Source organism: Thunnus albacares, chromosome 15 (genome assembly GCF_914725855.1).
Source record: "Thunnus albacares chromosome 15, fThuAlb1.1, whole genome shotgun sequence".
NCBI lineage: Eukaryota > Metazoa > Chordata > Actinopteri > Scombriformes > Scombridae > Thunnus > Thunnus albacares.
In genome coordinates, this window is record NC_058120.1 from 3,974,693 (window position 1) to 4,251,707 (window position 277,015).

General features: G+C 39.7%; 7 protein-coding genes, 1 long non-coding RNA gene, 141 other non-coding genes and 1 pseudogene across 156 annotated transcripts in view; 6 read left to right on the plus strand and 144 right to left on the minus strand.

The window, feature by feature from the left end:
* The first annotated feature begins 6,863 nt into the window (after positions 1 to 6,863).
* LOC122998518 (homeodomain-interacting protein kinase 2-like) lies at positions 6,864 to 12,242 on the plus strand. The gene is made up of 14 exons (XM_044375449.1): positions 6,864 to 6,885; positions 7,100 to 7,317; positions 7,673 to 7,858; positions 7,965 to 8,146; positions 8,340 to 8,463; positions 8,734 to 8,844; positions 8,963 to 9,049; positions 9,161 to 9,312; positions 9,712 to 9,807; positions 10,152 to 10,271; positions 11,185 to 11,247; positions 11,388 to 11,579; positions 11,690 to 11,778; positions 11,863 to 12,242. Exons 2-14 carry the CDS (start codon positions 7,117 to 7,119, stop codon positions 11,994 to 11,996), a joined length of 1,737 nt encoding a protein of 578 aa, XP_044231384.1. The 5' UTR covers positions 6,864 to 6,885; positions 7,100 to 7,116; the 3' UTR covers positions 11,997 to 12,242.
* Positions 12,243 to 14,323: 2,081 nt separating this feature from the next.
* Positions 14,324 to 21,120, plus strand: LOC122998635 (homeodomain-interacting protein kinase 1-like). Of its 6 annotated transcripts, XM_044375595.1 has the most exons (17): positions 14,324 to 14,446; positions 14,558 to 14,671; positions 15,480 to 15,565; positions 15,780 to 15,997; positions 16,348 to 16,533; positions 16,640 to 16,821; positions 17,015 to 17,138; positions 17,409 to 17,519; positions 17,638 to 17,724; positions 17,836 to 17,987; positions 18,396 to 18,497; positions 18,843 to 18,950; positions 19,867 to 19,929; positions 20,070 to 20,261; positions 20,370 to 20,458; positions 20,543 to 20,677; positions 21,099 to 21,120. In XM_044375595.1, the coding sequence occupies exons 4-16, from the start codon at positions 15,797 to 15,799 to the stop codon at positions 20,674 to 20,676; spliced, it is 1,731 nt and encodes a 576-aa protein (XP_044231530.1). In that variant the 5' UTR covers positions 14,324 to 14,446; positions 14,558 to 14,671; positions 15,480 to 15,565; positions 15,780 to 15,796; the 3' UTR covers position 20,677; positions 21,099 to 21,120. The 6 variants fall into 6 exon arrangements, with proteins under 6 accessions (XP_044231530.1, XP_044231533.1, XP_044231534.1 ...); XM_044375598.1 differs by lacking the exon at positions 21,099 to 21,120 and having other exon boundaries at positions 20,377 to 20,458; positions 20,543 to 20,666; XM_044375593.1 differs by lacking the exon at positions 21,099 to 21,120 and having other exon boundaries at positions 14,325 to 14,446; positions 20,543 to 20,922.
* Positions 21,121 to 25,348: 4,228 nt separating this feature from the next.
* LOC122998519 (homeodomain-interacting protein kinase 1-like) lies at positions 25,349 to 31,595 on the plus strand. Its single transcript, XM_044375450.1, has 14 exons — positions 25,349 to 26,292; positions 26,507 to 26,724; positions 27,074 to 27,259; positions 27,366 to 27,547; positions 27,741 to 27,864; positions 28,135 to 28,245; positions 28,364 to 28,450; positions 28,562 to 28,713; positions 29,114 to 29,215; positions 29,560 to 29,661; positions 30,538 to 30,600; positions 30,741 to 30,932; positions 31,043 to 31,131; positions 31,216 to 31,595. Exons 2-14 carry the CDS (start codon positions 26,524 to 26,526, stop codon positions 31,347 to 31,349), a joined length of 1,725 nt encoding a protein of 574 aa, XP_044231385.1. The 5' UTR covers positions 25,349 to 26,292; positions 26,507 to 26,523; the 3' UTR covers positions 31,350 to 31,595.
* Positions 31,596 to 41,281: 9,686 nt separating this feature from the next.
* On the minus strand, positions 41,282 to 72,624 carry setd3 (SET domain containing 3, actin histidine methyltransferase). 2 transcript variants are annotated; one of them, XM_044374163.1, is made up of 13 exons: positions 72,520 to 72,624; positions 66,361 to 66,485; positions 64,527 to 64,619; positions 64,182 to 64,330; positions 63,460 to 63,532; positions 62,858 to 63,114; positions 53,876 to 53,934; positions 52,295 to 52,409; positions 50,670 to 50,744; positions 50,300 to 50,466; positions 46,503 to 46,588; positions 44,490 to 44,650; positions 41,282 to 44,351 (listed from the first exon to the last, which is right to left on the minus strand). In XM_044374163.1, the coding sequence occupies exons 2-13, from the start codon at positions 66,461 to 66,463 to the stop codon at positions 43,854 to 43,856; spliced, it is 1,836 nt and encodes a 611-aa protein (XP_044230098.1). In that variant the 5' UTR covers positions 66,464 to 66,485; positions 72,520 to 72,624; the 3' UTR covers positions 41,282 to 43,853. The 2 variants fall into 2 exon arrangements, with proteins under 2 accessions (XP_044230098.1, XP_044230099.1); XM_044374164.1 differs by lacking the exon at positions 72,520 to 72,624 and adding an exon at positions 72,128 to 72,284.
* LOC122998522 lies at positions 68,704 to 80,343 on the plus strand (annotated as a pseudogene).
* A 2,804-nt stretch (positions 80,344 to 83,147) lies between these two features.
* trnak-cuu lies at positions 83,148 to 83,220 on the minus strand. The gene has a single exon. It is a non-coding gene; the product is annotated as a tRNA-Lys (tRNA).
* Positions 83,221 to 83,581: 361 nt separating this feature from the next.
* trnak-cuu lies at positions 83,582 to 83,654 on the minus strand. The gene has a single exon. It is a non-coding gene; the product is annotated as a tRNA-Lys (tRNA).
* Positions 83,655 to 84,028: 374 nt separating this feature from the next.
* trnak-uuu lies at positions 84,029 to 84,101 on the minus strand. Its single transcript has one exon. It is a non-coding gene; the product is annotated as a tRNA-Lys (tRNA).
* Positions 84,102 to 84,462: 361 nt separating this feature from the next.
* trnak-cuu lies at positions 84,463 to 84,535 on the minus strand. The gene has a single exon. It is a non-coding gene; the product is annotated as a tRNA-Lys (tRNA).
* A 363-nt stretch (positions 84,536 to 84,898) lies between these two features.
* On the minus strand, positions 84,899 to 84,971 carry trnak-uuu. The gene has a single exon. It is a non-coding gene; the product is annotated as a tRNA-Lys (tRNA).
* Positions 84,972 to 85,343: 372 nt separating this feature from the next.
* trnak-cuu lies at positions 85,344 to 85,416 on the minus strand. Its single transcript has one exon. It is a non-coding gene; the product is annotated as a tRNA-Lys (tRNA).
* Positions 85,417 to 85,779: 363 nt separating this feature from the next.
* Positions 85,780 to 85,852, minus strand: trnak-uuu. The gene has a single exon. It is a non-coding gene; the product is annotated as a tRNA-Lys (tRNA).
* Positions 85,853 to 86,424: 572 nt separating this feature from the next.
* trnak-cuu lies at positions 86,425 to 86,497 on the minus strand. Its single transcript has one exon. It is a non-coding gene; the product is annotated as a tRNA-Lys (tRNA).
* A 363-nt stretch (positions 86,498 to 86,860) lies between these two features.
* Positions 86,861 to 86,933, minus strand: trnak-uuu. The gene has a single exon. It is a non-coding gene; the product is annotated as a tRNA-Lys (tRNA).
* Positions 86,934 to 87,294: 361 nt separating this feature from the next.
* On the minus strand, positions 87,295 to 87,367 carry trnak-cuu. Its single transcript has one exon. It is a non-coding gene; the product is annotated as a tRNA-Lys (tRNA).
* A 363-nt stretch (positions 87,368 to 87,730) lies between these two features.
* Positions 87,731 to 87,803, minus strand: trnak-uuu. The gene has a single exon. It is a non-coding gene; the product is annotated as a tRNA-Lys (tRNA).
* Positions 87,804 to 88,164: 361 nt separating this feature from the next.
* Positions 88,165 to 88,237, minus strand: trnak-cuu. The gene has a single exon. It is a non-coding gene; the product is annotated as a tRNA-Lys (tRNA).
* Positions 88,238 to 88,600: 363 nt separating this feature from the next.
* On the minus strand, positions 88,601 to 88,673 carry trnak-uuu. Its single transcript has one exon. It is a non-coding gene; the product is annotated as a tRNA-Lys (tRNA).
* A 361-nt stretch (positions 88,674 to 89,034) lies between these two features.
* Positions 89,035 to 89,107, minus strand: trnak-cuu. Its single transcript has one exon. It is a non-coding gene; the product is annotated as a tRNA-Lys (tRNA).
* A 363-nt stretch (positions 89,108 to 89,470) lies between these two features.
* On the minus strand, positions 89,471 to 89,543 carry trnak-uuu. Its single transcript has one exon. It is a non-coding gene; the product is annotated as a tRNA-Lys (tRNA).
* Positions 89,544 to 89,906: 363 nt separating this feature from the next.
* Positions 89,907 to 89,979, minus strand: trnak-uuu. The gene has a single exon. It is a non-coding gene; the product is annotated as a tRNA-Lys (tRNA).
* Positions 89,980 to 90,340: 361 nt separating this feature from the next.
* Positions 90,341 to 90,413, minus strand: trnak-cuu. The gene has a single exon. It is a non-coding gene; the product is annotated as a tRNA-Lys (tRNA).
* A 363-nt stretch (positions 90,414 to 90,776) lies between these two features.
* On the minus strand, positions 90,777 to 90,849 carry trnak-uuu. Its single transcript has one exon. It is a non-coding gene; the product is annotated as a tRNA-Lys (tRNA).
* Positions 90,850 to 91,210: 361 nt separating this feature from the next.
* trnak-uuu lies at positions 91,211 to 91,283 on the minus strand. Its single transcript has one exon. It is a non-coding gene; the product is annotated as a tRNA-Lys (tRNA).
* Positions 91,284 to 91,646: 363 nt separating this feature from the next.
* trnak-uuu lies at positions 91,647 to 91,719 on the minus strand. Its single transcript has one exon. It is a non-coding gene; the product is annotated as a tRNA-Lys (tRNA).
* Positions 91,720 to 92,080: 361 nt separating this feature from the next.
* trnak-cuu lies at positions 92,081 to 92,153 on the minus strand. The gene has a single exon. It is a non-coding gene; the product is annotated as a tRNA-Lys (tRNA).
* A 363-nt stretch (positions 92,154 to 92,516) lies between these two features.
* trnak-uuu lies at positions 92,517 to 92,589 on the minus strand. Its single transcript has one exon. It is a non-coding gene; the product is annotated as a tRNA-Lys (tRNA).
* Positions 92,590 to 92,952: 363 nt separating this feature from the next.
* On the minus strand, positions 92,953 to 93,025 carry trnak-uuu. Its single transcript has one exon. It is a non-coding gene; the product is annotated as a tRNA-Lys (tRNA).
* A 361-nt stretch (positions 93,026 to 93,386) lies between these two features.
* Positions 93,387 to 93,459, minus strand: trnak-cuu. Its single transcript has one exon. It is a non-coding gene; the product is annotated as a tRNA-Lys (tRNA).
* A 353-nt stretch (positions 93,460 to 93,812) lies between these two features.
* Positions 93,813 to 93,885, minus strand: trnak-uuu. Its single transcript has one exon. It is a non-coding gene; the product is annotated as a tRNA-Lys (tRNA).
* A 361-nt stretch (positions 93,886 to 94,246) lies between these two features.
* On the minus strand, positions 94,247 to 94,319 carry trnak-cuu. Its single transcript has one exon. It is a non-coding gene; the product is annotated as a tRNA-Lys (tRNA).
* Positions 94,320 to 94,682: 363 nt separating this feature from the next.
* On the minus strand, positions 94,683 to 94,755 carry trnak-uuu. Its single transcript has one exon. It is a non-coding gene; the product is annotated as a tRNA-Lys (tRNA).
* Positions 94,756 to 95,116: 361 nt separating this feature from the next.
* Positions 95,117 to 95,189, minus strand: trnak-uuu. The gene has a single exon. It is a non-coding gene; the product is annotated as a tRNA-Lys (tRNA).
* Positions 95,190 to 95,552: 363 nt separating this feature from the next.
* trnak-uuu lies at positions 95,553 to 95,625 on the minus strand. Its single transcript has one exon. It is a non-coding gene; the product is annotated as a tRNA-Lys (tRNA).
* Positions 95,626 to 95,986: 361 nt separating this feature from the next.
* On the minus strand, positions 95,987 to 96,059 carry trnak-cuu. The gene has a single exon. It is a non-coding gene; the product is annotated as a tRNA-Lys (tRNA).
* A 363-nt stretch (positions 96,060 to 96,422) lies between these two features.
* On the minus strand, positions 96,423 to 96,495 carry trnak-uuu. Its single transcript has one exon. It is a non-coding gene; the product is annotated as a tRNA-Lys (tRNA).
* Positions 96,496 to 96,856: 361 nt separating this feature from the next.
* On the minus strand, positions 96,857 to 96,929 carry trnak-cuu. The gene has a single exon. It is a non-coding gene; the product is annotated as a tRNA-Lys (tRNA).
* A 363-nt stretch (positions 96,930 to 97,292) lies between these two features.
* On the minus strand, positions 97,293 to 97,365 carry trnak-uuu. Its single transcript has one exon. It is a non-coding gene; the product is annotated as a tRNA-Lys (tRNA).
* A 353-nt stretch (positions 97,366 to 97,718) lies between these two features.
* Positions 97,719 to 97,791, minus strand: trnak-uuu. The gene has a single exon. It is a non-coding gene; the product is annotated as a tRNA-Lys (tRNA).
* Positions 97,792 to 98,152: 361 nt separating this feature from the next.
* On the minus strand, positions 98,153 to 98,225 carry trnak-cuu. The gene has a single exon. It is a non-coding gene; the product is annotated as a tRNA-Lys (tRNA).
* Positions 98,226 to 98,588: 363 nt separating this feature from the next.
* Positions 98,589 to 98,661, minus strand: trnak-uuu. The gene has a single exon. It is a non-coding gene; the product is annotated as a tRNA-Lys (tRNA).
* A 353-nt stretch (positions 98,662 to 99,014) lies between these two features.
* On the minus strand, positions 99,015 to 99,087 carry trnak-uuu. Its single transcript has one exon. It is a non-coding gene; the product is annotated as a tRNA-Lys (tRNA).
* Positions 99,088 to 99,448: 361 nt separating this feature from the next.
* trnak-cuu lies at positions 99,449 to 99,521 on the minus strand. The gene has a single exon. It is a non-coding gene; the product is annotated as a tRNA-Lys (tRNA).
* A 363-nt stretch (positions 99,522 to 99,884) lies between these two features.
* trnak-uuu lies at positions 99,885 to 99,957 on the minus strand. Its single transcript has one exon. It is a non-coding gene; the product is annotated as a tRNA-Lys (tRNA).
* Positions 99,958 to 100,318: 361 nt separating this feature from the next.
* On the minus strand, positions 100,319 to 100,391 carry trnak-cuu. The gene has a single exon. It is a non-coding gene; the product is annotated as a tRNA-Lys (tRNA).
* A 374-nt stretch (positions 100,392 to 100,765) lies between these two features.
* On the minus strand, positions 100,766 to 100,838 carry trnak-cuu. The gene has a single exon. It is a non-coding gene; the product is annotated as a tRNA-Lys (tRNA).
* Positions 100,839 to 101,201: 363 nt separating this feature from the next.
* Positions 101,202 to 101,274, minus strand: trnak-uuu. Its single transcript has one exon. It is a non-coding gene; the product is annotated as a tRNA-Lys (tRNA).
* A 363-nt stretch (positions 101,275 to 101,637) lies between these two features.
* Positions 101,638 to 101,710, minus strand: trnak-uuu. Its single transcript has one exon. It is a non-coding gene; the product is annotated as a tRNA-Lys (tRNA).
* A 365-nt stretch (positions 101,711 to 102,075) lies between these two features.
* Positions 102,076 to 102,148, minus strand: trnak-uuu. Its single transcript has one exon. It is a non-coding gene; the product is annotated as a tRNA-Lys (tRNA).
* A 373-nt stretch (positions 102,149 to 102,521) lies between these two features.
* trnak-cuu lies at positions 102,522 to 102,594 on the minus strand. The gene has a single exon. It is a non-coding gene; the product is annotated as a tRNA-Lys (tRNA).
* Positions 102,595 to 102,954: 360 nt separating this feature from the next.
* trnak-cuu lies at positions 102,955 to 103,027 on the minus strand. Its single transcript has one exon. It is a non-coding gene; the product is annotated as a tRNA-Lys (tRNA).
* A 373-nt stretch (positions 103,028 to 103,400) lies between these two features.
* trnak-cuu lies at positions 103,401 to 103,473 on the minus strand. Its single transcript has one exon. It is a non-coding gene; the product is annotated as a tRNA-Lys (tRNA).
* Positions 103,474 to 104,272: 799 nt separating this feature from the next.
* Positions 104,273 to 104,345, minus strand: trnak-uuu. Its single transcript has one exon. It is a non-coding gene; the product is annotated as a tRNA-Lys (tRNA).
* A 372-nt stretch (positions 104,346 to 104,717) lies between these two features.
* trnak-cuu lies at positions 104,718 to 104,790 on the minus strand. The gene has a single exon. It is a non-coding gene; the product is annotated as a tRNA-Lys (tRNA).
* Positions 104,791 to 105,154: 364 nt separating this feature from the next.
* On the minus strand, positions 105,155 to 105,227 carry trnak-uuu. The gene has a single exon. It is a non-coding gene; the product is annotated as a tRNA-Lys (tRNA).
* A 361-nt stretch (positions 105,228 to 105,588) lies between these two features.
* Positions 105,589 to 105,661, minus strand: trnak-cuu. Its single transcript has one exon. It is a non-coding gene; the product is annotated as a tRNA-Lys (tRNA).
* An 800-nt stretch (positions 105,662 to 106,461) lies between these two features.
* trnak-uuu lies at positions 106,462 to 106,534 on the minus strand. The gene has a single exon. It is a non-coding gene; the product is annotated as a tRNA-Lys (tRNA).
* Positions 106,535 to 106,907: 373 nt separating this feature from the next.
* trnak-cuu lies at positions 106,908 to 106,980 on the minus strand. Its single transcript has one exon. It is a non-coding gene; the product is annotated as a tRNA-Lys (tRNA).
* Positions 106,981 to 107,354: 374 nt separating this feature from the next.
* On the minus strand, positions 107,355 to 107,427 carry trnak-uuu. The gene has a single exon. It is a non-coding gene; the product is annotated as a tRNA-Lys (tRNA).
* Positions 107,428 to 107,788: 361 nt separating this feature from the next.
* Positions 107,789 to 107,861, minus strand: trnak-cuu. Its single transcript has one exon. It is a non-coding gene; the product is annotated as a tRNA-Lys (tRNA).
* A 374-nt stretch (positions 107,862 to 108,235) lies between these two features.
* trnak-uuu lies at positions 108,236 to 108,308 on the minus strand. Its single transcript has one exon. It is a non-coding gene; the product is annotated as a tRNA-Lys (tRNA).
* Positions 108,309 to 108,669: 361 nt separating this feature from the next.
* Positions 108,670 to 108,742, minus strand: trnak-cuu. Its single transcript has one exon. It is a non-coding gene; the product is annotated as a tRNA-Lys (tRNA).
* Positions 108,743 to 109,550: 808 nt separating this feature from the next.
* trnak-cuu lies at positions 109,551 to 109,623 on the minus strand. The gene has a single exon. It is a non-coding gene; the product is annotated as a tRNA-Lys (tRNA).
* A 364-nt stretch (positions 109,624 to 109,987) lies between these two features.
* Positions 109,988 to 110,060, minus strand: trnak-uuu. The gene has a single exon. It is a non-coding gene; the product is annotated as a tRNA-Lys (tRNA).
* Positions 110,061 to 110,433: 373 nt separating this feature from the next.
* On the minus strand, positions 110,434 to 110,506 carry trnak-cuu. Its single transcript has one exon. It is a non-coding gene; the product is annotated as a tRNA-Lys (tRNA).
* Positions 110,507 to 110,880: 374 nt separating this feature from the next.
* On the minus strand, positions 110,881 to 110,953 carry trnak-uuu. Its single transcript has one exon. It is a non-coding gene; the product is annotated as a tRNA-Lys (tRNA).
* A 361-nt stretch (positions 110,954 to 111,314) lies between these two features.
* On the minus strand, positions 111,315 to 111,387 carry trnak-cuu. Its single transcript has one exon. It is a non-coding gene; the product is annotated as a tRNA-Lys (tRNA).
* An 800-nt stretch (positions 111,388 to 112,187) lies between these two features.
* Positions 112,188 to 112,260, minus strand: trnak-uuu. Its single transcript has one exon. It is a non-coding gene; the product is annotated as a tRNA-Lys (tRNA).
* A 373-nt stretch (positions 112,261 to 112,633) lies between these two features.
* On the minus strand, positions 112,634 to 112,706 carry trnak-cuu. Its single transcript has one exon. It is a non-coding gene; the product is annotated as a tRNA-Lys (tRNA).
* A 374-nt stretch (positions 112,707 to 113,080) lies between these two features.
* On the minus strand, positions 113,081 to 113,153 carry trnak-uuu. The gene has a single exon. It is a non-coding gene; the product is annotated as a tRNA-Lys (tRNA).
* A 361-nt stretch (positions 113,154 to 113,514) lies between these two features.
* trnak-cuu lies at positions 113,515 to 113,587 on the minus strand. Its single transcript has one exon. It is a non-coding gene; the product is annotated as a tRNA-Lys (tRNA).
* A 374-nt stretch (positions 113,588 to 113,961) lies between these two features.
* Positions 113,962 to 114,034, minus strand: trnak-uuu. The gene has a single exon. It is a non-coding gene; the product is annotated as a tRNA-Lys (tRNA).
* A 361-nt stretch (positions 114,035 to 114,395) lies between these two features.
* trnak-cuu lies at positions 114,396 to 114,468 on the minus strand. The gene has a single exon. It is a non-coding gene; the product is annotated as a tRNA-Lys (tRNA).
* Positions 114,469 to 115,288: 820 nt separating this feature from the next.
* Positions 115,289 to 115,361, minus strand: trnak-cuu. The gene has a single exon. It is a non-coding gene; the product is annotated as a tRNA-Lys (tRNA).
* A 374-nt stretch (positions 115,362 to 115,735) lies between these two features.
* Positions 115,736 to 115,808, minus strand: trnak-uuu. Its single transcript has one exon. It is a non-coding gene; the product is annotated as a tRNA-Lys (tRNA).
* A 373-nt stretch (positions 115,809 to 116,181) lies between these two features.
* Positions 116,182 to 116,254, minus strand: trnak-cuu. The gene has a single exon. It is a non-coding gene; the product is annotated as a tRNA-Lys (tRNA).
* Positions 116,255 to 116,628: 374 nt separating this feature from the next.
* trnak-uuu lies at positions 116,629 to 116,701 on the minus strand. The gene has a single exon. It is a non-coding gene; the product is annotated as a tRNA-Lys (tRNA).
* Positions 116,702 to 117,074: 373 nt separating this feature from the next.
* On the minus strand, positions 117,075 to 117,147 carry trnak-cuu. Its single transcript has one exon. It is a non-coding gene; the product is annotated as a tRNA-Lys (tRNA).
* A 374-nt stretch (positions 117,148 to 117,521) lies between these two features.
* Positions 117,522 to 117,594, minus strand: trnak-uuu. Its single transcript has one exon. It is a non-coding gene; the product is annotated as a tRNA-Lys (tRNA).
* A 373-nt stretch (positions 117,595 to 117,967) lies between these two features.
* Positions 117,968 to 118,040, minus strand: trnak-cuu. The gene has a single exon. It is a non-coding gene; the product is annotated as a tRNA-Lys (tRNA).
* A 363-nt stretch (positions 118,041 to 118,403) lies between these two features.
* trnak-uuu lies at positions 118,404 to 118,476 on the minus strand. Its single transcript has one exon. It is a non-coding gene; the product is annotated as a tRNA-Lys (tRNA).
* Positions 118,477 to 118,849: 373 nt separating this feature from the next.
* trnak-cuu lies at positions 118,850 to 118,922 on the minus strand. Its single transcript has one exon. It is a non-coding gene; the product is annotated as a tRNA-Lys (tRNA).
* A 374-nt stretch (positions 118,923 to 119,296) lies between these two features.
* trnak-uuu lies at positions 119,297 to 119,369 on the minus strand. The gene has a single exon. It is a non-coding gene; the product is annotated as a tRNA-Lys (tRNA).
* A 373-nt stretch (positions 119,370 to 119,742) lies between these two features.
* Positions 119,743 to 119,815, minus strand: trnak-cuu. The gene has a single exon. It is a non-coding gene; the product is annotated as a tRNA-Lys (tRNA).
* A 363-nt stretch (positions 119,816 to 120,178) lies between these two features.
* trnak-uuu lies at positions 120,179 to 120,251 on the minus strand. The gene has a single exon. It is a non-coding gene; the product is annotated as a tRNA-Lys (tRNA).
* A 373-nt stretch (positions 120,252 to 120,624) lies between these two features.
* Positions 120,625 to 120,697, minus strand: trnak-cuu. The gene has a single exon. It is a non-coding gene; the product is annotated as a tRNA-Lys (tRNA).
* A 374-nt stretch (positions 120,698 to 121,071) lies between these two features.
* trnak-uuu lies at positions 121,072 to 121,144 on the minus strand. Its single transcript has one exon. It is a non-coding gene; the product is annotated as a tRNA-Lys (tRNA).
* Positions 121,145 to 121,517: 373 nt separating this feature from the next.
* trnak-cuu lies at positions 121,518 to 121,590 on the minus strand. Its single transcript has one exon. It is a non-coding gene; the product is annotated as a tRNA-Lys (tRNA).
* Positions 121,591 to 121,964: 374 nt separating this feature from the next.
* trnak-uuu lies at positions 121,965 to 122,037 on the minus strand. The gene has a single exon. It is a non-coding gene; the product is annotated as a tRNA-Lys (tRNA).
* Positions 122,038 to 122,410: 373 nt separating this feature from the next.
* trnak-cuu lies at positions 122,411 to 122,483 on the minus strand. Its single transcript has one exon. It is a non-coding gene; the product is annotated as a tRNA-Lys (tRNA).
* Positions 122,484 to 122,856: 373 nt separating this feature from the next.
* trnak-cuu lies at positions 122,857 to 122,929 on the minus strand. Its single transcript has one exon. It is a non-coding gene; the product is annotated as a tRNA-Lys (tRNA).
* Positions 122,930 to 123,292: 363 nt separating this feature from the next.
* trnak-uuu lies at positions 123,293 to 123,365 on the minus strand. Its single transcript has one exon. It is a non-coding gene; the product is annotated as a tRNA-Lys (tRNA).
* Positions 123,366 to 123,738: 373 nt separating this feature from the next.
* On the minus strand, positions 123,739 to 123,811 carry trnak-cuu. The gene has a single exon. It is a non-coding gene; the product is annotated as a tRNA-Lys (tRNA).
* Positions 123,812 to 124,185: 374 nt separating this feature from the next.
* trnak-uuu lies at positions 124,186 to 124,258 on the minus strand. The gene has a single exon. It is a non-coding gene; the product is annotated as a tRNA-Lys (tRNA).
* A 373-nt stretch (positions 124,259 to 124,631) lies between these two features.
* Positions 124,632 to 124,704, minus strand: trnak-cuu. Its single transcript has one exon. It is a non-coding gene; the product is annotated as a tRNA-Lys (tRNA).
* Positions 124,705 to 125,078: 374 nt separating this feature from the next.
* On the minus strand, positions 125,079 to 125,151 carry trnak-uuu. The gene has a single exon. It is a non-coding gene; the product is annotated as a tRNA-Lys (tRNA).
* A 373-nt stretch (positions 125,152 to 125,524) lies between these two features.
* On the minus strand, positions 125,525 to 125,597 carry trnak-cuu. Its single transcript has one exon. It is a non-coding gene; the product is annotated as a tRNA-Lys (tRNA).
* Positions 125,598 to 125,971: 374 nt separating this feature from the next.
* Positions 125,972 to 126,044, minus strand: trnak-uuu. The gene has a single exon. It is a non-coding gene; the product is annotated as a tRNA-Lys (tRNA).
* A 373-nt stretch (positions 126,045 to 126,417) lies between these two features.
* trnak-cuu lies at positions 126,418 to 126,490 on the minus strand. Its single transcript has one exon. It is a non-coding gene; the product is annotated as a tRNA-Lys (tRNA).
* A 374-nt stretch (positions 126,491 to 126,864) lies between these two features.
* trnak-uuu lies at positions 126,865 to 126,937 on the minus strand. Its single transcript has one exon. It is a non-coding gene; the product is annotated as a tRNA-Lys (tRNA).
* Positions 126,938 to 127,310: 373 nt separating this feature from the next.
* trnak-cuu lies at positions 127,311 to 127,383 on the minus strand. The gene has a single exon. It is a non-coding gene; the product is annotated as a tRNA-Lys (tRNA).
* A 374-nt stretch (positions 127,384 to 127,757) lies between these two features.
* trnak-uuu lies at positions 127,758 to 127,830 on the minus strand. The gene has a single exon. It is a non-coding gene; the product is annotated as a tRNA-Lys (tRNA).
* A 373-nt stretch (positions 127,831 to 128,203) lies between these two features.
* Positions 128,204 to 128,276, minus strand: trnak-cuu. Its single transcript has one exon. It is a non-coding gene; the product is annotated as a tRNA-Lys (tRNA).
* Positions 128,277 to 128,650: 374 nt separating this feature from the next.
* Positions 128,651 to 128,723, minus strand: trnak-uuu. Its single transcript has one exon. It is a non-coding gene; the product is annotated as a tRNA-Lys (tRNA).
* A 365-nt stretch (positions 128,724 to 129,088) lies between these two features.
* On the minus strand, positions 129,089 to 129,161 carry trnak-uuu. Its single transcript has one exon. It is a non-coding gene; the product is annotated as a tRNA-Lys (tRNA).
* Positions 129,162 to 129,534: 373 nt separating this feature from the next.
* On the minus strand, positions 129,535 to 129,607 carry trnak-cuu. Its single transcript has one exon. It is a non-coding gene; the product is annotated as a tRNA-Lys (tRNA).
* Positions 129,608 to 131,774: 2,167 nt separating this feature from the next.
* LOC122998771 (coiled-coil domain-containing protein 85C-A-like) lies at positions 131,775 to 168,612 on the minus strand. 2 transcript variants are annotated; one of them, XM_044375760.1, is made up of 6 exons: positions 166,930 to 168,612; positions 141,253 to 141,332; positions 140,431 to 140,523; positions 139,119 to 139,211; positions 138,428 to 138,526; positions 131,775 to 136,724 (listed from the first exon to the last, which is right to left on the minus strand). In XM_044375760.1, the coding sequence occupies exons 1-6, from the start codon at positions 167,615 to 167,617 to the stop codon at positions 136,635 to 136,637; spliced, it is 1,143 nt and encodes a 380-aa protein (XP_044231695.1). In that variant the 5' UTR covers positions 167,618 to 168,612; the 3' UTR covers positions 131,775 to 136,634. The 2 variants fall into 2 exon arrangements, with proteins under 2 accessions (XP_044231695.1, XP_044231697.1); XM_044375762.1 differs by lacking the exons at positions 131,775 to 136,724; positions 138,428 to 138,526; positions 139,119 to 139,211; positions 140,431 to 140,523; positions 141,253 to 141,332 and adding an exon at positions 160,892 to 163,227.
* Positions 168,613 to 170,761: 2,149 nt separating this feature from the next.
* Positions 170,762 to 178,360, plus strand: hhipl1 (HHIP-like 1). The gene is made up of 10 exons (XM_044375836.1): positions 170,762 to 170,871; positions 171,027 to 171,540; positions 172,748 to 173,394; positions 173,554 to 173,697; positions 173,959 to 174,287; positions 175,067 to 175,193; positions 175,842 to 175,987; positions 176,117 to 176,198; positions 176,783 to 176,865; positions 176,997 to 178,360. The coding sequence occupies exons 2-10, from the start codon at positions 171,247 to 171,249 to the stop codon at positions 177,563 to 177,565; spliced, it is 2,421 nt and encodes an 806-aa protein (XP_044231771.1). The 5' UTR covers positions 170,762 to 170,871; positions 171,027 to 171,246; the 3' UTR covers positions 177,566 to 178,360.
* A 580-nt stretch (positions 178,361 to 178,940) lies between these two features.
* trnat-ugu lies at positions 178,941 to 179,013 on the plus strand. The gene has a single exon. It is a non-coding gene; the product is annotated as a tRNA-Thr (tRNA).
* A 30,749-nt stretch (positions 179,014 to 209,762) lies between these two features.
* On the minus strand, positions 209,763 to 235,076 carry ism2a (isthmin 2a). Its single transcript, XM_044375221.1, has 6 exons — positions 234,279 to 235,076; positions 225,442 to 225,681; positions 220,827 to 221,124; positions 215,623 to 215,757; positions 212,807 to 212,875; positions 209,763 to 210,974 (listed from the first exon to the last, which is right to left on the minus strand). The coding sequence occupies exons 1-6, from the start codon at positions 234,408 to 234,410 to the stop codon at positions 210,457 to 210,459; spliced, it is 1,392 nt and encodes a 463-aa protein (XP_044231156.1). The 5' UTR covers positions 234,411 to 235,076; the 3' UTR covers positions 209,763 to 210,456.
* Positions 235,077 to 246,321: 11,245 nt separating this feature from the next.
* The window catches only part of LOC122998863, a 71,645-nt gene continuing 40,951 nt past the window's right edge, over positions 246,322 to 277,015 (minus strand). The window contains exons 2-3 of the long non-coding RNA XR_006407526.1: positions 246,623 to 246,702; positions 246,322 to 246,495 (exon numbers count right to left, since the gene is read on the minus strand). This is a non-coding gene — a long non-coding RNA (uncharacterized LOC122998863). The remainder of the gene's footprint in view (positions 246,496 to 246,622; positions 246,703 to 277,015) is intronic.
* Positions 249,374 to 249,514, minus strand: LOC122999096. Its single transcript, XR_006407620.1, has one exon. It is a non-coding gene; the product is annotated as a U4 spliceosomal RNA (small nuclear RNA).
* LOC122999097 lies at positions 250,086 to 250,226 on the minus strand. Its single transcript, XR_006407621.1, has one exon. It is a non-coding gene; the product is annotated as a U4 spliceosomal RNA (small nuclear RNA).
* On the minus strand, positions 250,798 to 250,938 carry LOC122999098. The gene has a single exon (XR_006407622.1). It is a non-coding gene; the product is annotated as a U4 spliceosomal RNA (small nuclear RNA).
* LOC122999126 lies at positions 251,510 to 251,650 on the minus strand. Its single transcript, XR_006407645.1, has one exon. It is a non-coding gene; the product is annotated as a U4 spliceosomal RNA (small nuclear RNA).
* Positions 252,222 to 252,362, minus strand: LOC122999127. The gene has a single exon (XR_006407646.1). It is a non-coding gene; the product is annotated as a U4 spliceosomal RNA (small nuclear RNA).
* On the minus strand, positions 252,933 to 253,073 carry LOC122999050. Its single transcript, XR_006407579.1, has one exon. It is a non-coding gene; the product is annotated as a U4 spliceosomal RNA (small nuclear RNA).
* On the minus strand, positions 253,644 to 253,784 carry LOC122999051. Its single transcript, XR_006407580.1, has one exon. It is a non-coding gene; the product is annotated as a U4 spliceosomal RNA (small nuclear RNA).
* Positions 254,356 to 254,496, minus strand: LOC122999139. Its single transcript, XR_006407658.1, has one exon. It is a non-coding gene; the product is annotated as a U4 spliceosomal RNA (small nuclear RNA).
* Positions 255,068 to 255,208, minus strand: LOC122999141. Its single transcript, XR_006407659.1, has one exon. It is a non-coding gene; the product is annotated as a U4 spliceosomal RNA (small nuclear RNA).
* Positions 255,779 to 255,919, minus strand: LOC122999052. The gene has a single exon (XR_006407581.1). It is a non-coding gene; the product is annotated as a U4 spliceosomal RNA (small nuclear RNA).
* Positions 256,490 to 256,630, minus strand: LOC122999054. Its single transcript, XR_006407583.1, has one exon. It is a non-coding gene; the product is annotated as a U4 spliceosomal RNA (small nuclear RNA).
* On the minus strand, positions 257,202 to 257,342 carry LOC122999142. The gene has a single exon (XR_006407660.1). It is a non-coding gene; the product is annotated as a U4 spliceosomal RNA (small nuclear RNA).
* On the minus strand, positions 257,913 to 258,053 carry LOC122999094. The gene has a single exon (XR_006407618.1). It is a non-coding gene; the product is annotated as a U4 spliceosomal RNA (small nuclear RNA).
* Positions 258,615 to 258,755, minus strand: LOC122999143. Its single transcript, XR_006407661.1, has one exon. It is a non-coding gene; the product is annotated as a U4 spliceosomal RNA (small nuclear RNA).
* On the minus strand, positions 259,326 to 259,466 carry LOC122999055. Its single transcript, XR_006407584.1, has one exon. It is a non-coding gene; the product is annotated as a U4 spliceosomal RNA (small nuclear RNA).
* LOC122999144 lies at positions 260,038 to 260,178 on the minus strand. The gene has a single exon (XR_006407662.1). It is a non-coding gene; the product is annotated as a U4 spliceosomal RNA (small nuclear RNA).
* LOC122999145 lies at positions 260,749 to 260,889 on the minus strand. The gene has a single exon (XR_006407663.1). It is a non-coding gene; the product is annotated as a U4 spliceosomal RNA (small nuclear RNA).
* LOC122999056 lies at positions 261,460 to 261,600 on the minus strand. Its single transcript, XR_006407585.1, has one exon. It is a non-coding gene; the product is annotated as a U4 spliceosomal RNA (small nuclear RNA).
* On the minus strand, positions 262,171 to 262,311 carry LOC122999057. The gene has a single exon (XR_006407586.1). It is a non-coding gene; the product is annotated as a U4 spliceosomal RNA (small nuclear RNA).
* LOC122999146 lies at positions 262,883 to 263,023 on the minus strand. Its single transcript, XR_006407664.1, has one exon. It is a non-coding gene; the product is annotated as a U4 spliceosomal RNA (small nuclear RNA).
* Positions 263,594 to 263,734, minus strand: LOC122999133. The gene has a single exon (XR_006407652.1). It is a non-coding gene; the product is annotated as a U4 spliceosomal RNA (small nuclear RNA).
* Positions 264,305 to 264,445, minus strand: LOC122999134. Its single transcript, XR_006407653.1, has one exon. It is a non-coding gene; the product is annotated as a U4 spliceosomal RNA (small nuclear RNA).
* LOC122999148 lies at positions 265,016 to 265,156 on the minus strand. Its single transcript, XR_006407666.1, has one exon. It is a non-coding gene; the product is annotated as a U4 spliceosomal RNA (small nuclear RNA).
* LOC122999149 lies at positions 265,728 to 265,868 on the minus strand. The gene has a single exon (XR_006407667.1). It is a non-coding gene; the product is annotated as a U4 spliceosomal RNA (small nuclear RNA).
* On the minus strand, positions 266,439 to 266,579 carry LOC122999058. The gene has a single exon (XR_006407587.1). It is a non-coding gene; the product is annotated as a U4 spliceosomal RNA (small nuclear RNA).
* On the minus strand, positions 267,151 to 267,291 carry LOC122999150. Its single transcript, XR_006407668.1, has one exon. It is a non-coding gene; the product is annotated as a U4 spliceosomal RNA (small nuclear RNA).
* LOC122999060 lies at positions 267,862 to 268,002 on the minus strand. The gene has a single exon (XR_006407588.1). It is a non-coding gene; the product is annotated as a U4 spliceosomal RNA (small nuclear RNA).
* LOC122999128 lies at positions 268,564 to 268,704 on the minus strand. The gene has a single exon (XR_006407647.1). It is a non-coding gene; the product is annotated as a U4 spliceosomal RNA (small nuclear RNA).
* On the minus strand, positions 269,275 to 269,415 carry LOC122999129. The gene has a single exon (XR_006407648.1). It is a non-coding gene; the product is annotated as a U4 spliceosomal RNA (small nuclear RNA).
* LOC122999151 lies at positions 269,987 to 270,127 on the minus strand. The gene has a single exon (XR_006407669.1). It is a non-coding gene; the product is annotated as a U4 spliceosomal RNA (small nuclear RNA).
* Positions 270,698 to 270,838, minus strand: LOC122999061. Its single transcript, XR_006407589.1, has one exon. It is a non-coding gene; the product is annotated as a U4 spliceosomal RNA (small nuclear RNA).
* LOC122999104 lies at positions 271,410 to 271,550 on the minus strand. The gene has a single exon (XR_006407627.1). It is a non-coding gene; the product is annotated as a U4 spliceosomal RNA (small nuclear RNA).
* LOC122999062 lies at positions 272,121 to 272,261 on the minus strand. The gene has a single exon (XR_006407590.1). It is a non-coding gene; the product is annotated as a U4 spliceosomal RNA (small nuclear RNA).
* Positions 272,832 to 272,972, minus strand: LOC122999130. The gene has a single exon (XR_006407649.1). It is a non-coding gene; the product is annotated as a U4 spliceosomal RNA (small nuclear RNA).
* LOC122999152 lies at positions 273,535 to 273,675 on the minus strand. Its single transcript, XR_006407670.1, has one exon. It is a non-coding gene; the product is annotated as a U4 spliceosomal RNA (small nuclear RNA).
* LOC122999063 lies at positions 274,246 to 274,386 on the minus strand. Its single transcript, XR_006407591.1, has one exon. It is a non-coding gene; the product is annotated as a U4 spliceosomal RNA (small nuclear RNA).
* On the minus strand, positions 274,957 to 275,097 carry LOC122999131. Its single transcript, XR_006407650.1, has one exon. It is a non-coding gene; the product is annotated as a U4 spliceosomal RNA (small nuclear RNA).
* LOC122999064 lies at positions 275,659 to 275,799 on the minus strand. Its single transcript, XR_006407592.1, has one exon. It is a non-coding gene; the product is annotated as a U4 spliceosomal RNA (small nuclear RNA).
* Positions 276,371 to 276,511, minus strand: LOC122999153. The gene has a single exon (XR_006407671.1). It is a non-coding gene; the product is annotated as a U4 spliceosomal RNA (small nuclear RNA).

Consider the following 277,015-nt stretch of genomic DNA (forward strand, 5'->3'; position numbering starts at 1 on the left):
GTACTTGTACTTTACTTGAGTATTTCCATGTTCTGCTTCTTTATAATTCTACTCCACTACAACATCACAGGCTAATACTTAATACTCCACATTTATATAAAACATAATTACTATTTACTTTGCTTATTCAGATTAATAATTCAAAATATTATCAACAAATAAATGATGACGTGTGCCTTTTATTTTTGATACTTTCATTATATTTTGATCCTGATACTTTTGTACTTTTACTTAAAGAAAATTTTGAACGCAGGACTTTTACTAGTAACAGACATTTTTTTCTACACTGTGCTGCTACTTTTACTTAAGTCATAGATCTGAGTACTTCTTCCACCACTGGTTGAGTGTATTATTAACTAAAGTGATCAAATTAGACACCATTGGCATTTTCAACACATCAGATCACAGATAAACCACATCAAATGAGGGAGAAGAGGCAAAAGAAGAAATACATTTGAAGGCTTCTTGCAGTTAATGGACTTGTGGAGGGAAGTTTACTGTAGATCAGCGTGATCTTGAGTTGATCTCATGACCCTTGTTGTCATTTCTTTGTTTCATGTAGTGTTACAGTGCTGCTCATCTCTCCACACAGATCTGTTGTTTTCATCTGCAGCTATTTTTTTTTGTCTCTTCAGTGGAAGCTTGAGTTATGTTTCAGTTGCATGCTTCGTGTGCGTCGTGATTTATTCAATACGCCCGTTTCCGTTGCACTTTGTCACACTTTGTTTTTATAAATACACCGACTTTTTCAGCAAAGCGTAAAAACTTTTTGTGACATTTAAACTTTTCAAATTTCCTGTTTCCACTCGGGTTTTGTCTCTATGCTGTTTTCAATTTGTGCATAAAATAGTGGCACTCAAACCCAAATGTGGCACTTCCTATTGGACATAAACCTTATATCCATCCAATTAGAACATATGGTTTATGTCCAACCCTAAACCTATAACCCTAACTCTTACAGCCAATAAGAACATTATAAACTGATTTACTGTAATTTGGTGAATCCTATTAGCCTACAGCTCCAGATTCAGACTCTGTTGTCACACTGCACCTGAACTCTGTACAGAGGATAATGTCTCTGAGAGATAAAGAAGGAGGAAATCTAGTTCCCATAAATGCTGAATAATGTTAATTAGAGTTGAGCAGAAGGAGATAAATGAGTCTGACTTATTCCTGCTTTCATGACACAGCTTGGCAATTAGTTTAAGAGCGTGCATGGGACTTAACTGTCCTGGAAGAGAAGGTGTGGAAGAAAGAAACTTGATGCCCTCAATGACTTTATAGTGAACTCATTATTTTTTATCGGCCCTTACTTTCTTCTCTGTCCTTCCATCTCTCTCTCCATCCCTCCATTCTTCTCCTCTCTTCGGATATTTGGCCTGACAGTCAGGCTACTGGGCAGGAGAGCCCACTGTGCCAAAAACCATCATGTCACACACACACTCTGTCCACCTGAGCAGCCAGGGCCACAACCACAGTAATCGTGGATGTGGTCAGAGGGAGCACACACACACACACACACACAAAGTGACACACACACACACACATACGCACACATACACAGGGAGCCGGGGTGGCAGGTCTGGAGGATTCTGGGTCAGGGCTGGGAGGGCTGATGAAGATGAGGTGGGACACCGACACTGGGCCTCTTCACCGCTCACTGGTCAGCACACCGCTGTGCCTGGGCGTGTGTGTGTGTGTGTGTGTGTGTGTGAGGGGATCAGGTCTGATCTGAGCTGATTTTGTCGTCTCTCGGCCCTCTCAGCGGCATCTCCTGACAGGCCGTCACACTATAACCAGGAGAAAGACCAGAGAGACGGAGGTGGAGGTTCGGGGGTGGGGATGAGGGTGAGGGGGAGGTCTGGAAGGATGGAAAGTAGCAGGTTGAAGGAAGGGGAAGTCACTCTGTGCATCTCGATGGCCTGGTAATAAACTCTGTGAATAGTGTTCATTTGTGCATCACTGGTGCAGATACTTATTTTTTTGGCATGAGATTCGTCACATGTAAAGTCAGTTGCATTAAGCATTATATTACCAGACTTTCTCATAGTATATAGGTCTAAATCTGACCCTAAAAGTGATCCATACACAGCACCAATGAAAATCATTTGTGCATGATTTTATCTGAATTTCATTAAAGATCTTGAGGGAGTTCCAGGAAGCCCTGGTTGAGTTCCATGAGGTCCCAGGTTTAGGAGACTTTTCAGGAATCCTTGAGTAGAATCCTGTGGTACATGAAGGGGCTCCCAGGTTCACAACAAAATAAAAAAGTGTTTCAGAGCAATGGAATTCAATACACAGTTCATTAAATACAGTTAGAAAAGGACCAAATACTCGTAGCATCACTATCACAAACTAACACAAAACAGGGAGGTATTAATAAGACACATAAACAACACAGAGCTGTATTGTGTTTTTCAGAGCCCTAAAAGATACATACTGTTTTCAAGGTGTCACCCATTCAGTCCCAGGCCAACTACTTCTGTGTATCTTAACCAGGGCTATTTGAAAATGAAGGAACACCTGATGGTGCAGTCAGGATTTAAAATGGATTATATACATATATATAACAGTCAGGTGTACCTAGAAAAACCCACAATGCCAGTGTAGAGATTAAAACTTAACCAGATAATAGTCTGCCTTCTATAGTTTTCTAACAAGAAACATTGTTACCATAGTCGCTATCAGGCATTAGAGAAACCTGATTTCCTGGATAGATTTGTTTTCTTTGCCTTGGGTACTGGCAACCATTTTTGTATTCAGGTTTTACATGTGAGCATGTGCCGGGTAAAGACTTTAGACTGGGGAAGTATTACTATGACAGCAGAGCAGCTGGATGAAAGGAGATCATTACACATAGAGATGCAGCCTCGTATTGAAAGTCAGAATAAAACTGATACTCACACTAAGTAGCCTCTATAACTCCAAATAAGTTGGTTTCAACAGTTGGACATTTTAATATTTTTAAAATTCACCCTTCCGACACACACACACACACACACACACACACACCATAGTTCACATTCAGTTCAAGACTCAGGTAGGGCAGGTTAAACAACTGCTTCTTCCAACCTCCAAGCCATGGCCAAACCCAACCACTGCACTCCTCTATCTCAGATGATCGACTGTCCCGCCACTCCAAGGACCTCGCAGTGGCTCATCTTGATCTGGGCTCTTCTTTGAGGGACCTCTTTAGGAGCTTTCTGGAGTTATAACTCCTCCTTAATCAGAAAATTGGCTTTTTTACATTTCTGTTTTTGTTCGGTTTAAACAAATGTGACAACTAGTGAGCTTTAGAGGAGTTGTCAGGAATATTTTTGTACTTTGGACAAAGCCAAGCTAGCTGTTTCCCCCTGCTTCTAGTCTGTATGCTAGGCTAGGCTAGCTAGGTTAAGCATATCCTGACTTCTGCTTAACACACAGACATGAGATTCATTTAAGTCTTCTTATCTCAGAAAGCAAATAAGCATATTTCCAACACTGTTGACCTTTTCCTTTAGGTGGATACTAGATTTAATCCCTGTAGAATATTGAATACAGATTAGCAAATTGTGCCAGACTCCTTTAAATGAAATTAAAAATGTTACATTTGTTTGTTACAATCTGTAGGAATATAGTATATAACTGTATGAATCTGGCAGTGGCACAATCTACCATCACTGAATTACTTATGCCCATATGTACCACCCAGATTCATTAAAACAAAGCCCAGTGAGTGAGGTATACCAACATTATCCAGACTGTATATGTAAAGTCTGTCTGAAATCAAGTCATACTACCTTCTCAACCAAACAGAGATCACCAAATTTATTTCTCCATTACACTGGATACACACTCACACACACATAGAGTACATGACAAGGAGGAGGGTTACTGGCTTCCATCACCAGCAGCACAGCAGATCCATCAAGCAGACAGTCAACGCCGGCAACATGCAAAACAAGGACACCACTTTTGTGTGTGTCTGTATGTCTCTGTATGTGTGTGTGTGTGTGTGTGTGTGTGTGTGTGTGTGTGTGTGTGTGGTTGCGTGTGTGCACATATGTGTGCATGTGTGTGAGTGACTCAGATGTCCTCCAGTGCAGATGTACCTTGTTATATTAAGGGTATTAGAGATCAAGTAAGTGATTGATCTACATGTCAGGTGACTAAGTGGTGCTTCTGTCCACATCTCAGGTCAATTAAGAAATGTGCGTTTGTGTGTGTACATGTGTGCGTGGGAGAGAGAGTGTGTGTGTGTGTGTGAGTAAAGAGAAAAAGAGGGAAGGAGAGAGGTGAATAAGGTGAGAGGAGAAGAAAGATTTACAGAGATAGCAGAGACAGTTGAAGAGGAAAGAAAATGATGAGTGGAGAGAACCAAGGGACACTGGTATCTGTCTGAGTTTAAGTTCACTCATATCTTTGTTATTTAAAGATCCCCTCCAGACATGTGTTAAGACATAAAAATATTCTGTTTGAAACAATGATGTGGGCCTGATATGATTTTTCCACAAAATGTATAATTACCACTTTAAAATCCTTAAAATGTCATCTCCTCCTTCTCCCACATTAAAAAATCCAGAATCTGTGAATTTGGAAATTTATTTCATATTTCAGAACTGTTGGACACAAGATGTCTCCTACTTCACTGTAAAGTACATTCTCAATGTTTGTGCACTGAAGGCTTTCCACAAGTTTCCACATCACACTTGTGTTAGTTGAATATTGGACCAGACTTGGCTTCCAAACTAGTTGTGATGTCACAAATCATGCTTGAAGGCCCACCGCTTAAAATTAGATTTTCAATGAAAACAGAAACTTTCCACTTTCAGCAGATGAAAACAATGATTGTTGGAACATCGTCTCTGTTCCCTTCACTGTATAGATGATTCAGAAGCCATATGTTCATTTAACCTGGGTAGTGTTGTGATTGGATGTTACCATTTCAGAATTATACAAAATTAAAAAAAGATGAAACAATGAAAACAGCCCTCTAGTGTAAAACTCTGAACATACATCATTCTACACAGTGAAGCTCAAACATCCAACTGTGGGGACAAGAAGAAAGCATGTTTTTGAGTGGAGGGGGACTTTAAAGCTGCACCAGGCCTGTACGTAAAGCCTTGTAAATCGTCTCCACACAGGAAGTTGACATCCTCTTGCAGAACGTCTGGTTAATGTAGTCCTCAAAAATTCAAACTTGAGTAAAGCAACTCATGTAGAAACCATAGGGAAAATGGCAATGGCCCTTTAAGGCAAAATCACAAATTTGCCTTAAAGGGCTTTACGGCAGCCTCTATTCTTAAACCCTAATACTAAACTTCTCTCAGCTACATGTGCAGCTCAAAGTTGGAGGCAAGCAGTTACCAGCCTTTACCTCCATCTTAGATCCAAAAAAGGCAAGGTGGGAAAACAAATGTAGGTCGCTGCATTGCTAGCTGCTTGTGAATAATGTCCTACTGCTACGTACCCACCTGCAATCCTTATAAAAAGAGGGAGAGACAAACATTTGACATCACTTCCTTCAAGAGTCAAAACTTTGTCAACTTAGGTAATGAAAATAAGGAGGCATGTTGGTATATAAAGGTCTAAATGGTCTAGCTAACCATGCTTGCTGATGGTTAGCTTGTTGTGGCTAACTTTAGTTGCCATTTTAACCTCTGTTGCTGCCGCTAGGAAAATATCTTGGAAAATCCCAGCTAGCATGTCTATGTGGGCCCAATATGGGTTAAATGCGGGCTACGTTGGTACCAGGTGGGCATGGGCTTGAACAAGGCAAATTGTGTGGGTCCCTCATGTCCATTCCATATAAGGTGACTGAATGGGCCCTTTCAGGGCTTCTAGTGGGCGGACAGCCCCTTTTTATTTGATTTACTTAATTGATATAGTAATCAAATTAATATTATGTTTGGGTGCTAGACAACAAATATTCATTCTATTTTATCATGACACTTTGTAATGTGTAATGTATATGTAAGGTATCCAACTAATCTAATCTAACTAATTCATATGCTAGTTAAGGCCATTTAACATTCTGACAAACTGTGGCACATTTACATTTTAATTTATGTTAGCTCCTGACAAATGCATTCAAATTAATACATATACAAATAGGTGACCAATTAATATATCAAACATTCAGGACACTAAAATATATAGGGATACAGAATAATACAAAATCACCGTTATTTTATTTATTTACAATGAGAACACAAAATCTGATTAAACTATTAAAATTAAATTTAATTAAATATGTTTCAGTCACAAGTTTAAGTTTATGTATTGTGTTTCTGCATGTCCATGTTTATGTTTAGAATCAATGTGGTGTCATTTCTCAGCTTTCCCTGTGAATATGTGAAAAAGTGTGTCATGTTGTTTCATGACAAAATAAAACCAAACCAATGAAAATATGAATCCCCTCAGGACTGCCGGTGGATGTCTGAATCTAAAATTACAGTTTAATGCATCAATACTCTGTTTGTCAAAATAAACTATGAATATAAGACTTGAGCACACATTACTGGATATATATTGTTGAACCATACTAGTGTTTCCACATATTGCATTGACACCCCACAGCAACACACCTAATCTATGAATTTTTCATAATTGTATAACACTAAAAACTTTTATTGCAGAATGTATCTCAGAGTAGCTGATTCAAAACTTTATTTATATTTGAATTGAAGGTGATGATGTGTGGCCTTTAGAACTCATGTTAACTGAGTTACATCATCAATCATCAATCATCATTCCATCAAAGGAATTTGGTGATGATGTTGCGCATAAATTAGAATTCTGTGAGTTCTACTCATTTTAGTTTGAGTGGTTGAAGGGACACCAACGCTCGAATTATCAAGTAAGCGATCGTAAGAAGAGGACTTTAAATCGACTACTGTGATACAGGTAAGAAGCTCTTTCTGTCTCTTGGATGTAGCAACATTTCTGTTAGTATAAAGTAGCATAAAATGGAAATATTCCAGTAAAGTACAAGTACCTCAAAATTGTACTTAAGTACAGCACTTGAGTAAATGTACTTAGTTACTTTCCACCACTAGAATTAACACACTGTTGTGGTCATTTACAGTGAATGAAAGTAACTTCTCCAATTTCTTTTCAGCTTTCTGAGAAAAAAAAATGGCAGAAAAAATATTGACGACAATCTCATCCATTACCCGTAATAAGGACCCCTTCGAACTCCCCGGAAAATATAAGTTCCTGAGGGTTCTGGGACAAGGCGGCTTTGGACTGGTGCTGAAATGTCTTAAGAAAGACACGAAAGACATTGTGGCTGTTAAGCTCCCCAAACACGACCACAACAATTCTGACATCAGGGAGGTAGGACACTTGATTGATTTTTGATGTTCACAGCTGTAAAAGAATTTGTACAGTAAGGGGTACACTGAGTATCCAGTATTAAGTATATATATATTATATTTGGTAATTACAAGTGCAAAGAGGCAATTCTCTTCAGTTAGTGCTAAATAATACAGTAACAGGCACATCTATTGACAAGTATTTACTTTGTAAAGATATAGTGAATAATAATACAACTATCTGTAGTGAGAGTGAAGCACCATAGTATGATGCTCTGCCTTTCTAAACTGTCCTCTTAGTCCAACTTAGTCCCTGACTTTCATACAAGTTAACATATGAACTATATGTAAACTAATCCTTTCAAACTTGTCTCCAGTTTTCTATGCTACAGAACCTGATGCACCACAACTTGGACAAATGCAACATTGTCAAGTTTTATGATTGGTTTGAGGTGAAGAATGGAAAGGCGCTGGTCTTCGAGTCGTTGGACATCAGCTTAGACGAGTACATTCACTATAATCACCCATTATGTCTGAGTAAAATCAGACTCATCATCCAACAGGTATGAATATGGTACCATTAGATAGCAAGTAAAGCACTGAACACGGTGTCAGTTTGAAACTGTGCTACATGCTCTTATCTTATATTACTGACCTTGTACTTTGCAGTTGGCCACAGCATTCGATGCACTCAAGACAATCAGAGTGATCCATACCGATGTCAAACCAGACAACATTATGGTGGTGAATCGCTGGACAAATCCCATCAGAGTCAAGCTGATAGACTTCGGCTTGGCCATCCCTGCAACTCAAACCAGGACGGGCATGAGATTGCAGACAGTTTTCTTCAGGTGAGGTCTATAGAGATACTGATTATTATTATACTGGAGTGAGTTTGTAGTCTTGCAGTTTTACTATTAGTAGCTGTGTGCTTTCTGCCTATACTTGTTGTTTATTTAGTTTATCCCTGTGCTAGATTGTATTTTAACACTTGAAATATGACAATGTTCCTCATTCTGTGTAACGCTTTTCTTCCACATTCAGGGCTCCGGAAATCATTTTGGGCCTTCCGTTTTCGGAGGCCATCGATATGTGGTCCCTGGGAGGTGTGCTGGCTGCCATGATCCTCGGCTATATACTGTTTCCTGGAAAAGATGAATATGAAGCAGTAAGTTACTAAGCTCAGTCGTGTTAGAACCACTGCTCTTCAGCAGTGGAGTTTAGCTAACGCTCAGTTGGTGATTCAAACCTGTGAGGGAAAATTAAGATTAAAATGGTCTTTGTTTAACATCAGTACCTCAGTAGAAAGTACTGTGATCAAGGTTATACATTAGACTGTACATTAGCTAAGAGAGGAGTTTTAGCGATAGTATTTAGACAGTGGAAGAAGTGGCATGCCTGTTGCATATCTTATTGTGATGCTGTGTTTTATCTTCAGCTGCGATTCATGACTCAACTCCTGGGTCAGCCGGCGGACGATCTTCTGAGGAAGGGAAGGAAAACTGACTTTTTTTTCAATAAGACTGACACCAACGGCTGGAGGCTAATGGTACCACAACAATTCATCTTTACTAATCTCTTCTCTAATTAAGATGACGTATTTCAGCCTTCCAACATTTAACAGTTAATCAGTTAGATTTATTGCCATATATTGAACCTTCTTTTAGACACCTGAGGAGTACTGGGGGAAGGATTCTCAGTCTTACGTAGACCGCAGGATGTACAAATATGCCTCTCTGGATTACCTGAAACAGGTAAGTGTTAAGTAGGTGGTAGCTGTCATTGTTACTGTCAGTTGATGTCTTTTAATGAATCATGAGGACGAGTTAACTGATGGTGGATTTGACCATTGTTTCCTAAACTAGATTCGTCGGGAGGATAAATTGGATGAAGCTGCGGAACGGGAGAAATGCATTGAGCTTTTGAAGGGCATGCTCAAAATAGATGAGGCTGAGAGGATTACCCCCAGTGAAGTCCTCACCCATCCCTTCATTGCACAGGGCTGCAACAACTCTTGGTAAATATGTGTGTGTGTGTGTGTGTGTGTGTGTGTCTGGTCTGTTATAGGCTACTTTTTGGGTAACATTTCAGACTTAAGACCAGTTAATTGGGGATGGCTTGTGGAAAAAGCTAATTTTTGGGTCAGTAGTTATGGTTAGTGTTAGGGTAAGTCTCCAGGAAATTAATGTAGGTCTATGTAATGTTGTAATAACGTAACGTAAAAGTGACCATGACCTGATATGTGTGTGTGTGTGCTGAGATATTGGTAGTGATTTGAGTATATGTTATCAGACAACAGTAAGTGTCAGTGATAGTTTATAATTTGATCATTAATTGATGTGCATACTTGCTTATTGTGGGGGTAAGTTCTGTTTCCTGGCCATCAATGTAACAGTGAATGTTTGTCTTTTGATAGCAATGAAGCTCCAGAGGCAGCAGCTGCTCAACCCAGCCAGACCCAGACCCAGACCGAGTCCGAAGTGCCAACAGAGTGGACCACAGCAGATGAGAGGTAGGTGTTAACTCATCCTTGTCTTCTTTAGAGGAGTGTGTGGTACAGAGGCCACACTTCCTGCTTTTATTAGATTCAATCCTCCTTTTGGCTCAACACGAACACATAGTACTCTCTTTGACAAAAAAAAAATAATAATAACGTAATGTAAAAGTGACCATGACCTGATATGTGTGTTCGGTGCTGAGATATTGGTAGTGATTTGAGTATATGTTATCAGACAACAGTAAGTGTCAGTGATAGTTTATAATTTGATCAATAATAGATGTGCATACTTGCTTATTGTGGGGGTAAGTTCTGTTTCCTGGCCATCAATGTAACAGTGAATGTTTGTCTTTTGATAGCAATGAAGCTCCAGAGGCAGCAGCTGCTCAACCCAGCCAGACCCAGACCCAGACCCAGACCCAGACCCAGACCCAGACCGAGTCCGAAGTGCCAACAGAGAGGACCACAGCAGATGAGAGGTAGGTGTTAACTCATCCTTGTCTTCTTTAGAGGAGTGTGTGGTACAGAGGCCACACTTCCTGCTTTTATTAGATTCAATCCTCCTTTTGGCTCAACACAAACTCATAGTACTCTCTTTGACAAAAAAAAAAAAAAAATCATTGAAAAAAACTGCGTTTACAACTCCAAAGCAGGTTTTCAGGAAGAATCCAAACACTGAGCCTAAAACTCTGTTGTGTTAGCAGCTCACAATTATCTGAAGTTTACACTGTAAAAACCTCCAGGGTTTCAAAACTAAGAATCCTGTTTATTTTCTGCATGGAAAACAGAGTAATTTATCACCGTATGTAAAAAGCTAATAGTTAACAGCTCACTAACTGACTAACTTTAGCAACAGTAAGTTTAGCGTTAAGTTGGACAGTTCTGTTTTTCTCACTTCACTAATATTAAAATGCTAATGTTAGTTACAAACATCTTTATATCAGACTAAGGATGGTTAGATTTTCCCAGTAGTACTTTCTGTGTGGACTGAACTCTGCAGTTGGACTTTCAAACTGACTGGCTTCTCTACCGTAGAAATGGCAGCTGAGGCTCATGGGTATTGTAGTGTGTAAAGCCATTCGCCATACCAAACTGACTGGAAAACGGGGCTTCTCAGAAACAAAGCAATAATAATTCAAAATGATTTAATGATTTAATATAAAGCTATAGTTAGGGGTAAATGACCCAGGAGAATTTGTGTCGAGGAACACTGAAGATATTATTCAAAGACAAACTTTGAAATGGGAATTTACGCGACTAACAAATACTTGTGGGACCAGCAGCTTACCAACTTCATTTGTGACCTTTATGATGAAAATACAGGATGAATTTTCATCCTGAGGCAGCTTACTACTGACTCTGTCATCAACTTCATGTGTATTCATTCACCAGCACACGTGGAGCCCTCAGTTTAACTTCCACGCAGCGGCCGTTGAGTCAGGAGAGCGCAATCAGGTAAGATGATTTCCTCTGGTCATAAACTCATCCCTCAGGTAGAGGAGAGACATTTCTTTCATGACACAAACAGAGATAATATCCTAACTGTGTGTTTGTGTGTTTACTTTGGTGACTCACGTGAATAACACGTCGAGAAGTGAGGCGCTATCTTCAACCAGTGAGCACCCTGTTTGCGTCCCTCCTGCCCCATCTCTGATGGATGAAGCCACCAGCATCCACCCAGACCACCACAGTCGCTCTCCAAAAATTTCACGGACGGTTGTCATTATGGTTCGTCCCGCCACAGCTGAGAACACCGTGACACTGGAGAGTGAGGAGAGTGACACCAGGTGAGATGATTTCCTCCGGTCATGATACTCAATAAATGCATGTTTTGTATGTTATGACAATAACAGGAATAACACACTAACTATGTATGTGTGTGTGTGTGTGTGTTTAGTTCGCAGTCTTGGATGTCAGAGTCTTCACTGGAAGTCAGTGACAGTGACAGTGAGATGTCTTGGACATCTGAGGACTCCACCTCATCTGGTAAGAAACAGTCACCTCCCCTTGTGTTTGAATCATTGTTCATTCAAAGGATGGTTGAGGTATTTAATGTCCTTTGACTTTCAGATGACTCCGGGACCACAGAGGAGGAAGACAAAAAGATGAAGAAGAAGAAGAAGAAGAACTGCTTCCGGCGCTTCTTCTCCTGGATGAAGAAAAACTTTTGCTGCTGCTGCACCGGTGTCCAAGAAGACGACTAAGGTAAGAAGGGAGGATCTGTGAAGGTTTTTATAGCATGATTTTCTATAAAAACCTTCACAGATCTTCAAGTTAAGTTGGACACTCTAAATTGCATAGGAAGTATTCAGTGCAGAAAATACTGACATGTAATTTTACAAATGTGTCTCGTGGCTTTTATGGTGGCTTTCATCATCTTCCAGATTTGGTCCAGGGGGCAGACACCCTCTCTACGTTTAAGAGTAGGCATAAAACTTTCCTTTTTGACAAAGCTTATAGTTAGGGCCGGCCAGGCTCGCCTTGGATCAGCCCTTAGTTATGCTGCTATAGGCCTAGACTGCCAGGGAACTTCCCATGATGCATTGAGCTCCACTCTCCTCCTCCTCCTCCTCTCCATCTGTATTCATTTATGTACCATTAATGCATGTTACTAACTTTGCTTCTTCCTTGCAGTTTTTTGTGCTTTCTCATCTTGCAGAAAACCATGGGTTGCAGGCCGGTCCTTCACAGTCCTGTTAGTGTCCTTCCCTGGCTATTGCTGTTGTTATTGTTATTGTTATTGTTATGTTGTTTTGTTGTTTTTCACCTCAATGATGCTGTCAAAAATAAAAATTTCAATGTTTAATTAAAAATCAGAGTAACTTCCTTTGTTAAGGGGAACGCTGTAGGTAGAATAGGCAGAGTCTCATGTGATGTAACATTATGTTACATATACAGTTGATAAGTAGATCTATGAGGGAAGCAGCTCTGTCTGATACTTTACAAGCTGTTATAATCACATCAGACTCTTTAAGATATGATGGTGCCTGACCATTAAGGGCTTTGTAGGTGAGGAGAAGGATTTTAAATGCTATTCTGGATTTTATATGGATCCAGTACAGAGAAGCTAAAATGGGGGAAATATGATCTCTTTTACTAGTTTTTGTCAGTATACATGCAGCTGCATTCTGGACCAGCTGGAGAGTTTTTAGAGACTTGTTGGGGCAGCCTGATAATAAGGAATTACAATAATCCAGCCTAGAAGTACCAAATGCGTGGACTAGTTTTCATTATCACACCAATTTTTAAGACAAGAGATCCGTCTGAGTTAACCAACTGAGTTAGCAATTAGCATCCATCTAATAATATCAAAGGTGGTAAAAAAGTGGTGGCAAAGAGGAGTTTATAGACGGCTTGAACATGATCATCATTCTCTGAATCTAATGCAGTTTGGTTTTAGAGTACATCACTCAACAGAATCAGCAATTTTGTTGAGTGATTTTGTTGAACAAATGAAATGCATGTTGGATAAAGGGGGTTGGAGCCATATTTATAGATTTGAATGAAGCATTTGACACAGTCAATCATTAAGTGCTATTATCTAAATCATCAACTCATAATGTATCTGAAAAAACTATTGAGTGGGTGGCATCATATTTGAAATTTATGTTGCTGAAGCTTTGAGACTTCAATTTCAAGGAGCAATTTTCTTTTCTCAAGTTTGAGAATTTGGTATTCTTTGTCAAGCACCATGGACAGAGTTGCGGTGGTTCCCTCTGACACTGAAGGGCAGACCTCTCCGCTCGGACCGGCTGCAGCTGACTCTGGTTCCCCTTCTCCCATCCTCTCCCCTCTCTGATCACCTGGTTCTCTTTCTCCTGGTCTCTGCTTCTCCTCCTCTGTTGTCTCATTCCAAGACAGGGTCGCTAAGAAAAATAAAAAGAAAAGCACTACTTCATTCTCGCGTCTCACATTATTGCTTTTGTTAACATGTAATTTGCATCCTCGTAAACTGTTAAATCATTAGCTAGCTAGCTAGCAGCTCAACATTAGCATACCAAAACCACACAGTAAAACTTTTTTTTTCTTTTGACTGATGTCACCAAAACATTGTCATTATTGGCCTAATGTTACCTGTTTTCTCTTGGGTGTCACTGGCCTCCGTCTCTCCCTTTTCAGTCGGCGGGCTGCTGACATTTCTGTCTTTGCATCTTGTACCACGTTTTTATCTTTTTAGAACGTCTTTGATGCTCCTCTCAACTGTGGGATTAACACTGTTCACTGTCGCTTCCATTTTATTGTTACACTCTTTGTTAAATTTTCCAAGTAAAATGTCCTTGTAACTGTTGAATTCCTCCAAAAGACACATATTTTCTGCTGGGGTAAACGGAGCTCAGTAGTTGGATGCAGTCACTCGGTCGGCCATTTTTTTTAATTTGAAAAATGTCTTAATTTACCCAGAATTCATTGTACCGAAATCCTGTTAAAAGTAGTCAAGAACTAAACTGCTTTATGCGACGGATGAATTTAGATGTCAATCTGAAGTGTGACTATCTGTTGTATCTAAACTGTGGTCAAAGTCTATCTTTGTGAAACTGGCTCTGGGCACCAGGCTGCAGGACCTCAGACACCTGAGGAGTACTGGGGGAAATATCATCAGCCTCACATTGACCACAGGAAGTACAAATATCCCTCTCTGGATTACCTGAAACAGGTAAGTGTTAAGTAGGTGGTAGCTGTCATTGTTACTGTCAGTTGATGTCTTTTAATGAATCATGAGGACGAGTTGACTGATGGTGGATTTGACCATTGTTTCCTAAACTAGATTCATCGAGAGGATAGATGCGATGAAGCCGATGATTGGGAGAAATGTACTGAGCTTTTGAAGGCCATAAGATGGAACCCAGCTGAAAACAGCTCATCTAGTGGCTAGCAAAAGGTATTCGGGGAAAGGTAGAAAATCAGTGAATGTAGTCAAGATATGCTCCGTGACGTGGAAATAAATTACAAAGTCAATTACAGTGCATATTTGGGAAATAACACACCGAATATCACAAATGGATGACTCACAAGTGTAGTAAGACATAAAGTCATAAAGTCATAGGTGACCAATTAATATATCAAACATTCAGGACACTAAAATATATAGGGATACAGAATAATATTAATTTAATTAAATATGTTTCAGTCACAAGTTTAAGTTTATGTATTGTGTTTCTGCATGTCCATGTTTATGTTTAGAATCAATGTGGTGTCATTTCTCAGCTTTCCCTGTGAATATGTGAAAAAGTGTGTCATGTTGTTTCATGACAAAATAAAACCAAACCAATGAAAATATGAATCCCCTCAGGACTGCCGGTGGATGTCTGAATCTAAAATTACAGTTTAATGCATCAATACTCTGTTTGTCAAAATAAACTATGAATATAAGACTTGAGCACACATTACTGGATATATATTGTTGAACCATACTAGTGTTTCCACATATTGCATTGACACCCCACAGCAACACACCTAATCTATGAATTTTTTATAATTGTATAACACTAAAAACTTTTATTGCAGAATGTATCTCAGAGTAGCTGATTCAAAACTTTATTTATATTTGAATTGAAGGTGATGATGTGTGGCCTTTAGAACTCATGTTAACTGAGTTACATCATCAATCATCAATCATCATTCCATCAAAGGAATTTGGTGATGATGTTGCGCATAAATTAGAATTCTGTGAGTTCTACTCATTTTAGTTTGAGTGGTTGAAAGGACACCAACGCTCGAATTATCAAGTAAGCGATCGTAAGAAGAGGACTTTAAATCGACCACTGTGATACAGGTAAGAAGCTCTTTCTGTCTCTTGGATGTAGCAACATTTCTGTTAGTATAAAGTAGCATAAAATGGAAATATTCCAGTAAAGTACAAGTACCTCAAAATTGTACTTAAGTACAGCACTTGAGTAAATGTACTTAGTTACTTTCCACCACTAGAATTAACACACTGTTGTGGTCATTTACAGTGAATGAAAGTAACTTCTCCAATTTCTTTTCAGCTTTCTGAGAAAAAAAAATGGCAGAAAGAATATTGACGACAATCTCATCCATTACCCGTAATAAGGACCCCTTCGAACTCCCCGGAAAATATAAGTTCCTGAGGGTTCTGGGACAAGGCGGCTTTGGACTGGTGCTGAAATGTCTTAAGAAAGACACGAAAGACATTGTGGCTGTTAAGCTCCCCAAACACGACCACAACGATTCTGACATCAGGGAGGTAGGACACTTGATTGATTTTTGATGTTCACAGCTGTAAAAGAATTTGTACAGTAAGGGGTACACTGAGTATCCAGTATTAAGTAAATTATATTTGGTAATTACAAGTGCAAAAAGGCAATTCTCTTCAGTTAGTGCTAAATAATACAGTAACAGGCACATCTATTGACAAGTATTTACTTTGTAAAGATATAGTGAATAATAATACAACTATCTGTAGTGAGAGTGAAGCACCATAGTATGATGCTCTGCCTTTCTAAACTGACCTCTTAGTCCAACTGTTTCCCCTGACTTTCATACAAGTTAACATATGAACTATATGTAAACTAATCCTTTCAAACTTGTCTCCAGTTTTCTATGCTGCAGAACCTGATGCACCACAACTTGGACAAATGCAACATTGTCAAGTTTTATGATTGGTTTGAGGTGAGAAATGGAAAGGCGCTGGTCTTCGAGTCGTTGGACATCAGCTTAGACGAGTACATTCACTATAATCACCCATTATGTCTGAGTAAAATCAGACTCATCACCCAACAGGTATGAATATGGTACCATTAGATAGCAAGTAAAGCACTGAACACTGTGTCAGTTTGAAACTGTGCTACATGCTCTTATCTTATATTACTGACCTTGTACTTTGCAGTTGGCCACAGCATTCGATGCACTCAAGACAATCAGAGTGATCCATACCGATGTCAAACCAGACAATATTATGGTGGTGAATCGCTGGACAAATCCCATCAGAGTCAAGCTGATAGACTTCGGCTTGGCCATCCCTGCAACTCAAACCAGGACGGGCATGAGATTGCAGACAGTTTTCTTCAGGTGAGGTCTATAGAGATACTGATTATTATTATACTGGAGTGAGTTTGTAGTCTTGCAGTTTTACTATTAGTAGCTGTGTGCTTTCTGCCTATACTTGTTGTTTATTTAGTTTATCCCTGTGCTAGATTGTATTTTAACACTTGAAATATGACAATGTTCCTCATTCTGTGTAACGCTTTTCTTCCACATTCAGGGCTCCGGAAATCATTTTGGGCCTTCCGTTTTCGGAGGCCATCGATATGTGGTCCCTGGGAGGTGTGCTGGCTGCCATGATCCTGGGCTATATACTGTTTCCTGGAAAAGATGAATATGAAGCAGTAAGTTACTAAGCTCAGTCGTGTTAGAACCACTGCTCTTCAGCAGTGGAGTTTAACTAACGCTCAGTTGGTGATTCAAACCTGTGAGGGAAAATTAAGATTAAAATGGTCTTTGTTTAACATCAGTACCTCAGTAGAAAGTACTGTGATCAAGGTTATACATTAGACTGTACATTAGCTAAGAGAGGAGTTTTAGCGATAGTATTTAGACAGTGGAAGAAGTGGCATGCCTGTTGCATATCTTATTGTGATGCTGTGTTTTATCTCCAGCTGCGATTCATGACTCAACTCCTGGGTCAGCCGGCGGACGATCTTCTGAGGAAGGGAAGGAAAACAGACTTTTTTTTCAATAAGACTGACACCAACGGCTGGAGGCTAATGGTACCACAACAATTCATCTTTATTAATCTCTACTCTAATTAAGATGACGTATTTCAGCCCTCCAACATTTAACAGTTAATCAGTTAGATTTATTGCCATATATTGAACCTTCTTTTAGACACCTGAGGAGTACTGGGGGAAGGATTCTCAGTCTTACGTAGACCGCAGGATGTACAAATATGCCTCTCTGGATTACCTGAAACAGGTAAGTGTTAAGTAGGTGGTAGCTGTCATTGTTACTGTCAGTTGATGTCTTTTAATGAATCATGAGGACGAGTTAACTGATGGTGGATTTGACCATTGTTTCCTAAACTAGATTCGTCGGGAGGATAAATTGGATGAAGCTGTGGAACGGGAGAAATGCATTGAGCTTTTGAAGGGCATGCTCAAAATAGATGAGGCTGAGAGGATTACCCCCAGTGAAGTCCTCACGCATCCCTTCATTGCACAGGGCTGCAACAACTCTTGGTAAATATGTGTGTGTGTGTGTGTGTGTGTGTGTGTGTGTGTGTCTGGTCTGTTATAGGCTACTTTTTGGGTAACATTTCAGACTTAAGACCAGTTAATTGGGGATGGCTTGTGGAAAAAGCTAATTTTTGGGTCAGTAGTTATGGTTAGTGTTAGGGTAAGTCTCCAGGAAATTAATGTAGGTCTATGTAATGTTGTAATAACGTAACGTAAAAGTGACCATGACCTGATATGTGTGTGTTCGGTGCTGAGATATTGGTAGTGATTTGAGTATATGTTATCAGACAACAGTAAGTGTCAGTGATAGTTTATAATTTGATCATTAATTGATGTGCATACTTGCTTATTGTGGGGGTAAGTTCTGTTTCCTGGCCATCAATGTAACAGTGAATGTTTGTCTTTTGATAGCAATGAAGCTCCAGAGGCAGCAGCTGCTCAACCCAGCCAGACCCAGACCCAGACCCAGACCGAGTCCGAAGTGCCAACAGAGTGGACCACAGCAGATGAGAGGTAGGTGTTAACTCATCCTTGTCTTCTTTAGAGGAGTGTGTGGTACAGAGGCCACACTTCCTGCTTTTATTAGATTCAATCCTCCTTTTGGCTCAACACGAACACATAGTACTCTCTTTGACAAAAAAAAAAATAATAATAACGTAATGTAAAAGTGACCATGACCTGATATGTGTGTTCGGTGCTGAGATATTGGTAGTGATTTGAGTATATGTTATCAGACAACAGTAAGTGTCAGTGATAGTTTATAATTTGATCAATAATAGATGTGCATACTTGCTTATTGTGGGGGTAAGTTCTGTTTCCTGGCCATCAATGTAACAGTGAATGTTTGTCTTTTGATAGCAATGAAGCTCCAGAGGCAGCAGCTGCTCAACCCAGCCAGACCCAGACCCAGACCCAGACCCAGACCGAGTCCGAAGTGCCAACAGAGAGGACCACAGCAGATGAGAGGTAGGTGTTAACTCATCCTTGTCTTCTTTAGAGGAGTGTGTGGTACAGAGGCCACACTTCCTGCTTTTATTAGATTCAATCCTCCTTTTGGCTCAACACAAACTCATAGTACTCTCTTTGACAAAAAAAAAAAAAAAAAAATCATTGAAAAAAACTGCATTTACAACTCCAAAGCAGGTTTTCAGGAAGAATCCAAACACTGAGCCTAAAACTCTGTTGTGTTAGCAGCTCACAATTATCTGAAGTTTACACTGTAAAAACCTCCAGGGTTTCAAAACTAAGAATCCTGTTTATTTTCTGCATGGAAAACAGAGTAATTTATCACCGTATGTAAAAAGCTAATAGTTAACAGCTCACTAACTGACTAACTTTAGCAACAGTAAGTTTAGCGTTAAGTTGGACAGTTCTGTTTTTCTCACTTCACTAATATTAAAATGCTAATGTTAGTTACAAACATCTTTATATCAGACTAAGGATGGTTAGATTTTCCCAGTAGTACTTTCTGTGTGGACTGAGCTCTGCAGTTGGACTTTCAAACTGACTGGCTTCTCTACCGTAGAAATGGCAGCTGAGGCTCATGGGTATTGTAGTGTGTAAAGCCATTCGCCATACCAAACTGACTGGAGAACGGGGCTTCTCAGAAACAAAGCAATAATAATTCAAAATGATTTAATGATTTAATATAAAGCTGTAGTTAGGGGTAAATGACCCAGGAGAATTTGTGTCGAGGAACACTGAAGATATTATTCAAAGACAAACTTTGAAATGGGAATTTACGCGACTAACAAATACTTGTGGGACCAGCAGCTCACCAACTTAATTTGTGACCTTTATGATGAAAATACAAGATGAATTTTCATCCTGAGGCAGCTTACTACTGACTCTGTGATTAACTTCATGTGTATTCATTCACCAGCACACGTGGAGCCCTCAGTTTAACTTCCACGCAGCGGCCGTTGAGTCAGGAGAGCGCAATCAGGTAAGATGATTTCCTCTGGTCATCAACTCATCCCTCAGGTAGAGGAGAGACATTTCTTTCATGACACAAACAGAGATAATATCCTAACTGTGTGTTTGTGTGTTTACTTTGGTGACTCACGTGAATAACACAACGAGAAGTGAGGTGCTATCTTCAGCCAGTGAGCACCCTGTTTGCGTCCCTCCTGCCCCATCTCTGATGGATGAAGCCACCAGCATCCACCCAGACCACCACAGTCGCTCTCCAAAAATTTCACGGACGGTTGTAATTATGGTTCGTCCCGCCACAGCTGAGAACACCGTGACACTGGAGAGTGAGGAGAGTGACACCAGGTGAGATGATTTCCTCCGGTCATGATACTCAATAAATGCATGTTTTGTATGTTATGACAATAACAGGAATAACACACTAACTATGTATGTGTGTGTGTGTGTGTTTAGTTCGCAGTCTTGGATGTCAGAGTCTTCACTGGAAGTCAGTGACAGTGACAGTGAGATGTCTTGGACATCTGAGGACTCCACCTCATCTGGTAAGAAACAGTCACCTCCCCTTGTGTTTGAATCATTGTTCATTCAAAGGATGGTTGAGGTATTTAATGTCCTTTGACTTTCAGATGACTCCGGGACCACAGAGGAGGAAGACAAAAAGATGAAGAAGAAGAAGAAGAAGAACTGCTTCCGGCGCTTCTTCTCCTGGATGAAGAAAAACTTTTGCTGCTGCTGCACCGGTGTCCAAGAAGACGACTAAGGTAAGAAGGGAGGATCTGTGAAGGTTTTTATAGCATGATTTTCTATAAAAACCTTCACAGATCTTCAAGGTAAGTTGGACACTCTAAATTGTACAGGAAGTATTCAGTGCAGAAAATACTGACATGTAATTTTACAAATGTGTCTCGTGGCTTTTATGGTGGCTTTCATCATCTTCCAGATTTGGTCCAGGGGGCAGACACCCTCTCTACGTTTAAGAGTAGGCATAAAACTTTCCTTTTTGACAAAGCTTATAGTTAGGGCCGGCCAGGCTCGCCTTGGATAGTTATGCTGCTATAGGCCTAGACTGCCAGGGAACTTCCCATGATGCATTGAGCTCCATTCTCCTCCTCCTCCTCCTCTCCATCTGTATTCATTCATGTACCATTAATGCATGTTACTAACTTGGCTTCTTCCTTGCAGTTTTTTGTGCTTTCTCATCTTGCAGAAAACCATGGGTTGCAGGCCGAGCCTTCGCGGTCCTTCGCAGTCCTTCCCTGGCTATTGCTGTTGTTATTGTTATTGTTATTGTTATGTTGTTTTGTTGTTTTTCACCTCAATGATGCTGTCAAAAATAAAAATTTCAATGTTTAATTAAAAATCAGAGTAACTTCCTTTGTTAAGGGGAACGCTGTAGGTAGAATAGGCAGAGTCTCATGTGATGTAACATTATGTTACATATACAGTTGATAAGTAGATCTATGAGGGAAGCAGCTCTGTCTGATACTTTACAAGCTGTTATAATCACATCAGACTCTTTAAGATATGATGGTGCCTGACCATTAAGGGCTTTGTAGGTGAGGAGAAGGATTTTAAATGCTATTCTGGATTTTATATGGATCCAGTACAGTGAAGCTAAAATGGGGGAAATATGATCTCTTTTACTAGTTTTTGTCAGTATACATGCAGCTGCATTCTGGACCAGCTGGAGAGTTTTTAGAGACTTGTTGGGGCAGCCTGATAATAAGGAATTACAATAATCCAGCCTAGAAGTACCAAATGCGTGGACTAGTTTTCATTATCACACCAATTTTTAAGACAAGAGATCCGTCTGAGTTAACCAACTGAGTTAGCAATTAGCATCCATCTAATAATATCAAAGGTGGTAAAAAAGTGGTGGCAAAGAGGAGTTTATAGACGGCTTGAACATGATCATCATTCTCTGAATCTAATGCAGTTTGGTTTTAGAGTACATCACTCAACAGAATCAGCAAATTCCTATTTTGTTGACCAAATGAAATGCATGTGGAATAAAGGGGGTTGGAGCCATATTTATAGATTTGAATGAAGCATTTGACACAGTCAGTCATTAGGTGCTATTATCTAAATCATCAACTCATAATGTATCTGAAAAAACTATTGAGTGGGTGGCATCATATTTGAAATTTATGTTGCTGAAGCTTTAAGACTTCAATTTCAAGGAGCAATTTTCTTTTCTCAAGTTTGAGAATTTGGTATTCTTTGTCAAGCACCATGGACAGAGTTGGGGTGGTTCCCTCTGACACTGAAGGGCAGACCTCTCCGCTCGGACCGGCTGCAGCTGACTCTGGTTCCCCTTCTCCCATCCTCTCCCCTCTCTGATCACCTGGTTCTCTTTCTCCTGGTCTCTGCTTCTCCTCCTCTGTTGTCTCATTCCAAGACAGGGTCACTAAGAAAAATAAAAAGAATAAGCACTACTTCATTCTCGCGTCTCACATTATTGCTTTTGTTAACATGTAATTTGCATCCTTGTAAACTGCTAAATCATTAGCTAACTAGCTAGCTAGCAGCTCAACATTAGCATACCAAAACCACACAGTAAAACTTTTTTTTTCTTTTGACTGATGTCACCAAAACATTGTCATTATTGGCCTAATGTTACCTGTTTTCTCTTGGGTGTCACTGGCCTCCGTCTCTCCCTTTTCAGTCGGCGGGCTGCTGACATTTCTGTCTTTGCATCTTGTACCACGTTTTTATCTTTTTAGAACGTCTTTGATGCTCCTCTCAACTGTGGGATTAACACTGTTCACTGTCGCTTCCATTTTATTGTTACACTCTTTGTTAAATTTTCCAAGTAAAATGTCCTTGTAACTGTTGAATTCCTCCAAAAGACACATATTTTCTGCTGGGGTAAACGGAGCTCAGTGGTTGGATGCAGTCATTCGGTCGGCCATTTTTTTAAATTTGAAAAATGTCTTAATTTACCCAGAATTCATTGTACCGGAATCCTGTTAAAAGTAGTCAAGAACTAAACTGCTTTATGCGACGGATGAATTTAGATGTCAATCTGAAGTGTGACTATCTGTTGTATCTAAACTGTAATCAAAGTCTATCTTTGTGAAACTGGCTCTGGGCACCAGGCCGCAGGACCTCAGACACCTGAGGAGTACTGGGGGAAATATCATCAGCCTCACATTGACCACAGGAAGTACAAATATCCCTCTCTGGATTACCTGAAACGGGTTGCAGGCCGAGCCTTCGCGGTCCTTCGCAGTCCCGTTAGTGTCCTTCCCTGGCTATTGCTGTTGTTATTGTTATTGTTATTGTTATGTTGTTTTGTTGTTTTTCACCTCAATGATGCTGTCAAAAATAAAAATTTCAATGTTTAATTAAAAATCAGAGTAACTTCCTTTGTTAAGGGGAACGCTGTAGGTAGAATAGGCAGAGTCTCATGTGATGTAACATTATGTTACATATACAGTTGATAAGTAGATCTATGAGGGAAGCAGCTCTGTCTGATACTTTACAAGCTGTTATAATCACATCAGACTCTTTAAGATATGATGGTGCCTGACCATTAAGGGCTTTGTAGGTGAGGAGAAGGATTTTAAATGCTATTCTGGATTTTATATGGATCCAGTACAGAGAAGCTAAAATGGGGGAAATATGATCTCTTTTACTAGTTTTTGTCAGTATACATGCAGCTGCATTCTGGACCAGCTGGAGAGTTTTTAGAGACTTGTTGGGGCAGCCTGATAATAAGGAATTACAATAATCCAGCCTAGAAGTACCAAATGCGTGGACTAGTTTTCATTATCACACCAATTTTTAAGACAAGAGATCCGTCTGAGTTAACCAACTGAGTTAGCAATTAGCATCCATCTAATAATATCAAAGGTGGTAAAAAAGTGGTGGCAAAGAGGAGTTTATAGACGGCTTGAACATGATCATCATTCTCTGAATCTAATGCAGTTTGGTTTTAGAGTACATCACTCAACAGAATCAGCAAATTCCTATTTTGTTGACCAAATGAAATGCATGTGGAATAAAGGGGGTTGGAGCCATATTTATAGATTTGAATGAAGCATTTGACACAGTCAGTCATTAGGTGCTATTATCTAAATCATCAACTCATAATGTATCTGAAAAAACTATTGAGTGGGTGGCATCATATTTGAAATTTATGTTGCTGAAGCTTTAAGACTTCAATTTCAAGGAGCAATTTTCTTTTCTCAAGTTTGAGAATTTGGTATTCTTTGTCAAGCACCATGGACAGAGTTGGGGTGGTTCCCTCTGACACTGAAGGGCAGACCTCTCCGCTCGGACCGGCTGCAGCTGACTCTGGTTCCCCTTCTCCCATCCTCTCCCCTCTCTGATCACCTGGTTCTCTTTCTCCTGGTCTCTGCTTCTCCTCCTCTGTTGTCTCATTCCAAGACAGGGTCACTAAGAAAAATAAAAAGAATAAGCACTACTTCATTCTCGCGTCTCACATTATTGCTTTTGTTAACATGTAATTTGCATCCTTGTAAACTGCTAAATCATTAGCTAACTAGCTAGCTAGCAGCTCAACATTAGCATACCAAAACCACACAGTAAAACTTTTTTTTTCTTTTGACTGATGTCACCAAAACATTGTCATTATTGGCCTAATGTTACCTGTTTTCTCTTGGGTGTCACTGGCCTCCGTCTCTCCCTTTTCAGTCGGCGGGCTGCTGACATTTCTGTCTTTGCATCTTGTACCACGTTTTTATCTTTTTAGAACGTCTTTGATGCTCCTCTCAACTGTGGGATTAACACTGTTCACTGTCGCTTCCATTTTATTGTTACACTCTTTGTTAAATTTTCCAAGTAAAATGTCCTTGTAACTGTTGAATTCCTCCAAAAGACACATATTTTCTGCTGGGGTAAACGGAGCTCAGTAGTTGGATGCAGTCACTCGGTCGGCCATTTTTTTTAATTTGAAAAATGTCTTAATTTACCCAGAATTCATTGTACCGAAATCCTGTTAAAAGTAGTCAAGAACTAAACTGCTTTATGCGACGGATGAATTTAGATGTCAATCTGAAGTGTGACTATCTGTTGTATCTAAACTGTAGTCAAAGTCTATCTTTGTGAAACTGGCTCTGGGCACCAGGCTGCAGGACCTCAGACACCTGAGGAGTACTGGGGGAAATATCATCAGCCTCACATTGACCACAGGAAGTACAAATATCCCTCTCTGGATTACCTGAAACGGGTAAGTGTTAAGTAGGTGGTAGCTGTCATTGTTACTGTCAGTTGATGTCTTTTAATGAATCATGAGGACGAGTTGACTGATGGTGGATTTGACCATTGTTTCCTAAACTAGATTCATCGAGAGGATAGATGCGATGAAGCCGATGATTGGGAGAAATGTACTGAGCTTTTGAAGGCCATAAGATGGAACCCAGCTGAAAACAGCTCATCTAGTGGCTAGCAAAAGGTATTCTGGGAAAGGTAGAAAATCAGTGAATGTAGTCAAGATATGCTCCGTGACGTGGAAATAAATTACAAAGTCAATTACAGTGCATATTTGGGAAATAACACACCGAATATCACAAATGGATGACTCACAAGTGTAGTAAGACATAAAGTCATAAAGTCATAGGTGACCAATTAATATATCAAACATTCAGGACACTAAAATATATAGGGATACAGAATAATACAAAATCGCTGTTATTTTATTTATTTACAATGAGAACACAAAATCTGATTAAACTATTAAAATTAAATTTAATTAAATATGTTTCAGTCACAAGTTTAAGTTTATGTATTGTGTTTCTGCATGTCCATGTTTATGTTTAGAATCAATGTGGTGTCATTTCTCAGCTTTCCCTGTGAATATGTGAAAAAGTGTGTCATGTTGTTTCATGACAAAATAAAACCAAACCAATGAAAATATGAATCCCCTCAGGACTGCCGGTGGATGTCTGAATCTAAAATTACAGTTTAATGCATCAATACTCTGTTTGTCAAAATAAACTATGAATATAAGACTTGAGCACACATTACTGGATATATATTGTTGAACCATACTAGTGTTTCCACATATTGCATTGACACCCCACAGCAACACACCTAATCTATGAATTTTTTATAATTGTATAACACTAAAAACTTTTATTGCAGAATGTATCTCAGAGTAGCTGATTCAAAACTTTATTTATATTTGAATTGAAGGTGATGATGTGTGGCCTTTAGAACTCATGTTAACTGAGTTACATCATCAATCATCAATCATCATTCCATCAAAGGAATTTGGTGATGATGTTGCGCATAAATTAGAATTCTGTGAGTTCTACTCATTTTAGTTTGAGTGGTTGAAAGGACACCAACGCTCGAATTATCAAGTAAGCGATCGTAAGAAGAGGACTGTAAATCGACTACTGTGATACAGGTAAGAAGCTCTTTCTGTCTCTTGGATGTAGCAACATTTCTGTTAGTATAAAGTAGCATAAAATGGAAATATTCCAGTAAAGTACAAGTACCTCAAAATTGTACTTAAGTACAGCACTTGAGTAAATGTACTTAGTTACTTTCCACCACTAGAATTAACACACTGTTGTGGTCATTTACAGTGAATGAAAGTAACTTCTCCAATTTCTTTTCAGCTTTCTGAGAAAAAAAAATGGCAGAAAAAATATTGACGACAATCTCATCCATTACCCGTAATAAGGACCCCTTCGAACTCCCCGGAAAATATAAGTTCCTGAGGGTTCTGGGACAAGGCGGCTTTGGACTGGTGCTGAAATGTCTTAAGAAAGACACGAAAGACATTGTGGCTGTTAAGCTCCCCAAACACGACCACAACGATTCTGACATCAGGGAGGTAGGACACTTGATTGATTTTTGATGTTCACAGCTGTAAAAGAATTTGTACAGTAAGGGGTACACTGAGTATCCAGTATTAAGTAAATTAAATTTGGTAATTACAAGTGCAAAGAGGCAATTCTCTTCAGTTAGTGCTAAATAATACAGTAACAGGCACATCTATTGACAAGTATTTACTTTGTAAAGATATAGTGAATAATAATACAACTATCTGTAGTGAGAGTGAAGCACCATAGTATGATGCTCTGCCTTTCTAAACTGTCCTCTTAGTCCAACTTAGTCCCTGACTTTCATACAAGTTAACATATGAACTATATGTAAACTAATCCTTTCAAACTTGTCTCCAGTTTTCTATGCTACAGAACCTGATGCACCACAACTTGGACAAATGCAACATTGTCAAGTTTTATGATTGGTTTGAGGTGAAGAATGGAAAGGCGCTGGTCTTCGAGTCGTTGGACATCAGCTTAGACGAGTACATTCACTATAATCACCCATTATGTCTGAGTAAAATCAGACTCATCATCCAACAGGTATGAATATGGTACCATTAGATAGCAAGTAAAGCACTGAACACGGTGTCAGTTTGAAACTGTGCTACATGCTCTTATCTTATATTACTGACCTTGTACTTTGCAGTTGGCCACAGCATTCGATGCACTCAAGACAATCAGAGTGATCCATACCGATGTCAAACCAGACAACATTATGGTGGTGAATCGCTGGACAAATCCCATCAGAGTCAAGCTGATAGACTTCGGCTTGGCCATCCCTGCAACTCAAACCAGGACGGGCATGAGATTGCAGACAGTTTTCTTCAGGTGAGGTCTATAGAGATACTGATTATTATTATACTGGAGTGAGTTTGTAGTCTTGCAGTTTTACTATTAGTAGCTGTGTGCTTTCTGCCTATACTTGTTGTTTATTTAGTTTATCCCTGTGCTAGATTGTATTTTAACACTTGAAATATGACAATGTTCCTCATTCTGTGTAACGCTTTTCTTCCACATTCAGGGCTCCGGAAATCATTTTGGGCCTTCCGTTTTCGGAGGCCATCGATATGTGGTCCCTGGGAGGTGTGCTGGCTGCCATGATCCTCGGCTATATACTGTTTCCTGGAAAAGATGAATATGAAGCAGTAAGTTACTAAGCTCAGTCGTGTTAGAACCACTGCTCTTCAGCAGTGGAGTTTAGCTAACGCTCAGTTGGTGATTCAAACCTGTGAGGGAAAATTAAGATTAAAATGGTCTTTGTTTAACATCAGTACCTCAGTAGAAAGTACTGTGATCAAGGTTATACATTAGACTGTACATTAGCTAAGAGAGGAGTTTTAGTGATAGTATTTAGACAGTGGAAGAAGTGGCATGCCTGTTGCATATCTTATTGTGATGCTGTGTTTTATCTCCAGCTGCGATTCATGACTCAACTCCTGGGTCAGCCGGCGGACGATCTTCTGAGGAAGGGAAGGAAAACAGACTTTTTTTTTAACAAGACAGACACCAACAGCTGGAGGCTAATGGTACCACAACAATTCATCTTTACTAATCTCTTCTCTAATTAAGATGACGTATTTCAGCCTTCCAACATTTAACAGTTAATCAGTTAGATTTATTGCCATATATTGAACCTTCTTTTAGACACCTGAGGAGTACTGGGGGAAGGATTCTCAGTCTTACGTAGACCGCAGGATGTACAAATATGCCTCTCTGGATTACCTGAAACAGGTAAGTGTTAAGTAGGTGGTAGCTGTCATTGTTACTGTCAGTTGATGTCTTTTAATGAATCATGAGGACGACTTAACTGATGGTGGATTTGACCATTGTTTCCTAAACTAGATTCGTCGGGAGGATAAATTGGATGAAGCTGCGGAACGGGAGAAATGCATTGAGCTTTTGAAGGGCATGCTCAAAATAGATGAGGCTGAGAGGATTACCCCCAGTGAAGTCCTCACCCATCCCTTCATTGCACAGGGCTGCAACAACTCTTGGTAAATATGTGTGTGTGTGTGTGTGTGTGTGTGTGTCTGGTCTGTTATAGGCTACTTTTTGGGTAACATTTCAGACTTAAGACCAGTTAATTGGGGATGGCTTGTGGAAAAAGCTAATTTTTGGGTCAGTAGTTATGGTTAGTGTTAGGGTAAGTCTCCAGGAAATTAATGTAGGTCTATGTAATGTTGTAATAACGTAACGTAAAAGTGACCATGACCTGATATGTGTGTGTTCGGTGCTGAGATATTGGTAGTGATTTGAGTATATGTTATCAGACAACAGTAAGTGTCAGTGATAGTTTATAATTTGATCATTAATAGATGTGCATACTTGCTTATTGTGGGGGTAAGTTCTGTTTCCTGGCCATCAATGTAACAGTGAATGTTTGTCTTTTGATAGCAATGAAGCTCCAGAGGCAGCAGCTGCTCAACCCAGCCAGACCCAGACCCAGACCCAGACCGAGTCCGAAGTGCCAACCGAGTGGACCACAGCAGATGAGAGGTAGGTGTTAACTCATCCTTGTCTTCTTTAGAGGAGTGTGTGGTACAGAGGCCACACTTCCTGCTTTTATTAGATTCAATCCTCCTTTTGGCTCAACACGAACACATAGTACTCTCTTTGACAAAAAAAAAAAAAAAATAACGTAATGTAAAAGTGACCATGACCTGATATGTGTGTTCGGTGCTGAGATATTGGTAGTGATTTGAGTATATGTTATCAGACAACAGTAAGTGTCAGTGATAGTTTATAATTTGATCAATAATAGATGTGCATACTTGCTTATTGTGGGGGTAAGTTCTGTTTCCTGGCCATCAATGTAACAGTGAATGTTTGTCTTTTGATAGCAATGAAGCTCCAGAGGCAGCAGCTGCTCAACCCAGCCAGACCCAGACCCAGACCCAGACCGAGTCCGAAGTGCCAACAGAGAGGACCACAGCAGATGAGAGGTAGGTGTTAACTCATCCTTGTCTTCTTTAGAGGAGTGTGTGGTACAGAGGCCACACTTCCTGCTTTTATTAGATTCAATCCTCCTTTTGGCTCAACACAAACTCATAGTACTCTCTTTGACAAAAAAAAAAAAAATTTGCATTTACAACTCCAAAGCAGGTTTTCAGGAAGAATCCAAACACTGAGCCTAAAACTCTGTTGTGTTAGCAGCTCACAATTATCTGAAGTTTACACTGTAAAAACCTCCAGGGTTTCAAAACTAAGAATCCTGTTTATTTTCTGCATGGAAAACAGAGTAATTTATCACCGTATGTAAAAAGCTAATAGTTAACAGCTCACTAACTGACTAACTTTAGCAACAGTAAGTTTAGCGTTAAGTTGGACAGTTCTGTTTTTCTCACTTCACTAATATTAAAATGCTAATGTTAGTTACAAACATCTTTATATCAGACTAAGGATGGTTAGATTTTCCCAGTAGTACTTTCTGTGTGGACTGAACTCTGCAGTTGGACTTTCAAACTGACTGGCTTCTCTACCGTAGAAATGGCAGCTGAGGCTCATGGGTATTGTAGTGTGTAAAGCCATTCGCCATACCAAACTGACTGGAGAACGGGGCTTCTCAGAAACAAAGCAATAATAATTCAAAATGATTTAATGATTTAATATAAAGCTGTAGTTAGGAGTAAATGACCCAGGAGAATTTGTGTCAAGGAACACTGAAGATATTATTCAAAGACAAACTTTGAAATGGGAATTTACGCGACTAACAAATACTTGTGGGACCAGCAGCTCACCAACTTCATTTGTGACCTTTATGATGAAAATACAGCTTACTACTGACTCTGCGATTAACTTCATGTGTATTCATTCACCAGCACACGTGGAGCCCTCAGTTTAACTTCCACGCAGCGGCCGTTGAGTCAGGAGAGCGCAATCAGGTAAGATGATTTCCTCTGGTCATCAACTCATCCCTCAGGTAGAGGAGAGACATTTCTTTCATGACACAAACAGAGATAATATCCTAACTGTGTGTTTGTGTGTTTACTTTGGTGACTCACGTGAATAACACGTCGAGAAGTGAGGTGCTATCTTCAGCCAGTGAGCACCCTGTTTGCGTCCCTCCTGCCCCATCTCTGATGGATGAAGCCACCAGCATCCACCCAGACCACCACAGTCGCTCTCCAAAAATTTCACGGACGGTTGTAATTATGGTTCGTCCCGCCACAGCTGAGAACACCGTGACACTGGAGAGTGAGGAGAGTGACACCAGGTGAGATGATTTCCTCTGGTCATGATACTCAATAAATGCATGTTTTGTATGTTATGACAATAACAGGAATAACACACTAACTATGTATGTGTGTGTGTGTGTGTGTTTAGTTCGCAGTCTTGGATGTCAGAGTCTTCACTGGAAGTCAGTGACAGTGACAGTGAGATGTCTTGGACATCTGAGGACTCCACCTCATCTGGTAAGAAACAGTCACCTCCCCTTGTGTTTGAATCATTGTTCATTCAAAGGATGGTTGAGGTATTTAATGTCCTTTGACTTTCAGATGACTCCGGGACCACAGAGGAGGAAGACAAAAAGATGAAGAAGAAGAAGAAGAAGAACTGCTTCCGGCGCTTCTTCTCCTGGATGAAGAAAAACTTTTGCTGCTGCTGCACCGGTGTCCAAGAAGACGACTAAGGTAAGAAGGGAGGATCTGTGAAGGTTTTTATAGCATGATTTTCTATAAAAACCTTCACAGATCTTCAAGGTAAGTTGGACACTCTAAATTGTACAGGAAGTATTCAGTGCAGAAAATACTGACATGTAATTTTACAAATGTGTCTCGTGGCTTTTATGGTGGCTTTCATCATCTTCCAGATTTGGTCCAGGGGGCAGACACCCTCTCTACGTTTAAGAGTAGGCATAAAACTTTCCTTTTTGACAAAGCTTATAGTTAGGGCCGGCCAGGCTCGCCTTGGATAGTTATGCTGCTATAGGCCTAGACTGCCAGGGAACTTCCCATGATGCATTGAGCTCCATTCTCCTCCTCCTCCTCCTCTCCATCTGTATTCATTCATGTACCATTAATGCATGTTACTAACTTGGCTTCTTCCTTGCAGTTTTTTGTGCTTTCTCATCTTGCAGAAAACCATGGGTTGCAGGCCGAGCCTTCGCGGTCCTTCGCAGTCCCTCCCTGGCTATTGCTGTTGTTATTGTTATTGTTATTGTTATGTTGTTTTGTTGTTTTTCACCTCAATGATGCTGTCAAAAATAAAAATTTCAATGTTTAATTAAAAATCAGAGTAACTTCCTTTGTTAAGGGGAACGCTGTAGGTAGAATAGGCAGAGTCTCATGTGATGTAACATTATGTTACATATACAGTTGATAAGTAGATCTATGAGGGAAGCAGCTCTGTCTGATACTTTACAAGCTGTTATAATCACATCAGACTCTTTAAGATATGATGGTGCCTGACCATTAAGGGCTTTGTAGGTGAGGAGAAGGATTTTAAATGCTATTCTGGATTTTATATGGATCCAGTACAGAGAAGCTAAAATGGGGGAAATATGATCTCTTTTACTAGTTTTTGTCAGTATACATGCAGCTGCATTCTGGACCAGCTGGAGAGTTTTTAGAGACTTGTTGGGGCAGCCTGATAATAAGGAATTACAATAATCCAGCCTAGAAGTACCAAATGCGTGGACTAGTTTTCATTATCACACCAATTTTTAAGACAAGAGATCCGTCTGAGTTAACCAACTGAGTTAGCAATTAGCATCCATCTAATAATATCAAAGGTGGTAAAAAAGTGGTGGCAAAGAGGAGTTTATAGACGGCTTGAACATGATCATCATTCTCTGAATCTAATGAGGTTTGGTTTTAGAGTACATCACTCAACAGAATCAGCAAATTCCTATTTTGTTGAACAAATGAAATGCATGTCGGATAAAGGGGGTTGGAGCCATATTTATAGATTTGAATGAAGCATTTGACACAGTCAATCATTAGGTGCTATTATCTAAATCATCAACTCATAATGTATCTGAAAAAACTATTGAGTGGGTGGCATCATATTTGAAATTTATGTTGCTGAAGCTTTGAGACTTCAATTTCAAGGAGCAATTTTCTTTTCTCAAGTTTGAGAATTTGGTATTCTTTGTCAAGCACCATGGACAGAGTTGGGGTGGTTCCCTCTGACACTGAAGGGCAGACCTCTCCGCTCGGACCGGCTGCAGCTGACTCTGGTTCCCCTTCTCCCATCCTCTCCCCTCTCTGATCACCTGGTTCTCTTTCTCCTGGTCTCTGCTTCTCCTCCTCTGTTGTCTCATTCCAAGACAGGGTCGCTAAGAAAAATAAAAAGAAAAGCACTACTTCATTCTCGCGTCTCACATTATTGCTTTTGTTAACATGTAATTTGCATCCTCGTAAACTGTTAAATCATTAGCTAGCTAGCTAGCAGCTCAACATTAGCATACCAAAACCACACAGTAAAACTTTTTTTTTCTTTTGACTGATGTCACCAAAACATTGTCATTATTGGCCTAATGTTACCTGTTTTCTCTTGGGTGTCACTGGCCTCCGTCTCTCCCTTTTCAGTCGGCGGGCTGCTGACATTTCTGTCTTTGCATCTTGTACCACGTTTTTATCTTTTTAGAACGTCTTTGATGCTCCTCTCAACTGTGGGATTAACACTGTTCACTGTCGCTTCCATTTTATTGTTACACTCTTTGTTAAATTTTCCAAGTAAAATGTCCTTGTAACTGTTGAATTCCTCCAAAAGACACATATTTTCTGCTGGGGTAAACAGAGCTCAGTAGTTGGATGCAGTCACTCGGTCGGCCATTTTTTCAATTTGAAAAATGTCTTAATTTACCCAGAATTCATTGTACCGAAATCCTGTTAAAAGTAGTCAAGAACTAAACTGCTTTATGCGACGGATGAATTTAGATGTCAATCTGAAGTGTGACTATCTGTTGTATCTAAACTGTAATCAAAGTCTATCTTTGTGAAACTGGCTCTGGGCACCAGGCCGCAGGACCTCAGACACCTGAGGAGTACTGGGGGAAATATCATCAGCCTCACATTGACCACAGGAAGTACAAATATCCCTCTCTGGATTACCTGAAACGGGTAAGTGTTAAGTAGGTGGTAGCTGTCATTGTTACTGTCAGTTGATGTCTTTTAATGAATCATGAGGACGAGTTGACTGATGGTGGATTTGACCATTGTTTCCTAAACTAGATTCATCGGGAGGATAGATGCGACGAAGCCGATGATTGGGAGAAATGTACTGAGCTTTTGAAGGCCATAAGATGGAACCCAGCTGAAAACAGCTGATCTAGTGGATAGCAAAAGGTATTCTGGGAAAGGTAGAAAATCAGTGAATGTAGTCAAGATATGCTCCGTGACGTGGAAATAAATTACAAAGTCAATTACAGTGCATATTCGGGAAATAACACACCGAATATCACAAATGGATGACTCACAAGTGTAGTAAGGCATAAAGTCATAATAAAGACTCAAAAAGCATATGTACCCTACTATAGCAAGTGTTGTATTCTCCACTGTTGAAGGCATGCCTAAGTGCTGACAGCGTGTCACATAGATATTAAATATAGATGTCTGTAATGTTCAGTTGGACTGAATAGAGGGTTTCTCTTTTTTCCACCAGCATCAATGTATTGATAGCTAGTGACAGAAGAGAAAAGAGAACTGAATTGAACAGAATTTAAAACTGAAACTTTTGATAAGAGAAATGAATATAGCACTGACAAGCTAATAAACTGATTACAACACATGGCCTAAGTGAGATAATGTACAGTAAGGTGGTCACGGTAAGAAAAGTGACTCATAAGTTGGTTACAGATCATCTGTGGCTCACTGTTATAGAACTGTAACCACAGAAAGGATTTGCTTTGTTCAGCAATTTTTTGCCAAGCCACTCCCTTGCCTTGTTAATTGCGGCAGTATTGCCCATTTTGGTGATGACCACTTTATAGTCTTCATATAGTTTATCAGCAGGTTTGTTCTGCAGCTGAGTAGAGCACCGCTCTAGTTTTCTTTCCTTCTTTTCTTCTTCTTCTGGGCAGCTTATGTACTCCGTGCACATTGCAAGCTTATTTAAGCCTGGCTAGAATTAGTGTTGACTAGACACAGCTAGATTGTGTTAGTGGAACAGCTTGAGCCTCAAGTGAAAGTTGATGTTAATTCTAGACAGGCTTTTTCACGTAAACACAGCTTTCTTTAGCTGCATTCATGGAATACCCTTCAGATGTTCTCCTGATGTACCAGCAATCAAACTTTCTCTGAATTAATAAAAAATAGCACTGCAAAACTACATTCTTTATTGTTATGACCAACCAATCAGAATCCAGTATTGAAGAGAGCTGTATTACAATAACCTAAGCTGAAACAGCTCGGGCATCAGGAGCGACTTTGACTCTATCACAGTGAATTGTGTACAAGGCTGTTGGTCAACAATGTGATGTGATGATGCTACCATGCTAGCCAGGCTGCAGCGTATTCCCCAGGGCAGTCCGCTGTCTGGAAGCCTCCATCAGCTCTAACAAATGAGCCTCTCTGCTGGGCAGGTGGCTGCATCTCCTCCACCTCCTCCCTCTTCTCCTTGGTGAGAAATGATCCTGGAAAGGGCTAACCCCCCACCCCTGTCCCCCTTCTCCTCCTCCTTCTCTCTTCTTCCACTTCGGCTGCCCCTGACTTTGCTCGCCTCCACCCAACCACCAACACCCTCCCCCCCCCTCACCCTTCCTCCATCTCCCCACATCCATTTGCAAATGATCTGGCTTGTCTGCATATTGTCAGTTGCAGCCGGCCCGGCCATTCATCACCTGTCGGCGACTCCCAGCGCCCTCCACACTTAATTGTTCCCTCTCTGACCTGGAGAATAGAGAATGATGCTCCCTCTCACTGAGGAGAGAGATGCAGAAAGGAAGAAAGAAAGAAAGACAGAAAGAAAGACAGTAGTGGCTATTAGATTTAAATCAGATGGCGATATGGCAACAACGCTGGTCACTCCTCTCTCTTTCCCTTTCTTTTTTCTCTCTCCATCTTTTCTGTGTTTCTAGGTCAGATCTGAAGAGAAGAGGAGAAGAAAGAAAAGGACAAGGAAAGGAGACAAGGACAGGAGGAAAAAACAGGAATCCTTGTTCATAAGTGCCAGTCCATTATAGTATATTTAATATAAAGGCCTCCTGTGAGTGTGTGTGGGTGGGTGTAGGGGGGGCACTTAGGGAGACCACATAAACATACACACACGTGTGCATGCATGAACGCACACACTCACACTCACACACACACACACATACACAGGATTTATGGGCCCTAATCAGCATGCCATTTGCATCTATGTTCAGCTGGGTTGAGCACACGTGTCCCCCCATCTTGCTTCTCTTTCTTCTCCCTGCCTGAACATGTCTTCTTCTTTCCATCTCTCTATCTCTCCCTCCATTTCTCTCATTTCTCCATCCCTGCTTTGTTGCTCCTTTCTCAGCCATTTCAGCCCATATTCTGCTTTTAAACATGATCAAAATCAATTAGTTGAGGTCATTTGTTTCCCTAAATATGGACTTAAGACTTCATCCTAGCATATTAACCCGTAGAAAAGTATGGAGTTGAAACAAAATACATACATAGATAATGCACCCATAAAGAACCCATAATCTGAAAGAATGTCAAAATGTCATTGAAAAAACAACCCAAGATTCCTTCTTTTCTTCCCCATATTCCATTACCTGTACATTTTTCTGTCCGCTGTCCATTTTCTGCAATGAATCCCCCTACCTATGACCTCTGACCCCATCCAGCCACTCCGCTGCAACGCTCCCTGTGCATTAGCAAGGAAACAGCATTCATTATACATGCAGCAGTTTCACTGTTGCAAAATACTATTTCCAGTCGGCTAAAGTCTGATTAAAAATTAAATGTTGCTTGTCGAGGTGGAAAAGCAAACTCAGCCTGGACTCATGGATTCAGCACTGTGTGTTCAAGTGTATGTTATTGCACTTAATTTAGGTTTAAAAATTAAGATTTGGATAATAGTGAGGTTTATATCACTTCAGGATTGGGATTTAGTTTTAGGATTAAGATAAAGGAAAGGAATAGGTTTAGATTTAGAATAAGGTTTAAGGTCTCAGGTTGGGTTCAGTAACGTCAGGTCATAGGGGGGCCTTAAGCCCTGCGTTAAGAAAATACAAGTTGGTATGGGTGTGTTGTTTTAGGTACATTAGCATCCCCACTGCATCAACGGAGCTACAGAACACTAGCATACAATTGAAAGCAAGCCACAAGCCTCACATTAGCAAATGCGGCTGTGTATGTCACTGTAACAGCAACAGGGACATCCAGGGGACTACTTCCTGTTTCTATTTTAAGTTGGACTCAAAGTGTTAAAAATGATATCTGTGAGTTTTTCAGATACAGGGAGTGTGCGTTCTTAGCCCCAATAAATGTTCTTTCCAAAATTTTCCATATATCTACAACACAGGTGGTGAGTAAAATGTTATTATGACCAGTGGTCAATGGACAAAAATATGAGAATAAGACCCATGATGAGGAATAAAAGCTCCTCACAAATATGGTCATACAGGCACGTCTGTGATATAAAGAAGGCTCACAGCTGGCAGTGGGAACTACACTGCTTGAAAGCAAAGTTGTGCTTGTTCACAGTCTTGTAGCAGCCGTTCGAAACTATTTGGCCTCATTGCATATCATCATCACCATTAATAAAGTTAATCATCAAATGTGAAGCCCTGGAGAAAATGTCTCTTTGTCTTTCCCCAGTTACTTCGGTCTTACCTTCCTCTTTTAGTGCTGCCTCTGTTGTACGTATCATCTCTCCTCTTTAAATGTTAAAGAGCTACCCATGCAAGCTGCTCATCACTTCATAACCACAGAACACGCTTGAGGAGTTTGTTCAGGGAGAAGGGGGAAGTCCTCCTCCTCCTCCTCTTCATCCTCCAGTTCTCAGACTGTCCTCTTCTCCGACTGTATTCACTCTGTCTTCTCTGCCAGTCGTTTTTTGTCCTTTCATTCCTCATTTTCTCCATGATGAAGACCTCTCACACCAGGCCAGAGACTCCTCCAACCCTCTCCCATCCACCCACCTCTTCAATAATAAATCCATTATCCATCCATTATGAGCTGCCAAAAGCGTTGAATCATAGTCAGTCATGCTCTGGGAAAAAGGGGGACGGCTAAGGGATGGCATGGGACATTTCTGCAGAGAAGTGAAGTTGACATGCTTATTTATGTGGTTATTTTAAGAAAGTTAGCCTTGTACATTTCCGACCATAGGGCTACCAGCATGAATGCTGTATTGGATTATTGCCCAAATCAGATACCTTTTTTTGAAACTTTGTGGTAGTTATGTAAAGTGTGAGAACATTAGAGAGGCTTGTGAATATGGGTGTCTAAGAAAAGGCTAGGCGGCTGCTAACTGAAAGGCTAAGTACGACCAGAACTGTATCACATGTTTTACAGATGGAGACAGACATTAAAAGACACATGCTATATGCATCCGTGGTGAGTTTCTTCTCTGTGTAAGTGCAGTTCTTCAATAGAGTTAGCCATCATCTGAGGTTTTAAACCACATAGGCAATTCTGAAGCGAGTATGCAGTGGTATCTGTTAACCTTTACACTAACCCATCCTATTTGTGGACAGCTGGGCCTGTCATACAAGCGCTGTGCTTAACCACAGTCATTCTAAAACATTAAACATACAGTTACTACAGTGCGTCGTGTGTGGTTACAGTTACTGCAGGTGTCTTTTCAAGAGCAAAAATGGGTGTGATGGAGCTAGAGTTGTAAGGCACGGTGTGAATATGTGTTTGATTCACCTATTGCCATAACTGTTTCTGTGTGGTTTTATGAAAATTCATTTTAAAAGTGGTTCTGGTTCAAAGGGGGAAGAACATAAATGTCCCAGCTGGCCAAGTCAAACACTAAACTACTGTTTTTGTCAGTGGCATCAAATTCTGGGTCTCTGGGAGGGTTTCCGTTATGTCCCCAACAAAATTCTCAATAGTCTACAATTCACTCTGTTTGTTGAATCAACAGAAATGCAAAAGAAATGATTTAAATTAGAGAATGAATACCTAAAATAAGATTTCCCTTTTACCCTTTCCTCCCGGCATAGAATCAGCATAGAGGTATGATCACATTACTGTTTAAAGTGTGACAGCTTGTGTTCCCACATCATTTATTTTAGCCAAAAAGAAAAGTGAACACACCTGTAGCATACCACTAACTCTCACAGATGCCAGTTCAGTAAAAGGAATAACCAGAAGTCGCACCCATAATTCACTCACGGTATGGGGCTGGGAATAAGGTGGATATAAAGTCTACAACTGAATACCTCTTCAAAAGTTGAAAGCACGTGGGACTGAAAACAGAACATTTAGTTGATAGGAATTGTTGAATTTGACCTAATCCTCAAACTTTAATAAACTACTGTCACAACCTCACCAATTCTGAGACAATAAAGTCTGTTGAAGTGACTGTATAGGTAATAGGCATCAGTCTTAATGGCAGATGGGAGAGAGTGTGATAACAATGCATTTATCTGTCCATCACCTTCAATTCCATGCTCACTCTGCTAAAATGCTAATGGCTTGACTTTAACCTGACCCCCCCCTCCCTCCACCGCCCGCCTGTGAGCATCACCAGCGTGACACCGGTAAACACTTGCATGACAATGGTGCCATCCCACAGTGAGCTGGGCCGGGCCATTGTATATTAATATGGATGGCAGTTTATAATTCATAGGGCAGGATTACTTGTGAGTGCTGGTCCCAGGCCTGCTCCCAGCACTGACACAGCGAGTACTAACAATACTGGACATGCCTCGCTCTCCACTGCCCACCCCAATGCCCATTATAATAATATATTCAAGGATTAAAGGGGTTTTATCTTAGACACCCATGAATTATGAATGGGGCATTTCAAAATTTAATTGCCCCGAATTAAATGATTCAAGATAATGTTTCTTTTATAAATTCGTAATAGGGCCAGGGGGCAAAGAAGGGGAAAATACATTAAATAAACCTTTTTCCTCCCAACAAAAAGTACAAGGGAGAGGAATAATAGATGGATGGTGACCTTGTGTCTCTGGAAGAGAAGAGTGGTTGATGAAGATAGAGGAAGGTTTAAGAACAACACTCCACACAAGAGGTGAGAAATGAGATGAAGTTTAATCTCTGGCTTTTGGATGTTGACAGCTTCAGGATTTATCAACTCTAGCTTTTACTGCACAATCCAGGTCTTTTTACACTGACAGAAACCCAGAACTACTGCATACGGTGACATGGTGAGGAGTCCAGTTCAGCTGGATGTACCTGGCCAGGACTTGTTGAGTCTATGGTTAAAGCTAGGAGATCACACACATTATGGTACAGAGGTCTTTAGAAAAGCAGCAAACAGACAATGTTACCAGTGAGGTTGGTAAAAGTACATGATTGCATAAAAAATACAGATTTGTGATGGAAAAGTGCTCTAGCCACAGAAAGACAAGTGACACATCAAATGTGATACAAAACAAGAGCATCATGTGGTACAAAGTGGTAAAACACATCTGACCTACAGTAAGGTGAATTTAACCTAGTTTTGGTTATATTAATGCGTACCACTTGAAGAGGGAACGTTGTGGCAGTGATAATTTACTGCCTTCCCCTCTGACCACGTTCAAGCCACCATTAGTTAACAGCATGGCATGGTCTGCTAAATCTTCATAACTCAACTGGTTAACCAGGAGTGACCCCAACTGATATTTCGGGTGGTCGATTCTAAATCGCAGCGCCAAGCCCCTGACAGTCACAACAGTTATTTTTGTCTGTAAATAGACAGGTGAAATAAGTTTAGTTCAAAGTTTTTTAAAAAAAAGAGGTACTTCATATATGTACTTCATATTTGAGAGAAAATACCATGTAAGGGAGACCAGGGACAGTTGAAACGCTATATTTCAATTTCCCCTAATGATTCAAAAATAATTTTTTTACCAGAAACGCCAATGATACATGTTATAAACCTTAAGGAATAGTTCAATATGTTGTAAATACCCTTATTTGCTTTCTTTATGAGAGTGAAATGTAAAGACCGATACCAATCTTGTGCCTGTGCATTAAGTAAGGAGCTGGAACTGAGGAGTGATTAGCCTAGCTCAGCATGAAGCTAGGCTACTTCCAGCATGTCACACCCCCTAAAAACCAATATTCACATTTATTTTTTTTTTGTTTAAACCTGCAATAATGGATTTGTTTTGCCACTTGGCGGCAATAGTAACAAGTTGTGAATACAACATTGACATATCATCACCTTTTAAGTTGATATGGTGAACATGTTAGCAAACAATTAGTATTTACACATCCAGCAGTTATGGAACAACATTATCATTCATTTACAGCCCTCTTTCTGTCCACCTGATGAATGTAAGTCCAATATGCACTCTCTTTTAGTTCTGTTTTAGGTCTCCACCAACTCCTGAGGGAAGTATCTGGCTCTTTAGCTGCTAAACGCTCCAGTGTGTTCAAAAGCTAGTTGCTAACCATGTCTGTTTGCCGTTTGGTGCTGAGCAGGTTTTGTACAGTGGGTTTTTAGAGCTTTTTTGCTGGAAAAGATGGGGCTGAAAAAAACACTATGAGCTTACAGAAGCTCTGTAAAGCTGAGGGGAGCTGCAGAGTCGCTGATAATTCTCCGTAGGTTCATCACTACGAGCCACCTCTCACATTACACATTGTCATTTTATACTTTGTTGTTATAAAAATCGCTTACAGCCACTTTAAGTACAGATTAAACAAACATGATACAATATGGTATGTATATTTTTGAACTTTGCTAGCTGTCCCCAACTGTTTCCGTCTTTATGCAAGGCAAACAGGGCCATGACTCCAGCTGTGTAATTAAGACTTAAGGAGGACATCGATCTTCTCATCTAACTCTCAGGAAGAAAATAAAGTAAAAGTATTTCCAGAAATGTTTAACTATTCCTCTAAGTATGTTTACGACTTAAATATGGTAGGTAAAAAAAAAGGCCAAAATGAAATAAAACAAAACAAAACAAAAAACAAGTTTTGGTCACACTGTATGATACTGTGTTAAGTTGCATGTTTAAAAAGAATATTTCTATTGTGATTTTAGATTTTTTTTAAGCATCTTTTTGATGATAATTCTTACTATGTAATACTATACTTACACGTGCTGCAATTTAAGACCATTTTTAAATGAACTGTGCTAAAGCTGTCAGGCTCACTCAGTCTAAACAGCACAGACTTCAGTCAATAGTAACCGATCAAGCTGTCAATCATACTGCAAGTAAGCTCCTTTCAGTGTTTGATATTTGTGAGATATGCACAAGTGAATGCAAGTGCACAATGAAGGAAAAATGCAAATAGGCTGCAACAAAGCCATGTTTGATGCCGTACTTTTTGAGAGCAGGAAGACAACCTACAGTAACAGGGCATATGGAGAACGAGTGTCCTCACAGCTAGTTTCTGATTGAAGGAATACAACTGTCCCCTTTCCCCTCAGTGCATACTTTAAGTATGGAGTGACCGTCAGCAGCTCAAGGCTACAAAACATAGTTAAAAATGGCCACTGAAAAATTGTAAGTTGAATATTTTGTTGTTCAATTGACCAAAAAAATATATATATAGTAGAAAGAAAGTCCTCATTTCTATCAGTAAACACATTTTACCCTCCTGCTTCACTGTAGAGATTGTAGACAATAAGTCAAGTTTAAATTATTCCAATTTAACCCATTTATGTAAGTCTATTAAAGGGGCTTTTTTAACCAATTTTACCCATCAAGTTCAGCTACCTCAACTGGCCCACATATACGCTGATACCAGTTTACACAGATTTTTCTAAACTGGACTTATTTAAACATTGTGTTCAGTGAACTCAGTACACCCACTACTACTTTCCACTTCTATTTTTAAGGTCAAAAATGAACCGGCAAGCCCAAAAATAAAATCTGTGTTGTGTCCTTATGTCCACAGTCTCTCCAATTAGGTAAAAATGTTAGAACTTATGAGAAATATGGCCAGATTTGCACTGTTTCTCCTCCATGCTGCATGGACTGTCAGGAATTCAGCCAGTATTGGGTGTTTGTATCAGTGCACAGAGTCAGTTATTGGGGCCACCCCTATAGTTAACGCAAACTAAACAAGAGAAAGAGTAAAAATCTACTGACAGTACTTCCTTGTTTTACATACAAAAAGTGTCATGTTGAAATTGCCTCATGTTAAGGCAGTCAAACAAAAGCTTCCAACAGGAAAAACCATCATCATCTTGTGTCTCACTGAGCCGTCAGTGCTGTATATGGCTTTCTCAGGGGCAACAACAGTGATCACTCCCTTTCAGTGATATCCGCGGATAATCACTGCAACTTAAATTGAGTACATTCATAAAGGTACTTTTTAAAAACACAAAATAAAACAAAATTCTTTGTTTCTCAATAAGGGCTGCAACTATGCAATAACAGAAAGTTGACAATTTTATGGTAGAAATGACATTTTTCATTGACAAAAGCAAAAACCATCTTCCATTTTGCCATGTCATACAGTTACAATCAAGTTTTCTCATTCCTTAATAAGAGCAGTTTATGTTTCCTTCCTTATTTTGCTTGAAATGATTTTAAACAGAAAAAAAAGAGAGGGCAGTGATGGTCTTTACTCAGAAGCACACCCCAAAATGCACTAGAGAATACGATTGTCAACTCAAAACATACTGGACATATATGGAGACAAACTGCAGTAATAAACCAACCAATTCACGAGATTAGAGAGATTTTGGCTTTCTGGAAATAACATTCACCTAACTCCATTTTGTTTTTGTTTTTCTTTGTTCACCTAACAATTTGCTGGAACCAGTTCCGTGGTGTCCCCCTCTTTGCTTTCTTTCTATGCTGTAGGCCTTGAACAGTTTCAATGTAAACCAACGTTTCAAACTCAAACAAAAGAAAATTCTAATGAAAAACTGTTCTGCACAGAAGGCTGAGGTACACACTGGCAGCATTTTTAAACAAGTTCAGCAGCGGACAACTAATACAAGCCACGCTGGATGAACGTACAGTCGCACAAGTTCTGCGACTTTAATTAAAATTGATTTCAGCTTCTATATTTCTGAGTCATTTAAGAGACACAAAAATAAATAAATAGCATGGGCTGTGGCAGTAGGTGGAATATATTTATTCACTGTTCTCTTTGGGATTCTCTTCAGTTCGACTGGCACTTAGGTTGGCCTCTTCCCTTTGGCCCTTCTTGGTTGCATTAGAACTTCCAATCGAGTCCAAAGCTGAATTAACATCTTTGCTGACCTTCTCCTGAGTTTCCTCTTGCACTGGGTCTCCATTAGCCTGCATATTCATCCCGTACACAGCCTTCTCCCCATTCAGGAAGTGACTGTGCTCCTCCTCCGGGATCTCCTGACCCTCTTCCACCTCCTCCAGCTTGCGCAGGATAATCGGAAGCTTTGCATCCGCGTCAGTATTCTCCAGCAAAGCGATGTCGCTTTCCTCATAGTGAGGCAATGGAGCGTCCTCCTCCAGCTTCTTCTCGAAGTGCAGACGTTTGGCCCGTCCGCTGGCCGATGCTTTCTCCAGGATCTGTTTCTCGGCCAGGCGGAGCTGGATGGCCACGCGAGAATGAAGAGATAGATCAGGTTTCTCGAGCATGGAGCGATCCTCCTGGAAGAAGGGGAGAGATAATGGCCATTAGATAAGAGGTAAAGACACAGGAAAGATTACAAATTCAACTTCACATTTTTTTGCAATCAGGAACCCCAAATTACAGATGAAAAATAATTCATATTCCAGCAGACTGACCTCAGAGGTGGTCCTGTAGGTCTTGAGTAGCAGAGCAGCTCTGGTCTCCAGGAAAGTCCACAACTTGATCTCATTCTCCCAGCTGACGGGGTACTCACTGTTGCCCAGGGTGAAGATCTTATTGATGGCACGATCTCCAAGTAGGTAGTCCTTCAGTTCCTCTGAAATAAAACCAAAGTGCAAGACAACCATTAATGAGTAGTAGTGAAGCGGAATTTGACAATAAAAGATAATAAGTTTGTGTTTTCTCTTCCCATTAACGAAATAGTCCAACATTACAGGACACACGCTTGTTTGCAGTGAAACAAAGAGTTGAGGTTTTCATAGGGGTGAAGTTCTGGAACAGATCCACACAATCATAACCAACGCTGACTTGGATAAAATCATTTTTAACTCCAGAGAGAGTCAGGTAAGAAATAGTCCTGAAATAATTAGATCTGATCCAAAATGTGGTCAACCACAGAGGATATAATTTGGACCTGGCTCGACTCAGGTTATACCTTGGTTGCTTAGAACCAAGTGGACCCCTGAAAGACCTCTAACCCAGAGTCAGATGGGTGATGATCAGTATCTGTGTGCCAGAGACAGAGATAGGTCCAGAACATTTTCAGCCTAGCTAAGCACAGAGCTGGAAGCAGGGGAAAAGTGCTAATTTAGCTACATCAAGGGAGAAAAAGTACACATTCCAATGAATCCAAATCAAGATATTCTATCTTGTAAACTACTGTAGCAACCTACGATTGAATCTCACAGTTAAATTTTTATACATATCATCAAGTTTATCAAGCTAGGGTTATGAATCTGACTATTTGCATCAAGTAGCTTGTGGAAAAAAAGGTGTAAAATGTGTCAGATATATTTAAGCTACATTTCATATCTAACACTGATCATCACATGAATATCTACAGGTTGTGAACATAATTTGGTTCCTACTAAAAACTGTGGTGTTTCTGATTATCTGCCAACATGAGGTGAGTTTTTACTTATAATTTGAGCTGCAATTAATAAAAGCTAAACATAATCAAATTTGATAAAGGATTCAGATTCGATAAACTGCTGCCGAACCCCTTCCCTGATTGTTTCTAATGAAAATGACAATCATCTGACTTTGGATAAGACAGCAAAAAAGTGTGGGACTGTCCCGTTAATTTGTGATCAGAGTTTCTTCATCAAACCCCTCTCAGTCTAAGATTTCTCAAATCCAGCCAGTCTTCCACCAGCGTCTGGTAGCATGGTGAACATGATTTTGGTAAAGATCAACATGTCATGTGAAAGCTTCATAGAAGGTCTTTTCTTCCTGCTGAAACCTTTAGCCTGCTGCCTTTGATCTGAGGAGTTAAACATGGCTTGGTTACATGGGAAGATGAAAGAGGGGAACCGCAGCGGCCCGGTTGTGTGTGCACACTATTCCATCATGTCACATCTGTTAAAAAATGTCGACACACACACACACACAAGCAATGATACCCCCACACACACACACACACATCCAAAGGCGTTGGGGCCGTTTTAAAAATTAACATGCAGCAAAAAAAAAAAAAAAAAAGAAAAAAAAAAAAAAGTGAATAATATATCAAGTGGGGTCCTGAAGATGAGTCCTGTGACAGAGGAGGATGTGGCCTTGTGCGGTTGGGGATTTATGACACCGCTGCTGTTCTGCATACATGCCGATGAATATTGCAAACCCCCCGGTGGATTGCTCCTTCCACACATCTGGTGGCCTGCCTTGATCAATTAACCAGCTCGGGAATGGACAGGCCTTGCTCTTCCCTCCCTTTCTCCTCTACCTCCACCTCCTCTCCCGTCTCTTCCCCTCTGCTGATGTGGGTAGGAAGCAGTCACTTGACGGCGGTCTCGGGAGGAGCTCGTCGGAATCTGCGGCGTGCTTTGTTTTATCGTGTGCTATCAGGTCTGTGGCTTACGGGTTCCTCTGGGAATGTCCTGGTGCTGGTTGTGTATGTGTGTCTATGCGTGTTTGTGTGTGTGTGTGTTGGTGTATCCTGAGTGTCTTACCCTCTGTCATGCAGAAGACTCTTAGAAAGGCAAGTAACTGCGCTGAAATGGGGGGTTCGTTACAGTGGAGAGCAAAGATGCAGGACCTAGAAAACACAACCAACCAAGCCATTAGTTAATACATCAATATACAGCTCCAATAAAGAAAATACATGGAACACCTAACATTCCCAACTCTCTGTGCAGGGCCTCAGAACATTTCCTTCGAAGAGGAAACAATCAGAATAATATTATATGTTCCCTTTCATGCCTACAATAATAGGATACTGATAGAACTAAAGTGGGTCATCAATGCACCAAGTTATCAGCCTGTCAACAACTACTTAGCTACTTAACTAGCTAACATGAGTAAAATGCAAAAAACCTGGAGAATTTTGAGATAGTTTGGGAGTCTCTTCAGAGGATGTAAGGGAGATAAAAGGCCTAACGTGTGAGTTATAATATACAAATGATCTGCCGTTGGGAACCACTGGTGAATTTAAAAAAAGAATGAAAACACGTTTAATCTAATGTGACATGAGAAGAAATTTATCTACAACTTGTTAAGTGGCTCCTTCACAGTGTTCTGTGCTTTATTAAACTGATTTTGTTTTCTTTATTTGTAATACATGACAAATTTATGTCAGTGCTCTTCAGAAGGTGGAACAAGACACGCATTTAATATACAGTAGCTCCCGTTTCCCTTCCTGCTGCAGACTTGTGTTGAAAGTGTTGCAGAAGTGGTGCTAAATTAGTCATTTTGCCAACTCAATTTTTACCAAAAAAAAAAAAATCATAATAATACTGATATTTCAGAACAACAAAAATCCAATATTGATATTGAATATATTGGCCATTTTTTTAACATAACACATAAACATTGTGTGATAAAAATAATTCTGAGTAAGGACAAACAGTAAACTATCAAAGATGACAGTAACAGTAAACATAAGATCATGTACATTTTGAACAGTAAGTATAATTGAAATATATATTATTTTATATCATAATGGAATAAAAACATAAAACAACACAATATAAACTTTAATTAAGTCAAATATAATTAACATGTCGCTGATAAAATATTTATTAGCAGTATACTGTTCTTTTTGCATATCTGCATGCTGATATGGACATTTCTGTTCTCCTGATGTGGGATTATTATGCTGTATCAGCCTCTATCAGGCTCTATTAAATTACACATTTGAGGTTTTTCAATATAATTTAAGCGTCTTTACTAATTTTAAGTTATCCTTCTGTTCATTACAGGTTTTATAATGTGTAATTATCAGAAAATTAAAAAACAAACATCATCATTTGACTTTTTGTGTTAATTGGCCTGCTGGACTGCTTAATAATAACGTTGGCAGGTTTCCAGATTGGTGAGTACAAAGTTTTCATAATCAATAGAAACAAACGATGGTAAAAACTATTACAAAAAATTGGAATTCTTTCTGTAGGTCATGTAAAAAGCTAAAACAATTTCATCTGAACCCTGAAAAAAATTCAGCATTTACACAAATAAGTTTTGTTTCACCACAAGTATAAAATGTAAGAGCGTGTTTGCCTCCAGGTCATCTGACACTATCAGATTTAATTATTTTCCTTCTTGTCTCTGAACAATCTCAGGATTGTGAAAGTCAGCAGTGTGACAGGAAACATATAAAAGCAGTGTGATCCAGGACTCAGCAGAATCTATTCCACATCATAACATTACACACTGAGGTAATTCTGGAGAGGACAATATTTTCCCCCCTATTTCAGCAAAGTGATCGATGTAGCGATCGGTAGCACGGGGTCGACATTATTACACCACACAAACACATTACGGCCGCCTCCCTACTCTTCCTATTGAATTATCCCTCTGTCCGTTGCTCCAGCAATAGAGCATCCAGCTGAGGAAAGTTAACTCTTTGTAGAAAGTGCTGCACTCAAATGGAACTCGCTGGGTTTAAATCCAGTCTGGAGCATGTATGTGGGCCATTTGTCACTCCTACCCCAGTAATAATTACATTATTACTAAATTACTGCAATTATTACAATTACAATAATTACAGTCCGCATAAACAGGACTGAGTCATTGACAGAAGAAACCCGGACTGGATTGATCCTCTTGAAGTTCTGTTGCTTCCTGGGAAAAAGGGAGCCCACCTGATGATCCCAGTGAAGCGTTGACTCTCTACCCCCACTCAAGGAATTACAATACGCGATTGAAAAACCAAGAACTATGAGCTCTACAGCCACAATGACCTACTGCTTTTCAACAAACTTGCTTTCCCTCCTGTGATTTAAATTCCATACAGAGTGTCCTTGAATCGGTGTCCTTGTATTTTTTAAGTACATATGTGAGTTTTTTCCGCAAGAAGAGCTACTTGTCCTACTTTTTAATTCTTTTTTTTTTTTTTTTTTTTTAAATCAGCTCAATGTGAAATTTGACTTTTGTGTGAAAGTGAAGGAAGCCAAAAATGTTTCTCCTAATCTCATGCTAACACCAGCATGTAGACGTATTTGCGAACCAATATAACGTCTGAAAAAACAAGCTCATCAAATGGGCAGTTGTAATGTCAGCTACTGGGTGGTTACTTGTATTTCACCCACGTTTTTTTTTGTTTATGCTATATTTGTTTACATTTTGGCAAATTAAAAGTATGCAGAATTAGCTATTAGCCGTTCCTATTTGCAGTGTAGCCATGGATGTACACACAACTATCACTGGATTACTTTGATACTGAAGAAAACTTGATGATTCTCAGGCAAGTTCTAAAGCGTCTTTTTACTCTGATTTCTAATTGGATTTATGGAGGTTTATTGGTGTTGGACATCAGAGATAATGATGTCCTTGGGTAGTGTTAAGTCACACTGAATGATATCGTTATGTGTTTCATGTCTGTGTTCAGATTTGACCGGATACGTCTCCAAGAAGGAGACCGATTTTTGACTCAAATTCAGACCATATCCTGTCATTTCTCTGGAACCATGGAGCACAGTGAGTATTTCATTCTCCACCTCCTCCCTGTAATGTCAATCCCGTCCAAATGGGACTTCAGTTAAAGAAGAGTAGCTAATTGCACATTTGTAAAAGAATAGTGAAATGTTTCCACTCGTCATAAGGTTAGAGATATGAAGTAGAGGCAAAGTGAGTGACTTTCAGTTGTAAAAAGGAGTGTGATGAGAGCAGCCGTTCTACATCTCAGTGAGGCTTGACACCGAATCTGTTGCTGTTTCCTTTGAAAATGATCTACGACCATATCTGTCACTTTAATAGAGCGCCCCGGCAACAACGGGGATTGTTTCATTTAATTTCCACTGTTGAGATTTAGACTGTCATCAATAAGAGATTAAAAGGCGTCTGATTAAAAATGCCGAGCAGAGAATGCTGCATAAAATTAAGGGGCTAATGATAAAATGATTAAGCTTCTTGGTGATGAAAGTGTTGGGGCGGATGGTAAATTGATACTTGGTGGAGTGGGAGAGAAAAAAAAAAATAAAAGAGACCTGCTGCAACATTTATATTATGTGTTTCAATTATGCCAAAGGGAGGGGGGGCTAATTGGTTGAAATATCTACTGTGGGAAGACAAAAGTGCACTGAGGCTATATGAAGGGTGCATGAAAGTTAGTCATGAGCCTGAAGCTCTCCTTGACCCATATTAGAGGCTTTAGAGTAAAACGCTTCCAGCCTAGATTGCAGATTCAGTCGCTTATGAGAGCAGACACTGAGTTCACAGATAAGTAAAAAGATGAAACACGGGCATGTTTGTCCTTCGACTGAAATTAAAATGCTTAGAAAGAATGACAAAAAGGAGGAGTTGGACATACGCTGGGATGCCGGCTCGAGCCAGCACCTCGGCCTTCATGGCGTAGAGGCGTTCGCTCTTACTGACGCCCAGCTTGATCTTCACCCGGTCGTGGGCGTTGTCTTGGAAGAAGAAGCCGTTGTGGATGACAAACTCGGCGTTGGACCTCGTGCCATAAAAGATGTAGATCTACAGGAAAGACACATCATCAGCGTCAAACACCGTTACCATCACCTTTCTTGACGGAAGGAAATAAGTTGGCGATTTCTTTTAGGTAGATCCAGATATTACAGAGTGTTTTTAATCAATATTAGCAGCAAACTGCTCAGAATATGTAGATAATAAAAGTAAAATAATATAAGGAAAGTAATTTAGAATGAACGTCTCTCCACCTGTTCGTTCTCCTTGTAGTCCTGCAGGGCCACACATTCACAGCGATCATCCTCCAGGTTGTAACCAGTTGTGATCTGCAGGTCAACAAGAACTTTTACACATAAAATCTTTACCGACACCAGATAAAAACACATTTTTAGCAAAAGAATTCTTTTGTTTTTATGTGTGAATTCAATGTTTTCCCCTCTTGATAAGATTGAAACCATTTATCACTGGGATTTGTAAATTCTTAAAGTAATCATCAGAATTCAAATCCTTTACATTTTCTCTCACATTATTGGTCTAAAATAACATAAAGGATTGGGGAAATTAATCAAAACGTTGTCCAGACTGACTCTCTGACTGACCCATTTTTAGTAAATCGATCAGTAATCGATTAGTTGTCTTCATTCATTCTTTCATAGAGAGCCAAAGTGAAACTTTCAGGTTCTCCTCCAGAAATAAGAAAACCTCATTGAAAATCCCATTAACATTTGTCAATAACTAACTACAAATCCAGCCTTGGGACATGACCTTTCTCAACAGTGTGTTGTGCTGTTCACTCCATATGTTCAGATAAAGATATTTTTTTTAAAGAAGAGGATCTAATACCCTTGTTAATTCAATGTTTCTGGTTTTTCATGGCCTTTAACAAACATAAGCCCTACACCATCGTGAGTAAATATCACAGCTAAACAGCAGCACCAAGACCATGAGAGAGTGGAGGGGTCTCGGTTAGTTCAGAAAAGTCTGTGATGACAGCAGGACAGAGAGGACTGAACGCTGTCAATGTTTTAGACAACAGAGATTACAGCAGAAAAGTTCAAATTAGTTAGTGGAACACAGGCCTGGATGTGATGTCATGACTTCAGCTCTCTATACAGGCTGCCACCTGCCCCTGTAATGTGCCTGTGGAGTCGGTATTGTTCCACTTAGCAGTTTTAACCATGTTTGTCCGGTCTAACATGGATATACAATGAGTTACATACACAAACGTTGTAGAAATGCAGCTGGGGCCGGTGAAGATGAGAAAGAGCTGGTACACAAAAAATGAGCACACTTTGGCTTCAGTCAACAAGATACAGGTCAGAAAGAAGCCAAATGTAAATACTGTCGGAAGGTAGCGGACTAGGTCAGCCTCTTTTGAAGCACACAGTGTGAGTGTGTGTGTGTGTGTGTGTGTGTGAGTGTGTGTGTGTGGCAGAGCGGAGTCAGGTTAGCAGTAAACTGTGCCTCTAACAGTGAATGTTCAAAGCTACAGTTTGTCAGAAAATAAATGCTGCAGTTTCTAAAGTTCCCAACGGGGTTAACCACAAAGTTAGCAACAACTTTGCCCTGGAGCTGTAAAGCAGTCTCCCCTGTGTTTCTGGACCACAGTGTGAAGGTTGACGTAGGTGGTTTCAGATGCAGCCGTCTGTTACACAAGCACTCCCGATGATGGTATGGTGAAATAACAGAAGCCATGAAAGTGTGTTACTTTTTTGTTGGTCCCAATAGATCTTATTTTACTTAGATTTTCCTGTTTTAGCAAACAAAACACCTGATATGTTCTTAAATACTTCATATGTTAATTGTGATAGTGATTTTTATTGATATCTCACAGCCCTAGTAATTTATGTAAGTGTGTGTGTGTGTGAGACTTTACCAGTCCGTTTGTGTGGTTACACATGTCCCAAAGCGGGATGAGGGCCAGTGTGACCCGACTGCCGTCCTCAGTAGGGATCTGGTTCTGACGGGTCATCACCGAGGACACCGCCCACCTGTCAAACACAAATCAACCAATCACGGCTTGTTACAGTGGAGTTGAATGACTCCACTCAAGAGTCTGGACAACAGCCGATCCTGCCTCATAAAAGGAGAAGGAGCTTCATCAAATCTAACGCTGGTATTGCCAAACAGAGAGAAGGCTTGCATCAGATGAGGACAGAAAGAGGAGGGAGAAGGATGGAGGGAGGAGGAGGAGAAGGAAGAGTGGAGGGTGAGCGGAGACGATAAGGAGAAGAGAAAGGGAGGGAGGGAGGAAAGATTGAAGAAATGTTTTTTTTTCCCCATCAGGTCACTTTTATCTCCTCCTTGAACCCACAGCATCATCTAGCTCTTAAAGAATGATTCTGCTTTATTACGACTGAGGTTTTATTTTGTTGTTTTGCTCATCATTTCTATCAGTTTGTCCACCGTTGTGTTCAAAGTCAGGCCCGACAGTAATAAATGTGTCCCCTTCGTCTCTTTATAACAGTTAGGCCCCATACATGCTCCCCACAAATACACAAATGGAAATGCTTGGCCCAGGCGGCAAAAACACATGACCCTGGTGAACATACTCAACGTGCACACCAGTGGTAGTGATCAATCTCAGTCCTCAAGGTGGTGATAGAGCCTACTTAAAGCTAATCAGAGCATTTCCATGAACACTGTAGAGGAATGTGTATTACTGGACTTACTGCTCAGAAAAAAAAAATTGAAAAGAAAACACAGAAGATGCAACATGCAACTTTTGAATTGCTCACAGATGAAAGACGGAGAACTTCTGTCTGAACCAAGAGGTGACAAAGTTCAGCTGGAGTTTAAGTCAAACTGGTCAGCATGATTGTTTTGAGCGGAAGTGAAACCAAATGAAAGACCAGCTTTCTCTTGTTTGATGCTACAGTGTCTTTTAGCTGCAACACTCAAGACTATTGCTTGCAAAGCTCAAAACATGCATTCATGTAATTGCTTGGAGCATGTTTGAGGCATTAGTTATCTCCGTGTTCATGCGTGTAGCTCAATTCTGGATTTGGACCGCAGCTCATAGGAGGAGAAGCATTACTTTGTCCTAGTAACTCTGGAATGTGGTTTGTTTCTCTTGGAAATTGCAGTTTGCTTAATAAAAAATGGTTTACAACAGACAGTTTAGGTAGTCATTTTTAAAACAGGTTTGACTAACCTGGGGGTTTGTTTAAAACCTAAAAAAAAAATTGTCTGCTTGTGTCGACGTGTTTCCACATCTCAGGAATGTTAGTTAGTGTGCACATTATAATAACTGATAGGAATGATGAAAACTAAGAAAATAAAGTCATAACTTGTAATAAACCACAATGATTCTTTAGCATATGCTTCAGGAAAAACACACACATACACATGTTAACAATCTGGCTCAATTCCCATCCCTGCACACACACACTCACACACACACACACACACACACACACACACACACACACACACACACACACACACACACACTGACCTGTAGTCATCAAATGTAAAGCTGTCCTTCAGGGGCAGTTTGCTGGCGGCGGGATGAGTCTGGGGATGGAGGGAAGAGGTGGACGAGGGGATAAAAGGAGAGAAGGAAAAAACACAAATCAGTATGAGGAATTTCATTATGCAGGTATGCTGGAGGGGGGCCGCCTGACAGGACGCCTAACAAGAAGGACTGGGAGTAGGGGGCCACCGCTGGGGCGCGTGTGTGTGTATGTGTGTGTGTGTGTGTGTGTGTGTGTGTGTGTGTGTGTGTGTGTGTGTGGTCCGTTAGTGCAGCGTGACACTCGCCCCCCCACATACATCACTGTCAACTTAATTTGTTGTGGCCAGCAGCCGTCATAAATCTGCCTCATCAATTTGGGCCTGAAAACGGGGTGTGTGTGTGTGTGTGTGTGTGTGTGTGTGTGTGTGTCCGCCAATGCCACCGGTTCCTCCATTTAAAGCCACAGTCGCCACCTACAAGAGCCATTTGCAAAATGTCCTGAGCTTTAACAGGAGAGAGAGAGATAGAGAGAGAGAGAGAGAGAGTGTGAGAGAGAGAGAGAGAGAGAGGCTCAGTGGAATGCGTAATGAAGAAAAGGAGGAGATGGAGGGAAATAAAATGGAAGCGGGGGGCAAAGTGTAAGAACAAAGTAAAGAGAGAGAAGTAGAAGTCAGAAAAAAAAGGCAGAGTAAGAGAGAGTAGAAGAAGAGAGGCGGCAGGGGAGATGGAACAGCTGTTGAGTAATAAAAGCATCTATCAGGAAGAGTATAACTAACTGTGTTCAGGCAGAATGTGAGGCAAATTTTAGAGGCGGCGCGATTGCATACAAGGTCAATGGAAAAACATGACAGGGTGTGATGTGTGCGTCGGAAAAAAGTTAAAAAGTTTTCAGTTGGAGAAAAGTAACAGACAGAACTGGACTTCCTGGTGAGATCAGTCAGAGGCTGAGCTGAACACAGACACAGACGCAGCGGATAGCCGTTTTCAGTGAGAAAGCTTTGATAAACCCGCTGTACACAACCTGCCCAGCACTCAACGGCAGTAGAGCTGAAACAATTAATGAATTAGTCGACGGACGGAAATGAATCAGCAACTGTTTTGACAATAATTCATTGTTTAAGTCATTTTCTCTAGTAAAAATGCCGCACATTCACCGATTCCAGTTTCTCACGTTCTATTTTTGATGATACTGTATTAGGGTTTTCAAATTTCTAAGACAAAATAGCACCTTGGGCTTTAGGAAATTGTGATGGGCATTATTCACAATTTTTAGAAACTTAGTAGACCAAAGGATTCATTGATTATGATCAAGAAAGCAGACAGCCCAAGTTAATGACACGCTGGTGAATATAGTGGAGCATTTCGCAGCTAAAAAGCCATATTTCTCTCAGAAGTTGGTGGAGACAAAAACAGAGCTAAAAGTAGAGTTAATATATTATATAAAACATAAAACACGACTCTAAATGAATGCTACTGTTGCTCTGTGTCTTCTGGGTGTGTAAATAGGCTAACACATTCACCGCAACAACTTAAAAATGCTGATAATATGTCAAAGATGTGTTTACAACTTTGTCGGCTGCCCTTAAGTAGCCAGAAAAATAAATCAGTGCAGCTTTAAGTTGCGTAGCGGCGACCGCCGAGGACACGTCATTTAATTTAAGATGAAGATTTTAATGCGAGAAATGAACACATTCACAATCCTTCTCATCTTTGTTTGTCGTCTGTCATCTGGTTTTAAATTAGTGACAACATAGCTCATTACTGCATTCTGTTTTGGCAGACAACCATCAGTTCTGGGACATCAGAGAAAACTTTTAAACCGGTCCCTGCTGGCTACAGCATTTGACAAAAAAAATAAGTGGAAAAGATGTTCACTGTAATAGATTTCCCATTTGGAGCAAGGCTCATGCATCTGTACAGTTAAGTATATTTTCATGGGGCATGTACATGAATAAAAACCAAATAGCTGCTTGGAAGCTCATCATCACCACCATTTAACCTCCTAAACACACACACACACACACACACACACTCTAACACACCTCGGGGTAAAATAAGAGTGGTCACATCATATTTCACCTCTGGAGGTGAATAGCTACTGTGTGTGCGTGTCAAAGTGTGTGTGAAAATACAGAGTGTCCAGCAGTGACACTGATTCATCCCTACAGGTAAGTGCGGAGGATCATGCTTGTCAAGTTAAACAAAGTGACCAGGCTTCTATCACACACACACATAGAGAACTAGAAACAATTATCTTTGCTCGGTTTGACTCGTTCTCATCAGAGGAGGAGGAGGAGGAGGAAGAGAGGTGGTGGAGGAGGAGGAGGAGGGGGTCTCTGAGGTCAAGGTCCAGATTACCAGCCTGGCCTCCTGTTTCCCACATCTCACCTATCATGGTGACTCCTGACCAGTCATGAAAGACTTTCTGCTTGAATGGGGTCTTGTAGTTGGTTGTTCTGTTAATCGGTCTGTTTGTCCGTCTGTCCACCCAACAGATCACCATTAAATTGGCCTACATGTTCATGGACCCATCTATAGAGTTGCAAATTGGGAGAAAGTGTTGGCTCTATAGCTTCATGTGACATCATGTTTTTCTTATCTATTTGGTATGGTAGATGACTTTAAATGTGAACCTCAGCCGCCGTTTACTACGGAGAAGAAGCCAGTCAAAGGTGCAGGTTGACTGTATTCAAACAATTAAGTTAGACACAACAAAATGTATTATCAATCTGTTGGTTGTAAATATAACTGATTCAAAGAACTAGCAGGTGATGTGTGAGTGTTGGGTGTTTTTTTAAGGTTGGAGCACAGAAAAAACTGGCCTTGGCAAGTCCAAACTTCAGTAGGTAGAAGAAAGGAGAGAAAAACCTTGACAACCAGACATATTCAGTTACAGTTTCACTGAAGGGCCTGCAGGAGATGGACACATGGGTGTAAAAATCAGCTGAATGGACTATGTCTATACACACACACATACACACACACACACACACACACACACACAGAGCACTGCATGCTGAGCTCTTGATGCATTAGCATCCAAAGACAAGGGTCATCCATCATGTGCCACTGTGGAGAGAGACAGAGAGAGAGAGTATGTGTGTGTGTGTGTGTGTGTGTGTGTGTGTGTGCGCTAGAAGGGGCTGAAGATATGGGTAAAAGACAGACATGAGGGGGACGAGTGAGGGTGAAAGAAAGACAGTGCGGTTAGAATTTGCCGAATCAATGAATGGACAAGAAAGCACATAGTGCAAAAGCTTGTGGGTATTTTCCATCAGAGAAGACTGCTAATTGGCTGAATGCAGGTGTCCAATCAGAGCCAACATTAGAGACATAAGAGAGGGGAGATTAATGAGTTGTGTGCTGCAGCAGGGTAAGTGACAAAAAGATTTATACAAGTATTTAAAGATACCCTGTAGAGTTTTTGACCACTAGTGGCGTCATAGAGCAATGTTTTTATGAGCGGGTCCCCATTTTATTTGTAACAGGCATGCGCACAAGTACACAGATTTACACACGTGCCAACAATTTCACAATATTCCGCTGCCAGACAGTTGGTGGCAGTAACGCACCATTTAAAATTTGTTTTAGTAAATGTTTTGTGAGGAAGCTAACAAAAATGTACAAATAAATGGGTACAATTACAAAAACTATTCTAACTAAATTATGAGACATGGGGTCCAACTCTAACTAGTTTAGTTTTATGAAAATTAAGATCTGTGATAAGCGAAAATAAGCCATTTAAATGTAATTTTCACACTAAGACACCAGACACATCAGGATGACTTCAGGGATGCTAACGGAACATAGTTGATCCATAATATGTACGGATCGCCCCCCCATGGTTCGGTACGCATGTAAACTGCGGATTAACTGCAAAATTGAATGTCTCAATGGAGACAAAGTAAAAAAAACTGCTGTAAGTACAAGTCATGGACAGACAGCACGTCACAAAACAGGGATTTTGAAGAGCAACGACCAAACCAGCATCTAACAGGTCTAAAGTGACACCTGCAGGTATGTTTACTGTTTAATGTGCTGCAGCTGAGCAGCTAATTAGCTACCTTGCTGCTAACTGACATTAGCGGTGCACTTTTCCCGGACATCCGTTGCACCCCTACAACCAAGGAATATTTTATTAATTAATTTTTATTATTAAAAATATGTCAATTATATTTGAAGATTAATCGTACAGTGAATAAACTGTCAGAAAAATTATGAACAATGATCAAAGGCCATGTTTTGTCAGACCAACAGCACAAAAACCTAAAGGCATTCAATTTAAAATAATAGCCTATAAAAACACCAATGATGAGGTGGAACCAGCGAATGTGTGGCATTTTTGAATTATACATGACTTGAGTGTGTGAGAGTGAGATATGAAGATATGAGATTTGACTCTTATGTGATTATTTATGCCATATATGCTAAGAAAAGAACTGGAGAAGAGACGTGGTTAGCCTAGCCTAGCTTAAACACTGGAAACGGGGAAAGAGATGCAATACCAACTCCCTCAAAATCATGAGTTGTTGTTTGAAACATTTTTGTTTGTGTATGGGGTAAAAGAAACATTATACAGCATGTTAATTAGTGAGGTGATGTTAGGTGTATTTTTTTAACTCTGGACAGAGCCAGGCTAGCTGTTTTCCCTTGGTTACAATCTTCATGCTAAGCTAAGCTAAACACGTTCTGACAAGCTATACTTTCTGCACAGACATGAGATTGATACCAATCTTCTCATCTTGCTCTAGAAAGAAAATGCAGGCATTTCCCCAAAAGTCTGAATCAATTAAGAAACTGAAAAGAAAATAGAAACAAAGGGAAATGCTGAGATAAAGAAACAAAGAAAGCCAGGTTGAGTATTCTCTCAGGGAATACTAGATGATTACGTCTTGTGTTTTTGTTGTTTTTTATTAAAAAGAGCCCTCCTACTGCCTACTGCCCCCACTATACTATGGTTTGGAAAGTGTTTACATGCAGGAGGCTCATCTCTGTGTTTTGGGGGAATGTCTGTAGTGGTTCTGTCTGTCTGTATACATCAGCATATATCAGTCTGTGTGGCTGATCATACATCCAAATACACCGGACAGAGAGAGAACAGGGGGGGGGGGGGCAGGGAGGTGGGGTGGAGAGAGAGAGGGGGGGGAGGGTTTGAGGAAGGTACATTCAGGTCAATTCAATTCAAAGCCAATGTGACAAGCTAATTTTCCAGCCCGGTCATCTGAGGAGGAGGGAGGGGAGGAAGGGGGAGGGAGAAGGTGGGGAGAGTGTGAGGGGCTACACAAGGAGAGAAGGATGTGTGTGTGTGTGTGTGTGTGTGTGTGTTTGTTAAGAAAGGAGATGTATCAAAGATGAGGGGACAGGACAGACACATACACCTCCATGAGCCCTTCTCACAGAGTCTCCATCTCAAGCCAAGTGCAACACAGAGCGTGTGTGTGTGTGTGTGTGTGTGTGTGTGTGTGTGTGTGTGATGACGGCTAAACTAGGAGTGGCATCGTCATATATAAATACAGCTCAACAGTTCAACTCCACACTGTTGTGGTTACTGTGGTGACTATGAGGTGACTTAATATGTTGACCACAGTGGTATCCTGTTATGAGTGATTATGCTGTCAACAAACATCTATGTCACATTATGATATGATAGCTCTAATATGGAAAAACAAATGTTGACATGGTCATATATACATAAATATGAAAACATTTAGCACACGCATAATTCATTTAAATTCAAATGGTAAACAAATATAAAAATAACTAACTCAAATTTAAATCACATCTTTTTTCACAAAAAAAAAAAAAAGATTTTAATAAAATCTGACATCCATAAAGGTTTCACCAAGATCAAAGATCGCAAAACTTTATGTCAATTTCTACAGTTAAAAAGTAACAAACTCTCTGCAGCACAGGGGCCTTTGCATACTTCTAATGAAGCTCTTGATGAGTCCAAAAATTTTTCTGACTTTGAGAGACGAACAATCCGACAAGCGTTCCCATTTCACCAGGTGTGCAGAGGTGTGAAAGTACGCAGGGTTTGAACTTGTCTCTCAAAGCCTCTTTTTCCCCCCCCCCCATTCTTCACACGACTGCTTTGAACACTTTTAGCACAAACGAGTGCAACAAAATGAAAGACACGGCAGGGTTTTCATCCCGCCTTCCAGTGTGGCCATTCAGAACAGGTATAAACATTTTTTTAGACAGACTACATGTTGTACGACCTAGTTCATTTCAAGCATACTGAATCCTTAATGCTACTTACATAAAAACAGGGTGGTAGCTTCATTAAAGAATTAGAAGTAGCTTCAGGAACCCACACAGTCCTGATCTGCTATGAGTCCGGTTACAGTACTGGCATCAGTTATCAATGCAGACACCAGCAGATAATAGTGTATAATAATAATGTTTTCAGACTAATAAAGATTCATCTACAAATAAATAGTAAATCACTACATGATCACCCAAACACAGATGTTTCCAGAACATGTTAGTACAACATTAAATCTCTGTCTATCAAAAGGTTAATTATAAATCTATTATTAAAGCATCATTATAGTTGTCAGCACTAAAAATGTCTACATTTGTATTACGGGACAGTATGGGATATCAAAACCCTCCAGTACTACAAGAAGAAAAGAAGAAAATTGACAACATTCAAACCATGTGACACATGTGATTCAGAGAATGCACTAAAATCAACATGAATCAAATGGGACAACATCAGACTACTGAAACCAACAGTAATGGGTCAGCAACTAAAGCTTCTGCAGCGCAGAGGTTCTTCTTCTCACTCACTGACAGCAAATCATTTAGAACACAACACTCCCACCTAGTGGAGCTCACTGAAATTGCATTATAAAGTCATTTAACCAAAGAATTTATCTCAGGTTACCTTTGGTTTTAGAAGAATTATTTACATATAACACTTAAAAATATAAATATTGTGAGACTAATTAAAACAAGGCGATGAACTAATCAAACTAAAATTCTGTCTGAAAGAAAAGATCCAGCCAAATGTGGATATAATACCTGTTATTTAAACATGCAAACCATAAATTCTCCCTGCCATCTAATTAAAACAAACACCTAGCTGCTGACAAAATAAATGAATTCTTTGAGATACACTTCTTTCACTGCTTCTTTGATATAAGAAGAAGAAGCATGTGACTTCAGAGAGGGATTGTGGTGAGTTCTGATCAAAGCCAGTTGAATAGAACTGTCATTTCACCATGCTTCAGATTAATAATGGGACATTAGCATATTTTGAGATTACTATCCCACTATCTGTTGTATGGGCGTGTTAGCCAATATTTCATCATATACCATAATCACTCCGTCTCTATATCTTATTCAGTTCCTCCTCCATTTTTGGCACATTACGCTGGACTGAAAAACTCTTTAAGTGATAATTTTAAAAGTTCACAAATTGAATCTTTTCTCAAACTGAAAAAAGTCACTTCTAATCACATTATGATTGGATTTGGGTATATACATAAAGCTCTTCTAAAGGAGGTCTCAGAAAAGTATCAGACATCTCGATCCTTGATTCAACTATGACGACACTTCACAACATCTGTTGTGAAGTTTTGAAAGTTTGAAACCTGTTTATTCAAAGGAAACTGCATCTTTTAAATCTATATTGTGGAGGAAGTTCTGACATGTCTTAACAGGAAAAGTGCGGGTATAAATAATAGAATTAATGATGTCTCAATTCCATTTAGCTGCTTCAGTTTCAGGGTCCTGGTATTGTGTATGCTGCCTCACTGAAATGGCTTACTGAGACACTTTAATGTTATTAGTGATGTGTGCTTTTCCTTCTGTGATACCTCAACCTGCATTAACTTAAATTGTCAAAATACAGTAAAGAACAAAAAACATATTCAGTTATTAAATTTAGGTTTAATACATAAAACTTTAATATGTATTGTATGGTTTTAAGGTAGTAAAACTGCTAAACATGGTGGTCACTAATTTGTGTTCAAATGCTCAGCTTGAGTTCTGAGTGTCGGCAGGTTGCCATAGTTTGTGCTTTAGCTTTGTAGTAATGTAGCCACGAAATGCTCACATCTCTAAAACCAGCAGAGAGTAAGTAAGTTCTGAGGTCCTGGTGATTTGAATTCATTAACTTACTATAGGTAAGTAATTACATAAGACAAAAAGCAAAAGTACTAAAAATATGATTTTGCTTCAAGAAACTGGTTCCTGAATGTTAGTTGGAACCAAAAAGTCTTGGCTCCATAATTAAGCTACACACACTTTTCTTTCCTCAAGCAAAGTAGCAAATACTAGGATGGAAACATCCTCCATTGCAAGTAAAATTCCTGCATTCCAAACTACTCCAATAAAGATAACAAAGTATCCACAATAAAAAAAAATGTTCTTCTGATGTGTGGCCTTCTCAATGTTTAAAGAAAACAACACATTTTCCACCTCTTCTGGCTGATTAGACCTCTGTTCAGGTTGAGGTGGGTGGGATTGTGTTGGATCTACATGAGGTCACCAAACTTCATGAACCAATAAGAATGATGACGATCACAACGCCCACCCCAACAGGTGCAACAATATTAATATGTTTTATATCAGAAAGATGTCAATCAATCACAGTGTGGAGAAGCAGTCCAGCTAGCATGTGAAGGTGCACCATTGATGTGTGGAGCCTTTTAAATTCAAATATTCAAATAGTATTTTTTATATTTGTACTGTTTTTTTATAACCAGTGCAGTTGGTGTCAGGTCTTAACTACTTCATGTACTGTTATGTTGTTTAAAGTCTATCAATACCTCCCACCTTATGATCTTATCTCACATTGAATGTTAAATCTTAATCTGCAAAGTAACTAATAACAACAACCATCTGACTACTGAAGTGTGATGGCAGAAAGTCTCCCAAAGTGGATCAATGATTTTTGTGTATTATATTCAAATGACATTGAATTTGTGTACATGTTCAGTATGTATGTGTGTGTTGAGTGTATCTGCCCACCTGTACCAGTTTGTAGAAGTAGGCGTACTGGCGTGCAGTGTTTTTATACTGGCTCAGGACATCCTGCACTGCCTGTGTGCCCAGCAGTAGCTGCACCTCGTCTTGCTGGTAGTACAGAGGTGTGTCGTACTCCTGTGGAAGACTGCGGATGTACGGAAGCCAGGATGATGCAGGGTTGGCCCTCTCGCAGAGCAGGTGGAGGGCCAGAGTTACGTTGCCCATGGCCTGTAAGATCCGGTCTTGGCTGTACAGAGGACCTGAGACGCAGAAGTTACTGTCAGTCACTTGATATCTGAATGATGCTTTGAGCAGACTGAAAATCCTGTGTTGCTGCTGTCATAAAGGTTTAATTTTTTACACCTTACTAATCTCACAGACCATCTCTGGTGGATAAGATTAGATGTGCAAGAGCCCAGTAGGCATTGATACGGGGATTTTCAGGTTATACAGATGTATCTAGATGTCTAGGTTAAAGATTAATCAAACTGCATTTGGTTGTTTCTCCTTTTGGTTAAATAATTTGTATTTGCTCCTGAAATGACATCACTTCCCCCAAATCCTTCGAACCCATAAACTCATCATCTTAAGTACCATCATCTTACCTAGAACAGAGTTTTGGGCCGACTCCACTGTCATCAACATCTTCCTGGGGATCCACAGGAACAGCTCGTCTGCCTGCACACACACACACACACACACACACACACACACACACACACACACACACAATGTCCTCACTGAGTTACTCTGCCAACCTGCTGCAACAGGTTGCACAAGATCTGTTCCAGTCTAGCTGAATTGCGAGATCAGCTGTTTCAATGTAGGCATGAAAAGTAAATGAATAACACTCTTCACTCCTTTAACAACTACTGCCAATATTGGTCTGGCAATCTTTCATGGAAAATTATCAAATGATCAAAGCCTTAGCCCCAGTATATTGCTATGGGTCATAGTAGCAAACCTGCAGCACCATTTGACCGTGCAGGGTTGTCTACTAACAGACCAGTTGAGCACTGACATGCATTTAAGAAACCTAAAGTATAAAGAAGGAACATGTCACCCAGTGCAACAGTGTGGTTCACTGATGTGTTTTTAATAGTTTTTGGACGACAAAAGAGCTCTATGTCACAGAGGAAGAAGATATATCTTTTTTTTGCAGATACATACACAATACTTGTTGGCAGATTTGGGTCTGCACATGGGATTTGTTGACAATAACAACATTACAGAATATTGCAATACCTATCATATAAAAATCCTTTCAAAAAGTTTAAAAAGAAAAAAAAAAAATCACCAAAAAATGACACCACTGAGTTTAGCTCACCTTTATGTCCCTGGTGGCCTGCAGACCATAGCCTTCTGTTCCAAAGTTGGCAACTCTGAAGCCGTCACAGGAAGCCCCGCTTTCCTGAGCCCAGGACATCAGATCTAGGAAGAAGTCCTCTCTGCTGCCCTCAAACACTATCGATATTCCTGAAAACAAAATCATTACTACTTGCTTTGTTCCACCACCACAACCAAACCATTATACTACCCCTTCAAACGACACTAAAAGGAGTATTGGCTCATCACTTTGTATTTTTTTAGCACTGTAGGATTTAATCTTAATTTCAATACCCTGAAAAGGTATAAACATTGTTTGTGTGTAAGTGTGTGCACATGTACTTACCCTTCTGTTTCTTGCGGATCTTTTCTACCAAACCTCTGATCTGGATGTACTCTTCCCACTCTTTACCAGCAGAGGGTGCTGCACTGCTGCACTCTGAGGGAACACATGATGACCATTAACACTTTAACCACATCACGCTAACTTCAACCTAAAGCAAACACACCTTAACCATGACATGTTAAACTGAAAATAGTGACACATAGCTAAACCATGACCCTGATGTTAAATCAGGTGCTTGAGAACTCATACGTTGTGTTACTTTAGCACCACTGATTGTGATAAACAAAATATTCTCTTTTAGCTTGAGACTGAGTGAGCGGTTTCAACTAAAATGATCTTTATCTTCCCCCCTTCCTTATATCCGGTGTTTCAAGTCATAGAAACACAAAGTAGACTGTACAATAATACAGAAACACTATGCCAAGACAATTCCATTATGGCACTCTCATTAAGTCTGTTAAACTCCCCAAACCCTGGCATAGTCTGTAATAAATTACAATAATTGTCTAATTGGCAAGCAACAAAGTTAACATATCCCAATGTTAGATTAGGACTCATTTGTTGTGAAGCCATATTCTTTTACATATATTTTATCTTATTACACAGCCTCACAATGTAGTAACAGGCTGTTGATTTGATGGGGGTAACTGATCACAGTTATGCTGTCTAGCATTTTATCTTGTGACATTGTGGCGGCATGTGACTTCCTACTTTGTGTCAACTGTTATCAGCATTACTACACTTGTGAAAGAAGGATTTCCTTGTACTGTTCTCCTCCAACTACTTAAAACCGTGGATGTACTGAGGGGATACCGCATTACAAGATGGCACCCCATCCATTCCTCTGAAAGTTGCTCAGTGGTTCATAAGCTGAAAAAAATCTTCACGTTTCTGGCTCACTTCTGCATTTTTGGGCCCATAGAGCAGGCTCACTAGAGTCCTTTTCCAGCTGAGCCGCATGACAGTGTGCAGCAGCTTAGTGTGCAAGGGTCATAGCTAAAATGCTAGCGCACAACAGAGAGCCTCTCCTGTGTGGCTGCTGACAGCTATGTCAGCTGAAGAGTCGATCACACTGGACGACACTAGGGGAGATTTTACCAGCGTCTGGTTCATAGTAGTTAAGCAGACTTTGCTAACATTCAGCACCAGAACAGACTGCATCAGAGCAGCAAACACAAACAAGTTGCACCGCCCTCCATCTCAATCACACTTGTAGTTAAGTAATTATGAGACAAGATTCAAGGTTTGTAGAAGTTTATCACCTGCTGTTATCCTGTCTTGCTCTGTGTGCAATTACAGGACTAAAAAATAATAATAATTTGTAATTTTTTTTAATTCTGTAATTTGACAGACAAAATGAGATTTGACTTGAGGGCTTCTTGACAGATGATTTGAATCATCAATGTTTAGGGTGCCGCCAGGTGTATTCACTGGCACTGGTTCTGCTTGTGTCCACTCGCTTTGGGGACTAGTTCCTGGAACTGAATTGTGGTTCTGCTAAGATGATGATACTAAACGGAGTTCCAGGTACTTTCAGTGGTCGCCAGCATCGCTGTCCATCATGACTGGTCAAGCAGGTGTGACATTAGGACGAAGATCACAGCGACTTCAAAACAGCTGCTAAAACAATAAACTGCCATGCTATAAATAAGCGGTGGGTCATAATATTAGAATGAAATAACAAAGCACCACTAACTACACACATTAATTGAACTGAATGTTTTCAGTACAGTAAATGATAGACTTTGTGAAGCACATATAACATTATCAGTTGCTGGCCACAGAACCTGCAGTGTGAAGGTGAACTGAGCGTGTAAGTTGAAGATAAACATACTCTGCAGCAGTTCAGAGATGAGGTTCATCATCTCCTTTGGGGAAACCACAGCGCTGGCTCCTGAGCCCGACTTCTGAGTCTTCACTCGACTCTTCTTTCCCATGGTGCTGGATGGACAACTGGTGCTGAGAAGACACATCATTATTACTGTTAACCTTTCATACCAGGACTTACTTTGAGATATCACCAATAAATCACGCTTACTGTGTGAAACTCAAATTTCATTCAAATCAAACTGAGAGATGAGACTTTTAACTTCATTTGTAAAACTTTCTAAAATTGATCAAAGAAGTTCTGGACATTTGTAAAAGAAAAAAATAAATCAATGAAGTTTCTCTAATGTCCTTGGTAATCTCTGATCCACTCTGCCCCAAACCACAAAGACAAAGCAGACAGGTAGGCTGGCTCTAATAAGTGCCCAGAGCCACACGTCACCTTTTCATTGTTCTAAGTATTTCTAAGAAAGAGTCTGTGGAATCAGTGTACCATTCCTCTGAGGCTTCTTCCAAGAAGAAGGTTTACTGAGTTTTACATCAGCCTTATTTATACTTTGGTGAGCAAAGCATGGAGTACTGGTGAAGAGCTGTGTGGCCAAGAATGAACCTCTACACTCACAAGTGACATAGATTAGATTAGTGAATAATACACTATTATAGTGGAACTAAAATATTACATAATAGCTGGCTCAGCTTGTGGGTTGCAGTTGACAACTCTGGAAAGAGCTGGACCTTGAGTTAAGATTGGTGAAGTTAAAAGTTGTCATTTATGGTAGGATAATGTATCATGCTATGCTACATTATAACAGGAATGCAACACAAACATTTTGTGAAAAGGTAATATATAAATAATACTGCTTTATCATTTCCTTCTATTGGTATGTTGTAACCAGATAGTTTTGTTTTCTTTTTGTCTACATGTTTGAGATTTCTGTGTCTGTGACCTTTGGTGTTACCCAAATACAGTGAATGAAATTTCACACGTGGTGCTCACAGTATCAAAAACTACCTACACAGAAACTTGTATAAAACATAATAAAACTTGTTGCTCCCAATAATCAACTGAATACACTGTTAACTGTTTTCATTGGAACTACTTTCTACAGAAGAAATAGTCCCTGCTAAAACTGCTCACAGTGAGGTCTGTGAATTATCCAGAGTAACAGGAACAATGTTGTGTCTTTTATCTTTTTTTAGGTGGCTCCATCCACAGTATTTGGGTGTTAAGCTTCCATGCCATTACTCCTGTCTGCTTCTCCAAACTGGAAGCATGCTCACCCAAATATACTGCAGATAATACACTGACTATGGAAAACTGCCTCATACAACCCCACTTCAAAAAATCTCAACTGTCCTTTTAATTTACATTATGTTATCCTTCAAGCCAAGGTATTCAAGTATTAAAATGGCTGTTGCCCTGTCACAATTCCCTTGGTTCTCCGTTTAACAAACAAAACGTTCCAAATTTTAATTTACATTGATATTATCCTTCAAGGAACAGTATTCAAGTATTCAAAGGGCTATAATGCTCTTGTTTTCCACTGAAAAAATATACAATCCACATTTCAACTCACAGTAATAATATCCTTTAATGCCAACATCTTGGTACGTATGCAGGAAACATAATGAACATCACCTGCACAGATCACCCTTACAAATACAGGCTTTGGTAACTGAAGCTCGTCGAGACATTACAAATTTTGTGTCAGGAAAACCAGCTTGTCCACAGCATCTGGTTTCAGTGCGGACCTGCGGCAGGTGACAATGTACCCACCGGTGCTGAAAGCTCTCTCAGATGGGGCCCTGGTGGCAGGAATGCACAGATACTTCCTGGCTAGCTTTGCTACACAAGAGATATTTTGCTTGGTGGCATTTCCACCACTCCAAAGGGTCTGTGTCACTGTCGATTTCCACGGTCTGCAGGTAGCCTCTCAGCTCCACTTTAATAGTCTCCTCATCTGAGAGAGTTGCTCTGCTTTCAGCTGTGCTGCTGCTGCCATGCTTTTTGAAAAAGCTAGCCAGTCTTTTTTCTTTTTACCTCAGGTTCACCTGCTGCTGCTGTTGCTACAGGCCTTGGGAGAACTGATGAGGTGCCAGTGGTGTCTGCCTGTTGCTCTGTCAGCAGTGATTTGATCTCTTCTACTGCTCTAGCTTTGATGTTATCCACCTTTTCATGCTTGATGTAGGTAGTTTTGAAGCAGGGATCAAGAAGAGATGCCATGTCTAGCAGGTTATCTGTGCCAGTATCTGTGTACTTTTCATTCACGTAGGTTAGAATGGTTGTCTTCATGTCCTTGGTCAGTTGAGTGTCATTTTCTCCCTCAGCAAGAATGGTGTAATTGAAGAGATGGAGTACTGGCTTGAGGTATGAGATGCTAACATAGCGTTCACCAGACAGGCATCTGTCAACTCCTGAAGAGGGCTCAACACCTTGTTTTCTGCTTCCAGCACATCCATGTCCCGCCAGCTGGGCACCAAGTGCCCTGTTTTCTTTTCAGCACCCGACTCACGGCTCTCTCCTACTCAATCAGTCTTTGGATCATCTTTTGTTGCGATCCCCACCTAGTAGGCATCTGTTGTGAGCTGGTGCTTTGCCAGGCCCAGTTCATCCTGCGCAATGGCCGGGTCCCTCTTCCTTTTCCAGGAGTACGAAAAGGCACAAACAATTTTTTTGCACACACTAACTGCACATTCTATGTGGGCATCTTTTATACTTCTCCCTGTAAAAACAAGCTGGATTGACTTCACAATGTTGGTCAAGCCCCTGCCTCTCCCCTCCCAGTCCCCAGAAATCAAGCACCCCTCTCAAGCCTTGTGCAATTATTTCTCCAGTGTGGTCCAGTGGTTGCGCAACTCGCAGTCATCACTGATGAAGTGCACCGTTATGCTGAGGTATGGCTCCATTGTGTGACTTGACCACGGGTCTGTTGTAGTAGAAAAGTGGGCGACGTACGTAGCTCTGCTTCCAGCTTGCTTTGGTGTCATTGGTAAAATGTTGGGATAGCAGTCTGGCTGAAATGTTTTCACCCCAGTAAGACATACCTCGAATCCAGTGTTTTAATCATTGCTCTGAACCCGTCTTTCTCGACCATGTCCTCGCATAGGTGGATTGTTATTGCGTTTATAATGTCGCTCCATTGCTTACTTTTCCTATCATATGCAGTGCCCTGAGCAAATGCCTCTTCAAGTGATGTCTGACCCTTTGGCTTCACTGTTTCACTGGCGCAACTGCTTGGCTGCCTCAAATCTGATGACACTGTCGGTGTTCCAACACATGTTTTTCTGCTGAGGTGATGGAGTAAGTTGCTACTGTTACCACCACCAGCAACAACAGTGGCTCGACAAACTTTGCAATATATAGTCTTTTGGTCTATGTCGGATTTTTTAAAACCATCTCTTCACTGTGAACAATATTATATGTTTTGCTGCCTATTGAAGAGTTACAGCAATTGTTTCAGGCTATGCGCCGGTATAGTGGTACATGAATAATTAATATCGTACAGGAAATTAAAAGTGGTATACCGATCCAGCACTAGTCCCTCTGATAACACACATCCCAACACTTCAGTGACACACTGATATTTCATTAAGTAGGGTTAGTTACAGTGTTAGGCCAACAGCTTTTACACCAGCAAAATGACACCTCTAAATATACCAGGTGTCAATGTCCAGTTTATACGGACCAATTCAATTCCCTACAGGCCTTAGCACGACTAATATGAATTCCTCTTCCCTGTGCAGCTGCTCACCCCACTTGTTCTCCCTCTCCCACTCCCTCTCTCTCTCTCTCTCTCTCTCTGTCACACAAACAAATGCGCACACACACACACCATTTCACAATCCAGACAGTTTACCAAAGCAAAGGAAGTGACTGAGGCCATTTTTGGCAGTTGGGGTCTTTTTCTGTCTAACAGAAAGTCCATCCACTTTTCGCACTAGCAGCAGACAGACCCAATGTTTCTCTGTCTCACTCTCTCGCAAGCACTCACACACTAGACAGCTGCTCAGTGACATTCAGTAGCAGTTGTCACTGTGCTCCAAAGCCAGTAACCTACAAGACCTACAGCCTAACCTACAGCCACTGTTCACCAAATGTACATGAATTCATAAAAGGTACACGGATGCAGATTAAAAACAAGAAAAGTCACAACTCAGTGGAGTATACATATATGTATACATATATATTGCACTATATTTCACTTTTAACCCCAAAACAGGAACTACTTTTATTGAAAACCACAGAGGGCCATAAATCGTAGGTCAACGCTGTCAAAATCATATACTTTTACTGTCAGCCAAATCAGATGCATATTAATTTGTTATAATTTGTAGTTGAAAATAGTGTAATAAAACTACAATGTCCAGGTGGACATTAATGAGCCCCCTTTGAAAAGAAACTGAATTTGTAACCTGTTATGTCTTCAGTAGGAAGCAGTAGGCTTGGGTGTCAGACAGGGTAGGAAGTCGGGAAGTTGTTTATGTTGGTATTTTCATTGAATTTGTTGACTATAAGACAAATCTAAATTAACACACACCAGCCTTATCCCTCTCTTCGTGCACTAGTTGTTCTCTCTCTCTTTCAAAATAGCAAACAGAGGACTGTGTAAGTGAACTCTCAGGAAATCAATGTTGAACATGTGGTTTAGCAGACAACCACAGATAGGTCTCAGAGCCGATGAAACATTTAGTTTTTTGAAACCTGTAAAATCAGTCACATTATGTACAAAGTGTTACTGTTTAAAGGATAGGCTCACAATTTTTCAACAGCAGTCAGGTGTTCATATGAACAGTGAAAGAGGTTTTCCTCGCTGTAATCGTTCCTCCTGTTCATACTGGCTGTTAAAAGATCCCCTTCAAATGTGCTTTCAATGTAAGTGATTGAGGCCAAAATCCACAGTGTGTCCACAGTCATTTTGTGCAAAAATGCATCTAAAAGTTTATCTGAAGCTTATCTGAGGCTTCAGCAGTCTGAGTTAAACATATCAAGTGGATATCTGACACATTTACAGTCTTTTTAGCATCAAATTCCCTCTTTGTGTTTCCTCCAACAGTGTTTCCCTGTTGAGCTGCGGTGGAAGAATAATAACAAAAAAAGGGACTTTGGCACTAAAAAGACTGTAATGTTGAAAGATATCTACTTGATTTGACTCATTTGGATGCTGATGCCTCATATTAGCTTCAGATAAACTTTTAAATATATTTTTGCACAGAAGGAGGACCGTGGATTTTGTGCCCCATCACTTACGTTGTAAGTGCATTATGAAGGGATCATCTAATGGTCAGTATGAAAAGGAGGAATAATTACAGCAAGAAATGTTCATTTAGGCTCCTGACTGTTGTTTTAAGAAAGACTTGAAAAATTGTGAACCCGTCCTTTAAGGCATTTTTGGAAGCAATATTGCTTAAAAATGTATATGACCATGCAGACAAAACTTTTGTGTTCATAGCAAAGCTTACCTGGACAGTATTCACTATAATGAACCAAGTAACCATACATAAAATAACAATGTAATAGAATAAAGCTTCACCTAGTGTTGTTTAGGCTAATGACTCAGTTAGCATGTCAGTGTGGTTTGTCTTGACTGGTTTGTTTAGTGTAAAATTCAGCTCCTTTGTAGTAAGTATTACATGTAACTACATGTCATCAAACTGTATATTAAAATGAATCCGTTTAAACAGTGCTTACTTTCCATATATTCACTATAGCAAGCTGGTGTTAATATTTAGATATTTGTTAGGTGAGGTATTAACAAGACTTTTTATCTTCCTACCATTTACAAGCCGACAGCCTACTAGGTTACTAGTTCGCCCCTCAGGTTATTTGCAGCTTTCCCACTAGGCCAGTAGCTAGTTTACTAGCATAGAGGCATCACGCCCATCCGAGCAGAGGCGTAACTGGAGCAGGCTGCAGAGCTCATCCATCTCTACTGGCTGCACGAACTAAACCTTACCAGGCTAGCTGTTAGCTGCTAAGCTGTCAAGTCATAAAGGATCAGCCTGAGTTTTTAGAAGGAGCTAATCTGCTGGATTGGTTAGCCTCGCCTGCTAAAACACAACTGCCTCTAAACCACACACACGCATTTACATAGAGACAGCACTGAACACTAAGTCACAACTTTACAAAACCAAAACCATAAACATTTTTCTGCGATTCAGTCATTACCTTTTTTTAAGTGACAGCAGCAGTTCCTCTGTTCCTGCCTGCACTGAAACCTAACTTGACTGACTCTCGCATTTGATTGGAGTAGCCATGAATATACGCCCACAAAAACAACACCGATTCCTGGCATTCCGATTGGTTATAGGGCAACAGAACGTAACAGCGATTGGTTGAAAACTGCTGATTTATGTAAATTTAACAAGTTCCGTCCCACCGCGTGTTGCAACTGGACGCGTACTTTTAGAAAGATTAAAACGACCATATATGGTAATGTTTGCGCTACAATCATTGGTTCAAACATTGTCAATCACAAATAAGGCTCCAGTGTAGTCCGGTGGTCTTTGTTTGGATGGAGTACACAGCTGCTACTATAGCACATCTAATATATTTAACTGTTTCTACATCAGTGGGAATGCCTCTCTTATAAACTTCACATTTATCTATTGCTGCAATTACTGTCTAAAGGCAACGGGAGTTAGTTTCAACACATTTTGTCTCGGTTTGGAGTAATTGGTTTTGTCACTTGCATTTCAGCACAGTAACTAGGTGTAACGTTAATAGCAGCTAGCAGCTTAAATGCTGTTTTCTTCAACACACTACACCCGGAAAAGAGAAACTCCAGGCTCAAGAAGTTCTGCTGCTAGCAGGACCAAAAGGACTTGGCCACCCTGGACCACATCAGACCCTGCTTATTCTGGGACAGGAGGGACCCGGCCGCCCTGGACCACATCAAACCATGCTGGTATTGGGACAAAAAGGACCTGGCCCACACCCCGTCGCAGTCAGAGGGACTGGACCCTGCCACTGAGGCCCGGTACCGGAGAGAAGGGGCTCGGTTCATCTTTGATGTGGGCACACGGCTTGGGCTGTATCCTTTTGTTGGAAAATATACTATCATTTTTACCTATATGACAGATACTGGTGATTGAATCACCTGGTACACACAGCTTACGTTATTACACTGTGTAACAGATGAGCTGGTGTGTGAAACACATTTCTATGGATGGTTCATTTGACAGTCTGGTGTTATGCTGCAGACTAAAGGCTACGTTGTGCACTTAGACCGTTCAAAACAGTAAACTAATGTATAAATTGCCAATGTGTTGCGAACATCTTCCTTTACTGTGTGTGAAAGAAATTAGATTAGATGTGTGTATGCTAGTTAAACTGCAGCTACCAATCATAGCATATCCCTTCACAATGCACTTACAACGGAAGTGTTGGGGACCAAAATCCACAGTCGTCCTTCTGTGCAAAAATGTATTTAAAAGTTTATCTGAAGCTAATATGAAGCTTCAGTGTCCAAATGAGTCAAATCAAGTAGATATCTTCCAACATTACAGTCTTTTTTAGTGCCAGAGTTCCTCTTTTTGTTACTATACTTCCACCACAGCTCAACAGGGAAACACTGTCTGATGAAACACAAAGAGGGAATTTGATGCCAAAAAGACTGTAAATGTGGCAGATATCAACTTGACATGACTAACTCAGACTGCTGAAGCCTCATATAAGCTTCACATCAACTTTTAAATACATTTTTGCACAAAATGATTGTGTTGACACACTGTGGATTTTGGCCTCCATCACTTACACTGAAAACACATTTGAAGGGGATCTTTTAATAGCCAGTATGAACAGGAGGAATGATTACAGCGAAGAAAACCTCTTTCACTGTTCATATGGACACCTGAGTGCTGTTTTAAGATAGACTTGAAAAACTGTGAACCTGTCTTCTGGCTTGACAAACTAAAATTCTAGCAAGACCAAGTTAACCTGACGTGCCAGAAGGTTTTGTTACACAGAACCATCTGAGAAGTCGTCCTTGGAAACGGTTTGGAAAAGGATTCTTGCATATTCTTGTGATGTTGTGCTGAGACTAATTAGAGAAGTGACCACTGTACACTATTGTTAAAAACTCTGCTGTCAGACTTCTTAATCTCTGTGGCTGCAGGCACTATGAAACACTGGCAACTGGAATTGTTTATTTCCACCGCTTCTACATGTTCCACTCCTTCAAGCAGTTCCCTAGATATGTAAGTAAACAGTTCTTTCATCCATGTCAAGCCTGGAGATTTGTGTGCCACCATTTGTTGGGTTTATGATGAAACTTGATCTATACACTGTGAAAAATCAACAGAGCCGGGATGTATGGCAACACTATGATATTCCACAAAGCAACCAGTGCACATTTGTACCATTAAGCATACATTTAACCTCAAGCCTTTAATGTTTTCTGTAAATTCCCGGAAGAGGAAATACAGAACTGTAACGCACTATAAAGTAATCTCTTTCATACTATTAACTCTTCCTCAGCATCATCTATAAATTTCTCAAATAGGCTGTGAAAATGGAATTTACTATACATTTTGAAATAGTACCTTTTCTTCCTAACCTGGTGCATGTATCTGTAGGTGACAGGAGGATGCTGCCTTTTCCTAGCAGGCAAAGTGGAGGAAACACCGAAGAAATGCAAAGACATCATCAAGACAGCCCGCAGCCTGCTCAACGACATCCAGTTTGCACAGTTTGGAGATGATCCCAAGGTTTGTAACAAGAAATCCTTTTATCATGACATGACCAGTAATGTCTTGTTGAAAATGCTGGAATGCTGGGAAATTAAAACTGGGAGACAGAGACTCAAAAATGTGTTTAGTTTTGTCTTTTGTGGGCATTTTCTCTATAACAGCTCAGTGTTTTGTAAGTGAAAATCTACAAACCTTCTTAATTTTTTACACACGTCTTTCAAAATAGGCTAATACAGCTGTCTTAATGAGTGTCTTTAAGACTGAGTGTCTTAATGTCAGTGTCTGTGGTGCTGGGAAAACTTAGATTAGGTCATTTAACTTTGTAAGACATGTTCTATGTGAAAACCAAAAATATTAAGCAGAAATGACAAACAAAACAACTCAAGTATTGTTTTTGCTTAAATTAGTAGAATCGAGACTATCCTCAAACATAGCAGTTATAGTTTGTCTTAGTTTTCTGAATGGAAATAACATGAATAGGTATGCTGATGTTGTCACTTTGTCAAGAAGCAAACAATCCTCCATAAGACTCCTGTCAGGTACAGGACATTCTGTCACAGTTAAAATAAAGAAACTTCATACACAAAGTAGAACGACTGAGGGAAGATGGGATTGAAGACTTCCTTTGAAAGAAAAGTTGTTGTTTTTTTAAGGTTGTCTATAAAGCCTGTGCAGCGCAATTTATTTGCTTATAGTTTGTGATTATGTATTCTGATGAGCTAGAATGCTTAACATGTAGCCACAATGTCGCCACTTCAATTCCAGCCAGTAAGCTTTGATGTGTGTGTGTGTGTGTGTGTGTGTGTGTGTGTGTGTGTATATATACACACATAAACTTCCCCTCTCTTTCCCCATGTTTTCTGACACTTAGTACTCCAAACTGTGTAATAAATATGTCTTAACAATTCATCATTTGTGCTGTATCAGCATCAACTACACATTATTTATTTACAGAAAGCTTCATTAGCCATAATGAAAGTGAAAAACATGTTTTGCATTTGCTCCCTAAGCTGATTTGCCTTTTGCATGTGATAGGATGTGCTCATCAATCCACAAATGTCAGAGGATGTTGTAGATGAGTTTTATATCCTGCATTTACTAAAAATGTGCATTTCATGTAGTCACACTACAGACAGCCTCTTCTCGTAACTTCAGAATTTTGACAGACAACCAGCAGACTGTAACTGTATATATCTGTGGAAAGCTGGAGAGTCTTTTCTTATGAAGTCTGTCGCAATTTGCTCAAGGAACATTGCTTTCCCCCACAGGAGGAGGTGATGGTGTTGGAGCGCATCCTGCTGCAGACCATAAAGTTTGACTTGCAGGTGGAGCACCCCTACCAGTTCCTGCTGCGCTATGCAAAGCAGCTTAAAGGTACATCTGTCTCTTTGTTCATTTCTGGGCCACTTGGGCAAAATCAATATTACGCATGCTCAAGACTGTGTCATTTGATGGTAAGGATTCTTTAGTTTGCTTAAAATATAAAGAATCTGTGTCTATGTTTTTTTCCTGAAAAACTTCAATTACCTTGTTTAAAAATTATTAAAATGACATCTACGTCTTCATCTTCATGGAAAAATCTAGAATATATGAATATGCAAAAAATGTTAGTTTTATCTTTATCTAAGATGTTTCCTACTTCCCTGAAACGTCCATCAGTAGCATACTGGACTATGATTGGCACCAAATTTGTGATGTCACAAAAATCCTGCTGGTAGGTCCACATCTGAAACTGAGACGAGCACAGAGAAACGCTCTCCCTTCAGCAGAAAAAACAAGCAGCATGTTTTTGAGTAGAGGGTGATTTCAAATTTGTCTGTCAGGATGTGTGGTTAAATAGCAATGTAGAATGTGTAGCTGATAGAGAAATAAATGGTGTTTTTTTTTAGGTGACAAGAACAAGGTGCAGAAGCTGGTTCAGATGGCCTGGACCTTTGTGAATGACAGGTGAGCTCAAAGAACAGTATACACAGAGGGTTGGCTGAAACCGGAATTTTAAGGTTCAATACAATACTAAAAGTTTATGTCATTATTCAGTACATTTACTCTTTCCTGTTTTCATATTCATTTTAAATTTGCCTTCTACTGCAACTCTGTGGAATGTATTATATACCAGATGTTAGCAGACTAACAGATGTGTACAAGGGAATAATAATAATAATAATACTGTCCCCTGCTGCCTTCCCCAGCCTTTGCACCATGGTGGTCCTGCAGTGGGAGCCGCAGATCGTAGCAGTGGCTGTCATGTATTTGGCTGGTCGTCTCTCTAAATTCGACATTCAGGAGTGGACGTCCAAACAGTCGTCCCGTCGCTGGTGGGAGCAGTTTGTCCATGACGTGCCCGTGGAGGTGCTGGAAGGTAGTGGGAATACTGTCACTCTATTTATAATATGTATGTTATATAAGATTTTCTGATCTTGCCTCTTGATTCTATTTCCTTTTCCTTTTCTCTCTGTCTCTCCTCCATCTCAAAGATATCTGCCATCAGATCTTGGACTTGTATTCTCAGGCCAAGCAGCAGATTCCTGATGGAGGGCTTGGGACTGGGGAAAACCCCCCACCGCCTTCCATCCTGTCTCCCTCAGTCCCACCACTGACCAAGAAAGCCTCCCCTCAGACCAGCCCCAGACCACCCAGACCAGCCCAGGTGAGCAGACTCGTGGTGAACACATCTCAACCTGTTTTAGCATGTGTGTTTTATCTCATTTTATCCGTTAAATGGTACTTTTTCTGACTCTGATTAATTTTTTTTTTCTTTTCATTGTTTTTTAGCCGTCTCCCAAAGATGACAGCAAGGCCACTAGTAAGTATAAATTCTTCACTATGTTTTGTATCTGATAGCTAGCTAGCTATCAGATACAAAACAGTGAAGGACTCACAATTCAGTTAAAGCTCATCAATCCATACTGTAATTTATGCATTGTTTTTTTTTTTAATTTTTCTTAATCTTAATGTCTTCCCTTTTTATTGTGTTTTTGTTTTCTAGAGCTACCAAATCTAGAACCTCCACCACCTCCTCCTCCTCCTCCACCCCCCCCCTCCTCCTCTGGTCTCTATGAATCCAGGTCAGTGTCTCCTACTCTTAACTCCTATTAAACACTTGATCAGTCATACTCACATGGTTTTTGATTTTACTGCTAGTTTGGTTGTTTAGTGAAATCGGGCAGTTTGACATGATGCTACTACACCACAACATATGTTAAGGCATGTACAGGAAGTACCAGCAGTGAGTTTGCTAATACTGGAAAAAAAAATGTAAATGTCTCAAATTACTTTATCCAAGGCTTCATATTGTCTTGAATACATGCAGCCTTTCAGTATTAGGTTCATTTTTAGAGGCTCTTAGGAATGTTTGTTAGAAAAGATATGTCCACTGGATGCAGCTGTGTCATGTTCTGTTCACACCAGCTTTGCCGATGTTCAGATCTCCAGTCAGAAGCACTCACACTTGTCATTTTTTGCGTAATTTAATCATATTAAAAAAGAAATTTTCGCGTCTCAGTGAGGATCAATGTAGTAACAAACTTTGAGTGAGTAAAGTGAATTTCACACTTCAGAGGTGCGAGATGGTCCGGTAGAAATAAGATCTGCCCCTTAAAGAAAGCAGAGTGGAGAAAAAAGCCAAGCGTGAGCCATGATCATGACGCTCACATGTCCACTGACACACTGGTTAGAATGACAGTGGATTGTCTCCAGAGGGAGCTGGAATGCAATAGAGCCATGTCCAGTAGACATTAGTGCTCAGATAAGATATGACTTCCAGCCATGTTCATCTAAGTCTGCTAATAACAGAAATGGCATTTCACATGCCTGACCAGTCCTGCTAAGTCAACCCAAAGCCTCCACACTAATGGCCTTCATTCTCAGGCCAAGCACTGATCTCCTCATATTAGTAAGGCCTTTGTATGTGGTGTGTGGCGTGTGGTGATAAACACCCCAACATTGCATTTTAAATCTTTTAAAATGTTTCACTCATTTTAAGATGTAAACTAACAGCAATCTTGTAATCAACATGCATCACTGCATCTCTCTTCTCTCCAACCAATCATAAACCCCCTTCCTCCAATCCACCCACCCCAGATCTCCCTTCTAAACCAAACCCCCCACCTTTACCCCACTGCCCACCTCCTCCACCTCCTCCCCCAATAGACCTTCCCACCTCTAGCTCCCTGGTGTCCAGCGAAGGCTACCAGAAGCTCCAGTCCATGATGAAGACAGAGGGCTCCTGTTACACCACTGTACCCCAGGCCTGTGCCCCACCACTGGGTTACCACCCCTACCCCCCAGGCACCACGGCCTATCACACTCCCCCACTCTCTGCCTATAGCTACCTGCTTGCACCTCCGCCGCCCTCAGTCATGGGGATGGCATCCGGTTTAGCTAGTGGGTACCCCCCACCTACAACCGCAGGACACAATCAGCTACCGCCTCCACTGCCACCCGGGATGCCCCCTGTTAGCGGGATCAGTCGGGGAACATGGATGAGATGAGTTCCATGAAAACACAGAAAGGTTCAGAAACGTTCAAACAAAATCTTTTAAAATTATTGGGATTGATATAAAATTACTACAGTGGTCAACTTTGACTAAAGGAGAACACTTCCATTGCTGGTTTTGTGGTTGTTCCAGTGCTGAAAATGTGTACTTATACACAATTACGAAAAGTTCATGCAGGTTTTACTTGACTAAACAGCGTTAACAGAGACATGAGAGGATTATAAAATGAATGTCTTCCTTTAGCTCTCTGCTTTTTTGCACAAGACATCGTGACATATTTTGAAGTAGACAGTATTGTGCTTTGATAATCACAATTGCCTCATGTCCTATTTAAATACTGATTGGGACAGTATTTTGTTGTTGTCATGTGAGAGCCAAGTACTTTACTTTTTGTGTCAGATTTTTCAGTTTGAATATTGTTATGAGTAAGATATTTTTGGTGTGTAACAGCAATTTGAGTTTCATTTGTTTTTAAGCCTATTAATGAGAACACAGCACTGTAAAAGGCATTTTTCACCGATTTTAAGTTGTTCAGTCCATTATGTTTCTTTCCCTTGAAAATACTTTGGGTTTTAGATCATTCAACAACTGTTTCATTTCATACAGAAATGTTTCCTTCGTCAGCTTTAATTGAACTAGTTTATTTTTTATTTTTTTTAATTACTTTATTTTCATATAATGTGAATACATAAGCACACCCTTTTAAAATGCTCTGGATGTTTACTTTTTTACTGTAAGAGTGTAATAAACCACTAAGAATAACTGATAATAATTTCCCATCTATTATTGTCCTGTAATTGTAGTAATATACTTATGTAATAGTATGAGATTATATAATTCTATTACAATGGTCTCTTAAGATCACTTGACTGACATACCCCCACAGCCCTATTGGATGAGTTCTTGAATTCATCTTTAAACTAGATGTTATTTAACACTATTAATTATATAAAGGTGGCAGCAAGTTTGCATATATACTACTGTTACTTGGAGTGGTTGGATCTGGATGTTGTAACCATTTATCAGTTAGTTTTAGCTATATATTTCAACTGCTCTACTTGTTTGCTAACTAGTATTCACACTCTCCCAATTGTAGCACATTGTGTTCAAGTCTTAGAAATGACTAAGGTTAGTTGAAGGTCTGTCCTGTGCTCATAACAGCTGATAATTTATTGGTTATTGTGACAATAAATATACCAAGGATCAGACTCCCACCAATATATGATCCTATTTGTGGGTTTATTTTCATCCTAATGACAATGTATACATTTTTTATTTTACCAAAATAGTTTGTAGTTTTTCATTTTTCAAACACAGTCCTTCTTAAGTGCACAAGTACACATGTGGCCTTCTTTGACAACTTACCAGCAAAAACAGCATTAAAAGTGGCAAGCAAGCAGCTGCATTGGTGGGGGCATGTTATTTAAGGCACTGGTGAGACAATTAAATACCATCCAGGAAGTCCAGTTGGAGTAACAGATTTATACATTTAAAAGCTTTTCAGACACCATAAAACTGCACAATTGGTAACACTCAAAGACAGGATTTTACAACTCAGTTATCACAGGGATTAAGTGTTTTATGTTTTGTCATGAAGGGCCTGAAGTAAACCGTCGAAATATGGTATGCACATTACATAGTAATTCACCAGGAATGTAGGCTTCCATGTATGTAATTGGCAAACGCCACACCGTGGTGGATGACGTCATGTTGCACTGCAGCAAAGGTTTAACAACGTTCAACATTTTTACCAGGCACCTGTTTGGCAAGAACCCCTACACTGGCACCCCTGCTGTGCCAATGGACTGCCCCCATTCCGCAAAAATAAGCTTTGCACCCAATGTGGGGCTTGAATCCACAACCCTAAAATTAAAGAACGGTTTATGGTCAGTCAGAACTGGTTTGTACAACATATTGTCCATACACAATGATATTGATGGTTTTTACAGTTGTATATTCTCAAAGGCAGAGTGAAAAGCCAGCCATCAAAGAGAGGGAGCCAAAATCTTGTTTCCATGTATTTTTAGACATTCTCTCCTGGAAGGCATTCATAATTATGCATGCTGTTGTTCACACAAGTGACTGAAATGGTAATGAATGTAAAAAGAGAGCTAGAGAGAGAGGTTCAAATCCTGACAATTTTCTCACCTGTGCACAGCTGGCCAATCACTGTGTAAGGTGGGCATGTCTGATTGTCAGTTTCAGAATGTTATACAAATGACTGTACACAGGCCCCTCTAATCCAGCACCAGAGAGGTGTGGGGAGATGGGGTTTCTGAAGCTATTCAAGCATCCGACAAGCATTTCTGACGGAGTGTATGGCAACTCTGTACCTGCTCTTGCTTGGTAAAAGTACTAATTTTTCAAGCTATGTATTGAATGAACCTCGGATAAAAAATAAAAGTGAAGGCTGGTTTGTTGGTTTTCCCAACAATAGAATCGGGGAAAAAAGCAATGCAAAGAACTACATATTGTGAAACAGTGCTTGCATTTGATCCCAGTAAATGTCCCCTAAAAACGGCTACACCCACCCAATGCACCCAATGTGGTGCGTGACCCCACGACCCTGAGATTAACAGTCTCATGCTCTGCAAACTGAGCTAACTGGGCTGGTCATTCAGTTGACCCTGATCCTGCGGCCTTGTATGGCAAGTTTGGCAAATTCAGGTGTACAACATATTTGAAACTGGGCATACATTACGTTTGAATCCTAATATCCCCAAAAATGGCTCCAAAGCATAACCTTTGTGCCCAATGTGGGGCTCGAACCCACGGCCCTGACGTTAAACATTTCATGCTCTACCGACTGAGCTGACCAGACTGCTCATGTCTTTTCAAAGCACAATATTTTCAATAAAAAAAACTTTTCTTTTGATATACGTTGTTCTGACACCTGAGTTCATGCATCTAACGTCACAAATTTCTTGATATTTCATAATCACAAAATTTGTCTTTGTTTTCTCAATGGAATGCACAGCCTTTATTCTCTGTGATGCCTTGACATACCTGAAAAACTCACAGAGCATGAACACATACAAATACACTGCAGTGATCCCGTGGCCATAATTGACAGGTTCACACAAATTGTTTTTAATACTGGGAATAGAGCACATTTTGATTCTAATGTCCCACAAAGATGAATCAGAAGTTTAAGCCAATGTGTCCAATGTGGGGCTCGAACCTGAGATTAAAAGTCTCATGCTCTACCGACTGCTCTACCGACTGAGCTAACCGGGCTCTTTTTGTTATTTCCAAGCAGAAATTTTTCGAGAAAGAACGTTTTTCTTTCGGTGCATGTTATCCTGACATTTGTCTTCATGCATGTAATTTCACAAGTATCTAAATTTGAGCGCCACAAAATGTATTGAACGCAACCTTAACGGTAATTTCTATTCAAGATGAGCAATCGGTCAATGGAATGCGTAGCCTTTATTCTGTGTACTACCTTGGCATATCTAAGGGAGTCTTGTACAAAGCGTGAGCAGTTACAAATGCAGTCATGAACCTATGCCCTTCTCTGGTGAGGTCAGAGGAATTGTATTTGAAACTGGACAGACAGTATCTTTGAATCATAATGTCCCCCAACGACAAATCAGAAGAGTAAACCTTGCGCCCAATGTGGGGCTCGAACCCACGACCCTGAGATTAAGAGTCTCATGCTCTACCGACTGAGCTAACCGGGCTCTTTTTGTTGTCTCAAAGCAGAAATTTTTCGAGAAAGAACGTTTTTGTTTCGGTGAATTTTATCCTGGCATTTGTCTTCATACATGTAATTTCACAAGTATCTAAATTTGAGCGCCACAAAATGTATTGAACGCAACCTTAACGGTAATTTCTATTCAAGATGAGCAATGGGTCAATGGAATGCGTAGCCTTTATTCTGTGTACTACCTTGGCATATCTGAGGGAGTCTTGTACAAAGCGTGAGCAGTTACGAACCTATGCCCTTCTCTGGTGAGGTCAGAGGAATTGTATTTGAAACTGGACAGACAGTATCTTTGAATCATAATGTCCCCCAACGACAAATCAGAAGAGTAAACCTTGCGCCCAATGTGGGGCTCGAACCCACGACCCTGAGATTAAGAGTCTCATGCTCTACCGACTGAGCTAACCGGGCTCTTTTTGTTGTTTCCAAGCAGAAATTTTTCGAGAAAGAACGTTTTTGTTTCGGTGAATTTTATCCTGGCATTTGTCTTCATACATGTAATTTCACAAGTATCAAAATTTGAGAGCCACAAAATTTATTGAACGCAACCTTAAAGGTAATTGGTTTTCAAGATGAACAATCGTCAATGGAATGCGTAGCCTTTATTCTGTGTATTACCTTGGCATATCTGAGAAAGTCTTGTACAAAGTGTGAGCCCTTACAAATGCACTGTCACGATCTTATGGCTTTCTCTGGTGAGGTCACAGGAATTGTATTTGAAATTGGAGATACAGTATGTTCAAATCGTGATGTCCTCCAAATACATATCAGAAGATCAAACTGTGCGCCCAATGTGGGACTCGAACCCACGACCCTGAGATTAAAAGTCTCATGCTCTACCGACTGAGCTAACCGGGCTCTTTTTGTTGTTTCCAAGCAGAAATTTTTCGAGAAAGAACATTTTTCTTTCGGTGCATGTTATCCTGACATTTGTCTTCATGCATGTAATTTCACAAGTATCTAAATTTGAGCGCCACAAAATGTATTGAAGGCAACCTTAATGGTAATTTCTATTCAAGATGAGCAATCGGTCAATGGAATGCGTAGCCTTTATTCTGTGTACTACCTTGGCATATCTGAGGGAGTCTTGTACAAAGCGTGAGCAGTTACGAACCTATGCCCTTCTCTGGTGAGGTCAGAGGAATTGTATTTGAAACTGGACAGACAGTATCTTTGAATCATAATGTCCCCCAACGACAAATCAGAAGAGTAAACCTTGCGCCCAATGTGGGGCTCGAACCCACGACCCTGAGATTAAGAGTCTCATGCTCTACCGACTGAGCTAACCGGGCTCTTTTTATTGTTTCCAAACAGAAATTTTTCGAGAAAGAACGTTTTTGTTTCGGTGAATTTTATCCTGGCATTTGTCTTCATACATGTAATTTCACAAGTATCAAAATTTGAGAGCCACAAAATTTATTGAACGCAACCTTAAAGGTAATTGGTTTTCAAGATGAACAATCGTCAATGGAATGCGTAGCCTTTATTCTGTGTATTACCTTGGCATATCTGAGAAAGTCTTGTACAAAGTGTGAGCCCTTACAAATGCACTGTCACGATCTTATGGCTTTCTCTGGTGAGGTCACAGGAATTGTATTTGAAATTGGAAATACAGTATGTTCGAATCCAAATACATATCAGAAGATCAAACTGTGCGCCCAATGTGGGACTCGAACCCACGACCCTGAGATTAAAAGTCTCATGCTCTACCGACTGAGCTAACCGGGCTCTTTTTGTTGTTTCCAAGCAGAAATTTTTCGAGAAAGAACGTTTTTGTTTCGGTGAATTTTATCCTGGCATTTGTCTTCATACATGTAATTTCACAAGTATCAAAATTTGAGAGCCACAAAATTTATTGAACGCAACCTTAAAGGTAATTGGTTTTCAAGATGAACAATCGTCAATGGAATGTGTAGCCTTTATTCTGTGTACTACCTTGGCATATCTGAGGGAGTCTTGTACAAAGCGTGAGCAGTTAGAAATGCAGTCACGATCCTATGCCCTTCTCTGATGAGGTCAGAGGAATTGTATTTGAAACTGGACAGACAGTATCTTTGAATCATAATGTCCCCCAACGACAAATCAGAAGAGTAAACCTTGCGCCCAATGTGGGGCTCGAACCCACGACCCTGAGATTAAGAGTCTCATGCTTTACCGACTGAGCTAACCGGGCTCTTTTTATTGTTTCCAAACAGAAATTTTTCGAGAAAGAACGTTTTTGTTTCGGTGAATTTTATCCTGGCATTTGTCTTCATACATGTAATTTCACAAGTATCAAAATTTGAGAGCCACAAAATTTATTGAACGCAACCTTAAAGGTAATTGGTTTTCAAGATGAACAATCGTCAATGGAATGCGTAGCCTTTATTCTGTGTATTACCTTGGCATATCTGAGAAAGTCTTGTACAAAGTGTGAGCCCTTACAAATGCACTGTCACGATCTTATGGCTTTCTCTGGTGAGGTCACAGGAATTGTATTTGAAATTGGAGATACAGTATGTTCGAATCCAAATACATATCAGAAGATCAAACTGTGTGCCCAATGTGGGACTCGAACCCACGACCCTGAGATTAAAAGTCTCATGCTCTACCGACTGAGCTAACCGGGCTCTTTTTGTTGTTTCCAAGCAGAAATTTTTCGAGAAAGAACGTTTTTGTTTTGGTGAATTTTATCCTGGCATTTGTCTTCATACATGTAATTTCACAAGTATCAAAATTTGAGAGCCACAAAATTTATTGAACGCAACCTTAAAGGTAATTGGTTTTCAAGATGAACAATCGTCAATGGAATGTGTAGCCTTTATTCTGTGTACTACCTTGGCATATCTGAGGGAGTCTTGTACAAAGCGTGAGCAGTTAGAAATGCAGTCACGATCCTATGCCCTTCTCTGATGAGGTCAGAGGAATTGTATTTGAAACTTTGAATCATAATGTGCCACAAAATTTATTGAACGCAACCTTAACGGTAATTTCTATTCAAGATGAGCAATCGGTCAATGGAATGCGTAGCCTTTATTCTGTGTACTACCTTGGCATATCTGAGGGAGTCTTGTACAAAGCGTGAGCAGTTACGAACCTATGCCCTTCTCTGGTGAGGTCAGAGGAATTGTATTTGAAACTGGACAGACAGTATCTTTGAATCATAATGTCCCCCAACGACAAATCAGAAGAGTAAACCTTGCGCCCAATGTGGGGCTCGAACCCACGACCCTGAGATTAAGAGTCTCATGCTCTACCGACTGAGCTAACCGGGCTCTTTTTGTTGTTTCCAAGCAGAAATTTTTCGAGAAAGAACGTTTTTGTTTCGGTGAATTTTATCCTGGCATTTGTCTTCATACATGTAATTTCACAAGTATCAAAATTTGAGAGCCACAAAATTTATTGAACGCAACCTTAAAGGTAATTGGTTTTCAAGATGAACAATCGTCAATGGAATGCGTAGCCTTTATTCTGTGTATTACCTTGGCATATCTGAGAAAGTCTTGTACAAAGTGTGAGCCCTTACAAATGCACTGTCACGATCTTATGGCTTTCTCTGGTGAGGTCACAGGAATTGTATTTGAAATTGGAGATACAGTATGTTCGAATCCAAATACATATCAGAAGACCAAACTGTGCGCCCAATGTGGGACTCGAACCCACGACCCTGAGATTAAAAGTCTCATGCTCTACCGACTGAGCTAACCGGGCTCTTTTTGTTGTTTCCAAGCAGAAATTTTTCGAGAAAGAACGTTTTTCTTTCGGTGCATGTTATCCTGACATTTGTCTTCATGCATGTAATTTCACAAGTATCTAAATTTGAGCGCCACAAAATGTATTGAACGCAACCTTAACGGTAATTTCTATTCAAGATGAGGAATCAGTCAATGTAATGCGTAGCCTTTATTCTGTGTACTACCTTGGCATATCTGAGGGAGTCTTGTACAAAGCGTGAGCAGTTACGAACCTATGCCCTTCTCTGGTGAGGTCAGAGGAATTGTATTTGAAACTGGACAGACAGTATCTTTGAATCATAATGTCCCCCAACGACAAATCAGAAGAGTAAACCTTGCGCCCAATGTGGGGCTCGAACCCACGACCCTGAGATTAAGAGTCTCATGCTCTACCGACTGAGCTAACCGGGCTCTTTTTGTTGTTTCCAAGCAGAAATTTTTCGAGAAAGAACGTTTTTGTTTCGGTGAATTTTATCCTGGCATTTGTCTTCATACATGTAATTTCACAAGTATCAAAATTTGAGAGCCACAAAATTTATTGAACGCAACCTTAAAGGTAATTGGTTTTCAAGATGAACAATCGTCAATGGAATGCGTAGCCTTTATTCTGTGTATTACCTTGGCATATCTGAGAAAGTCTTGTACAAAGTGTGAGCCCTTACAAATGCACTGTCACAATCTTATGGCTTTCTCTGGTGAGGTCACAGAAATTGTATTTGAAATTGGAGATACAGTATGTTCAAATCCGAATACATATCAGGAGATCAAACTGTGCGCCCAATGTGGGACTCGAACCCACGACCCTGAGATTAAAAGTCTCATGCTCTACCGACTGAGCTAACCGGGCTCTTTTTGTTGTTTCCAAGCAGAAATTTTTCGAGAAAGAACGTTTTTCTTTCGGTGCATGTTATCCTGACATTTGTCTTCATGCATGTAATTTCACAAGTATCTAAATTTGAGCGCCACAAAATGTATTGAACGCAACCTTAACGGTAATTTCTATTCAAGATGAGGAATCAGTCAATGTAATGCGTAGCCTTTATTCTGTGTACTACCTTGGCATATCTGAGGGAGTCTTGTACAAAGCGTGAGCAGTTACGAACCTATGCCCTTCTCTGGTGAGGTCAGAGGAATTGTATTTGAAACTGGACAGACAGTATCTTTGAATCATAATGTCCCCCAACGACAAATCAGAAGAGTAAACCTTGCGCCCAATGTGGGGCTCGAACCCACGACCCTGAGATTAAGAGTCTCATGCTCTACCGACTGAGCTAACCGGGCTCTTTTTGTTGTTTCCAAGCAGAAATTTTTCGAGAAAGAACGTTTTTGTTTCGGTGAATTTTATCCTGGCATTTGTCTTCATACATGTAATTTCACAAGTATCAAAATTTGAGAGCCACAAAATTTATTGAACGCAACCTTAAAGGTAATTGGTTTTCAAGATGAACAATCGTCAATGGAATGCGTAGCCTTTATTCTGTGTATTACCTTGGCATATCTGAGAAAGTCTTGTACAAAGTGTGAGCCCTTACAAATGCACTGTCACAATCTTATGGCTTTCTCTGGTGAGGTCACAGAAATTGTATTTGAAATTGGAGATACAGTATGTTCAAATCCGAATACATATCAGGAGATCAAACTGTGCGCCCAATGTGGGACTCGAACCCACGACCCTGAGATTAAAAGTCTCATGCTCTACCGACTGAGCTAACCGGGCTCTTTTTGTTGTTTCCAAGCAGAAATTTTTCGAGAAAGAACGTTTTTCTTTCGGTGCATGTTATCCTGACATTTGTCTTCATGCATGTAATTTCACAAGTATCGAAATTTGAGAGCCACAAAATGTATTGAACGCAACCTTAACGGTAATTTCTATTCAAGATGAGTAATCGGTCAATGGAATGCGTAGCCTTTATTCTGTGTACGACCTTGGCATATCTGAGGGAGTCTTGTACAAAGCGTGAGCAGTTACGAACCTATGCCCTTCTCTGGTGAGGTCAGAGGAATTGTATTTGAAACTGGACAGACAGTATATTTGAATCATAATGTCCCCCAACGACAAATCAGAAGAGTAAACCTTGCGCCCAATGTGGGGCTCGAACCCACGACCCTGAGATTAAGAGTCTCATGCTCTACCGACTGAGCTAACCGGGCTCTTTTTGTTGTTTCCAAGCAGAAATTTTTCGAGAAAGAACGTTTTTGTTTCGGTGAATTTTATCCTGGCATTTGTCTTCATACATGTAATTTCACAAGTATCAAAATTTGAGAGCCACAAAATTTATTGAACGCAACCTTAAAGGTAATTGGTTTTCAAGATGAACAATTGTCAATGGAATGCGTAGCCTTTATTCTGTGTATTACCTTGGCATATCTGAGAAAGTCTTGTACAAAGTGTGAGCCCTTACAAATGCACTGTCACGATCTTATGGCTTTCTCTGGTGAGGTCACAGGAATTGTATTTGAAATTGGAGATACAGTATGTTCGAATCCAAATACATATCAGAAGATCAAACTGTGCGCCCAATGTGGGACTCGAACCCACGACCCTGAGATTAAAAGTCTCATGCTCTACCGACTGAGCTAACCGGGCTCTTTTTGTTGTTTCCAAGCAGAAATTTTTCGAGAAAGAACGTTTTTGTTTCGGTGAATTTTATCCTGGCATTTGTCTTCATACATGTAATTTCACAAGTATCAAAATTTGAGAGCCACAAAATTTATTGAACGCAACCTTAAAGGTAATTGGTTTTCAAGATGAACAATCGTCAATGGAATGCGTAGCCTTTATTCTGTGTATTACCTTGGCATATCTGAGAAAGTCTTGTACAAAGTGTGAGCCCTTACAAATGCACTGTCACGATCTTATGGCTTTCTCTGGTGAGGTCACAGGAATTGTATTTGAAATTGGAGATACAGTATGTTCGAATCCGAATACATATCAGGAGATCAAACTGTGCGCCAAATGTGGGACTCGAACCCACGACCCTGAGATTAAAAGTCTCATGCTCTACCGACTGAGCTAACCGGGCTCTTTTTGTTGTTTCCAAGCAGAAATTTTTCGAGAAAGAACGTTTTTCTTTCGGTGCATGTTATCCTGACATTTGTCTTCATGCATGTAATTTCACAAGTATCTAAATTTGAGAGCCACGAAATGTATTGAACGCAACCTTAACGGTAATTTCTATTCAAGATGAGCAATCGGTCAATGGAATGCGTAGCCTTTATTCTGTGTACTACCTTGGCATATCTGAGGGAGTCCTGTACAAAGCGTGAGCAGTTACGAACCTATGCCCTTCTCTGGTGAGGTCAGAGGAATTGTATTTGAAACTGGACAGACAGTATCTTTGAATCATAATGTCCCCCAACGACAAATCAGAAGAGTAAACCTTGCGCCCAATGTGGGGCTCGAACCCACGACCCTGAGATTAAGAGTCTCATGCTCTACCGACTGAGCTAACCGGGCTCTTTTTGTTGTTTCCAAGCAGAAATTTTTCGAGAAAGAACGTTTTTGTTTCGGTGAATTTTATCCTGGCATTTGTCTTCATACATGTAATTTCACAAGTATCAAAATTTGAGAGCCACAAAATTTATTGAACGCAACCTTAAAGGTAATTGGTTTTCAAGATGAACAATCGTCAATGGAATGCGTAGCCTTTATTCTGTGTATTACCTTGGCATATCTGAGAAAGTCTTGTACAAAGTGTGAGCCCTTACAAATGCACTGTCACGATCTTATGGCTTTCTCTGGTGAGGTCACAGGAATTGTATTTGAAATTGGAGATACAGTATGTTCGAATCTGAATACATATCAGGAGATCAAACTGTGCGCCCAATGTGGGACTCGAACCCACGACCCTGAGATTAAAAGTCTCATGCTCTACCGACTGAGCTAACCGGGCTCTTTTTGTTGTTTCCAAGCAGAAATTTTTCGAGAAAGAACGTTTTTCTTTCGGTGCATGTTATCCTGACATTTGTCTTCATGCATGTAATTTCACAAGTATCTAAATTTGAGAGCCACAAAATGTATTGAACGCAACCTTAACGGTAATTTCTATTCAAGATGAGCAATCGGTCAATGGAATGCGTAGCCTTTATTCTGTGTACGACCTTGGCATATCTGAGGGAGTCTTGTACAAAGCGTGAGCAGTTACGAACCTATGCCCTTCTCTGGTGAGGTCAGAGGAATTGTATTTGAAACTGGACAGACAGTATATTTGAATCATAATGTCCCCCAACGACAAATCAGAAGAGTAAACCTTGCGCCCAATGTGGGGCTCGAACCCACGACCCTGAGATTAAAAGTCTCATGCTCTACCGACTGAGCTAACCGGGCTCTTTTCGTTGTTTCCAAGCAGAAATTTTTCGAGAAAGAACGTTTTTGTTTCGGTGAATTTTATCCTGGCATTTGTCTTCATACATGTAATTTCACAAGTATCAAAATTTGAGAGCCACAAAATTTATTGAACGCAACCTTAAAGGTAATTGGTTTTCAAGATGAACAATCGTCAATGGAATGCGTAGCCTTTATTCTGTGTATTACCTTGGCATATCTGAGAAAGTCTTGTACAAAGTGTGAGCCCTTACAAATGCACTGTCACGATCTTATGGCTTTCTCTGGTGAGGTCACAGGAATTGTATTTGAAATTGGAGATACAGTATGTTCGAATCCGAATACATATCAGGAGATCAAACTGTGCGCCCAATGTGGGACTCGAACCCACGACCCTGAGATTAAAAGTCTCATGCTCTACCGACTGAGCTAACCGGGCTCTTTTTGTTGTTTCCAAGCAGAAATTTTTCGAGAAAGAACGTTTTTCTTTCGGTGCATGTTATCCTGACATTTGTCTTCATCCATGTAATTTCACAAGTATCTAAATTTGAGAGCCACAAAATGTATTGAACGCAACCTTAAAGGTAATTTCTATTCAAGATGAGCAATCGGTCAATGGAATGCGTAGCCTTTATTCTGTGTACTACCTTGGCATATCTGAGGGAGTCCTGTACAAAGCGTGAGCAGTTACGAACCTATGCCCTTCTCTGGTGAGGTCAGAGGAATTGTATTTGAAACTGGACAGACAGTATCTTTGAATCATAATGTCCCCCAACGACAAATCAGAAGAGTAAACCTTGCGCCCAATGTGGGGCTCGAACCCACGACCCTGAGATTAAGAGTCTCATGCTCTACCGACTGAGCTAACCGGGCTCTTTTTGTTGTTTCCAAGCAGAAATTTTTCGAGAAAGAACGTTTTTGTTTCGGTGAATTTTATCCTGGCATTTGTCTTCATACATGTAATTTCACAAGTATCAAAATTTGAGAGCCACAAAATTTATTGAACGCAACCTTAAAGGTAATTGGTTTTCAAGATGAACAATTGTCAATGGAATGCGTAGCCTTTATTCTGTGTATTACCTTGGCATATCTGAGAAAGTCTTGTACAAAGTGTGAGCCCTTACAAATGCACTGTCACGATCTTATGGCTTTCTCTGGTGAGGTCACAGGAATTGTATTTGAAATTGGAGATACAGTATGTTCGAATCCAAATACATATCAGAAGATCAAACTGTGCGCCCAATGTGGGACTCGAACCCACGACCCTGAGATTAAAAGTCTCATGCTCTACCGACTGAGCTAACCGGGCTCTTTTTGTTGTTTCCAAGCAGAAATTTTTCGAGAAAGAACGTTTTTGTTTCGGTGAATTTTATCCTGGCATTTGTCTTCATACATGTAATTTCACAAGTATCAAAATTTGAGAGCCACAAAATTTATTGAACGCAACCTTAAAGGTAATTGGTTTTCAAGATGAACAATCGTCAATGGAATGCGTAGCCTTTATTCTGTGTATTACCTTGGCATATCTGAGAAAGTCTTGTACAAAGTGTGAGCCCTTACAAATGCACTGTCACGATCTTATGGCTTTCTCTGGTGAGGTCACAGGAATTGTATTTGAAATTGGAGATACAGTATGTTCGAATCCGAATACATATCAGGAGATCAAACTGTGCGCCAAATGTGGGACTCGAACCCACGACCCTGAGATTAAAAGTCTCATGCTCTACCGACTGAGCTAACCGGGCTCTTTTTGTTGTTTCCAAGCAGAAATTTTTCGAGAAAGAACGTTTTTCTTTCGGTGCATGTTATCCTGACATTTGTCTTCATGCATGTAATTTCACAAGTATCTAAATTTGAGAGCCACGAAATGTATTGAACGCAACCTTAACGGTAATTTCTATTCAAGATGAGCAATCGGTCAATGGAATGCGTAGCCTTTATTCTGTGTACTACCTTGGCATATCTGAGGGAGTCCTGTACAAAGCGTGAGCAGTTACGAACCTATGCCCTTCTCTGGTGAGGTCAGAGGAATTGTATTTGAAACTGGACAGACAGTATCTTTGAATCATAATGTCCCCCAACGACAAATCAGAAGAGTAAACCTTGCGCCCAATGTGGGGCTCGAACCCACGACCCTGAGATTAAGAGTCTCATGCTCTACCGACTGAGCTAACCGGGCTCTTTTTGTTGTTTCCAAGCAGAAATTTTTCGAGAAAGAACGTTTTTGTTTCGGTGAATTTTATCCTGGCATTTGTCTTCATACATGTAATTTCACAAGTATCAAAATTTGAGAGCCACAAAATTTATTGAACGCAACCTTAAAGGTAATTGGTTTTCAAGATGAACAATTGTCAATGGAATGCGTAGCCTTTATTCTGTGGCATATCTGAGAAAGTCTTGTACAAAGTGTGAGCCCTTACAAATGCACTGTCACGATCTTATGGCTTTCTCTGGTGAGGTCACAGGAATTGTATTTGAAATTGGAGATACAGTATGTTCGAATCCAAATACATATCAGAAGATCAAACTGTGCGCCCAATGTGGGACTCGAACCCACGACCCTGAGATTAAAAGTCTCATGCTCTACCGACTGAGCTAACCGGGCTCTTTTTGTTGTTTCCAAGCAGAAATTTTTCGAGAAAGAACGTTTTTCTTTCGGTGCATGTTATCCTGACATTTGTCTTCATGCATGTAATTTCACAAGTATCTAAATTTGAGCGCCACAAAATGTATTGAACGCAACCTTAACGGTAATTTCTATTCAAGATGAGGAATCAGTCAATGGAATGCGTAGCCTTTATTCTGTGTACTACCTTGGCATATCTGAGGGAGTCTTGTACAAAGCGTGAGCAGTTACGAACCTATGCCCTTCTCTGGTGAGGTCAGAGGAATTGTATTTGAAACTGGACAGACAGTATCTTTGAATCATAATGTCCCCCAACGACAAATCAGAAGAGTAAACCTTGCGCCCAATGTGGGGCTCGAACCCACGACCCTGAGATTAAGAGTCTCATGCTCTACCGACTGAGCTAACCGGGCTCTTTTTGTTGTTTCCAAGCAGAAATTTTTCGAGAAAGAACGTTTTTGTTTCGGTGAATTTTATCCTGGCATTTGTCTTCATACATGTAATTTCACAAGTATCAAAATTTGAGAGCCACAAAATTTATTGAACGCAACCTTAAAGGTAATTGGTTTTCAAGATGAACAATCGTCAATGGAATGCGTAGCCTTTATTCTGTGTATTACCTTGGCATATCTGAGAAAGTCTTGTACAAAGTGTGAGCCCTTACAAATGCACTGTCACGATCTTATGGCTTTCTCTGGTGAGGTCACAGGAATTGTATTTGAAATTGGAGATACAGTATGTTCGAATCTGAATACATATCAGGAGATCAAACTGTGCGCCCAATGTGGGACTCGAACCCACGACCCTGAGATTAAAAGTCTCATGCTCTACCGACTGAGCTAACCGGGCTCTTTTTGTTGTTTCCAAGCAGAAATTTTTCGAGAAAGAACGTTTTTCTTTCGGTGCATGTTATCCTGACATTTGTCTTCATGCATGTAATTTCACAAGTATCTAAATTTGAGAGCCACAAAATGTATTGAACGCAACCTTAACGGTAATTTCTATTCAAGATGAGCAATCGGTCAATGGAATGCGTAGCCTTTATTCTGTGTACGACCTTGGCATATCTGAGGGAGTCTTGTACAAAGCGTGAGCAGTTACGAACCTATGCCCTTCTCTGGTGAGGTCAGAGGAATTGTATTTGAAACTGGACAGACAGTATATTTGAATCATAATGTCCCCCAACGACAAATCAGAAGAGTAAACCTTGCGCCCAATGTGGGGCTCGAACCCACGACCCTGAGATTAAAAGTCTCATGCTCTACCGACTGAGCTAACCGGGCTCTTTTCGTTGTTTCCAAGCAGAAATTTTTCGAGAAAGAACGTTTTTGTTTCGGTGAATTTTATCCTGGCATTTGTCTTCATACATGTAATTTCACAAGTATCAAAATTTGAGAGCCACAAAATTTATTGAACGCAACCTTAAAGGTAATTGGTTTTCAAGATGAACAATCGTCAATGGAATGCGTAGCCTTTATTCTGTGTATTACCTTGGCATATCTGAGAAAGTCTTGTACAAAGTGTGAGCCCTTACAAATGCACTGTCACGATCTTATGGCTTTCTCTGGTGAGGTCACAGGAATTGTATTTGAAATTGGAGATACAGTATGTTCGAATCCGAATACATATCAGGAGATCAAACTGTGCGCCCAATGTGGGACTCGAACCCACGACCCTGAGATTAAAAGTCTCATGCTCTACCGACTGAGCTAACCGGGCTCTTTTTGTTGTTTCCAAGCAGAAATTTTTCGAGAAAGAACGTTTTTCTTTCGGTGCATGTTATCCTGACATTTGTCTTCATCCATGTAATTTCACAAGTATCTAAATTTGAGAGCCACAAAATGTATTGAACGCAACCTTAAAGGTAATTTCTATTCAAGATGAGCAATCGGTCAATGGAATGCGTAGCCTTTATTCTGTGTACTACCTTGGCATATCTGAGGGAGTCCTGTACAAAGCGTGAGCAGTTACGAACCTATGCCCTTCTCTGGTGAGGTCAGAGGAATTGTATTTGAAACTGGACAGACAGTATCTTTGAATCATAATGTCCCCCAACGACAAATCAGAAGAGTAAACCTTGCGCCCAATGTGGGGCTCGAACCCACGACCCTGAGATTAAGAGTCTCATGCTCTACCGACTGAGCTAACCGGGCTCTTTTTGTTGTTTCCAAGCAGAAATTTTTCGAGAAAGAACGTTTTTGTTTCGGTGAATTTTATCCTGGCATTTGTCTTCATACATGTAATTTCACAAGTATCAAAATTTGAGAGCCACAAAATTTATTGAACGCAACCTTAAAGGTAATTGGTTTTCAAGATGAACAATTGTCAATGGAATGCGTAGCCTTTATTCTGTGTATTACCTTGGCATATCTGAGAAAGTCTTGTACAAAGTGTGAGCCCTTACAAATGCACTGTCACGATCTTATGGCTTTCTCTGGTGAGGTCACAGGAATTGTATTTGAAATTGGAGATACAGTATGTTCGAATCCAAATACATATCAGAAGATCAAACTGTGCGCCCAATGTGGGACTCGAACCCACGACCCTGAGATTAAAAGTCTCATGCTCTACCGACTGAGCTAACCGGGCTCTTTTTGTTGTTTCCAAGCAGAAATTTTTCGAGAAAGAACGTTTTTCTTTCGGTGCATGTTATCCTGACATTTGTCTTCATGCATGTAATTTCACAAGTATCTAAATTTGAGCGCCACAAAGTGTATTGAACGCAACCTTAACGGTAATTTCTATTCAAGATGAGGAATCAGTCAATGGAATGCGTAGCCTTTATTCTGTGTACTACCTTGGCATATCTGAGGGAGTCTTGTACAAAGCGTGAGCAGTTACGAACCTATGCCCTTCTCTGGTGAGGTCAGAGGAATTGTATTTGAAACTGGACAGACAGTATCTTTGAATCATAATGTCCCCCAACGACAAATCAGAAGAGTAAACCTTGCGCCCAATGTGGGGCTCGAACCCACGACCCTGAGATTAAGAGTCTCATGCTCTACCGACTGAGCTAACCGGGCTCTTTTTGTTGTTTCCAAGCAGAAATTTTTCGAGAAAGAACGTTTTTGTTTCGGTGAATTTTATCCTGGCATTTGTCTTCATACATGTAATTTCACAAGTATCAAAATTTGAGAGCCACAAAATTTATTGAACGCAACCTTAAAGGTAATTGGTTTTCAAGATGAACAATTGTCAATGGAATGCGTAGCCTTTATTCTGTGTATTACCTTGGCATATCTGAGAAAGTCTTGTACAAAGTGTGAGCCCTTACAAATGCACTGTCACGATCTTATGGCTTTCTCTGGTGAGGTCACAGGAATTGTATTTGAAATTGGAGATACAGTATGTTCGAATCCAAATACATATCAGAAGATCAAACTGTGCGCCCAATGTGGGACTTGAACCCACGACCCTGAGATTAAAAGTCTCATGCTCTACCGACTGAGCTAACCGGGTTCTTTCTGTTGTTTCCAAGCAGAAATTTTTCGAGAAAGAACGTTTTTGTTTCGGTGAATTTTATCCTGGCATTTGTCTTCATACATGTAATTTCACAAGTATCAAAATTTGAGAGCCACAAAATTTATTGAACGCAACCTTAAAGGTAATTGGTTTTCAAGATGAGCAATCGTCAATGGAATGTGTAGCCTTTATTCTGTGGCATATCTGAGAAAGTCTTGTACAAAGTGTGAGCCCTTACAAATGCACTGTCACGATCTTATGGCTTTCTCTGGTGAGGTCACAGGAATTGTATTTGAAATTGGAGATACAGTATGTTCGAATCCAAATACATATCAGAAGATCAAACTGTGCGTCCAATGTGGGACTCGAACCCACGACCCTGAGATTAAAAGTCTCATGCTCTACCGACTGAGCTAACCGGGCTCTTTTTGTTGTTTCCAAGCAGAAATTTTTCGAGAAAGAACGTTTTTCTTTCGGTGCATGTTATCCTGGCATTTGTCTTCATGCATGTAATTTCACAAGTATCTAAATTTGAGAGCCACAAAATGTATTGAACGCAACCTTAAAGGTAATTTCTATTCAAGATGAGCAATCGGTCAATGGAATGCGTAGCCTTTATTCTGTGTACGACCTTGGCATATCTGAGGGAGTCTTGTACAAAGCGTGAGCAGTTGCGAACCTATGCCCTTCTCTGGTGAGGTCAGAGGAATTGTATTTGAAACTGGACAGACAGTATCTTTGAATCATAATGTCCCCCAACGACAAATCAGAAGAGTAAACCTTGCGCCCAATGTGGGGCTCGAACCCACGACCCTGAGATTAAGAGTCTCATGCTCTACCGACTGAGCTAACCGGGCTCTTTTTGTTCTTTCAAAGCATAAATTTTTCGAGAAAGAACGTTTTTGTTTCGGTGAATTTTATCCTGGCATTTGTCTTCATACATGTAATTTCACAAGTATCAAAATTTGAGAGCCACAAAATTTATTGAACGCAACCTTAAAGGTAATTGGTTTTCAAGATGAACAATTGTCAATGGAATGCGTAGCCTTTATTCTGTGTATTACCTTGGCATATCTGAGAAAGTCTTGTACAAAGTGTGAGCCCTTACAAATGCACTGTCACGATCTTATGGCTTTCTCTGGTGAGGTCACAGGAATTGTATTTGAAATTGGAGATACAGTATGTTCGAATCCAAATACATATCAGAAGATCAAACTGTGCGCCCAATGTGGGACTTGAACCCACGACCCTGAGATTAAAAGTCTCATGCTCTACCGACTGAGCTAACCGGGCTCTTTCTGTTGTTTCCAAGCAGAAATTTTTCGAGAAAGAACGTTTTTGTTTCGGTGAATTTTATCCTGGCATTTGTCTTCATACATGTAATTTCACAAGTATCAAAATTTGAGAGCCACAAAATTTATTGAACGCAACCTTAAAGGTAATTGGTTTTCAAGATGAGCAATCGTCAATGGAATGTGTAGCCTTTATTCTGTGGCATATCTGAGAAAGTCTTGTACAAAGTGTGAGCCCTTACAAATGCACTGTCACGATCTTATGGCTTTCTCTGGTGAGGTCACAGGAATTGTATTTGAAATTGGAGATACAGTATGTTCGAATCCAAATACATATCAGAAGATCAAACTGTGCGTCCAATGTGGGACTCGAACCCACGACCCTGAGATTAAAAGTCTCATGCTCTACCGACTGAGCTAACCGGGCTCTTTTTGTTGTTTCCAAGCAGAAATTTTTCGAGAAAGAACGTTTTTCTTTCGGTGCATGTTATCCTGGCATTTGTCTTCATGCATGTAATTTCACAAGTATCTAAATTTGAGAGCCACAAAATGTATTGAACGCAACCTTAAAGGTAATTTCTATTCAAGATGAGCAATCGGTCAATGGAATGCGTAGCCTTTATTCTGTGTACGACCTTGGCATATCTGAGGGAGTCTTGTACAAAGCGTGAGCAGTTGCGAACCTATGCCCTTCTCTGGTGAGGTCAGAGGAATTGTATTTGAAACTGGACAGACAGTATCTTTGAATCATAATGTCCCCCAACGACAAATCAGAAGAGTAAACCTTGCGCCCAATGTGGGGCTCGAACCCACGACCCTGAGATTAAGAGTCTCATGCTCTACCGACTGAGCTAACCGGGCTCTTTTTGTTCTTTCAAAGCATAAATTTTTCGAGAAAGAACGTTTTTGTTTCGGTGAATTTTATCCTGGCATTTGTCTTCATGCATGTAATTTCACAAGTATCAAAATTTGAGAGCCACAAAATTTATTGAACGCAACCTTAAAGGTAATTGGTTTTCAAGATGAACAATTGTCAATGGAATGCGTAGCCTTTATTCTGTGTATTACCTTGGCATATCTGAGAAAGTCTTGTAAAAAGTGTGAGCCCTTACAAATGCACTGTCACGATCTTATGGCTTTCTCTGGTGAGGTCACAGGAATTGTATTTGAAATTGGAGATACAGTATGTTCGAATCCAAATACATATCAGAAGATCAAACTGTGCGCCCAATGTGGGACTCGAACCCACGACCCTGAGATTAAAAGTCTCATGCTCTACCGACTGAGCTAACCGGGCTCTTTTTGTTGTTTCCAAGCAGAAATTTTTCGAGAAAGAACGTTTTTCTTTCGGTGCATGTTATCCTGAAATTTGTCTTCATGCATGTAATTTCACAAGTATCTAAATTTGAGAGCCACAAAATGTATTGAACGCAACCTTAACAGTAATTTCTATTCAAGATGAGCAATCGGTCAATGGAATGCGTAGCCTTTATTCTGTGTACGACCTTGGCATATCTGAGGGAGTCTTGTACAAAGCGTGAGCAGTTACGAACCTATGCCCTTCTCTGGTGAGGTCAGAGGAATTGTATTTGAAACTGGACAGACAGTATATTTGAATCATAATGTCCCCCAACGACAAATCAGAAGAGTAAACCTTGCGCCCAATGTGGGGCTCGAACCCACGACCCTGAGATTAAGAGTCTCATGCTCTACCGACTGAGCTAACCGGGCTCTTTTTGTTGTTTCCAAGCAGAAATTTTTCGAGAAAGAACGTTTTTGTTTCGGTGAATTTTATCCTGGCATTTGTCTTCATACATGTAATTTCACAAGTATCAAAATTTGAGAGCCACAAAATTTATTGAACGCAACCTTAAAGGTAATTGGTTTTCAAGATGAACAATTGTCAATGGAATGCGTAGCCTTTATTCTGTGTATTACCTTGGCATATCTGAGAAAGTCTTGTACAAAGTGTGAGCCCTTACAAATGCACTGTCACGATCTTATGGCTTTCTCTGGTGAGGTCACAGGAATTGTATTTGAAATTGGAGATACAGTATGTTCGAATGGTGATGTCCTCCAAATACATATCAGAAGATCAAACTGTGCGCCCAATGTGGGGCTCGAACCCACGACCCTGAGATTAAGAGTCTCATGCTCTACCGACTGAGCTAACCGGGCTCTTTTTGTTGTCTCAAAGCAGAAATTTTTCGAGAAAGAACGTTTTTGTTTCGGTGAATTTTATCCTGGCATTTGTCTTCATACATGTAATTTCACAAGTATCAAAATTTGAGAGCCACAAAATGTATTGAACGCAACCTTAAAGGTAATTGGTTTTCAAGATGAGCAATCGTCAATGGAATGCGTAGCCTTTATTCTGTGTATTACCTTGGCATATCTGAGAAAGTCTTGTACAAATTGTGAGCCCTTACAAATCCACTGTCACGATCTTATGGCTTTCTCTGGTGAGGTCACAGGAATTGTATTTGAAATTGGAGATACAGTATGTTCGAATCCAAATACATATCAGAAGTTCAAACTGTGCGCCCAATGTGGGACTCGAACCCACGACCCTGAGATTAAAAGTCTCATGCTCTACCGACTGAGCTAACCGGGCTCTTTTTGTTGTCTCAAAGCAGAAATTTTTCGAGAAAGAACGTTTTTGTTTCGGTGAATTTTATCCTGGCATTTGTCTTCATACATGTAATTTCACAAGTATCAAAATTTGAGAGCCACAAAATTTATTGAACGCAACCTTAAAGGTAATTGGTTTTCAAGATGAACGATCGTCAATGGAATGCGGAGCCTCTATTCTGTGTATTACCTTGGCATATCTGAGAAAGTCTTGTACAAAGTGTGAGCCCTTACAAATGCACTGTCACGATCTTATGGCTTTCTCTGGTGAGGTCATAGGAATTGTATTTGAAATTGGAGATACAGTATGTTCGAATCCAAATACATATCAGAAGATCAAACTGTGCGCCCAATGTGGGACTCGAACCCACGACCCTGAGATTAAAAGTCTCATGCTCTACCGACTGAGCTAACCGGGCTCTTTTGGTTGTTTCCAAGCAGAAATTTTTTCGAGAAAGAACATTTTTCTTTCGGTGCATGTTATCCTGACATTTGTCTTCATGCATGTAATTTCACAAGTATCTAAATTTGAGAGCCACAAAATTTATTGAACGCAACCTTAAAGGTAATTGGTTTTCAAGATGAACAATCCTCAATGGAATGCGTAGCCTTTATTCTGTGGCATATCTGAGAAAGTCTTGTACAAAGTGTGAGCCCTTACAAATGCACTGTCACGATCTTATGGCTTTCTCTGGTGAGGTCACAGGAATTGTATTTGAAATTGGAGATACAGTATGTTCAAATCGTGATGTTCTCCAAATACATATCAGAAGATCAAACTGTGCGCCCAATGTGGGACTCGAACCCACGACCCTGAGATTAAAAGTCTCATGCTCTACCGACTGAGCTAACCGGGCTCTTTTTGTTGTTTCCAAGCAGAAATTTTTCGAGAAAGAACGTTTTTCTTTCGGTGCATGTTATCCTGACATTTGTCTTCATGCATGTAATTTCACAAGTATCTAAATTTGAGCGCCACAAAATGTATTGAACGTAACCTTAACGGTAATTTCTATTCAAGATGAGCAATGGGTCAATGGAATGCGTAGCCTTTATTCTGTGTACTACCTTGGCATATCTGAGGGAGTCTTGTACAAAGCTTGAGCAGTTACAAATGCAGTCACGATCCTATGCCCTTCTCTGGTGAGGTCAGAGGAATTGTATTTGAAACTGGACAGACAGTATCTTTGAATCATAATGTCCCCCAACGACAAATCAGAAGATTAAACCTTGCGCCCAATGTGGGGCTCGAACCCACGACCCTGAGATTAAGAGTCTCATGCTCTACCGACTGAGCTAACCGGGCTCTTTTTGCTGTCTCAAAGCAGAAATTTTTCGAGAAAGAACGTTTTTGTTTCGGTGAATTTTATCCTGGCATTTGTCTTCATACATGTAATTTCACAAGTATCAAAATTTGAGAGCCACAAAATTTATTGAACGCAACCTTAAAGGTAATTGGTTTTCAAGATGAGCAATCGTCAATGGAATGCGTAGCCTTTATTCTGTGTATTACCTTGGCATATCTGAGGGAGTCTTGTACAAAGCGTGAGCAGTTACGAACCTATGCCCTTCTCTGGTGAGGTCAGAGGAATTGTATTTGAAACTGGACAGACAGTATATTTGAATCATAATGTCCCCCAACGACAAATCAGAAGAGTAAACCTTGCGCCCAATGTGGGGCTCGAACCCACGACCCTGAGATTAAGAGTCTCATGCTCTACCGACTGAGCTAACCGGGCTCTTTTTGTTGTTTCCAAGCAGAAATTTTTCGAGAAAGAACGTTTTTCTTTCGGTGCATGTTATCCTGACATTTGTCTTCATGCATGTAATTTCACAAGTATCTAAATTTGAGCGCCACAAAATGTATTGAACGTAACCTTAACGGTAATTTCTATTCAAGATGAGCAATGGGTCAATGGAATGCGTAGCCTTTATTCTGTGTACTACCTTGGCATATCTGAGGGAGTCTTGTACAAAGCGTGAGCAGTTACAAATGCAGTCACGATCCTATGCCCTTCTCTGGTGAGGTCAGAGGAATTGTATTTGAAACTGGACAGACAGTATCTTTGAATCATAATGTCCCCCAACAACAAATCAGAAGATTAAACCTTGCGCCCAATGTGGGGCTCGAACCCACGACCCTGAGATTAAGAGTCTCATGCTCTACCGACTGAGCTAACCGGGCTCTTTTTGTTGTCTCAAAGCAGAAATTTTTCGAGAAAGAACGTTTTTGTTTCGGTGAATTTTATCCTGGCATTTGTCTTCATACATGTAATTTCACAAGTATCAAAATTTGAGAGCCACAAAATGTATTGAACGCAACCTTAAAGGTAATTGGTTTTCAAGATGAGCAATCGTCAATGGAATGCGTAGCCTTTATTCTGTGTATTACCTTGGCATATCTGAGAGAGTCTTGTACAAATTGTGAGCCCTTACAAATGCACTGTCACGATCTTATGGCTTTCTCTGGTGAGGTCACAGGAATTGTATTTGAAACTGGAGATACAGTATGTTCGAATCCAAATACATATCAGAAGATCAAACTGTGCGCCCAATGTGCGACTCGAACCCACGACCCTGAGATTAAAAGTCTCATGCTCTACCGACTGAGCTAACCGGGCTCTTTTGGTTGTTTCCAAGCAGAAATTTTTCGAGAAAGAACGTTTTTGTTTCGGTGAATTTTATCCTGGCATTTGTCTTCATACATGTAATTTCACAAGTATCAAAATTTGAGAGCCACAAAATTTATTGAACGCAACCTTAAAGGTAATTGGTTTTCAAGATGAACAATCGTCAATGGAATGCGGAGCCTCTATTCTGTGTATTACCTTGGCATATCTGAGAAAGTCTTGTACAAAGTGTGAGCCCTTACAAATGCACTGTCACGATCTTATGGCTTTCTCTGGTGAGGTCATAGGAATTGTATTTGAAATTGGAGATACAGTATGTTTGAATCCAAATACATATCAGAAGATCAAACTGTGCACCCAATGTGGGACTCGAACCCACGACCCTGAGATTAAAAGTCTCATGCTCTACCGACTGAGCTAACCGGGCTCTTTTGGTTGTTTCCAAGCAGAAATTTTTCGAGAAAGAACGTTTTTCTTTCGGTGCATGTTATCCTGACATTTGTCTTCATGCATGTAATTTCACAAGTATCTAAATTTGAGAGCCACAAAATTTATTGAACGCAACCTTAAAGGTAATTGGTTTTCAAGATGAACAATCCTCAATGGAATGCGTAGCCTTTATTCTGTGTACTACCTTGGCATATCTGAGGGAGTCTTGTACAAAGCGTGAGCAGTTAAAAATGCAGTCACGATCCTATGCCCTTCTCTGGTGAGGTCAGAGGAATTGTATTTGAAACTGGACAGACAGTATCTTTGAATCATAATGTCCCCCAACGACAAATCAGAAGATTAAACCTTGCGCCCAATGTGGGGCTCGAACCCACGACCCTGAGATTAAGAGTCTCATGCTCTACCGACTGAGCTAACCGGGCTCTTTTTGTTGTCTCAAAGCAGAAATTTTTCGAGAAAGAACGTTTTTCTTTCGGTGCATGTTATCCTGACATTTGTCTTCATGCATGTAATTTCACAAGTATCTAAATTTGAGAGCCACAAAATTTATTGAACGCAACCTTAAAGGTAATTGGTTTTCAAGATGAACAATCCTCAATGGAATGCGTAGCCTTTATTCTGTGGCATATCTGAGAAAGTCTTGTACAAAGTGTGAGCCCTTACAAATGCACTGTCACGATCTTATGGCTTTCTCTGGTGAGGTCACAGGAATTGTATTTGAAATTGGAGATACAGTATGTTCAAATCGTGATGTTCTCCAAATACATATCAGAAGATCAAACTGTGCGCCCAATGTGGGACTCGAACCCACGACCCTGAGATTAAAAGTCTCATGCTCTACCGACTGAGCTAACCGGGCTCTTTTTGTTGTTTCCAAGCAGAAATTTTTCGAGAAAGAACGTTTTTCTTTCGGTGCATGTTATCCTGACATTTGTCTTCATGCATGTAATTTCACAAGTATCGAAATTTGAGCGCCACAAAATGTATTGAACGTAACCTTAACGGTAATTTCTATTCAAGATGAGCAATGGGTCAATGGAATGCGTAGCCTTTATTCTGTGTACTACCTTGGCATATCTGAGGGAGTCTTGTACAAAGCGTGAGCAGTTACGAACCTATGCCCTTCTCTGGTGAGGTCAGAGGAATTGTATTTGAAACTGGACAGACAGTATCTTTGAATCATAATGTCCCCCAACGACAAATCAGAAGATTAAACCTTGCGCCCAATGTGGGGCTCGAACCCACGACCCTGAGATTAAGAGTCTCATGCTCTACCGACTGAGCTAACCGGGCTCTTTTTGTTGTCTCAAAGCAGAAATTTTTCGAGAAAGAACGTTTTTGTTTCGGTGAATTTTATCCTGGCATTTGTCTTCATACATGTAATTTCACAAGTATCAAAATTTGAGAGCCACAAAATTTATTGAACGTAACCTTAAAGGTAATTGGTTTTCAAGATGAGCGATTGTCAATGGAATGCGTAGCCTTTATTCTGTGTATTACCTTGGCATATCTGAGAAAGTCTTGTACAAAGTGTGAGCCCTTACAAATGCACTGTCACGATCTCATGGCTTTCTCTGGTGAGGTCACAGGAATTGTATTTGAAATTGGAGATACAGTATGTTTGAATCCAAATACATATCAGAAGATCAAACTGTGCGCCCAATGTGCGACTCGAACCCACGACCCTGCGATTAAAAGTCTCATGCTCTACCGACTGAGCTAACCGGGCTCTTTTGGTTGTTTCCAAGCAGAAATTTTTCGAGAAAGAACGTTTTTCTTTCGGTGCATGTTATCCTGACATTTGTCTTCATGCATGTAATTTCACAAGTATCTAAATTTGAGAGCCACAAAATTTATTGAACGCAACCTTAAAGGTAATTGGTTTTCAAGATGAACAATCCTCAATGGAATGCGTAGCCTTTATTCTGTGGCATATCTGAGAAAGTCTTGTACAAAGTGTGAGCCCTTACAAATGCACTGTCACGATCTTATGGCTTTCTCTGGTGAGGTCACAGGAATTGTATTTGAAATTGGAGATACAGTATGTTCAAATCGTGATGTTCTCCAAATACATATCAGAAGATCAAACTGTGCGCCCAATGTGGGACTCGAACCCACGACCCTGAGATTAAAAGTCTCATGCTCTACCGACTGAGCTAACCGGGATCTTTTTGTTGTTTCCAAGCAGAAATTTTTCGAGAAAGAACGTTTTTCTTTCGGTGCATGTTATCCTGACATTTGTCTTCATGCATGTAATTTCACAAGTATCGAAATTTGAGCGCCACAAAATGTATTGAACGTAACCTTAACGGTAATTTCTGTTCAAGATGAGCAATGGGTCAATGGAATGCATAGCCTTTATTCTGTGTACTACCTTGGCATATCTGAGGGAGTCTTGTACAAAGCGTGAGCAGTTACAAATGCAGTCACGATCCTATGCCCTTCTCTGGTGAGGTCAGAGGAATTGTATTTGAAACTGGACAGACAGTATCTTTGAATCATAATGTCCCCCAACGACAAATCAGAAGATTAAACCTTGCGCCCAATGTGGGGTTCGAACCCACGACCCTGAGATTAAGAGTCTCATGCTCTACCGACTGAGCTAACCGGGCTCTTTTTGTTGTCTCAAAGCAGAAATTTTTCGAGAAAGAACGTTTTTGTTTCGGTGAATTTTATCCTGGCATTTGTCTTCATACATGTAATTTCACAAGTATCAAAATTTGAGAGCCACAAAATTTATTGAACGCAACCTTAAAGGTAATTGGCTTTCAAGATGAGCAATCGTCAATGGAATGCGTAGCCTTTATTCTGTGTATTACCTTGGCATATCTGAGAAAGTCTTGTACAAAGTGTGAGCCCTTACAAATGCACTGTCACGATCTTATGGCTTTCTCTGGTGAGGTCACAGGAATTGTATTTGAAATTGGAGATACAGTATGTTCAAATCGTGATGTCCTCCAAATACATATCAGAAGATCAAACTGTGCGCCCAATGTGGGACTCGAACCCACGACCCTGAGATTAAAAGTCTCATGCTCTACCGACTGAGCTAACCGGGCTCTTTTTGTTGTTTCCAAGCAGAAATTTTTCGAGAAAGAACGTTTTTCTTTCGGTGCATGTTATCCTGACATTTGTCTTCATGCATGTAATTTCACAAGTATCGAAATTTGAGCGCCACAAAATTTATTGAACGCAACCTTAACGGTAATTTCTATTCAAGATGAGCAATCGGTCAATGGAATGCGTAGCCTTTATTCTGTGTACTACCTTGGCATATCTGAGGGAGTCTTGTACAAAGCGTGAGCAGTTACGAACCTATGCCCTTCTCTGGTGAGGTCAGAGGAATTGTATTTGAAACTGGACAGACAGTATCTTTGAATCATAATGTCCCCCAACGACAAATCAGAAGATTAAACCTTGCGCCCAATGTGGGGCTCGAACCCACGACCCTGAGATTAAGAGTCTCATGCTCTACCGACTGAGCTAACCGGGCTCTTTTTGTTGTCTCAAAGCAGAAATTTTTCGAGAAAGAACGTTTTTGTTTCGGTGAATTTTATCCTGACATTTGTCTTCATACATGTAATTTCACAAGTATCAAAATTTGAGAGCCACAAAATTTATTGAACGCAACCTTAAAGGTAATTGGCTTTCAAGATGAGCAATCGTCAATGGAATGCGTAGCCTTTATTCTGTGTATTACCTTGGCATATCTGAGAAAGTCTTGTACAAAGTGTGAGCCCTTACAAATGCACTGTCACGATCTTATGGCTTTCTCTGGTGAGGTCACAGGAATTGTATTTGAAATTGGAGATACAGTATGTTCAAATCGTGATGTCCTCCAAATACATATCAGAAGATCAAACTGTGCGCCCAATGTGGGACTCGAACCCACGACCCTGAGATTAAAAGTCTCATGCTCTACCGACTGAGCTAACCGGGCTCTTTTTGTTGTTTCCAAGCAGAAATTTTTCGAGAAAGAACGTTTTTCTTTCGGTGCATGTTATCCTGACATTTGTCTTCATGCATGTAATTTCACAAGTATCGAAATTTGAGCGCCACAAAATTTATTGAACGCAACCTTAACGGTAATTTCTATTCAAGATGAGCAATCGGTCAATGGAATGCGTAGCCTTTATTCTGTGTACTACCTTGGCATATCTGAGGGAGTCTTGTACAAAGCGTGAGCAGTTACGAACCTATGCCCTTCTCTGGTGAGGTCAGAGGAATTGTATTTGAAACTGGACAGACAGTATCTTTGAATCATAATGTCCCCCAACAACAAATCAGAAGATTAAACCTTGCGCCCAATGTGGGGCTCGAACCCACGACCCTGAGATTAAGAGTCTCATGCTCTACCGACTGAGCTAACCGGGCTCTTTTTGTTGTCTCAAAGCAGAAATTTTTCGAGAAAGAACGTTTTTGTTTCGGTGAATTTTATCCTGGCATTTGTCTTCATACATGTAATTTCACAAGTATCAAAATTTGAGAGCCACAAAATGTATTGAACGCAACCTTAAAGGTAATTGGTTTTCAAGATGAGCAATCGTCAATGGAATGCGTAGCCTTTATTCTGTGTATTACCTTGGCATATCTGAGAGAGTCTTGTACAAATTGTGAGCCCTTACAAATGCACTGTCACGATCTTATGGCTTTCTCTGGTGAGGTCACAGGAATTGTATTTGAAACTGGAGATACAGTATGTTCGAATCCAAATACATATCAGAAGATCAAACTGTGCGCCCAATGTGCGACTCGAACCCACGACCCTGAGATTAAAAGTCTCATGCTCTACCGACTGAGCTAACCGGGCTCTTTTGGTTGTTTCCAAGCAGAAATTTTTCGAGAAAGAACGTTTTTCTTTCGGTGCATGTTATCCTGACATTTGTCTTCATGCATGTAATTTCACAAGTATCTAAATTTGAGAGCCACAAAATTTATTGAACGCAACCTTAAAGGTAATTGGTTTTCAAGATGAACAATCCTCAATGGAATGCGTAGCCTTTATTCTGTGTACTACCTTGGCATATCTGAGGGAGTCTTGTACAAAGCGTGAGCAGTTAAAAATGCAGTCACGATCCTATGCCCTTCTCTGGTGAGGTCAGAGGAATTGTATTTGAAACTGGACAGACAGTATCTTTGAATCATAATGTCCCCCAACGACAAATCAGAAGATTAAACCTTGCGCCCAATGTGGGGCTCGAACCCACGACCCTGAGATTAAGAGTCTCATGCTCTACCGACTGAGCTAACCGGGCTCTTTTTGTTGTCTCAAAGCAGAAATTTTTCGAGAAAGAACGTTTTTCTTTCGGTGCATGTTATCCTGACATTTGTCTTCATGCATGTAATTTCACAAGTATCTAAATTTGAGAGCCACAAAATTTATTGAACGCAACCTTAAAGGTAATTGGTTTTCAAGATGAACAATCCTCAATGGAATGCGTAGCCTTTATTCTGTGGCATATCTGAGAAAGTCTTGTACAAAGTGTGAGCCCTTACAAATGCACTGTCACGATCTTATGGCTTTCTCTGGTGAGGTCACAGGAATTGTATTTGAAATTGGAGATACAGTATGTTCAAATCGTGATGTTCTCCAAATACATATCAGAAGATCAAACTGTGCGCCCAATGTGGGACTCGAACCCACGACCCTGAGATTAAAAGTCTCATGCTCTACCGACTGAGCTAACCGGGCTCTTTTTGTTGTTTCCAAGCAGAAATTTTTCGAGAAAGAACGTTTTTCTTTCGGTGCATGTTATCCTGACATTTGTCTTCATGCATGTAATTTCACAAGTATCTAAATTTGAGCGCCACAAAATGTATTGAACGTAACCTTAACGGTAATTTCTATTCAAGATGAGCAATGGGTCAATGGAATGCGTAGCCTTTATTCTGTGTACTACCTTGGCATATCTGAGGGAGTCTTGTACAAAGCGTGAGCAGTTACAAATGCAGTCACGATCCTATGCCCTTCTCTGGTGAGGTCAGAGGAATTGTATTTGAAACTGGACAGACAGTATCTTTGAATCATAATGTCCCCCAACGACAAATCAGAAGATTAAACCTTGCGCCCAATGTGGGGCTCGAACCCACGACCCTGAGATTAAGAGTCTCATGCTCTACCGACTGAGCTAACCGGGCTCTTTTTGTTGTCTCAAAGCAGAAATTTTTCGAGAAAGAACGTTTTTGTTTCGGTGAATTTTATCCTGGCATTTGTCTTCATACATGTAATTTCACAAGTATCAAAATTTGAGAGCCACAAAATTTATTGAACGCAACCTTAAAGGTAATTGGTTTTCAAGATGAGCAATCGTCAATGGAATGCGTAGCCTTTATTCTGTGTATTACCTTGGCATATCTGAGAAAGTCTTGTACAAAGTGTGAGCCCTTACAAATGCACTGTCACGATCTTATGGCTTTCTCTGGTGAGGTCACAGGAATTGTATTTGAAATTGGAGATACAGTATGTTCAAATCGTGATGTCCTCCAAATACATATCAGAAGATCAAACTGTGCGCCCAATGTGGGACTCGAACCCACGACCCTGAGATTAAAAGTCTCATGCTCTACCGACTGAGCTAACCGGGCTCTTTTTGTTGTTTTCAAGCAGAAATTTTTCGAGAAAGAACGTTTTTCTTTCGGTGCATGTTATCCTGACATTTGTCTTCATACATGTAATTTCACAAGTATCGAAATTTGAGCGCCACAAAATGTATTGAACGTAACCTTAACGGTAATTTCTATTCAAGATGAGCAATGGGTCAATGGAATGCGTAGCCTTTATTCTGTGTACTACCTTGGCATATCTGAGGGAGTCTTGTACAAAGCGTGAGCAGTTACGAACCTATGCCCTTCTCTGGTGAGGTCAGAGGAATTGTATTTGAAACTGGACAGACAGTATCTTTGAATCATAATGTCCCCCAACGACAAATCAGAAGATTAAACCTTGCGCCCAATGTGGGGCTCGAACCCACGACCCTGAGATTAAGAGTCTCATGCTCTACCGACTGAGCTAACCGGGCTCTTTTTGTTGTCTCAAAGCAGAAATTTTTCGAGAAAGAACGTTTTTGTTTCGGTGAATTTTATCCTGGCATTTGTCTTCATACATGTAATTTCACAAGTATCAAAATTTGAGAGCCACAAAATTTATTGAACGTAACCTTAAAGGTAATTGGTTTTCAAGATGAGCAATTGTCAATGGAATGCGTAGCCTTTATTCTGTGTATTACCTTGGCATATCTGAGAAAGTCTTGTACAAAGTGTGAGCCCTTACAAATGCACTGTCACGATCTCATGGCTTTCTCTGGTGAGGTCACAGGAATTGTATTTGAAATTGGAGATACAGTATGTTTGAATCCAAATACATATCAGAAGATCAAACTGTGCGCCCAATGTGCGACTCGAACCCACGACCCTGCGATTAAAAGTCTCATGCTCTACCGACTGAGCTAACCGGGCTCTTTTGGTTGTTTCCAAGCAGAAATTTTTCGAGAAAGAACGTTTTTCTTTCGGTGCATGTTATCCTGACATTTGTCTTCATGCATGTAATTTCACAAGTATCTAAATTTGAGAGCCACAAAATTTATTGAACGCAACCTTAAAGGTAATTGGTTTTCAAGATGAACAATCCTCAATGGAATGCGTAGCCTTTATTCTGTGGCATATCTGAGAAAGTCTTGTACAAAGTGTGAGCCCTTACAAATGCACTGTCACGATCTTATGGCTTTCTCTGGTGAGGTCACAGGAATTGTATTTGAAATTGGAGATACAGTATGTTCAAATCGTGATGTTCTCCAAATACATATCAGAAGATCAAACTGTGCGCCCAATGTGGGACTCGAACCCACGACCCTGAGATTAAAAGTCTCATGCTCTACCGACTGAGCTAACCGGGATCTTTTTGTTGTTTCCAAGCAGAAATTTTTCGAGAAAGAACGTTTTTCTTTCGGTGCATGTTATCCTGACATTTGTCTTCATGCATGTAATTTCACAAGTATCGAAATTTGAGCGCCACAAAATGTATTGAACGTAACCTTAACGGTAATTTCTATTCAAGATGAGCAATGGGTCAATGGAATGCATAGCCTTTATTCTGTGTACTACCTTGGCATATCTGAGGGAGTCTTGTACAAAGCGTGAGCAGTTACAAATGCAGTCACGATCCTATGCCCTTCTCTGGTGAGGTCAGAGGAATTGTATTTGAAACTGGACAGACAGTATCTTTGAATCATAATGTCCCCCAACGACAAATCAGAAGATTAAACCTTGCGCCCAATGTGGGGTTCGAACCCACGACCCTGAGATTAAGAGTCTCATGCTCTACCGACTGAGCTAACCGGGCTCTTTTTGTTGTCTCAAAGCAGAAATTTTTCGAGAAAGAACGTTTTTGTTTCGGTGAATTTTATCCTGGCATTTGTCTTCATACATGTAATTTCACAAGTATCAAAATTTGAGAGCCACAAAATTTATTGAACGCAACCTTAAAGGTAATTGGCTTTCAAGATGAGCAATCGTCAATGGAATGCGTAGCCTTTATTCTGTGTATTACCTTGGCATATCTGAGAAAGTCTTGTACAAAGTGTGAGCCCTTACAAATGCACTGTCACGATCTTATGGCTTTCTCTGGTGAGGTCACAGGAATTGTATTTGAAATTGGAGATACAGTATGTTCAAATCGTGATGTCCTCCAAATACATATCAGAAGATCAAACTGTGCGCCCAATGTGGGACTCGAACCCACGACCCTGAGATTAAAAGTCTCATGCTCTACCGACTGAGCTAACCGGGCTCTTTTTGTTGTTTCCAAGCAGAAATTTTTCGAGAAAGAACGTTTTTCTTTCGGTGCATGTTATCCTGACATTTGTCTTCATGCATGTAATTTCACAAGTATCTAAATTTGAGCGCCACAAAATTTATTGAACGCAACCTTAACAGTAATTTCTATTCAAGATGAGCAATCGGTCAATGGAATGCGTAGCCTTTATTCTGTGTACTACCTTGGCATATCTGAGGGAGTCTTGTACAAAGCGTGAGCAGTTACGAACCTATGCCCTTCTCTGGTGAGGTCAGAGGAATTGTATTTGAAACTGGACAGACAGTATCTTTGAATCATAATGTCCCCCAACGACAAATCAGAAGATTAAACCTTGCGCCCAATGTGGGGCTCGAACCCACGACCCTGAGATTAAGAGTCTCATGCTCTACCGACTGAGCTAACCGGGCTCTTTTTGTTGTCTCAAAGCAGAAATTTTTCGAGAAAGAACGTTTTTGTTTCGGTGAATTTTATCCTGGCATTTGTCTTCATACATGTAATTTCACAAGTATCAAAATTTGAGAGCCACAAAATTTATTGAACGCAACCTTAAAGGTAATTGGCTTTCAAGATGAGCAATCGTCAATGGAATGCGTAGCCTTTATTCTGTGTATTACCTTGGCATATCTGAGAAAGTCTTGTACAAAGTGTGAGCCCTTACAAATGCACTGTCACGATCTTATGGCTTTCTCTGGTGAGGTCACAGGAATTGTATTTGAAATTGGAGATACAGTATGTTCAAATCGTGATGTCCTCCAAATACATATCAGAAGATCAAACTGTGCGCCCAATGTGGGACTCGAACCCACGACCCTGAGATTAAAAGTCTCATGCTCTACCGACTGAGCTAACCGGGCTCTTTTTGTTGTTTCCAAGCAGAAATTTTTCGAGAAAGAACGTTTTTCTTTCGGTGCATGTTATCCTGACATTTGTCTTCATGCATGTAATTTCACAAGTATCGAAATTTGAGCGCCACAAAATTTATTGAACGCAACCTTAACGGTAATTTCTATTCAAGATGAGCAATCGGTCAATGGAATGCGTAGCCTTTATTCTGTGTACTACCTTGGCATATCTGAGGGAGTCTTGTACAAAGCGTGAGCAGTTACGAACCTATGCCCTTCTCTGGTGAGGTCAGAGGAATTGTATTTGAAACTGGACAGACAGTATCTTTGAATCATAATGTCCCCCAACGACAAATCAGAAGATTAAACCTTGCGCCCAATGTGGGGCTCGAACCCACGACCCTGAGATTAAGAGTCTCATGCTCTACCGACTGAGCTAACCGGGCTCTTTTTGTTGTCTCAAAGCAGAAATTTTTCGAGAAAGAACGTTTTTGTTTCGGTGAATTTTATCCTGGCATTTGTCTTCATACATGTAATTTCACAAGTATCAAAATTTGAGAGCCACAAAATTTATTGAACGCAACCTTAAAGGTAATTGGTTTTCAAGATGAACAATCTTCAATGGAATGCGTAGCCTTTATTCTGTGTATTACCTTGGCATATCTGAGAAAGTCTTGTACAAAGTGTGAGCCCTTACAAATGCACTGTCACGATCTTATGGCTTTCTCTGGTGAGGTCACAGGAATTGTATTTGAAATTGGAGATACAGTATGTTCAAATCGTGATGTCCTCCACATACATATCAGAAGATCAAACTGTGCGCCCAATGTGCGACTCGAACCCACGACCCTGAGATTAAAAGTCTCATGCTCTACCGACTGAGCTAACTGGGCTCTTTTTGTTGTTTCCAAGCAGAAATTTTTCGAGAAAGAACGTTTTTCTTTTGGTGCATGTTATCCTGACATTTGTCTTCATGCATGTAATTTCACAAGTATCGAAATTTGAGCGCCACAAAATGTATTGAACGTAACCTTAACGGTAATTTCTATTCAAGATGAGCAATGGGTCAATGGAATGCGTAGCCTTTATTCTGTGTACTACCTTGGCATATCTGAGGGAGTCTTGTACAAAGCGTGAGCAGTTACAAATGCAGTCACGATCCTATGCCCTTCTCTGGTGAGGTCAGAGGAATTGTATTTGAAACTGGACAGACAGTATCTTTGAATCATAATGTCCCCCAACAACAAATCAGAAGATTAAACCTTGCGCCCAATGTGGGGCTCGAACCCACGACCCTGAGATTAAGAGTCTCATGCTCTACCGACTGAGCTAACCGGGCTCTTTTTGTTGTCTCAAAGCAGAAATTTTTCGAGAAAGAATGTTTTTGTTTCGGTGAATTTTATCCTGGCATTTGTCTTCATACATGTAATTTCACAAGTATCAAAATTTGAGAGCCACAAAATTTATTGAACGCAACCTTAAAGGTAAATGGTTTTCAAGATGAGCAATCGTCAATGGAATGCGTAGCCTTTATTCTGTGTATTACCTTGGCATATCTTAGAAAGTCTTGTACAAAGTGTGAGCCCTTACAAATGCACTGTCACGATCTTATGGCTTTCTCTGGTGAGGTCACAGGAATTGTATTTGAAATTGGAGATACAGTATGTTCAAATCGTGATGTCCTCCAAATACATATCAGAAGATCAAACTGTGCGCCCAATGTGGGACTCGAACCCACGACCCTGAGATTAAAAGTCTCATGCTCTACCGACTGAGCTAACCGGGCTCTTTTTGTTGTTTCCAAGCAGAAATTTTTCGAGAAAGAACGTTTTTCTTTCGGTGCATGTTATCCTGACATTTGTCTTCATGCATGTAATTTCACAAGTATCTAAATTTGAGCGCCACAAAATGTATTGAACGTAACCTTAACGGTAATTTCTATTCAAGATGAGCAATGGGTCAATGGAATGCGTAGCCTTTATTCTGTGTACTACCTTGGCATATCTGAGGGAGTCTTGTACAAAGCGTGAGCAGTTACAAATGCAGTCACGATCCTATGCCCTTCTCTGGTGAGGTCAGAGGAATTGTATTTGAAACTGGACAGACAGTATCTTTGAATCATAATGTCCCCCAACGACAAATCAGAAGATTAAACCTTGCGCCCAATGTGGGGCTCGAACCCACGACCCTGAGATTAAGAGTCTCATGCTCTACCGACTGAGCTAACCGGGCTCTTTTTGTTGTCTCAAAGCAGAAATTTTTCGAGAAAGAACGTTTTTGTTTCGGTGAATTTTATCCTGGCATTTGTCTTCATACATGTAATTTCACAAGTATCAAAATTTGAGAGCCACAAAATTTATTGAACGCAACCTTAAAGGTAATTGGTTTTCAAGATGAGCAATCGTCAATGGAATGCGTAGCCTTTATTCTGTGTATTACCTTGGCATATCTGAGAAAGTCTTGTACAAAGTGTGAGCCCTTACAAATGCACTGTCACGATCTTATGGCTTTCTCTGGTGAGGTCACAGGAATTGTATTTGAAATTGGAGATACAGTATGTTCAAATCGTGATGTCCTCCAAATACATATCAGAAGATCAAACTGTGCGCCCAATGTGGGACTCGAACCCACGACCCTGAGATTAAAAGTCTCATGCTCTACCGACTGAGCTAACCGGGCTCTTTTTGTTGTTTTCAAGCAGAAATTTTTCGAGAAAGAACGTTTTTCTTTCGGTGCATGTTATCCTGACATTTGTCTTCATGCATGTAATTTCACAAGTATCTAAATTTGAGCGCCACAAAATGTATTGAACGTAACCTTAACGGTAATTTCTATTCAAGATGAGCAATGGGTCAATGGAATGCGTAGCCTTTATTCTGTGTACTACCTTGGCATATCTGAGGGAGTCTTGTACAAAGCGTGAGCAGTTACAAATGCAGTCACGATCCTATGCCCTTCTCTGGTGAGGTCAGAGGAATTGTATTTGAAACTGGACAGACAGTATCTTTGAATCATAATGTCCCCCAACGACAAATCAGAAGATTAAACCTTGCGCCCAATGTGGGGCTCGAACCCACGACCCTGAGATTAAGAGTCTCATGCTCTACCGACTGAGCTAACCGGGCTCTTTTTGTTGTCTCAAAGCAGAAATTTTTCGAGAAAGAACGTTTTTGTTTCGGTGAATTTTATCCTGGCATTTGTCTTCATACATGTAATTTCACAAGTATCAAAATTTGAGAGCCACAAAATTTATTGAACGCAACCTTAAAGGTAATTGGTTTTCAAGATGAGCAATCGTCAATGGAATGCGTAGCCTTTATTCTGTGTATTACCTTGGCATATCTGAGAAAGTCTTGTACAAAGTGTGAGCCCTTACAAATGCACTGTCACGATCTTATGGCTTTCTCTGGTGAGGTCACAGGAATTGTATTTGAAATTGGAGATACAGTATGTTCAAATCGTGATGTCCTCCAAATACATATCAGAAGATCAAACTGTGCGCCCAATGTGGGGCTCGAACCCACGACCCTGAGATTAAAAGTCTCATGCTCTACCGACTGAGCTAACCGGGCTCTTTTTGTTGTTTCCAAGCAGAAATTTTTCGAGAAAGAACGTTTTTCTTTCGGTGCATGTTATCCTGACATTTGTCTTCATGCATGTAATTTCACAAGTATCGAAATTTGAGCGCCACAAAATGTATTGAACGTAACCTTAACGGTAATTTCTATTCAAGATGAGCAATGGGTCAATGGAATGAGTAGCCTTTATTCTGTGTACTACCTTTGCATATCTGAGGGAGTCTTGTACAAAGCGTGAGCAGTTACAAATGCAGTCACGATCCTATGCCCTTCTCTGGTGAGGTCAGAGGAATTGTATTTGAAACTGGACAGACAGTATCTTTGAATCATAATGTCCCCCAACGACAAATCAGAAGATTAAACCTTGCGCCCAATGTGGGGCTCGAACCCACGACCCTGAGATTAAGAGTCTCATGCTCTACCGACTGAGCTAACCGGGCTCTTTTTGTTGTTTCCAAGCAGAAATTTTTCGAGAAAGAACGTTTTTGTTTCGGTGAATTTTATCCTGGCATTTGTCTTCATACATGTAATTTCACAAGTATCAAAATTTGAGAGCCACAAAATTTATTGAACGCAACCTTAAAGGTAATTGGTTTTCAAGATGAACAATCGTCAATGGAATGCGTAGCCTTTATTCTGTGTATTACCTTGGCATATCTGAGAAAGTCTTGTACAAAGTGTGAGCCCTTACAAATGCACTGTCACGATCTTATGGCTTTCTCTGGTGAGGTCACAGGAATTGTATTTGAAATTGGAGATACAGTATGTTCGAATCCAAATACATATCAGAAGATCAAACTGTGCGCCCAATGTGGGACTCGAACCCACGACCCTGAGATTAAAAGTCTCATGCTCTACCGACTGAGCTAACCGGGCTCTTTTTGTTGTTTTCAAGCAGAAATTTTTCGAGAAAGAACGTTTTTCTTTCGGTGCATGTTATCCTGACATTTGTCTTCATGCATGTAATTTCACAAGTATCTAAATTTGAGCGCCACAAAATGTATTGAACGTAACTTTAACGGTAATTTCTATTCAAGATGAGCAATGGGTCAATGGAATGCGTAGCCTTTATTCTGTGTACTACCTTGGCATATCTGAGGGAGTCTTGTACAAAGCGTGAGCAGTTACAAATGCAGTCATGATCCTATGCCCTTCTCTGGTGAGGTCAGAGGAATTGTATTTGAAACTGGACAGACAGTATCTTTGAATCATAATGTCCCCCAACGACAAATCAGAAGATTAAACCTTGCGCCCAATGTGGGGCTCGAACCCACGACCCTGAGATTAAGAGTCTCATGCTCTACCGACTGAGCTAACCGGGCTCTTTTTGTTGTCTCAAAGCAGAAATTTTTCGAGAAAGAACGTTTTTGTTTCGGTTAATTTTATCCTGGCATTTGTCTTCATACATGTAATTTCACAAGTATCAAAATTTGAGAGCCACAAAATTTATTGAACGCAACCTTAAAGGTAATTGGTTTTCAAGATGAACAATCTTCAATGGAATGCGTAGCCTTTATTCTGTGTATTACCTTGGCATATCTGAGAAAGTCTTGTACAAAGTGTGAGCCCTTACAAATGCACTGTCACGATCTTATGGCTTTCTCTGGTGAGGTCACAGGAATTGTATTTGAAATTGGAGATACAGTATGTTCAAATCGTGATGTCCTCCAAATACATATCAGAAGATCAAACTGTGCGCCCAATGTGGGACTCGAACCCACGACCCTGAGATTAAAAGTCTCATGCTCTACCGACTGAGCTAACCGGGCTCTTTTTGTTGTTTCCAAGCAGAAATTTTTCGAGAAAGAACGTTTTTCTTTCGGTGCATGTTATCCTGACATTTGTCTTCATGCATGTAATTTCACAAGTATCTAAATTTGAGCGCCACAAAATGTATTGAACGTAACCTTAACGGTAATTTCTATTCAAGATGAGCAATGGGTCAATGGAATGCGTAGCCTTTATTCTGTGTACTACCTTGGCATATCTGAGGGAGTCTTGTACAAAGCGTGAGCAGTTACAAATGCAGTCACGATCCTATGCCCTTCTCTGGTGAGGTCAGAGGAATTGTATTTGAAACTGGACAGACAGTATCTTTGAATCATAATGTCCCCCAACGACAAATCAGAAGATTAAACCTTGCGCCCAATGTGGGGCTCGAACCCACGACCCTGAGATTAAGAGTCTCATGCTCTACCGACTGAGCTAACCGGGCTCTTTTTGTTGTCTCAAAGCAGAAATTTTTCGAGAAAGAACGTTTTTGTTTCGGTGAATTTTATCCTGGCATTTGTCTTCATACATGTAATTTCACAAGTATCAAAATTTGAGAGCCACAAAATTTATTGAACGCAACCTTAAAGGTAATTGGTTTTCAAGATGAACAATCGTCAATGGAATGCGTAGCCTTTATTCTGTGTATTACCTTGGCATATCTGAGAAAGTCTTGTACAAAGTGTGAGCCCTTACAAATGCACTGTCATGATCTTATGGCTTTCTCTGGTGAGGTCACAGGAATTGTATTTGAAATTGGAGATACAGTATGTTCGAATCCAAATACATATCAGAAGATCAAACTGTGCGCCCAATGTGGGACTCGAACCCACGACCCTGAGATTAAAAGTCTCATGCTCTACCGACTGAGCTAACCGGGCTCTTTTTGTTGTTTCCAAGCAGAAATTTTTCGAGAAAGAACGTTTTTCTTTCGGTGCATGTTATCCTGACATTTGTCTTCATGCATGTAATTTCACAAGTATCTAAATTTGAGCGCCACAAAATGTATTGAACGTAACTTTAACGGTAATTTCTATTCAAGATGAGCAATGGGTCAATGGAATGCGTAGCCTTTATTCTGTGTACTACCTTGGCATATCTGAGGGAGTCTTGTACAAAGCGTGAGCAGTTACAAATGCAGTCATGATCCTATGCCCTTCTCTGGTGAGGTCAGAGGAATTGTATTTGAAACTGGACAGACAGTATCTTTGAATCATAATGTCCCCCAACGACAAATCAGAAGATTAAACCTTGCGCCCAATGTGGGGCTCGAACCCACGACCCTGAGATTAAGAGTCTCATGCTCTACCGACTGAGCTAACCGGGCTCTTTTTGTTGTCTCAAAGCAGAAATTTTTCGAGAAAGAACGTTTTTGTTTCGGTGAATTTTATCCTGGCATTTGTCTTCATACATGTAATTTCACAAGTATCAAAATTTGAGAGCCACAAAATTTATTGAACGCAACCTTAAAGGTAATTGGTTTTCAAGATGAACAATCTTCAATGGAATGCGTAGCCTTTATTCTGTGTATTACCTTGGCATATCTGAGAAAGTCTTGTACAAAGTGTGAGCCCTTACAAATGCACTGTCACGATCTTATGGCTTTCTCTGGTGAGGTCACAGGAATTGTATTTGAAATTGGAGATACAGTATGTTCAAATCGTGATGTCCTCCAAATACATATCAGAAGATCAAACTGTGCGCCCAATGTGGGACTCGAACCCACGACCCTGAGATTAAAAGTCTCATGCTCTACCGACTGAGCTAACCGGGCTCTTTTTGTTGTTTCCAAGCAGAAATTTTTCGAGAAAGAACGTTTTTCTTTCGGTGCATGTTATCCTGACATTTGTCTTCATGCATGTAATTTCACAAGTATCTAAATTTGAGCGCCACAAAATGTATTGAACGTAACCTTAACGGTAATTTCTATTCAAGATGAGCAATGGGTCAATGGAATGCGTAGCCTTTATTCTGTGTACTACCTTGGCATATCTGAGGGAGTCTTGTACAAAGCGTGAGCAGTTACAAATGCAGTCACGATCCTATGCCCTTCTCTGGTGAGGTCAGAGGAATTGTATTTGAAACTGGACAGACAGTATCTTTGAATCATAATGTCCCCCAACGACAAATCAGAAGATTAAACCTTGCGCCCAATGTGGGGCTCGAACCCACGACCCTGAGATTAAGAGTCTCATGCTCTACCGACTGAGCTAACCGGGCTCTTTTTGTTGTCTCAAAGCAGAAATTTTTCGAGAAAGAACGTTTTTGTTTCGGTGAATTTTATCCTGGCATTTGTCTTCATACATGTAATTTCACAAGTATCAAAATTTGAGAGCCACAAAATTTATTGAACGCAACCTTAAAGGTAATTGGTTTTCAAGATGAGCAATCGTCAATGGAATGCGTAGCCTTTATTCTGTGTATTACCTTGGCATATCTGAGAAAGTCTTGTACAAAGTGTGAGCCCTTACAAATGCACTGTCACGATCTTATGGCTTTCTCTGGTGAGGTCACAGGAATTGTATTTGAAATTGGAGATACAGTATGTTCAAATCGTGATGTCCTCCAAATACATATCAGAAGATCAAACTGTGCGCCCAATGTGGGACTCGAACCCACGACCCTGAGATTAAAAGTCTCATGCTCTACCGACTGAGCTAACCGGGCTCTTTTTGTTGTTTTCAAGCAGAAATTTTTCGAGAAAGAACGTTTTTCTTTCGGTGCATGTTATCCTGACATTTGTCTTCATGCATGTAATTTCACAAGTATCGAAATTTGAGCGCCACAAAATGTATTGAACGTAACCTTAACGGTAATTTCTATTCAAGATGAGCAATGGGTCAATGGAATGCGTAGCCTTTATTCTGTGTACTACCTTGGCATATCTGAGGGAGTCTTGTACAAAGCGTGAGCAGTTACAAATGCAGTCACGATCCTATGCCCTTCTCTGGTGAGGTCAGAGGAATTGTATTTGAAACTGGACAGACAGTATCTTTGAATCATAATGTCCCCCAACGACAAATCAGAAGATTAAACCTTGCGCCCAATGTGGGGCTCGAACCCACGACCCTGAGATTAAGAGTCTCATGCTCTACCGACTGAGCTAACCGGGCTCTTTTTGTTGTTTCCAAGCAGAAATTTTTCGAGAAAGAACGTTTTTCTTTCGGTGCATGTTATCCTGACATTTGTCTTCATGCATGTAATTTCACAAGTATCGAAATTTGAGCGCCACAAAATGTATTGAACGTAACCTTAACGGTAATTTCTATTCAAGATGAGCAATGGGTCAATGGAATGCGTAGCCTTTATTCTGTGTACTACCTTGGCATATCTGAGGGAGTCTTGTACAAAGCGTGAGCAGTTACAAATGCAGTCACGATCCTATGCCCTTCTCTGGTGAGGTCAGAGGAATTGTATTTGAAACTGGACAGACAGTATCTTTGAATCATAATGTCCCCCAACGACAAATCAGAAGATTAAACCTTGCGCCCAATGTGGGGCTCGAACCCACGACCCTGAGATTAAGAGTCTCATGCTCTATCGACTGAGCTAACCGGGCTCTTTTTGTTGTCTCAAAGCAGAAATTTTTCGAGAAAGAACGTTTTTGTTTCGGTGAATTTTATCCTGGCATTTGTCTTCATACATGTAATTTCACAAGTATCAAAATTTGAGAGCCACAAAATTTATTGAACGCAACCTTAAAGGTAATTGGTTTTCAAGATGAGCAATCGTCAATGGAATGCGTAGCCTTTATTCTGTGTATTACCTTGGCATATCTGAGAAAGTCTTGTACAAAGTGTGAGCCCTTACAAATGCACTGTCACGATCTTATGGCTTTCTCTGGTGAGGTCACAGGAATTGTATTTGAAATTGGAGATACAGTATGTTCGAATCCAAATACATATCAGAAGACCAAACTGTGTGCCCAATGTGGGACTCGAACCCACGACCCTGAGATTAAAAGTCTCATGCTCTACCGACTGAGCTAACCGGGCTCTTCTTGTTGTTTTCAAGCAGAAATTTTTCGAGAAAGAACGTTTTTCTTTCGGTGCATGTTATCCTGACATTTGTCTTCATGCATGTAATTTCACAAGTATCGAAATTTGAGCGCCACAAAATGTATTGAACGTAACCTTAACGGTAATTTCTATTCAAGATGAGCAATGGGTCAATGGAATGCGTAGCCTTTATTCTGTGTACTACCTTGGCATATCTGAGGGAGTCTTGTACAAAGCGTGAGCAGTTACAAATGCAGTCACGATCCTATGCCCTTCTCTGGTGAGGTCAGAGGAATTGTATTTGAAACTGGACAGACAGTATCTTTGAATCATAATGTCCTCCAACGACAAATCAGAAGATTAAACCTTGCGCCCAATGTGGGGCTCGAACCCACGACCCTGAGATTAAGAGTCTCATGCTCTACCGACTGAGCTAACCGGGCTCTTTTTGTTGTCTCAAAGCAGAAATTTTTCGAGAAAGAACGTTTTTGTTTCGGTGAATTTTATCCTGGCATTTGTCTTCATACATGTAATTTCACAAGTATCAAAATTTGAGAGCCACAAAATTTATTGAACGCAACCTTAAAGGTAATTGGTTTTCAAGATGAGCAATCGTCAATGGAATGCGTAGCCTTTATTCTGTGTATTACCTTGGCATATCTGAGAAAGTCTTGTACAAAGTGTGAGCCCTTACAAATGCACTGTCACGATCTTATGACTTTCTCTGGTGAGGTCAGAGGAATTGTATTTGAAATTGGAGATACAGTATGTTCAAATCGTGATGTCCTCCAAATACATATCAGAAGATCAAACTGTGCGCCCAATGTGGGACTCGAACCCACGACCCTGAGATTAAAAGTCTCATGCTCTACCGACTGAGCTAACCGGGCTCTTTTTGTTGTTTCCAAGCAGAAATTTTTCGAGAAAGAACGTTTTTCTTTCGGTGCATGTTATCCTGACATTTGTCTTCATGCATGTAATTTCACAAGTATCTAAATTTGAGCGCCACAAAATGTATTGAACGTAACCTTAACGGTAATTTCTATTCAAGATGAGCAATGGGTCAATGGAATGCGTAGCCTTTATTCTGTGTACTACCTTGGCATATCTGAGGGAGTCTTGTACAAAGCGTGAGCAGTTACAAATGCAGTCACGATCCTATGCCCTTCTCTGGTGAGATCAGAGGAATTGTATTTGAAACTGGACAGACAGTATCTTTGAATCATAATGTCCCCCAACGACAAATCAGAAGATTAAACCTTGCGCCCAATGTGGGGCTCGAACCCACGACCCTGAGATTAAGAGTCTCATGCTCTACCGACTGAGCTAACCGGGCTCTTTTTGTTGTCTCAAAGCAGAAATTTTTCGAGAAAGAACGTTTTTGTTTCGGTGAATTTTATCCTGGCATTTGTCTTCATACATGTAATTTCACAAGTATCAAAATTTGAGAGCCACAAAATTTATTGAACGCAACCTTAAAGGTAATTGGTTTTCAAGATGAGCAATCGTCAATGGAATGCGTAGCCTTTATTCTGTGTATTACCTTGGCATATCTGAGAAAGTCTTGTACAAAGTGTGAGCCCTTACAAATGCACTGTCACGATCTTATGACTTTCTCTGGTGAGGTCAGAGGAATTGTATTTGAAATTGGAGATACAGTATGTTCAAATCGTGATGTCCTCCAAATACATATCAGAAGATCAAACTGTGCGCCCAATGTGGGACTCGAACCCACGACCCTGAGATTAAAAGTCTCATGCTCTACCGACTGAGCTAACCGGGCTCTTTTTGTTGTTTCCAAGCAGAAATTTTTCGAGAAAGAACGTTTTTCTTTCGGTGCATGTTATCCTGACATTTGTCTTCATGCATGTAATTTCACAAGTATCTAAATTTGAGCGCCACAAAATGTATTGAACGTAACCTTAACGGTAATTTCTATTCAAGATGAGCAATGGGTCAATGGAATGCGTAGCCTTTATTCTGTGTACTACCTTGGCATATCTGAGGGAGTCTTGTACAAAGCGTGAGCAGTTACAAATGCAGTCACGATCCTATGCCCTTCTCTGGTGAGATCAGAGGAATTGTATTTGAAACTGGACAGACAGTATCTTTGAATCATAATGTCCCCCAACGACAAATCAGAAGATTAAACCTTGCGCCCAATGTGGGGCTCGAACCCACGACCCTGAGATTAAGAGTCTCATGCTCTACCGACTGAGCTAACCGGGCTCTTTTTGTTGTCTCAAAGCAGAAATTTTTCGAGAAAGAACGTTTTTGTTTCGGTGAATTTTATCCTGGCATTTGTCTTCATACATGTAATTTCACAAGTATCAAAATTTGAGAGCCACAAAATTTATTGAACGCAACCTTAAAGGTAATTGGTTTTCAAGATGAGCAATCGTCAATGGAATGCGTAGCCTTTATTCTGTGTATTACCTTGGCATATCTGAGAAAGTCTTGTACAAAGTGTGAGCCCTTACAAATGCACTGTCACGATCTTATGGCTTTCTCTGGTGAGGTCACAGGAATTGTATTTGAAATTGGAGATACAGTATGTTCAAATCGTGATGTCCTCCAAATACATATCAGAAGATCAAACTGTGCGCCCAATGTGGGACTCGAACCCACGACCCTGAGATTAAAAGTCTCATGCTCTACCGACTGAGCTAACCGGGCTCTTTTTGTTGTTTTCAAGCAGAAATTTTTCGAGAAAGAACGTTTTTCTTTCGGTGCATGTTATCCTGACATTTGTCTTCATGCATGTAATTTCACAAGTATCGAAATTTGAGCGCCACAAAATGTATTGAACGTAACCTTAACGGTAATTTCTATTCAAGATGAGCAATGGGTCAATGGAATGCGTAGCCTTTATTCTGTGTACTACCTTGGCATATCTGAGGGAGTCTTGTACAAAGCGTGAGCAGTTACAAATGCAGTCACGATCCTATGCCCTTCTCTGGTGAGGTCAGAGGAATTGTATTTGAAACTGGACAGACAGTATCTTTGAATCATAATGTCCCCCAACGACAAATCAGAAGATTAAACCTTGCGCCCAATGTGGGGCTCGAACCCACGACCCTGAGATTAAGAGTCTCATGCTCTACCGACTGAGCTAACCGGGCTCTTTTTGTTGTCTCAAAGCAGAAATTTTTCGAGAAAGAACGTTTTTGTTTCGGTGAATTTTATCCTGGCATTTGTCTTCATACATGTAATTTCACAAGTATCAAAATTTGAGAGCCACAAAATTTATTGAACGCAACCTTAAAGGTAATTGGTTTTCAAGATGAGCAATCGTCAATGGAATGCGTAGCCTTTATTCTGTGTATTACCTTGGCATATCTGAGAAAGTCTTGTACAAAGTGTGAGCCCTTACAAATGCACTGTCACGATCTTATGGCTTTCTCTGGTGAGGTCACAGGAATTGTATTTGAAATTGGAGATACAGTATGTTCAAATCGTGATGTCCTCCAAATACATATCAGAAGATCAAACTGTGCGCCCAATGTGGGACTCGAACCCACGACCCTGAGATTAAAAGTCTCATGCTCTACCGACTGAGCTAACCGGGCTCTTTTTGTTGTTTTCAAGCAGAAATTTTTCGAGAAAGAACGTTTTTCTTTCGGTGCATGTTATCCTGACATTTGTCTTCATGCATGTAATTTCACAAGTATCGAAATTTGAGCGCCACAAAATGTATTGAACGTAACCTTAACGGTAATTTCTATTCAAGATGAGCAATGGGTCAATGGAATGCGTAGCCTTTATTCTGTGTACTACCTTGGCATATCTGAGGGAGTCTTGTACAAAGCGTGAGCAGTTACAAATGCAGTCACGATCCTATGCCCTTCTCTGGTGAGGTCAGAGGAATTGTATTTGAAACTGGACAGACAGTATCTTTGAATCATAATGTCCCCCAACGACAAATCAGAAGATTAAACCTTGCGCCCAATGTGGGGCTCGAACCCACGACCCTGAGATTAAGAGTCTCATGCTCTACCGACTGAGCTAACCGGGCTCTTTTTGTTGTCTCAAAGCAGAAATTTTTCGAGAAAGAACGTTTTTGTTTCGGTGAATTTTATCCTGGCATTTGTCTTCATACATGTAATTTCACAAGTATCAAAATTTGAGAGCCACAAAATTTATTGAACGCAACCTTAAAGGTAATTGGTTTTCAAGATGAGCAATCGTCAATGGAATGCGTAGCCTTTATTCTGTGTATTACCTTGGCATATCTGAGAAAGTCTTGTACAAAGTGTGAGCCCTTACAAATGCACTGTCACGATCTTATGGCTTTCTCTGGTGAGGTCACAGGAATTGTATTTGAAATTGGAGATACAGTATGTTCAAATTGTGATGTCCTCCAAATACATATCAGAAGATCAAACTGTGCGCCCAATGTGGGACTCGAACCCACGACCCTGAGATTAAAAGTCTCATGCTCTACCGACTGAGCTAACCGGGCTCTTTTTGTTGTTTCCAAGCAGAAATTTTTCGAGAAAGAACGTTTTTCTTTCGGTGCATGTTATCCTGACATTTGTCTTCATGCATGTAATTTCACAAGTATCTAAATTTGAGCGCCACAAAATGTATTGAACGTAACCTTAACGGTAATTTCTATTCAAGATGAGCAATGGGTCAATGGAATGCGTAGCCTTTATTCTGTGTACTACCTTGGCATATCTGAGGGAGTCTTGTACAAAGCGTGAGCAGTTACAAATGCAGTCACGATCCTATGCCCTTCTCTGGTGAGGTCAGAGGAATTGTATTTGAAACTGGACAGACAGTATCTTTGAATCATAATGTCCCCCAACGACAAATCAGAAGATTAAACCATGCGCCCAATGTGGGGCTCGAACCCACGACCCTGAGGTTAAGAGTCTCATGCTCTACCGACTGAGCTAACCGGGCTCTTTTTGTTGTCTCAAAGCAGAAATTTTTCGAGAAAGAACGTTTTTGTTTCGGTGAATTTTATCCTGGCATTTGTCTTCATACATGTAATTTCACAAGTATCAAAATTTGAGAGCCACAAAATTTATTGAACGCAACCTTAAAGGTAATTGGTTTTCAAGATGAGCAATCGTCAATGGAATGCGTAGCCTTTATTCTGTGTATTACCTTGGCATATCTGAGAAAGTCTTGTACAAAGTGTGAGCCCTTACAAATGCACTGTCATGATCTTATGGCTTTCTCTGGTGAGGTCACAGGAATTGTATTTGAAATTGGAGATACAGTATGTTCAAATCGTGATGTCCTCCAAATACATATCAGAAGATCAAACTGTGCGCCCAATGTGGGACTCGAACCCACGACCCTGAGATTAAAAGTCTCATGCTCTACCGACTGAGCTAACCGGGCTCTTTTTGTTGTTTTCAAGCAGAAATTTTTCAAGAAAGAACGTTTTTCTTTCGGTGCATGTTATCCTGACATTTGTCTTCATACATGTAATTTCACAAGTATCGAAATTTGAGCGCCACAAAATGTATTGAACGTAACCTTAACGGTAATTTCTATTCAAGATGAGCAATGGGTCAATGGAATGCGTAGCCTTTATTCTGTGGCATATCTGAGGGAGTCTTGTACAAAGTGTGAGCCCTTACAAATGCACTGTCACGATCTTATGGCTTTCTCTGGTGAGGTCACAGGAATTGTATTTGAAATTGGAGATACAGTATGTTCGAATCGTGATGTCCTCCAAATACATATCAGAAGATCAAACTGTGCGCCCAGTGTGGGACTCGAACCCACGACCCTGAGATTAAAAGTCTCATGCTCTACCGACTGAGCTAACCGGGCTCTTTTTGTTGTTTCCAAGCAGAAATTTTTCGAGAAAGAACGTTTTTGTTTCGGTGCATGTTATCCTGACATTTGTCTTCATGCATGTAATTTCACAAGTATCTAAATTTGAGCGCGACAATATTTATTGAACGCAACCTTAACGGTAATTTCTATTCAAGATGAGCAATGGGTCAATGGAATGCGTAGCCTTTATTCTGTGTACTACCTTGGCATATCTGAGGGAGTCTTGTACAAAGCGTGAGCAGTTACAAATGCAGTCACGATCCTATGCCCTTCTCTGGTGAGGTCAGAGGAATTGTATTTGAAACTGGACATACAGTATCTTTGAATCATAATGTCCCCCAACGACAAATCAGAAGATTAAACCTTGCGCCCAATGTGGGGCTCGAACCCACGACCCTGAGATTAAGAGTCTCATGCTCTACCGACTGAGCTAACCGGGCTCTTTTTGTTGTATCAAAGCAGAAATTTTTCGAGAAAGAACGTTTTTGTTTCGTGTGCATGTTATTCTGGCATTTAGACTAGACACAGTTGCAGACTTTTTAGGTACAAGGATCATGTTGGTTGTCTTGTAGCAGGTGTGAACATTCTTTTGTGACAGTTATATTTTAAAAATGTCAGTAATAACATCAACTAGTTGGTCGATACATGTTTTTTGTACATGGCCAGGGATGTTATCAGGCCCAGCAGCTTTATTCATATTCACCCCCAGCAGGATTCTTCTCACATCGGCTGTGGATTCTTACAGTGGCAGGTCTTCTGGAGGTGGAGTGGACTTTACAGCTGACTCTTTGTTGAGGATATCAAAGTGAGCATAGATTGAGTTAAGCTCATCTGGCAAAGTGGCCTCACACATTATGGGGACACTCCTGTTTGTTCAGCCTGTGATGTTCTGGATTGTCTGCCACATATCTTTGGTGTTGTTGGTGTTGAAGTCTCTCTTCAGTCTCTGCTGATGGCTCCGCTTTGCCTCCTTGATGATCCTTCCTTGTTACTTGACCGAAAGGCAGTTTTTTTGGCTTTGGATAGAGCCGTCATCTCTCCATTCATCCAGGCTCTCTGGTTGGGGAATGATTTTATTGTCTTTGTGATCACCACATCATCAACACATTTGCTGATCTATGATGTCACTGTTGATGTGTATTCCTCAAGAATGATGTGGTTCTCCTGGGTGGCGGCATCTCTGAACATGTGCCAGTCTGTGCACTCAAAACAGTCCTGTAGAGCTGCTATAGCTTCATCTGTTCACACTTAAACAGTTTTTACTGATGGTTTGACCCTTTTTATCAGCTAAGAGTAAGTAGGCAGGAGAAGCAGGGAAATATGGTCTGATGGACCAAAATGGGAACAAGGGAGGGTTTTGTAGCTGCCAGGAATGTTGGTATAAACATGGTCCAGGGTATTACTTCCCCTGGTGGGGATGTGGATATGTTGGTGGAATTTAGGTAAAATGGTTCTGAGGTCTGTTTTATTAAAATCACAAGCTACACTAAAAATACCATCTGGTTGTTTTGTCATGTTAATGCTGATGACCTCATACAATTCTTGTAGTGTAGTTTTTGAATTTGCATCCAGAGGAATGTAAACAGCAACAACAAACACACTGGTGAATTCTCTGGGTGGAGAATATGGTCGATATCTTAACATTAAAAACTCAACATCTGGTAAACATTGTCCATCCACTTTGACTGTGGTTGAGCAGCACAATGCTATAGTGATTTTCAGATGTTGCCAGCAGCAAATTCACACATTCCTAAAGTCTTTAGCCATTTTCCTAACTCCTAATAAAGTAAACTAGTTCATCTAGTAGTTACTAGGAGCAAGGGATTACATGCAAATTTAGGGACTGAGTTACGAAGGCTGGTGCAACATAGTTGGTTTACTTCTAGATGTTTATTAACTATTATCTTTGCCTTTTTGCAATTCGTCTTTTAGAGAGAAGAGAGGAGAGGAAATGACATGAGTTGGACATGAGAAAAAAATTGGATTTTTCTATAATCTTAACTGACATTTGTCTTTTACAGAGAACTGTGAACTTTGTTAAGAAAATATGAATATACATTTTACCTATGTTATTATCAGAGTTCCAATTCAGATGAATAGTTCTTCTGGTTGCAGTTGGTTCCTGTATTGTTCATTTAATGGCACTAGGAGGCAGTCTAGGCTCATATAAGATAAACTATGTTCAGCATTTACAGTATATGTACTTTGCCCATGAACATCCACATACTGGATATTTCCAAATAATCTTTACTTTAATATAGAACTGCTTGTTTTTGGCCTTTCTCTCTGCCTAGACCTTATAGTTTTGTTGCCTGATTTGGATTGACTGTAAGCCTGCCCTCAGACTGTAAAGACTGTTTGCCTGAATCTTCCTGACCTAAGTCACTTTTGGGTTCACCTCCTGAGTTTGATCACAGATAAATGTGTGAAACATAAAATGCATGACAAGCATTTTTGCAAATGTTTCCTCACTAATACATCCAAATCCAGTTTGTTACATGCTGTAATTAACCAAATGCAAAATAATGCAAGACTTGCTTTTTCATGTACCATCCAGCATACATCCTCTGCATTTAACCATCACACGGTCAATAACACAAACACATATTTACAAAGACAGTATACTTAAATTTTATTTCAAAATCCTCTAAAAGTGGCTTTTCAATTTTCTCATATCATTATCATATATTGCTAAAATACATTTTAAGCTACATACAGCTTATTGAAAAATATAAAGGTGTGCTACTCCATGGTACCCTATGGGAAATATGTACTTATAAACAGCTCTTGTCCTTCTCTAAAATACACTGTTACAGAGGAATATTTCATGACTAGATCTAAGTCAGTACCTCAATGACAAAATAAGCAGTGCATTTGAATGTCCCCATAAGAAAATATCAGTTTTTCCCAACATTTCAACATTTTAAAAACATACCTTTGTGGTTTCAACAAATAAAAAAAGCCAGCGAAGTTATGCATAATGGACTAGGCTAAAGGTTTTGAACAAAGGTCACTTTGCAAATTTCCAAAGATAAGTCATCTGATGTATTTTCCCTGGATCTGCATAAAAAACAACTTCTTTTAGCCATAGACTTGGCTTCAAATAGAAACAGCCTGATACTATTTTTTTTCTTTTTTTTACTCTTTGAAATGGATACTTTTCATACTGTACAAGTGGCTGCTACTTTAGGAGACCATATGAAGCTAGGGTTAGTTGGCAAACACAAGTCACCAGCTAGATTTAGATATTTGAGCCACACTCAAACTGTCACATTCAGTAGACCTTTTTCAAAGCAGACATTTTGACTTGTCATTGCAGGAAAAACACAGGTGGAACTGATAACATTAACGATGGCTCCGTTACATCAAGTGTCCCAGTAAGATATTTCAGTGAATCACCATGCACAAGACCAGGGCCTTGGTACTGGCTAATCTAAATGGAATGCAGTTGTTATTAATATCATCAACTACATGTGTTTTTCCTTCTGTGCCATGTCAAAATGCCTGCTGTGAAAAAGGTCTATAAATTCACGCTATCTTATTCAATAAAAATAGGACATAACAGCATAACCGTTATTTAAGAGATAGACAGCACATGGTGCACACATAACATCTTTACCAATGTGTTCAACTTAAAGAATTTCACAGGAAATTCTACTATCTTTGATAAAAACAATTTCATACAAATGTGAGAATGAGCAAAAAAGGTGTGCACTGTAATACATGACTGTACAGTATATAGAGCATTACCCTAAAAAATGTTCACCTTGAATATTTCAATCTTACAAGTGTCTATTAAATTGAGGTAATAGTGTATAGAAACTGTTAAGACACCTACTTATGATCCAGGAAGGTAGATCTTAGCACTGCAGGGGTAAAGGGTAATAAATGAATAAGTTGGTATAGAGGTTGGATGTTTATGTTGTCAGTACGACTGAAGAAGCACAGTAATTTTTCATATTTTGTCTATGTTAAAACGTTGCCCTGCGTATCAGCTTCTTAAGACCTCAGCTGTGTCTAAATTTACTCCCTCGTTCACTCATTCAGTACTCCCCATATTATACAGAAACTCAATAGTTCACTCTAAAGTGACCACTAAATTGCGATTTTGGACAGTTACTAATCCCCATCATTTTGCGTCATTACTGACAGCTGTAAAGTCACACGATTTGCATTGATTTTTGCATCTGTAAAATGGGGCACCTGTGAATTGTTGGCAGAAAGTAGTTTACATGGACACTTCTTTCCCCTTCCATTGTGGAATGAGACTATATAGTGGATGCATTAACATATTCAGAATTTGGGCACTCAAATAAAATGGCAGACAGGAAATGTGCACTATATAGTAAATAAAGAGTGATTTCAGACACAGCCCATATTTCCAAAATGGCCATTTTGAGCTTGTCTTGCACTTAGGAAACTGAAAGAGCATGGACACTCCATTTTTTTGTCCTTGTGCTGTTAAAGGTGCATACAAACATGGAATACGGAATATATGGAAAAAACATATTAGAAACAAGGACAAAAGCAATGTTCAAATTTTGAAGTCTAATACCCAACTAGTAGTTAGCTACCAAATCTGAGGTTAGCTAATTCTTAGATCAAAGGGAAATCCTCACTTTTAAAGTAAAACTATTTTCCTGCTTTTCCTTTATCATGTATCAATAAGGTTATTGTAACTGCAGTGCTAAGTCACCTGAAATTATCAAAATGAGCTTGAAATTGTTAAATATCAAAAATGGACGATATTATAATCAATGTTTATAAGGCAAACATTGATAACATTGTCATAGACACTTATAAACTAAACTAGGCAGAATTATGTGCTGGACATACTTAATTCTTTTATGAAAGGAACATTGACATTTTGGAAATGTGCTTATTTGTCTTACACTCAGATGAGACGACTAAGCCTAACTTAGCGCAAAAACAGAAGGTATAGGTTGTTTCATCAAAAGGGGAACAATACTCCTTCCAACAACCTCTAAGCTGTCTTATTTACATAACGCACTGCATATTGTCAATTTAAATAGTGTAGAAACAGAATTATATATATATATATATATATATGTTGTCAATTTAGGAGACGTTAGCGGTGAAGCTACTTGAACGACAACTGGGTACATTGAGTGCAGGGTGCAGTGTCCTGTTATCATATAACTCTGAACAAAACCCAGAACACTGTGGAGTGCATTAAGTACTAGCATCCCAGCTAACATGATACAGCTTGTAAGTAAGACTGTTTGGTAGATGTTGGAAACACTTTTGCTTTTGATGGAGGCTTACTTTGTGCTAAAGCTAGACTTAAAGCATCCCAGTCTTATCTCTGAACTGGAAAAACAGATATAAAATTGATATCAGTCAATCAGGAGCAAGCATATTTCCCAAGAAGTCAGTGTACCTTAGAGCATCTTGGAAGAGGGACACGTCATGCAAAATCTACTCTTAAATCAAATTCCTGTCGTGAAAAGCACTGGTAGCAGTTTTAGTATTGTGTGCGCAGTATTTGGGCTACTAGTTTTATGTTTAAAGATGCTGCTCTTCAGTTCCACTAAACATACTGGACACCAAAGGCAAAGAGCTACTAGTTGTCATAGCACAATAAAAATGTACATAAGCAGCTGATTCGTAAACGAGTCTTGTTTACGTGTTTACTGTATGAGCTTGCTAGTTAACACTTACATGAAGATTGATGACTGCATTTATTCTAGTTTTGCCAGCACTAGCCTGAAATGTGTAAATCAATTAAAATACTGTATATTCAAATCAAAGGTGATTCATAGGATCGCTGACTACTGTTTACAAAATACTGTATAAGCAAGCATTCAGACCAAAAATCTGCATTGTTGGGGGTATCAAATGAATGAGGGTGCTGTGTTTGGAGCTAATCCTTCCAATTTAAGGCTAAAAATTAAGATCTTGAAGGTACCGTGTTATTCTTTCGATGACAACTTGAGTGAAAGTTAGTTTGTGTTTGGACATTGATGATTTAATTGGTCAATTTGACTATTTGAATTATTATGTTTGTTTGGATTTTTTTCCTACCTTCACTCAAGCACCAGAAGACAGCAAGTTCAGTTTAACAAGTTAATTTTTTTCATATCACCCCAGCATGAACTGAAACACACCTCATCATATGCTACTGATAGGTGTATTGTGGGGACTGCCAGCCTAAACATAACATTTCATGTCCTTATGTATGCTTTGTATGACATTACCCATAACATGAATCCTTATTGCCTCATTTGTAAGTTTTCAGAAATCACTTCTTAACTGTTAACTGACACTTTTTGACTACATTTACGTAGAGGAGGTACAGAAACAAGAGCCAGTAGTGTTAGTGTATACGTGTACTTCTACTGTTTAAATATCAACTTTAAAAAAGAAGATAAATTAACTTTTGTTCATGAGATAACTTGCATATGGCAGTCAACCCTCAATAGGCTACTTGATAAGTGAACTTTGAATCAAAAAGTGAAGGTTGTGACCTGAACCAAACTCAGCTTTGATGAAGTCAACTTCAGTCCTTCATAGACTTTCTGAATTCTCACTGTGCGTTCACACTGTAAACAACATGGTCAATAAGTCACAGCCATTCATTAAATAGAAGTTTTGATGGGAAGCTCTGGCTAACTTATTAATTTTATGAAAAGAAATATCAAAGCAGAGAAAAACCCATGGACTGTTTAAATACACAGCTTCCTTTTCTTCCTCAAGACGCAAACAGAAACCCCTGGAGAGCTGATCAGTCACTGTGCGAATGCAAGGTTACTGAAGAACACTCCTCCCGGACAATGCAGGTGGCAAAGTGGCAGCCACCACAGCTGAGTAAAGACACAAATGCAGAAGTGCTTTAAGCTACAGTCCTTCTAATGACCTCTTGAAAACTTTGACCAAATTGCAGTCAATTTGGAAAACCTTCAAAATCTGTCTTCAAATACAGGTCATTTCTTTTTCTACACAAATTTATATTTATATGTCCAATATTAAGTTTCCTTTTGTGTATGTCTGGGTCATACATTAGAGAATCCTTGTGCCGTTAAGGAGATTTCATGGCTTGAAGAGAGAGTTCGGGGTATGTTAAATTGATTGACAGTATGTTGTGGTGGCTGCCTTTTGCTTTTCCACTCCATCCAAACTTCATCCACATTTCTCACATTTGGATTTTCCGCTTCCAAGATGGTGAGAGGTAAATCCAAATCCAGGCTTCAAAAAGTCCTACAAGTTTTTATACAGTCTATATCCATGATCCAGACACTGATATTGGCTGTTTGGTTTCCAGTTGCACCAGATCTGTGCCTGCCATAGTGTTCATTTTAGTACTATGAACTGAACATCCATTATGACTCTGCTTAGTTGAGGCTGAGGAGGTCTCAGTTCAACAGCTGAGAGAGAAAACACCATGCTGAAGGCTTCCAGTCCAAACTGGTAGTACAGATTTGCAGGGCTTCTCTTGTTGTTTAACAACTATAAAGGTCCTTTGAAGTGGTTGCCTGAGAGCTGCTGTCGGACGGAAGGCTTGGATCCGGCAGCATCACCCAGCTTTCTCCAAACCACCTGAGAGGGAGAAACAACACGCTGTCAGACAGTAACATCAGGGTAAATAAAACCATTATCATACTTAGAAAGTAAGTCATAGGAAACAGCTGTTGACAGAAATTGTGGTATACCACAAAAAGTATTGAAGAACAAGAAAATGATATGCAACCAACATATAAATAATATACCCCAATCTCAATCCATTGCTGTTAACTCCTATTCCTACTGTTTTTATCATATCTGCTTCTGTACTGATGCACCTCTTAATACAGCTTCGGACGCATTTTCCCCATTCGTACTTTATACTTCTATGCTTGTAATTTCAGTACAGTTATCATAGTATCATAAATCCACCTCTCGGTTTTTTTAATTTCTCATCATTTATAACATAACAACCATTGTCCTGCGCTTTCGTTCATGTGTTTGTCATTTGTACGTTACGTGTTTTTGCATTTCTGTATATTTTCTTCTATTTTTATTTTATTTTACTATGTATCTACAGTATATTTTATTTTACAATAGATGATATATATTTTTATACACTATTTATATATTCATTTTATTTTACTATGTATACTGAGCATCTTTTGGACAAAAAAAAAACTTCAGGAGGAATACGTTTCTATCATATGGTATTTTGCAGGCATAAGTATTAGAGGATCATGTGGTGTGTAGTGCAGAATACTGTACATATGTGAACAATATAACAAAAATCTAATTATAAACATGCAAATGCAGTACTGGAACAATCTGAAATTACTGAAAGCGTATAGCGTCTGGGACAATATACAGTCCTATGCATGGTTTTAAGCTTAAGCGATGGTGGTATTCTATATTTTTGTTATTGTTAACAAAGTCCATTAAAAGACCAAACCAACAATGAATTGATTTACTAAGAAATATTGTGTGTGCTTGTGTGTGTATCAACAACTTGATAGATCTTATTCCTCTGTGCCATAGATTGTTGTCCAAAGACTCCCACATACACTATCCTGTTGCTGTAAATACTCACTAGCTCACCATATGTGGATTAATCCGCCACTGAAAATAGTCCCCAACAGATGCATTTCCTCCTGTTTGAGTAATGTTTGTTAAAGACTACAGTCACCAGCTGTTTCAGGAAATTACTGAGCCTTTTTTTAAAAATGATACTTTATATCTGTGATGCATCTTCAAAGATGGAGATGGAGTAACACATTGTTGGTTTTGGTCTTTTCATGGGATTGTTTTGATAATAACAATTTAAAAGCCTAATTCTTTAGATTAAATTGCTCATGCTCTTGTATTGATCAAACATAAAAGACTTAGGTGTTTGGTGTAAAGATAAGTAATAGTCAAAAACAAGAAATGAATATGAAGGTGTGTGTGTGAGAGAGAGAGAGAGAAATTAATAGGTCAGGTTGTCAGTGTTATGAATAGCATCTCTTGTTTCTCTTGGGTTAGGGTTATATGCACTGGACCATCACAAGCAGAGAGTGATCAGCCTCAAGGCTGCAACACACATACACACACACACACACACACACACACACAAACACACAGCAACAGACCACTTTTACTACATGAACGTTCTACTTTTTCACTATTTTTAAAGATATTTACACAATATTATTCCACTATAAACCACATGTTGTACATTCATACAGTAGCACGTACTGTATGTCATATGTCACTATATACTGTGTGACAAAGAAAGACAGAAAGTCCATATTGAAACTTACATTGCACATCTCTCTGACGATGGCCTTCTCTTTCTCACTGAGATCGTCATCGTATTCCTGTGAGTTGTGCCTGTCCAGCTTCTCATGGACCTCCAGCACCTACACACACACACACACACACACACAAACAATATGGCATCATGTCAATATAAAATTGATATAAAATACAGTTTTAAGTTAACATTTCAATTTCAGTAACTTATGTTTTACATTTTTTAACTACTTTAACATCCTTCATAAATGCATGTATCTAGAGTTCAGGTTGCTTTATAAAACCTGTGGCATGTATCAAACACTAGGGGGAAGCTGGTGTCATTTAACAGGGCCTTGTTATGATAAATCAAATGCTGTGTATCCACTTATAATAAATACACACTCTCTGACTCTCCAACTTCAACCTCCCTATTTTTACCATCCTCTAAGCTTATATGCAGTTGTCTTTATCAAAACCATACTTAGATCCAGAATGGGCAACTGACCAGTTGCCCACATTTAAACTGTGGGAAACTGAAGAAATCTATTCATATTTCTAATAACTGGCAAAGATATACAACCTATAGACCACAGAAAATGGTGGAAGTGATGCTAATTTTATCCATAATCAGCTTTAATATACTCTACTTTTTTACTACACCTGAGGTATCTGTTACATAACAGACCGCACAGGTTGGTAAGTAGAGATGAGGCCTACCTTCATGGCATGGACTACAGCCTCTGGTTTCTGCCCTGGGGGGTAGAAGATCCCCGTGGGGGAGGGTTCACCACTGGGGGTCCGAGCAGCACCCTATACGGAGGTAGGAGGCACTGATCACAATCACTGATAACAATCATCGTTATCTATTGTAAACAGACAGGCAAGAATGTAGAAATACAGCAACAACCAGCAGTAGAACAACAAAAACACAAACACAAAAAAGAGCAAACACACTGCTCTACAAAAAAACAGATGACTCTACAGGAGAGGAAGACATGAAGAGGAGTAAATAGAGACAGTATGAGAGGAAGCAGCAGCACTGCTGAGGTAGGTATGTATTCCCATGGCGACAGGAGGAGCAGTAGACATGCTGTGTTTGCAGTAAAGCAGGAGAGGATCAATCAGTGGGGCAGAAAGATGAGATACGATGTCCTGCATCTGCTGTAGAGGAATCACATTCCCCTAAGATTATCATCATGCAGTGCAGCTGTCAGCATTGATACTTATTTAAGAGATAATGACAGAAATTTGTGTGTTTGATATCACTCCTCTGCCAATGATTATTTAAAATATTTTATCATTCCATTTCGTTTTGATGCAACCAATTTACTTGAAAACAAAGCTAATTCAGCCCAACACTCTTAAAGAAATAACCAAACATCTTTAACCGCAATTTCACCACCTTTAAAATGACAAAAAATTAAATGACTTAGTTGTGCAAGCTTTTTTGTCTTATCACAAACTACAAGTTTATTTTATTTTATGTGGGTCAGCATGGACAGAAAGCACAGAAATCTGAAACATCTAACTAAACATCATGTAACTGGAAGGAAATGTTCAGCTGTGAAGAGGATCAAAACTGGTTTCAAACTAAATTAAGGTACTTAAATGAAAAACTCAAATGAACCTCAGCTTCAACTGTCTTCCCAGCCTTTATGTTCGTTCATGTATTTATATGAGGGGTCCTGTAATTTCAGCTGGGACATGAGTTGATTGTTGTCACTCATAAAGGGAAATGAGCTCAGTATTAAATGTGTAATAACAGGGTGGATCTGACCAGATATGCTGGGGACAAAATGAGTACAACTGAGTTGAATTAAACTGAGAGATGAGAAGAGCACAGGAAGAAATATAGGTCTTAAGGAAGAAGGAGGGACAACAAAAGCTCAATAAACAAGACCAGATATGAGCTTTTAATATTTTGAGACAGAGCTGTTATTGCTTACAGTATGTTATTGGTATGAGTCAGAATCTGACACACGCACACACACACACACACAATTCGTTGTCAGCGTTGTAGAGTACGTACATTGTGCATGTTGTCCTGGAACTGTGGGAGCTGAGTTTCTGAATGATAAAGAGACAAACCCTTCCTCAGTGTCTTCACTTCCCCTCCATTTGCCTGCCAGAGAGACAGAGACACACAAACAGAGAAGAGAGAGATGCTCTTGAGATCTGTGATCTTTTTTAATTGAATATCATCCAAAAAATGACATTCTTGATTTGCTGGAAATAAATAAAAGAGAATCTATTAATTTACACTAAACACTCTCTCTCGTTTCTAAGCAGCAGTATGTACAAAGCCAACAGTAACAAAGCTGAAAAGGTGGAGTTGACTAAAAAATAATGAGCTGTGTGGGTTAGCGCTGATCACTGATTATACCTAATATCTTTCATGAAGGCAGCAGCTGATGCATTACATCATACAGTAGGACTGCATGAAAAAACAAAGCAGTATCAACAGTTATTGAAACATTAAAAAATTAGGTTGTGTATAGAATTCCTATAATATCCCGACAGGAATACTAAACAGTGGAAGAACATACACCACCACTGTGGCTGCCAGTTCACCACAACGAAACCACAACCCACAGAGTCATAGTAAGTGTGGACATACAGCATGTCTGTCAATACACTGATTAGACCAGAGTATCCTGCGGTAACAACAAACACATCAACACACATGACAATGTCAGTGTTCTTGCCAATTTACCACAAATCCCATATATTGACAGTGCAGTTCCACATGAGCATTTTGCACCATGGAGGCCTGCTGCAGCCCAGTCAAGCACACTTATGTGCTTGTACTTTGTACTGTGCAAAGAGATTAAAACATCCACTGAGTAGTTACCTCTGTCAGCAGCTGCTTGTTTTCATCCTCCAGCATCCTCACTTTGTTCTCCAGCTGTCTGATGTAGCTGGCTGATGCATCTGAAGGAGAAAAACGAAAAGGAAATATAAATGTCACATCTTATCCATGATGAATATATTTTCTATGGGTTTTTAACTAAGCATATGGTTTCTCTAGTAATAGTTCCTGTTGTGTAATGTAATAAAAGACTTTCAGTTTGTTTCCATTGATTCTCTTGTTTGATGCATTGAAGTGTATTCTGACAGACAGTATCTCAAACACTTCAGTACTCTGGTTGGCGGTGCTCATGCCTTCACTATCATGCTCTGTTTGGACTTACAAACATGTTGAGCTCTGTGTTAACATCATCCTGTTCTGTGGACATCAACAGTAGTATCTCCTTACTCCAGCTAACTGATAGGCTATCTGAGCTTTGTTTCAGTCCAGTGTGTTCCACTCCACGTTAATCTTAGCCTCCACTGCTGCCAGTTTCTCCTCATGGAGGCTTGATTGGCATGTTTTTCAGATGTTTAGCAGCCCTCTCAAGCTTAATCTCCACATACGGCTGAGAACACCATTGTTCACTTTCTCAAACAGATTCTAGTTAAGCTGACTAATCCTAAAACTGCCCTATTGTAGTTGTTGATTCCCAAACCTATGTATAAATGTAATAGCTGCTTTCAGAACAGGCTAAAACAACAAAGGAATTTCTGGCACATAAAAGGCAATTTGAGTTTGTCACTGGAAATACAGTGCATAGGCAGGATTAACATGAGGAAATAAGCACACCTGTGAGAAGTTCTTAAAGTATTGTATGCATTCACACACATAGCTATATTGCCCAAAAATCCTTGAGCTTGATCTCATGGAAACTTTGTGGTTACTTTAACACAACAAGACTAAGAGTCTACAGTCATATGCTCGCAGCTCTGTGATGCTGTCAATGGTGCTTCAATTAAACACCAACAGTGCTAACATGCTGATGTTTAGCAAGTAATGTCTACTCGGTTCACCATCTTAGTTTAGGGTGTTAGCATGCTAACATTTGCTAATTAGGACTAAACACAAAGTACAACTGAGCCTGATGAGAATGTAATTTGTTTTGGTCATGAACTAAAGTACTGCAAAAATTTAAATTTTGACCCAATGATGGACCTAGATGACAAGAGTCATTGCAATTCTTCCTGTTGTGAACATAAATGTCTAAACCAGATTTCATGGCAATCCATTCAACATTTGTCAAGATATTTCAGTCTGGACCAAAGTGGTGGACCAGCCAACTGACAATGCCATTCCTGGAGCCCTGCAGCTAGCATTACAAATAATGTAGTGCAAGAATGCAATATATACATATAAGCATGTAATATTTTACATTAAACCTGCCTTGATCGAATACAACAATACAAACAATACCATGTTGATGTATACAGACTGTGTCAGACACTCATTATGGTTTTGTTTGTTGGGATAGAAGGTAAAATAAAAACAGACAGAACCAAGCCAGTTCATACAGTATGGCACAGCCAGCCAGGCAAAGTGACTTAGAGGTACAACAGACCAGCTAACATTAAAGAAAAAGTGAAAGAAAGCAGTCTGGAGAGATATGTTGTGGCAGTAAGCTTCTTTGCTACTTGTGACCTCGGCTTTAATCCAACTCTGTACAGCAGGATTAGTTGACCTGCAGCCAGCGAGCCCCTTACTGTTCACACACTAACACTGTAGAACACAGTGCGCACACTACATGTCTGACACACATTTTTCTATACTGGAATAAATGTCATGTACAAGTACCACAGACAAGGTACTATACTTATCTAATCTGTGGCAACTCTCCTGAACATCACTGACAGCCATATCTATTGTTTTCTTCCTGTTGCCCAGCCTAGAGCAAGATGCTACTACTGTGCCAAATTGTTCAAAAACAGTAAAAGTACTAAAGTACTTTTACTACATCCTGAGTCAGCCTTGTTGTACTGCGTAGGGATACATGGAGATTTAGAAATGTGCTAAATGACAAGGTTAGCTAATCTGAAACCACAGCAATATTCTTAACATTCTCTATTTTTACATTCTATCTTTTTTCCATTTTTTAAACCTTAATTTTAATTCTTCTAATGTTTTAATACCTGTGTATTTATTCTACCTTTTCACCAAGCCCGGGAAACACGATTTCATTTCTTCATAGTAGCATTTGATACTGAAAAGTATAAATGTAACTGTGGTGAAATGATAATAAAGGTCCTTGAATCCATGAATATGATTATAATAGTACAAAAATGCATTGATCATTGCCAAATATACATGAAACAGTACTTAGGTTTATGCATGGAAGTTATTCTTAACCTTTGGGAACAGGAGAAACTTTCAAAGATTTCAGTTCAGCTGGTTCATCATGGGGACCAAAGTATAGAGCTTCACTTGTGAGGAAAAGGATAGAGAGATGGAATGCAGGAGGTCAAGAGTGTACTCTGGGCCAACATTGATTTAAAAGAGGGCCTACATTATGCACGATGCAACTCAACAGCTGACAGTTTTGTAAGAGATTTAGGTATGTTATGCTAGTAGCAGCTAATGTAGCCTGGGGCTACAGAGCTTTGGTAACCTCACTTCTTTCTAACTCCACACCCCCATTTGCTGAATACAGACAATAATGTGTTTTTCAAAGTTCTGAAACCCAATAAGTAAACCTCTGATCTTATATTATTCATCTTTTTAGTCTGTTCTCAGTTCAACTTAAGTTAATGGTACACCACAGAAGACGTAATGGCAACCCAAACCAATCAAGCTAATTACAGGCCATGATATTTAGCACCTGCTGCCTTGTAGTGCCTCCAGTCAACAGCAATGAGACAGAGAAAAAGCACCTTCAACACAAACATATTTACTTAGTTATTTTATTAAACATTTGCCATAAGTTGTGTTTTCAGTTTGGTAATTATCAAAAAGTCTCAACAATTAATAATGGCCTTGTTTCTACTCTAATTCTAAATTTGTTCAGTATTATACAGCCAATCAGAGACCAGAAATAATACACTCCGATGGTGTGTTTGCACAAACAAGCTCACTGCACATCTTTTGGTAAATAAAAGTTTTATGACTCAAGAGTACACTGTTAACTACAGAAGTTTTACATAAATTGTCATCCCTTGAGCTTAGCTGTTAGTGACTAGTAATGAGAAAATGTGTAACTCTAGCAGCTTAACTTGCTGCTCTGATTTCATATGCTGGATTTGTTGAAATAAAAGTTAAAATGATCCTGAGAATGTTTTTTTCGACCTACGAGCCACAACAAGCCACCTTGCTGTTATCTTGGAAGCCTGCTGCTATAAGCCTGGTGTCATATTTGATTCTGATCTTTGTTTTGATGACCAAGAAAAGAGGATAGTTGAGTCCTGCTTCCTCTGAAAAGAATTTCCAAAATTAGTGCTTTTCATCAGTTGTTGAATTTGAGAAAGATATTCATCCCTTCCTCCCCTCTGACTAAGATTACTGTAAGTGTTCAAGCCCTTTTTCTGCAAAATGCACTATGATTTTCAAAGTTCAAGATTTTGCTGATAATTGTGAAAGTGGTGCATGCTCTGGCTCCCAGCCAGTGCACAGCCTCAGATCCTCAGACAGAAAAGTCCAGGAATGATTTCAATTACACTGAACACGCACACACACGCATGTTCCCACACACACACACACACACACACATACAAAGTTGACTTATAGCAAATTTCAGTGACGTATAGCTGAGCTGCAGGAGAAAGGGAGTAGAGGGTTAGTGGAGCTGCTAAAGCAAACAGAGAACACATTGTTCCACACCCATCCCCACTCTCTCTTTCTCAGTCTGTCATTCTGTAAGTAATGTGAGCCAGCCATATTCTTGCAGAATGAACAGTTATTCTTTATGTTGTTCATTAGCATTACAGGATCAAAAGAGTAAAACAGAGTGATGAATGAGGATTGTGATATACTGCATTCAGCTTTCAACGGAGACAATCAAACTATAGCATTCAAAGTCGTGTATACAGTATCCAGTATGTCTAAAACACAATGTCTTAACAGCCATGAAACCTGACAATTAGGCTAATAATACTGGCACAAATTCACATGTTAACTGAAATCGATCACAATGCAATACAGCAATGCAGTGCAGTGGAAACCTCTAATAGTGATCACGTCCGTCCGGGTCAAATTGATCACTATAAGTGGATGATTATTATAACTGAATTTTTAAATTTCTTTATTTCTCATGCAGATTACCATCTAATTGTCATTTGTATATTTATTACATGAATATTAAGTAATGAAACAGGCAGCTTCAATAATTATTGAATTTTACTGACTGTTTCATAATACAGAACAGCTGTTTCAAGCGCTTGTTGTTTCGCTGCTGCATCTCAATGGCTCGTTTTTGGCAGTTTGTCATAAGTTTCAAGGAAACTACGTTTTTCATTGAGAGAAAATGACTTTCTTTTTCCATCATGATTTCAATGTGCATGCAGCAGCAGACTAAGGTAACCACCCAGAAGCAGACAGGTTACTGCAAGGCAATTATGGTCCCACGGCTGCTTAGTACATATCATATGTCTATTATGGGAATAAAGTAAAAAAAAAATTTTAAAAATGGAATTACCGTAGTTTAAATTTTTTTTTTCCATATGTTGTATTGATGAAAGAATGAAACAGGGAAACAAGTTATAAGTATTATAGCCTGACTAACTAGACTTTTTAGACCAATGCCAACGTTGATACATTTAAATTAAGATGATCAATTGATTGATATAATATATTTTTTACATAAACACATAATCAATTTTTTAAAATTGTGACCAAGGTACAGCATGTTGTGATCAGGGCATTTTACAGTTGGACAAGTCTACAGCCACATTAGTAGCTCTTAACTTTTAGCTAAACGCTAAAAAGCATGCTTTCCTGCTAACAATGATCATATATATGTACTGAAGTTTCACAGGTAATGTTTACTATTGACACCACAAAGTACAGCTGAGACTGATGGTGATGTCATTAGTTTGGCAGATATTTGGTCCAATACCAAAGTATTGGACAGACTGAAATTTCAAAGTGATGCTAGAGGAAAAGTCAGAGGATCACTGAAGGTTTTACAATATGTCTTCTGGGAACCATGAATGTCAGATTTCATGGCAATCCATTCAAGAGATGTTGAGATATTGCAGTCTGGACAAAAGTGGATGAGCATATTTATGTCATTTCTTGTTGCTATCAGGCAAAATACAGTACCAGTCAGAAGTTTGGAAATCCTTGAAGGTGTGTCCAAACTTTTAATACTAATATATTTGTGATAAGCTAATATCGGACAATATATCTAATATCCAAATAACATATATCTATGTCCAATAAGTATAGCTAACATTTGCATTTCATGATGAATGCATATGTTTAAAGCATTGGAAAACCATCATTTCATATTCCTCTATAATTCGAATGATAGGGAACTCTTTCAATTAAATTTGTTACTTTACTTTCAGGAAATATTTACAACAGGAAAATGTTTGCCAGCGTGCACGGAGCACAGTGCACACACCATGTGAAAATGTTAATGGCATGAAAGATTAATCAAAAGTCAATAGCAACATTTAACTTCCTTAATTACTGATAACTGATGCATGTTTAACTAGCTGCCTGCTATTTCCTTATGGCCATTGTGGACACCTGGTCATGTGACAAACATTTATTATATTTCTGATATTATATCTATAATTAATTATTATGGAAGAGTTAAATTTAAATTATGATGCACACAGCTTTTATTAAACTGTTTGAGGCAGCATTATGACACCAGAAATCCAGAGTAAAGCTAAAAGTTAGTAGGTTAACTAACTCACTGATCTCACTTTGGGACACAGGCCCCTTGCTTATATTGGTACTGTATGTCAGAGTGTCAGAGTGAGCCTTTACATATATTCTACCAGGTAAGTTACAAACAACACACACACACACACACACACACACACACTCTTCAACTAACCCAAAGGTAATGATGATGCTGTCAGTCTCTATTACAGACCATGCTGACCTCAGGGCAAATCACACACACACACGAGAGGAGACAATGCTGACTAAATAAAAGCTAAGGACAGGGGACATCCTTGAATTACAGTCAGTCAGCACACGCCCAGAACGCAACTCTCTCTTTTTTTCTGTGTCCTCTACAATTTAAGGAGGCAACAGAATCACTTATGACTTATTAGGACATCATATTATGGTTTAAACTTAACCTACTTCACATTTACATTGAGAGCTTCCTGCTATAACCACAGCCTTCTTCTGGTGATCTCTAAGCAGCCCCACTGAAACGATTGAGTATTCAGTGTTTTGCTCAAGGACACCTTGAAACTAGTTGTTGAGTGATGAGAGAATCAAAGGAGGGGCTGCAGCTGAACCTCACTTTCCTTCCTCATATTTTCCCAGCTGGTCCTGGGACTCAAGCCAGCAAACCTGAGGTGACAGGCCAGTTTTTTAACTTCTACATGACCAGGTTTCCTCTCATCCTGTTACCAATTTAGAATCTTGAAAAATGTGCCAGGCATTAAAGCATAGCTTCAGATTTCTTACTCATATACACACATGCCATACATCGATGAAAAGAGTTATGGGTCACTGTAATCATCCCTCCATTCCCCCATTTTTTACAGTCTAGTCACTCTACAAAGGGATCACTTCACTGCCAGTATAGACAGGAGGAATGATCACAGTGAACAATAGGCTAACTCTTTCAATGTACATATGGACATGAGTATTCTATTAGGACAGACATGAAAAAATGAGCCTTACCTTAACTTTGTAAGTACAATGTTATTATAACCAACAGAACTTGAGGCCAAACCTAAAAATGTCAATAAACTAACCTGACATCAGCTGTTTGCGCTTTAACCTAATTCCACTGTAATAAGCCTCATAAAAAGCTGAGGGAAAGAAGGTCAAGTCAACTAATAACTGTGTCAACAGCAGTCAGTGTATCTATGCAAAGCATGAGCACATGGTATTGCATGTCTGTTAAACACTCATGACAGAGCCACAGGCATGTACAAGCCAGACACCTGAGAGAATGATTCCTACTGTACGTTTCTGAAGTGGTGTTGTGTTAATATGAAAGAGCTTGTTGTTTAACTACTCCAGACATTTCATGGTATTAATATCATCTCAAATAGATCAATTAATTATTTTCTCTGAGGCACTCTCTCCTAGCTTCTCTCAGTTCTGCCCCAGAAGATATGAAAAGATGGAAGATCATTTCTACTTCCATTTCAAAACTCTATCAGAGCAACAGTTTTACTTTCACAGAAAGTAGGTGCAACCACTTTCCAAATGATGGATGACTCAGTTTGGCATGACGCCCAGTTAACGTCACCTTGGCATCTGGTTGTAGTAGAGCACCAACTAATGTTTCTGCTCTGGAGCTGGTTTGAATTGCCGTCGGTGGATATGCTTCCTTATAACTGGAAATGCTTTCTCTTGGAAACATGTGCGTAAGGTTTATTTGTTCATTCATTTATTCGTACCCAGCCACAAAGACATTTCCTCTGTCTTACATGTGGATATTAGTAATTGTTAGAAGTTGGAGGGGAGGTAGTAAAATATGTGCTCCAATAAAATCCTAGCAGGGGGTAGGCAGGTATTAGGACCACAGCAGAACTGAAATCAGTTTGACCAGAGGGGAGGTTTCTGTGTTTCCTCTTGAACTTTGACCACGGAAGAGTGAGAGAGAGAGAACTTTGGTGGGATAGCCACGTACAATAGCCATTTATATGACAGTATATTGGCTAATAAATAGCATATGATTTTTGAACACACCACACATATGAGAGCTGTACTGGCTATCTGATGGATTATCAGTGATGGAAAAATACCAGGGCTTGAAGTTTTTGAGAAAGGCAAAGAAGATAAGTAAAGGCCCCTTTAGACTGTGAGTCAACGATCATGTAAGTTTATTGCATATCACACTGTGCAGGACAATGGGTACGGTATCAATTTGAGGCTGTCAGATTGTACAATAAATTTGTGGTGAATTGTAGCACTACGATGTAAATAGAAAAAACTATACAAGAGCAGAAACACATCATCAGACGCTTTTATGTGTTGAAAATGCAGCAAAGCAAAGAAGTTTTTTTCCTTTGCCAGAGTCCCACAAACAACTTCTTTGTTCTACCTCATTCATTTTGGTTTGTGTGTACACCTTTGTGGTTTTATTTTCCTAAACTTTATTTAAAAATGATGCTTACAAAACTGCATGCGGCCAGTCTATTCATGTCATATTCTGGTTTGTTTGCAGATGTGGGTTGTGGCAGCAGTTACTTGTGAGAATTTGGTCCTAAATTTCTGACACTGTCAGAATTTTGCTTAATCTCCAAATGGCCATGAGTGGACATGTCTCACAGTGAGATCTAGGAAACTGTGTTGGATTGCTGACCAAAGATTTCGAACATCCCTCTCACGATTGTCAACTTTCATCACAGACAGTAATTACCTTGATTACCTAATTACCAAACGATGGCCAAAGGTACAAAGACCCACCAAAATGATCTTTTAAAAGCTGCAGGATATAATAAAAATCTTTTTCTAGTCTTCAAACCTTTATAAAACAAGTCTGCAATTCAAATAAAAGCTAACATAAGTCCATCATGTTTAAACCAACTCCAAAATTGTCAGTAATAAATATTTTTGTCTAGTCTTAATTTTCTCTAATTCCATCAGGTGCATTTTACCCTAAATATGAGGTCAATTAAATCAACTAAAGCTGTCAAGTGAATAAAGCAAATATTTATGAGTCCAGGCTTGCACTGAAAGAATCTCTACAAACCTCCATGAGATATAGCCACCATAAAATCCAAGGGTAGATCGTAGCAGATGACCTTTGACCGTGTCTAGTCCTGGAGCCTGAGCCTTCTTGGCACATTGTTATCAGGCTGAGAAGCTATAGGCTAGACTGCCACACAAACATAATCACATGACAAGATGAGAGAGAGAGACAGAGAGTTTTTTGTGGGGTGATGCGATGCTCCCATTCTGCACAGTGAGTCTTTGAAGACCAGGCACCCCATTGTCAGGCAGACAATACTGTCGGACAGATGGCCAGGGCACGGAGAGCACACACACACGCACGCACACACGCACACACGCACACACGCACACACGCACACACACACACACACACACACTTGCTCTGTCTGGGATGAGACCAACAGGAAAAAACCCACAATCGTATGATGTGAGTTTCAAAATGAGCTGCCCAAAGAAACAAAGTATATTGTATTTTAAAGCCAGGTGTACTGCTACATATGCATCTTATGTTATAGTATTTTGAAGTGAAAAAACTAGTACCTTAATAATGTAGATTGAAACTCTAACTGGGCACTCACACCAAGAGATTCATGAGCAGCAGCGGGCACTCGCTGCCAGCCCAGCAGGGGGCAGGCCTTTCAAGAAGTGCTGCAAACATCATGTTCAGTTGTGGCCAATATCAAGTTTGTAGTAGAGCTATTCGGCAGGCCAGCCGTGAACTTGACAAGGATAAATATATACTATTTTTAACACTGTGTATTATTTACTATAAAAATAAAAATGCCGTTTTACTTTCAAAATCACGTTGCTGGCTGAGTAGCTTGTGGACAACAAACAAACAATGACGAATCAAACATCTCTGGGAAACCAGAGACCACAATGATCAATTTCTCTTCCATTATCAATATGGAACGGAACAGATGTTCACTGGGATCTTTAGTACAGCAGTTGCTGTGGGAAGAAAATCAAATCCCGATCTGCAATTGGTTGCTGCTTCAGTGGTGTCCCTGCTAATTTGCATAAAGTTAAACTCTGCACAACTTGAACTCGACGCTCTTGGTGCTGGCATTGCGCTGCTCGCTGCTGCCAAGGCATCTGAAGCCCTTCGTTGCCAGCTTTCATTGAAAATGAATGACTGCTGGCTGCTTTTGTTGCTTATGAATCTTTGGGTGTGAGTGCACAGCAAGATAAGACACAACATGACATCAGACTGAGCTGGCAGGATTAAGAGATCGCTTCAGATTAAATGAGGAGGTTGAAAACAATCCAATTCTTCTACTGTATGTTCAACAAGTGCAAACTAGTCTGCAGGCATTTGAAAATTCTGCCAACAGAAAATTTACTGAGTGCTTATGGTAACAGACTGATGTATGATACTGATGTTATGAGATTTAAAGCCTCACAAAGACACATCCTGTAAATAAATTATTTTAAAATATCTGCCAAAACTGTCAGGTTTCTCCTGTATATGTGTGTGTGTGTGTGTGTGTGTGTGTGTGTGTCTGGCCCAGACAATGTTGAACCTTTTGCTGATGACTCTGCTCTTTCTTATTAAGATTAGTGTGAGATAAGATAGCAAACTCTACCTGGATTGTGTCTTTGCTCCATTTCATTGGAAGTCACACACTCCCCTTAAATTAATCAAATGTAGAAACTAATCATTTTCATTATCGATTTTTTTTCTAAACATTTAGACTATGAAATGTCAAGAAATGGTGAAAAAAAACAATTTTCCACAGTGACATCTTCAAATTGTTTGTTTTGGCCAACCAACAATCCAAAACCCCAAATTATTCATTTAAGTATCATATATGACAAAAAGGTAGCAAACACTCACATTAAAGAATCCGTAACCAGCAATTTTGCTTGAATACATGACTGAATCAATTAATAAATTGATGAATAATAATCAGTTAATTAATTGCCAAAAATAATTATCTGTTGATCATCTAATCAATTACTCAAGCAATCATTTCAGTTCTAATTTAAAATATAATTAAACCTGCAAACAGATTCAGTTCTTGGATAATGTAATGACCTCACATTGTTACATTCAGGCTTATACAAATCGGCTAATAATGTAAAAATGATTATTTCTAATGCAATAATTTGTAACATTTGTACGTAGATCAACTTGAGGATCATTATTATTAGACAATATTCATTAGTCTGAAAAGTGTCCTGTGAAATAAATACTTAATTGATTAGCCGAACAACAGAAAATTAACCAGGAACAATTTTGATAATCAATTTGTCGCTTTTAAAGCACAAACGTAAACATTTCATTTGGTTTCAGCATCCCAAATGCAACATTGCTGTAACCTCTATGATAGTAAACTGAATGGGTTTGAGTTTTGGTGGAAAGGACAAAACAAGCTATTTATATGCATCATCTTGGACATTACAAAATTGTGATAGTACTTTTTCATTATTTTCTGACAATTTCTAGAACAAGAGATAAATCTGGAAAATAATCCTCAGATAAATCTAGCAAGCCATTTCGGGCAGTTGCTTGAGTCTAAGTCTCTCTGGGAAATATAATATATAAATGTCACCCCCAACTCCCTACTGTGCTGAGCTCGGTGCCTTCTGCTGGGGAGTGACAAGATCAGAGCTCAGGTGCAAAATATCAATGCTGTACATATTTTACATTCACATAACAATCCATTTCATGTAAGTTGGCTGACTGAAATGACAATAATCATTACTTGCAGCCCTTGTAACTCTTCACAGCAACTAGTAATCATTCAAAGCTTCACAAAAGTAGTAATTATAGCTGGACTTTTGAACAGGATTACGTTAGATTCTCTGGGTGTTTTAGTTTATTTTGCCTACTCCCTGTACGTGAGAGTCAGCATATTCAAGAGCAAATTTTTCAGTAAAATAAATAACCCCAATGCTAATGAATTTCATGTGATGTAAAAAATAAACTAAACCCCAAGACATGAAACAGGCTCAGTTTTGAATGCAGTCTGTCATATTGAAACCTTTCACATGCTCTTTGTTACTGTATGCTGTGCTGGGAGTAACAAAGACAAAGTACAGGAAACTGAGCAAGCAGGACATACAGCACAGCTGGCAGCAGAGAGAAAACTCTGCCTCAGCACTGGTTCTTGCAGAAACACACTGACACACACCTTTTGGATGACTTACATATGCGCAAACCATAGTCTATATAATATAAAAACACGCACATTGATTTATTCGTTCCATATTTATATTTAGTAAAGCTGCTCTGCAAATTCCCCATTTAACTATTTCTTCACTGGAACCATCCCAGCAGGTGATTGGAGCTCTTCCAGTGATATTGAACAAAACAATGCACTATTATTGTTTCCTTGACGCGCCTTTTTTCCCACAGTGCTTTCGGGTCCATTATGTGTGCTGGAATGTGGGAATTCCTGCCCAGGCGGCTTTCCTCAACAAATCTCTTTGATGCTAAGCCAGTGCTGATTTTGACAGCAAAAGTGAATGCATTCTCCTAATAGGAATGATGCTTCATTTTAATTGGCATGGGTTCTACCCTATATTTGAATTATTAAATGATAGTTTCATTCTCCGTATCTTAACCTTCCTTAATACAACACTCACATGTTATATTTACTTTGAAAGAGTTAATGGTTGCTGTAATAATTCCTCCTTCCTTACGTAAGAGATGGAGTACATAATCCACAGATCTCGTTCTGCAAAAATGCATTCTAAAGTTCAGCTAAACTAGTAGCTAACAAGCTAATTAGTAAGCTAGAAGCTAAGATGAGGCTTCAGCAGTTTGAGTTCATGGAGCCCCCGAAATTCCAAAAAGGTTTTTGTTTAAAAAAAATCTTGCGACACAACTTAATCATTTGTGTGTTAACAAGAGATGATGAGTAGAGGGAATTTTGTAAAATTTTGTGATAAAAAGACTGTAACTTTGAAAGGAATCGCCTTGATTGCGCTAACTCATACAGAACTCCTGAAGTCCTGAAAGATATTTTCTCAAATTGTGCACATAAGTTAACATCATCTTAAGGCAATATTGGCTTGTGTGCACAAAATTTGTGTTAAAGAAATCGTCTTCTGGGACTTACGTAGTGATTTAAGTCTGTATGAGTTCAATCAAGTAGCTATCTTCCAAAGTTAGTCTTTTTACCACAAAATATCACCTGCAGGAATTTGGCTAACTCACACTGCTACATCCTCATACTAACGTCAGCTGAACTTACAAATGTACAGTACCGGTACAGTAGTAAAAGTTTGGAAACACCTTCCCATTCTCTTGAATGAGGAAGTGTGTCCAAACTTTTGACTGACACTGTATTTTTACCTTGAGTGAGGATTGTGGACATGTCGGCCATCTCTTGCAGAGAGACACACTAACGCACTAAAAGGGAACCAATTGCACAGAAGTGTTTTCGACACTTTTCGTACCACAAAGCTAGCAAGTAGCTTGCTTGTTAGCAAGCACTGTGTGGATAAGAATCCTACAACTTTCTCCAACAATTTGCGCAACATTTGGTGAAGCAGTACTTTGTTTTTTTTTGTACTTGTAATTTTGGAGGCAATTAAGTGGCATAGAAAAGAGGAAAGCCAGAAACTACAGAAATTATCCGCAGCAGGTGAAGACTAAACTTCCTGGCTCACCACTGCATCACTTTCTCTGTCAGTTTATTTGGCAAATCACTATTTAGCTTCCAGATGCTCTCATTCGCATGAAGTTTCAACTTTTGACCCGTCCCTTTCTTTTGCATCACTAGTCAGTCTAGTGACCCCAGCTATTCCACAATGCTTTGAGAGGCAATACACTACTTCATATACTGCCATATTTGGTGGATCATACGACAGCCAAGGAAACGAGGAAGGATTACAACATACATATGATATTTGAGTGTTAAAGACTCAGAACCTATCCTTGTGAATATGTTGTCTTTTCTGTAATTTAGCAATTTCAAGTCACAGTGATTGACACTGCTTTAACAGAATCTGCATGACTGAATTTTTACAAGCAGCAAAGTTTGTCAATTGTGTGATTTTGCATGAGCAAGCCTTATTATGGATGAATATTTTGTCAAGCAGAAAAACCAAGCACAGACCCCCCTATCCCTGAACACGTCCATCCATGCTCTGTGTGTGTGTGTGTGCGCGTGAGTGTGAGAGAGAGAGAGAGTGAGAGGCAGACAGACAGACAGAAGGGAGGGGGAAGCTGAAGGAGGGTTTGCCTCAAAACCCAACATTTCTGAAAATACAAGAATCAGTTGTGAGTAATACAATACAATCACCACTATCCACTTTGGATTTTGCGTATATTGGTGAGAATTTCCAAAAACACACACAGAGGCAGCTGTATGCATACATAAATGGCCACTGCCACACACCCCTCTGCTTTGCTTTTTCATCAGCAGAAAGTGGATTCAAACCTTTTCATAGCTCCACACACACAGACAAAGACCTTCCCATGCTGCCTCATTATCATAACAACACGGCCTCTCTCTCCATCGCACGCTGTAAATCCGTCACACGCATACGCACACACACACACACACACACACACACACACACACTCATAGAGATGCCTAGCACAGATACAGCCAAGAGGCACTCCTGTCTTTTCTAAACAGGGGAGGAGAAGTAAAGGGTCATTCAACCTTTCATTCAGCCCGACCAGAAAACCTCCAACAACAAACACACAGAGCTTCCCGGATGGAAACTAATTACCAACAATGACCATATAAATAAACCAGATCTCAGCAGATAGGATATCTAGGGAACTGGGCCTTGATTGACTAAAGACAAAACCTGTTTTATCACAATGAATAAGAACTAAAACAATGTGAAACAGCTTTAATTTGTACTTAAAAAGTCATGGCTCACAGGGCAAAAGCTAAGTTGGTAGTATCCAACTTGAGTCACTAGGATGATTTTTTTTCCCCTGTAAAAACAAGCGCCACATTTTCCAGTCTTACCACATGGCCTTCCCCTCTCCTACACCATACAACAACAGAAGTTATGGATCCCAGAGGGCCACTGAGAAGCTGTCAATGAGCTAGTTATGGATAGCTTCAATTACAGGATCCTTAGGGAGTTAACACTGGCAAAGCTGCATTGGAGGAAAGATAACATTTGCTTTTATACTGCAGGAGCAGGTAAAGACATGAAACGCTGGACAAGTTTAGGTCCAGCAGAAAAAAAGGCAAAGTCTTTGCTGCCATTCAAAAAGCTCAACTAAGTTCAGATTTTTGGGATTGTTTTATTTATGTTTTTAATGGCTGGCAAATTCTAATGTTGGACTCTTAAGTTTATTTTAGCAAGACCAAATTAAGAGCACATTCACAAAAAAGACCACTATGAAAGAAGTCAAAAGGTCACAAAATCAAGCCTTTGTAGAGCAAAAGGGGAGGAAAAACATGAGACAGGATACAATAGCCAAATGTATGTGAACATCCCTCTCCACATACTTTTGTGTATCTTTTAGTTCAGGACAGTTTTTCCTTTCGATAAAGGGAAATCTTAGTGCTTCAGAATTTTAGACCAGTGGATCCCACATTAGGGGTCGTAAGATAAATCAGGTTGTGAGATGGTCAACAGGATAACATAGCAGAAGAACAAACTGCTGTACAAAACTCTTTCATTTTTACAGACTCTGTCCCAACGTTTGCCTGCTTCTTGTCACGTACTGGATGATTTTACCTCCTAAAGCCTCTAAAAACTAAAAACAGATACATGCAAAAGATGACAAAGGGTCCCCGGAAAAGTAGACATTGCTATGTGTTACAGAGTCCAAAAACAGTTGGAGATCACTATTTAGACTTTTTTGACTTCTAATTTTGTGGCAACATTTTGGTGAAGGCTCTTTGCTCTTTCAATGACAATGCTGCCATGCAGGAAGAGAGCTCCATAAAGGAATGATTCTCCCACACACAGAGCCCTGACCTCAACCCCATCCAACACCTTTGGGATGAACTGGAACACTGACTGCAATCAATTACAGGACTTATTACCCAACGTGAGTTGCTCTAATTCTCCTCTGGCTGAATGGGAGTTAATCCCTGCAGCCAGGTTCCAACGTCTGGTGAGATGAGACACTGAGGCTGACATGGACTGATATAATACATCTGCTTCCAGGTTGTTCCAGAGTATTAAGTGGAGTGTTGACCTGTGTTGCTGTTTCATGTTACTAATGCCAAAAATGCATGACTAAATAAACAATGATATGGTAAATTACCATTAAAGGTGTGGGGCATATGCTATGCTCTCCATTTTCCCACTATGCATCCCTGGTCTTCAACCTGCAGACTTTGGACAGAGCCAGGCTTGCAGTTTGGTTTCCTGTCTTTAAGTTAAGCTAAGCTAAACATCTCTTGGCTCCAGCTTCATATTTACGGTACAGATGTGGGAGTGGTATCATCCCCTCTAACTCTTGGCAAGAAAGTGAATATGCGCTTTCCTAAAAACTATTCCTTCAAAGTAGTACCCTAATTATTCATTACGTAACATTTAACCTCATAACCTCTCGGTTTTCCCCTTACACCTCCATTATGGTTGTTATGGTGTAAAAGTTAAAGGAACAAAATTTCTACACTGTATGAGAGTATCACATAGATATTCAGTATCTGCTTGTTCAAACCCTTCATTATATGATGCTTTTGCCAAGTAAAATATTCAAACCCTTAGGAACCATGTAATTTAGTGCTGTACCATTACATCTATTGGAAATATTCTAGATGGCTTGTGCAACATTTTATAAACATTTCAAAAGGCATATTTGGTATCTTTGGAAACTTTTGGATGCACACTAGAATTTAAGAAAAAGTGCTGAGGAGTTAAAAAATTTGTAAAGAACCAATGGATCCATTAGAATTTATGTTAATCATACAGGGAGCACTTTTTTAAAATTATAAACTGCTTATAAATGCTAAATAGGGGTAAAATAAGGCCGTTCCATTACAAAAACTATGACATATTGAGTGGAATTTTTAAAATAAAGCCTATGCATGCGTGTGAAGCAGGGCTGAAATGTTATCTCCTGGTTGAAACAAGACCTGAAAGTGACCCTGATGACAGTGTGAGAGAAAGCCCTGGTGCTGGGTGACTATCTGAACACTCTGGTTTTTATCACAGGGGTCAGCAAAAGACAATCTGAGTCTTATCTCCATGGTGGCTACACTCAACACTGCATGTTAGGGTGTCTTCAAAGAATCATACTAAAAGAACGTAACACTTAGTATATTCACACAAACACTCACACACACACATCAAAGAGAGCCACAGCTGTTGGAGTAATCTCTGCAATGCTCAGGTTGGACAGTGCAACAGATTTGAAAGGCTTTCAGTTTTATGGCTTTGTCCCAGAATGTTGAGTTTCTCATTAGGACCGATCACTTTAGGGTTAGAGTGATTTATAGCGCTAAGTGGACAAAGTGACCTCAGACAGGATGCACTCATTTTATCTAATCAAAGAGAGAAACAGAGTCTGTGTGGCTGTGTGTCCACATTAGCTGATAACAGCAATTTAAATCAGTGTTAGTAAACTATACTAAAGGTTGTAACCCTGCTTCTGATAGCTGCTTTTGGGCACTAAATTGGGTCTGAGGCTGAGTGTACCAACCAAAATGTGTCCATAGTATCAGGTACTGAAATACATCTAAAGCTAGCATTAAGAGATTATGCTTATTTACCTTTACTTATTCTGTGATCAGATATTTACTGATCTACTGTAAATCAGGGAGCTTTTATAACTTTAGACTTAATTTCATTTAGGCAAACTTCTTTATTGAACACTGATGTACTGAGCAACCTGGCATATTTTGTTAGCCTTCCCTAAACTAAGGTAAACCAAGACAAAGAGTTTAAAGCCATGTAACTAGTCTATGAAGATGTATTTAGGTACAGTGGTGCTTTGAGCTAAATTTTAACGTCAGCATGCTACTCACAATGACACTGCTAACATGCTGATGATTGGTAAATATTAAGTTTATTTTGTTCACCATGTTAGTTTAGCATGTTAGCATACTAACATTTACTAATTAGCACTAAACCCAAAATATTATTATTTTTGCAGGTATTTGGTCATAAAGGTATTGGTCAAGTTAAAATTCTGACCTAATGATGGTGCTAGATAATAAGTCAGAGGATCACCAAAGTGATTGAAATGAATCAAGAGGGGGACATTAATAAATGTACCAAACTTCATGGCAACCTATCCAATACTTGTTGCTGGCACCAGAAAAGTCATGGGCTCAACATTTTAGTAGGATTCTCTGGGGACCATGAATGTCTGTACAAAAGTCCATGGCAATCCATGTGATAGTTGTTGAGATATTCCAGTCTGGACCAAAGTGCTAAAACAACCAATACACCGCCCAACAGTCAGACATTGCCATACCTAGAACCATGCTAGCCTTGCTAAAAAAATAATGTTTCAGGCATTGTACTGGCAACTGATATCAAAAATTCTCTAACTATACCCAACCCTACTTGGGTCACATCTAAATTTCTTAGATTTGGCTCACATCTTGTAGTAGCTACATTTTCTGTTCTGCTGTTTCCCATAAATTCTAGCACAACTTTTTCCTATTCTTCTTTTTAAATCATATGTGGAGAGTTTGCTTGCATCTGCTGCCATGTTGATGAAAATAAATCTAAATGCATTTAGTCATATGGTGCTTGAACTCACTTTATGTTTGATCTGTGAAGTAGAGTTTAAGTGAACTGCCCAACTGCAAAAGAGTAAATCACATTTGGTGGTAACTGAATCTTGAAGCACAGTTAACAGTTGTATGGTTCAAACCAAGAGGTTTCTGATTTACAGTCAGAAACACATGGAGTACTCAGCTTGTTGCAGAGGCCATGACATGATTCAAAAACTCAGATGCTGCAGGATCAGAAATGACAACATACCAACCCTCACAACAGCCCTGGATGGAATGATAGCTATGTGTAACAGAAACTGCCAGAAAATTCAAATTCTGCACCTCTTGACCTGAATTCCACATCACATTAGAGATGGAGACACATGAAGACCTGAAGACATTCAAACAGACAGGAGGCCGCTCAACAGCAAAGCTCAGAGGAGGTTCTGCTAGTCACCAAATGGCTTTGGTGCATTTAGTTTTACATTTGTCAAGGTCTATAAATATTCCCAGTCTGGCCCCTGTCAGTTTATCTGGGGTCAAGCTTTTCTTACTTCAAGAGACACTGTCAACAACCCCAACAGCTGAGTGCTGTGCACCAGCCTCAACTGCTACTGAAATATGCAGATCCATTTATCAAGACAGTAAAAGTCCTCAGGTATTTCTTACTGGATGGTAGAAGGACAGCTGCTTCTTTTCTTTGGGGTATAAACAATATATACAGGAATTCTTACACACATACACACAAAAAGCCAAGATTTGAAGAATGAAGTGGTCAAGAAGTGGAATGAGGAATGAGGAGATCAGAAATGTACCTGGGGACAAGGTCAGACTGGGCCTTATATGTTATCAACAGGATCTTGTAGTTTATTCTGAAATGTAGGTCACTAAATACACTAGTGTTCATCCTCTGGGGATCATTATAATGATATATATATGCTTATAATTATCAACAAAAATTCATAGATATCCAGCCATTAACTTTTGAAACGACTTATGAAGTGTTGGTCAAAGGGAAATTTAGGGGGTAAACACAGTCATCATATCAACTGGAGACCATGAAAATTAATGCCAAAGTTCATGTTGATCTGGCCAATAGGGGCACACTCCTGACTTGGGGGTAAACTGCAACATCCCCGGGTTGAGTCCAACTCAAATGTGATTAGTGGTCAATCAGTCTAAAGGTGATTGAACTTTTTTCAAACTGGTGTATATCCATACTTTTCTCTTTTTTGTTCTTTTCTCAAACTCACTCACCATGTGTTGTGAAGACATAGTGATTATTGTCATCATTAGTGGCCTTTGTCCATGTGTAAATACAGGATCCACTGGGTGTCTTTCAGGCTCAATGCATCATTTGCTGGTCTGTTTCAATGAGCCGCTACTATTCAACTAGCCGTTATCAGGGAAGAGAGTTCACAGAGTTCAGTTCAGAGTGTGACTCGCCATGATTGACATCAATTGCAGGAGGCTGCTTGTCCCCACATCCAGTTAAGATTAGTTCAATATGTGGAGTGAATCTATGAGAGGATTAAGTGTACATTTTTGTAATTAACATATTGTAATTACAGAGTTATGGCCACAGTCCTCTAATCCGTGCTGAATAGTTGCTGCTTTTCCTCAATATTTAATCTTTTGACAGTTGTTTAAGCCTTATTGCTGTTACACAGTTGTTTCTGAATGTGTGAGGGTTTCTGAATGACAATCCCATATTTGTCTTAGTGGGAAGGGCAGGCTGGGAGCTCTAAATCGTCCTCATATCTACCATGCTGTTCTTGCAGATGTGTGTTGGTCAATTACTGATTTTATTGCCTCTCAGTTTCTGCTGCGCTGTGGGAATTATTTGCTATAGCCAATTTAATAATTTCAGTAAAATGCCAAAGGCAATAAGCAAAATGTCTACTGCTGTCACATAATATCATGTTAATTTGACATCTGGTACATTCAGTATGTTTATTTCTACAGCGAGACCTGGAGGTGACCTGTGTTGAAGACTTGGTCGCATTAAGACATTCCAGCCTTCCTGTCCATCCAGTACTCAGACCACTGGCTGTATTTCTGTGGATTAGGTTTGAAAGTTGGAGCACATAATGAATTCAACTTGGGAGATGGAAATGAGATTTAGATTATAACATTAATGGAGCACTGAGGGCCAATGTTCCCTCTCAGACTAGATTTTTGTGACTAGTGTGTAATAATGTACCACACTGGACAAATAACAATATTACAGCTTGTGAAATTTTTAATACATATGTCAACATGATAGCTGCAAGTTTTGGTATCAATACCAAAAGCTTTTTTTATATAGGCCTATGTCACATTGACTAATATACAAAATAAGGCAAAAATTTCAAATATATCAGTGTTCAACACAAAGAAGTCATACAAGAAATGTAGTTAAATACACAACAGTCTGAAACTACCAAAATCAGCATTTAAAGTGAAGAGATATTTGACTGGAGACTGGAAGCAGGGAAAACAGATTGTGGACATTTCTAAAGCTCATTAATTAACATGCTGTATCTTGTTTTTAATTCATGCACAAACAGAAATGTAAAAATGATAATTTGTGCTTTCAGGGGGAATTATTTACTGGAACTATTTCTTAGTGAACAACAGCCAAGTGCAGTGAATGTACACAACCACCTGGAGTCACAGTGAAGAGTGAGGAGACCAAAACCTGTGCTCACAGACTGCTAGCAACCTGCACAACACTGCACAGAAGTGCTGGGTGGATGAATAAACTGTGATGAATAAACCCCTCAAATCACAAACTGACCTTTTTACATTTCTTATTTTGTACAAATTTAACAAATGTTATACAACAACGTTAAGTAGTGAAATTTTGAGGTGTTAGTAGGTATATCCCCTGCTTCCAGTCTTTATGCTGAGCTAAGCTAATCACCTCCCGTCCCAAGCTCTGTACTTTATGCAATGACTGGTATCAATCCTCTCATCTTAGAACAGGGAGAATTAGGGTATTTCCCAAAATGTTCAATAATTTCTTTAAGGTTTTTTAAACAATTTATTTGGATTTCCTGTTTGCTGAAACTTAATAAACAGTAAAACTGAAAATCTTAATTTTCAAAAGAGCTTCACTTTGTTTGAAATAGCCTATATATTTGTGTTCCGAGCTAAGCCTTCTTTTCAAAGAGGCCCTTCTTCCCCCTCACAGCAGAGAGGCCCATGAACATGAACTCTCTCCTGTATCCTGGTGTGACAAGTTGCTGCAGTGGAAAATAAATCACTTCTACATGCTGAACTGTCAAAGACACTCTGCCCTCAACAAAGTGCAGGTCAGTTTGGGCCTTTTCAGCATGAAATCCTAAACCAAGATGTCCTTTACCTCTCATGATTCTAACATTTCAAACAAATGAGTGCCCCTTTAAATCAATGGACTTCCAGCTGATCATCCCAGTGCAGATGTTTCAGTCCAACAGATAGCTGGAATGACAACATGTTGTTGCCACTAAATAACAAAATACTGGAAATACATGAAGGAAACACATCCATGTGTGCAGATATGTGGCTGACAGACTGCAAAAGCACGTCCACCCAGGAGCTGAAAATGAATCCAGAGAATTTACAGTCACAGTAGTCGGAGCAAGTGTGAGCTCCCGTACACAGCTGGGAGGAACATTGGGGTGTAAATAAGGAGAGGTCTGAAAGTGTGCCCTGCAGCCTGCAAATAACCTGACTGAAGGGAGAGTCAGCAGGATATGTAGCAGGCTGATTGAATAAACCAGAGAGCAGGGCCAACCAATAAACAGCTTATAACTCTGACAGGCAGCTCAGTCCCACTCCAGCACCATCACTATCAAGTAAACATGTCTCCAGCCCACCAAAATTCTTCACAATGTTCAGTCAACCACCACGTACTTTTGAGTTTCTCCACTGGATACAGAGCAATATTCTCAAACCATGGAGGAGCATGGGTCCCTAATAATCAAACATCCTTAAAACACTGAAATTCAAAAGCATTTAGATTCCAGGAGATGGCACTGGTGGCACCAAACTGGCCTGTACCATTATTATCGGAGGAGAAACATGCTGTCTAACATAATAATAATTCAATAAGTGTATTATCAATCTATTTATATCTACATTTATATCTAAATCTCTAATATGTCTTTATATGTATGTATCTATGTTCTGCATGTACAGTACGTAGCTTGTAAATTTTCAAAATGTTCTAGACAGGTCTGAAAAACTGAAATATGATCAACATAATTTGACATACGCAACTTATCCATGAAAGATAAATCATCAACAGCAACATTTCAATTGTAGCTTAACAACTCTTGATCTGGAGGTTCCCATACTTAGACTTTTAGGAACCTGTGAGGCTTTGGTTTGAAGTTCTGCCAAGAACTGTATTGTATTTTACAAACTGGGATGTTTTGAATACCCCCCCCCCCCCCATCTGACCAGCTCTCAAGTGGCAGGTGTGTCCCATGAAACTGTGTCATGCACACTTATTTCTGAGGTTCTGATTTCCCTTCAAGAGAAAATAAAACATAATTGGTCATGTTACCCTATGAAAATAATAACTTGTTAATGGAAAGATTAAATGATTTTGAAATTGCTACGTTAAGTTAGTTGAACATTACTGTGGAGTCTAGCTACACTAGTAATGTACTGCCCAACACTGTGCATGTTAGAGTTGCAACGATTACGAAAATAAGAGATTTAAAAATAGACCCTTTGAAATGTGACCAGGCTTTTTCACATGTCCTGTGTTATTAATGCCATGTTGCCTATGAAAATGAACTGCTGCATTGGTAACCAAAGTAGCCTCTTTACCAACAACATATGCAAACATAACAGTATAAGTTGTGGCAAAGGATGCAAAGATACATTTGCTTGACTGATTAAAAGCACTGCCAATGGAAGCATGGATGGAACTTACAAAAAAGTAAATAACCATGTAGGGTTTGAAGTTCTTTCTCAAGCTGTCTTTTTTCATTTTCTTTTTCAAATGGGACACTTTTGAACAGCCATAAACACTTTTGCCTTCCAACGTGGTCAGATGACACATCATACGAAATAGCCTACTTCTTTTCAAGCATAACCCAGAGAGATAACAATAAAGTATTCATAAACCCACATAGCCAGACATAAACTCAAACAGATAAGAACACCAGAACATCCAGAACAAAAAATGTGGAGTATAAAAGTCATTATTGGTCAAACAAAATATCTTGAATTACATTAGGCTAGACTGTTGGCTCAGAGTCACCAACCACGCAGTCAGTAATCTGACTCTGCACATATCCCTCACTGAAAGAAATGAACTGTCGGCAAAAAATATTAAAACACTATTCCAGTGTTGTGCTCTATCAGTGAAACTAACTGCATTCAACTGCTATTAAAACACCACACAAAGTACTTGGTATCAGCAGTTGAATGTTATCTAGGAAAATTAAACTATGCTAAGTGCTTCATTGTAAGTGACGAATGAGATTAGTACATTTTTTTAGACTTTCACTGTTTTCAGCTCTTAATGAATCAGTCAGCAGGATTTGGCCTCAGATAACCAAACTTGCTAAACAAGTATGTTTACCAGTAGCATGTGAACCTTGCCAAGCTGTGAAATGCAACCGCATTCCCCGTCTAAGCTCTTTATCTCTGCATAAAACACGCTCCTATTGGAATGTGTCACACACAGCTGACTGGCACCTCAGCTGCTACCCACCTCCAGCTGTGTTATGAACTAGATGACTTGCCGATGCAACTTACAGTATCATCCTGCTGGCACTAGCAAGGTGCTAAATCCTCATTAGATCTGACTTCATCCGTAATGAGCTGAGGTAATTAGGCCTGGGCCATCTGTGCCGGCTCGAGTGGGGCCAGACAGTGTCACTCAGTCTGAGTGTGAGCAAGCAGCAAGGTGACTTTAAGAGTCTGTGATATCAAGATGTATGATTTCTGAAGTGGAGCTCTTAATAAGTTATTGATTCTGTATGAGCGTCCTGGTGTTTTCTATGAGGTTTAGAGGTCATGGGTTAACACTGCTGCCTGTCCTTGAATACACTGGGCAGGAACGCAGTAAAGATGTGTGTAGTCCATCACAGGACAGAGTCATGCTTTTTATTAACCTAAATGTAAATGTGGAATATGCGCAAGTTTCCTCTGTTCTTACACACAGGGCCGAGTTTCATTCTCTTGATATACACATGCACAAACATACAGTTTGTATCTAACCTCATGTATCTTTTAAAAAAATGCACAATTAGCCTCTGAAGCATTAAAAAGTGAAGTTCAGTACAACCCGATTCATGATCCTAAATCAGTCCTCTTACTGAGTAGGATCATACATCCAGGATGTAACTTTTAGAAAGAGTAAATATTTTATTGAAAGTGAAATTTTAATAATTTTAACATTAATATTGTCACGGCTTTCCTTAGTCGATAGGGTGCTTAATATATACAGTACTTAGATCACCTGATATTATTTGCGCTATCTCCATGACAATCAAGCAGATTACAGCCATTGATGAAGGCAGCAGGATGGGGTTGAAAGCTCTCTAAAAGGGCAGTAAGTAGAAATGTTGGCAAACTATATTTCCTTGCTTTTGATGACCAATAATGCATACATGCATTATATGTTGTCAACCTATAATATATATATATTATAGGTTGATGTATAATATATATATTATAGGTTGATGTGGAGGAATAACTGCTGTTTCGTGTCTTGTAGGGTCATACTCAGGACTTTCTTTACTTCTATTTCCTAGTTTCCATTTCAGTTGACTGAGTTGCTGTACGGCTTCACACATTCTGCTGTGGGTGGTGGTGATGTATCATTCTTTATACTGTACCATTGACTACAATTGTGCTCTATAAATGTTATTAAATATTAACCTTGAACACTTTGGGCTGTGGTTCTTCCACTGTAAAAAGTCATTTAATCATTAACTCTTTTTATAGATGTGCAGCTTACATGTCCTTGTTACAGAGTTGTAACTTCATAACCAAAATATGTGTAGTTAATAAGTTAATAGGAATCTATGCTGGTTATATTTAGACTTCACAGAATGTGCATTAGACTAAAGCTTATGTCAAAAAGGATGAAGACTGGCAATTGATTTATTTAATAAGCTAACAACATGACCTTCTGACAGTTCCGACTCAAGGTCCACTTACTGGCTTTTCAACCGGAGCTTTCAACCGCAATCAGCAGATATTTGTTACTCAGTTGTCACATCTAACCTGATACAGGTTCATCTTAAGCTGCATTGTTAACCTGAGAATCACTTACCACTGAGTCCAGTGGAGACTCCTCTCTGAGGGGCGGACAGGTCGTCCATGGACCTCCTCAAAGAGGCAATCTTGCCCTCGGATGCTTTGTGCAAGTGGTGGTGGTGGTGGTGGTGGTGGTGGTCGGGACTCCCAGCACTTCCAGTACTGGAGGTGCTACTTCCATCCCCGACGTCTCGGACCGGCACCGGGCCGTTCAGGTTATTCAGGCTGGACTGGCTGTCGATGGAGCTCCGGGAGCCGGCGCCGTTCCTCTCCTCATCCAGCATGAAGATGATCTCCTTCAGCTCCATGTTCTCCGTCCTCAGCACCTCCTGACTGGCCTCCAGCTCGTTCAGCTTCTGCTGGTACAGCCCGACGTCTTTCCACATGACGCTGGCCGTGTAGCGGCCGAACCGCTGCCACTCCCGGGACACCTTCTTGCCCTTCTGTCGGTCGTCGTCCAGGAAGCAGCACAGCTCTCGGAGCTCCTGGTTATCGTCCTGCAGTTTCTGGTTGACCTCCTTCAGACTCCGGATCTCGTGAAGGTGGACCTGCAGGCTCCGGTTCACGTCCTTCATCATGTTTCCGTGCTCCAGCATCAGCTCCATGTTGCGGCTCTCCAGCCTCCTCAGCCTCCGGACCAGATCCTCCTTCCCCTGCATCAGCAGCTCCTCGTCGGACAGCTGGCTCACGTCCGCCCCGTCCATGTCCCCACTGATTCTGTCTTTATCTAAATAAACAGGGTGTCTTCTAACCGGTCTGGGACAGCTAAGTTATTATGAAACCCAGATCCATCACAGATTACACGCCGGGGCTGCAGAAGAGGATCCGTACCCGGGCACCGCTGACCCAAATCAGCCTGCGCTGCCTTGAATCCACAAATTGTAACAACGAATTATCCGACAATATCACTTTCTATAACATCCACAGTTGGAAGTTCATCTTGTAGATGCGGTGAGACGCTGTCTGAAGCCGGAGACCGGTCCTCGAAGTGAAGGAGCATGGGAGGAGACAGAGCGAGAGAAGGGGGGGAGCTGATCACTCTGCAGGCAGTAACACAGTGTCCTCTATAGGCTGCAACACAAACCTGTAGAGTCCACAGACAGCGCCTCGAACACAGAGCACACAAACTGGAAAGCTGTCAACTAATTTATAAAGCTGTATTGCCGTGTCATATTCAAATTAGAGTTAGATAGCACGGGGGGCCCGGCATGGTTGACAACTTTTATTCAATATTCCCATATTTATCCGCTACAAATAGGCTAATTTTGTGTGCCCTGAGATGACTTTTTGTTGTGATTCGGCGCTATATAAATAAAACTGAACTGAAATTGAATTGAATTAATAAATTAGCTCAGATAAGTGAAATTTAGTTAACAATTTTCATTAAAAATGTTAAAGAACCCCTCCAGACATCTTTTAGGACATCCCCTAATTTGAATAATAAACTGTGTCTGACATGTTTTGCCACAAAAAATGTTCAGTTACCTCGTTAAAAAAGTTGTTAAAATGACATCTATTGCTTCTCCCTCATCAAAAATCCAGAATCTTTGAATATGCAAATATGTTTCATTTCAAAAGTTTTACTGCTGGACACAAGAAGTCTCCTGCTTCAGCAGACAAATGTGAAAGCAGCTTTCATATGTCAAACTCTGCACACATAATGTTGCACAATGAAGCTCAAACATCCAGCTGAAGGAACAAGAAGAGGGACATATTTTTCACTTTAAAAAGTGTACATTCTTTACCGAATACACAATATTAAAGGCTATTTATCTTTAACTTAAAATAACCCCATCCTTGTCAGAACTATTGTCTCCAGACAACAGCCATTGCAATTTTGTCAAACAGCTTTATGCACTTTATTTAAAAAAGAAAACTGAGGTTGTGGTGGTGGATAGGTCAGCTACATGGAATGTCTGATTCAACAGCAGAAATCTTAACAAATCATAGCTTAACCATCAGGACAGCAAATCAGAATATAGGTCATTGGACAAACTGTTATGTCTTTGAAGGCTTTGGACATGTGGGTAAACTTTTTTTCACAGCAGATATTTTAACATGTCACAGTAGGAAAAGTAGGCCTAAAGGTGTAAATAATCAAATGAATGATGTTTGCCTCAGTTTCAGGGTGCTGATATTGTGTGTGCTGGCTCACTGTCACACTTTCATGGTTTACTGGTACGCTTGAACAGAACACAGCCATCATTAATGTTACTGGTGATATCTGTGGTTTTCCTACTATGACGAGTAAAAATGTCTTCAGTGAAAAGGCCAATAGATTAATCCTCTGGTCAATATGCAGTCTAGTGGAGCTATGCCAGGAATTATTTATCAATATTCTAATAAAATAATAAGAAGGTATAGTTGTTCCATCCTAACAGGTGCAAGAGAACTAATGGAAGAATGAGTTAAACCACCAGAAGTGAAAGCAACTGTGTGTGGGCAGACCAGCGGTATGTGGGGCCCTTGAGACATTTTTCCATTTTCAGTATTTTAGCAGCATGGAGAAGAGAGGTGAGTGGGTCTGATTTTAAAATCTTTTAAAATTCATAGTTAGAATCAGCTTTAATGGGTGAGTTTACATATACAAGGAAATTTGTAGCTTACAATGTGTGTATGTATATATATATATATATATATATATATATATATATATATATATATATATATATATATATATATATATATATATATATATATATATATATATAGGCTATACACACACACACACACACACACACATATATATATGTGTGTGTGTGTGTGTGTGTGTGTGTGTGTACATGCAATTACCCATCAGATATTTGACATATTTTCATATACAAAGCACATCATAAGCTAAATGAAAAATGTGAAAACATAATGTGAAGGAAATCATCATTCTGAGTGTTTGGACTTGTTGGAACAAGGATGTTAACTATAACAGAGGTGTTGTTCTTACAGAAGTTTATTTATTTATTTACTTTTCTGTCAAAAAACTCTCCCTTTACTGAGATAACTCTTCCTATGTATTTAAGCAAGACTCTAAACCTCCATCTGTTCAGTGGAGCTGTCAACATCCAAAAACAGCTTCAAACATGAAGGAATGTTGGTGGAAAAGAGCACCAACCTCTGCTGACTGACCTTATTCTATTCTAGTTTATTCTAGTCTTGTCTAGGCTATTCTGAGAACAAATTATTTCCCTATCTAAAGGTACATGACACACCTGCATGCAAAATTCAGAAGTGAAAAGAAGATAGGTCATTCAAATTCAGAGCAGTAAGCCTATGATATTCCTACCCTTAAATCAAAAAATAATCTAGTATGTATTTAAAACAAATATTTATTTCTGTTTTTATCCATTTGAAATAAATAAATAAATTTTCACTTTTATGAACTTGTGAATGTTGTGCACTTCAACAGTTAGTGGCTGAATGTACTTTCACTCCCCTGCTCACGAGGTGCCACTTCTATATGCTGAGTGTCCTGCTTCATTAAATCAATTGTTATTTTGAATAGATTCATCTCCCCCCAGTCCGTGACCTGGATTTGAACAATACCTCCACTGTGGAAGCCTGTGGAAAAATTCACCGGGGGTGAACATTTGTGAGTCTACCAATGAGTTTTTGCCTGGTCTCCCTGTACACAAGCTTCTATAATGATAATAATATATTAATAATAGGGACTGTTTTTTGGAACGAAGTGTGTCAGGACTGTGTAAGGTCGCCATCTGCTGGGCATCAGGAGATTACATGCATGATTATCCAACAATGTAAATGTTGCAAAAGATGGGTTTAACACAAAAAACTACAAAAATAGAACAACCCAAAGACCCACAATGCACTGCGCGGTCTGAACGAAATTAGGAACTTGATCGACAGTGAAAACTGTGATGAAACAAATGTCACAGATGACATTGGTATCAATGAAAGAGTGATTTATGATGGTGTTGATGTTGATATTAATATCACTATTACTGTAAGTTATGGTGTTATTCCCCCACTACACTGGTATGAGACTACTGCTGCTGGTGCTATTGTTATAGTCTATTACGTAGACAGCAGCAGTGGGATTCTTCCCTGTGTTCCTGTTGAAGAACCTCTGCCATTGGCTTCCTCCCATTTTGTGTGCAGATATACCGGGACAGCAGATGGCTTCAGCCTGTGGTCCAGATCGACCATACGGCTGCCGACGCTACAGCCTGACGACAGACAGCCCAGGTTGACAGAGGACACAGCGGTTCACCACGTCAGAGGGCCAAATAAAGCGGATGATTGGAGTCAGAGCAAAGTGCGCACAGGAAGCCGCTTCTGCACAACTTCTACTCTTCCATGATTTCCAACGCACGCCATAATGCGGCGATATTATGGCAAAGTCCCGGGTCGGCTGTGGCTTTCGCCGATTGGCAGCTTATATTTTTGGGTATTCTGTATCTCACCTGTAATGCTACACCCGCAGTGTTTGGATTTTAAGCCGCCCTTCCGACCGCTGAGGGAGCTGGAGTTTTGTGTAATGTACAAGGAGTTTGGCTGCTGTGATTATCAGAAAGACCAGGAGCTGATGACAAAATACTATCGGATTATGGATAATTTTGATTATCATGGTTATGCCAACTGTGCCGGGTACGTGTTGGAGCTGCTTTGCCAGGTAGGCGTGCATGGACAAAGGTCGCTTGGCTTGGTCCAAAACGTCTCCATCATGCGCCAAGAGCCTGACCAATCTACATAGACACAGATGAACACGTTCTGTTATTTGAAAAAACATTTTTAAAATAGCTGAACAGAATAATATGCTCTTACAGTCAAGTCACAAAATATAGGTGTTTCTCTTTTAATAAAGTGCACTGATAAACTGAATTAAGGTAAAGGTCATCCTGCGGCTTCCAGAAAACATCAACACCTGTCACCCACATAGTCAAACAGCAGGGTTTCATGCTTTGAGACCTCTGGGTGCTAACTGAGCAACTGGGGCTGCAAATGATTATCATGCAGATGTTCCTAATATTGTAGATATTCACTGTGTACTTGAGTATCATATGATCTCATAAGAGGCTCACCACAAGGGCTTCCCCAGTCTGTAGATTAGGATTTTGGTAAAGTTTTTCAGCAGAGGAAAACTGAGGACTTACTATACTTATGATAAGAGGGGACCAACTTGCCATCAGTGTGTTGAGGACTCAGGGCTTAAAAAGTTTATTTTATGTAAAAAAAAAAAAAAGATTTGATCTTACATTATGCAACAAATATTAAATTCCTCCTCCATTCAAAAATGTGTTTTGCTTACTTGATTTGGATGTTTGTACAGAATAATGTATGTGTTTCTCTGTGCTTACAAATCTCACTTTAAGTTTAAGCTTAGTCTTGTACTTACAAGCATAATTTGTGACATTTCAAATGGTTTGGAAGCAAATTATGGTCCAGTATGCAACTTTTAAGTGTGATGTGGAAACTTGGAGACTCCACTGCACACACACTGAGAATGGACTAAAGAGACATTTAGTATTAAACTTTTGAAGTCAACAATATTTGCAGTTTCATAGATTATGGAGTTTTTCAGTGAGGCAGAAGTAGATGTCATTTAAGAAATTTTAACTAGTTAATTGAACTTTTTTGTGGAAAATAAATTGTATTTATACTACACAGCCAGATTCACCTCCTTTGAAGGTGACAATATTTTTTTTTTTTTTTCAGGACAATATTTGTTTGCAATTTGTGTGTGATGTCTGCAGACCGATAATGATTTTTTCAATTAAAAATTAAATTAAGTTAAAGAAATACTTGACCATTTGGTGATCTTTAGTCAAGGGTAGCCCTAAACACTTTGACCCACTCACCTCTCTTCTCCATCGATCCAGGAATGCTCACCCTATGCAGCTCACCTCTTTGATGCAGAGGACCCCAGCACCCCGGTCCGGACGATCCCTGGCCTTTGTCCTGACTACTGCTCCCAGTTTTGGAAAAAGTGTAGCTCCACCATCCCTTTCCTGTCTGATGACCCACACATAGACAGAGTCAGAGAAGACCAGACACGTCTCTGTCAGTACCTGGAACTAGAGGACGTGGACTACTGCTACCCACACCTCCTCACGAACCAGAAGCTCACAAAGAGCTTGGGCCGGGTCCAGTCAGATTCAGATGGCTGTCTGCAGCTGTGTCTGGAAGAAGTGGCCAACGGGCTGCGTAACCCACTTGCCATGGTGTATGCCAATGACGGGACACACCGGTTCTTTGTGGCGGAACAGGTGGGCTTGGTGTGGACGTACCTCCCTGACCGCTCCAGACTGGAGAGACCGTTCTTGAACATTACCAAGGTGGTGTTAACATCATCATGGGAAGGGGACGAGAGAGGCTTTCTGGGACTGACCTTTCACCCCAAGTACAAGTACAATGGGAAGCTGTACGTGTATTACTCAGTGGAGGTGGGTTTTGATGAGAGGATCAGGATCAGTGAATTCCATGTGTCAGCCAACGACATGAATGTGGTGGATCATGGATCTGAGCGGTAGGTATGGATTGTAGATTCAGATTAGCAAAGGGCAAAGAGTTTCTAATTATTTAATGCAATGAATCCATGCAATCAGAGGAATGAACTCTGTTCTCAAATATTGAGATACACCTGCTCCTTTCCTTTTCTTTTTTGTCACATCAACTGTCCTTCCAGGGTTATTCTGGAGATCGACGAACCTGCATCCAACCACAATGGAGGGCAGCTGTTATTTGCTGATGATGGCTACTTGTACATTTTCACAGGGGATGGTGGAATGGCGGGAGACCCATTTGGGAAATATGGGAATGCCCAGAACAAGTAAGAAGGCCACTAAGGATTTCCAAAACTAGACACCCATACCTCATAGAATGATCTTAAGTAACAAAGAATCTATCCAATTCTAGAAAATGTAGTGGTGAACTTTTATCTAGAGATACTTTACATGGTAGTTGAATACTTAAGTTAGAATATATGAATTTGGTTTTCCTATATGTAAATTAACTGCATGTTTTTGTACACTTAAGATAAATAATGACTTATTACATACATTTTTTTTCCCTATGGCCGTATCTACTTTAGGTCAGCTCTTTTGGGTAAAGTTCTTCGCATAGATGTGGATGACAATGAGAGAGGCCCGTTGTACAGAATCCCTCCAGATAACCCCTTCATACATGAACGGGGAGCACGACCTGAGGTTTATGCTTATGGTGTCCGCAATATGTGGAGGTGCTCTGTGGACCGGGGCGACCCCCGGAACAAAGAGGGCAAAGGGCGAATCTTCTGTGGGGATGTAGGCCAGAACAAGTTTGAGGAAATTGACATCATCGAGAAAGGCCGGAACTATGGCTGGAGAGCCAAAGAGGGCTTCTCCTGCTATGATAAAAAGCTGTGTGCCAACAGCTCACTTGGTAAGCATGCTTTGGTGATTACAGTCAGATGGCTGTGTTTGGAAACATCCATGGTTACCCTACGTCAACTGCAGACATTAACAGTAGTCTCCAATCCTGTGGTAATGGAGAGTCTGCAGTTGTTAATACCGAAACAAACACAATGACAGCTCTCTGCACAGGCTACTGTAACTTTTTCTGTCTGGGTGAAATTAGCTTCTGCCTTGTTTTGTTAGAAACTCATAGATTCTTGGCCCTTGGCAGAACTGGTGACCAACTTTTTTTCTGCTGCTACATAGTAAAGAAAAAAATTACAACCATACCTTAATAACAAGTTATCGAACTGCAGTGGTAGTCAGAGGGAATACTCAAAGGAAGCTTAGACCAGTGTTCCCAACATATTATAACCTGCATTCAGTTGTAAACTAGATGTGGATCATCTTGTTGACATGCAAGTCTTTGTCAAAGAATGTCATATGCACTGATACAGTGTGTTTTGAGTAACGTGACCCGTAACCTACTAAATGGCTGACTTGCCTAACTGTTCATTTAATGAATTACATTGTTCACAGTGCGATACTAAGAAGTCCGCCCATAAGTGCTAGTGTACTAACCCCCTTTATCATGCACTACAGCTCAATATTAAAATACTTTGATAAAACTGGAAAAATAGATTAAAGATCTGATTTTGACTTGTGTTGAATAAGTGGCTTCATTGTAAATAAATGGCTAATGGCTAAATTACACAGATGAGGAAGAAACTCAGTAATACCGATAATGAACTTTGGATTTTTTCACAGATGATGTCCTGCCTATTTATGCGTACCCTCACAAAATGGGTAAGTCAGTGACTGGTGGCTATGTCTACAGAGGGTGTGAATACCCCAATCTGAATGGAATGTACATATTTGGAGACTTCATGAGTGGGTAAGTTTGATCTGGAAGTACACCAACCTCTGAAATATATCTTGTGTTAAGGACAGTAGTGAATAGATTTTGAGGAATGACAACAGTGTGATGTCAAACCTAAAACTGAAGATAACTGTGGCAGGTGTTTGTTTGATACCTACATTACCCGCATTTAAGGATTTCAGAAACAAGCCTGTGCACTAGTTCAGACAGGCAACTAGAATTTTATCGCTTTAAATCTTTATCACAGAAGAGTTTTAAGAGCTGCGCTTCTCGCAAACTGTAGTTTATGTTTGATGGAAAAACATACTATGCTATACAGTATTTACAATAAGTTCATGCATTTTCCCCAGCCTTGCTCAAAGGGGCTTGTATGATTGTTGAAGGTATAAAGTAGACGGTTGTTGGCTTGTGATGGCATAAAGGCACACACAGTGTTTTGGTGGTTGAGTTTAATTGAGAAAACAGTAAATTAAATTTGTGTTAATTTTGTGTCAAAGCAATAAAAAGTTATCCACAGTTTAGTCCACATTGACTGCTGTTGCGCAAAGTGCACTCAGTATTGAGAAACACATGTAACCAAATGTAAAAAAAAGAACTGTATTGGTTGATGAGATCTAACAGTAAGAGCATCTGAGTGTGTGTGTTTGTTTTTTCCTGTTGCAGTCGTTTGATGAGTCTGCAAGAGGACAGAAATACAGGACAATGGAAGTACAATGAGATCTGTATGGGGCTCGGTCTCACGTGCGCCTTCCCTGGACTCATCAACAACTATCACCAGTACATTATATCCTTTGCTGAGGATGAAGCTGGTAATGCATGAACACATACACAACCTCAAAACAACCTATGCTACTGTACCTGCAGTGTTCTTTGCACACTAGTTCCTAGGAAATGTCTACTGTCCCCTTGATGTAATGCTTTGTTTTTCTTTCCAACAGGCGAGCTGTACTTCATGTCGACTGGAATACCAAGCGCTACGTCACCTTCAGGAGTTGTTTATAAAGTGGTGGATCCCTCAAGGTGAGTAATATAATCATTCCTTTGCTTCTTTCTTATTTCGCCATCATAACACAAAGAAAATGTGTGCTCTATTCTATGTGCAGTAACTGCTCACCATATATTGTAAAGTTCTATTTCTGCTTTTTTGAAATGGATTTGTAAGACACACATCTGTTCATAATTACAAACACAAGCATGTCATTCCTCTCAGCGAGCCCGAGGGATGAGCAGTATCATGATCATACTTGGCTTGGATATGAGCTTATGTCTGTGTTTTCTCAGTGTTGGTGGGATAACTTTCTGCCTGTCTTTTTTTTTTGGTAAAAGAGGGGAATGAAGCAGTGTTGGCAGTAGTGTGAAAGGGCTGCCATCCTAAATCTCCCCTCTCTGACATTGCTTCAGACAGCTCTTGGCTCTCTCTGTATTTCTCTCAGCAGTAGATGCTTGTGTCACTTAATTTGTTTCCCAGCCATCAAGTTCATTTGAAGTGTTCGTTGCCACTGTTGTGACTTGACCTGGAAGTTAAATACACATTAAAACACTGGCAGTTTCAGATAAACTTGATTTTTATGTGACAACTTAGTTATATTCTGTCTGTTTTTCAGACGTGCTCCTCCGAGACAATGTCACTATGACCCTCTTCCTGTCAGAGTGAAAAGTAACCTCATTGAGTTTGTTCCCCAGGAAAGTGAGTCCACCTCCAAAACAAACACTCTGACCTCACTACTGACCAAAGTTACAAAACAAATAAAATCTGTGTCATTCATATTTGTTTATATTTATATTTGGTCCTGTGCTTTTCTGTCATTCTTCCATCAGCATTAATCGGTGTTGAGCTACCAAGCAAACACAATGCTGAGCCACAACCCACAGACTCATACGATTGGCTCCAAGAGCTCATTGATCGTCTAGGTGAACTAGGACCAGACCCGACCACCGCTTTGCCAACCACAACTACCACCAAACCACCCAGGCATTCAAGACGAAAAAGCCGGCGCAGAAAGGGCAAACCCAGAGCAGAAATTGTGCCTGAGCTTCAGAACGGAGCTATAAGGCTGGTTGGGGATGAACAAGGCAGCAGCGATCGTGGACGGGTGGAGATCTACATTAACGGGGAATGGGGTACTGTGTGTGATGACCTGTGGACCACCAAGAATGCTATGGTGGTTTGTCGGCAGTTAGGCTTCCGGTACGCTCTAAAGGCAGCAAAGAACTCAGAGTTTGGAGAGGGGAAGGATCTGCGGATTCTTCTAGATGATGTCCAGTGTGATGGGACTGAGTCCAGCCTGCTGGACTGCAGACACGCTGGCGTGGGGACACATAACTGTGCCCATTATGAAGACGCCGGGGTAATCTGTGGAAACTCAGACTACGTTGTAGGAGTCTAAAAGTCTGACTGCTATGAAGTCAGAGATAATTATCATAGACTAAATCTGTTGTCTTAAAAATCCACCCGAAATTTAACACTGTTAAAAACAGGTATTTTCAGTGCACTCTTGGTGGAGTATTTTACTTATCGCCATTAATGAACAGACCAAATGTAGGCAACATAACATTGTACCAAGATATTTCCAGTAACTACAATAGAGTTAAATAGCACAAACGATTTTGTGATCTAAAACTGATTGTGTGGCCAGTCTGTCACAATAAAAAAGGAAAGAGCATGGCTCAAATTTTTACATAAAACTCGCAGGTAAAAGCAGAAAGTTCAGGAAACAATCTAAAACAAAACTTAAAGTAGTTTAAGGAAAATTGGAAAGACCAACAAAGTCAGTTCTGTCATCAAAGCCTTCCAGGGGTTATTTATGAGAAAAACAGCTGGAATGCATTGATGGTATCTAACACTGTAAACGTATCCAAGGGGGAGGTTCTTCCTTCAGTAATGACTTACTTGCCAGTAAAGCACTTGTCATTTCTCTCAGAGGTAAATGTTTAAAATGAGAGTTTATTTTTTAATTTTTCACTGCAGGCTTGAATGTTTCATTTGATTGTATGGCACTATTGCATACGTCCTTGGCTTCTCAGTGATTTATGACGCTAACAAATTTGACAGTTATTGTCTGAATGTCAAATTTCCTAATGTGTTGAATGTTCTATACCCACTGAATGAATGTATGGCTGTATCATTGTCATGTTATCATTATCATGTTATCATGTGATTTCAATAAACGCTGACTACTCTGTACTGGCTCACATACGTCACACACACACACACACACACACACACACACACACAGAATTTGACCACTGAACTAACACGTAGCCAATGACATTTGAGAGCACGTTTCATTAATAGTCTATCCAATATATTGAAAAGAATACATCCCAATACACGCTTTATTGGCGGTCACGTAGCTAAGTTAGCAAAGTAACAGTCTTGTTATAAAGTCACGCTGTTGAAGTTAGACGCGTGGGCGAAGTCCATTTACATGCCTAACGTCAACATTAGCAAATTTAGCATGTTTCAGTATAAATGTGAACAGTGACGTGGCCATTTAGTAATTCTGTAGCGTTAACATTTTGTAATCTAATTGTTACGGAATACAGTACGGTGTACAGCTGAGCCTGGCTTTACAAATGTCGTCTTTGCAGGCTATTGTTGGGCGTTTTAGTCTACATGTTCTAGCTACGTAACTAGAGCAGCTAAAAAAGTACAAACATGTTACAATCGAGCCAATGGTCAGTCCGGGGTTACATTATATACACATTTTGTATTTTGATATAAATTACAAAAGCTGAGGAATTCTCCCGCTAAACAGCACTGGCTCCATAGCTCAGTGGTTAGAGCACTGGTCTTGTAAACCAGGGGTCGCGAGTTCGATCCTCGCTGGGGCCTGTGAAGGGTGACATTTTTATTTCGGTTACAATTCACGATATGCTTCATAAGCTTAGTTCATATAACTACCAACGCGGTAATTTTACATTGTTCTTCGGTGCAAGCTGGAGGAATAGTGCACAGAAATTTCATTTTCAATTCACTTCGCAGGAACTCCTAGTCTCAGTTTACTGATCCAAAGTGGAAATGAATAAATAACTTTACTGCTCACAAACTAGAAGCACTTTAAATCTATAACTAAAAAGAAAAGTTAAACTGGTGCAGGATGAATAATATATTATTGTTTTTGCAAATACTGTTACCTACTCCTTGATTGTGAAGCTGTTGCGGGTGTGAAGACTATATAATTAAAAGCCAAACCAAAAAAGTCAAAATTAATTTTGTGCCCTTTCTTCACTATGTAGAAATTGTGAAGCCAGACTCCATGAAACAATCCCGCAATTTAATATTCCCATGCTCCTCGACCACATTTAACCAACACCTAAAGAGTGATTTCTTGTGTTTCCTGAATCTATAGGAGTCGGTCTTCAATTCAGCTAAACTAAATGCACTAACAAGCACTGCTAAACCTGCCTGACTGGGGTCTTGTAGACTAGTTAAAACCAGCACATTGGTCCAATTGGCTCATACTAAACAAAGGTAGCTCTATACTGGCACCCTGTGGTCTTTCAGTAGAACTATATAAAGTAAAATAATAAACTCAAAGCAGCACCATTCCGGATGAATATATATTGTTTTAATTAGTGAAATATACTCATATAATAATTCAAGATAGATATATAACCTAATATGAACCTTAAAACAAGATCAGTTCTATATCCTCTGTGATTGTAAGACATGGAGTAAATAACTAGACAAAGAGCCTCTAACTGACAGCCCTTTTATTCCAACCAGTCACTCTTTGTTTGAGGGATCTCCCCTCTGTTTTGGGAGGGTCATTAATATGCTGAGCACCAGATCTCAGGAGCTGGAGCCAACTCAGACCACGCTGCAGCCTGTCAATGTGTGGCCCCTGGCTCTTACTCCGGTTCTCTGTTTCCAGCCTGATATCAGCTATGAATCTCCTGCCACACCCACAATCAGTACAATAGAAATGTAATTATTAGTTATAACAGGTTAATTCATACTGTATATGTCACTTTTTATGAAAAACAGCTCAAAGTTCTACTCAAAGTGAAAAGAGAATGAAAAAGTATGAAGAAAAATATAACACATTACAGAAAGGAGGTCACAGCAAGGTTAAAACAATGGAGAAAATGAAATGGGAGCATTTCATGCAAGTCCTCTCTCCTTTCTTTCTTTCTTTCATTCTTTCATTCTGATGTGAAGTGAAAGAGACAGGAAGTCAGGATAAAGTGGCCAACTGTAGTCTGATATATGTTCAATATTTGTAGTCGTACTAAGAATCTGCTCATGAGACCTCATGCTGATTCCACTACAGACAGCTGAAAACACATGAGATTAAAGAGGAACTATTTATGAATGTATGTTTTAAAGTTATTTGTGTGGCTGTTCTCCTGTTAACTTCCTCCACCTCTCAGTGGAAATAAGCACTCTGGCTTTATTGTGTTATCCCAACTGATCATCACCATTATTAATGACAGAAAAAATACAATTCTGTTACAAAAATCAATTTTATTTTTGTTTTGCTTTCTCTGACCTTAATCAAATGTTTGCTTTTTTCACATGAAATACTGGATACTTTCACCTCTTCAGGCCTGTCAGAGAATAAAATATCACACTTGGATTAACAACACTAAAGCTACATTGTTTTAATTTTAAAGGGTCATGAGGCAAAAAAGTTGGGAACCACTGCTTTAAAACATGACTTTGGTAGAATAAAATTTGAGAATGTTAATCAAAAACATTAGGCATCCATGTTTTTGAAAAATAAATACTTGGTGAACCCAGAAAGCCATTTAACAACTCAAATTTAACTGATGATAAAATGTTAAAATTTTGTCGCACACTCTATAAATGAAACAAACATACGCCATTCCCAGCTACCATCTTTGTTTCGATTAGAAAAGAGATGCAACTTAGGAAACTCTCTTTCCTAAGTTGTGTCTGTGACTCAACTGTAATGACAATACATAATACATGAGAAGCATAAACTGGGGTTAGATTCAAGTCTAACATCCAAATAATAAATATATAATTAACAGACAAAATCAATGAACAGTCAGCTGTTAAAAGGCTGCATCTCAGTCACATAAAAGCCTTTCCACTAGGTGTCAGTATTGTTTCACCACAATTTACATATCTACTGCTTCAGCCTTTTGCCCAGTTTGTAAATTAGGTTGTGGACTCATTGAAGGCTGGACAGTTAGATGTATGATTGCTTTGTGTTCCACGCGAGGACACAAGAAGAAGCAGATGCTTTTAGAGAATTATCAATGATTTATGTGCAGCTTAAGTTGCAGTCTGTTACCCAGGTGGTCCACTGGCTTACATTCCTCACAGAAAGGGAAAAGCATTGCTTCCCAGTACAACCCTGGTCTCTACAGAATGTCAGCTTTCCAGGAGCAAAGAAAAACAGCCTTGTTTTCAACAGGACTACTGAGCATTTTTCATTTGAGCCAGCACTGTTTGAAAGGTTTTTACATCTTTTCAACCCACTGAAGACCCTTCTAATCCTTTAATTGAAGTGAAAACATGAAGATCACCAAAAGTGGATTTAAGAGGTTTTCACTTCACAACATGTAACTAACCATGTGAGGAGTCTGTGGCTTGTGGTGCAGAGCCTCAGCACCGCCTCTCACCGCTGTTTCTGAGGCCTCCTTTCAGCAGAACATGATCCTGATTGATTTGCGATATCAGTCAGGAGCCTGGAAGCAGATGACTGCCTCATTCATTCATTCTTTTTTTTTTTTTTTGCTATCATTTATTTATGTAGTATATAGAGCAAATTTCCACTATTCCTTCCAACATGTCTCAGTATTGTCACCACCCTCTCCATTTGGACGGGCTGACTTTATAATTAAATTTATTAATCATTTAATTTAATTAGAGTCTTTAGATATCCATCTTCTATATTACTCATCAATTATTAAGTTCAATTCTTAGTGGAATTTTTTTTTAACAAATGACTGCAGATGCTGCTCTCAGTAATGTGAAGTTCACCCTGCAGGGGATCCCCACCCAGAGTCCAAACCTCCTACATGTCTTGTCCTTCTTTCTCTTCCCAAATATTAGCTTTCACACCCCACCCCTTTCTCTGCCCGAGTCTGCTGGAGTGGCATCCTGGCTCCACAGGGAACGCCGGGAATTTTCACCTCCTCCTGTCAGGGTTGATTATCTGTGGAGCTATCAAAGCGTGTGTGTGAGAAAGAGTGTGTGTTTCAACCCAGCATATGCTCATTACAAAACATCCTGGCATATTTATTGTTATTAACATACCTTCCTATATGATAATGATTGACAAAAATGGTATGAATGTTGTTAAATGTAAAAGTTTATACTCCGTATTTGATATGAACAGACAGTGTTTGTGTATTTTGTCTTGCCCGGTAATGGCACATTCACACAGATTTCATACAAGGTTATGATTGACCTATACAATATGTTCTATATGGTGGTTTGTCTCCCCATGTATGCCATTGATAACACATGTAGGTCACACATAAATTGTAAGAATGAATTTAATAAATTCTAAGCAGGAAATAGATGGAATGTTTACCAAGCTGGGCTACACTGAAAATCAGTGCAGGAGGACAAACATTTTAATTGATGGGATTGCAGACAAGAAAGGAGAGAACTGGCATGAATCAGAGAAGATTCAACAAATGCTCTCAGGCAACCTATGACTAGATGGCATAAATGTGGATACTGACTATGCCCAGACAATTGGTCACTACCAGGAGGGGGGAAAGCTTGGGAAAATTGTTGTAAAAGTTTTGCGCTTTAAAGTATCATTACTTCTGCCAAGAAATTAAAGGGCACAAAAATCTATATAAATGAAGAATGAAGCTGTACAACTGAGGAGGAAAGAGCTGTTGCCCAATATGAAAGATGCCTGAGAAAGAGGTGACAAAGCCAGCCTGAAGTATGATAAGCTGGTCACCACACCCAGGGGTGGACAAACTCAATCATCGGCTTTAAGTGCTTCAAGGTTCAATTTTTCTTTTGTAAAAGGATTTTGTCTTGTTTTTCACTTTCTATGCTGTTTTGGTCTGTTCTATGTGTCCAAATAACAAAACTACATCTTTTTTATTAAGTTTGCCAAGGAAGGGATTGGTATTAGCTCTCTTAAAGTTGCAGTGTGTAGGATTTAGTGGTATCTAGTGGTGAGGTTGCAGATTGCAACAAACTGAATACACCCCCACCCCCTTCCAAGTATGTAGGACATCCTACAGTGGCCGCAAACTCGTGAAAAACACGGAAGGCCCTCTCTAGAACCAATGTTTGGTTTGTCTGTTCTGGGGTACTGTAGAAACATAGCTTTTCAAAATGGCGGGCCCTGTGGAAGAGGACCTGCCCTTTATGTAGATATAAAGGGCTCATTCTAAGGTAACAAAAACACAATTCTTATTTTCAGGTGATTATACACTAATTAAAATATACATGTATATGTTTTATTCAATTTCTGCCAAGTCTGTTCCGCTAGATGTCACTAAATTCTACACACTGAACCTTTAAATATATGCAGCCTCAGGAACAAGGTACATGAGATTACCAGGATCTGCTCCTCAAACAATATTCATGTTTTAGCACTTTCAGAAATACACCTGGACACTACTTTTGATGATTCTGAGCTGGCTGTCGAGGGATATAGGTTATATATGAGACAGGGACAAATGTGGTGGAGTTACATCTCCTGGTATAGATGACCTGGATGGAACATTTTTTTAATATTGCAACTAGGCCACTTTCCAAACCAATATGTCATATTTTTAATAGATGCCTACTCAGCGGGAGTCTAAAATCATACCCTTACCCAGAGATGGAAAAGCAGATTTTACTGGCTCCAATTGTAGACCTATTAGTGTACTCCCTGTGTTGAGTAAGATACTTGAGAAGATCATTTTTAATCAAATGTTACATTATTTTAGTAAAAATTACTTACAAAAGCACAACATGTTTAAAGACCAGGGCACTCTACTAGCACTGCATTAGTACACATGACTGATCAATGGTTAACATATATGGATGACAGGAAACTAGTTTGGGTTAAGCTCTTGGATTTTACTGCAGCTTTTGATGTCATTGACCACAGCATTCTTATTGCAAAACTCAAATATTATGGTTTTTCCCCCTTAGCTCTTGCTTGGATGAAGACTTACCTCTCTGGCAGAATACAGAGAGTATTTTTCAATGGCAGTTTTTCTGACAGCAAAAAAAAGTTTTGTGGTGTTCCACAAGGGAGTCGCTTGGGTCCACTTTAGCATATGTTGTTAAAAATGCAGATGTAGTCATGTATCCTGATGACTCAACTTTGTTCTGTGAGTCAGCAACTTCAGTGGAGCTGAGAGAGAATCTACATGTTGAATTGCATAGCATTACCAAATGGATGATAATGAACAAATTCTACTAAACATGCCAAAACTAAATGTAATGTATTTGGTAGTAGGAAGGTTCTTGCTAATGTCATTGCACTTAATCTCTCTGTAGATGGGATATCAGTTGAGTAGGTCACTAAGACCACATCACTAGGTGTTGAATTAGATAATTTATTGTCTTGGTCTGATCAGATTGATAACATAGTTTCCATGATGGGAAAGGGCATTGCTATTTCAAGGAAATGTTCTGCATATCTTCCATCTTATGTTATGATTGATGTTGTTCGGTCATATGTTCTGTCACACCTGGAGTACTGCCCAGTTATTTAGACAAGTGTTGCTGAGAAACATTGAAAAAAAACTTCAAATTGCACAGAACAGAGCAGCCAGATGAACTCTTCCTTGTTATTTCTGTGCTTCTGTGTGTGAGAAGCATAAACATTATCAAAGCTAACTGTGGAGGCTAAATTAAAATCTTGTCTTCTGTTATTCATGCAAAATGTTATTAAGAATAATACACTGCACTCCTTTTGTGAAAAACTAGTATATACAGGTATTTGTCATGAGTATAATAGAAGTCAAGTGAGCACTGGTCATCTAGTGGTGTGTGTGTGTGTGTGTGTGTGTGTGTGTGTGTGTGTGTGTGTGTGTGTGTGTGTGTATTTGTGACAATTTTGTTTTTATTGTAGGTTACTATTGTTTATTGTTTCATATGTAGAGTTAATTATTGATACAGTGTGATTTTAATTGTTTGTTTTTGTTGTTGTCGTCTTTGTGTGGACTCCAGGAAGCGATCACTTTATGGGTGCTAATGGGGATCCAAATAAAGAATAAAGAATATGACATTAAACTATAAAATATTTAAGGTCACCCTGTGAAAGTTGCCATTTTTATGTAAGACAAAAGTAAGTCCAATATTTACTCTCCTTTTAGCTCTGCTTTAGTCTCCAACAACTCCTGAGAAAAATATCTGGCTCTTTAACTGCTAAATGTTCACCAGCTAGTTGCTTATTTTTCTGTCTGCTGTTTGGTACTGAGCGTGTAGTATACAGTGGGTTTATCAGAGCTCCCCCCCCCCCAAAAACAACTGCCTGCTGTGGCTGAAAATGAGCTTGATGAGTTAAAGTTACAGGTGTAAATCCAAAACAATGAGCTGAATGACACTAAAAAGCTCTACAGAGCTGAGGGGAACTGCAGAGACTGTGATAATTCTAATAGCAATTTGTTCACATTATGCATTGTCATTTGATCCATTGTTAAAATAAACATATTGATAGTGCAGCTTCAAAGGTAATTACTTTACAAAATATTTTATTAAAGGATAAGGCTTTTTCTTGTCAACAAATCCCATGAAAAGACCTAAATCAACAATGTGTTAATTGTCTCTCAGTACTACTCTACCCTGTCTGTGGCTCTCAGCCCCAAGCCCAGTGGTCCCCTTTGAAGTCATAAATCTTTAAAAAATTGCTCACATTTATATAGTTTATGTTTTAAAAAAGCTCTGTAATTTTCTATAACAGCAAGGCACTGTACTTTTATAAAAGTGACAGTGGTCCTGCAGTAAAAGTGAAACAAAAGAGAAATTCAATTACAAATATGAAGTTTAAAAGTAAGAAATTGCGCACACAACACAATCATTTTTACGACAAAAACATCAGGAAGGGGGTATGAAAGCTTAATGACTAACTGAAGCTAACAAGAACAGCCGTCAGATGTAGTTCAAGATAGTCGCTCTCTGCTTGTAATGTCATATTAGCTTACCCTTGGCCTCACACACACATTTTCACTGTGGTCGTTTCCATTCACACGTCTCTCCACATGGACAGGAGTCGTCTATTAATAGGAGGAGAGGTGACGCAGTGACAGACAGCATCGGGTCATTGAGCAGAGATGGAGGCTCCGGCTGGGAGCCACTTAGTCTCCTTCGTCTTGTCCACAAAGCTCCCCCACCCCCCACCCCCACCATCTTCCCACAGCTTGGGGTCTTCAACCTGTGCCAACATCCAGCTTTTGTATCCCCAACACCCACCAGAATGTACCAACTGAGGCGTGAACCTACATCTCAAGTTAAAGCATCTCATTCTCTCTTAACATCTCTGAATAAAGGTTTACTATCTTTAATTTAATACCTTCAGTGCCATTTTGGTAACTCCTCAAACATGATCCCTCTGCTTCAGATGGGCAATCCTAAAATTGGAGTCGCAATTTCCTGTGTGAAGGCCTCTGAGTGCAAAGGGAAGCCACATAATGCTCAACACCAGCTACGGTTACTCAAACCAAACAACTTATACCCCTCTAAAGAGTTCCTGTGAATGGCGCGAACAGCGTGGAATAATTTTAAACCATCGGTCTAACGGGGAAGGCAAGTAACCACAGTGAGAAAGAACCTTCCTAACTGACTTGAATTGTATTTTTAGAATCAAATAGCTAACCTTTTTTGGTTACCTCCTTTCAGCTTGTTTTGGAAATGAAAGTTGGATGTGATTTCTTTCCAGCACCATGATTGACAATATGCAACTCAATCCATGTTTTTGCCTTCATATTCAGTTCATTCATTTATTCTGATCATCCGGTCGTATATGTTGTTGTGCAAGTAACAAAATAAAGATGAAAGCCCTGACGTGTTTTGTGGCGGTTTGTGTTCACTGGTAGTTTCATTTCCAGTCTTTGATCAGCTTCCTTTACAAGCCTGGGTAAACTCAATCAACAGAGGCAAAGGCACGACTCCACGTTTTGTCAACTCTGCACAAACTAACACTTCTCCACTATGTCCTCCCCACGCTGCCTTAATAGACCTCAGATGTCAAACGTTTGTTTCTCATTTAGCTTAAACTACAGTTTTCCTCTTTCTATCCCTCAGCCTTCATTCTCTGCTCACATTTTCCAGGAAAACGACAAACTTGCCAGCATTGAAAAGCCTTGTTTCTCTATTCATCCAGGCATGTTGTACTCCATTGACCCTTGACCGCTGTAAAAGCTAGACAAACACAGGAACTCAAAGCAAAGATAATGAGGATAAACAGCACAGGCTCTCAGTGTGTGTGTGTGTGTGTGTGTGTATGTGTGCTCAGGAAAGCATGCTTGTGTTCATAGACACTCAGCATGAATCTCGTTGTATTTCAGTCTAGACAAAGTGGTCAAAATTTCAGCTGTTTGGGTTTTGGCTCATAGATCCAGAACAAAAGACAAAGTCAGAAAATTTAAAAGCCCAGCAGTGTTACTCAAGTGGCTGCTGCATCTCCACAACCAGGTGAGCCAGTGTGTGTGAGCAGAAGGACTGAGAGAACGTGTGGGGTCAGTGATAACCTCTTGAGAAAACAAGGTTTTATGAAGTAAATAGTCCACTAGACAATAAGCTAACCTTCAGCAGACAAGGTCCAGCTGTGGAGACCTCAGTTCTCAGTGCGGGAACACAATGGAGGGTAAATACAAGTTGTCTGACAGCAAAGGCAGGTCAGCTTCCACTAATGAGGCTCTGTCCCACAGACAGATCCAGAAGATAGAGGGATTTTTAAAAAATCAGGAACTCCAAAATTTGGAAACTAGAAAAGTTGACTGAGCTTGTTGGTTGCTGTATGCCTTCCCAAGAACCAGGCAAATCAGGTGGATGTGATAGGAAATGTGTGATAGATATGTTAGTGATTTAAAGTCTGTTTCTTTGTCCCTGTTCTTAATTTTAATTCTTCTCTCTTAATGTTGCTTTGTTTTTTAATCAGATTCTGAACAGTTTTTGAACATTTTACTTTGCTTGTGGAGATTTTCTTGAAGACGGGAACTATGGTCGAGGAGTCAAAATCAGAACCAGTGTCCTGCACCAAACATCCACAGACAAACAAAGTAAGCAATTAGCTGGTGAACATTTTGGAGGATTTACCAGCTAAGGCAGAAATTCTACTCAGGAATTGGTGAAAACCAAAGGAGAGTGAATGTTGAACTTAAGTTTGTCAGGTCACCAGAAACATGAGTCAACATGAATGCTAATGTTGCTCTGTGTGTGCTGGATGTGTAAAAGGGTAACACGTTAACCATATTAACTTTATAAAGTGTTAATATATTAAATGTGGGTCCAATGTTTAGTTTTCTGTGGGGTTCTAACCCTGTGGCCAAAAAACAGTTTAAAAAGTCAGGTCTTATCAATTGTACTTGAATTGCAGTTTCGTGACCCAGTGTATTTAAATGTGTTTAAGGCTTCTCTTCTCAGTCCAACTTCTTAGACCAAAACACCATCCTCATCGTACTTTCTTTCAACTGAACTTTTGCTACATTTTCTGAAGCATCTAAATGTGCTCTAAATTGTGTACACACTGGCAAAATACACAGATATGTAGACCATGTAAGCAGTTACACTGTCAGCATCCTGAAATGTAATGTATTCACACATATAGATACACACACATACGCACACACACAAACATACAAAGCCAAACACCTGAGATTCTTTAACTTCAGGTCATAGTTCATCATAATCTCCTTGGACTGGGCTTCCTTCCTCTTTCACGGCGTCCACAGGGGAGAGAGGTGAGGCCCCGGGGCCCACTATGTTTGAAGTAATCCTCTGGAAATGAAAACATTATGGTAGAGCCGATTTCCAACGAGTGGAAGGAGAGTGGTCTGACTATGACATCATCATCATGGCCTCTCATTTGCTGTATTTCTGTCCCTATTATCCTGATCTCTCTCATACTTGCCAGTGGGTGCGTGTAGCGGGACAGGATTAGCTCTCAAAAACAATTTCCCAACAATCATCTGAAACAAATATCCACAGCTAGGAATGAACTTGGACTTCTAACCTGGTGACTGGGCTTCCAGATAGAGTTGTATTGAGATCAGGGCTGTGTATGGAACTGCAATGCTTCTTTAAACACAAATGATGTATATCAGAGGAGGCTGGTCCATAGAGGCAGAGGAGGTTGCTCCTCCTGCATTTCTGAGAGGCAACAGGGAGATCAAAATACAAAAAAAGAATTGGTTGAAATAAACCATTACCAAATCTAAGTATCAATTATAAAATATTTTTTCTCTCTTCTTTGGAAAAAATCCATTGAAATTCCGATTAAAATGCTTCAACAACAAAAGAGCAGTGTTTGTAAGTGGTGGTGGGGGGGAGTGGGGGGCAGAGGAGGACGGGCTCCTGCTGTCCTCCTTAGGGTGGAACCTCTTATATCAATTTAATGTACTTCATTTTTTTCATCTGGCCAAGACACGTAAAATGACGCTCCGAGGGAGGACATTGCCCTAACCAGACAACAACCAGAATACAATATTGACATTACGTTAGTCCAATGACAGTTTACAAATTTCATCTTCAATTCTCGACCACTGTAAGCAGTAAAGTGATAGATGGTAAAGTGATAGATTAATACAGTAGCATATTAGAAAATAAATTATAGTGTGCAAATTGTGAGTTACTTTTAAACACATCACTAAAAAATTACATTTTATTTAGGCCTTTTCCAAATTCCCTTTTTTCAGATTTACATTTCCCTTTTTTTATCGAGCAGTAGATAGCTACTTGCATTAGCCAATACAACAGTTAGTTTGTTGTAGCATCCCTGAAGGACTGTTCATCTCCATGAAAGACAGAATAAGACGTCAGATAGCGTGAGTCAGATACAGCTTCTCTCTCTCTGTCTCTTTGGTCGCTAATTTCATCTCTGACGGTTAAATGTCTGTGTGGCTGTTGTGTGAATTTATCTCCTTAACAAGAATGCAGCAGAGATCATATAATGTGCTGTAGGTAGTTTGCTTGTTGAAGTTACAGTGAGCTGTCTGGACTCACATGGAAAGAGCCTGATTCATTTGGAATTGATCCAGTTTTTAATTGACTGGCTGTGCAGTCAGCTGTCGTGTGATTTGTGTGTGAGTGTGCAGGAGGTCTGGCTGCTTGCTTGTGACAATTTCTTCATTCTTGTTTGTTTTTAAGCTGAGCCGTAATTGAGTAATAAGCTCCTCCGATATCATCGGATGGGGGACAATGATATAGTATGATGCGATTTGTTGCAAGATTCCATGTTACATTCTGTTTGAATATGGGTTGTTATAATTCAACAGGTTATGCTATAAATTATGTTGGTGTTTTAAAATCTTGTTCCATGTGCCCCTTTTTAACTTTGAGCACCTGCCCCTCGAAAGGTGTCTGCACAGCCCTGCATTTGAACATAAGAACATAACATAACTTGAACATAAGAAAGTAGAGATAAGTGGCCAACTAGTGTAAAATAACATGATGCTGTGGGTTGGTTTTCCTCCTGTTCTCCCCAATTTTTTGAGTCACCAGCCAGCACTGATATATATACTCATTTCTTAGGAAAAATTCATTTTAATTTCATTCTGATTTAATATAGGTTTTAATAGGAATTGGCTTACTGTAATTAATGCCAGTCAGAGGTGTAGCGACAAAGTTTCATGTTTTACTCACACAGTCACAAACGCACTGTGTCTACCCACTACTTCTGTATAGCCACTGAACCTGGCAAAAACAGCTGTGTATGTTTGTGTGTGTGTGTGTGTGTGTGTGTGTGTGTGGCAGTGGTTGTGGTTTTAGCTGTGTGTCTGTGGCAGTGGATGTGGGTGGGGGTGTGCTCAGGGTGGCAGTTAGTTTCTAGTAAATAGTGGCCTTTGAGCTCTGTGAGCTGCTCAGGACCTGGTTGGATAACCTGCCAGAGAGGAAACAACACATCTTTTCATCACAAACTACTGAATGGAGACAGTTTATGTCTTGTGTGTGACGTGTGATTTATACTTATAGTTTTAAATTTTACTTATCTGGTGTTTCTTTTTTACTATATTGTCTCATGGAAACAAGTTCTTACTCTTGGCTTGAAAAGTGCCACAGTATATGGAGTATGTAAAGATATTATGGCTCCCTGCTGATGTGCCTTGCAGCTGTACTGTTGGCCCGCACCATATAGCAAGTGATGTTGCAGTAAATCCCAAAGTAAACAATGATGGCCACTCAGTGATCATCATACAGCACAAAGCCCCCAACAGAAACATAAATCAGTTACAGCTCCAGAAAAGTATTAATTTATGACTTTTCCCTTTTAAAGACCCTGTTCTCTCAGTCTTTCATCTGTTTTTACTGCTTGCTATGATGGATACTTTGTGTTAAGATTTACGAGGGGAAGACAAAATAACATGGGTACTTAATGAAAAATGATTCAAACTTGACATAATTGCATCCATATTGCAAACACTGTTACCAAAACAGCTATATATTGTATACCAATTAACAGTAGTTGACACTATTTGTTCACAGGGCTTGAACAAGCTTTTTGTGGAGCCCAAAGCATAATTTGGCCTTAAATACAAGACTTTTAATTTAGGCCACCACTTTAATCTTTCATTTTCGTACAATATAGTTGGTTATAAGATGTAAATCTGACTTTGAATCATGCATGGGAGGCAGTGCATGGAGGCTAACACAGGGGTACAATGTTCATACTGTCAACTGGATAATAATTTAGACAGCAGAGGGATGTTTGAGAGTATAGTGCATTACAGTAGTCCAGGCAAGAAAAGATAAAAGCATGCACTATTTACTAATTTATGTATATTGTTATGTTTCTGCAGGACATGACCAAGAGGAAGCCAAACAGAGGGCCAAGAATGGATCCTTGAGGAACACCACAAATAAATTAAAAGTGGACCAGAACTCTATAAGACACCGGAATTTTTTCTTAGTATTTTGCAAATGCCACTTGGAGTTCTGTAAGAAAGAAATATGGGTGGGCAACAGTGGAAGAAATGTTTGCAGATAATATAGAGTAACATTTTTGGATGTAAGCCACTAGTTCTGAAACACTGAAATAAAGTTAGAAGGTCATCAATAATCCACTATAATTACCGTCACAAAGAAGAAAATAGATACACTTATTATAAATCTCTCTTTGTGGATGTGGTTTGGCTGTGTTTGAAATTGTTCTCTTGATGTTAGTATTTTTGACAGATGCACCTGCAGTTTCCATACAAATGATGTGGCATCTTAACTGTGGAGTCATGTTAGGTGTCTCATGTTGCTCTCATGTGAGCTCAAAGCTGAAGTGTATACCTTATTTTTTCATTATTTTGTCTACCCCTAAATGTGTCAAGGTGTGTTTTGATGGGTTCAGTCTGCACTACATTCCTGGTTCACAGTATTTGGTTTGTGCAGTTACTGGTAGATGCTTTCATCCATACCAACTCTTAACTGTGGCAACCTCATAACATACTCCTGCAGAAGAATCACGGCTGCTGTTGGGCTTCTCTGTGACCGTACCAGAAGGTGGAAGAGTTTACTGGACAGAAAGCACAAGAGAGAAGCAAGATTGTTACTGTTGGCTCATATATCCCATTCACTGTTAACACTTAGTTAATCACAGACATCAGGAACTCTTGGCAGAATCTGCTAACTCTGTTGGCTGTAAGAAGTAGGCTTAACGCACACTTGCCCACAAGAAAACTGGAGCTTAGTGAGCTCGCTCTGCAGATAAGAACTGAGTACATATACACGTGCACACACACCCATACACGTGTAGAAAGATCTTACCTGCTGACCATTTTGTCTTGTGATTGCCATGTCCGTATCCCAGCATTCTTCAGTGGTGCCTCCCATACCTTGATCCCGTTTTACACAAAACATGAAATAAATATTAAAAACCACCAAGGTCCTTCACTAGTCTGTTTCTCAGTGGTCAATAAACACCTAAATTCCAATGTCCAATGTGATTATGTTACTTAGATGGTTAAAAAAGCCAATCCTATGTAAAGACATTTCATAAACAACCTTTTAGTTTGGAGCATACATATATGTACTGTACAAATACAGAAATAGCTTTGGAAATGCTCATGTCATGCAAGTTAATTTAGCTTATTGAGGAACATCAAGGTTGAAATAATTCAATGTCAGTCTCTTAATGTTTAAAATAAGACAAATAAACACATAGCAAGAAGAGGATGTAAATTTAGTTTAGTTTTATGTTACCATACCGCAATTACATGTACTGTTCATCATTTGTATGACCTGACTCAGAGGACACTTTTACCGTAGTGGCTCAAATATACTTTACTTTGAAAATTACATTGAAAAATTGGGGGTTGTCTTGTATTCAAGGACAAATGTGTGACTGATAGACATGCCACACAAATGAGTGATTCACATTCATTTACTTACTTTCTCCTTTGATTAATAGTATCTTGGGGACCCTTTCCTAACAGCATGATTGTGAAAGTGTGTTATATCTTCAAAAAGTCTTTTTTGGGCCAATATGGTATATTGAAAACAAATGAGAACCAAAAATGAATCTGTGTGGAACACCATAATTAAATAGAGCTTTAGATGACCAGAAATCTTTCTCTCCTATTTGCAATAGATTTTTAAAGCTTCTTTGCATACAGTCTTGTGCTCAGCCTCAGCATGCAGCTGTTTTCAAAACACTCTGATACACAGTGGATACAACCCACTGTACACTCCCTGCTCAGGACCAAGCAGCAGTCAATGACAGTGCTAAAAGAAGAGTGAATATTGGATGTACAGTACATTCTTTTGGTGAACAGAAGCATGACTCCTTGTTTCTTTATGTCTGCTGGATATGTAAATGGCAACTGTTTGCTAACATGTTTGCTGTAAAAACCTCATAATATCCATGTTTTGTTTACAGCTTATTCAGCTCGCCTAAGTTGGAAAAAGCAAACAACTAATGTTGCTTTAAAAATGACAATTATCATAATACTGGAAAATATGTGTCTTGATCTTAAACATATATATAAACTTATGTTTGGACTCTTGAGTGAAGTGGGTGCTCATGTAAGAAGAAATTCCCCTCTGTCCTCTCAGTGGACCTCCATACAGCGTTCTCTGGACTGATACAATGGAAGCTCCCTGAGGCACAGACCTCCCTGTCTGGCAGCTGATATCCTTGATCCTCACTCCAAGGACTGTACACACATCTGCCCCACGTAGCCCTTTCTCCCCGCACACATCAAGTGGATCAAATGTGGTCTACATGTGTTTGGCCATGTTTCCTCCATCTAACCCCCATTCAAGCTGAGTCCCTTATAAATTAATAATTGCTTCACGACGCCTGGCCATTAGGATTTAGGGCTTTACATTTCAAGAGCTGTCGCACAGAGAGCCAGATGGCCAGCGTCACGCTCAGACATTTGTCAGACACTTAGCTGACCCTCCAAGCTACATCAGTCATGAATTAGTGATGAACTCATCATCTTGAGACTGGATCAGGTTATATTTTACACCTCAAAATTAAAAGATGCTTTGTTTTCAAATTACAGCAGGTCATTTTATTACTAATCAAAGTTTAAATTTTATTGAATTCTATGTCCATTTGACCAATCATCAACCATCCAATGTGTGCAGCAAACAGACGCAGACTCATTGCCTCATGAAATTCAGAATCTTGTGTAGAAGTCATGTTTTAAGTGTTTGTAGACAGAATTCAATCAAAATTCAGCAATGTCACTGCAGAATTCTTGCCTTAAATATTTTCAGAGAACAGATTTTAATGGACAGTTTTGGAGGAATAAATAAGATTCCTGAAAAAACAATGATGAAGTGGCCATTGCTAGTACTGGGAGGTTTCCCTGTGGGCCAGTGCACAAATTGGGCCTATGGCTCCATGAACAAAAACACCACAGAAAGAGAGAGAGAGAGATGTGTTGTGGTGATCAACACAGTTGAGTGAGCTCTCTGAGTTTTCTGAGAGAGTTTTCCTGCTCAGGTTTCATCAGAAATTCTAGTATAATAATTAACCAAAGTACTCAACAAAGTCTGTCTGTGTTATTAATTCAGACCATACAGAACTTCATTACAGAAGGATGCAATAAAGGAAGAAAAGCCATTAAAATGAATTACTGTATATTGGTATTTATTGATGTAGTTGAATGTAAAAAATACAAATACATGTACAATGCAGATATGATGCACTTGAGATGGGCTGTATGGGTATATGGGTATTGGTATTTCCAGGTTAGAGGGTTGTGGCATTTTCACTGATGTGGCCATTTTCTTTTATTTTGCTGCTATTTGAATAGGGATTACATCCATATGGACAATTCTGCGTCTCATAATTTACATACAACTGTAATTCTCAGTGCCAATACAAGAAGTAGTGTATGTTCCCATTTTGTAACCTTTCTGATGACCTATCCATAGCTATTTAGAATATAATTAAGTTTAAATTTTCACTGGCATGGACATTGATATACCATATATACTGCAGTTTGCAGGAATTCAATTCATATTAGAAAATTCTGCAGTAAACCATTAACACCCAATGTCAATGTTCAGTGTTTTTTGACTTCAACAAGTTAGGGTTTGCATTTCCTACCAACAGTCCATGAAAATTATCCCTTACTTAAGTGGCTTTAGTTGCCAAAACTTACGCATACCTTAACCACTGCAGCTGGCATGCATGGATATTGTGGGAATAATCAATCAAAGGGCATTGGCAGTTGACGTCAGTGAAGGTAATTCGAGGTTTTGCAGAATCAGTAGTATCAATGTTCTGTTGAGCAAGAGGGTTTGGATTTTGCTGTTAATCAAATTCTGAGTAAGGCAGGGACTTGCCGAGATCATTTAGACGACAAGTGCTCAAACTGTTACATGTCTCATTCACAGAGAATAAAGTTAAGGAGGACACGTCTCAGGGTGACGGGGTACTTGGGTGGGTAATGGCCCAGGGTAACAATCGGCAATGGACCAAATTCCCAACAAATAAGAACAGTCTTTCAGACATGAAAGATAAACCGTCAAAGAGCTGTCAAAGGGAGGGTGTAAAGGTAATTATTAGTATTCATTCCTTGTATGATATCGTAAGAAACAAACTGGTGAAAGGTTGGTATGGGGATAGTCATCAAAGGACATTCCAAAAGCTGAGATATTGCAACTCTAAAACTGAAAACATCTGTAAACTGACCTCAGCTTGGCCTTTCTGCTATTAATACACAGTTAATCCCGAGCTTCTTATGCACCTTCAACAAAGATAGCAGAGGGCTTGCTCTGTTCACGTTGAGAAACACCTAAAATTTGTAAATCTCAAATTCCATTTAATCCCAGATGGAACCTGGTCTTTGATGGGTTTTGACAGGTCCTGTGACAGCTATCAGTTGACATTTATTAACAACACGCAGTTATCATGCTGTACCAAGATACCATTAGTAATGTAAATGGCAGCCGAGGATGACTGAGAAAAACTGGCTTTAAGAGCTCTGTTTGAGCCGCACAAACTCTCTTCATCATCCACTGCACCTCTATTAAGACCCCTCAACTGCTCTAAATACCTTTAAAATATTTGCTCACAGAAATCTTGACATCTGTCAAGGCCTTCGTGTTGGAGCCAAACACACAGACGCAGTTGTGTTCAAAGCTCTGGTTTCATGCCTTGCCTTCATTCGCTTGAGTTCGCTCTGGCCGGAGAGTTTGGCAAGGCAGGGAATAAATTAGATAAGTTCTGGGAAGTGGCTCAGGAGTAAACACGTCTCGGCTCAGCTAATGGCATAATTCACACCCAGATCTGCGCTTGAATGAGAGGGAGCTGTGTTCAGGATGAGCACTGGTTACTGGCACCTTACACACATGCATACACACACACACACACACACACACAGGAAGAGATAACTATCAGATTGAGTGCTATTTATCTGTTTGATGAAAGCTGTGAAAGGTCTTTGTGTGTGTGCATGTGTGTTAGCTGTATGTTGTGAAATCAGACATCTGGTCTCATGGTCTCTATGCTGTCCATCCACACAGCACAACAGGCCACTATTTACTGCCCCTCTAATGGCCATAAAACACGCATGCCTGAGTGTGTCTGTGTATGTGTGTGTGTAATCATCTCCTCCATCCCTGCCTTCTCTGTCTCTTCCTTTTCCCCAGAGGCAAAGTTCAAAAGGTTTTTATCAGTGGGGAAAATGGATGAACTCCTGTTTGCCTCTTTCTCTCTTTTTTAATCACTTCTCTCCTTTTGTCTCCTCCCTCTCGTTTGCTCTTTTAACATCAGTCCCCAGAGGATTCCCTGACAGAGATATCCCCAAGTGCTTTTCAAGTCCTGTTAAGGCAACATTGGAGGTTTCAGAGGCAGACCAGTGACAATAAATCAATGTGAAATACACTAGAACTTATAGTAAGTGACCTTTCAACTCATTCAGAAGTGTATTATCTTACATTTGAATGGCTTAATATCACACACACACATCTGCTGTCTAGTTAAACCCAAGGTCTACTTTGTACAATTTACACTCCGATCATTGTGTGAAATATACAATGATCAGAGTGTATGTTCGCTGTACTTCCAAAACTGAGTGGACCTACACTCACCCACTCAAATCAAGTTGATTAAAAAGACTATATGCCGTCATGATATAAGAAATATTACTGAAATTACTGAGCTTAGCATAAAGACTGGAAGCAGTCTTTATGCTAGCATGGCTCTGTCCAAATTTCAAATACACACCTACTAACACCTCTAAAGCTCACTTATGAACATGCTTACAAGTCTCATTTGTTTAATAAATACTCAAACAGAAATGTGAAACTGAAACGTTGGTTTACAGACACAATGGTAGCAGACCTGGCAACCTCACTGACAAAAAGACAATGCTGCAGTTTTAGCCAAGAAGGTACAACAGCTAACTCATCAAACCACAAATTGTCTTTTATACATTTCTATTTGTGTATTTAACAGACAAGACAGATACAATATGTTAATTAGTGAGTTTAAGAGTTGTTTTCTTTTTTACTTTGTACAGAGCCAGGCTAGCTGTTTCCCCCTGCTTCCAGTCTTTATGCTAAGCTAAGCTAAACACGTCTCATCTGCAACTTCATACTTAACACACAGCCATGTGAGTTATATCAATCTTCTATCACTTTTAACAACACCAAAAAAAGAATAGATGTATTTCCAAAAATGTTAACCTTGCACAAGTTCCTTCAACAAGTTTTAAAATGTTAGGACCTTTTCTGAAATGATCTGCTGACTAAAGGTGAGACTGCAGTTGTGTGTTTCTATTTATTTATTGAATCATTTCTTTGTTTAGTGATTTAAAGGACTGTTTCAGGACTCTCGTTTTGTTCTTTGGATAAATTAGAGCTTTTACTTTGCATATGGACTGGATTATGTTAATTGGACTTATTCAGTTTTTGCTTTTGGGTAATTTAGCTCACTGTCTGAAAGTATCACATAAATACTCTTTGATGCTACACGATGTTGCATGTTTTCTTATGGCTGTTCCACTGAAAATTGAAACATTTAGATGTATTTTGCATAATTTTTGACCCATTTTCCAAAATTCATTCTGATATAATTGGTATCTTTTGGATCTTTACTAGAATTAAAACTAACTTCAGTGGGTTTGAATAATCTTTGGTCGCACATGATTAATAATATTTCACCATTTTGACATTCAAATTAGGGGCATTCCTGCCTGGGTTTCCTGTCGGTGCTCCGGCTTCCTCCCACAGACCAAAAACATGCAGTTTAGGTTAACTGAATCTAAATTGCCCGTAGGTGTGAATGTGAGTGTGAATGGTTGTTTCTCTCTATGTGTCAGTCCTGTGATTGGTTGGTGACCTGTCCATGGTGTACCCTTTCTCTTGTCCAATATCAACTGGGATTGGCTCCAGCACCCGTGTGACCCTCTAAATGATAAGCTGTACAGGGATTTTCAGGGATTCCTCTGTGGTAATTGAGGTGTCTGAGTTTCCATGTGTGTGAGATGACTATGATCCTATTTTGATCAACAAAACGGCTCTAAAACTAAGTCACTGATCTTGTGCCCATGTTGTGAGCCTACACAGGTGACTCCAACATCAACACAGCAGAAGTTCATCTATATCAGAGCACACAAACAGCCGTTAAGCTTTCTTCTGCCTTTCTTTGTTTTTTTGTTTTTATGAGCAGATCTTTTGTTACTTAACCCCGTTGACCAACTCTCACCACTGTGTTTTCTTTGTATCTCCCGGCAGGAAGCAAAGCAAATGCCTCAAACCCCGCCCCTGCTTGTGTTCCCACAATGCCTTGTTTTCAGTTCAAACAGATGCCTGTCCAGGTATCGTTATCTTGAACCTAAACCCACGTCCTCCCTGCTGCAGACTTTGATGTCAACATCAGAGGTGTAAAACAATGACACCGTGGTTATCCTCTGTTTTTGAACCCCAGAGGTGGATGTCACCTCTGCTGTGTTTATTTGACAGAGGGCCTGTACGTTGATGTAGTGCGTTCTTTAAAACAGCTCTGCTCTGGAGGGTGGTTATGTTGTTGTAGGGGTGAACAATATTGTGCTTCATATAAAACTGACAACAGACTGAAGACAGTTTGGAAATAATGTTTTCTCAACCTCAGGCCTGGGACTGCATGTGATAATTATGAGGTCATCTAAAACTAATAATCAAGTTTAATTAGATAGTTAGATGGGCTACAACCCAATCCAAACTCTTAGTGTGTAACGCTCATCGCAAAAAATTCCACAAATATCCACATACAGATGCCACCGCTGCAGCTTATTTTGCCTAAGTGGTAAAACTATGTCTATTTTAATTATAAAACAAATACATTAAATACAGCCATTCAAAAGTTAGTGAGATAACATCCAAAATTGTTAAACACGAATATAGTTTCCAGGTGGTTTCGTTTTTTATTTTTTCAATTTATGATGCACAACCTTATTATGTATTTAACCCTTTATCACTATTTAACCAAGAATTTCGTTGTTGTAGTGCATTTGTCCTCCTCATATGCTGTTATTCTCTTTAAGAAAGATTTTCCTTCCATTCCATCCTGTGTTCACACAAGAAATATCCTGTGACATTAACAGAAGATCTCTTCACTCATATCTTGAAGATATGCTGTATTTATTCTTTCTATGAACACAACTTATGTTCTAGGTTTTTGAGTATAGTGATAGCTGAACTTAACTAAGAGTCAACTCAGTTACCCAAAATCTCGAAATTTCCTCTCAGGCTTCAGGTGTTGTGATGTTACACATTAATCTTCCACTTACTTCAATTCAAATGCATGTAGAGGTTGGAAAAAGTACACCCATGATTCAGTCCAGATGAACCATTATCAATCAGCCCAGATTATACAGCACCTGCCCGAGCGGATCTAAACATCTGACGCTCTAGAAGACCAACCATTTCACACAGCTACCAGGGCAACTGACATGCTCTTCCCACTTTTTCCTATTGAGAGAGTTCACAATATGTAACATTCATTGTTCCATGATTGTTTTGATTGACTGAACATGGTGAAGCTAACTGGCTGTCCTTCCTTAACTGACTTAAACTGTACCATCCTTATAGTATCATCTCATCCCCAACTCCATGAACTGTCAACTGTTTTATGGTGTCAAATGCAAAAGCTTGGATTTTCAGATCATTTCTTTACACCTTCAGAGACACATCTCTGATCAAAATAATTTAAAATGAAATGATGCCAAAGAGAGACATATTACCCATCAGTATCAGAGAATAAACTCTAAAATAGTAAGGATTTGTCAACTTCTGTTACAGTTTCATCAGTGCATCTTGAACAATTATGTTCAAAATTAATATACAAACCATTCCTAAAACAAATTAAGGCATATATTACTTACAATACAACATAATCAACTATCCATTGAAATTAATAAATGAAAAAAATATTTCTAGACATGACTGTGCAACATATTTCTGTATATATATCACATTTTATGTTTTATGGGTTTTATAAAAGGGGCCTCACAGTAAAATTCCCTAAAAAAACCAACAAATGTTTCTTAGAAAACTAAATCCTGTGTTGCAGGATTTAAAGTTTAAAAGGTAAACATTTACAAAGCTTGTAACTGAGAAACAGCACTGAAGTTAATGCCAAGGCTAAATTGGCAATGAAATGCGGTGCCAGCGGTGTAATGGAGAATGCTATCCCGTGCAACCAAGTGAACTCTAAAACAGATGTTTTTTTATGCACCTCTGGTATCAGAGAAACTAACTTTTGTTTGTCTAATTTATATGCTTTGCTCTTTTATATGCTTTGCTTTGGTTTTATATCGCTCTTCGTGCACAGATTGGATTACTCACACTCACTACTGGGCAAGTGAAAAGAAAAATTCCTAGCTGTTGCCCCTGAGCGCTGGCCTACAGCGGCTCCCCCCTCTACACTACCTCAGAACAGCCTGGAAGTACTCACCTAGACTCTTCATGTCTCTACATGCACAATGCACAAACTAACTTCTTTCTGTCATTCTGCACTTGCACAATTTGAGCGTACTAACATTAGCAAAAAAAAAGCATATAAGTAAAAGTTTGCAATAACAAGTATTACAATTAGAACTGAAGGCTGAACGTGATTCACAGATTCCAGTTCACAATATCAGGGTAAACCTTTAATCCATTTATGAATATAAAAAAGGATGATTTCACATACTGTATAACAAATTGCTGTGGTTAGACTTGCTAAACTGCGTTAATCTAATCTGACTATTTTAAATCATGTTTGAAATTTGTTTAAACAGTTAATTACCTCTAAAGGTTTCATAAATCTCAATCAGGGCGTAGGCTTGTACCTGTTAGACAATTGCAGGTGGTTTATCTAAGTTTCTCTAACTCCTGAATTAGAAGCAAAAGACATATCTGGGCACAGGCAGGTGAAAATTAAACTGCGGTACAAATTGAGTTCAAAATTTTACAACTCGAGTAAAAAAAATCGCGCTTATCCTGGAGCTTTAATGAAACTAAAGTGTTCATACACAACAGGAAAAAGGAGAGAGCCTAGAGGGAAATGACAGAAATGGAGTTCCTGATGACATCAGTCAAATAAATTCTGAGCTGACACACAGTTGATGAGCACATTGCTAGCTAGAGCTAACAGCTACAGCTAACATCTGTACACTAAAACATTTTGTTCAGAGGTCAAATTTGTGCAAATAATGCAAGACAAAAATTCTTCACCTTCAAGCCACGTTCAGACTGACAATTTAACTGAAAAAACAGCTTCTTCATGCAGTTCAATTTAGCCACTGGACTGCTGCAGCCGAGGTGTTGCTGCAGAGAGAAAAAATTCCAGCCTACGTCATCTGCTCAGGTACTGTGTTGGCCCTTTAAAAACGTGCAGGCGCACATTTCTGGTACAATACCTTGTCTCGTGTACTCTGTAGCTTTGTGCCAATTACTTTTTTTAACTTGCAAGAGCTGAGACAAATGGACAAATTGTTGCTGCTGCTGTACATTTCCCAGAAATGTCCTAGCCTCTCATGACCCTCCAAACTGGACACCCTGGTTGAAATTTCATCTTTATACAGTATTGCACTTTTGATAGATTTAAAGAAGTTTTTTATGCATGTTTGATACAATTGTAACAGTAACTTCTAACAACATTAGAAGCAGAAACGATGATTATTGTGATGACACTGTCCTCCCAATAAAAACAGAATCAGGCGTTTCAAACAACGTTCATGCAACCATGACTCATATCCCTTAACAAATTAGGCATTTTAACCCAAACCACAATGTCTTTCTAACATTACTCACGTACAGTACTTCAAAGAACAAACCATGATCTTTCCCTAACTCTATAACCAAGTGGATTTGTGCCTAAACCTAAACAAACCCTCACCACCGCTTTGTCAAATCCTAAAATGGATTCATTTTTTCAAAGATTTTTGAAAGGCACTGACAAATGATGTTGTTCTTCTGATAAGAAGGCATATTTTCTCTTCTAATTTGTAGGACTTGTTTATTGTGATAGATTAACTAACTCAAGAAAGGTAAAATGAATGAAAACCAATGACTGCTTGGAAGGACAGACTGACAGCATTGTCAAAGCATGCTGCTTTGACAAATGGTTCACACTTACAATATGTTAACATATATGTGATTTGTAGTAAAGTGACAAAAACTGTTGCATTTTTTAATGAGAGAAGTTAATAAGGGTTAATGGCTTCTCTCTAGATTCCCCTCATTAGTGCGCTTATGAAAAGAAAAGTCTCCTAACATTTTGTTCATTCATTACATTCCTTGTCCCACCCAGTGTGACGGCCCAGGGCAGGGATGCTGCATGAAACCTGAGGCTGAGCAGACAAGCCGCTGGGTCCTGGACTTGCTAATGCGCAGAAATCCCAGGGTTTACTCAGCTGGGCCAGCTGAAAGATGACCTGCACTAACACTGGGATCCATTACTCCTGCCTTCATCCCCATCGCCAATCCAACCTAATAAGATACAGACTGTTGCCAGTCAGCTGGTCATGCTGCAGGGTGCCAGCTTCTCATTGAGGTTAAAAGGCTGAGTATTAATTAAAAGCTGCGTGTTTTGATTCCTGGCACCAACAAGAGGATGGATTCCAGCTGTTAGTTGGCCACTGGAGGAAGGCAGGTATTATATCTATGGTACTAAACACTGCCAAACAGCAAGGCACTGAACCCTAAACTGTGCGGTTTCATTTCAAATTAGTTTCATCTCTATATTCCTCCAGGTTACATTTCCCAATGTTCTGTAATGCATGCTAATGAGATTTTTAAACATTTGCTTGTTTTTTTTTCATCTGGAAAATGCAAACGTGAGCATTATAAACTTAGTTTGACATGAACTGCTGACCTGGAGAGGAAAGATAAATAAGAGGACATGAATCTGATGTAGATATTTGAGTGGCAGCATATTTTAAGGGATTATTTACTGGAGGAGATTTCCATTTCTTCTTTTGGGTGTCAGGTGATTGACAGGAGGCTGAGCATCATGTAATGCAACACTGACATGACAATGCTCAACTTGGCACAGTGAAATATGGATAAAATAGAAACTATGACACAGAGAAGTGAAGACTCCATGTTTACAGTGACAGATTGTATCATGATTGTTTTTCGTGTTGTGCAAGAATGAATGTCATCAGCTAGCTTCTTCTGGAGGAAGAAAAAGTCCTGCATGCACTTCAGTACTCTGACACAGTAAGTCGAGGAGAAAGGAACATTTTACACAACCGACATGTTCATAACAAAAACACAGTAAACAAAAATACTTTGTCAGCTGATTCATATCTGGCAGTAGTCAGTCAGCAGTGATAAATCAGCTGCCTCTTCCCATATTTTTTGCGCCTCTGAACAACAATGTTCAGCTGTGTTGCTTTTCTTCCATTTTACCTTCGCAAAACCTCACTGCAGTCCTACAGTAAATAAGAAATGCAATTTGACCAAACACCTAAAAAAGCAGTCGCAAATCCTTAGTAAATAATCCCTAAAGCCTCCACAGCTACACTAGGATCTCTCTGAGGCTGTACACAGGCACAGCTGTGCTTTAAGCTAAATGCTAACATCAGCATGCTAACATACTCAGAATGATAATACTAATATTTCGCAGGTATGATGTTTACCATGTTCACCATCTTAGTTTAGTGTAATAGCATGCTAATATTTACTTATTAGCACTAATAACTGACTAACTATGTCATTAGTTTTGCAGGTACCTGATGAAGGTGTTATATGAAAGGTTAAGAGATTACCAAAGTTATAACAATTTATCTTGAGGGTAACATGAATGTCTGTGACAAATTTTATGATGATCTATCCAAAATTATTGAGACATTTTTGCAAAAAAACACAGATGTCAACCTCATGGGGGCGCTAGAGGAAAACTAAGAGGATCACCAAAGTCATCAGGATTCATCCTCTGGGCACCATGAATGAAAATGTGCACATAATTTGCTAGTAATCCATCCAAGAGTTCTTGAGATATTTCAGATGACCAACTGACCGACAGACTGACATTGCTAGTGCTCTGAAGCTAGCACGGCTTAAAACGCTGCAAATAAATAAAACATAAGCAAACAGACACATGTTTCCCAGTTTAACAATACCTATGTACTCTGCAAATGCAAAAGGCACAAGCATATAGGCCTAAAGACACACTTCAAGTTGTGCACAACAACAGAAATGACTAAAATATGACAAATAGCCTATATCAACCACATCGATGATGTTCAAAAATGAGCCAACGATGTTTATTTTAGTTTCAACATTTCAATTGCATGATTCCAATATTATTGGAGATTTTGTATATAGGCTTACACCTAATTTGCTTAGGCAATGCAGCGTTGGACATCACTGCTGAATGATTTTATATCATAACTGTGAAAAAAAAGACTCTTGTGGGGACAAAGGACAAATGTAATGAATGTGATAAGAGTTTTAATAAGCAGTAATTCATTCAGTCTTTGCAGGTCCCCTACACTAGCTTGGCACTAATTTAAGAGCATGACTTATTAATTTGTACATTATAGTCTTTAAACACAACACTGACACATGCTGGGCTAGGTTTAAGGATCACTTCATCATCTAACAGCCCCCATAACTCACTGATGGTCGAACATGTAACTGGTCAGGTTGGACTGATTCACACTGAATGTTTTCAAACCACAATGTGAAAAACAAGCCCACAAGTTTGATTTTTTAGGCTAAAAACATGATGACCTGAGAACAGTGCTCATAAAACTCAACCCACACTGGAATTGCACTTTAATTTTCCCACTCAACTTAGTTCCACAATTTTCTCAGAATTCCCACAATTGTATGATCTGTGTATGGTTTAAAGGACGAGTCCACCTGCATTCCTTTCTGGGTTTCTCAAATGGAAACGTCCACTCAGCCATTAGCAAAAAGCCAGGGTTAGAGCCAGAGCACTGATGAAACCTCAAAAACTCAAAAAGTAATGTACCCACCCTTTAAACAGGAAAAGCAGAGATGTTTTCCAGTATTGCTGGGCCTTCTTGTGGTTGGCACCCTGATGAACTGGAATCTCTGAAGTCAGACTGTAAGCAGATATACCTGCACGTGAGTGTGTGTGTGTGCCTCCATGTACTGTATATGTGAGAGAGACAGTAGTAATGTAAGTATGAGTCACATTTGACCATGTTTTTTGTGTTTCTTTGTCATTTAAGGTATGTTAATCAAAGACAACCTATTGACAGCCAGGAGGGAAATCCTGTGTCCTGTCATACTCATGATGAGACAGACTGACAGATGGACAAAGAACAAGAAAGAAAAAAACATACTGTATGTTTCCATGGTTTTGTGGGCAGATGAGTAAATTTCCTGTAAAGACCATATTCTCCATCAAAGCACACTGTGTTCATTTGTCTCTAATAGGCCTTCAATATCAATCAAAACCCTGATAACCTACAACAGGATTAAGTTCTTAAAACAACACGCTGTCAGTGTCTTAACCCAACATAGTTGAGCAACAGGCCTCAGAACAGCAGGAGGGAAGGAGGGAGGAGGAGGAAACTTCAAAAGCTCTGCATGTTTACTGAGAGTCCCTGTTTCCCCTCCAGTGTCGAGTACCCCATACTCACACATACACAAGGGGAGGGGTGGAGGGGTGCAAGGGTCTATCTATCAAGTTAGGTGTGACAACTTCCTGTGGCTCCTCCTCACACATTCTTCTTCCCATCTTCTATTTCATTTAATTTTCCATTTACTGTCAAATAAAACTGTGAAAATATGAGAACATTTTCATTTAGTTTTGTCAACTAAAGTTCATGTTTCTGTTTCAAATTCAACTTTCTCCTTCTGACACACATACACACACACACACACACACCCGCAATCAGTCTAATTTTCCTCTATCAACACCGTCTCACTTTTCACCTTTCCCTTCACACCCCGGTCTTTCAGAGCCTCTCTCCAAGTGTCAAAGAACACTCAAGGTTTGCGTTTGATGGAATGCAACAACCAGGGAGAAAGAAAAATATTTCAACACAGGTTGGATATTCAGCGGAAGAAATTGAACAACCGAGTGCAAACAAGCACTAATACCAAAGGGGATGAGGATGAGTTTAAATCAACACTGTAACCTTATTAGGTTACCTTGATCCGAGGGCTGCTTCACACACTGGAGATGACAGAGTGCAGATAATAGACTCAAAGGGGTGGGGAAACATTGGCACGTGATATTAGGTGGCACAGACTTCAAGGTTATTGTCACTATTGTCACAGGGTTTTTAAACCAAAAGATTCAGAGAAAACCAGAGAAAGTGTGATGTCCTATTTAGAAAGTGCATTAATTCACTGTTTTAAAAGGACTTTGTGTAATGCATAGCTAATAAATCAGGGATCAATGTCATCAGTTTCCAGAATTACAAACATAAATGTCTTCTTCATTTACCTGTTGTCATACCACCAAAATGCACCATGATGCATAAAATGACATTTTGGGAAATGTGCTTATTCACCTTCCTGCCAAGAGTTAACCACTTCTCATTAGAGGCATAGAATCCCCAGTGAAACCACAATGTATAATTTTTATACTTTGTTTTCTGTATAGATTAAACAAACAAGATAAACTAAGTTGATCAGTAAGCTTTAGAGGTGCTGGTAAACTGATTTTGTAAGACAGGCCGAGGCAGAAATATGGCATATTGAGGGGGCAAATATAACATTTTTGTCCCCTCAGACTCTGTGATTGTTGCCCCACCCCTCTCCATGCAGGAGCCCGGATCAACCAGCAGGAGTCACCAGGACACGATCCCTCACTGGATTCCCACCGGCTAACATTTCACATGTGGAAAGAGATCACATAATACAGGTGTTGTCACTGACATACCTGCACAAGTAAAAGTGATTGTGAGTGTGATTTGAATAAAGGTCTCAAGACAGCAGGAATTAATGATAGCCTCAGGGCTAATGTCACTCCTGTCGAGTCAGATTCACTAAATGTGTTACTCAATAGAATATCTTTCTTATTCTGTCTCTCTGAAACAGTGAAACATGTTCCTGTGGTTTACAGTCCATATTCAAAGATATATCTACTACAGTAGTTACTAGTAGATCTTGAAACCTTTGTGATGTTAAAGTTAAACAATGTTTCAATTGCTAGCACACAAAAAAAGCTACAATGTAAAGTTACCAGTGTGGCAATTTATATTATCATAATTAGTTTTACAACTCTTAAAGACATTTGCCCAATTGTTTAGCTTTAATTTCTGGTGTTTAAACAAGATTAAGAGTCTAGAATCACGCTAGTATCTCTGTGACTGTTCTTAGGCACTGTATGCTTTCAGCTAAATGTTAATAAGTGACAATGCTAACTTGCTGATGCTTATCAGCTTTCATGTTTACATGTTTTAATGCTCAACATTTTAGTTTAGTGTGTTAGCATGCTAACATTTTCTAATTAACATTGGAAAGTACAGCTGTGGCTGATGTGTATAAACAAAAGTATCCCAAATTAAATTTCTAACCTAGATGAAAAGTCATGGGGTCATCAAAGTTATTACAATTCATCTAGAGGGGGACGTGAATATTCGTAATATTACCACATTTCATGGCAGTCCATCCAATAGTTGTTGAGATGCCAACCATGAATGTCTGTACAAAATCTCACCCCAATCTATCTCATTGATGTTAGGATATTTTAGTGGATAAATGAAAGCATTGACCTGCTGGTGGTGCTGAAAAGTCAGAGGATCACCAAAGTCATTTGGATTCATCACACTCACAATCACAACGAATGTCAATACAATATTTTCTGGCAATCCATCCAGTTGTTGAGATGTTTCAGTCTGGACCCAAGTGATGGACTGACACTGTCATCCACAGAGTCATCAGTCCTAAAAAATACACCCCTCATTGCTGCTATTGATACAGACACATCTGAGCTAGCCGCAACTATTTAACTTGCCCATGGACTCAACTTATTCTGTCGAACTTGTGTTGTACAACTCATTATGGTCTAGGGCTTACGGGCAGTGGTGTTCAATAAAGGCTGCTGAAACAGACTTATTAAATAAATAACATTTTTCCCTGTCGAAACAAAATTAACAACCACAAACGGTTGATTAGTAGAATACCATAAAAACCCATGGCAGAAATGTAACACGTTCATCCTTGTGCATGTACATAACAAACAAAATGGAGACCTGTTCCTCGAAACATTGCTCAGTGGCGCTGCTAGTGGTCAAAATTTCAACAGGGAACATGAAACATGTTTACATCGTACAATGTAATCATATTAGTTCGGCACAAATACTGTAGCCAAGTGAAGAGTCTTTTTCCAAAGGAAATGATGCAATATTTCCCAACATGGTTGTAAATTCAGACAGGACAACTTTTACCTGAAATTTTACCTGAAACTGTTCCACAATTTATGGAACATAAAACAGACTATATGTTTTCCTGCTGTGGTAGCGTGCATTGTGTTAATATACTGACATGACAGATGTGGACAGGAAGAAAATTCCAGACATGCTCTGGCAATAATTCTGTCAGTTTTTGTAAAGATGAACAAGTAGGCAACATGTAGTCCAATAGTCCATTTGACTTTATTCCCTGTTTAGCAGCATGACAGGAATTCCTTTCATGGGACACTAGATCTGATTAAAATATTACAGGGGCCAATAAATAAGCTCATCCTCCCACCACACACACATACACACATACTGTACACACACATGCCACTGCCATCAGAGACATTCAGCTCAGCTCAGCACATCCCAGCAGAATAGCAGCAGCATACAGGGACAGGGATGAGCTGAAAACAGAACATACTTTACAACACTGGGTATGTTTCATTGTCCTTCCAATGGTCCCAACATCAGCGTTGATTTTTTTTGCTGCTGTGCACCAACAGTCTACATATGAGTATAAAAAAAGATTCAGCTGTCTTGGTTGCTCATGTCTTCAAATCGTATTTTCAGATGTGTTGAAAGTTACATCCCTTTTTCCTAAATAAAAGTTTACAAGTGTCCATTGATGCAGGGAGCCATGAGATTGTAACAACAAAGCTTTACATCATCTGACAGAAGTCCCCCCATGGTAAATGGACCACAGAAACGCTTTATTAACAAAACAGTTCAGTTTTTCTGTGCTCCTGCAGGACTGAACAGTATGTCAGAGAATACGGCTGTTAGGAGAAATGGTGATTTTAACTACCAACACCATATATGTCTCTATCATCCTCCCTTCTTGTTGTGACTCCACAACCCCACAGTGTTAGTACTCCCTCGCCTCTTTCAGTTCTGTCTGAAATACTTGCTCGGGGGGGTTATCAGCACAGTCTAGCCCATTATTAGGTGGCCTTACCAAATGAAACCGACTCCAGTCCCCCTTGCATAGGATCCAAGGCAGAACATCTACCTTATAATGTAGCTCTGGTGAGAACTCGGTACTGATCAGATTTGGCGCCCCTGCTCCTTTCCCTCGTGTTATCAGTCTCATCTGATCATCGTAGCAGCAGTGCTGCGCCGCTAATGTTGTGCTGTCATATGACAGCATTGAGCGGATGCAGAATCTGGCTGAGGGTTTGTAGATGTCCAGGCGTTCTTTGGGTCCGCTTGCGTCCCTCCAGCGGTAGGTCTTGCGAAGTTTGGAGTCCTGGATGTTGACGGCACTGTAAACAGCCTCAGAAGGGTAGGAGCAGGGGCAGCTGGGGAGCTCTGTGAGCACTTGGTGCAGGTACTTCTGGAGGAAGTCATTCTTGCAGCTTAACCACTTCTCACAGCTGTCTACATCTGGGTTAAGGCAGGGATGGGGAGGGGGGTATAGTGAGGGTGTGGAAAATTGAAAAGGGTTACATTTTTTCACAGAACATTTTGAAACTCTGCTCTGTAATGATTTCAGATTTCAGAACTGGTGTTTCTGGTGTTTCAAAAATAAACCAACCAAACAGTCCCATATTTTACTAGCAAGATGATGATTAGATTTTGGAGGAAAAACTGAGTATACTGAAATAGTATAATTTTTTTTAACATTTTAGCACATCAGACTGTATTATAATTTTAAACTTATCACCTTAAAAGCTCCAGGATCTCCAGAATTCAGAGCTGCCTAGCAGTCCGTTCTGTCAGTCTTTTAAGCTAACGTTAGCTTATGTAGCTACAGAATTATCAACATTATCATTAGTTTTCGTTTTTCTTTTATCAAATATTGTTAGACTTCACTTAGTTTTATTCTGTATTAAAACAATACACACGGCACACTTGTACAAAATCAACAGTTTGTCATTAGTACCATAACTGACCAACTATGTAGCTGTTATTAATAAATATAAAGACATATATGAATGTCATGATGCTAGGTACAAGGTATCTCGTTTGCAGATTATAAACATGGGCCTGCAATTTATTTTATAGGAAAGAATCACAATTCCAACAGAAATATTGGTCAGAAAAATTTCAACTAGATGTTTTCCTCAGATCATTTAACCCAAAATGAAGTTGTATACTAATGAGACTGACAGATAAAATTCACTGAGGAGGAACCAAAAGTTAATAAAGGAAGCACATTTATTTTCATGAGTAGAAATATTTGTATATATTATCAGCATATCTTTGTCTTCACTGCATGCTAGATCTTGTGATAGCTACAAATGACTACACTGGGACCTGGCTTGTTACTACAGATCTGTGCTATTATGTATGTTTTGAGTTCCTTTAAACCTGGTCATTGTAGAGAGAGAGAAGATAAGCTGTGTAGGCTACAAAAGATTTGCTCTTGGCCTGCCTTGAACCTCTGGTCTGTCTCCTCGGTGAAATCAGCCCCTCAAAACAAAATTATCTTGTCCACAAAAGACAAGGAAGGGCCAATTTAGACATGTGTCCCTTCAGTCCATAACATTAATGGACATGACACTACATTGACTGACTGCTCAGGCTGAAAGATGCTGCTTAATACTTTGAAACAATCCCAGGCCTGTGAAAAAGTCTGCAGAGTTAAACATTTACAGCCCAAAATGTACAAGAGAAACCCATTAAAATATAACTTGTTTTGATTACCATAAAGAAGAGTGCCAGTTTTAAAAAGCTTTTTTTCTTTGAAACCCACAGTGCTGTTCTAAAGCATAAAAAGAGTGATTGAGAGACGGGCTTAGAAAGAAAAACTAGTTTAAAAAGGCTTTTGGCTGAGGTCAAATTAAAAACGATTCTCTATTTGCTTTCTATAGTGGATGTGGAGTTGAGAAGGAAAATGTCCGACACTATATCGTGTTCTCCTTTCCCTCTGTATCCTTTGTTATGTTTGCAGAGTGAAAAGAACTATCACGTTCTCTGGCCGGTGCTTAGTGGCAGGAGAGCAATAAAATGGAAACTAAAAAGCAATTCAAACATTTCTGGGAGGCAGGGTCAGTGTTTCATCGTGTCTTTCACAGCCTCAGCAGAGCAGCTCTCAGCATGCTGGAAAAGGAGAATTCTAAATATCAAAACCAGGCACTCACAGTGTGATTGATAGAGTTTGTAACCCTCCACTGAATGGAACAGAATATTTCATATACAGGCCAACACCCATCGAAAGAATGGGGAGCAACCTGTTGACTATTGATCTGTATACACACACAATCTGTACGTACTTGTTTCGAGGGAGTTGGTGCCGTTGGACATGTGGATGGGTGTCAGCTCTGTCACTGCCATCACACTGTCTATAAGACAGAGAGGAAGAAAGAAGATTGTCGTAAGGTTGTTTAATTATAAATGATTAAAAGTCATATGCACACATGAACACACAAAATGTAACAGTTACACTTATATGGTTAACACATAGCTTCTCAAAAACAAAGACATATGATTGTCAAGAAGAAATCTGATTTCTTTAATAAATTTCTTTAATAAAACCCTTTCAGACAAGACATATGTAAAAAATCTTATTTCATTTTTCTGTTAAAGTAATTAATAGCTTTTACTCATTCAGGCTTTGGTGCCTGTCACATAAATGTTTGTTATGGCTTTACTCAGACATTGGATATTTGGCACGCGGTGAGCAAGAAGGAGTGATATCACTGCTGGAGCAGCAGTGAGTGGTGTGAAGGAAGAGCAGTGTTCTTATTTTTCTCACAGGGTCCATCAGTGCTGGATTAAAAAATATATTTTGCTGTTGAAGCCTTAGGACCCCATTTATACCTTTCATTAACCTGTGATCTATATCTGGATAAGGAAAAAATGTGTTAAAGGATGGGTTTACAGTTTTTCAAGTCTGTCTTAAAACAACAGTCAGGAGTCCAAATGAACATTGAAACATGTTTTTCTTGCTGTAATCATTCCTCCTGTTCATACTGACCATTAGAAGATGTCTTCATAATGCACTCACAATGTAAGTGATGGGGGCCAAAATCCACAGTCCTCCTTCTGTGCAAAAATGCATTTAAAAGTTTATCTGAAGCTAATATGAAGCTTCAGCAGTGTAAATGAGTCAAATCAAGTAGATATCTTTCAACGTTACAGTCTTTTTAGTGCCAAAGTCCCTTTTTTTGTTACTATACTTCCACCACAGCTCAACAGGGAAACACTGTCTGAGAAAACACAAAGTGGGAATTTGACGCTAAAAAGACTGTAAATGTGTCAGATATCCACTTGATATGACTAACACAGACTGCTGAAGCCTCATATAAGCTTCAGATAAACTTTTGAATGCATTTTTGCACTAAATGACTGTGTGGGCCAATGTGATCTCATGGGATGGCAGATACATAGCATACCACTTTCAAGGACATTTAGCGTGTCATGTCTATGCATTTTAAGCTTTTCGCGTTTCATTTAACGCTGTTGGTTTAGGTTTAGGCACAAAAACCACTTGGTCAGGGTTAGGGAAAGATCATGGTTTGGGTTTAAATGATCAGTAAAATGCGGTAAAATGTCCCGACGTGACAGTAAAAATGTCCGGTTAATGGTCTCGAACACTGCACTCCTGCTGCTTTTGCAACTTTTTGCCAACTATCTGCCAAATAACTATCTAGCCATCCACCTGCCTCCTCATAATAAGCCAAAATCACCTTATAAAGAAAAGAAAGTCACATTATATTGACGTCATCTGAAATGTGTCACTTCCCCTGTCACTCAAACGTAACTATAGGTCGTTTTTCGTGACTGAATTTATGGGTTGCACCTTTGTCCTACATAAGTCAATCAGCCCTGGCTAGCTAATTTGCATATTGAGATACAATCACAGTGTGGGGAGAATCTTGGTAAGAAGAGCGCTTATTAATACCAGATGTAAATGCAAAAGCACATAGATCAAATGTCATTATCCAGATAATGTATCCAGAAACAGATCACATGTTTAAATCAACCAACGCTCACTCCCTTTTCTCCCCTCTAATAGATTCTCCTTATCAACTATTAGATCGATTTACTAGATCCGCTGCCTATGTTACAATAGAATACATAGAAATATTTTTTTCATTCAGACATAAGTGCATCTTATGTTAGTGTTCTTTACAGCTGGTGCAAAAGGGGGAGCAGAGAGAGAGTGGTGAGTTAAAAAAGCTATGATAGAAAGGGAGCAAGGAAGATATTTTTTTTTGTTCTTTCACAGGCTTCATTGTCGATGGATTTTATAAACTTATTTTACTGTTTAAACCTTAATTAATGACCATCATGATGCTGGGGAATGCTCAGACTTGTGCCATGCTGAAAACGAAAACAGAAATGTAAACGGAAACGTTAACAGGTCCACCTTTGGACCTGTGAGATTGCCTGCGTGACTTTTACGTGTTCAGGGTGCTTATTCAGACATGTTGAATTGCCATCAGATTAACAAAGATTAAAGGGGTGCATGTCTGGGAGGGGCTTAAAATGTTAGTGGGGACAATATCTAACGACACTGGGTCTTTCCTTCCATTCTAGCTCTTTTCAACATATAAAAACTATGTGTCTTCATCGATAGCAACCACCATAGCAATGATAGAAAGCCTGAAGAAATCTTCGTAATAACTGACAAACTAAATGTCATATACATTCACTGAATGAAGATTATGAAAATAAAATGCATATTTCTAACTAGAAATGTTATCAAAACGCTGAAACTAATGCCGAAACTAAAATATTGCATTTTCCACTGAGAATAAAAGGAATGTAAGCCTTTTTTTTTTTGAGCGGACAGAAACTTGACAGTCATGTGACATGGACGCAGGCCAATAGAAATGAATAGACAAAAAAAAACACCCCTCCAAACAATTTTGGAGCTGTTATTGTGAAACTAATGTGTTTTGCACAGTCTGGGTTGCCCTGGTCTTCTCATATATTCTACTGGGGCGATTTTTAGGTGTTTGGTGACAGATGAGGCAAGTAAAGTTTTCATGCTATTAAAATGCTTTCATTAAAAAGTGGTTACTATTTGTTACACAAGTCAGGTTTTACAGTCTTGCCACATCACAGAGTTTATGCAGCTTACCGGCACAGCTCTCCAGGTCACACGTGCGTGACTCAGTCGCTGTGCATGCGTAGCCGCAGGAACGGGTTCGCTTCTGGGTGCCGTGTCCACAGGTGACGCTGCAAGGAGCCCAGTCGCTCCACTCCTCCTCGTACTCTGAAAAACACAGGCCCAAAAGATGGATGAAGGGGAGACAGCGCAGAGGGGAGAAAAGCAAAACTATGGAGTAATATATTAAGAGTGGGCTTTGAAGTTAGCCTTGTGAATTCCTCGCCCAGCTGGTGTATGTGTGTTATGCAATTAAGGAGCGGCTGAAAAGAGCCGGGTAACGACAGCGTGGGACCTCTGAGACATGCTCCTCTGTATTTAAACAACGCTTGCAGGAGGGGAGAGAGAGGGGGAGAACTTCAAAAGACCGAGGAGGAAGAGAAGGAGGGGGGGGAAGGAGCCAGCAGGAGTGAAAGTCTTCGTGCAGTGAGAGTGATGATGGCTGTATGCTAGCAAAACTCTTCACTCAGTTTTCAGAAGAGTCCGAACAGAGTTACAAGCCAAAATTATATCAACAACTGGAGCTTAAGGAGGAGCTAAACACATACTTCCTTTTTAGGGTGAAATCAAACTATAGGGAAAGAATTTCTGCAATCAGACATTCAAAATGTCATAGTTAGATCATGTGTTAATAAGGAAATGCAGAGTATGAATGCCTTATAAAAAGGCGTGACAGGTAAAATGAAGCCTTTTGAAAACAGTCTACTGTAAGCTACCTGTTCTGACCTGATCTCCAGGCTGCAGAAATGCATGCTGGTAAGTTTACCCTGCTTCAAAGATCTGGAACTGTTCCCCACAGACCTGTTTCCACACAGAAGTTAATGATGCACTGCAACTCAATATATATTGCATACTTTTCAGGAAAGTCATAATGGCGCTAATGATCAAGCGGGAAGTGCAGCCAGCTGGCGTTTGTATATGAGAGTGAAAAGAATCAGTCGGAGTGCGAGCACATGAGACTGTGTGTGTGTGTCATCAGACTGCAATATGCAAGTCAGACGGTTGTAAGCTCAGACACTTGGAGCGCTGGGGTGTGCACCAACACAAACAGTCTGCAGGACACTGAAATGCCTCACAGGCTGTCTGGCTGAAGAACAGTGACTTCACTCACTCCTCCGCATCTCCTGGCCGTGATACATCCATCTGTTATCCACATATTTTGGGGAAATATAAGAAGATCTCTTGCTTTGTTATCAGACGAAATATTAAAGGTTAATTATCACCTTATACGGTTGGTATGGCTAAAATGTTGGCAAACAGTTGCTTATTAACATCCAGCATTCATTTGGAGTTGTGTTTCTGGAAACTTGATGAATGCAAGCCCAATATTGACCTCCTTTTAGGAGATATTGCTTCAGAGCCAGCAATATCTGGCTCTTTAGTTGCTCCACCATGTTAACAAGCTAGTTGCTACCTTTGTCTGTCTGTTTGGTGCTAGACAGGTAGTGTGCAGTGGGTTTATCAGAGCCTTTCAGCTGAAAACAGCTGCCGGCTGGGTCTGGAAACAAGGTTGATGAGAGCAGTGAGAGTGAGCCAAAACAGTAAAGTAACAATTAGTAAAACCAAAACAATGAGCTGAAGGATGCTAAAACGCTCCGTAGAGCTGAGTGGAACTGCAGATCTGGTGAAAATTCTCTGTGGATTCTACAACACAAGCAGCTCCTTTCACATTACACATCGTCATTCTGTCCATTGTTGATATAAAAATATTCTCGTTTAATTTACGGTCATTGTGGGAAAATCTGCAGTAAGTGTTTCTTGACACACAGACACCTGGACTCACCAGCCATACATTTTGTATTTTGCTCCAATGCTGTGTGCGGTATGAAAATGTCACCTTGAATGAGTAATAGATTGATGTTCAGTGTTCTTGCCTTTTAAACATGTCTATGCAATATTACCTATGGTGCAGCTTTAAACGTGAACAAACCTGCAACAGTAAGGATGAAGTGTTTGAGAGAAGACAACAGCAGAATGTGATAATAGGACAGTTCATTTTCTTTGCTTTTATTTCACTTTGTTAATTTAACATGGTTGCATTGGCACAAAGTTAGCTATACTGAGCTGATTGCTGGCATCAGAACCGGAGGCCTGCAGTGGGGGACAGCAGGGAGAGAAGGAACACAGACTGAAGGAGTGAACGTTCTGCAGAGTAAAAAGACCCCAGAAAGACCATGAAAGGTGTTAATGACATGCAACACTTGCTAGAGTTTAATACAGCAGGTCTGTTCCAGGCCCTCGTTAATGAGAAAAGTTTGACCAATATATTTCATTTTACATAGGGAGGTGGTGTCCTGCTTCGGGGAAGGTCACACCAGACCAGCAACACACCTGATCTTGATATTATCCATCATCACTGTAATGACATCACTGTCATTAAAAGCAGATGTGTTTTTTGTCATGCAGGGTTGTTCTTTTGGGGTCAAATCCAAGTCAACTCTCAAATCTGTCAAGTCCCAAGTATTCATAAGAATACAAGTCTGTCAGGTCTCAATGCTGATCATTAAAATCACACAGCATATGAATATTTTCCATTCAAAGCTGCGTTTAGTGGTTTTTACATTCAGTACGTGAGATTAAGTTTTATTAATAAATAGTCCTAATAACTAAGCATTCAAGTTGTCACTGTCTTATCTATTCTGTTAATGTTCTGGGGTTTTACTGGGTCAAAACTTGAGACTTAAAGTGAGACTAATTGTTGACAGAAGAAATAAAACATTCTTTCTCTTACAAATGTAAATTTCAATTAATAATCAATAAAACACACCCTTTTTCAGTTCAGCCTTACTTGCTCTGGTATGACCAGTAGCTTAGGGTGGCTAATGTTAGCTAATATTAGATAGATATTACTATGTAACTGACATTACAGTGTCAACCCTCATTTGTCACTTGTGGCCACAGTGGCTGTTTTTCAGCAACACTTACATAAGCTCCCTTTAAATGTTTTTGCTTTCAAGGCCAAGTCAAGTCTTATTTTGTGACTTTTTTTTTTTTTTTTTTTAGATATTAGAGATGTTTTGAGATATCTCTCCGTCTTTCCAGGCTACCATTACTCTGGACAATCCACAGACCTCTCAGCAAACATTTTAATTTAAACCTCAAAACCTGGACAACTAAATCCAAAGCTATCTGCAAAATCTTACCACTGAGGTGGAGAGTGGTGGAGGTGGATATATGTGGTGGACCAACCCTTTAAGTTGATCAAATCTCATGTGTCCAGCACTGTGTCTAAATAATGCTGTTGTCACAGTACTCAGTTTTTGGAGGGAGGAAGTAAAATTCAAATCATTTTTGGATCATCCACTAAAACGTATGGACTATGTTAGGGAGCTATTTTTGAGTGTTTACCATATTTGTTGGACTGTGCATCTTTATTGATTTGCATATTATGTAATATATATTAGTTAGACTTCTGTGCTAATTCTGCATAAACAGGCAACTGGCTCTGAGTCAGGTATCCTGTGTGAGTGTGTGTTTGTGGTGTTTGACATGTTTATGTAGAAGGCCTTGAAGGAACAGACCCTACCATAAATCATGTCATGCCATACAGACAGAGTGTGTACTTGTGTGTATGTGGGTGCATGTGTGTGTGTGTGTGTGTTTACATATGTACACACACACACACACACACACACGCATTAAACCCTGCACGGTGAGTGCACCTCTCTCACTCAGATGAACGAGTCAACAGAACAAAAACATCTTCAGACAGCTTGCTGCCAACATGCCCTGGCCTATATGACCCCCACTCTCCAAACACACACACACACGCACACACACACACACACACAGACAACGGTGATAAAGCAACACCATCCACACACTCAGACCTTCCTATACAAGTTTAAAGTCCTACAGTTCCCAAAGCCATCACAGAGAAACCTTATCTCGCTATTGTCCTGGGGGTGTGGAGTGTGGCGGATACATCCGCTCTCTGAAATGTTTTCAAAGTGTTCTTTTATAGACGTTGTCAAGCAAACGTTCAAGGCGTCTAAACTTACTTCTGCCCATTGCACATGTTTTGAAAGAGAACCCTCTTGTGTAGCTTATGTGTCACTTACAGATATAATTTTGGAACAAAGAAGTTGTATTACTTTGTGCACCTAAGGTACATAAAACGTATTGCTTGAGTGATTTTTGCATTTTTACTTGAAAAAATGGTAAACATTTTGCAGTTTTTAATCTAAAATAGTTTTATAGTGCTTAATGGTCACTATAATTATATAATGTTTCACAAATTCATAACATACATACAAGTGTAAATTATACTGGCATTAAGGCAGCTATGACTTAAACAAGGTGACAAATGAAGATGTATGATAGTGATGATTTCCATCTGAATCTTGATACCATCCAGGATGAGAAGGTTCGGTGATAACACTGAACATGGAGGCACTTTACTTTTACTGGAGAAGAAGTCATAAATTTGATGATTATGAACCAAGATCTCAGGTTATAAGGAGTGTCTTTTTCTATAATTTACTTATACTGATCCTCAACAGATCACTGATTTGTAGTGTGTATATGATGTTTATGTATTCTGGTTAGACAGAGTTATGATCCTCAGATTAAAGGTTAGAAATTTTGATGCAAATTGCATCCCTTGAACACAAAGGGTTAAATGATTTGAATGCCACACTCTTTCATACACACATAATCTAATAATGAACAGACTGTACTCTCAGTACTCTAGTACTAGCTACTGCTGCATCAATCAAATTAAAACAAACAGGTGTCATGAGGTCCAAACATAAAATTCAGCCCTGCAGGTTCTCCAATAACAATATCTTAGACTGGTATGGCTGATGCTCTCATTAGGTTACAAAAAATCCCAGTTTAAATGATTAAATGTGTAATATGCTAATATGTTTTTAGATAAACTTTATTGATCCCACACAGGAAACTGAAGATGTTTAATTAAACTGAGAAGAGACAATAAATAACTGAATGGCACTAATTAACCCATAGTCCATCCCAGAATCTTTAACTAGTCATAATGTAATTATTCAGGACAAACATGTCACATATGTGAACACAAGAAAGGACTTCATGAACTGAGAAAATAGTTATTGGACTATTTCTCATTATCATGGTAAATACTAGAATTTTAGGCCATATTGTTCAGCTCTCATATTATATAAATCAAAGCTGTGCTGTTTGAGTTTTAGGATCCTTACCGTAGTTATCCTTGGCGTCCCATTCTTTGTTCCAGTGACCCCCCCAGTCTCCCCCGACTCCACTGAGGACGGGCTCCTCTGGATCGTAGTACTCCTCAGATTGTTCCTCTAAACTGGCTCTTCCCAGCCCGTTCTCCGCCTGTTCTGGGTACTCCCAGAACAATGGCCAGAACAGCTTCTTGTGGCTGTTGGCCCACTCTGAGGATGACACTGACCAGTCATTACGCTGGCTCTCCTTGGCCAAGTCTATCTCCACCTCAGTCTCTGTCTGTGTGTCCTCCACCACCTCAATGGTCACCTGAAAGAAACACAGAGTACTTACCGTATACTGACAGGTAGAAGTTAAATACAAACACAATGTCTGCAGAAGGTTGGAAAACTGCAAATGACCAAACTTTCACTTAGCACATGCAAGCAGGGAATTTACAGTACAACGTCATATATCTACACTAAATAACTGGCTTCAATGGCTCAAAGTTGACTGCAACGAGCCAACAGTAACATCATCAAGCACAATTGCCCCTGTAATTTTATGAAGTAGCTGATTGCCATAAATTATCCAACAAAATGTGTTCACACATGACTGTAAAACAGCCATGACAACAGCTGCCTCTATAGGGCAGTTACAGTACATTCCAACTGCACATAATCAAAATGGGAATAATATCAAAGCAGTAAGAATTTAGAGATACAATCTGTAGCTTCAATCATCATTAAAATGCTGGCGAATCTTATGGCCTTACTGTGCTTCAAACAAAGCACTTGTTGGATTGTCGAGGTGTGAAAGAAGTTAGGGTTTTTATTTTTCTCTCAAGCTCTTTTTTCATTCTACAAACAATAGCTTCTGACACTTTTCTTGTGTACAACAAAGTGCAGCACCAAGAAAGCTTGCAAGGAGAGACAGTGCTGTTATCACCATTTGTATGATTCATTGCATTGAGACTACAAACAGATCAGAGGTAGTGGGATGCAGCCTGGAGGGGGCTATGACAGCAGGCTTTTAGCAGCCATTCAGATCAGCTATAAACACTTTTGTCTTTAGACAACACTTCATACAACTTAGTTTGTTTCAAGTATACTGAACCCTTTAAGCTTCTGGTATGTTACTTTGAGGAGAATTCAACTTGTATTAGTTGACAGTTTGTAACTGATGTACTGCTGCATACAGACAAAACACAGCCGATAAAGTGTACTTGAGTACAAGCATTCGGATATATAAATTACAATTTACCATTCACTGACAATTATGATAAAGACTGTGGTGTCATGACGACAGACAATTTTACTGAGAAACATTCTTAAAAGATTCATCTTGTCGGAGAGTAATGGTATTTAATTAGTTGCAAATAGTAAATAAAAACCATCCTCTTAACTGTAGTTCCAAATGTTGACCTTTAATGATGTCAGCCACTATATACCATATGCTGTACAACGTGCCTTCACTTACAATTCAATAAATGGTTTATACCACACTACAATGTAGTTGTAAGCAAATAAAAGTGTTTATTAATGTGAATTTATTAATTTGTCAGCAACTACAACTCCTCCTGTGGGCACCCATCAGTAGAAGCTGTTGTATGAAAAGATAATGAATGACAGTAGTAATAATATAAAATAAGTAAGATACATCAATAGACACTTTAAAATGCCCTTATATCTGCTTACAACATTATAGTTTGTTATAAACCATTTATTACATGTTTATATACAGCTTATAAATGCTGAACAGGGAGACTTTAAGTGTTACTAATTATTGCCCTACAATGCAATGTAGAAAGGAAATGAAGCAGCTGCTAACAGCTGCAAAACATTAAAAATAATTGGGTGGTGTTGAGACAGCTAGAACATCTTGGAGAGGAGAAAAAAAGATTAAATATTTAAGAAATATTTTGTTTTCTTTTTGTGATGTTTAATAGGCGGTGTCATTCCAAAGTTGCAGTTTGATTAGTCTCCGTCATCATTCTGTGTTAGTACAGAATGGTGATTATGTTCACTATATGACATTTAGTTTATAGTACATATAATATACTGTAGATTAGTATAGAATTTAGGACAAAGCTTAAGACATGATTTTGGTGCTAATCCTTTTGTCAGACATTCAGTAAAGTGGCCAAGCAGAGGAACTCTGTGTAATCGCTCACAGTGCTAAACCCATAGTGGCGACAGTAAACAACTCTACCCTGATCTACATATAACAATAGTATCTGACATATCAGTCTGATTATGACCCACATGATTCCTGAGAATGCTCCTTTCCAGAGGTAGTGAGGGTTCCTGTTTGTTCACAGTCCCAGCCAACTATGAGCCATTTACCAGTAAAGAAGTAGACCTTTGTTTATAGGTGAATTAAAGCTGCATTAAATGGTTTTTGACCGGCTAAGGACCTGAAAATAAACACAAACGGACTTACTATCAGCTTATCAATGTGTTATGGCTAAACTTAATTTATCGCTTAATCATAAAAATCACATAGCTGTTTTATATTTTATAAAATGTCTTCTTTCTAAACATCTCAATAAATTAAAGGCACATCTCTAAAATACATTTTCATACAAATAATTATGTAATGTATAATGATTTCACATGTCGGTACAAGCTCTCAGACATGATGAAAAAAATGATGTCACACGTGTTTATTTGCAGATCAGATTAAGAGTGTACACTCCTTTTATGAAAGAGGGTTATTGTGCACCAAGGGAAGGGGCAGAGAGAAAGAGATGAGATGTATAGTGTGATGGAAAGATGAACTGATAGCTGGTACTGACTATCTCTCTGTTGACTATCTCTCTGTTTCTCTTTTACACACACAGTCACACACATGCATAGATGCACACACACATACACAGGTCTAGACAAAACCCAGGTTGCTCATGTTCCCAACTGCAACTGTTTATAAAGAGAAAGCAGCAGCTGAGGACAGAGATTCCAACATGATGCTGAGTATCAGAGATCAGACGGAGGAGGTAAACATCTGTCTTCTTTGTAGTTCTCCTCTTATTTGTCTGTAACAGTATCATCAAATAACGGTGTATCAATAGAGTACCAAATCTCCAGTTTTTCTCAAATGTTTTGGAACTTATTCTGCTCATTGGCTGTAGTCACCAGAGATGATGTCTGTGTCATGGCATCAATAACAATCCACAGGATCAGGACCTATTCAGGCATTTTTAGATAGGCTGACTGTACAGTGTCAATCCATTTATAACTATTTGTTTGTTTGGCAAGGCTATGCCAGCTTCTGGCTTCTTGTCCACTGCATCTCTGGTGGATTTTAAAACTTATTTTGCCCTCGAAGCCTTAATTAATCGATAATGAATGAAGTGAGAGCAAGGGATGCTTACAAGGCAGAACAAGACACGTGTTGCAGCTTTTGCATGGATCTGATGGCATTCAATTCAGATTTGTGTTAAAAGTGATTCAGAAATGTTAATAGGTCTGACCTAGCGAGATTACCATTGTGAGCAGGTTTCTGGTTTGCATGATGTTTAAGAAATGAGGCTACCAGGTGTATTTCTAAAACCCTGGTTATGGCCTTTCTCCTCTCCCTTCATTTCTGTCACCTCTTTACTGTCGTCTATCAAATAAGGGTCAAAAACAAATCAGGTTACAAGTGCACTTAAAATAAGATGAGTATACTGTGTATCTATATCTATATACACTTATTTGGCACAAACCAACCATGCAGTAACTTATACTCTTTCTAATGCTTTACATACCTGTGTGTGTTACATGTACGGTTATATAACCCCCCATCTGCTCTGCTCTTATTTATAATAAAATTTTCTTTGCAGTATCTCATTACTGTAATACATCGGTATCATAAAAGTTTCACATACTGTAAGATTATTTTACTTTGTGCTTTTAACGTGGAACCATGGAGTTCACCACCAACTTCCCCTTGATTTCATTACTTGTACATGCACTGTATCTGATAAGATTTCAGCTATGAATCTCATTGTGTTGGACAGGCTCCAATCTTCCACAGTCACAACCAGTGAATTCCAGTTAAAACAACATGACACAAAGTGTAATTTTATCTTGGTCATACCAAAGGAAGACAGAATACTAGGACAAGACAAAAGAACAGGCCGTCATTCTTGATACCTGGATAAGAGACTGGAATTCCTCCTCCAGTCCAACATAATTTTTGCTTAAATCTACTCCACAAGTGAAGTTTCTTCATACTTTATGTTAAGTCTACTCTGCCAGGATTTGGCTTCACAGTCACACTGAAAAAGGACCTTCTGACCTTTTACATTCGGCTCTCATATGTTTTATATTTTTACTTTTTATTTTATTTCTCTAAACCTTAGTAGATGTCTGAGGTTCATGAACAAGTTCGAGCACCTCACTATTAAAGGTCCTGCGTATGGTAACTTAAGACGCTGCTCTGACTCAAACCAGCTGTATAGAACGATGGGATGTATGGAGGGAGAGAGAGATAAATAGTGTAGAGGAGAGAAACCAAGGAGAGTGATCAGTCTCTTAATCTGGAACATCTGCACCACAGTGATGACATGAACCCTTCATGCTATGAGAAGAGTGATCTAAACCTTCTCCAAATGATACAAGGTGTCAAGAAAATATTAACATCTCCCCTTTGCACATTGTCTACCTGGATGTTGGGGTTCTGTGAGCTCATGTCTGCATTAGCCAGCTCTGGGAAGTTCCTCAGGTCCAGGATGAAAGGCTCAGAGTCCTCCTCGGGTTCAGGAGGGGGGAGGACACCCTGGTGCCGCGGCTGGGACCAGCGGTTTCTGGACCTGGGGGAAGACGGCAGCGTCTGCAGCAGGTTCTGCTGCTGAAGCTCCTCCAGACTCTGCTGATCGTCTCCATGTCGACTCTCTGCTATCGCCTGAGAGGGGACAAAGACAGAGAATTCAAACTTCTCTTCTATTTTTCATACACACTTCACACACACATCGAAAAATTAAGATATAGAACAATCTGTGAAAAGAGAAGTGTGTTAAAGGTGCTACCTAACATTTTTGACCACTGTAGTGTGATGTCGTAGTGAGCATTTCCTTGTATTGTTTGATCTACTGGTGCCAGCATGTAATCATACAGTCTATCAAATTGATAACAGCCTTACTGTTTACTCTTTGCTCTTTTTACACCATATCAGAGCTGTGATAATGCAGCGTTCATGTGATATGTGTTATTGTAATTACAAGTTTCTGACTTGTAAATAGTGTTCAAGTCGTAATTATGACTGGGAAACTTTCTGAAAGTTATGATATGTCCAACTTGGCACTTCATAATACAGAAGTACCTGAAAGTCAAGCAAATAGGGATGCCTCAGTCAACATCTGTCTTTCAAAGAGATTAAATCCACATTTACTGGATATAGGGTTAACATAAGTTGTAACATAACATCAGTTAACATAACATAACATTAGTTGTAAACACGGGAATTCCATCTAAACACATATACCAGCTACTCTCTGCTGTATTTCTAACAATATAGCTGCTCAATGAGTGTGTGTTGTTGTATTAAACTGCACTTTCGGATTTAATGACTTAATAACTAGCTTTGCAAGACAATCCTACACCATCATCCAGAGAGACATCTATCTGTTGATCACATGTATCCCGCCTTGTCTCAAATGTGCATATAATGTACAGAATGAAGCTGAGGATCGACACAGATTACATCTCCAACACTCAGCTGAGTGAACAAACTGTCAGACACACAATGGTCATTGTGGATTGTTTTAGTTTTTCCCCTCTATATGAGTCATGAACTGAAGCGTGAGACTTAAGTGATGCGTATGTGTGTTGAAAGGAAAGAAAATATAAAGAACAATTACGGCTGATTGACTGGGCCTGTGTTCAACAACCACATGTTGCTGCAAATGTTATTGAAGAGAAGAGAAGAGAAGAGAAGAGAAGAGAAGAGAAGAGAAGAGAAGAGAAGAGAAGAGAAGAGAAGAGAAGAGAAGAGAAGAGAAAAGAAGAGAAGAGAAGAGAAGAGAAGAGAAGAGAAGAGAAGAGAATTATCACCCTCCTGATGACTCCAAGTGATATTTCTGTCCTCCAGAAAATGTTAGTGTCTAGTTGGAATCAATTTAAAGGTTGGGACAGTCATGAGTCAATTAAATGGACACATACCAAGCACAGGAAGAAGTCATTTTCCCATCTGTCCGCCTATGAGTTAATAACTCTGCCAGTTCACTGTGTTTTTGGCAAGATTGTTAAACACTTTGCCATGAATGATTTGATGTGAAACCCAAAGAGTACATCAAGCTGAATATCATCATGTTTGCCAGTGCATTTAAGTTCTCTTGTGTAGATGAGGATGTGTGAGTGGACGTTTCCCCTCTCCCTGACCTCTCACAGATCTCCCAGAGAAACCTGACAGTCGTACTTGGAAACATTTATTTAGTCATTCAAAAAGACCCTGCAAAGCATTTTTAGTCTTTTGTAAAGTAGGGCTTGGGAAGATTTTAAGACTTCTAGGGTTGGGCTCCAATCAAGCTCCGCCTGGGCTGACAAGGCAGGAACTTTTTCTTCAGAAGGGATGGGGCAGTTGCCTCAATACATCTATGGTTCTGCTATACAGCCAGTTATTTTTTGATCTGGATCTTGTCCAATTGGCAAAACACCAGAATTCACTAAGCTCCAAGGCTAATGAATGTCTTATCAAACCTTTTATCTCTCCTTGTTCTTTTTTACGAACAAAGAGTAAAGGAGAAAACATTCAGGTAGCAGGCTTAAACCAGCTTTTGCCAGTTAAAATGACAAACATCACCAGCAGCAGATTAGATCAGTTGTGTAATAGGCAACATTAATTCTCAGTCATAATTTTAGCTGTTAGAGCTGTCTGGCTTATGTCAACTCTGCAAACCAGTCTCTGTATTCGGACAAAGGTCGTTTGTGAGGAACAAGAAACATCACTCTGAATTACCACACTCAGGACATTTTCAAACCTTATGGTTTAGTCCAGTTTAATTGAATTCTGGTTCATTTTCCTCTTTGGTACAATTCGTTTGGGCAGAGCTGACCACAGCAATCGTACTCAGATGTGGAAAAAAAAAAATCGCAGAGAGACCTTTAGAGGAAGTAGTCTTAGACCGGTCACAAACAAATTCTGGAGCAGTTCATTTGTGGTGGGAATATGATCCAACTTCGATCTGACCAAACTACAAGGTTGCTAGCAGCTAATAGGAGAATGACTCGTGGTCCAACCTGGACTAGTCCAACGAAGTACATTGCTTTGACTGATATTTGAGCAGATAGGCATTCCTGTGTTTATGGTTTTGCCCAGCTGCAGACACATCTGATCAATGAGAGGAGAGAACGTTCTCACCTGGCTTTTAGTGATGTTTAACTGTTCACTTAATTTTTTTTCGCTATGAAGGGAAACCAAACCAACAACAGGTTTACCGTCTCATTCCATGATTCAGACCAGAGCAAACCAACTATAGGTTTGAAAACACCTTCTGACTGGTTGTGAATGATAATTAGACTACCACAAAAACTGCTGTGTTGATGCATTGTCAGTTAGCAAAATGTCATTACACTTCTTTGAGTTTCAGTTATTTAAAGTCTGTGTAAAGCAAAATTAGAGATTTCTTTTTACATTTACATTTTTTCATTTAGCAGACGCTTTGATCCAAAGCAATGTACATATGAGACTGATACAACACTTTATACATATTACAAAATAATTGCTGAAAACATGAACTATGAACTATGTAGTACTGAATTGTGGAGTTAGAGTGTAAAACAGTTTTTAACCATTTCTGTGCTCAGGATTTTTGAGGTGGGCCTGAAATGGTGGCTCAATGACATAGTGGGGTGACAAGCATGTAGGGAGTTTGGTATGAGCGTTGTTAACTCAGAGGCTGTTCAGTTGGGCTTTCAGCATCTTTGGCGGCCCCCAGCATTTCAGAACAAAGAATACTGCTTATTTTTCCAGGATTTTGAAACCTAATTTTAAATACTTTTTTAAATCATTCAAATTTGGCTGAGTGGTTAATTACGCATTTTTCTATGGTGTGATAAACTCAGAACTCATATTTATTATTGCTTTACACACTTTAAAACTTTAGTTACTTATAACTGTTAAAAGCTAAGGATTCAAAGGTTTTCTGATTCAATAAATGGACTCACAACTAGTTTTGGACCCAATTCCAATCCTAGTCACATCAGTCACATTTTGTGAATCATGACAGTCAAAAGAGTCCTCAAGCCCCTCTTCTTTAACATGACAAGAATACTGGAAAACAGCTATAGAGAAAATAAATTCCTGGTAGTTTTTCTGCATCAGGTGCAGGATTTAATATGAGTGCATACAGAATGTAGAATATGCAAACTGCATGTACGGTATATAGAGTTGCATGTATGAGCTCTTTAGCTTAGCACAAATTTGTGCAGTGAAAGCACTAGCTCATGTTTCTTCATTAAAAACCCACAGAGGCAAAGAATCCAGTGCTTACACACGATCATCACACAAAGCATACATTCTGATACATAGATTATAATATACAGTTTCATCTTCACCTCATCTAGGGTGCAGGACATTTGAGAGCCGTCCATCCCACACAGCCTATTCCACAATAAAGCACCCAACTTAAACTTGAACTGGCTCAAGAATTTGACGCCCTCCACAAAATGTGGCATCAGCTTCGGCATGCCTCTTGGGAGGGAGTGGAAGGGATGACTGTCCATCCAGGATTATTTGGTTAAAGCAGTAGCACCTCCTCCTTCGGGTCCCCTGTGATTTTTAAATGAATGTGCCCCCTCCAAACCACACTCAATATCTCCCTGTTCACATTACTGTTCCAGAGTTTGGATAAGTAAAGTGGCTGTTTGTGTGTAAAACTCAAAGTTCATATTGCAACCCTGGACCAAGTCAGGCTTCAAGGCTCCCTGTGAGCAACATGAACCCAGCCGCTTGCTTTAATAAAAACACAGAGCCCAGAGTGAAGGAAGAGAGAGAGCGGAGAAAAGTGGGGCCAGAGAAAAAGACCTATTCACAGATATGTATGTATTTATATATAGAGAGGGGTGTAATGATACACTGACTTCATGGTTTACTTTTCTGCACAATACGGGATTTTTTTTAACATCATCAGTATATCAGTGTACTTTCCTCAGTACTTTTTAGGCATTTGCAGATCATTCATGAAAGCACACTATTCAATCAAGTTCTTGTAAGTCAGCTGTATGCAACTCCAGTGGGTACCTTCAGACAAGTTCCTGTGGCATTACTTTGTTAATACTTGGTTAGTCATGTAGATGAGCTAACTGTCAAGTCTCAGGCTGAGGCAGCCAGCATCTGTGAAGCCTCTGCAGGCACTGAAGGAGCTGTGAACGCAGCCAATCTGAAATAAACAAGACTAAAGCCATGCTAGGAGCCCGGAAAGGCTGCAATTTTCATTACACAGCATAATACAAAATTGATGGACAGGACTAAAATCATACAGATGTTCTTTAGTTCCTTTCACACTTAATAGTTTGTTTCATTTAGCCAAGACCAAAGAAAAAATGTATATTTTGTTGCCTTTTAGCCTAAAATGCTAAAATTTTAGATCTACAATCATAAATCCTGTGGCTGGCTGGGTTATGACACTGTTTACACCACAAACAAACCACACCAGAGTTTGCTAGGAAGTGGACCAAGAGCCACATTTTGAGTGGTGTAAACCAACAGCTTTCACACCAACTTAAATACACCAAACATCTAACAATTTTGTAAATTGACAATCTGACAATTACACCCACTTTACACAGTGTTTGGACTGAACTTGGATTCAATGTCGCTCTCAAGCTCAGTTTTTTCATTTCCTAATACAACTACTCCCACCACCTTTTGTGTGTACAACCAAGTGGAACACCAAGAATGCCATTGAAAAGAGAGCACAGTTATCTCCAGTTGTACAATTTATCACCAGTGTTGGGAGTAACACATTACTGTAATTCCACTACTTTTCTCGGCAACTAGTAATGTAACTGATTACTTTTTCAAACGAAATAACACAATTACAATTACTGTGAAATTTAAATGGGCTTGTTACTCATTACTTTTGTCTTATGTGAAAATAGTGGAAATCTTCAGAGGATTATCTGGTTTATGATCTACTGTCATCCGACCTTATGGTGGCACAAGTCAATCAATCAATACTGGTCCGGTAACTTAGCCCACACAATGGCCAACAGTTCAAGCAATGTGAGCTTGCTGCCCTAGAAATACAGACATAATTTTTCCCTCAGATCATTATTTTTCCCTCAGATCAAGGACAAAAATAGATGTTTGTGTTGAGCTGTAGCCTATGTGCAGGTGTGAGAACTCCACATCAAAGACTAGCAATTCTAATCTTCTGAAGCGCCTAACAAAACAGCACGCTTCTAAAAAGCTCCACTGACCAAGGAGGAGCCACTCACATTTAGAAGGCTTGACTGAGACTCTCTGTCTGAGCAGATTAATGTGAGAATTGCTGCATGCAGGTTGCACCTACAGTATGAGCGTTCCACATCAGTTATTATCCTCAGTAAATACAGCAGAAATGCAAAATGTTTTAGCAGTCGTTCACAACCACCAGTTCTGCTGAAGTCCTCTGTTGCTGCAATGTAGTAACAATGTACGTCAGAGCATCCAGTGGTGCCCAGAGAAACAACTGCTCACACAAAATGCCAGTATGGATCAGCTGTGTGCTGTTAATACATCTTGACATGTCAAATTGCCATAAGTGATTTATGATGGCAAAATGCTGTAAAAGTGACCTTATACACTGCATTTATGCAAGAGCTGTGCCCTTCCCCCTCTACTACAGCAGAAAGGAGTATACACAGGAAGTGATATGACATTTCACACTGCAAACTCAATAATGGAAAAGGGAAAGACTTCTGTAAGAGAGTGAATTCTTTTTCCCATGGCAAGAGACATTAGGAGCCAAATTCAGGTCAGTCAGTGAAATGTTGCTCCCTAATCTCCTCCTGAGGCGCGTTGCCTGCCTACAGTTAGTTATGGCTTTGTTAAATTGTATGTCAAGTTTATTTATTTAGCACTTTTTGGATCAAACATCAGAAAGTACTTATTATGGCCATCGTTTGGCAGGCAGGTGTGTGCGATTAAATGTCATAATATCCATAACTTACAGCTGCATTAATACGCTTTGGGAGTTTTTTTTCCATTCCTTATGGGCTTGGATGGATGATATGGCTAAAATGCTCGCAAATTATTGCCTGTTTACATATCCAGCAGACATTAACATTCATTCTGAGTTGTGTATCTGTCCACCTGATAAATGCAAGTACAATATTCATTCTTCTTTTAGCTCTGCGTGGTCTCTTTAGCAGCAAAATACTCCACTATGTTCACCAGCTAGTCACTAACTTTGTGTGTCTGTTGTTTGGTGCTGGGCAGGTAGTGTACAGTGGGTTTATCAGACTTTCTTCACTAAACTTCCTGCTTTGGCTCGAAACAGAGTTGACAAGGGCAGTAAGATTAAGCTAATCAGTAAATACTAATAAATATTGATAAGTGCTACTTTAAGTAATCTTACCAGCATGAATGTAAACACACATTGTGGACTGAATGTCATCCTCTTCTAAAACTTTTGACATGATTTCTTCTTTTTTTTATACTGAATGAATACTGTGGTATTCCTGATTATTCGATGACTACTGTATACTTTAACTACAGCAACCAACAAGTCCTCTAAATTAAACAAAATACATTGTAACTCCCCACCAGACCTACACACAGAAGAGTTTTCTAATCTGAAACCCTGATCAGCAGGACGACATCATTTGTCCGTGCCTTCCAAAACTATTACAAATTACTGTTGGAAAAATTCATCAGTTTTGTGATCTAATACTGTGGTTTGTTTAGTTTTAGGCACAAGAATGACTTGCAATAATAAGCACTTGGTTATTATTATTATTATTATTCAGAGAAACCAACTTTCAGTAGGAAATGAGAAGTCCAATATCACACTACTTCCTTCTTTGCTCCAGACAAACTAGAGGCATAATTATTACGGCCGCTAAAGGGCTCTGCTACTTGAATGTAAACATATGTCGCTTTTGGGCATTTTCTGAAATGACTGATGCTGTCGTTCTTCTTGGGACAGTCTCAGCCACTGCTACACCCGGTGGGAAAAGCTGGGCTTCTTTGAATGTGTTCGATTATGAACAATCAAACCTACTCTGATTTAGTTTTGATTTTTTTTTGTTTGTTTGTTTTGCTATCAAATAAATATTGTAAGGAGCAGCAAATGGAATAATCCTGTCAGCACTATTGTGGCCTCTCCCACAGGATTCAAGGCAAAACTCTCATCTTGACAGTAATTGGGCTGATGACGTCCTCAAATGTCTTGTTTTGTCCTGACCAGCAGTCCACAACACAAAGATATGCAATTTACTGTCATAGAGGACTAAAGAAACCAGAAAATATTCACATTTGAGAAGCTGGAATGAGAGAATTGAGACTCTTTTTCTTTAAAAAAAAAAAAAAATTACTCAAAATGATTAATCGATTATCAAAGTAGTTGTAGTGTAGTGATTAATTTAATGGTTGGCAATTTATCGATTAATCGACTAATCGTTGCAGTTCTAAGTTGGGCATCGTGAAAAAATTGGATACAGAGAACATTTGTGGGGAGTTGAATTCCATCTAGCTTCATCTTTTCAGCACTCCTCTGCAGTTTGAACGTCTAAAGATAAGTCTACATATAACTGACTTCTGTGTGAAGAATGCACAAAAACAAGGAAAAAGGAACAGTGGCTGCTGGCTTGTAACAAAAAGTATATCATTGATTAACATGGTCAAATCTAAAAATCTACAGGCTTCCACATAGACTCTGAGCTGCGAGAACTTTGATCCCTTTACATGCAGTAAAACCCTGACAACAATAATTCTGCACAAAAAGTGAAAAATGGGACACTCTCCTGATGCAAGTGAGCAAGACATACAAGAAGGAGCAGACACAAAGAGAAAGAGAGAGGGGGGAGTTGAAGAGATGAGTGTGAATCAAAGGATGCCAAAAATATGATGGGACTGGTTTCAACATTACACAGCTCATTAGATGACACAGTGTACGATTACTGCAGACCAGAGGTAACACACTTCACAGCAGTTTTAATTTAGTTAAGAAGGTTTAATAATTAAGCCAGTGTCCATCAGAGTTTGTTAAAAACTTTAGCATGACTGAACAGATAAAACTACATCACAGCTGCCCACATCAACACTTCTTAAGCTCATCTCAAGTGTAGTTTAGATACTGAATATCCCAGAATTGTGATTCATTATTGGATCATGTCAGTATCAACCACAATGCAATATGCGTGGTTATTCCACAATCAATAACTTTCAAGTATAAAGCAAAACTTAATTTTCAAATTTCAAGAGCACTGCTCTTCTCATGAATGTAGTAATATTGCATTTAGTTAGTTTGGACGCTTACAGTCTAGGCAGCATTTGAATAGTTGAATTGTTCAATGTACCTCAATAATCGACGCAGAAGCGTTCCTGTCTCTGGCTGCAGTCCTCTTTAAGTTAGTGGGAAATCCGCTGACTGACACCGACACCACGGTGAGGACCAGCAGCCACAGATGCGCCGCTTCCCTCCGCTGCATCTTTACTAAAACTCTGCGCTGATCTTCTTCCACAGAGGAAAGATACAAAATCCTCCAGCCAGTATCCTCAGATGCAATAGAAGAATTCAAACCACATCAGCAAGAAAAGAGGAGAATAAATCAGAAAGCGGTACACATGTGCGTCTTCTCCGTGCGCGTCTTCAACGCAGCGAGTCCATCCTGCTCCCCTCTGATATCTGTTAATATATAATCCCTGTTATCCGCTCTATTGTATGCGTGTGTTTAATGTACAAGTACACACTATTAAACCGACGTTAGCATGTTCCTCACTGCTCACGTTTCCAAATCAACTCTCTCCGCAATGCGCCGACAATCCTCAGTGGTCTCCGCTGACTTCCAGGGCTCTGAGCGGGGACTGAACCACGTCCACAAGGTTTGGAGATCCTCCTCCACTGAAGCGACATCAAGTCGGTCACCGGTTCCTCTGGTTGCAATCCAGCTTGTAGTATTGGCTTAAAAGGAGCAACCCCCCTCTGCCCTGGATGACGCAAAGGAGGGAGGGTAAACTACATTAATCAGCCAATTGACAAAACCAGACAGAACAGACAAAACCCAAGAATTTGAACCAGCATCATTTTACTTTCCCGTTGCTCTAGGACTGTGAACCGTTTAAATGATTTTTGAATCCATTTAGGTATTTGCCTGATACTTTTAGCAGCAACCTACAGTGGTCCCAAGCAGCATTGATCATATTAATTATACCAATTATTATAACACCAAAAATGATAATAATAATAGCCAATATAATCATTATTTGTTCTTATGGTAACACAGTTATGTTACTGAGAATACAGAGTTTATTATATGCTCAGAAAATATAAATATTAAATTATATATTTAATATATATTCATAATTAAATGCATTTTAAATTAAAAAAATCATTTTTGATTTGTGATCATTATGATGATAGGCCTATTGCTAATAAATGGAACTCTTCATCATCATCCAAGGTTGCAGCCTTGCGTCTGTGTCCTGCTTTGAGCAAAATTTAACCGATCATAGTGGAGACAACTTTAAAGCTGCATTAAGTGATTTTTTTTGTTTGTTTGTTCGTTATTTTGCTGTTGTTGTTATGGCTAACATGTCAGCAAACAATTGCCTACGTACACATCCAGACACAAACCATTAGCATTCATTTAGAGTCGTCTTTCTGACCACACTAACAAGTCTCCACCAACTCCTGAGACAAATCTGCTTGGATATGTCCAATATTCCATACTAATATGTTATTTATTATGCTAAAGCAGTGTGTGAGATTTTTAGTATGTCTGAAACCTTAGTATGAAACCAATAGTATGTAAAGTGCATACTATTTACAGGGAAATATTGCAATATGCAACCATTGGACACTACAACGGCATAAATATCCCACAATGCAATGCAGTAGTGATGACAACATAACAGACAGTCGCACACAGTGACCAAGGCAGCTCTGGCATAACGTCAGTAACGCTTCAATTTAAGTGAGGTTTCACTTTGCCAGGCATAATATATTTTTTAAATGAGTATCGCAGATGCTGGTAGAGGTGAAGTTGGTGCGGGTTACCATGGTTACAACCAACCGGCAAGGAGGTTCTTAGGAAGTGATGTCTCAGCATGTCTGAAAAGATACATACTACTGTTTATTCACACAAAACTATGTTGAACACAGACTTATTGGGTATGTAGTGCTCAGTATGCAATTTCAGACAAAGTGCCTCTGTAGCTGCTAAATGTTCCACTTCACCAGCTAGTTGCTAACTGTGTCTGTTGTTCGTTCTGGGCATGTAGCATACACTGGGTTTATCACAGCTTTTTCCCTGAAAACTATCTACTGGTGCTAGTAATGAGGTCGATGAGAGTGGTGAGACTGAACTAAAACAGTAAAGTTGTGGGTTGTAAAAAACAAAACATTAGCTGAAAGACAATAAAACTCTCTGTAGAGCTGAGGGGAACTGCAGAGTAAGATGATAAAGCAACACCTTTCACAATACAGTCATTTGAGTCATTGTCGATATTAACATATTGATTAGTGCAGTTGTAAAGAGCATATATAAACAAAAGTTATAACAAAGCTTTGCTAAATTAAAGCTTCAGTAAGTGATTTTTGACCATTTGGGGACAGAATCATTCAGTAAGCCTGGTTCACTATTGGCTTGTCTTTTGTTATTTATTGTTGTAATGAACCAAAAAATGCTTTACAAGCCTAATTAAATAAATACTGTAGATACTGTTAAGCATGGATGGTCCTTGTAAAGGTAGCAGCAGAAGCCAAATTGAAATGGGCTGAACTTTGTACAGTACAGTACAGTCTCATTACAGCCTTCAGTGCCTGTCAATATCATGCCAGTGACTGTGTCTTTTACATATGGGCTTAGGCTACATGTTTTTGTTTTATCTGTTGGTTTCCATTATTTCCACACTAGCTAGATGGACCGATTGTGACACCAAGTTGAATCAATTCCAGGTGACTTGGAAAGAATTCTATCCGCTGATATCAGCTTCCTGCATGCACAAAGATTTCCAGTTTGACTCACGACAGAGAACATTAAAACAATGTATATGTTAACTGCAGTTCTTTGTAACTTTTATGTACCTCTCAGGTAAGTAGAGAAGGATGATTATCATGTGTCATTTGTTGTTAAAACAGCCAGGACAATTCTAACGACTGTTGTTTACACTTGGTCTCAGGTGACTCCAACAACGGTTGTCATAACAGCCAGTAGCACTAATGAACATATTGGTATCAATGACCTTGATTACGACCCCACAGAGGTCAAATACCAGGGATGATTATCATATGTATTGGCTTGATTTCTCATCACTAGACCCATACATGTACCGACTGATTAAAGGACAGTAGCATAGAGTACCTGGTCAGTGGCTGCACTTAAAATCTTTGAAGTTGATTATCCCTTATGTAATCAACTTTAATAGGTACCAGCAATTATCATGCATGGTCCAGAATCATGGTCAATGTATGACTTATAGAATGCAACAAAGTGTAGCATTTGAAATATATTTCCCATGCAAAGAAATAAATGATACTTATTGCTTGTACACTGTTATTGATCAATATTTGAACATAATGGAAGGCTGTGAGAAGATTCTTAATAAAGGATAAAAAAAAACATCATCCATACTTCTCATCTGTTTCTAGAAAAGATCCCTCTTTCTTGGCTTAGTGTGTGTGCTGTCTCCATGTATTAAATACAGCACTTTGAGTCAATCTAAAGTTGCCTTTCCGTGCCTAGGCAAAGCTTTTAATGTAAAAGTATCTATCTCTAGTCTCTTGACTTCTCTCTCTCTAACTCATCTGAAAGAAAAGTGCTGACAGGAGTTTTATCAACTAAACATTAAGAAAACACTTGAGCTTTAAAAGTCAAGGCTTTGGCATTTTGATTCAACTACACACTTTAATGATATGTACATTTCTACAGAAATGTAGCCCTGTGTAAAAGCGTTTTCTTTAATGCCTGCAGCCCTGCTTCATGTTTGATGCTCTGTGCAGGGCTGGACCTGTTAGCAACTATGACAGACTTTTATGTAATTCAGTATTTCTGCCAAAGGATAGTGCTCTGCCCACTTATGGAATATAATGAAGATCAATGTCATTAGTCAGCTAAAATGAAACATTATAGAATGTTAATCATCACATTTTGGCAAACATATAACTGTAATCCACATGTTGCAAATTCACAAAGTTTGCAGCATTAACAACAAATATTTTAAAAATCCATTAGGTAATGAGAAGCATGACTGAGGCAGCTGCTAAAATAAGAAGATGTATGACATGAATTTAACAAATTGTACAAAAGTACAAATCACACTTTTACTCAGTATCATCTATGTGAAAGAGGAAGAAGACACAATAACAATACTAGAGCTATGGAGTCCTGAAACCGACAAAAGGTAGTACAAGGTCATCAGATAAATCAAAAATATAAGTCATTACACTGACAATCAATAATGTTTGTTAAGTAATTGTAATGCAATGTAAAAAGACCTTTCCTTTACCTCCAATCAGTTAATAAAATGACTTAAAACTTTGTTAGTTTTGTCTTAGTTAATTATTTCCCTATTTTTCCCAAGAAACATTTTCTATTTTCCTCATGCTTCCATGATAATGTGATGGGCATGTCCATGTATGTCCAGGGCAGGGATTGGTTCAGGGTGGGAGTGTGTAACATCAGTGGTTAAGTCAAGACGGCTGTGTGGCTAGCTAATTACATGAAAACACCGGTAACTGAACACTACACCATAAACAAAACTACACCAGCTAGTATGTAATGTTAACAATCCATATACTATGCTGCATACTGGTATAGCATAGTATCACTGTGTACATGCTTGTAACAGTAGCTAAAGCATTTGCTAATGTCACCATTGTTAACATTAGCTTCCCAGCCAGTTATATTTTGACTTGTCTGATAACATTTTACTATTTTTTGCCTGTTTTCAGGGCTCATTATTGAACTATTAAAACTGATCTTTCTGCAAATGAAAGAAATCCTGTTCACTAATATTTTTATTGTTGGGCTATTTTTTTAATCTCTCTTTTGGAAAATCTGTTTTTCAGTTTCTTTTAACTCATACTAATCTAATTTTTTTTTATCAATGTCACCACTACATGCAACTTCCAGGTGTAACTGCATAATCACCCACCTAAACTGGGTACACATAAACCTTTTCTTCCTGGGCAGTATATAGTTTTTTGCACTATAGCAATCTTGTTTATATAATGAAACCATATGTTCTTAGTTTGGCTTTAGCCCAAATCTAATTAAGCCCATTTTTCTTAAAACCACTGAAAACCAAAATCTTTAATCATACAATTCTTCACACCCTGTGCTCCGAAATGAAATGTGTATGTACTCTGGCCAAGGACAGCCCACAACACACCACAGGAAATTCATAGCAGAATAACAATGGTGTTAAACACCCTCAGAATGTAGTCGGCATTTATTATATTCAGCTAGTCCTTTAGTATGGTTTCTATTTGAATGTAGCACTAATTAGTTAGATGTCACTTGTTCTTAAAGAAATATTTTGAGGTATTTTTAAGATTTGCTCTGTGACAGAAGCAATACTGTACCTTCAGACCACATTTTGTATGTCATGACATACATCTATATTCTTACATTGGTGAGAGGCTGCTACGGTTTGCTGTACATAGTGTTCACATTATTCCTTGAAGCTACCGATGTTGATGTTAGCTTCTTATTACAGAGCCAAGCTCTCCCTTGAATGTTTTACATTTGAGAAGCAGGTGCTCAGCAGCAGGGCCACTCTTGAGTAAAGTCGACTGCATGTAGAGTCTCAGTCTCACATGTGTAGACTATTTTCTCTCCATTACTGTGTAATGTTGCTACTGATGTGGTATCATAAGGCATTCTAATTTTAAAGAATCTGATGACTAATTACACTTGGATCTTTATCAATACAACTGTGGCTGCTCTTTAGCTAGCTATTGTTGATTGCTACACCACCCTTTTGTTTTTATGTCTGCCCTTGAATGTTGTGTCGTTAATCAAATTTTAAGTAACTTCTGCAATAAGGATTTCATGAGATTAAACAAAATTGATACCACTCTCAGATGTGTTCATCTTTGTTATTTGTTACTTTGTTATTAATGCTAAGCTAGGCTAATTGTCTGCTGGCTGTAGCTTCATATATGCTTCAAAGACATGAGATTGATCTAATCTAACTCGCAGCATTAAGGAAATAAGCACATTTCCCAACTTGTCAAATTGTACCTTTAAGCATCGTAGAGTTTTTGAGCAACGTTAAAAGGTTAGGACTGAATGCAGATCATGTTTTATGTTGCAAAGTCAGACTCTGTCCTGCTCATAAATACAGTATACATAACTAACATATCACAACAAAGAAGATTAAATTAATTAGTAAAGATATAATTTTGAGAGTGTTTCAGTGAAAGCCAAAAGTGTTTTGTTTTTCCCATTATTTCTTTTTCACAACTCATCCCTTCACCATTTTATGTAAAAAAGTAATAAAGAAAAAATTTCCAAACCCATACATGCCTACAGCGTGATGAAACTTCCACAATAACAACAAAGAAAGATGTGAAAGTGAATTGGAACCTCAAAGTCAGTGTGTGCTTTGTGAAAAAAGCAGAGGTTAGGGAACAGAAGAGGAAGACAAGGCAGGTGAACAGCTTTCAGTGCACTAAAATGGAAAGGCCTTGGAAGACGCAGATTAGATGTCTGTTTCATGTGTTGCCAAAAGCAAGACAAGGGCCAGGGCATGCACTTACATAAACCACCAGAGGGAGAAGAATAGGTGGACGGTGATTGGAGGAGTTAAGTTTACAGTTGCAGTGGATACACATTGTCTAAATACATTCTCATTGCTTGAAAAATGACCTGGAAACTTGCGCAATCAAGACTTAAAAATTCTCTGTGTCAATGTAATCTTAGCTAAGCTGGAGCTCACTGTCCAACACTGGAACTTCTGGAAGCAGACACTTGGGGTCATCAGGTTACAAGATGGTTCTCCAACCACCGGACCACCCTGCCACTCTGTCGCCCTTTAACCTATAGGTCAGACTATTGGAGTCACTCAAAGACAGTTCAAACTAAACGACTGGTCCTGAGTAAATACTTGGTTGATGTGAGCATTTGGCAATAAGGTATCTCAGAGTCTTACACTGGGTCTGGTACCCGCAAAAAGTTTTGTAATAAATTCACAGGTACTGGCACAGATTAAAAATGAACAAGATGCAGGCGGGCAGCTTGTGAAATTAACAGGAGAATTAAAAAAAAATTAAACAGAAATGAAAATAAATAGCAGTTTTTTTAAACATATAATCAGCTGAATCTTATCAAGCCCAATTAATTGCTGTGAATTGTTTTATTTTGATACCCACAACACAACCTTTCACCCCTCAATGCACATGTGTTCACTGATGAAATAGCAATGTAGGCTAGCAGCTAGCGGATCAAAATGGATGACCTAAACACAAAATTAGCCAGTGGTGAACACAAAATTGTGGACAACACATCATCGAAGGCCAAGTGGGATGTATGGGAGGTTTGGTGTAATCAGTAACTGAGAATAACATTGTCAGTGGAATTTGCTGTTTGTAAAAAGTGCCCAAAAGTATTGCATTATTAATGCATCAGTTCCAGTATGGAACTGCGCGGGGAGGGGGCAGGTTTGCAAAATTGGTCCCGTGCTGGACTTTGGGTTATCTTGCAGTATTTAGCTGTCATGTGAAAATTTTTCTGATTCTTTCACAACGGCGGTAAATCCAGTAAGAAAATGGAGTTTAGCATTAACTTGCTAGTTTAGCTTATTGGCATCATCTGCTTCATTCATGCTTCTCCATCAGTGACTCATTCATTAGTTGCTTGGCTACCAGCTGACTAGTAACATCTAATCATATTCATACATGTGTACAGGTCTTTATAAGCTGATACCTTTATGCTAATGCTGTTTACTACCAGAGCTCCTTCCACCAGTCTAGCATCCTTCATACATACTAAGCATTGGTGACTGTTGACTTTATTGAGATCTAATGTATGTGTTTATGAAGGGGATTCGTTTTCCCAGCTGGATCCTCGTTGTTGCTCAGATTCTTTGAGAGCTTTGCCAAACTAAGTGTATGGTTTAAGGGACACTTTGGAACAAGGCCTATGGGATATCCATCTGGCATTCAGACTAATAACTATTGTCAAACAATAGTGAAAATAGTGTGGCTCAGCCAGTAGAGCAGGTCTCTATTAATTGCAGGATGCCCGGCTACCCCTGTCCACATGTCAGTGTGTCCTTGAGCAAGTCATGGTAGCTTGCTGCCATTAATGGGTGTGTCAAAGGAGGTATGAGAGGCATTGTGGATAAAATTGCTATATAAATGCAGTCCATTTAATAACCCATATGCTGTACAACAGAGTCACACCATGTTAGCCATTGTACAATTTCTCTTTGATTGTTAAAACAAAAGTTATATCTCAAAATGCATGCCCTGACTTCCACTTTATTCTCACATATACTGTAAATTATGCATGAATAATAAAAATAATACATTACCATATCATTATCTAAACCCCACCCCTTCTATTCTGAAGGTCAGCGGTCCATATCAGAAGTCTTTCATTCCCATGATTGCAATTTGAATAAGTCCCTGAATTCCTCTAAATACTATATGAATTTTTCCCCTTACGTTTAAGTGCATTAACACTCTGGCAGTCCCTCATATACAGTAGCCTGGAGAGATATCTATCATTTGAAATGAATTGAAAAGATCTGTTTGCACAGGACTGCAGTACCATTAATAACCACCTGGTTTCTGTATTTAGAGGTCATGAGCTATTCTCTGCTATCTGGCCCCTGTGTGTGTGTACATCCGCATGTATGCACACACATACCACCACGCATATACACATAAGCACACACACATGTATTCTGTTGTATGTGCTTAACTCCTTCCAGACACAGGACTAGAAGACCTGGAGTGAGGTGGAGGAGGCAGGGAGAAGGAATGGAGCGGGGGATGGGGTCAAGGGGTGAAAGAGCTTCCAGATGTTGAGACTGTTTCTGTTTCAAATGAAAGTTCCTCCTCACTTCCTTTTTTGACTGAGAACCTGTGTGTTTGTGTGTGTGTGTGAGTGTTTCTCAAGTACAAGTCTTCACACTGCTTTTGACGTCTTTTTCATTGATATCAGTTTCAGCACTTCTGACATGAGTTTCTGATGACACATAGAGACATACAGTATATATACTTTTTTCACAACTGTCAAATACAGTTTCTGAAAATCTGATGAGTCATCTCACTGCCCACTGGCAGAGAAACTTGTGTTGTTACTACACACCTGCATACACACCTACACACACAGACACTTTGTTAATATGTTATACCTTCCCCAAGTCAACATAAGCCTGGGGAAGTTTTCAACAAAATAGAGAAAGTCTGATGAACATTTCTCCTATTATTTAAAATGTATTAAAAATTCACTCCTGCTGAGGCTAACTCACTGACATAAAGGCGAATAATGACAGTTTTATATTTTAGGGTGAACTATCCCTTTAAAACAAATCATAGATCAGCTGGAATATTGACAAATGCATATAACTCATTATACAAAAAACAAATTAAACAGGGTAAGTAAATAGGGAACAGCTTAATATGAAATCTATATTTTAGCTGATTGTATAGAATCAATGTGATCATAGAGACACAACTTCTGTTATTGTTGTTGTTCTGTTTTGTATATCCTATAAAAAGTGAACATGTCTTGGCTACAGTAACAACTTAGACAACACTTTTCCACTGTTCTGGTCAGTTCTCATTGCAGGCCTGGAATCATTTGTCCACAACATCAAGGATTGTACATACATAACCAACCACTGTATGAATAGTATTTGTATGTACAGTATTTGTATGACTGAAACTAATTAGTGGATTTGCCTCCTTAATAGCCTAGCCTTATAATGTGTATTTTCAGATGTTTTTTGAATGCTTTGTTTTACAAATGTCATTTCGTAGGAAACTTGAAGTCCATTTGTGTTTTGCTAAGTCTGACAGGTGCAAATAAGTAAAATTTACAGCAAGACAAAGACTAGCCATGGCTAACTATAGACAGTCATTCACATGCAAAATAAGGTTTCAAATCTCCCTTGATCACCCTATTCTGAAGATTCTGTTTCAATGTTGCCATCATTTTCCAATGTATACTTGTTTTCCAGCATCGCTACCATAAGTTCTGAATAAAAAAGCAGTCTAATCTATTCAGGACGATTGTCATGTTGGAACAGACTCAATAATATATCTCTGTATAATTAGAATGATAATCAGACTTATCCTGGTGATTTTAACTGGCAATGATTCTATGGCCAAAGCTTTTTTAGCTTCATGCTACACTGTCTAACGTAAAAGCCTACTGCTATGTAACACGATGCTTGAACCTGGAAAAACCTGAAACTTTGTGAATCCACAGTGTTATATCATAACCTCCTACAGGTTACTAAAACTGTATTCATGCTACATCCCTGACAGTGCATAAACGTTACCTTTTCTTTGATGTGACCATAAATATCAATATACGGAACAAAGAACCTGGAGGAAAAATATAACCCCAATGACAACTAATGCTAATGCTAACTAACAGAAATCATTTTACTGCAGTGATATTTAACATGGACTATTCTTTTTTTCCGCCATTCTCTTGCGGGAGACACAGAACGGATTGTGAATGGGCCCAACAGTAGGACTTGAAACCATATTCAGAGACAATGATACAAAGAGAATTGAGAGGGCCCTTGACCAGCTACTGAGTAAGTGTTTATTGCCGCAATAATACATATTTCTTTATTATCAATGGGTCAAAAAAAGCTCTGATAAACCCACATACTACCTGCCCAGCACCAAACAGCAACTAGCTTGTGAACTTTAACTTCCCAACTTCACAAGCTAGTAAGAAACTAGCTGGTAAACATGCAGCAGCTTAAAGAGGCAGATATTTTTTGGTGGAGACCAAACCAGAGCTAAAAGGAGCGAATATTGGACTTATATTTTATGGGTGGCAAGAAACAGGAAATGTAAATGGTCAAACTGTTTTGTCGGTACATTCACCACAACATATTAAGGTCATAATATATCAATGTTGTACTAACGGCTTGTTCTGTAGCCCCCAAGTGGCAAAAAAATCAAAAGTAATACTCCTTTAACCAAACATGAATCTCAACAATGTTATAATATGTAGGCTTATTTTCTATGCCTATGTACAGGTATATGGTTGCTTAAGTAGTTAGAGTAGATTAGCAGCTAACAGTAGCAAAATAGGAAACACGCTAATTGTTTCCTTTTGAAAATGCACAACAAAGCAGCCATTGTTTGGTTGAAGTTTTTTTTTTTTTTTTTTTTTTTTTTTTTTTAAACATGCAATAGGCCTTTTTTACAGTAGACATTTTAACACATCGTAGGAAAAGCACAGGTGTAAATAATCAAATGAATGATGCTTCAGTTTCAGGGTTTGTGCATACTGGCTAAGTGTCATTAATGTTATTAGTGACACTTGCTTAGAGAAAGGCCCATATTATATTTGCAAGTTGGTCAGATAAACTGCTTGCACTAACAACTCAATTGTCATATCTAGCTAAATACACCATTCGTTTGGGGTGCATTGACATTTTCAAGTGGTGTATTGGTCATGTTTATTGAAAATGTATGCAGTAGTGGCATTGTGGAATTCTGTTTTGGTTTATTAGGACATGCTTGGCTCTCTGCTGAGGTGAGTTTACAGCAGTAGGGTCATGAGTGTGAGGACAGCGTCAATATTTGCCCATGTGTGCTACAGTCATGTGTTTGTATCTGTGTGTGTGAGTGTGTTGAATCCCCTGAGTGTACCTACAGTATGTGTGTATGTTCAGAGGACCTCACCAAAGAGTCGATCCCTGTGGCCTCTAGGTAATTGCTCCCATATTTGCCAGGTTTGTGGTCTGGGTTAACTGTTGTACCTGGTGTATGTGTGTGTGTGTGTGTGTGTGTGTGCATCTGTGGAAGCCATCACTCTTCTTTAATGAGTGGTGAAAATGGAGAGAGGAAGGAGAAGGAACACAAAAAAAGTCCTACTTGACATTTTTTTCCTTCCTGGAAAAGTTGGAGTGTGAGCTATCAAACGCTGATGATTCAAGGTCAGACCTGACTCTGTGGATGGCAGTGCATGACATGATGTCAAGTTAAATCAAATTCATTTTATTTGTATAGCCCAATATCAAAAATCACAAATGTGCCCCTGTCCTTAGACCCTCAATTGAAATAAGGAAAAACTCCCTAAAAAAAAAGGGGGGGGGGGGAATGGAAGAAACCTCAGGAAGTGCAACAGAGGAGGGATCCCTCTCCCAGGACAGACAGACGTGCAACAGATGTTGTGTGTACAGATCAGAGCAAGATATACAAATTACAGAAATACAGCAAGGAAAATGATGACAACATTATAATGGATTTATAATATATATGAAGATTGTAGTGAAAAGGACACCAAGCAGCTTCCAGGTGCCACCAGAACAGAACAGGACCTGAGCCACATGACCTCCATCACCATGGATACCGGGGAGGGGGACAGACTACACATGCACACAGGGGAGATTCACATACACAGGAAAAGAGACAAGATAAGACATTATTCACACAGGAGAGAGAAGGATAGAAACATCATTCAGAGAGAGATGGACATGAGGTGAGTCTAAACACCTGCAGGATGGGAAACCAGATCCAAAACCTCAGGAAATGGCACCGACAGCCAGGGAAGCAAGGCGGTTCTTGGATGGGTGCTGGTCCAGCAAGAGATGCCTGAGACAAGAGAGGACAGGAGGAGAAAATAGGGAGACAGAGGGAGAGAGGAGAGAGGGGGATACAAGTCATGTGCTTGTGGAACAAACAAACAGAGGGTTGGAGAGATTAAATGATTATCAGAACAATTGCAATACACAACAATCTTGACAGCAAGACAGCACTTGGTAAATTCAGTGAGACAGAAACTGGCCCGCCGTGCAGCACAAGGTCATGAAATAATAAATTAAAGGCAAATAATTGTGGGTTCAGGCAAAAAGATGAGTTTTAAGTTTAGATTTAAGGGACTCAACAGACACAGATTGTCTGACATTAGCAGGGAGGTTATTCCATAAGAACAGGGCATGATAAGAAAAGGCCCTGCTGCCTGCTGACTTCTTTTTAAATCTGGGGACACACAGGAGCCCTGCATTTTGAGAGCAGAGAGCTCGAGATGGAACATAAGGTTTAAGGAGATCAGACAGGTATGATGGGCTATGCCCATTTAGGATTCTATAAATCAGCAGAAGCACTTTAAATTCTGATCTAACATGGATAGGAAGCAATTGAAGGGTGGATAGAATTGGTGTTATAACATTTCAAATTTTCTTGTTTTAGTTAAGATTCTAGCTGCAGCATTTTGAACCATCTGAAGACTTTTAGCACCAGTATGTGGCAGATCAGACAACAACATTACAGTAATCAATCATATACTGTGTGTGTATATATATATTGTGTGTTTGTGTGTGCGTGTGGAGATTAGACCCAGAAATCTTGTATTTGTGGGACTTTTTGGTTGAACTGTTCACAACTCTTGCTCACTCAAAAATGTGGTGACCCACTGGTCTACACAGCATTAAAAAACAATAATAAATAGATTAGGATAACATAGATAATCTAAATAGGCATAAAATGTTGCAAGGACATGACTCATAGGAAGAACAGGGTTCACAACAAAGTATGTGACAAGTGTTTTATCAGTAATATATCTGCAGGATAGTGATTTCAGTGTCCTAATGAAGTACACTACAACAGCACTTCAGTAGTCATTAAATTCATTAGCTCACACTGCCATCTGCTGGCATTGTTTGAAAAACATCTCCACCACAACCCCCTGTATGTAAATAAAATCTGACTTTAATCCTATCAAACATCAGCTGAAAAATAAAGATATCTGAGTGTTTTAGTGAAGTTCTGGTAGAAGCAAAGGAACTAAAACATACACACTCAAAAACTGCTCTATAGAGAAAAAAATAAACACCTTTTAAACATTTCTTTGTCAAAGTCGTTGTGGTCCCATGAATAAAACATCCAATATACCGGTAAACATCAAAAATGTTATGTTTCTGTTCCAAAGAAAAAGCACCAGTAGTCCTTCAACTGACACTGTGATCATCTAGAGGGAAAATCTTTTACCGTAAGATCACCTTTAACCTTAAAGTTACTGGTACCTTTGTAAAAATCTGTCTTAAAATAACAGTTAGGTTCCAATATGAACAGTGAAAGAGGTTTTCTTTGCTGTAATCGTTCCTCCTGTTCATAGTGGCTATTAAAAGATCCCTTCAAATGTGCTTTCAGAATAAGTAATTGGGGCCAAAATCCACAGTGTGTTCACAGTCATTTTGTGCAAAAAAGCATTTAAAAGTTTATCTGAAGCTTATATGAGGCCTCAGCAGTCTGAGTTAGTCATATCAAGTGGATATCTGACACATTTAAAGTCTTTATACCATCAAATTCCCTCTTTGTGTTTCCTCAGACAGTGTTTCTCTGTTGAGCTGCGGTAGAAGTATAGTAACAAAAAGAAGGACTTTGGCACTAAAAAGAGTGTAACGTTGAAAGATATCTACTTTATTTGACTCATTTGGATGACTGCTGCTGTATATTAGCTTCAGATAAACTTTTAAATATTTCTTGTGGATTTTGTCTCCCATCACTTACAAGGGGGATCTTCTAATGGTCAGTATGAACGGGAGGAACGATTATGGCAAGAATAACCTATTTCAATGTTCATTTGGGTACCTAACTATTGTTTGAAGACTGACTTTAAAATTTGTGAACCTGCCTTTAAGAATGCATGAGATATTTTTAATATAATCTGCCTCACAAACTGCTTATACTGTTTTACACTGCAGTCATCAAGTCATTTCTCTACACTTCCATCACTGTCTGGTTTGGACCGGCCACCAAACAGGACAGGAATAGACTACAACGGATGGTCAGGTCTGCAGAAAATATTATCGTGTATTATATATAGTTTGTTGGAGAAATTTTACAGACGCTGGAAGGCCTAATTTTTGATATACGTATCCAGGATTTCAATGATAGGGTTTGTTTAAACAAACTTTCCAAGAATTTGAAAGTTTGGTTGATTGGATTTTTTTTTTAAAGAAACAAAGTCAACTGGACTTAAGTATGGCAGGAAAACTAATCAATACAAATCAAATCAGGAAAAATATCCATTCAAACAAACTTGAAAGTCTCCTTACATACCAACAAAAACTGCCAAAGCTGACTATATTTCAAATCATCCAGGCGGGGTATTGGGTTAAGTTTTCAACGAGCAATAATCACATCTCATTAAAATCTGAAAAAAATACTAAATGTATTCATGGCAGAGAAAACAAGTACTACTAACAGACTCAGGGAAACGTTAACATTCACAGAAATTAAAAGTCTCCTTAGAGACTAACAAAAATTGCCACAGCTGACTATATTTCAAGTCATCCAGGCGGGGTATTGGGTTAAGTTTTCAACCAGCAATAATCACGTCTCAGTAGAACTTCATAGACTATGAAATTGCCTCTGCGAAAGGATATCCATAACACCTATGACTTAAAAGTGGACCTGCTCCAACGCTCACAACGCTCGTGGCGCAATTCTCAAACCTTACCGGATGTACAGTACTGTCAGGTCGATGACATGTTCATGTTGCACGTGATTGGCTTGTTGATTACAAACTCCGCCTTTTCCATAACCTTATGATCCCGGTCGCACAGAGAAATTTCACAAACGTAGGACAACCTACTTTTTCAGACCACATACCCATAATTTCCACGTTCGGGTTCTATTAAAGCAGGGGCCAGTTTCAAAGAGAGCCGTTTGCAGGTCACAAATGTCGGTATTTCCCTGATTCGCAAAGGATTTTCACTCACAAACTACAGATACATTTACGAGTCCTACGGTTCTCGTTTTGAAATTAGATAGGCCTACCCAGGATTAGCACGGCTGGGTTTCTTTAAACCAGGATTCCGAGAGATTGAAAGTTTGGTTCATTGGAGAAAAGCAGTTCAAAAAGATCTGAAAAAAAACTAAATGTATTCATGGCAGAGAAAACAAGTACTACTAACAGACTCAGGGAAACGTTAACATTCACAGAAATTAAAAGTCTCCTTAGAGACTAACAAAAATTGCCACAGCTGACTATATTTCAAGTCATCCAGGCGGGGTATTGGGTTAAGTTTTCAACCAGCAATAATCACGTCTCAGTAGAACTTCATAGACTATGAAATTGCCTCTGCGAAAGGATATCCATAACACCTATGACTTAAAAGTGGACCTGCTCCAACGCTCACAACGCTCGTGGCGCAATTCTCAAACCTTACCGGATGTACAGTACTGTCAGATCGATGACATGTTCATGTTGCACGTGATTGGCTTGTTGATTACAAACTCCGCCTTTTCCATAACCTTATGATCCCGGTCGCACAGAGAAATTTCACAAACGTAGGACAACCTACTTTTTCAGACCACATACCCATAATTTCCACATTCGGGTTCTATTAAAGCAGGGGCCAGTTTCAAAGAGAGCCGTTAGCAGGTCACAAATGTCGGTATTTCCCTGATTCGCAAAGGATTTTCACTCACAAACTACAGATACATTTACGAGTCCTACGGTTCTCGTTTTGAAATTAGATAGGCCTACCCAGGATTAGCACGGCTGGGTTTCTTTAAACCAGGATTCCGAGAGATTGAAAGTTTGGTTCATTGGAGAAAACCAGTTCAAAAAGATCTGAAAAAAAACTAAATGTATTCATGGCAGAGAAAACAAGTACTACTAACAGACTCAGGGAAACGTTAACATTCACAGAAATTAAAAGTCTCCTTAGAGACTAACAAAAATTGCCACAGCTGACTATATTTCAAGTCATCCAGGCGGGGTATTGGGTTAAGTTTTCAACCAGCAATAATCACGTCTCAGTAGAACTTCATAGACTATGAAATTGCCTCTGCGAAAGGATATCCGTAACACCTATGACTTAAAAGTGGACCTGCTCCAACGCTCACAACGCTCGTGGCGCAATTCTCAAACCTTACCGGATGTACAGTACTGTCAGGTCGATGACATGTTCATGTTGCACGTGATTGGCTTGTTGATTACAAACTCCGCCTTTTCCATAACCTTATGATCCCGGTCGCACAGAGAAATTTCACAAACGTAGGACAACCTACTTTTTCAGACCACATACCCATAATTTCCACGTTCGGGTTCTATTAAAGCAGGGGCCAGTTTCAAAGAGAGCCGTTTGCAGGTCACAAATGTCGGTATTTCCCTGATTCGCAAAGGATTTTCACTCACAAACTACAGATACATTTACGAGTCCTACGGTTCTCGTTTTGAAATTAGATAGGCCTACCCAGGATTAGCACGGCTGGATTTCTTTAAACCAGGATTCCGAGAGATTGAAAGTTTGGTTCATTGGAGAAAACCAGTTCAAAAAGATCTGAAAAAAAACTAAATGTATTCATGGCAGAGAAAACAAGTACTACTAACAGACTCAGGGAAACGTTAACATTCACAGAAATTAAAAGTCTCCTTAGAGACTAACAAAAATTGCCACAGCTGACTATATTTCAAGTCATCCAGGCGGGGTATTGGGTTAAGTTTTCAACCAGCAATAATCACGTCTCAGTAGAACTTCATAGACTATGAAATTGCCTCTGCGCAAGGATATCCATAACACCTATGACTTAAAAGTGGACCTGCTCCAACGCTCACAACGCTCGTGGTGCAATTCTCAAACCTTACCGGATGTACAGTACTGTCAGGTCGATGACATGTTCATGTTGCACGTGATTGGCTTGTTGATTACAAACTCCGCCTTTTCCATAACCTTATGATCCCGGTCGCACAGAGAAATTTCACAAACGTAGGACAACCTACTTTTTCAGACCACATACCCATAATTTCCACGTTCGGGTTCTATTAAAGCAGGGGCCAGTTTCAAAGAGAGCCGTTTGCAGGTCACAAATGTCGGTATTTCCCTGATTCGCAAAGGATTTTCACTCACAAACTACAGATACATTTACGAGTCCTACGGTTCTCGTTTTGAAATTAGATAGGCCTACCCAGGATTAGCACGGCTGGGTTTCTTTAAACCAGGATTCCGAGAGATTGAAAGTTTGGTTCATTGGAGAAAAGCAGTTCAAAAAGATCTGAAAAAAAACTAAATGTATTCATGGCAGAGAAAACAAGTACTACTAACAGACTCAGGGAAACGTTAACATTCACAGAAATTAAAAGTCTCCTTAGAGACTAACAAAAATTGCCACAGCTGACTATATTTCAAGTCATCCAGGCGGGGTATTGGGTTAAGTTTTCAACCAGCAATAATCACGTCTCAGTAGAACTTCATAGACTATGAAATTGCCTCTGCGCAAGGATATCCATAACACCTATGACTTAAAAGTGGACCTGCTCCAACGCTCACAACGCTCGTGGCGCAATTCTCAAACCTTACCGGATGTACAGTACTGTCAGGTCGATGACATGTTCATGTTGCACGTGATTGGCTTGTTGATTACAAACTCCGCCTTTTCCATAACCTTATGATCCCGGTCGCACAGAGAAATTTCACAAACGTAGGACAACCTACTTTTTCAGACCACATACCCATAATTTCCACGTTCGGGTTCTATTAAAGCAGGGGCCAGTTTCAAAGAGAGCCGTTTGCAGGTCACAAATGTCGGTATTTCCCTGATTCGCAAAGGATTTTCACTCACAAACTACAGATACATTTACGAGTCCTACGGTTCTCGTTTTGAAATTAGATAGGCCTACCCAGGATTAGCACGGCTGGGTTTCTTTAAACCAGGATTCCGAGAGATTGAAAGTTTGGTTCATTGGAGAAAACCAGTTCAAAAAGATCTGAAAAAAACTAAATGTATTCATGGCAGAGAAAACAAGTACTACTAACAGACTCAGGGAAACGTTAACATTCACAGAAATTAAAAGTCTCTTTAGAGACTAACAAAAATTGCCACAGCTGACTATATTTCAAGTCATCCAGGCGGGGTATTGGGTTAAGTTTTCAACCAGCAATAATCACGTCTCAGTAGAACTTCATAGACTATGAAATTGCCTCTGCGAAAGGATATCCATAACACCTATGACTTAAAAGTGGACCTGCTCCAACGCTCACAACGCTCGTGGCGCAATTCTCAAACCTTACCGGATGTACAGTACTGTCAGGTCGATGACATGTTCATGTTGCACGTGATTGGCTTGTTGATTACAAACTCCGCCTTTTCCATAACCTTATGATCCCGGTCGCACAGAGAAATTTCACAAACGTAGGACAACCTACTTTTTCAGACCACATACCCATAATTTCCACGTTCGGGTTCTATTAAAGCAGGGGCCAGTTTCAAAGAGAGCCGTTTGCAGGTCACAAATGTCGGTATTTCCCTGATTCGCAAAGGATTTTCACTCACAAACTACAGATACATTTACGAGTCCTACGGTTCTCGTTTTGAAATTAGATAGGCCTACCCAGGATTAGCACGGCTGGGTTTCTTTAAACCAGGATTCCGAGAGATTGAAAGTTTGGTTCATTGGAGAAAAGCAGTTCAAAAAGATCTGAAAAAAACTAAATGTATTCATGGCAGAGAAAACAAGTACTACTAACAGACTCAGGGAAACGTTAACATTCACAGAAATTAAAAGTCTCTTTAGAGACTAACAAAAATTGCCACAGCTGACTATATTTCAAGTCATCCAGGCGGGGTATTGGGTTAAGTTTTCAACCAGCAATAATCACGTCTCAGTAGAACTTCATAGACTATGAAATTGCCTCTGCGAAAGGATATCCATAACACCTATGACTTAAAAGTGGACCTGCTCCAACGCTCACAACGCTCGTGGCGCAATTCTCAAACCTTACCGGATGTACAGTACTGTCAGGTCGATGACATGTTCATGTTGCACGTGATTGGCTTGTTGATTACAAACTCCGCCTTTTCCATAACCTTATGATCCCGGTCGCACAGAGAAATTTCACAAACGTAGGACAACCTACTTTTTCAGACCACATACCCATAATTTCCATGTTCGGGTTCTATTAAAGCAGGGGCCAGTTTCAAAGAGAGCCGTTTGCAGGTCACAAATGTCGGTATTTCCCTGATTCGCAAAGGATTTTCACTCACAAACTACAGATACATTTACGAGTCCTACGGTTCTCGTTTTGAAATTAGATAGGCCTACCCAGGATTAGCACGGCTGGGTTTCTTTAAACCAGGATTCCGAGAGATTGAAAGTTTGGTTCATTGGAGAAAAGCAGTTCAAAAAGATCTGAAAAAAAACTAAATGTATTCATGGCAGAGAAAACAAGTACTACTAACAGACTCAGGGAAACGTTAACATTCACAGAAATTAAAAGTCTCCTTAGAGACTAACAAAAATTGCCACAGCTGACTATATTTCAAGTCATCCAGGCGGGGTATTGGGTTAAGTTTTCAACCAGCAATAATCACGTCTCAGCAGAACTTCATAGACTATGAAATTGCCTCTGCGCAAGGATATCCATAACACCTATGACTTAAAAGTGGACCTGCTCCAACGCTCACAACGCTCGTGGCGCAATTCTCAAACCTTACCGGATGTACAGTACTGTCAGGTCGATGACATGTTCATGTTGCACGTGATTGGCTTGTTGATTACAAACTCCGCCTTTTCCATAACCTTATGATCCCGGTCGCACAGAGAAATTTCACAAACGTAGGACAACCTACTTTTTCAGACCACATACCCATAATTTCCACGTTCGGGTTCTATTAAAGCAGGGGCCAGTTTCAAAGAGAGCCGTTTGCAGGTCACAAATGTCGGTATTTCCCTGATTCGCAAAGGATTTTCACTCACAAACTACAGATACATTTACGAGTCCTACGGTTCTCGTTTTGAAATTAGATAGGCCTACCCAGGATTAGCACGGCTGGGTTTCTTTAAACCAGGATTCCGAGAGATTGAAAGTTTGGTTCATTGGAGAAAAGCAGTTCAAAAAGATCTGAAAAAAAACTAAATGTATTCATGGCAGAGAAAACAAGTACTACTAACAGACTCAGGGAAACGTTAACATTCACAGAAATTAAAAGTCTCCTTAGAGACTAACAAAAATTGCCACAGCTGACTATATTTCAAGTCATCCAGGCGGGGTATTGGGTTAAGTTTTCAACCAGCAATAATCACGTCTCAGCAGAACTTCATAGACTATGAAATTGCCTCTGCGCAAGGATATCCATAACACCTATGACTTAAAAGTGGACCTGCTCCAACGCTCACAACGCTCGTGGCGCAATTCTCAAACCTTACCGGATGTACAGTACTGTCAGGTCGATGACATGTTCATGTTGCACGTGATTGGCTTGTTGATTACAAACTCCGCCTTTTCCATAACCTTATGATCCCGGTCGCACAGAGAAATTTCACAAACGTAGGACAACCTACTTTTTCAGACCACATACCCATAATTTCCACGTTCGGGTTCTATTAAAGCAGGGGCCAGTTTCAAAGAGAGCCGTTTGCAGGTCACAAATGTCGGTATTTCCCTGATTCGCAAAGGATTTTCACTCACAAACTACAGATACATTTACGAGTCCTACGGTTCTCGTTTTGAAATTAGATAGGCCTACCCAGGATTAGCACGGCTGGGTTTCTTTAAACCAGGATTCCGAGAGATTGAAAGTTTGGTTCATTGGAGAAAACCAGTTCAAAAAGATCTGAAAAAAACTAAATGTATTCATGGCAGAGAAAACAAGTACTACTAACAGACTCAGGGAAACGTTAACATTCACAGAAATTAAAAGTCTCTTTAGAGACTAACAAAAATTGCCACAGCTGACTATATTTCAAGTCATCCAGGCGGGGTATTGGGTTAAGTTTTCAACCAGCAATAATCACGTCTCAGTAGAACTTCATAGACTATGAAATTGCCTCTGCGAAAGGATATCCATAACACCTATGACTTAAAAGTGGACCTGCTCCAACGCTCACAACGCTCGTGGCGCAATTCTCAAACCTTACCGGATGTACAGTACTGTCAGGTCGATGACATGTTCATGTTGCACGTGATTGGCTTGTTGATTACAAACTCCGCCTTTTCCATAACCTTATGATCCCGGTCGCACAGAGAAATTTCACAAACGTAGGACAACCTACTTTTTCAGACCACATACCCATAATTTCCACGTTCGGGTTCTATTAAAGCAGGGGCCAGTTTCAAAGAGAGCCGTTTGCAGGTCACAAATGTCGGTATTTCCCTGATTCGCAAAGGATTTTCACTCACAAACTACAGATACATTTACGAGTCCTACGGTTCTCGTTTTGAAATTAGATAGGCCTACCCAGGATTAGCACGGCTGGGTTTCTTTAAACCAGGATTCCGAGAGATTGAAAGTTTGGTTCATTGGAGAAAAGCAGTTCAAAAAGATCTGAAAAAAACTAAATGTATTCATGGCAGAGAAAACAAGTACTACTAACAGACTCAGGGAAACGTTAACATTCACAGAAATTAAAAGTCTCTTTAGAGACTAACAAAAATTGCCACAGCTGACTATATTTCAAGTCATCCAGGCGGGGTATTGGGTTAAGTTTTCAACCAGCAATAATCACGTCTCAGTAGAACTTCATAGACTATGAAATTGCCTCTGCGAAAGGATATCCATAACACCTATGACTTAAAAGTGGACCTGCTCCAACGCTCACAACGCTCGTGGCGCAATTCTCAAACCTTACCGGATGTACAGTACTGTCAGGTCGATGACATGTTCATGTTGCACGTGATTGGCTTGTTGATTACAAACTCCGCCTTTTCCATAACCTTATGATCCCGGTCGCACAGAGAAATTTCACAAACGTAGGACAACCTACTTTTTCAGACCACATACCCATAATTTCCATGTTCGGGTTCTATTAAAGCAGGGGCCAGTTTCAAAGAGAGCCGTTTGCAGGTCACAAATGTCGGTATTTCCCTGATTCGCAAAGGATTTTCACTCACAAACTACAGATACATTTACGAGTCCTACGGTTCTCGTTTTGAAATTAGATAGGCCTACCCAGGATTAGCACGGCTGGGTTTCTTTAAACCAGGATTCCGAGAGATTGAAAGTTTGGTTCATTGGAGAAAAGCAGTTCAAAAAGATCTGAAAAAAAACTAAATGTATTCATGGCAGAGAAAACAAGTACTACTAACAGACTCAGGGAAACGTTAACATTCACAGAAATTAAAAGTCTCCTTAGAGACTAACAAAAATTGCCACAGCTGACTATATTTCAAGTCATCCAGGCGGGGTATTGGGTTAAGTTTTCAACCAGCAATAATCACGTCTCAGCAGAACTTCATAGACTATGAAATTGCCTCTGCGCAAGGATATCCATAACACCTATGACTTAAAAGTGGACCTGCTCCAACGCTCACAACGCTCGTGGCGCAATTCTCAAACCTTACCGGATGTACAGTACTGTCAGGTCGATGACATGTTCATGTTGCACGTGATTGGCTTGTTGATTACAAACTCCGCCTTTTCCATAACCTTATGATCCCGGTCGCACAGAGAAATTTCACAAACGTAGGACAACCTACTTTTTCAGACCACATACCCATAATTTCCACGTTCGGGTTCTATTAAAGCAGGGGCCAGTTTCAAAGAGAGCCGTTTGCAGGTCACAAATGTCGGTATTTCCCTGATTCGCAAAGGATTTTCACTCACAAACTACAGATACATTTACGAGTCCTACGGTTCTCGTTTTGAAATTAGATAGGCCTACCCAGGATTAGCACGGCTGGGTTTCTTTAAACCAGGATTCCGAGAGATTGAAAGTTTGGTTCATTGGAGAAAAGCAGTTCAAAAAGATCTGAAAAAAACTAAATGTATTCATGGCAGAGAAAACAAGTACTACTAACAGACTCAGGGAAACGTTAACATTCACAGAAATTAAAAGTCTCCTTAGAGACTAACAAAAATTGCCACAGCTGACTATATTTCAAGTCATCCAGGCGGGGTATTGGGTTAAGTTTTCAACCAGCAATAATCACGTCTCAGTAGAACTTCATAGACTATGAAATTGCCTCTGCGAAAGGATATCCATAACACCTATGACTTAAAAGTGGACCTGCTCCAACGCTCGTGGCGCAATTCTCAAACCTTACCGGATGTACAGTACTGTCAGGTCGATGACATGTTCATGTTGCACGTGATTGGCTTGTTGATTACAAACTCCGCCTTTTCCATAACCTTATGATCCCGGTCGCACAGAGAAATTTCACAAACGTAGGACAACCTACTTTTTCAGACCACATACCCATAATTTCCACGTTCGGGTTCTATTAAAGCAGGGGCCAGTTTCAAAGAGAGCCGTTTGCAGGTCACAAATGTCGGTATTTCCCTGATTCGCAAAGGATTTTCACTCACAAACTACAGATACATTTACGAGTCCTACGGTTCTCGTTTTGAAATTAGATAGGCCTACCCAGGATTAGCACGGCTGGGTTTCTTTAAACCAGGATTCCGAGAGATTGAAAGTTTGGTTCATTGGAGAAAACCAGTTCAAAAAGATCTCAAAAAAACTAAATGTATTCATGGCAGAGAAAACAAGTACTACTAACAGACTCAGGGAAACGTTAACATTCACAGAAATTAAAAGTCTCCTTAGAGACTAACAAAAATTGCCACAGCTGACTATATTTCAAGTCATCCAGGCGGGGTATTGGGTTAAGTTTTCAACCAGCAATAATCACGTCTCAGCAGAACTTCATAGACTATGAAATTGCCTCTGCGCAAGGATATCCATAACACCTATGACTTAAAAGTGGACCTGCTCCAACGCTCACAACGCTCGTGGCGCAATTCTCAAACCTTACCGGATGTACAGTACTGTCAGGTCGATGACATGTTCATGTTGCACGTGATTGGCTTGTTGATTACAAACTCCGCCTTTTCCATAACCTTATGATCCCGGTCGCACAGAGAAATTTCACAAACGTAGGACAACCTACTTTTTCAGACCACATACCCATAATTACCACGTTCGGGTTCTATTAAAGCAGGGGCCAGTTTCAAAGAGAGTCGTTTGCAGGTCACAAATGTCGGTATTTCCCTGATTCGCAAAGGATTTTCACTCACAAACTACAGATACATTTACGAGTCCTACGGTTCTCGTTTTGAAATTAGATAGGCCTACCCAGGATTAGCACGGCTGGGTTTCTTTAAACCAGGATTCCGAGAGATTGAAAGTTTGGTTCATTGGAGAAAAGCAGTTCAAAAAGATCTGAAAAAAACTAAATGTATTCATGGCAGAGAAAACAAGTACTACTAACAGACTCAGGGAAACGTTAACATTCACAGAAATTAAAAGTCTCTTTAGAGACTAACAAAAATTGCCACAGCTGACTATATTTCAAGTCATCCAGGCGGGGTATTGGGTTAAGTTTTCAACCAGCAATAATCACGTCTCAGTAGAACTTCATAGACTATGAAATTGCCTCTGCGAAAGGATATCCATAACACCTATGACTTAAAAGTGGACCTGCTCCAACGCTCACAACGCTCGTGGCGCAATTCTCAAACCTTACCGGATGTACAGTACTGTCAGGTCGATGACATGTTCATGTTGCACGTGATTGGCTTGTTGATTACAAACTCCGCCTTTTCCATAACCTTATGATCCCGGTCGCACAGAGAAATTTCACAAACGTAGGACAACCTACTTTTTCAGACCACATACCCATAATTTCCACGTTCGGGTTCTATTAAAGCAGGGGCCAGTTTCAAAGAGAGCCGTTTGCAGGTCACAAATGTCGGTATTTCCCTGATTCGCAAAGGATTTTCACTCACAAACTACAGATACATTTACGAGTCCTATGGTTCTCGTTTTGAAATTAGATAGGCCTACCCAGGATTAGCACGGCTGGGTTTCTTTAAACCAGGATTCCGAGAGATTGAAAGTTTGGTTCATTGGAGAAAAGCAGTTCAAAAAGATCTGAAAAAAAACTAAATGTATTCATGGCAGAGAAAACAAGTACTACTAACAGACTCAGGGAAACGTTAACATTCACAGAAATTAAAGGTCTCCTTAGAGACTAACAAAAATTGCCACAGCTGACTATATTTCAAGTCATCCAGGCGGGGTATTGGGTTAAGTTTTCAACCAGCAATAATCACGTCTCAGCAGAACTTCATAGACTATGAAATTGCCTCTGCGCAAGGATATCCATAACAACTATGACTTAAAAGTGGACCTGCTCCAACGCTCACAACGCTCGTGGCGCAATTCTCAAACCTTACCGGATGTACAGTACTGTCAGGTCGATGACATGTTCATGTTGCACGTGATTGGCTTGTTGATTACAAACTCCGCCTTTTCCATAACCTTATGATCCCGGTCGCACAGAGAAATTTCACAAACGTAGGACAACCTACTTTTTCAGACCACATACCCATAATTTCCACGTTCGGGTTCTATTAAAGCAGGGGCCAGTTTCAAAGAGAGCCGTTTGCAGGTCACAAATGTCGGTATTTCCCTGATTCGCAAAGGATTTTCACTCACAAACTACAGATACATTTACGAGTCCTACGGTTCTCGTTTTGAAATTAGATAGGCCTACCCAGGATTAGCACGGCTGGGTTTCTTTAAACCAGGATTCCGAGAGATTGAAAGTTTGGTTCATTGGAGAAAAGCAGTTCAAAAAGATCTGAAAAAAACTAAATGTATTCATGGCAGAGAAAACAAGTACTACTAACAGACTCAGGGAAACGTTAACATTCACAGAAATTAAAAGTCTCCTTAGAGACTAACAAAAATTGCCACAGCTGACTATATTTCAAGTCATCCAGGCGGGGTATTGGGTTAAGTTTTCAACCAGCAATAATCACGTCTCAGCAGAACTTCATAGACTATGAAATTGCCTCTGCGCAAGGATATCCATAACACCTATGACTTAAAAGTGGACCTGCTCCAACGCTCACAACGCTCGTGGCGCAATTCTCAAACCTTACCGGATGTACAGTACTGTCAGGTCGATGACATGTTCATGTTGCACGTGATTGGCTTGTTGATTACAAACTCCGCCTTTTCCATAACCTTATGATCCCGGTCGCACAGAGAAATTTCACAAACGTAGGACAACCTACTTTTTCAGACCACATACCCATAATTTCCACGTTCGGGTTCTATTAAAGCAGGGGCCAGTTTCAAAGAGAGCCGTTTGCAGGTCACAAATGTCGGTATTTCCCTGATTCGCAAAGGATTTTCACTCACAAACTACAGATACATTTACGAGTCCTACGGTTCTCGTTTTGAAATTAGATAGGCCTACCCAGGATTAGCACGGCTGGGTTTCTTTAAACCAGGATTCCGAGAGATTGAAAGTTTGGTTCATTGGAGAAAACCAGTTCAAAAAGATCTGAAAAAAACTAAATGTATTCATGGCAGAGAAAACAAGTACTACTAACAGACTCAGGGAAACGTTAACATTCACAGAAATTAAAAGTCTCTTTAGAGACTAACAAAAATTGCCACAGCTGACTATATTTCAAGTCATCCAGGCGGGGTATTGGGTTAAGTTTTCAACCAGCAATAATCACGTCTCAGTAGAACTTCATAGACTATGAAATTGCCTCTGCGAAAGGATATCCATAACACCTATGACTTAAAAGTGGACCTGCTCCAACGCTCACAACGCTCGTGGCGCAATTCTCAAACCTTACCGGATGTACAGTACTGTCAGGTCGATGACATGTTCATGTTGCACGTGATTGGCTTGTTGATTACAAACTCCGCCTTTTCCATAACCTTATGATCCCGGTCGCACAGAGAAATTTCACAAACGTAGGACAACCTACTTTTTCAGACCACATACCCATAATTTCCACGTTCGGGTTCTATTAAAGCAGGGGCCAGTTTCAAAGAGAGCCGTTTGCAGGTCACAAATGTCGGTATTTCCCTGATTCGCAAAGGATTTTCACTCACAAACTACAGATACATTTACGAGTCCTACGGTTCTCGTTTTGAAATTAGATAGGCCTACCCAGGATTAGCACGGCTGGGTTTCTTTAAACCAGGATTCCGAGAGATTGAAAGTTTGGTTCATTGGAGAAAAGCAGTTCAAAAAGATCTGAAAAAAACTAAATGTATTCATGGCAGAGAAAACAAGTACTACTAACAGACTCAGGGAAACGTTAACATTCACAGAAATTAAAAGTCTCTTTAGAGACTAACAAAAATTGCCACAGCTGACTATATTTCAAGTCATCCAGGCGGGGTATTGGGTTAAGTTTTCAACCAGCAATAATCACGTCTCAGTAGAACTTCATAGACTATGAAATTGCCTCTGCGAAAGGATATCCATAACACCTATGACGTAAAAGTGGACCTGCTCCAACGCTCACAACGCTCGTGGCGCAATTCTCAAACCTTACCGGATGTACAGTACTGTCAGGTCGATGACATGTTCATGTTGCACGTGATTGGCTTGTTGATTACAAACTCCGCCTTTTCCATAACCTTATGATCCCGGTCGCACAGAGAAATTTCACAAACGTAGGACAACCTACTTTTTCAGACCACATACCCATAATTTCCACGTTCGGGTTCTATTAAAGCAGGGGCCAGTTTCAAAGAGAGCCGTTTGCAGGTCACAAATGTCGGTATTTCCCTGATTCGCAAAGGATTTTCACTCACAAACTACAGATACATTTACGAGTCCTACGGTTCTCGTTTTGAAATTAGATAGGCCTACCCAGGATTAGCACGGCTGGGTTTCTTTAAACCAGGATTCCGAGAGATTGAAAGTTTGGTTCATTGGAGAAAACCAGTTCAAAAAGATCTGAAAAAAAACTAAATGTATTCATGGCAGAGAAAACAAGTACTACTAACAGACTCAGGGAAACGTTAACATTCACAGAAATTAAAAGTCTCCTTAGAGACTAACAAAAATTGCCACAGCTGACTATATTTCAAGTCATCCAGGCGGGGTATTGGGTTAAGTTTTCAACCAGCAATAATCACGTCTCAGCAGAACTTCATAGACTATGAAATTGCCTCTGCGCAAGGATATCCATAACACCTATGACTTAAAAGTGGACCTGCTCCAACGCTCACAACGCTCGTGGCGCAATTCTCAAACCTTACCGGATGTACAGTACTGTCAGGTCGATGACATGTTCATGTTGCACGTGATTGGCTTGTTGATTACAAACTCCGCCTTTTCCATAACCTTATGATCCCGGTCGCACAGAGAAATTTCACAAACGTAGGACAACCTACTTTTTCAGACCACATACCCATAATTTCCACGTTCGGGTTCTATTAAAGCAGGGGCCAGTTTCAAAGAGAGCCGTTTGCAGGTCACAAATGTCGGTATTTCCCTGATTCGCAAAGGATTTTCACTCACAAACTACAGATACATTTACGAGTCCTACGGTTCTCGTTTTGAAATTAGATAGGCCTACCCAGGATTAGCACGGCTGGGTTTCTTTAAACCAGGATTCCGAGAGATTGAAAGTTTGGTTCATTGGAGAAAACCAGTTCAAAAAGATCTGAAAAAAACTAAATGTATTCATGGCAGAGAAAACAAGTACTACTAACAGACTCAGGGAAACGTTAACATTCACAGAAATTAAAAGTCTCTTTAGAGACTAACAAAAATTGCCACAGCTGACTATATTTCAAGTCATCCAGGCGGGGTATTGGGTTAAGTTTTCAACCAGCAATAATCACGTCTCAGCAGAACTTCATAGACTATGAAATTGCCTCTGCGCAAGGATATCCATAACAACTATGACTTAAAAGTGGACCTGCTCCAACGCTCACAACGCTCGTGGCGCAATTCTCAAACCTTACCGGATGTACAGTACTGTCAGGTCGATGACATGTTCATGTTGCACGTGATTGGCTTGTTGATTACAAACTCCGCCTTTTCCATAACCTTATGATCCCGGTCGCACAGAGAAATTTCACAAACGTAGGACAACCTACTTTTTCAGACCACATACCCATAATTTCCACGTTCGGGTTCTATTAAAGCAGGGGCCAGTTTCAAAGAGAGCCGTTTGCAGGTCACAAATGTCGGTATTTCCCTGATTCGCAAAGGATTTTCACTCACAAACTACAGATACATTTACGAGTCCTACGGTTCTCGTTTTGAAATTAGATAGGCCTACCCAGGATTAGCACGGCTGGGTTTCTTTAAACCAGGATTCCGAGAGATTGAAAGTTTGGTTCATTGGAGAAAAGCAGTTCAAAAAGATCTGAAAAAAACTAAATGTATTCATGGCAGAGAAAACAAGTACTACTAACAGACTCAGGGAAACGTTAACATTCACAGAAATTAAAAGTCTCTTTAGAGACTAACAAAAATTGCCACAGCTGACTATATTTCAAGTCATCCAGGCGGGGTATTGGGTTAAGTTTTCAACCAGCAATAATCACGTCTCAGCAGAACTTCATAGACTATGAAATTGCCTCTGCGCAAGGATATCCATAACAACTATGACTTAAAAGTGGACCTGCTCCAACGCTCACAACGCTCGTGGCGCAATTCTCAAACCTTACCGGATGTACAGTACTGTCAGGTCGATGACATGTTCATGTTGCACGTGATTGGCTTGTTGATTACAAACTCCGCCTTTTCCATAACCTTATGATCCCGGTCGCACAGAGAAATTTCACAAACGTAGGACAACCTACTTTTTCAGACCACATACCCATAATTTCCACGTTCGGGTTCTATTAAAGCAGGGGCCAGTTTCAAAGAGAGCCGTTTGCAGGTCACAAATGTCGGTATTTCCCTGATTCGCAAAGGATTTTCACTCACAAACTACAGATACATTTACGAGTCCTACGGTTCTCGTTTTGAAATTAGATAGGCCTACCCAGGATTAGCACGGCTGGGTTTCTTTAAACCAGGATTCCGAGAGATTGAAAGTTTGGTTCATTGGAGAAAACCAGTTCAAAAAGATCTGAAAAAAACTAAATGTATTCATGGCAGAGAAAACAAGTACTACTAACAGACTCAGGGAAACGTTAACATTCACAGAAATTAAAAGTCTCCTTAGAGACTAACAAAAATTGCCACAGCTGACTATATTTCAAGTCATCCAGGCGGGGTATTGGGTTAAGTTTTCAACCAGCAATAATCACGTCTCAGCAGAACTTCATAGACTATGAAATTGCCTCTGCGCAAGGATATCCATAACACCTATGACTTAAAAGTGGACCTGCTCCAACGCTCACAACGCTCGTGGCGCAATTCTCAAACCTTACCGGATGTACAGTACTGTCAGGTCGATGACATGTTCATGTTGCACGTGATTGGCTTGTTGATTACAAACTCCGCCTTTTCCATAACCTTATGATCCCGGTCGCACAGAGAAATTTCACAAACGTAGGACAACCTACTTTTTCAGACCACATACCCATAATTTCCACGTTCGGGTTCTATTAAAGCAGGGGCCAGTTTCAAAGAGAGCCGTTTGCAGGTCACAAATGTCGGTATTTCCCTGATTCGCAAAGGATTTTCACTCACAAACTACAGATACATTTACGAGTCCTACGGTTCTCGTTTTGAAATTAGATAGGCCTACCCAGGATTAGCACGGCTGGGTTTCTTTAAACCAGGATTCCGAGAGATTGAAAGTTTGGTTCATTGGAGAAAACCAGTTCAAAAAGATCTGAAAAAAAACTAAATGTATTCATGGCAGAGAAAACAAGTACTACTAACAGACTCAGGGAAACGTTAACATTCACAGAAATTAAAAGTCTCCTTAGAGACTAACAAAAATTGCCACAGCTGACTATATTTCAAGTCATCCAGGCGGGGTATTGGGTTAAGTTTTCAACCAGCAATAATCACGTCTCAGCAGAACTTCATAGACTATGAAATTGCCTCTGCGCAAGGATATCCATAACACCTATGACTTAAAAGTGGACCTGCTCCAACGCTCACAACGCTCGTGGCGCAATTCTCAAACCTTACCGGATGTACAGTACTGTCAGGTCGATGACATGTTCATGTTGCACGTGATTGGCTTGTTGATTACAAACTCCGCCTTTTCCATAACCTTATGATCCCGGTCGCACAGAGAAATTTCACAAACGTAGGACAACCTACTTTTTCAGACCACATACCCATAATTTCCACGTTCGGGTTCTATTAAAGCAGGGGCCAGTTTCAAAGAGAGCCGTTTGCAGGTCACAAATGTCGGTATTTCCCTGATTCGCAAAGGATTTTCACTCACAAACTACAGATACATTTACGAGTCCTACGGTTCTCGTTTTGAAATTAGATAGGCCTACCCAGGATTAGCACGGCTGGGTTTCTTTAAACCAGGATTCCGAGAGATTGAAAGTTTGGTTCATTGGAGAAAACCAGTTCAAAAAGATCTGAAAAAAACTAAATGTATTCATGGCAGAGAAAACAAGTACTACTAACAGACTCAGGGAAACGTTAACATTCACAGAAATTAAAAGTCTCTTTAGAGACTAACAAAAATTGCCACAGCTGACTATATTTCAAGTCATCCAGGCGGGGTATTGGGTTAAGTTTTCAACCAGCAATAATCACGTCTCAGTAGAACTTCATAGACTATGAAATTGCCTCTGCGAAAGGATAGCCATAACACCTATGACTTAAAAGTGGACCTGCTCCAACGCTCACAACGCTCGTGGCGCAATTCTCAAACCTTACCGGATGTACAGTACTGTCAGGTCGATGACATGTTCATGTTGCACGTGATTGGCTTGTTGATTACAAACTCCGCCTTTTCCATAACCTTATGATCCCGGTCGCACAGAGAAATTTCACAAACGTAGGACAACCTACTTTTTCAGACCACATACCCATAATTTCCACGTTCGGGTTCTATTAAAGCAGGGGCCAGTTTCAAAGAGAGCCGTTTGCAGGTCACAAATGTCGGTATTTCCCTGATTCGCAAAGGATTTTCACTCACAAACTACAGATGCATTTACGAGTCCTACGGTTCTCGTTTTGAAATTAGATAGGCCTACCCAGGATTAGCACGGCTGGGTTTCTTTAAACCAGGATTCCGAGAGATTGAAAGTTTGGTTCATTGGAGAAAACCAGTTCAAAAAGATCTGAAAAAAAACTAAATGTATTCATGGCAGAGAAAACAAGTACTACTAACAGACTCAGGGAAACGTTAACATTCACAGAAATTAAAAGTCTCCTTAGAGACTAACAAAAATTGCCACAGCTGACTATATTTCAAGTCATCCAGGCGGGGTATTGGGTTAAGTTTTCAACCAGCAATAATCACGTCTCAGCAGAACTTCATAGACTATGAAATTGCCTCTGCGCAAGGATATCCATAACACCTATGACTTAAAAGTGGACCTGCTCCAACGCTCACAACGCTCGTGGCGCAATTCTCAAACCTTACCGGATGTACAGTACTGTCAGGTCGATGACATGTTCATGTTGCACGTGATTGGCTTGTTGATTACAAACTCCGCCTTTTCCATAACCTTATGATCCCGGTCGCACAGAGAAATTTCACAAACGTAGGACAACCTACTTTTTCAGACCACATACCCATAATTTCCACGTTCGGGTTCTATTAAAGCAGGGGCCAGTTTCAAAGAGAGCCGTTTGCAGGTCACAAATGTCGGTATTTCCCTGATTCGCAAAGGATTTTCACTCACAAACTACAGATACATTTACGAGTCCTACGGTTCTCGTTTTGAAATTAGATAGGCCTACCCAGGATTAGCACGGCTGGGTTTCTTTAAACCAGGATTCCGAGAGATTGAAAGTTTGGTTCATTGGAGAAAAGCAGTTCAAAAAGATCTGAAAAAAACTAAATGTATTCATGGCAGAGAAAACAAGTACTACTAACAGACTCAGGGAAACGTTAACATTCACAGAAATTAAAAGTCTCTTTAGAGACTAACAAAAATTGCCACAGCTGACTATATTTCAAGTCATCCAGGCGGGGTATTGGGTTAAGTTTTCAACCAGCAATAATCACGTCTCAGTAGAACTTCATAGACTATGAAATTGCCTCTGCGAAAGGATATCCATAACACCTATGACTTAAAAGTGGACCTGCTCCAACGCTCGTGGCGCAATTCTCAAACCTTACCGGATGTACAGTACTGTCAGGTCGATGACATGTTCATGTTGCACGTGATTGGCTTGTTGATTACAAACTCCGCCTTTTCCATAACCTTATGATCCCGGTCGCACAGAGAAATTTCACAAACGTAGGACAACCTACTTTTTCAGACCACATACCCATAATTTCCACGTTCGGGTTCTATTAAAGCAGGGGCCAGTTTCAAAGAGAGCCGTTTGCAGGTCACAAATGTCGGTATTTCCCTGATTCGCAAAGGATTTTCACTCACAAACTACAGATACATTTACGAGTCCTACGGTTCTCGTTTTGAAATTAGATAGGCCTACCCAGGATTAGCACGGCTGGGTTTCTTTAAACCAGGATTCCGAGAGATTGAAAGTTTGGTTCATTGGAGAAAACCAGTTCAAAAAGATCTGAAAAAAACTAAATGTATTCATGGCAGAGAAAACAAGTACTACTAACAGACTCAGGGAAACGTTAACATTCACAGAAATTAAAAGTCTCCTTAGAGACTAACAAAAATTGCCACAGCTGACTATATTTCAAGTCATCCAGGCGGGGTATTGGGTTAAGTTTTCAACCAGCAATAATCACGTCTCAGTAGAACTTCATAGACTATGAAATTGCCTCTGCGCAAGGATATCCATAACACCTATGACTTAAAAGTGGACCTGCTCCAACGCTCACAACGCTCGTGGCGCAATTCTCAAACCTTACCGGATGTACAGTACTGTCAGGTCGATGACATGTTCATGTTGCACGTGATTGGCTTGTTGATTACAAACTCCGCCTTTTCCATAACCTTATGATCCCGGTCGCACAGAGAAATTTCACAAACGTAGGACAACCTACTTTTTCAGACCACATACCCATAATTTCCACGTTCGGGTTCTATTAAAGCAGGGGCCAGTTTCAAAGAGAGCCGTTTGCAGGTCACAAATGTCGGTATTTCCCTGATTCGCAAAGGATTTTCACTCACAAACTACAGATACATTTACGAGTCCTACGGTTCTCGTTTTGAAATTAGATAGGCCTACCCAGGATTAGCACGGCTGGGTTTCTTTAAACCAGGATTCCGAGAGATTGAAAGTTTGGTTCATTGGAGAAAAGCAGTTCAAAAAGATCTGAAAAAAACTAAATGTATTCATGGCAGAGAAAACAAGTACTACTAACAGACTCAGGGAAACGTTAACATTCACAGAAATTAAAAGTCTCCTTAGAGACTAACAAAAATTGCCACAGCTGACTATATTTCAAGTCATCCAGGCGGGGTATTGGGTTAAGTTTTCAACCAGCAATAATCACGTCTCAGTAGAACTTCATAGACTATGAAATTGCCTCTGCGCAAGGATATCCATAACACCTATGACTTAAAAGTGGACCTGCTCCAACGCTCACAACGCTCGTGGCGCAATTCTCAAACCTTACCGGATGTACAGTACTGTCAGGTCGATGACATGTTCATGTTGCACGTGATTGGCTTGTTGATTACAAACTCCGCCTTTTCCATAACCTTATGATCCCGGTCGCACAGAGAAATTTCACAAACGTAGGACAACCTACTTTTTCAGACCACATACCCATAATTTCCACGTTCGGGTTCTATTAAAGCAGGGGCCAGTTTCAAAGAGAGCCGTTTGCAGGTCACAAATGTCGGTATTTCCCTGATTCGCAAAGGATTTTCACTCACAAACTACAGATACATTTACGAGTCCTACGGTTCTCGTTTTGAAATTAGATAGGCCTACCCAGGATTAGCACGGCTGGGTTTCTTTAAACCAGGATTCCGAGAGATTGAAAGTTTGGTTCATTGGAGAAAACCAGTTCAAAAAGATCTGAAAAAAAACTAAATGTATTCATGGCAGAGAAAACAAGTACTACTAACAGACTCAGGGAAACGTTAACATTCACAGAAATTAAAAGTCTCCTTAGAGACTAACAAAAATTGCCACAGCTGACTATATTTCAAGTCATCCAGGCGGGGTATTGGGTTAAGTTTTCAACCAGCAATAATCACGTCTCAGCAGAACTTCATAGACTATGAAATTGCCTCTGCGCAAGGATATCCATAACACCTATGACTTAAAAGTGGACCTGCTCCAACGCTCACAACGCTCGTGGCGCAATTCTCAAACCTTACCGGATGTACAGTACTGTCAGGTCGATGACATGTTCATGTTGCACGTGATTGGCTTGTTGATTACAAACTCCGCCTTTTCCATAACCTTATGATCCCGGTCGCACAGAGAAATTTCACAAACGTAGGACAACCTACTTTTTCAGACCACATACCCATAATTTCCACGTTCGGGTTCTATTAAAGCAGGGGCCAGTTTCAAAGAGAGTCGTTTGCAGGTCACAAATGTCGGTATTTCCCTGATTCGCAAAGGATTTTCACTCACAAACTACAGATACATTTACGAGTCCTACGGTTCTCGTTTTGAAATTAGATAGGCCTACCCAGGATTAGCACGGCTGGGTTTCTTTAAACCAGGATTCCGAGAGATTGAAAGTTTGGTTCATTGGAGAAAACCAGTTCAAAAAGATCTGAAAAAAACTAAATGTATTCATGGCAGAGAAAACAAGTACTACTAACAGACTCAGGGAAACGTTAACATTCACAGAAATTAAAAGTCTCTTTAGAGACTAACAAAAATTGCCACAGCTGACTATATTTCAAGTCATCCAGGCGGGGTATTGGGTTAAGTTTTCAACCAGCAATAATCACGTCTCAGTAGAACTTCATAGACTATGAAATTGCCTCTGCGAAAGGATATCCATAACACCTATGACTTAAAAGTGGACCTGCTCCAACGCTCACAACGCTCGTGGCGCAATTCTCAAACCTTACCGGATGTACAGTACTGTCAGGTCGATGACATGTTCATGTTGCACGTGATTGGCTTGTTGATTACAAACTCCGCCTTTTCCATAACCTTATGATCCCGGTCGCACAGAGAAATTTCACAAACGTAGGACAACCTACTTTTTCAGACCACATACCCATAATTTCCACGTTCGGGTTCTATTAAAGCAGGGGCCAGTTTCAAAGAGAGCCGTTTGCAGGTCACAAATGTCGGTATTTCCCTGATTCGCAAAGGATTTTCACTCACAAACTACAGATACATTTACGAGTCCTACGGTTCTCGTTTTGAAATTAGATAGGCCTACCCAGGATTAGCACGGCTGGGTTTCTTTAAACCAGGATTCCGAGAGATTGAAAGTTTGGTTCATTGGAGAAAAGCAGTTCAAAAAGATCTGAAAAAAAACTAAATGTATTCATGGCAGAGAAAACAAGTACTACTAACAGACTCAGGGAAACGTTAACATTCACAGAAATTAAAGGTCTCCTTAGAGACTAACAAAAATTGCCACAGCTGACTATATTTCAAGTCATCCAGGCGGGGTATTGGGTTAAGTTTTCAACCAGCAATAATCGCGTCTCAGCAGAACTTCATAGACTATGAAATTGCCTCTGCGCAAGGATATCCATAACAACTATGACTTAAAAGTGGACCTGCTCCAACGCTCACAACGCTCGTGGCGCAATTCTCAAACCTTACCGGATGTACAGTACTGTCAGGTCGATGACATGTTCATGTTGCACGTGATTGGCTTGTTGATTACAAACTCCGCCTTTTCCATAACCTTATGATCCCGGTCGCACAGAGAAATTTCACAAACGTAGGACAACCTACTTTTTCAGACCACATACCCATAATTTCCACGTTCGGGTTCTATTAAAGCAGGGGCCAGTTTCAAAGAGAGCCGTTTGCAGGTCACAAATGTCGGTATTTCCCTGATTCGCAAAGGATTTTCACTCACAAACTACAGATACATTTACGAGTCCTACGGTTCTCGTTTTGAAATTAGATAGGCCTACCCAGGATTAGCACGGCTGGGTTTCTTTAAACCAGGATTCCGAGAGATTGAAAGTTTGGTTCATTGGAGAAAAGCAGTTCAAAAAGATCTGAAAAAAACTAAATGTATTCATGGCAGAGAAAACAAGTACTACTAACAGACTCAGGGAAACGTTAACATTCACAGAAATTAAAAGTCTCTTTAGAGACTAACAAAAATTGCCACAGCTGACTATATTTCAAGTCATCCAGGCGGGGTATTGGGTTAAGTTTTCAACCAGCAATAATCACGTCTCAGTAGAACTTCATAGACTATGAAATTGCCTCTGCGAAAGGATATCCATAACACCTATGACTTAAAAGTGGACCTGCTCCAACGCTCACAACGCTCGTGGCGCAATTCTCAAACCTTACCGGATGTACAGTACTGTCAGGTCGATGACATGTTCATGTTGCACGTGATTGGCTTGTTGATTACAAACTCCGCCTTTTCCATAACCTTATGATCCCGGTCGCACAGAGAAATTTCACAAACGTAGGACAACCTACTTTTTCAGACCACATACCCATAATTTCCACGTTCGGGTTCTATTAAAGCAGGGGCCAGTTTCAAAGAGAGCCGTTTGCAGGTCACAAATGTCGGTATTTCCCTGATTCGCAAAGGATTTTCACTCACAAACTACAGATACATTTACGAGTCCTACGGTTCTCGTTTTGAAATTAGATAGGCCTACCCAGGATTAGCACGGCTGGGTTTCTTTAAACCAGGATTCCGAGAGATTGAAAGTTTGGTTCATTGGAGAAAACCCGTTCAAAAAGATCTGAAAAAAACTAAATGTATTCATGGCAGAGAAAACAAGTACTACTAACAGACTCAGGGAAACGTTAACATTCACAGAAATTAAAAGTCTCCTTAGAGACTAACAAAAATTGCCACAGCTGACTATATTTCAAGTCATCCAGGCGGGGTATTGGGTTAAGTTTTCAACCAGCAATAATCACGTCTCAGTAGAACTTCATAGACTATGAAATTGCCTCTGCGCAAGGATATCCATAACACCTATGACTTAAAAGTGGACCTGCTCCAACGCTCGTGGCGCAATTCTCAAACCTTACCGGATGTACAGTACTGTCAGGTCGATGACATGTTCATGTTGCACGTGATTGGCTTGTTGATTACAAACTCCGCCTTTTCCATAACCTTATGATCCCGGTCGCACAGAGAAATTTCACAAACGTAGGACAACCTACTTTTTCAGACCACATACCCATAATTTCCACGTTCGGGTTCTATTAAAGCAGGGGCCAGTTTCAAAGAGAGCCGTTTGCAGGTCACAAATGTCGGTATTTCCCTGATTCGCAAAGGATTTTCACTCACAAACTACAGATACATTTACGAGTCCTACGGTTCTCGTTTTGAAATTAGATAGGCCTACCCAGGATTAGCACGGCTGGGTTTCTTTAAACCAGGATTCCGAGAGATTGAAAGTTTGGTTCATTGGAGAAAACCAGTTCAAAAAGATCTGAAAAAAAACTAAATGTATTCATGGCAGAGAAAACAAGTACTACTAACAGACTCAGGGAAACGTTAACATTCACAGAAATTAAAAGTCTCCTTAGAGACTAACAAAAATTGCCACAGCTGACTATATTTCAAGTCATCCAGGCGGGGTATTGGGTTAAGTTTTCAACCAGCAATAATCACGTCTCAGCAGAACTTCATAGACTATGAAATTGCCTCTGCGCAAGGATATCCATAACACCTATGACTTAAAAGTGGACCTGCTCCAACGCTCACAACGCTCGTGGCGCAATTCTCAAACCTTACCGGATGTACAGTACTGTCAGGTCGATGACATGTTCATGTTGCACGTGATTGGCTTGTTGATTACAAACTCCGCCTTTTCCATAACCTTATGATCCCGGTCGCACAGAGAAATTTCACAAACGTAGGACAACCTACTTTTTCAGACCACATACCCATAATTTCCACGTTCGGGTTCTATTAAAGCAGGGGCCAGTTTCAAAGAGAGTCGTTTGCAGGTCACAAATGTCGGTATTTCCCTGATTCGCAAAGGATTTTCACTCACAAACTACAGATACATTTACGAGTCCTACGGTTCTCGTTTTGAAATTAGATAGGCCTACCCAGGATTAGCACGGCTGGGTTTCTTTAAACCAGGATTCCGAGAGATTGAAAGTTTGGTTCATTGGAGAAAACCAGTTCAAAAAGATCTGAAAAAAACTAAATGTATTCATGGCAGAGAAAACAAGTACTACTAACAGACTCAGGGAAACGTTAACATTCACAGAAATTAAAAGTCTCTTTAGAGACTAACAAAAATTGCCACAGCTGACTATATTTCAAGTCATCCAGGCGGGGTATTGGGTTAAGTTTTCAACCAGCAATAATCACGTCTCAGTAGAACTTCATAGACTATGAAATTGCCTCTGCGAAAGGATATCCATAACACCTATGACTTAAAAGTGGACCTGCTCCAACGCTCACAACGCTCGTGGCGCAATTCTCAAACCTTACCGGATGTACAGTACTGTCAGGTCGATGACATGTTCATGTTGCACGTGATTGGCTTGTTGATTACAAACTCCGCCTTTTCCATAACCTTATGATCCCGGTCGCACAGAGAAATTTCACAAACGTAGGACAACCTACTTTTTCAGACCACATACCCATAATTTCCACGTTCGGGTTCTATTAAAGCAGGGGCCAGTTTCAAAGAGAGCCGTTTGCAGGTCACAAATGTCGGTATTTCCCTGATTCGCAAAGGATTTTCACTCACAAACTACAGATACATTTACGAGTCCTACGGTTCTCGTTTTGAAATTAGATAGGCCTACCCAGGATTAGCACGGCTGGGTTTCTTTAAACCAGGATTCCGAGAGATTGAAAGTTTGGTTCATTGGAGAAAAGCAGTTCAAAAAGATCTGAAAAAAACTAAATGTATTCATGGCAGAGAAAACAAGTACTACTAACAGACTCAGGGAAACGTTAACATTCACAGAAATTAAAAGTCTCCTTAGAGACTAACAAAAATTGCCACAGCTGACTATATTTCAAGTCATCCAGGCGGGGTATTGGGTTAAGTTTTCAACCAGCAATAATCACGTCTCAGTAGAACTTCATAGACTATGAAATTGCCTCTGCGCAAGGATATCCATAACACCTATGACTTAAAAGTGGACCTGCTCCAACGCTCGTGGCGCAATTCTCAAACCTTACCGGATGTACAGTACTGTCAGGTCGATGACATGTTCATGTTGCACGTGATTGGCTTGTTGATTACAAACTCCGCCTTTTCCATAACCTTATGATCCCGGTCGCACAGAGAAATTTCACAAACGTAGGACAACCTACTTTTTCAGACCACATACCCATAATTTCCACGTTCGGGTTCTATTAAAGCAGGGGCCAGTTTCAAAGAGAGCCGTTTGCAGGTCACAAATGTCGGTATTTCCCTGATTCGCAAAGGATTTTCACTCACAAACTACAGATACATTTACGAGTCCTACGGTTCTCGTTTTGAAATTAGATAGGCCTACCCAGGATTAGCACGGCTGGGTTTCTTTAAACCAGGATTCCGAGAGATTGAAAGTTTGGTTCATTGGAGAAAAGCAGTTCAAAAAGATCTGAAAAAAACTAAATGTATTCATGGCAGAGAAAACAAGTACTACTAACAGACTCAGGGAAACGTTAACATTCACAGAAATTAAAAGTCTCTTTAGAGACTAACAAAAATTGCCACAGCTGACTATATTTCAAGTCATCCAGGCGGGGTATTGGGTTAAGTTTTCAACCAGCAATAATCACGTCTCAGTAGAACTTCATAGACTATGAAATTGCCTCTGCGAAAGGATATCCATAACACCTATGACTTAAAAGTGGACCTGCTCCAACGCTCACAACGCTCGTGGCGCAATTCTCAAACCTTACCGGATGTACAGTACTGTCAGGTCGATGACATGTTCATGTTGCACGTGATTGGCTTGTTGATTACAAACTCCGCCTTTTCCATAACCTTATGATCCCGGTCGCACAGAGAAATTTCACAAACGTAGGACAACCTACTTTTTCAGACCACATACCCATAATTTCCATGTTCGGGTTCTATTAAAGCAGGGGCCAGTTTCAAAGAGAGCCGTTTGCAGGTCACAAATGTCGGTATTTCCCTGATTCGCAAAGGATTTTCACTCACAAACTACAGATACATTTACGAGTCCTACGGTTCTCGTTTTGAAATTAGATAGGCCTACCCAGGATTAGCACGGCTGGGTTTCTTTAAACCAGGATTCCGAGAGATTGAAAGTTTGGTTCATTGGAGAAAAGCAGTTCAAAAAGATCTGAAAAAAAACTAAATGTATTCATGGCAGAGAAAACAAGTACTACTAACAGACTCAGGGAAACGTTAACATTCACAGAAATTAAAAGTCTCCTTAGAGACTAACAAAAATTGCCACAGCTGACTATATTTCAAGTCATCCAGGCGGGGTATTGGGTTAAGTTTTCAACCAGCAATAATCACGTCTCAGCAGAACTTCATAGACTATGAAATTGCCTCTGCGCAAGGATATCCATAACACCTATGACTTAAAAGTGGACCTGCTCCAACGCTCACAACGCTCGTGGCGCAATTCTCAAACCTTACCGGATGTACAGTACTGTCAGGTCGATGACATGTTCATGTTGCACGTGATTGGCTTGTTGATTACAAACTCCGCCTTTTCCATAACCTTATGATCCCGGTCGCACAGAGAAATTTCACAAACGTAGGACAACCTACTTTTTCAGACCACATACCCATAATTTCCACGTTCGGGTTCTATTAAAGCAGGGGCCAGTTTCAAAGAGAGCCGTTTGCAGGTCACAAATGTCGGTATTTCCCTGATTCGCAAAGGATTTTCACTCACAAACTACAGATACATTTACGAGTCCTACGGTTCTCGTTTTGAAATTAGATAGGCCTACCCAGGATTAGCACGGCTGGGTTTCTTTAATCCAGGATTCCGAGAGATTGAAAGTTTGGTTCATTGGAGAAAAGCAGTTCAAAAAGATCTCAAAAAAACTAAATGTATT

What these genes read in the sequence shown, in the direction of transcription:
- LOC122998771 (XM_044375760.1), bottom strand. Translation starts at nt 167,617, where the DNA reads ATGGACGGGGCGGACGTGAGCCAGCTGTCCGACGAGGAGCTGCTGATG. An exon ending in TCCAGGACAACATGCACAAT is followed by an intron (nt 139,212 to 140,430) that starts GTACGTACTCTA and finishes ACCTCCGTATAG; the next exon opens with GGTGCTGCTCGGACCCCCAG. An exon ending in CTGTAGTCCATGCCATGAAG is followed by an intron (nt 138,527 to 139,118) that starts GTAGGCCTCATC and finishes GTGTGTGTGTAG; the next exon opens with GTGCTGGAGGTCCATGAGAA.
- ism2a (XM_044375221.1), bottom strand. Translation starts at nt 234,410, where the DNA reads ATGCAGCGGAGGGAAGCGGCGCATCTGTGGCTGCTGGTCCTCACCGTG. An exon ending in CTTCTGCGTCGATTATTGAG is followed by an intron (nt 225,682 to 234,278) that starts GTACATTGAACA and finishes GTCCCCTCTCAG; the next exon opens with GCGATAGCAGAGAGTCGACA. An exon ending in CACCAACTCCCTCGAAACAA is followed by an intron (nt 210,975 to 212,806) that starts GTACGTACAGAT and finishes GCCTTAACCCAG; the next exon opens with ATGTAGACAGCTGTGAGAAG.
- LOC122998519 (XM_044375450.1), top strand. Translation starts at nt 26,524, where the DNA reads ATGGCAGAAAAAATATTGACGACAATCTCATCCATTACCCGTAATAAG. An exon ending in CCAACAGCTGGAGGCTAATG is followed by an intron (nt 28,246 to 28,363) that starts GTACCACAACAA and finishes ACCTTCTTTTAG; the next exon opens with ACACCTGAGGAGTACTGGGG. An exon ending in CTCTGGATTACCTGAAACAG is followed by an intron (nt 28,451 to 28,561) that starts GTAAGTGTTAAG and finishes TTCCTAAACTAG; the next exon opens with ATTCGTCGGGAGGATAAATT.
- setd3 (XM_044374163.1), bottom strand. Translation starts at nt 66,463, where the DNA reads ATGGGAAAGAAGAGTCGAGTGAAGACTCAGAAGTCGGGCTCAGGAGCC. An exon ending in AGGCCACCAGGGACATAAAG is followed by an intron (nt 63,533 to 64,181) that starts GTGAGCTAAACT and finishes GTGTGTGTGCAG; the next exon opens with GCAGACGAGCTGTTCCTGTG. An exon ending in CCTACAGGACCACCTCTGAG is followed by an intron (nt 44,352 to 44,489) that starts GTCAGTCTGCTG and finishes CCCTTCTTCCAG; the next exon opens with GAGGATCGCTCCATGCTCGA.
- LOC122998635 (XM_044375595.1), top strand. Translation starts at nt 15,797, where the DNA reads ATGGCAGAAAGAATATTGACGACAATCTCATCCATTACCCGTAATAAG. An exon ending in CTCTGGATTACCTGAAACAG is followed by an intron (nt 17,725 to 17,835) that starts GTAAGTGTTAAG and finishes TTCCTAAACTAG; the next exon opens with ATTCGTCGGGAGGATAAATT. An exon ending in CAGGGCTGCAACAACTCTTG is followed by an intron (nt 17,988 to 18,395) that starts GTAAATATGTGT and finishes GTCTTTTGATAG; the next exon opens with CAATGAAGCTCCAGAGGCAG.
- LOC122998518 (XM_044375449.1), top strand. Translation starts at nt 7,117, where the DNA reads ATGGCAGAAAAAATATTGACGACAATCTCATCCATTACCCGTAATAAG. An exon ending in TTGCAGACAGTTTTCTTCAG is followed by an intron (nt 8,147 to 8,339) that starts GTGAGGTCTATA and finishes TTCCACATTCAG; the next exon opens with GGCTCCGGAAATCATTTTGG. An exon ending in CTCTGGATTACCTGAAACAG is followed by an intron (nt 9,050 to 9,160) that starts GTAAGTGTTAAG and finishes TTCCTAAACTAG; the next exon opens with ATTCGTCGGGAGGATAAATT.
- hhipl1 (XM_044375836.1), top strand. Translation starts at nt 171,247, where the DNA reads ATGCGGCGATATTATGGCAAAGTCCCGGGTCGGCTGTGGCTTTCGCCG. An exon ending in GTGTGCCAACAGCTCACTTG is followed by an intron (nt 174,288 to 175,066) that starts GTAAGCATGCTT and finishes ATTTTTTCACAG; the next exon opens with ATGATGTCCTGCCTATTTAT. An exon ending in TTTGGAGACTTCATGAGTGG is followed by an intron (nt 175,194 to 175,841) that starts GTAAGTTTGATC and finishes TTCCTGTTGCAG; the next exon opens with TCGTTTGATGAGTCTGCAAG.